The following is a 214,671-nucleotide window of genomic DNA, read 5'->3' as shown; positions in this document are numbered from 1 at the left end:
CCTGAGGGGCGGCTGGGGGAGGGGAGGAGTTCCTACACCCAGTGGGACCCACCCACGGTTAGGGGTCCAGTGGGGACGGGGGAGACCCTGGGGGAGACGGTGGGGGAGGGCACGAAGGAACGGAAGGGAACAGGGCCAGTGCTTTCCCTGTCCACTCAGGCACTGGGGCGCCTCCTGGGCTCCGGGGCCTAATCCTCTGCCCTCGGAGCCTCCGTCCTGCCATGCAGAGCCCAAGCCCTGCCCCTGCAAACCCACCCAGGGCCCTACCTCTACACTCGGAGACCCCCTGAGACCCTCTCCAACACGCTGGGCCTAAGCCCCACCCACACACCCTCACTCAGGGCCCTACCTCCAAACTCCGCAACTCCGCACTCCAGAGGCCCTACTTCCAACATACAGCCTCTCCCCTTCGGAGCAGGTCCTAAGCAGAGGCCCCGCCCATGCTTGAATGTCACCCCGCCTAGGCCCCGCCCCACGCTCAAACGTCTCCCCCCCACCCGCCTAGGTCCCGCCCCACCCTAAACCCCGCCCCTGCCTAAGTTCCACCCCCCACCTAAACTCTTCCCCCATAGCCAAGGCTTTTTTTTTTTTTTTCTTTTCCTTTTTCCTCTTTTAGATCGGGGTTCTGTTTTATATTGTTGAATCATTGTTGTTGATTCTTTTATATTTTTATTTTTCCTAATAAATCTTTTATTTTTCTAATTTTATTTTATTCTTTATACTTTGTTAGTGGTCCCTCCTTTTGGCTTGTTCCCTACCCACTCCCCCCCGCCCTTTTTTTTTTCCTTTTTTCTGTTGTGGTTTTATTCGACCTTGTTGCAGTTGTTTCAATTATAGTTTTATTTTTCCTAATATATTTTTTTATCTAATTTTATTTTATTTTTTATTCTTTGATATTGTACGGCTCCTTTTTTTCTTTCTTTCTTCCTTTTTTTTTTTTTTTAACCACACCACAAAGCTTGCGGGATCTTGATTCCCAGGCCGGAGGTAGGGCCTGAGCTCTTGTGGTGGGAGCTTCGAGTCCAAACCACTGGACTAACACAGAACCTCAGACCCCAGGGAATATCAATCGGAGTGAGGCCTCCCGGAGGTCCTCATCTCAGCACCAAGCCCCGGCTCCATCCAACTGCCTGCAAACTCCAGTGCTGGACGTCTCAGGCCAAACAACCAGTAAGACAGGAATACAACACTACCCATCAAAGAAAAGAAAAATGAAATGACAAAAAAATATGTTACAGATGAAGGAACAAGGTAAAAACCTACAAGACCAAATAAATGAAGATGAAATAGGCAACCTACCTGAAAAGAATTCACAGTAATGATAGTAAAGATGATCCAAAATCTCAGAAACAGAATGGACAAAATACAAGAAACATTTAACAAGGATCCAGAAGAAATAAAGAGCAAACAAACAGTGATGAACAACGCAATTACTGAAATTAAAAATAGTCTAGAAGGAATCAATAACAGAATAACTGAGGCAGAAGAACGGATAAGTGAGCTGGAAGATAAAATGGTGGAAATAACTGCCAGGGAGCAGAATAAAGAAAAAAGAATGAAAAGAATTGAGGACAGTCTCAGAGATCTCTGGGACAACATTAAACGCGCTAACATTCGAATTATAGGGGTCCCAGAAGAAGAGAAAAAGAAAGTGTCTGAGAAAATATTTGAAGAGATTATAGTTGAAAACTTCCCTAACATGGGAAAGCAAATAGTCAATCAAGTCCAGGAAGCACAGAGAGTACCATACAGGATAAACCCAAGGAGAAACACACCGAGACACATATTAATCAAACTATCAAAAATTAAATACAAAGAAAAAATAGTAAAAGCAGCAAGGGAAAAGCAACGAATAACATATAAGGGAATCCCCATAAGGTTAACAGCTGATCTTTCAGCAGAAACTCTGCAAGCCAGAAGGGAGTGTCAGGACATATTTAAAGTGATGAAAGGGAAAAACCTACAACCAAGATTACTCTACCCAGCAACGATCTCATTCAGATTCGATGGAGAAATTAAAACCTTTACAGATAAGCAAAAGTTAAGAAATTCAGCACCACCAAACCAGCTTTACAACAAATGCTAAAGGAACTTCTCTAGGCAGGAAACACAAGAGAAGGGAAAGACCTACAATAACAAACCCAAAACAATTAAGAAAATGGTAATAGGAACATACATATCAATAATTACCTTAAATGTAAATGGATTAAATGCTCCAACCAAAAGACATAGACTGGCTGAATGGAGACAAAAACAAGACACGTATATATGATGTCTACAAGAGACCCACTTCAGACCTAGGGACACATACAGACTGAAAGTGGAGGGATGGAAAAAGATATTCCATGCAAATGGAAATCAAATGAAAGCTGGAGTAGCAATTCTCATATCAGACAAAATAGACTTTAAAATAAAGACTATTACAAGAGACAAAGAAGGACAGTACATAATGATCAAAGGATCAATCCAAGAAGATATAACAATTGTAAATATTTATGCACCCAACGTAGGAGCACCTCAATACATAAGGCAAGTGCTAACAGCCATAAAAGGGGAAATCAACAGTTACGCAGTCATAGTAGGGGACTTTAACACCCCACTTTCACCAATGGACAGATCATCCAAAATGAAAATAAATAAGGAAACACAAGCTTTAAATGACACATTAAACAAGATGGAATTAATTGATATTTATAGGACATTCCATCCAAAAACAACAAAATACACTTTCTTCTCAAGTGCTCATGGAACATTCTCCAGGATAGACCATATCTTGGGTCACAAATCAAGCCTTGGTAAACTTAAGAAAATTGAAATCGTATCAATAATCTTTTCTGACCACAATGCTATGAGACTAGATATCAATTACAGGAAAAAAACTATAAAAAATACAAACACATGGATGCTAAACAATGCACTACTAAATAACCAAGAGATCACTGAAGAAATCAAAGAGGAAATCAAAAAATACCTAGAAACAAATGACAACGAAAACACGACGACCCAAAACCTATGGGATGCAGCAAAAGCAGTTCAAACAGGGAAGTTTATAGCAATACAATCCTACCTCAAGAAACAAGAAACACCTCAAATAAACAACCTAACCTTACACCTAAAGCAATTAGACAAAGAAGAACAAAAAAACCCCAGTGTTAGCAGAAGGAAAGAAATCATAAAGATCAGATCAGAAATAAATGAAAAAGAAATGAAGGAAACAATAGCAAAGATCAATAAAACTAAAAGTTGGTTCTTTGAGAAGATAAACAAAATTGATAAACCATTAGCCAGACTCATCAGGAAAAAAAGGGAGAAGACTCAAATCAACAGAATTAGAAATGAAAAAGAAGTAACAACTGACACTGCAGAAATACAAAGGATCATGAGAGATTAGTACAAGCAACTCTATGTCAATAAAATGGACAACCTGGAAGAAATGGACAAATTCTTAGAAAAGCACAACCTTCCAAGACTGAACCAGGAAGAAATAGAAAATATAAACAGACCAATCACAAGCACTGAAATTGAAACTGCGATTAAAAATCTTCCAACAAACAGAAGCCCAGGACCAGGTGGCATCACAGGTGAATTCTGTCAAACATTTAGAGAAGAGTTAACACCTATCCTTCTCAAGCTCTTCCAAAATATAAAAGAGGGAGGAACACTCCCATACTCATTCTACGAGGCCACCATCACCCTGATACCAAAACCACACAAGGATGTCGCCAAAAAAGAAAAGTACAGGCCAATATCTCTGATGAACATAGATGCAAAAATCCTCAACAAAATACTAGCAAACAGAATCCAACAGCACAGGGGCTTCCCTGGTGGCGCAGTGGTTAAGAATCCACCTGCCAATGCAGGAGACAGAGGTTCGAGCCCTGGTCCGGGAAGATCCCACATGCCGTGGAGCAACTAAGCCCGTGCGCCACAACTACTGAGGCTGCACTCTAGACGCCGTGAGCCACAACTACTGAGTCCATGTGCCACAACTACTGAAGCCCGCGTGCCTAGAGCCTGCAACAAGAGAAGCCACCATAATGAGAAGCCTGCGCGCCACAACGAAGAGTAGACCCCGCTCTCCTCAACTAGAGAAAGCCCGTGTGCAGCAATAAAGACCCAATGCAGCCAAAAATTAATTAATTAATTAATTAATTAATTAATTAAAAGAATCCAACAGCACATTAAAAGGATCATACCCCATGATCAAGTGGGGTTTATCCCAGGAATGCAAGGATTCTTCAGTATATGCAAATCAATCCATGTGATACACCATGTTAACAAATTGAAGGAGAAAAACCATATGATCATCTCAATAGATGCAGAAAAAGCTTTTGACAAAATTCAACACCCATTTATGATAAAAACTCTCCAGAAAGTAGGCATAGAGAGAACTTACCTCAGCGTAATAAAGGCCATATATGACAAACCCACAGCCAATATTGTTCTCAATGGTGAAAAACTGAAACCATTTCCTCTAAGATCAGGAACAAGAAAAGGTTGCCCACTCTCACCATTATTATTCAACATAGTTTTGGAAGTTTTAGCTACAGCAATCAGGGAAGAAAATGAAATAAAAGGAATCCAAATCAGAAAGGAAGAAGTAGAACTGTCACTGTTTGCTGACGACATGATACTATACATAGCGAACCCTAAAGATGTTACCAGAAAAACTACTAGAGCTAATCAATGAATTTGGTAGAGTAGCAGGATACAAAATTAATGCACAGAAATCCCTTTCATTCCTATACACTAATGATGAAAAATCTGAAAGAGAAATTAAGGAAACACTCCCATTTACCATTGCAACAAAAAGAATAAAATACCTAGGAATAAACCTACCTAAGGAGACAAAAGACCTGTTTGCAGAAAACTATAAGACACTGATAAATGAAAGATGATACAAACATATGGAGAGATATACTATGTTCTTGGATAGGAAGAATCAACATTGTGAAAATGACTTTACTACCCAAAGCAATCTACAGATTCAATGCAATCCCTATCAAGCTACCAATGGCATTTTTCACAGAACTAGAACAAAAAATTGCACAATTTGTATGGAAACACAAAAGACCCCCAATAGCCAAAACAGTCTTGAGAAAGAAAAACGGAGCTGGAGGAATCAGGCTTGCTGACTTCAGACTATACTACAAAGCTACAGTAATCAAGACAGTATGGTACTGGCACAAAAACAAATATAGATCAATGGAACAGGATAGAAAGCCCAGAGATAAACCCACGCACCTATGGTCACCTTATCTTTGATAAAGGAGGCAAGAATATACAATGGAGAAAAGACAGCCTCTTCAATAAGTGGTGCTGGGAAAACTGGACAGCTACATGTAAAAGATGAAATTAGAACACTCCCTAACACCATACACAAAAATAAACTCAAAATGGATTAAAGACCTAAATGTAAGGCCAGACACTATAAAACTCTTAGAGGAAAACATAGGCCGAACACTCTGACATAAATCACAGCAAGGGCCTTTTTGACCCACCTCCTAGAGAAATGGAAATAAAAACAAAAATAAACAAATGGGACCTAATGAAACTTAAAAGCTTTTGCACAGCAAAGGAAACCATAAACAAGACAAAAAGACAACCCTCAGAATGGGAGAAAATATTAATATGCAAACGAAGCAACCAACAAAGGATTACTCTTAAAAATATATAAGCAGCTCACGCAGCTCAATATCAATAAAACAAACAACCCAATCCAAAAATGGGCAGGAGACCTAAACAGACATTTCTCCAAAGAAGATATACAGATTGCCAACAAACACATGAAAGAATGCTCAACATCACTAATCATTAGAGAAATGCAAATCAAAACTACAATGAGGTATCACCTCACACCAGTCAGAATGGCCATCATCAAAAAATCTACAAACAATAAGTGCTGGAGATGGTGTGGAGAAAAGGGAACACTCTTGCACTGTTGGTGGGAATGTAAATTGGTACAGCCACTACAGGGAACAGTATGGAGGTTCCTTAAAAACTAAAAATAGAACTACCATACTACCCAGCAATCCCACGCCTGGGCATATACCCTGAGAAAACCATAATTCAAAAGGAGTCATGTACCACAATGTTCATTGTAGCACTATTTACAATAGCCAGGACATGGAAGCAACCTAAGTGTCCATCAACAGATGAATGGATAAAGAAGATGTGGCAGATATATACAATGGAATATTACTCAGCCATAAAAAGAAATGAAACTGAGTTATTTGTAGTGAGGTGGTAAGACCTAGAGACTGTCATACAGAGTGAAGTAATTCAGAAAGAGAAAAACAAATACTGTATGCTAGCACATATATATGGAATCTAAAAAAAAAAAATGGTTCTGATGAATCTAGGGGCAGGACAGGAATAAAGATGCAGACGTAGAGAATGGACTTGAGGACATGGGGAGGGGGAAGGGTAAGCTGGGACGAAGTGAGAGAATAGCATTGATATATATACACTACCAAATGTAAAGTAGATAGCTAGTGGGAAGCAGCTGCATGGCACAGGGAGATCAGCTCAGTGCTTTGCAACCACCTAGAGGGGTGGGATAAGGAGGGTGGGAGGGAGATGCAAGAGGGAGGGGATATGGGGATATACGTATGCACATAGCTGATTCATTTTGTTTTACAGCAGAAACTAACACAACACTGTAAAGCAATTATACTCCAATAAAGATGTTAAAAAAAAAAAAGTCCAAGCCACCATGTCATTTCACCTAGAAATACTTCAGTCTGCTGCTCTGATGAGGACAGTTTATTTTATTTAACCACCATGACCTCATCACAGCGGACAGACTTAACAGCGATTCCTCGCTACTGTCTAATGCCCAGTCCATATGCAGATTTCTCCAGGTGTCAAACCAGCCCCATGTCTCAATGCCTAGCACTGCCTGGGTATACGATACAGCCATATAAAGCCTTGGGCATACAGCTGCCATGGGTGCCCCCTCCCCTGAAAGTGCAGATAGGGGCTCAAGCCTGCATGTGCCCTTAGTTCCGGACCCTTCTCTGACCCTGTGGCTCACTGCCCCATTGTACCCTTCCCCTCCGACTCCCTCCACCCCTGGGCAGTATGCTCAGCTGTCCCCTCCCCCCACCCTGCCTCAGGCCCCCTCGGACACTCCCCTCCTAGGCCACCCAGCTGGATCCTTCCCACCTTGGCTGGCAGGTGGGACCAGACCCAACTGCATGTTGAGAAACCTCCGTTCCCTCTTGAAGGTGGAGCCCTGTTCAAGGTGAGCCTTTCTGGCAGGGGTTCAGTCCCTCCCAGGGGGTCCCAGCTGTTCCAACTTGCCTCCTCCACGCTCTTCCACACGTTTCAACAAAAACAGGACGCAAGCTCAGACCACCCTTGGGCCGAGACGTGGGAAGGGAGTGGAGGCGACCCTGCACTTGGGACGCCTAAGGGAGGGGTGAGCTTGTGGACACAGATTTTGTCTGAGCTCAAAATGTGGATGAGCTAAGAACAAATTTGGTTGTTTCGGCTTAGAACCAAAGTAGGTGCGTAGCACCCATAAGATGAAAACTGAAAAGGTAATCGTCAAAGCTTGGAAAAAGATTTACGTGTAAACCTTCCCTCCTCTACCCTTCTGGCTACAGGTGCGCCACCTGGTGGCAGAAAGCAGAGCTCACCTTCTCTTCCCCAGTTTGCCAATTCCTGTCTGACCTCCTTAGACTAGGAGTGTGGGGAGAGAGAAAGGAAATTCTTTTCTTTTTTTTGAATTATAGTTGATTTACAATGCTGTGTTAGTTTCAGGTATACAGCAAAGTGATTCAGTTATAGATAGATAGATAGATAGATAGATAGATAGATAGATAGATAGATAGATAGATAGATTCAGATTCTTTTCTTTTTGTTTATCTATTTTATATGTAGTACAATAGTTTCTATCTGCTAATCCCAAACTCCTAATTTACCCCTCCCCCCTTCCCCTTTGGTAACCATAGGATTGTTTTCTATGTCCCTGAGTCTGTTTCTGTTTTGTAAATAAGTTCATTTGTATCATTTTTTTAGACTCCACAAATAAGTGACATCATATGATATTTGTCTTTCTCTGTCTGACTTACTGCATTTAGTATGATCATCTCTAGGTCCATCCATGTTGTTGCAAGTGGCATTATTATGTTCTTTTTTATGGCTAATATTCCCTTATATATATACCACATCTTCTTTACCCATTCATCTGTTAATGGACACTTAGGTTGCTTCCATGTCTTGGCTATTGTAAATAGTGCTGCAATGAACATTAGGGTGCATGTATCTTTTCCAATTAGAGTTTTCATCTTTTCCAGATATATGCCCAGGAGTGGGATTGCTGAATCATATAGTAACTCTAATTTTAGTTTTCTAATGAACCTCCATACTGTTCTCCATAGTGGCTGCACCAACTTACATTCCCACCAACAGGGTAGGAGCATTCCCTTTTCTCCACACCCTCTCCAGCATTTATTATTTGTAGACTTTTTGATGATGGCCATTTTGACCAGTGTGAGATGATACCTCGTTGTAGTTTCGATTTGCATTTCTCTAATAATTAGCAATGTTGAGCATCTTTTCATGTGTCTGTTGGCCATCTGTATGTCTTATTTGGAGAAATATCTATTTAGGTCTTCTGCCCATTTTTTTATAGGGTTGTTTGTTTTTTTAATATTGAGTTATATGAGCTGTTTGTGTATCTTGAAAATTAAGCCCTTGTCGGTCTCATCGTTTGCGAATATTTTCTCCCAGTCCGTAGGTTGTCTTTTCATTTTGTTTATGGTTTCCTTTGCTGTTCAAAAGCTCGTAAATTTGATTAGGTCCCATTTGTTTGTTTTTGCTTTAATTTATTTTGCCTTGGGAGATTGACCTAAGAAAACACTGCTATGATTTATGTCAGAGAATGTTATGCCTATGTTCTCTTCTAGGAGTTTTATGGTGTCGTGTCTTATGTTTAAGTCTTTAAGCCATTTTGAGCTTATTTTTGTGTATAGTGTAAGGAGGTATTCTAACTTCTTTGATTTACATGCAGCTGTCCATCTTTCCTAGCACCACTTGCTGAAAAGACTTTTTTCTCCATTGTATATTCTTGCCTCCTTTGTGGAAGATTAATTGACCATAGGTGTGTGTTTATTTCTAGGCTCTCTATTCCATTCCATTGACTTATATGTCTGTTTTTGCACTAATACCACACTATTTTGATTACTGTAGCTTTGTAGTATTGTCTGAAGTCTGGGAGGGTTATGCCTCCAGCTTTGTTCTTTTTCCTCAGGATTGCTTTGGCAATTCTGGGTCTTTTGTGGTTCCGTATAAATTTTAGGATTATTTGTTCTAGTTCTGTGAAAAATGTCATGGGGAATTTGATAAGGAGCACATTAAATCTGTCGATTGGTTTGGGTAGTATGGCGGTTTTAACAATATTGATTCTTCCAATCCAAGAGCATGGGATATCTTTCCACGAGAAAGGAAATTCTTATCAGACAACGATTGTTCTCACTCTCTGGGCAGCTGTTTCAGCCGACCCTTCCCAGGGAGATTCCAGAGGTTCTTGGGGAGCCCCTACATTGCCAATGTTCCCTCACCCATAGTGTAGTCCCCTTGACCTGGGGAAAGGTGTTCTTTCCATTAGGCAGCTGCTTTCTCCCACAGCCCCTGAGCACAGGGCAGTCCACCTCTTGTCCTCTTTCTGTGGAAGTCCGACAGCCCCTGCTGGTGGCCCTGTGGATGGAATCTAAGATGATTCCTCCCCTGGCTCGCATCTGGTCCCACCCCTGACACCAAGGGGTGAGCAGTTATGCCCTCCCACACAGCCTCCTCGGGCATCTGCTGAGAGCCACCCAGTCGCCTGTAGATTTTTCAGCCACTAAGTCCACAAATTCCAGGGGACACGCTCAAGCTCTCAAGAAATAGGGGTGAGAGGGAAGCAACGCCCACCCCTCCTTCTTGGGGAAAGAGGGTTGGAATCAACAGCTCAACCTTCCCCAAAAGAAATTCTCCTTACAAATACTGTTTAAGAATTTGAATTCCTGACCCTTTTATACCCTTAATGTGAATGTGAGTGGCTGAGAGGTCTCTTGGGGACCTCCTTTGTAAACTCTGCCCATGGTCCAGCAGCACCTTTGGAACGCAGGTCTACTGGGTCTCAGCTCCTCCCCCAAGACTTGGCTGGCATGCATGCACGCATGCACACACGCAAGTACTCATGCACACACACACACACGCGCACATGCACGCAGGCTTGCACGGGCTCAGCTTCACTGGATCTCGCCCAGCCTTTCTCCAGGTCCCATCCTTCCACTTCCTCTCTACACGACCGGCCTGAGAGGTAGGATCGCTTGCCCATCTTCTAAGAGGAAGAGACCTGGGGTCAGAAAGATAGAGGTGCTTGCCCATGTCGCTCAATGAGTTGGCGGCAGAGCCAAGGGAGACCCCCCCAGTTCTCCCAAGCTGCGTTCTCGGACCCATGCTCTGCAGAGCGCCATTCAAGGAGCAGCAATAGAGGATTTCCAAATAACTTGAGAAATGCCACGTGCTACGTACAGTGTGTGGTCTATGGGGACTCAAGGGAAGGTGTTGGGAAGCTCTGTCATAAAGAAACCTGTTGGGACTTCCCTGGTGGTCCAGTGGCTAAGATTCCACACTCCCAATACAGGGGGCCGGGGTTCGATCACTGATCAGGAACTAGATCCCACATGCCGCAACTAAGAGTTTGCATGCTGCAACTAAAGATCCTGCGTGCCACACCTAAAAAAGATCCCGCATGCCACAACGAAGATCCCACGTGCCGCAATTAAGACCTGGCGCAACCAAAAAAAATAAATACATAAATACATACATATTAAATAAATAAATAAATAAAGAGACCTGTTTACACCAGCATTTCCCAAACGTGAGCGTTGGGCACCTGTGCTCTCAAGACACTGATTATCGGCCATGAACGTTCCATCTTGGGAAAAGCTGTGAGAGAAAGTTCATCATCCAGGAGCTGAATATAGCAAAGAAGAAAGGGTACTCAGAGGCCACATGATTCTCCCTCCCCTCCTCCATCCCCAGTTTCTACTAAGAAGGGCTTCAAGGCCGTATTCTGAACAGCAGGGACAAGGTGCATGAGGGCTCTTCTGCTTTCCTGTGTTCCCAGCCAACTCCTTTAGACTGTGTCCTGCTTTCCTCTAGAGCAAGCAGCCTCACTGATGCACAGAATCTGTAACTGGAGACCCTAGGGTGCAATGGAACGAGCCCCTAGACAGCAGAGAACACCAGCCCTCGCCTCCCTCGCCCCTTTTATTAGGCCAGTTGCCATGGCAATGGGGGGGGGGGACCAGAATGGCAGGCACTGGTAATGAATTTGCTTAGAACGTTTCAGCTTATAACATTTGGGGGCAATCTCTCCCTCCTTACCAGTCCTGAACTAAGGAATTGCCTGACTCCCTGCTGTGTGACCCGGTCTGTGGCATTTCTGAGATTCCCTTGGCCAAATGCGCTTCTTTTTTATTATTATTATTTATTTATTTATTTATTGTTGGCTGCGTTGGGACTTCGTTGCTGCACGTGGGCTTTCTCTAGTTGCAGCGAGCAGGGGCTACTCTTCGTTGCGGTGCACGGGCTTCTCTTGTTGCAGAGCATGGGCTCTAGGCGCCCGGGCTCAGTAGTTGTGGCTCACGGGCTCTAGAGCGCAGGCTACAGTAGTTGTGGCACACGGGCTTAGCTGCTCCACGGCATGTGGGATCTTCCCGGACCAGGGCTTGAACCCATGTCCCCTGCATTGGCAGGCGGATTCTTAACCACTGCGCCACCAGGGAAGCCCCCCAAATGGGCTTCTGTATCTTTTAGGTTACCCCCAGAACCCTTACAGCCATGACTACCAAAAAAGGAGAGTGGGCTGTGACAGTCGCAATCCAGCACGCTGCCCACCCCTCACGTACACCCATGGCACTGCACAGCGTTCTGTTCTCATGCGGTTTATTTTGGTTTATTTTACTCGGATTCACACAGAAGTGGCAGGTTTAGAAACCACAGCATCGGCTCATCCTCTGGACTTGAAGCCAGCCGTGGGAGAAGCCAAACAGCACCCCTGTGCTTCTTGTTCCGGGAGCACCTGAGGTTGCCCCATCCTCACCTTCAATCATCCTCGGCATCGGGCTGCTGTGAAAGCACTTTCAGATGCTGTGGGAAAGGCCTTTCCCTTGTTCTGGCATGGTCACTCCTGTTTGTCTCCTTCCCAGGCTAAGGCAGCTCTCGGGCTCAGACATCAGCAGGGTTCAGAGGAGGGAGAGGACCCAGCAGGCTCAGCACAGCCAGATGGGGAGACCTGGAGTCCAGGAGGACAGCCACGCGCTACTGCACCCTCACCTCCCCCGAGGTACTCTGGCCGACCCCCACAGTAGGGCTGTTTATTTGTAGAATGGTGGGGCTGCAGGGGAGCTCGGGGGGGTCATCTTGGGGGAGTATTTCCCCAAGTGTGTTCTGTGGAACATCAATTCCACGAGGTGTTAATAGACCCTGGGTTTGTGAGTCAATGAGTTAAACAGGTTTGAGTATGCTTTTAGTGTGGATCTTCTCAGAGTTTTAATACATCGATGTGCATTGTCCAGGGGGCCATTGTGTCCATCCATCCATCCAATAAGTACCATCTCCTTTCTGCACCAGACACCATACTAGGACCAGGGATACCAAAGGATACCACAGTTCTTGCTCTTGTGGAACCAGACAGGCAGCGAGGGGTCAGCAGAGATGGAGACCCCTTAAGCCTGGGGACTCAGGCAGGTGGCCTTTGAGCAGAGAGTGGAGTGGCAGAGTGAGGGACCGAAGCATGCGGCCATCTGGGGGAGGCCTCCTGGGTGCCGAGCACGCAGGGTCCCCGGGGCTGTCTGACCACACTCACCGCCTTTCCTTCCTGGGATGTGTCTGCAAGGCAGAGTCTCTGGGGCACACGGTGGGGAGGATGCGATCTTGTTCAGCCCTGTCTTTCTGTAGATGTAGAAACCAGCATACTGGGAAAACAGGGATTTGCTCACGGTCACTGTGACCTTGGCAGGGATAGCCCCCCAGCCACCTTAGTTTGTTTGTTTTTTTATAAAATAAAGTTTACTGTACTTTTTCATGATCAAACTAATACGTACTCATCATAGCAAATTGAGAAGGAAGCCCTCCCATATCCCTACCACCCAGAAATAGCCCTGGTATTTCTTAGTGCATTTCCTTCCTGCGTTTTATTTCTGGGAGTACATTTTTGGATGTGTTTCTGTAGTTAACATATTGCATAGACAATGCTTTGTATTGCTTTTTTCATGTAACTTTATAAGCATTTTCCCCTGTCACTACAACTTCATTATAAAGAACTCCGATCAGCTGCAGATAAACAGGCTGCTGTGACTAATATCACTCTCTTAGCTCAGTCCTCTCCCCCCTATGGTGATGGTGACGATGATGATAAGAAAAAATAATAAAGGCCACACTTACAGAGGGCATTTGTCCACAGTGCATTCTCTGAAGCCTCCTTCCATCAACATTTAAAGAGGCTCAAATCTTTCCCATTAGAAGAAAACCTCCCTGGTCTGTTCCTCAACTCTCGGTGCTCTGCCCCCTTCTCTTCCTTCTCCGCCCCTCCTGGGGCTGTGTCCTCAGCTCCTGGGGTCTCGGTCACCTCTTCAGCCCTGATTAGCCCCCCAGATCAGTATCTTTGACTCATCTTCCTTAGCACCACACCTGGATGTCCATCTGCTTGCCCACTGGGACCTCAATTTCATGTCCCAAATCAATTCATCCACTTTTCTCCCCAAACCCTGTGCTCCATCCTCCCAACTGCCCAAGCCAGCAGTGAGCATTCCTCTCCACCCCTCTTTTGGACTCGCTGCCCGTGTCAACAAGCCGCCAATAATAGTCACGACTCTCCAGCATCCCTTAGAGAGCCCTTAGCCATGCCCCACACAGGGCGACTCCTTCAACAGTCCCACCACCCGAGGAGGGGGCTTCTCTTTATGATGGTCCTCCTTTTATTGACAATGAGGAAACTAAAACTCAGAGAGGTTAGGTAGCTTTCTAGGGCTGCACAGTGAGTGAGCTGGGATTTGAACCCACGTAGTCAGAGTTCACGCTCAGCAGTCCTGTGTCTCCAGCACTGAAGGGGCCATCACCTGCGTCCATGTCGTCTCCCCATCTGTGCTGCCTCTGCCCTGGCCCAGCTGCAGCCCCACTGGCCTTACGCCACGTGGCAGCCGAGTGAGCTTTCTAAACACCCCCATTCTCTTGCTTAAACCCCTTTAGCGGCTCTTAGGGAAAAGCTCCTTCATGCTGTGCACGGGGCCTGCTCAAGGGGCTCCGGGCTCCTCTCCCACACCACCTCTCGCTGCTACCACTCTGTGTCCCCACACCCCAGCACGCTGCCTGTCACCACCCAGCCTTCACCAGTCTTTGCACGTGCTCTCTGCCTCAACACTCTTCCTCCCATTTTTCCTAGCCAACCACCGTAACTTTCATAACTCAGCTAAAAAGCCACCTCCTGGGGACTTCCCTGGCCGTCCCGTGGTTAGGACTCCACGCTTCCACTGCAGGGAGCATGGGTTTGATCCCTGGTTGGGGAACTAAGACCCTGCAAGCCACAAGGCGTGACAAAAAAGAAAAAAAAAAAAAAGCCGCCTCCTCCAGGAAGCCTTCCCCGAGTGCCTAGTCTGATTTCTGGTCCCTCTTATGTGTTCCCCCTCCCCCTCCATTGTACTTCCCTTATCACAGTGAATTGTAAGCGTGGGTTTCCTTAGTCTACTTGCCTGTAGCCCTTCTGTCCACAAGCTGCCTAAAGCATAAACACTCCGCATCTTGTTCATTCTTCTTTCTCCAGCACTTAGCACAGTGCCTGGTGAGGACAGCCTATCAGTAAGTTAGGGGGATACACGAATGAATGGAGCTACCGGCAAGGTGAGCATTCGGACTTGTATTCAATTCCTAAACCTTTGCCCTTATCCCCAAATATCTTTTCCTGCTTACAGTGTTTTACTATTGCAAACCACACTGCTGAGAACAGCTTTGTCCCCAGAGTCTTTCTTTTAGATTTACTTCAAGACAAACGCCCAGAAGTAGAATTACTGAATTAGAGGGCAAGAACATCTATATGTCCCCTGATAGGTTTTGCAAAAAGTGAATTCCAAAATTATGGTAACAATCTGGGAGGCTTTTTCTTTTGTAGCAAATGAATCCTCTTTCCTTTTCTGTGTGTCTTCCTGGTGGAAGCCGCACAAAGCTATTTTTACCTAAAGGCTGTAAAGCTCGTCATTCTCAGGGGACAAAGTTGGGCGTGTGTGTGGATAGACGGTGTGCCTGCCTCACCAGCCCATCAGCCCCTGCGTGCTAGCTAGTTCTAGGTCATCTGGGGAAAGCAAATTTCAATTATGTTCCAAATTAAGCAGCCCTTCTGTAAAAGAAGGAACGCACACAGACACAGATACACACAAACACACATCCATCTCCATTTGGGGACTTATAAACATCTTTAAAATCCTAAGGGACAAGCAAATTGTCAAAGCATAACCCATGAACTTTGGCAGGTGAATGCTATGAAGAGATCAAAGCTGAAAGCACTTTGGGGGCGGGGGGATCATCTGACTTCCACTGTTCGTTTTAGCAACAGCTTTCTGCAGATAAAATCTTACAGGAAGGGAGGGAGCCGCGGTGGGGGGGGGGGGGGAGAAATGGGGATATATGTATATGTATAGCTTTGTTATACAGCAGAAACTAACACACCATTGTAAAGCAATTATACTCCAATAAAGATGTTAAAAAATAATAAAAATAAATAAATAACAATAAAAGAGGCCAGTAGAGAAACAAGTATATGCTGTTGTATAATAAAGTCTACCTTGTATCGCTCTGAACTGAATAAAATCAGAAATGATTTCATTAAAGTGGACAGAGGAGAATAAATCAAAGAGAAAAAGAAAAAAGTCTTACAGGAAAATCCGCGCCATAATATGGTTGAGAATGCAGCTGCTGCGGCTTCAGGGGGTGGAGGTGACCAGAAACGCTCTCATCCTGTGTTCGCTCCCTCTCCCACCTCCCCACCCTCCATCCCACCTCCCCACCCTCCATCCCACCTCCCCACCCTCCATCCCACCTCCCCACCCTCCATCCCACCTCCACTTGGGGCTCCAAAGTCTCCTGTTCAGGATCCAATGCAGGAGGACACCCAGGCCCAGCAAGGGCAGAGGCCTGCCCAGGGCCCCACATGAGTGGTGGCCTCCCTGTCTGGGGCTGACTCTCCACCTGTTGTCTTGCCAGGAGCCACTCGGCCACTCACAGGCACAGTGCCTGACGTGTCTCCAAGGAGGTCCTGGAGGTGGCTGGCTTCCCCCAGTGCCTACCATCTAGGCACCCCCGCTATCAATTTGGTTTTAGGGTTCAGTCCAATTTAAGTTCTCTTATTACCAGCCTTTCTATCTGTCTTTTAAGAAAATCATCCATTTCATGTAGATCCTCAAATTTATTGAAATCCAACTGCAATAGTATCCTCATGTAATTATTTTGTTCTCATTTACCCCGTGCAATTATAAGTCCTTTTTCATTCCTAGTGTACTTTTCTTTTCTGGTCTTTTATTTCTTGGGCTTTGTGGGCTTTCCATTTTATTTCTTCGGGAAGAAGCATATTTTAATTTCGTTTTTTGGTATTTTTTGTTTTCTAGTTCATTCTTTTCAGCTTTTTATCCTAAATAATTTCCTCCTCATAATTTTTTTATTTATTTTGTTGTGTTTTAAGTTGAATGCTTCATTCCTTTATACATATCCTTTGTTATATGATAAAAACGTGTAAGGTTTGCTTTTGGTGTATCCCATAGGTGTTACCCTGACATCTTCTCATTTTCATTAATTTCTTATTAATTTGTAGTTTTAATATTGATCTCCTCTTTCAGCTCAAAGTTATCTAGAAGAGTATTTTTACATTTCCAAGCTAAATTTTTACCATATTTTTTATGGTTATTTAGGGTTTCTTTGCACTCCAGTGAAATTTCTGAACTCCTAGGATAAGAAGGGTAATTCCAGGAATCTTTCAGCCTCCTGGGAGAAAAAACAGATTTCCTATGTGCAGAATGCACCCTCCACCCCTCCCTAAAATGTCCAGTCCTAATCCCAGGAACCATGAGTATGTAGGTTCCATGGCAAAGGGGAACGAAGGCTGCAGGTAGAATTAAGGTCGCTGATCAGCTGACCTTGAAATAGATTATCATGGATTATTCAAGTGGGCCCAGTGTAATCACAAGGGTCCCTAATTATGGGAGAAGGAGGGAAAAGAGGTGAGGGACATGTGACTACACAGCAAGGTCAGAGTGATGCCCCGTGAGACAGACCTGACCTTAGTTGCTGGCTTTGAAGATGGCCCCTTCCTAAGGTGACATGAGCCGAGGAATGTAGGTGACCTCTAGAAGCTAGAAAAGGCAAGGAACAGACGCTCTCCTGGAGCCTCCAGAAGAAGCACCGTGATTTTAGCCCAGTGAGGTCAGATTTCTGACCTCCAGAACTGTAAGAGAACACATGAGTGTTGCTTTTTTTTTTTTAATTAATTTATTTATTTTTGGCTGCGTTGGGTCTTCGTTTTTGCGCGCAGGCTCTCTCTAGTTGCGGCAAGCGGGGGCTACTCTTTGTTTTGGTGCGCAGGCTTCTCATTGCAGTGGCTTCTCTTGCTATGGAGCATGGGCTCTAGGCGTGCGGGCTTCAGTAGTTGTGGCACGAGGGCTTAGTTGCTCCTTGGCATGTGGGATCTTCCCGGACCAGGGATCGAACCCGTGTCCTCTGCATTGGCAGGCAGATTCTTAACCACTGCGCCACCAGGGAAGTCCCCATATGTGTTGTTTTAAGCCAGCAACTTTGGGGTAATTTGCACGGCAGCAACAGGAAAGTAATACACTGGGTAAAAGGGAGAATCAGATGTTTTATTCGGCTTCTTACCTGCATTTGAAACTCGAAGTTTTCAGATCTCTGAGAAAAGAGAAGTGCAGGCCTAAACTCCTGTCCTGTCCAAGGGTATCATACGCATGGGAGAGTAAACAAGGCCGTTCCTCCCAGATTGTGGCTAGGTGGGTGTCTTTCTCCACCAATCCTCCCAAATGCCTGGTGAGCTCTCTCTTTTCAAATGGCTTTATTGAGATACCACTCACATTCCTTAAAATCCACCCATTTAAGGAATACCACTCAATGGTTTTTAATATATTCACAGTTGTGCAACCATCACTACAGTATAATTTTATAACATTTTCATCACCCCAAAAGAAACCCCATGCCCATTGGCATTGTATTTGTTTACTAGGGCTGCCATAACAAAATATCACAGACTTGGGGGCTTAAACCACAGACATTTATTTCCTCACTGTTCTGGGGGCTGGAAGTCCAAGATCCAGGTGCAGCAGGTTTGGTTCCTTCTGAGCCCTCTTCTTGGGCTTGCAGACGGCCACCTTCTCAAGGCGTCCTTTCCTCTGTTCCAAGAGTCTCTCTGTGTGTCCTAATCTCTGCTTTTAAGGACACCAGTCAGATTGGATTAGGGCTCATACTAATGGCCTCATTTTAACTTAACTCTTTAAAGGTCCTATCTCCAAATACATTCTGGGGTACCAGGAATAGCGCATCAACAAATGAATTTTGAGGGAACACAATTCAGTTCATAACAGATAGTTATTCCCTGTTCCCTTCCTGCTCCCCGCCCCAGCCCTCGACAACCACTAAACTACTTTAGGTCTCTGTGGATTTACCTTTTCTGGACATTTCCTATAAGGGGAATCATACAATATGTGGTCTTTGTGACTGGTTTCTTTCACTTAGCATACTATTTTCAAGGTTCATCAATGTTGTAGCATGTGTCAGTACTTCATTGCTTTTTATTGCCAACTAACATTCCAGTATATGGAGGGACCCCACTGTGTCTATCCACTCATCAGGTGATGGACATTTGGGTTGTTTCCACTTCGGGGCTATTATGAATACTTCTGCTGTGAACATTTGTGTACAAGTTTTTGCGTGGATATGTTTTTATTTCACGTGGGCACATACCTAGGAGTTATATTACTGGGTTGTGTTATAACTTTTTTGAACAGTTTGAAGAACTGCCAATCTGTTTCCCAAAGAGATTGCATCATTTTACAATTCCACCAGAATTATGACGGTTCCAATTTCTCTGCATCTTCAACATCATTTATTTCCCTTTTTAAATTAAAACAATTTTCATTTATAGCCATCTCAGTGGGTGTGAAATCGTATCTCATTGCAGTTTTGATTTGCATTTCCCTGATAGCTAATGAGGTTGAGCATCTTTTCATGTGCCTGTTGGCCATTTCTATTTCTTCTTTGGAGAAATATGTATTCAGATCCTTTGCCCACTTTTTAGTTGCCTGATTTGTATTTTTATTATTGAGTTGTAAGAGTTCATTATATAGTCTGGATACAAGGCTCTTTTCACATATATGTTTGCAAATATTTTCCCCCATTCTGTGGGTTGTTTTTACACTCCAATGGTATTACTTGCAACAAAATTTTTTAATGCTGATGAAGTCCAATTTATCTATTTTTTTCTTTGGTTACTTGTGCCTTTGGAATCATATCTAGGAAGGCTTTGCCTAACCCAAGGTTATGAAGATTTAAACATGTTTCCTTCTAAGGGTTTTATAGTTTTAGCTCTTACATTTAGGACTATGATTTATTTTAAGGTAATTTCTGTGTATGATGTAAAGGGTCCAAACTTCATTCATTTGTGTGTGGATGTCTACTTGTTCCAGCACCATTTATTGAAGACTGTTCTTTCCTCCATTGACTTATCTTGGAGCCCTTGTCAAAAATCAATTGAACATAAGTATAAGGGTTTATTTCTGGACTTTCAATTCAATTCCATTGATCTATATTGTCTACGCCAGTACCACACTGTCTTGATTACTAAAGCTTTTCAATAAATTTTGAAATCAGGAAATATGAGTCCTCCAACTTTGTTCTTTTTCAAGATTGTTTTGGCTGTTCTGGGTGCTTTGCATTTCCAAATGAATTTTAGGATCAGCTTGCTCATTTCCGAAAAAGAGATTTTGATGGGGATTGCATTGAGTTTGCAATCAATCTGCGGACTGTTGCCTTTGTAACAATATTAAGTCTTCCAATCCACGAATGGATGTCTTTCCTTTTATTTAGGTCGTCTTTAATTTCTTCCAATGACATTTTGTAGTTTTCAGTGTATGTCTTAACACTTCTTTTGTTAAATTTATTCCTAAGTATTTTATTCTTTTTGATGTTATTGTAAATAGAACTGTTTTCTTAATTTAATTTTCAGATTGTTCATAGCAAGTATATAGAAATACAATTGATTTTTTGAATATCGCTCTTGCATCCTGCAACCTTAGTGAGCTCATGTATTAGTTTTAATAGTTTTTCAGTCGATTACTTAGGATTTTCTAAACGCAAGATCATGTGATCTGCAGATAGAGATCGTTTCACTCCTTCCTTTCCAATTGAATGCCTTTTTTTTTCCTTGCCTAATTACCTCCAGTACAATCTTGAAAAGCAGTGGTGAGAGTCGATAACCCTGTCTTGTTTGATCTTAGGGGAAAGCTTCCAGTCTTCTGACAGCTCTTTTGATTTAAAAACTCTTATTTTGTCCTCAATTATGGCTTTTCCTCCTTCCACCCCATTTGGAACTCCTCTTATTTAGAAGTTAGATCTCTTGAATCCATCATTTACGTGCTTCATCTTGTCAATGATAATTTCCATTTCTTTCTTTTTTTACTCTGCTTCACAAAGTAATTTTTTCATCTGATCTTTTAGGTCCCTGGATTGCAGGCCCAATCCTGCCTGCCACCTGTTTTTGTCAATAAAGTTTTATTGGAACACACTCACATCCATTGGTTTAGGGATTGTCTGTGGCTGCCTTCACACTGTGATGGCCGAGAGCAGTAGTTGTGACAGAGACACAGAGACCGAATGGTCTGCAAAAAGCCAAAAATATTTACTATCTGGCCCTTTGCAGAAAAGTGTGCCAACCCTAGTTCTAGATCAGTGTCTTTTCTGTTTTTCCCTGCCTCTAATTAATCTTTTAAATTATGAAGTAATGGTTTTTGTTCTCACGAATTATGTTTTGTTCTCAGATTGTTCCTCTGCAAGATCTTCCTTACTCTCCTGATAACTTCTCTGTCATTTCCTCCTCTAGACACGTCACCTTCTGACCGCTCAGCGTGGTAGAGCATTTTGTGGGGGGATGGCAGTCTTTAAACTTCCCAAGCTCACGGTTTTGGAGGCCCAGGCCTCCCAGCTCTGTTGCAGAAATGAGTTCCCCACAGAGTCCTGGCTGTCAGGGTCTCCAGGGCAGGTGTGAGACGGCCGACAGGGAGAGAAGTAACCAGGACGTTTCTTCCGCAGGCTACTGGTGAACAGCCGCCCACACTGGGACCTGATGGCTGGGGCTGGGAATGCCAAGGAGGTTGGGCTTCCTAGGTAGGAGCTGGCCGGGGCATCCTTTCCCAAAGGTCTGGAGGCTCCTGGGTAAACGCTTCCCAGGAATCAGCAGCTCCCTCTAGGATTGCAGGCTAGGCTGGCCTGAGGGATGCACTTGGCTAAGTTTTCTTAATTTAATGTAGCGGGAACATTAAGATCCTGTTAAGTGGGAACACTCAGGCAGCCCAGGATGGCAGGACTTGGCTCCAGGCTCCTCCAGAAAGGCAGGCCTGCTCCAGCCCGGGTCCTCGATGCTCCTCTCCCAGTGCAAACAGGCACTAAGAAGTTGCCCTCTGCTGGATGGGTACCCAAGGTCCTCCCCCTGCCCCCAACATGCACACATCTGGCCAAGCTTCCCCTAGATTGGTCCGGGTCTTTGAGTTACCCCAGCAGAAAGCTGGAGTCATCCCCGGTATGACCACTGCCGGCTCCTCTCCCAAGAGTCGCCCCCTCCTGAGCCTTCAAAGTGGGTGAAACATAATCTTCAGGAGAGTTGCTTTCTGAGCTGAGGAGCGTGAGAGATGGAGTCAAAGCGAAGCTCCAGCTGTGAGCCCCACACCAGCCTCAGTGGGTGGAAGGCAAGGTGGGCCAGGAACAATTTATATTCCCCACCAGATGCAACCAGAACACAAGCGAGAGCTTCGGTTTCCAAAATATAATGCCTGCAGGCTTGTCCCCGCCCCACACAAGCACCATTTGGATGAGGATGACATGTCAGTTCTGTGCTGTAAGAAGCTCGCGGCGGGGGGGGGGGGGGGGGCGGGAAAGAAGCTCGTGGGGGACAAAGAGGAATAAGCACGGAAGACATGCCTGCTGCTCTCATGAAGTTCACGGTCCAGTGCGGGGGCCAGCAAGTAAAAAGACCATCCCAGAATGGGATGGCAAGGGTGTGATGGGGTGGAGCCCAAAGCCCTGAAGCCTTTTGGAGAATGGTGCCTACAGCCCTGTCGGAGGGGGTGCCGAGTGTTTGGGGGGCCGGGGCGGGGGGAGGTGACATGTGGGTGGAGTTGAAGATAATTGGCCAGGTAGAGAGTCAGTGGGCTGGGCGTGAGAGGAGGCAGACATGTGTAGGTGCTCAATAAACAATGAATGAATGAATGAAAACAAATTGTACTGTATTTAAGGAAAACAACTGTTGGTAATAACTGAATTGGACAAGGAGATTAACGGTGTGAGTGGGGATTTTCAAAAAAGGGCTGCAGGGTCACAGATGATCCCAAGTTCCCTGAGACCTCTGTTGACTTCCCTTCGAAGAAGACACTTCGGTGTCTGACACGAATTAGTAATTTACTTCGGCTCCTTAATATAAACCATGCATGGTCTCCTTGGTGAATCATCAAAAGCAGCTGTGTTTCTTTTTATTATTAGTGATGAGTGAGGCAATTACTTTGTTTTGGCAACCCCAAGTAATGGAGAAGATGATCTATGGAATTGGCTCCTCACCAGTGACTCCAGGCTGGAAAAACTTCTAGAAACAGGGAGGGAGCATGGGATAACGTGGGCAGTCCTGGGGCTTGTTGTTTGCAGAAATGTGTTTGTTAGGCTCTTCATCCACTCACCCGTGCGCCCTCTCAGGGCCTCACCTCCACCCTCTGGACAAGGAGGTTGGGTAAGATACCCTTTAAGGACTTTTTAGCTCTATTATGTATCTGGGGCTCTATGACTAGCCTCGGCTTAACACACAGCAGAAACCCCATCTTTCCTGCCTCCCCCATGAATGAGAAATCCAGTCCAGGAGTGCCTCGGAGCTGACCCACAGAGAGTCAGCCTGGCCACTTGTCCTGAACCCCAGTACAAAGTCACTGACTTTGGTGAGCAATCTTTTCAAATCCAAGAACTGGTGACTTCCAGATACACATCGTTCAGGGGCCACATGTCCCCGCAAAATGTTAATTTTCTTTTTAGCAGCAGAATGGAAAACATGAATTCATGTACTTTTAAGAAATAAAGGCTTCATTCAGCAAACGGGAAAGATGCTAAATAGAGGATGGGTTTAAGTGCTGCACAGTCAAGGGAAAGGGGAAGGAGCTGTGAGAGAGGCACTGGAGAAGGGCAGGAAGGATCTTTTGGGAGCTGACTTTGTGCTGATCCTCAGCAGTGCCTGCAAGACAGCGTTAGGAGTCCCATCTGTCAGCAAGAAATGGAGGCTCAGAGAGGTCTGAGCTGCCGAGTAAAACGCAGGGCTCTGTCTCCCCAAGCATCCTCAGGCTGGTTGGACAAAGACCAGTGCCCATTCATGGGGAAGTGGGGCTCAGCTTAGGGCACAAGTGGTCCCTACCTGCCCACCCGGCCCTTTCTGCAGCTCAGGAAGCCCTCTAACGAACAAACATCACATGCAAGAAAGCTCCCAAGGAGGCTGACACAGCTGATTTCGTGAATTCACTGAGTGATGTTGGGCCGCTTAAACCTTTCTCCGTGTTCTATGCACCGAACCCTTTACTAAGAGTAGGATTTGCGGGTCCCCTACAGCATCCATATTCTCTGATGCTCCTTAAAGGAACTTGAATGTCTTTATTGTTCCAGGAGATTAGTAGTTAGCAGGATAGGTTGACGGAGGCAAGTCCCCCTCACCTTCGGTGCTAATGTTCTATAGGAAGTCTGCCATCAACATCTCCCAGCAAATCTTCTTGCAGTTGCAGAGTCCAAGACAGCAGGGAAAGTGCTTGATCTAGAGGTTAGAGTGCGCCACATGCTTCAATAAACCAGGCTGGGAACAAACAGGCCAATATCCTGGGAGGGTCTTCTCACAGAACTTTGATATGCATGAACCAGGGGTGACCCTGCCTCTGCAGAGCACATTGGGACATCTCCAAGTGACCTGGGGCTTGTCCATTTTAGTAATTTTTAGGGTCTAACAAGTCTCTTCTGTAGCAAAGAGACCGATCTTGACCCTGGAAAGAGAGGGACAAATAAGGTTAGGAGGGGCTGAAATCCTCTGGGGCTGCTAACAGGACTGTTAAGAGGACCAAGGTGCCCTTTTGAGTTTGAAGACTCCAGCTCAAAGAAATCGGGGGAGGAAAGTGGAGATGTGACAGCCAATCGCTAAAGAACTCTGAGGACAAGTGGATGGTGAGGAAGGGGGATCCATCTGCGACGCATAAGAATGATAAACAATTGCAGCAAACAAGAATGGATGGGGGACTTCCCTGGTGGCGCGGTGGTTAAGAATTCGCCTGCCAATGCAGGGAACATGGGTTCGAGCTCTGGTCCGGGAAGATCCCACATGCTGCGGAGCAACTCAGCCCAGAAGCCACAACTACTGAAGCCCACGCGCCCTGGAGCCTGTGCTCCGCAACAAGCAATGAGAAGCACGTGCACCGCAACGAAGAGTAGCCCCTGCTTGCCACAACTAGAGAAAGCCTGCGTGCAGCAATGAAGACCCAAGGCAGCTGAAAATAAATAAATAAATAAATTTATTTTTTTAAAAAAAGAATGGATGGGCACTGGGATTTTGAGTCAGAAAATCCTTGGCTTGAGAACTGACTCCACCACTTCCTGTATCTTGGGCAAAACCACTCTTCTCACTCTGGGCCAGGAGTAGAATAGCGACCCTTCGCTGCCCTCCTATATGCCAGAAACCGCTTAACGCTTGATGTGCTCTTGCTCAGAGGCAATTTTTTAAAAGGTAGGTACGATTTCATTGTTGCTGTGATAGAGGGGAATGGGAGCATTAGTGGCGATACTGAGAAAGCATGACGAACTGTGTCTAATTAGAACTGAGAAGTGAGACTCTGCGGGTTTAGGGTTTCCAGCCAGCTATGAGGATGGCTAACCTTTAGGAAGGTTTGGGGATTTAACAACCAGAGAAAACCTGGACGACCTCGTGCAGTCGATGTGATTTTTCACAAGCTGTGGTTTGCAGCCGCCAGGTGGGGCTTTTTTGGACTGGGAGATCCTTCAGCTGTTGATATTGCCTCAAAGATACGACTCCCCGTCCCAGCCTTGGCTCTTTATTTACAAAGAGAGGGGGTTGCTCACTGCCTCGGAGCAGGCTGGGCGCGCCGCAGGCCCGGGGAAGGTGGACTCCTCGGGCCAAGTCGCACGGACGCCGGCGCGCTCAGCTGCCTTTGCAGTTGAGAGAGGCGCCCCGCGCGGGGAGGAGGACACAGCGCTCCACGTGCCGCGCCAGCGCCCCGCCCACTTTGGGCCCTGCCCTCCTCCGCGGCCCCGCCCCTCACGGATTGCGCTTTCTTCTAAGCCCCGCCCCTCTCACATCCGCCAGTCCCACCCCGCTCTCAGCGCTCCTCCCCGCCCCTCACTGAGCACCCTTCCTTCGAAGCCCCGCCCCTTGCGGCCCGGCCGGGCCCTCACGACCCGCCCCCCGAGGTTCCGCCCCGCCCCTCGCAGACCCCGGCTCGGCTCTCCTGGAGGCGCGGGCGGTGGGGCCCCGCGCCTTTTGTGTCGGGCTTGGGCCACCGCGCGCGCTCTCCCCTCAGTTTCGACTCGCGGGCTGACTTCGCCCGCCCGCGCCCTCTCGCCTCTCCGTCGGCGGCCTCGCAGCCGGCCGCGCCCGCCCGGGGACCGCGCCCCGAGTCTCGGGCGGGCGCACGCTCCCCCGGCCGGAGGGACCCGGGCGACGCTCGCCCCCTCCCCTCCACTCCCCTCCCCCCGGCGGCGTGCGCACACGGCGGCCCGGGCACGCGCCCGCCAAGATGGCAGGGGCCGGGGCCCAGCTGTCAGGCGCCGCCGCCGCAGCCCGTCCCCGCAGCTAGCGGCCCGGACGCCAGCCCCGAGAAGATGAGCCCTCGCTGCCCCCCGCAGCCCAGCGAGACGCGGAGCCGCCGCGCCCGGGGCCGGCTGCCCCGCTAACGCCCCGCGCCCCGCGCCGCGCCCCCGGCCCCGCGCGCCCGCCCCGGCAGCGACAATGAGGTGAGTCGGCGGGCGCCTGGGCGTGGGGAGGCCGGGCGGGCGGCGTCCGGAGCGCTGGGCGGGCTTCGGGAGCACCGTGGGGGCGTGGGGGACCGTGAGAGGGTCTGGGGGAGTCGGGGTGGGCGGCCTTCTGGAAGCAGCGGGCGGTGCCGGCCTTTGCAGCTCGCGGGAGGCACACGTGGGGGCTGGGGGGCCGCGTGGGGAGGCCGACCCCGCGGCAGGTGTGGCCGCGCCCGGCCCGGAGCCCCTCCGGCCTCCCTCCCCGGGGCTCTGTACCCTTGATCGAAGCCTCCCTGTGCCAGCGCCCAGAGCTTACACGTTAAGTGGTCGTTTCCTTCCACCTGGAGCTGCCTGCCCGCTTTTGCTCCCTTTTTCTTGTCCCCGTCTCCTTTCTTCTTGCACGCCGGTCAAGTGCAAGACCCGCGATGTACCACTTACTGGTTTATCACCCAGCCAGGGGGACTGGTGGTTACCAGTTCGAGAAAAAACATTGCCAGCACCCAGGAGCTCGGAATTCTCTCTCCAGAGGTAACCCAATCCTGACTTTTTGGGGATAATCACGTCCTTGCCTTTTGTCTGTGTGATTTTACCTTCCAAACATATATCCCATAAAAACTGCAGTGTCCGTCGTTTTATTTTGACTGTTTCGTGATCTTTATATAAATGAAATACTAAAGAAATATATATTCTTTTGTGTCCGGCTTTTTCACTCAACGTGCTTCTGAGATTCATCCAGTATGTCGTAACCGTTGTTCATTTTTATTAATCTGTAGTATTGCACTGTATGAAATACTACAATTTAACTATTCTGGTATTGGTAGACATTTGAATTGTTTCTAGCTTTGGACTATTAATAATAATGCTGTTTTGAGTACTCTTATACATCTCCTGGTACATTCGTTTCTGTTGGGTATGTACCCAGCAGTGGAACTTCTAGGTCAAAAGATACCCATATCTTCAACTTTAGGAGATAACACCAAGTTTCCAAAGTGTTTTTCTACCAATTTACACTCCTACCAGCAAATGTATGAGAGTTCTCGTGCTCCATGTCCTTGTCAACACTTGTCAACACTTACATTTAAGCCATCCTTGTGAGTGTGCAGCCATCCTGGTGAGGTATCCCATTGTGGTTTCCGATTGCAGTTTCTTGCTGACTGATGAGGTTGAACATCTTTTCATGTTTATTTGGTATCCTCTTTTATGAAGTGCCTGTTCGAAAGTGTTTTCTTTTGGGGTTTACATGTCTTTTTCTTCCTAATTTGTAGGAGTTCCATTCCAAAGTCAAGAAGATAGTTTCCTATGACATCTTCTAAAAATCTTACTGTTCTGCCTTTCAAATTAAGATCTACAGTTCACTTGTGACTTTTCTGTAACTTGTGAAAAAGCGGTCAAATTTTATATTTAGCAGAACCATTTATTCAGTACTGTTTATCAGAAAGGTCATCTTTTCCCCAGTGCCACCTTTGTCATCTTCCAGTCTTCCATTTGGGATCATTTCTTTCCATCTGAGGAATAGCCTTTAGAATTCCTCGTGCAGGTCTGCTGGTGACAAATTCTTACAGTGTTTGTTTGCAAATGTCATTATTTATCCTTCATTTGAAAAAAAAAACAGATTTATTGAGATATAATTCACATACCATAAAATTTACCCATTTAGAGTATGCAGTTTGGTGGTTTTTTTAGTATTTTCACAGTTATGAAACCCTTACCACAATCTAATTTTAGAACATTTTCCTCCATTTTAGAAGGGTCTTTTCAGTAGTTACAGAATTCCTGGTTTACCGTTGCTTTCTTTTAGCACTTTAAAGATACCTCATTGTCTCTGACTTGGATTGTTTCTGTTGAGAAGTAACTTGTCTGTCGTTCTTTGAAAGTCGTCTTTTTCTCTGTCTGCTTTTAAAATGTTCTCTGTGTTTGGTTTTCAGCAGTTTTTTCTGTGCTGTCCTTAGTATGGATTTTTTTTTTTTTTTTTTTTTTTATAACTTATAACTTAGGGCTTCTTGAGTCTTCGTCTTTATGCCTCTCATTAGTTTTGGAAGTCATGAGCCATTAGGACTTCAAATACTGCTTCTGTCCCATTCTCCCTCACCTTTCCTTCTGGGGCTACCATTATACATGTTAGGCTATTTCACTGTATCTTCCTTCTGTGTTTTCTTAACCTTCCTTCTGTGTTTTCTGTTTGTCTCTTTGTCCTTCATTCTGGTTATCTCCTCACTTATCTTTCCTATCAATTGACTGTTTAATTTCAGTTATTATATATTTTTTGATACTTTAATTTCCATTTGCTTTTCTTTTTATAGTTTCCAGCTGTCTGCCAAAATTATCAATATTGTCTTTCATCTCCTTGAATGTAGTATGTATAATTATCTCAATGTTTGTCCAATTATGGCAGTATTTGTGAGTCATTTCCAACATCTGTTTCTCTTGGTTTTCATTCATATTGTCTTATCTCCTTTTGTGCCTAGTTGTATTTGTTTTTTAATTCCGTGCTGGACATTATATTTGCAGAACTGTTTGTAGAAATAATTTGAGGCCTAAGAAGATGTTTTTCTCTTCCAGAGATAATTCACATTTGCTTTTGTCAGACAAATGGGGCACTTATAAGCTGGGGTCACTTCAGTGTAGCCTCAAGGAATTGGGCTGTTTCTAAGCTGAGCTTCAGTCCTTGCGAGAGCCAGCCTGTTCTGTTCACCTTTAGTGCTCATGTTCAGCTCTTCACCAGGACCTTTACCCTCCAACCTAAAGCCACACTTTTAGGATTCCCTTCAAAGTTGGCAGACATCTCCAGGGGAAAGTAGCCCCAAATACTGAACTCACCTCCCTGAGCCTCTGATAGCCCTTCTTCCTCCAGGCCTCCAAGCAGATACTTATTCTGTTTTTTTCCTTGCTTTTCTAGTTCTTTTCAGCTGGCGGATTGTTCTGATTTACTAAGTTCATGTTTACTGGAAGTAAAAGTCCCTGGTGTATGCATGTTAGGAGCAGTTTGAGTCAATATTCAATTTCGGAGGAGACTCAAAGCTACCCGGTTACAGAAGCTGTGGAGAATAACAACACCAATTTTTTTGTGTTATAACTATATTAGATCATTTTAGTTTGTGAAATGTGCTTAGAATCAAGATAACTTTAAGAATAAATCTTTATGTCCTCTTAATATGTAATTAATTGAAAAAAATGGCAGATCATTACTGTAAAGCAGAGGATTTTGGAAGCAGGTGCTTTCCTCTCTTCTTTTAATATTCATTTCTTTCTCCTGTCTTGATTTCCTTAATTGTTTATTTGATAAAAATTCCCCCTTTCTTGGCCCACTTGAATAGAACATTTCATTTTTTGATCAATAATGACATAATAGTATTCTCAGATCCCATTTTGGGGGATCAAATGACAAGGCATGGATATAGAAATGAAAGTTTTTAAATACTTTTTCCAAAATGAGTCATTCAGTTACCCTTTTTCTTTACACAGATTTTTTTTTAAAACGCTGCTAACAGTTTAACATGGTTCTCTGTTGCAGACTGTTTGTAGTTAAACATCTATATGTGTATATTTACATGTACCTCTTGAGGTACATGGCTTTTGCAAATGGACCTAAATGAGTTGAGGAGATCTGTTCATCATTACCTCCGTTGTCAGTTCATTTGATTTGGGTATTTATAAGGAATGTGGCTCATCTGTGAAAAATACTTTCTTTTTTGTTCAGTCTGAATTTTCTTTAATGAAAATGACACATTTTTCTTGCTAGATAATCTCATGGGAGTACATAGATACGACGTTTTGAAAATGGTCTGAAATGGAGCCTCTAAACTGACGCTTTTCAGGAGTGTCTCAGAAAGACATAGGGCTAGAGATGCATTCTAACAAATAAACTGAACGTTTGAGGCACATGTCCACATATTTTAGTTTTGCTAAAATATGTGGACATGGTGAATTATCCAAGTCACGGTTTTGCTGACTTGGATAATTAAGGCTGTGTCTGAGTTTTTCTTAATTTTCTAGACTATTGCCTGAATTCTTATTTCCCTTTTCCTAAGAGACGTTATGTATTCTCATATCTCATTCAGAAATCATTTTTCGAGGCCTTACCGTTGCCTGACACTGGATTAGGTGGTAAGGAGGTAGAAGGGGCCAAACCTCCCCTCCCCCAAACAGTTTCTATCCCTAAAAGGTTTACAAAAATTTACTAAATCCCTTTCTGCATCCTTTTTCTACTTAAAAACAAAGATGCCCACATACGCAGTATACAGTATATTTCTGCTTATATACTTGAGTCATTTATCTGTTGGGAAGGTTCTTTTCTGTGAACGTTTTCCCCCTCTGCCTTTTATCTTTTAAAGATTTGGTATATAGAAGTTTAAGATTTTTATGTTATCAAGTCATTTTCTTTGTGATTTTTGCATCATTTCTTATGTTTTAGCGTTTGTCTAGTAGTTCGGTAAGTATTAAGTTGTTTTCTCTTTTATATGTAAAATTTCACAGAAGTTCATCCTTCAAGTTGTCTGGAATATGAGGTAAAGATCAAAATTACATTTTTCTAAAAAATTGCTGATCAGATACTTGATTATATTAGTCGATATATGGCAGAGGTATCAGGAATGTTTTCTAAGTTGGATGGCAGAACAAACGTGCAGATCCCAAAATCCTCTCCAGGGTTGCATGGTAACATCTGAAGCAGGATCGCCTCCAATCTTCAGAAAGCTTGCCTGCCCCCGCCAGGGCCAGCCTTGTGTGTGTAAGGCATGGCCAGCCTACCGTCTCACAGGTCTGGTTATGTGCCAGGGAACTGCCTCATCTGGGCCAAGGGCACTTTATCAATTTGGAGTTCTGCAGAATTGCAGTGCAATTACAGGGTACAGCATGAGATACCCAAGCACAGACACAGTCTTCACATCCCACAGTTAGCCAGCACTAGCTAACACAAGTACATCTCAGAGCTTATTGCTGCAGGATAGGGGCAGGGGAGCATTCCTCCAGGTATCTTTGGAAGGTGTCCGGGAGACCAGCTGTGGGGTTGTGGCGCTTCTGTGTCTGTACCTTTGGCTCTCTTCTGTTGTTCTGTCTGTTTTTAGACCTGTGCCGTTACTATATTTACCTTGCGGGTGATGATTTTTAATATGAGCAACAACATCTTTTTATTAAAGTAATGTCCTTTTGAATTTTGCTGGTTTGGTAGTTTTGTTTGTCTCTAGTTACATAAACATAAGAAATTTAAACTTAGTTTTCTAATTGCACGTAAATAAGCTACATGAAAATAAATTGGCATTGTTTCACATGAAGATTTTTTTCCCTTTAAAGGTAATCTATATACTACCCAGGTTTGAACCTTGCGGTAGACTATAAGCTTGGTGACTCCGAGTTGAGTGAATGTCATAAGTGCGTTAATAGTGTGATGATAACTTAGAGAAGAGCACCTCCAGCTGATGTCAGGGTGGGGTGGGAAGGACAGTGGTGCCCTCAGCAAACAGCTTTTTCTCTTTCTTAGCCTGAAAGGAGAAGACCTCATAGAAGCGACTTCTAGTGGCAGTTTTTATTTTTCTGGTTTAAATGTAGTATAAAGAAGACAATAAGAATCAGCATTGATCCTGCTGTTCAGGGATAACCCATGAAACATGGGGTATAGTCTCCTTATCTTTTTCATTTGTAAGTGTAACATTTTCACAAAATTGATACTAGACTGTGTATTTGTATTGGGCATTTTACATGGAACATATATGCATTTCCCCTTCGTTGAATGTTCTTTGAAAACATTTAAAATAGCTGCATAATAGTCTATCGGATGATATACCATAATTTATTTACCAGTACCCCAAGTTGGGGACAGTTAGCTTTGTTTTTAGGATTTCATCATTGTAAATAATACGATGATAATGTCTGTAGATAAATCTTAGGGTACGTCTCTGATTAAGTTTAAGTTAGCAGAATAGTAGTATTACTGGAACCAAAGGCTGTTGATAAATTTTAAGCAAAGAAGAGAGAAAGATAAAGTTAATGAAAAGAACTTTATTCCTGGTCTTAAATTGGAGGTTCCCCTCCCAAAAAGCAAAGGACTAGGAAAGGAATCAGAAGTAAATGGTGTGGTTGCATCTGCTTGCCAGTGGGGGGAGCCCTGTTCTCAAGTCCTCTGTAGCTCCTGTGTTTGAAGATGGATTGTCTGTCTTTGTCTTTAAGGCTGTGGGAAAGGCATCTTCTGCTTCTGGGTTTGGACTTAACGTAGGAATGTGAATGACCTTTTTCTTTTTATAATATTGAGTTAGGCCACATTTGTCCCTTGTATTCTAAACAGCCTGGGTTTTAGAGTCTAATAGACCTGGATTCTGCCCCAGAGCCACTCCTCACCAGCTGACTGACTTTGAGCAAATTACTTAACCTTTATGAACTGACACTTTTCTCAAATATAAATGAGGATAACCCTACTTCTTTCTCAGGGTTTTGTGAGGATCAAATGAGAATACGTAGAAAGTTCTCGGCTTACGGTGGTCAGTAAAGGTTAGCTGTTTACTTCCCCCACCTCAGTTTGTTATGTCTGTGAAGGAGATGAACCCGGAAAGATCTGGGACAATTCTGATTTCAGATATTCTGCCCTTTTGTCAGATTGCTATATAAGTTCTCTACCATATGTGATAATTTTTTTGGTTTAGAAACCACAGTTGCTATTGACGCTTCAACTTCTAAAAATGATTCAGGGCCATTCTCTGTAAAAGAGGCAAAATAGAACTACTGAAATAAATACAAAACAGGAGGCATGTTATTTTGGGGTAGAGGAGATTATTGTACCGGGAAATTTAGATTAAGAAATAGTTACTGCAGTTGAGCAGTTAGCTGTGAAAGTCATGGAGGTGGTGGCAGAAGGGGCAGTGGGAGCCAATGTGACACGTTTTCTGAGTGTCTTAGGGGAAATGGGCAACATCCCTTAGGGCTTGGTTTTGGAAGCCTCTTACTAACCTTCTCCAGTCCTTCCCCCTTGTCATATATCTGCCCTGGGCCCCTCTGTAAAGCTTCCAGCACCTTAAACACTCTGGGTGCTGCCCTCCGCTCTGGGCTCTCTCTGTGGAGCTGTGTCTATTGCTCTGATCTTGTCTTCTTCATTCTCCTCCAGAGGATCCTTAAGTAAGAAAAGGTCTGATGGACTAATTCATGAGTTGACCAGAGTTCAACGACTTCCTTTTCCTCTTCACCTTGCTAAGTTCTTAGCCTTCAAATCTTAGCTTAAATGTCACTTCCTCAGGGAGGCAGTCCTTGACTCCGACCCTGGCTGATGGCCCTTCCCGATTATTTGCCTCTGGGGCATTCCATATTTCCTCTTCTGTTATTTTATTTTATTTTATTTCTGGCTGGGCTGCGTGGCATGTGGGATCCTAGCTGCCTGACCAGGGATCGAACCCATGCCCCCTGCGTTGGAAGCACGGAGTCTTAACCACTGGACCGCCAGGAAAGTCCCTCTGTTACTTTTTATATTTATGATTACTTATCTTTTTCCTCCTGTACTTCATAAAGGATTATGCTTGTTTCCATCTCTTTTGGGTCCCTAGAGCCTAGCGCTGTGCCTGGCAGTTGGTAGATGCTTAGTGCATATTGGTGCTGCCACTTGTACATAAAATAGGTAGTAAATCATGACATTCATTCTGCCTTGTCATGGGTCCTTCCAAGTACCACATTCAAGGCAGCTCCCAAGTGAGTGAAGCTGGCATCCAAGATGAAAACTCTTTCATTATGTGCTTAATGAGTTAATGAATTACTGGGTGACAGTGCTTTCATCTGCTGTTTCCGTACCACTACCAGGAGACAGGATTTGTTTATTGATGTGTGGATGGATTTTTTTTTCCTGAATTTTCTTTGTAAGGACATTGTGCACTGTAACTCCTGATGTCCCTGAGGTTTCTCAAACTTTAATGTGCATAGGAATCCCTGTGTGTATGTCCTTCCAAAATGCAGATCCCAGGCCCCATTGCCAGGGATGGAGGAATGCTTTTCATAAATCTTTTTTTTTCCTGTTTTTATTAATAGACTTTATATTTTAAAACAATTTTAGAGTTACGGAAAAATTGAGCAGATAGTACAGAGAGTTCCCATACACTCTCCACATATATAGTTTCCCCTGTTATTAATATCTTACGTGGTACATTTGTTATACTTAGTAAACTAATATTGATACAGTGTTATTAGCTGAAGTCCATAGTATATTCAAGTTTTCTTGTTTTTACCTAACGTCCTTCTTCTGTTCCAAGGTCTGATCCAGGATACCACATTACATTTAGTTGTTAAATCTCCTTAGATCCCTCTGCTGTGGATAGTTTTTCAGACTGTCTTTAATTTTTGAAGATCTTGACTATTTTGAGGAGTACTTGTTTAGGTATACTGTAGGATGCCCTTCTGTTGGAATTTATTTCATGTTTTTCTCATGGTTGGCCTGGGGTTGTTAAGTTTCAGGCAGGAAGATCACAGAGATAAAGTGACATTCCATTCCATGTTACAGAGGGTACATACCGCAGCGTGATTTATCACTGTGGATGTCGGCCTTGATCACGTGGCTGAAGCAGTGTTTGTCAGGTTTCATCACTGTAGAGTTACTCTTTTATTCCCCTTTTCATGCTGTCTTCTTTTCAAGACAGTCACTGTTCATAGCTCACACTTAAGGAGTAGGGAGTTACGCTCCTTCTGATGAGCGCTTTCTAAATTTTTATAATTAAGTATTTATTTTTGTGTATTAGAAGAAAATCAGTGCACCAAATTAGTGGTATTTTAACTGGGTTCCCCAGAAAACTGTACCCGAGATGAAGGCTCCTGTGTGTTTGGAGGAGAGCACGGGATTGATATTTGTGGGGGCCGAAGGGGTGATATCCATCAGCTACTGTCTCCATTTGGCAAAGGATTGCTCCGCAGGGCATTAATTGCCCCTGTACATGGTGATGTTCTCAGTGGGTACTGAGAGGGCTCACGTGGCAGCCCCCTGGGGCCGCAGCAGGGACTGGACACAGGTCAGAGCCTGGGCAAAACTGGTTGCCTCAGGGGTGGCTAGAATACGAAACAGGTAAGGCAGGAGGAGCTGAAATGATGCAGACTAGGTGCTTAATGCACGTGATTTTGTGGGGATTACTTCTTTTTAAAAAAAATTTTTTTTTACTCACTGCTTCTTGATTTTCAGTCATAGCTCGAAAGTTTTCTGTGATACCAGGTTGAATTCACCTATGTTTTCTCTAGTAGTTGTACAGTTTCTTCTCTTTTTTCTTTTTCAAACATTTAAATCTTTGATCCATTTGGAATTAAATATATGGTGTGAGAGCTGGATCCGATTTTAGCCTTTTCCATCTGGTTTTTCAGTTATCCCAATACCCCTTATTAAAAATTTCATTTTCTGGGACTTCCCTGGTGGTGCAGTGGGTAAGACTCCACACTCCCAATGCAGGGTGTCCAGGTTCGATCCCTAGTCAGGGAACTAGATCCCACACGCATGGTGCAACTAAGAGTTCGCACATGCCGCAACTAAGGCGCCCATGTGCCACAACTAAGGAGCCCGCCTGCCGCAACTAAGGAGCCCATGTGCCGCAACTAAGGAGCCAGCGAGCCACAACTAAGGAGCCCCCTGCTGCAACTAAGACCCAGCACAACCAAATTAATTAATTAATTATTTTAAAATTCCATTTTCTCCCAGTGTTTTGAGATTCTGTCCTTTGTCATATTTAATTAATTTGACCTATTTCTGGATTTTCTATTATGTTCCATTGGTCTGCATTTATTCATGTGTCAATACCTCGCTTTTGATTAAAGAGGTTCTACAATGTGTTTTAATATTTAGTAGGGCTAATACTCTCTTACTGCTCCAGTGAGTTGATTTTAAAGAAAAAGATTAATAGCACTCATGTTAAACAGATACGACAAAAATCATGAATGACCAAACAGTGCTTTAATCCAAGGGAACAAATCCAGAATGGCATGAGTCAGGCATCTGTCTGCCCCTCGGGGAGAATTCTCACTTATAACATGACATGTGTGGCTTTTGAATATGACTCCAAGGAGGCATCTGTGAGGCTGGAGGACACTTACAGGCAATGTGACCCCTCGGGCTAGGATTGTCGGCACAGTCGAGGCACCCCCTCGGTCACTCTCCCTCCAAAGTATTAATGAAACTGGTTTATTTTGGAGGGTTTTGACCTGTAAAAAATACTCATTTGTCAAACCGTAGAAAGTTAGATTCAGAAACTTAGAAATTCTCTAAGTCCAGTGGTTTTTAACCCTCGCTGGGCATCACAAACAGTTGAAAAGGCCCTCTTCCCCACCCTCCGCCTGATGCCCGGGCCCTACCTTAGGGAGTCCATTAATCTGGGATGAGGGGTTTTGTTGTTGTTTCATTTGAGATCTCTAGGTTATTTAAGTGTGCAGCCACAGTTAAGAACTGCTGACCTAGGCTTGAGTTTCAAGACTGGGGCTGGTTTATTTGGAATGTAGTAAGTGCTCAATAAATGTTTGTTGACTAATGCATGAGCTCCCTATTTCTCAGATGAGAAAATGGACACAGACTCCAGAGGCCACTTGCCTAGGCCTCACAGGCAGTGAGGTATTAGGGGCATGAAGCTCTGATTTCTTGTCTCACAGTTCTGGTCTTATTTTTCACTCTTCTTCCCCCATGGTTTCCTCTTTAGTTATAGGCAGAAGTAGGCAAGAACATTTGCTCTCTTGATTCGTGGGTTCATTTTTATGACCTCAACCCTAGTTCCTCCTATTCAGTGCAGCAAAAACTTGGGAATGAGCCTGAGACTTTGTAGTGAGACAGCTGGACTATACTGAAACTTCAGCCTGCATTCAGTGTCAGCCCACCTCTAGGTAGGGATCAGGGGGAGACAGGAGAGGAGGAGCAGGGACACCAGGGACTGCCATTCCTTGTGTATCCGTGGTGTGTCAGGCTCTGTGCCTAGGAGTTTTCAGCTCTCTCATTTTTTGAAGGGAGCTCCATGCCTCCAGCCATAAGGCGTGTTAGATTTTAGGTTATACAGTGCATGATGACATTACTTTTGATTAATGCTTTGTTTGAATTCGGGCTTTATGGTTTTCTATCAGTCAACAGTAATGCCTAATCTCTATTTTCTCACACTCCACATTGCTTCATCCCCTAATTTGGTTAGTCCCCTGGGAAAAACGCAAATTTCAGAACTGCAGAAGCTGTAGAGACCAACCAGAGAAGACTTGAATTAAATTATGAGTGATTTATGTTAGAAAGTTGCCGTTTGGTTCAGTTTTAAACACGTTAAGTTGTATTGTATTGGGGGGGGTTCTACCTCTGGCAGTGTTTTAGTCCTATTAAGAGCAAGAAAAGGTGAAAAGTTAAAAAATAACATCACAATGAAAAGACATAGACTGGCTGAATGGATACAAAAACAAGACCAGTATATATGCTGTCTACAAGAGACCCACATCAGACCTAGGGACACATACAGACTGAAAGTGAGGAGATGGAAAAAGATATTCCATGCAAATGGAAATCAAAAGAAAGCTGGAGTAGCAATTCTCATATCAGACAAAATAGACTTTAAAATAAAGACTATTACAAGAGACAGAGAAGGACAGTACATAATGATCAAGGGATCCATCCAAGAAGAAGATATAACAATTGCAAATATTTATGCACCCAACATAGGAGCACCCCAATACATAAGGCAGATACTAACAGTCATGAAAGAGGAAATCGACAGTAACACAATCATAGTAGGGGACTTTAACACCCCACTTTCACCAATGGACAGATCATCCAAAATGAAAATAAGGAAACACAAGCTTTAAATGATACATTAAACAACATGGACTTAATTGATATTATAGGACTTCCATCCAAAAACAACAGAATACACATTCTTCTCAAGTGCTCATGGAACATTCTCCAGGATAGACCATATCTTGGGTCACAAGTCAAGCCTTGGTAAACTTAAGAAAATTGAAATCATATCAAGTATCTTTTCCAACCACAACACTATGAGACTAGATATCAGTTACAGGAAAAAACTATAAAAAATACAAACACATGGAGGCTAAACAATACACTACTAAATAACCAAGAGATCACTGAAGAAATGAAAGAGGAAATCAAAAAGTACCTAGAAACAAATGACAATGAAAACACGACGGCCCAAAACCTATGGAATGCAGCAAAAGCAGTTCTAAGAGCGAAGTTTATAGCAATACAATCCTACCTTAAGAAACAAGAAACATCTCAAATAAACAACCTAACCTTACACCTAAAGCAATTAGAGAAAGAAGAACAAAAAAAAACCCCAAAGTTAGCAGAAGGAAAGAAATCATAAAGATCAGATCAGAAATAAATGAAAAAGAAATAAAGGAAACAGTAGCAAAGATCAATAAAACTAAAAGCTGGTTCTTTGAGAAGGTAAACAAAATTGATAAACCATTAGCCAGACTCATCAAGAAAAAAAGGGAGGTTGTCCAATATGGCGGCGCCCAGTGGCGGTGTGAGCTGTGAGGAGTTCGCCGAGTTCCAGGAATTACTCAAGGTGATGAGGACGATTGATGACAGAATAGTACATGAATTAAACACTACGGTTCCAACAGCTTCCTTTGCAGGGAAAATTGATGCCAGCCAAACCTGTAAACAACTTTATGAGTCTTTGATGGCGGCTCATGCCAGTAGGGACCGAGTCATAAAAAACTGTATAGCTCAGACCTCATCAGTAGTAAAACAGCTCCGAGAGGAGAGAGAAAAGAATTTGGACAATTTAACGTTATTAAAGCAACTTAGAAAAGAACAGACAAAGTTGAAATGGATGCAGTCAGAACTGAATGTCGAAGAAGTGGTAAATGACAGGAGCTGGAAGGTGTTTAATGAACGCTGCCGAATTCACTTCAAGCCTCCAAAGAATGAATAAAAAGATACTTTTTTTTAAAAAGGACCGGGTCATCTCATAAGAGTTAAGCATGACAGACATCAACACGGTGGGCTTCCCAGGAAGATTTCTGAGCCAACAGTCCAAGACCTTTTGTTGATTTCAGCCCCACTTACCCAAGACCTCAAGTATAAATAATTCTGATAATTATGGAGAAATCAACTGCTATTTTATACTGATTCTGTAAAAAAAAAAAAAAAAAAAAAGATATTTTGTAACTATTAAAATAATTTTCTGACTCAGTGTAAAAAAAAAAAGAAAAAAAGAAAAAAAGGGAGAAGACTCAAATCAATAGAATTAGAAATGAAAAAGGAGAAGTAACAACTGACACTGCAGAAATACAAAGGATCATGAGAGATTACTACAAGTAACTCTATGCCAATAAAATGGACAACCTGGAAGAAATGGACAAATTCTTAGAAATGCACAACCTTCCGAGACTGAACCAGGAAGAAATAGAAAATATGAACAGACCAGTCACAAGCACTGAAATTGAAACTGTGATTAAAAATCTTCCGGGCTTCCCTGGTGGCGCAGTGGTTAAGAATCCACCTGCTAATGCAGGGGACACGGGTTCGAGCCCTGGTCCGGGAAGATCCCACATTAAAAAAAAAAAAAAAAAAATCTTCCAACAGACGGAAGCCCAGGACCAGATGGCTTCACAGGCGAATTCTATGAAACATTTAGAGAAGAGCTAACACCTATCCTTCTCAAACTCTTCCAAAATATAGCAGAGGGAGGAACACTCCCAGGCTCATTCTACGAGGCCACCATCACCCTGATACCAAAACCAGACAAAGATGTCACAAAGAAAGAAAACTACAGACCAATATCACTGATGAACATAGATGCAAAAATCCTCAACAAAATACTAGCAAACAGAATCCAACAGCACATTAAAAGGATCATCCACCATGATCAAGTGGGGTTTATCCCAGGAATGCAAGGATTCTTCAGTATACGCAAGTCAATCAATGTGATACACCATATTAACAAATTGAAGGAGTAAAACCATATGATCATCTCAATAGATGCAGAGAAAGCTTTCGACAAAATTCAACACCCATTTATGATAAAAACCCTCCAGAAAGTAGGCACAGGGGGAACTTTCCTCAACATAATAAAGGCCATATATGACAAACCCACAGCCAACCTCGTCCTCAGTGGTGAAAAACTGAGACCATTTCCACTAAGATCAGGAACAAGACAAGGTTGCCCACTCTCACCACTATTATTCAACATAGTTTTGGAAGTTTTAGCCACAGCAATCAGAGAAGAAAAAGAAATAAAAGGAATCCAAATTGGAAAAGAAGAAGTAAAGCTGTCAGTGTTTGCAGATGACATGATACTATACACAGAGAATCCTAAAGATGCTACCAGAAAACTACTAGAGCTAATCAATGAATTTGGTAAAGTAGCAGGATACAAAATTAATGCACAGAAATCTCTAGCACTCCTATACACTAATGATGAAATATCTGAAGGTGAAATTAAGAAAACCCTCCCATTTACCATTGCAACAAAAAGAATAAAATACCTAGGAATAAACCTACCTAAGGAGACAAAAGACCTGTATGCAGAAAATTATAAGACACTGATGAAAGAAATTAAAGATAATACAAATAGATGGAGAGATATACCATGTTCTTGGATTGGAAGAATCAACATTGCGAAAATTACTACCCAAAGCAATCTACAGATTCAATGCAATCCCTATCAAACTACCACTGACATTTTTCACAGAACTAGAACAAAAAATTTCACAATTTGTAAGGAAACACAGAAGACCCTGAATAGCCAAAGCAATCTTGAGAAAGAAAAATGGAGCTGGAGGAATCAGGCTCCCTGACTTCAGACTATACTACAAAGCTACAGTAATCAAGACAGTATGGTACTGGGACAAAAACAGAAATATAGATCAATGGAACAGGATAGCAAGCCCAGAGATAAACCCATACACATATGGTCACCTTATCTTTGATAAAGGAGGCAAGAATATACAGTGGAGAAAAGGCAGCCTCTTCAATAAGTGGTGCTGGGAGAACTGGACAGGTACATGTAAAAGTATGAAATTAGAACACTCTCTAACACCATACACAAAAATAAACTCAAAATGGATTAAAGACCTAAATGTAAGGCCAGACAGTATCAAACTCTTAGAGGAAAACATAGGCAGAACACTCTATGACATAAATCACAGCAAGATCCTTTTTGACCCGCCTCCTAGAGAAATGGAACTAAAAACAAAAATAAACAAATGGGACCTAATGAAACTTCAAAGCTTTTGCACAGCAAAGGAAACCATAAACAAGATAAAAAGACAGCCCTCCAAATGGGAGAAAATATTTGCAAATGAAGCAACTGACAAAGGATTAATCTGCAAAATTTACAAGCAGCTCATGCAGCTCAATATCAAAAAAACAACCCAATCCAAAAATGGGCAGAAGACCTAAATAGACATTTTGCCAAAGAAGATATACAGATTGACAACAAACACATGAAAGAATGGTCAACATCATTAATCATTAGAGAAATGCAAATCAGAACAACAATAAGATATCATCTCACACCAGTCAGAATGGCCATCATCAAAAAATCTACAAAAAATAAATGCTGGAGAGGGTGTGGATAAAAGGGGACCCTCTTGCACTGTTGGTGGGAATGTAAATTGATACCGCCACTATCGAGAACAGTATGGAGGTTCCTTAAAAAACTAAAAGTAGAAGTACCGTACGACCCAGCAATCCCACTGCTTGTCATATACCCTGAGAAAACCATAATTCAAAAAGTGTCATGTACCAGAATGTTCATTGCAGCTCTATTTACAATAGCCAGGACATGGAAGCAACCTAAGTGTCCATCAACAGATGAATGGATATAGAAGATGTGGCACATATATACAATGGAATATTACTCAGCCATAAAAAGAAATTAAGTTATTTGTAGTGAGGTGGATGAACCTAGAGTCTGTCATACAGAGTGAAGTAAGTCAGAAAGAGAAAAACAAATACTGTATGCTAACACATATATATGGAAACCAAAAAAAAAAAAGTGGTCATGAAGAACCTAGGGGCAAGACGGGAATAAAGACACAGACCTACCAGAGAATGGACTTGAGAATATGGGGAGGGGGAAGGGTAAGCTGTGACAAAGTGAGAGAGTGGCATGGACATATATACACTACCAAACATAAAGCAGATAGCTAGGGGGAAGCAGCCACATAGCCCAGGGAGATCAGCTCGGTGCTTTGTGACCACCTAGAGGGGTGGGATAGGGAGGGTGGGAGGGAGGGAGATGCAAGAGGGAAGAGATATGGGAACATATGTATATGTATAACTGATTCACTTTCTTATAAAGCAGAAACTAACACACCATTGTAAAGCAATTATACTCCAAAAAAGATGTTAAAAAAAAATACAAATAGACACCAAAGGGGGGAAAAATCAGTTTGAAGGCATAGGAGAGCTACAAGGCAGAAAGGATTTGCAGAGCCAAGATTTGGTAGAGGGTTGTCAGGTAAGCCCGACATTGGGCACCGTTTCTTCCCTTGATGCAATTGTCATTGCTGAAATTGTCAACTGAGAAGATGGTTAGAGCTTTAGGGAGATTCATGGGACAGGGGAGATTAAAAAAAAAAAAATTGGTATTTGCACCCTTGCCAAGGAGGAGGAGCCCTAGTAAACGCCGCAGTTTTCATAAGGGCTCTGCTTAGGGGCAGTGGTGAACTAGGCATAGACTGGCCTTCTGAGGAACTGGAGTACTGCTTTGAATCATCTCAATATCTAACTAGATTAAGGTGACCCAGAGTGGTTTTTACCCCTGACCTACCTGCGCATTAGAAACAAAAGCAAATCCTCCTAGAGGAGCCGCGAATTATCTATACAGTTTTTTTTTAAATAATAAATTTATTTGTTTTTATTTTTGGCTGCGTTGTGTCTTCGTTGCTGCGCACGGGCTTTCTCTAGTTGAGGCAAGCGGGGGCTCCTTTTCGTTGTGGTGCTCAGGCTTCTTACTGTCGTTGCTTCTCTTGTTGCAGAGCACGGGCTCTAGAGCGCAGGCTCAGTAGTTGTGGCACACGGGCTTCATTGCTCCGCGGTTGTGGGATCTTCCCAGGCCAGGGATCGGACCCATGTCCCCTGCATTGGCAGGCGGATTCTTAACCACTGTGCCACCGGGGAAGCCCTATACAGTTTTCATATACAGTGACTGGCACTCGATCAAAAATTATCAGATGTATGAGAAGATAAGACTTAACCAAAAACCAAGGGAAAACATAGTAAGGACAGACATGATAAAATGATTGACTTGGATTTTAAAAGAACTATGATTAGCATATTTAAGGAAATAAATTGTGTTTTACCTTTTCTTGTTCACCATGGCCATCTTAGCTTTGAGGATGACTCAGACTCCAGACCAAGAGTGTTTATAGTATTTCAGTGGAGGGCAAGTGTGAACAAGTGTGACTGCCAGTTGTCCTCGGGCATATTTGCATGGTTGTAATCATCCTTGCTTAATCCCCTGCTATGTAGCTTTGAGGTAGGGACAGAAGAGAAATTGGAATGATGATCACAGGCTTTTAGATCTTAGAACTAGAAGAGCCCCTGGAAGTCAATATGTTGACCTTATTATTTTTATCTTTGAGAGACGTGTACATGGTGATTGGTTTAGGCAATGTAAACACATGTGGAAGTTATTTTACACAATAAAGGTGGTGTTAAATACTTAATGTAAACATAATTTCGGTAAATGTGAATACTTTTTTTTTTTTTTTTTTTTTTGGCTGAGCCACATGGCTTGTGGGATCTAAGCTCCCCGACCAGGGATTGAACCCGGGCCCCAGCACTGAAAGCGCCAAGTTCTGACCACTGGACCTCCAGCGAATTCCCTAAATGTGAATACTTTAAAAATACTTGAGAATTTTAAATGTACTATAATAAATGTGAATTTTTTTTTTAAAAAAAGTATAGACTTCTCTGTATTATAAATACATAACTACTGCTTATTTATCTATTTTCACGTGTCATATCTGCTTAAATTTTTACTTGAAAGATAGATATTGAGTACCTACCATATGCAAGACAGTGGTACTAGGGATAGGGCAAGTGGAAGTTGGGCCTTGGGTAGTAGTGTGTAGCCAAGAAGGGGAGCCTGGGGCATCTGAGATGAAAGTGCCAGAAAAGAGGTATGGACAACACAATTTTTTTAATTTATTTTTTTTGCATTTGCAGTGGGCTAGGCTAGGCTCTTTTATCTTCTGTTTTCGTTCTTCTACACTTCTTTTTACTGGTTTATTCTTTCATCCAGTTGGCTTTTCAGTTGCTTGAAAAGAACAGTCTTCAGAAAGTCTCTCATTAATTTAGTTTAATGTCTCCGGTTCTTCAAGTTATTCATGATTTATCTCTAATTAGTGGCCCTTTAGAGAGCTTTCCTTTCACTGAGCTCTGACCCACTGAAGTCATTAGCAATTTAAAAATTTAAATTCTCTAACATTGGCCTGAACACAGGAAACTGTTGGGCCTGGCACACGTTTGAAGCCCTTTATACAAAATAGAAACACCACATCTTGGAGCCTCGGTGCCTATTAAACAGATGAAAATCAAATGTACCCATTGACACTATGTTCTTCTGCCAGCTGAGATTTCTAACTGATCAGCTTTAGGGACTTCCTTTCCTAGGAAGAAGGAAAATGGTCTCCTCGATTTGTGTCACTGTGCAAAATAGAAGTGTAAGCAATACACTGAATTAGAGAAGAGTCCCAAATAGAAGAGCAGTGCTAGAAAGAGAGCCAACTGGTCCCTTCATGAGAGCAAAGAGTGATATGCCTCAGAGTGTCCACATCTGTGGGTGATGAGGCAGCGACTGTGAATCACACAGATGGATAATCATCCACTGAATTTCATCGAGTTCACTGATTCCTGGGCTGTGAGTAGAAGACATGGTTATCCACTTATGTAGCTTATTCCCAAGAAGACAGAGCCCAGGTACCTCAAGTTCAGCGTGTCTAAAACTAGACTCACTACCACTATTTTACGAGCAATTGATTTTTGACAAAGATGCCAAGACAATTCAATGGGAAAAATAGCCTTTTCAGCAAATGCTGGGACAACTGAATATCAACATACAAAAGAATGAAGTTGAACCTACCTACCTCCATATACAAAAGAACTCAAAATAGATAATGAACTTAAATGTGGAAGCTAAAACTTTAGTCTCTTATAGGAGAAAATATGAGTAAATCTTCATGGCCTTGGGTTAGGCGTGATTTTTTAGACATAACACCAAAACACAAATGATATCAATAAAAGAAAAAAATAAATAAATTGGATTTCATCTAAAGTAAAAACATGTGTGCTGCAAACCATACTATCAAGAAAGTGAGAAGACAGTTCACAGAATGGGAGACAGTATCTGCACGTTATATATCTGATAAGGGGCTTATATCTAAAATATACAAAGAACTGTTACAACTCAAGAATAAAAAGACAACTGACTTTAAAAATTGGTGAATGATTTAAATGGATGCTTCTCCAAAGAAGATGTACAAATGGCCAGTAAGCACATGAAAAGGTGCTCAGCATCGTTAGACATGAGGAAGTACAAGCCAAACCACAGTGAAATACCACTTCACACTCCCTGGAATAAAAGGACAGATAACAACAAGTGTTGGTGAGGATGTGGACGCTCTTCACACGTTGGGTAAGTGGCTGTGTGGATAAATCTCACATTGGAACCCTCAGACATTGGCTGGGGAGAATGTAAAAGGGTGCAGTTGCTTTGGAAAACAGTTTGGTAGTTGTTCAAAACATTAAACAGAGTTTCCATATGTCTCAGCATTTCCCCTCTGAGGCATATACCCGAGAGAAATTAAACATACGTCCATGCCAAACTTATACGTGAATGTTCATAGGAGCATTATTTATAGTAGCCAAACAGTGAAAACAACCCAAATGTCTGTGCGCTGATAAATGGATAAATAAAATGTGGGCTCTTCATACAATGGGATATTATTCAGCAATAAAAAGGAATGAGGTACCCATACTGATACACCATGGATGAACCTTGAAAACATTATGCTAAGAGAAAGAAGCCAATCACAAGAGACCACATATTGTTTGATTCCATTTATATGAAATGTCAAGGAAAGGCAAATCCATAGAGACGGGAAGTAGATTAGTAGGTGCTGAGGTTAAGGGGTGAGAATGGGGAGGGGCTGCTGAGGGGTATAAGGTTTCTTTGGGGGATGATGAAAACATTCTAAAATTAGATTGCAGTAATTTTCATGCCACCTTGTGAGTATACTAAAAAATCATTGAATTGTGTGCTTTAAGTGGGTGGTTATTATGGACTAAAAAATCTCTTTCTAAATAAATCTGTTTAAAAAAAAAAAATAACTGAACACACTGCTCTCCTTCCCAGGCGTTTCTTCTTCCAAAATCCTCATTCTCAGTGAGCTGCGCACTGTGGTCCAGACTAGAACCTAGAGGCTTGATGGAGTCAGATCCACGTGGATGCATCATTATCATTATCATGTCTTCTTCCTTAAACTCTCTTTTGTCCCCTTTTCTTCAGAGCTGTGATGCTGACATACATAGGTCTTCATCATTGTTAAAATGCCATAATTATATTCCACTTTTGTTCTCTACCTCTTGAACTGTCTCCTCTGTAATTTGTTAAATTGTCAATACTCGAATCTGAGTTAATGTTCTCTTCCTAAGTTTCTTCAGGATATTTCTGTTTCTTTCTGGATAAAGTTATGACTCCTTAGCTTAGTTTATAAAGTATGGCAGGAACTGGCCTCTCTCTCCCTCTTCCGATGAATTTCCTCTGTTCTCCATGTTACAAGGAGCCTACCCTCACGTGTTCTTTCATACGATAGTCCTCCTGATTATAATGCCAATCTCAAGTGGTCAGCAGCCACACGTGGCTACCATGCTGGACAGCACAGATTACGGAACTTCCATTATTGCATCATAAGCACTCAGTAAATACTTCTTGAATGTAATCATAGCCATTATCTATGATAAGCATTTACCCAGCTTCTGCTTTTATACTTTTGGTGGTAAGGTGTTCCCTGGGTTGTTACGTTACTAACCCAGCCCTGGGTATCTCTTCCTTCTTCTTCTTATATTCAGCTGGTGTTTGCTTCTCTAAAATGTCTACTAGGTGATCCAAGTACTGCATCATCCAAAACACCACCCAGACTATGGCAGTCATTTCCTCGACTTTGCCCCAGATTAAACACATTGCTCACTTGAGCTTTGTATAACAGGCTGTAGTTTGTCAGTGGTTCTTACAAATTGTTGACTCCAGTTAAGATGTGGATATGGTATGACTGGTGCAGAATTCAGGGCTTTTATCAGCTCTCTGTCTGATATGTACATTTCAAGTTGCGCAGCCCTAATTGTTATAAGTTTCAGCATCGGGCACAAAGTTCAGCGAGTAGGCAGTGAAAGAATTATTGATTGAATGTATGTTGAATAAGCTTAAGACTTTTAAAGCTTTTTTGGAGGGAGTGTTTTCTGTCACCGAGTTTGGGATCAAGTAAATTCTGATCAGTCTTGTCTGAAATTATTTATTGCCTCACTGCTATTAAGGCACCTCTTTTTTTTTAATAAATTTATTTAATTTATTTATTGTTTTTTGGGGGGCTGCGTTGGGTCTTTGTTGCTGCGCGTGAGTTTTCTCTAGTTGCGGCGAGCAGGGGCTACTCTTCGTTGCGTTGCGTGTGCTTCTCATTGCAGTGGCTTCTCTTGTTGCGGAGCACGGGCTCTAGGCGTGGTGTGGGCTTCAGTAGTTGTGGTACATGGGCTCAGTAGTTGTGGCTCGCGGGCTCTAGAGCACAGGCTCAGTAGTTGTGGTGCACGGGCTTAGTTGCTCCGTGGCATGTGGGATCTTCCCGGACCAGGGCTCGAACCCATGTCCCCTGCTTTGGCAGGCAGACTCCCAACCCCTGCACCACCAGGGAAGCCTCTCTTCTTTTTTTACATCGTAAGAATATTTGATCATTACAGAAAAATTTGAAGATGACGGATCAGCAAAAATAAGAGGAAAAGTAGTTGTCATCACATCATCCATTGAGAGTCACTGTTAACTTTCTGCTGTGTATCCTTTTCCACCGGGCACACGTTAAAAGAAAATGTATATATTGTGGATTTGTACTGTGCAGACAGCTTTGTAATCTTTTTTTATTTACCAATACATCATGTTTGATGACATATTTGTGTTATGAAGTATTCTAGAGCTTAACCTTTTTCAACATCTTATTATGAAAATTTTCAGACTTAGAAAAATCACATTATCCGGTAAATATCTATACTCCCACCGCCATTTCACTATATACGCTTTGTCACTTCTCAATCCATATACCCATCCTTCTATCCTTCTGTCAATTCATGTTATTTTTTTTTGATGAGTTTAAACTTTTTAACAACACACTAGTATTTCATTGACTGGAAGTAGCTAGATTATCTAACCAATCCTCATTGTTGGATATTTAGGTTATTTTCAGTTTATATTATGGTTCTCTGACTGTTGAGTTTTGAGATTTTGTTACTCAGTGTGGATATAAGCATTTATCAGATATGTGATTTCTCCCAGTCTGTAGCTTGCCCTTTCATTTTCTTAGCAGTGTCTTAAAGCACATATATCTTTAACTTTGATGAAGTCCAGCTTACCAATACTTTCTTCTATGGATTGTTCTTTGCCCAACTCAAGATCAGAGAGATTTTCTCTTATGTTTTCTTCTAGAGGTTTCTAGTTTTATACTTAGTCTATGGTCCATGTTATATGGTGTGAAGTAAGGGTCTCAGTTCATTGTTTTCACATGGATCTTCAATTGTTTTGGCACCATTTGTTGGAAGGACTATCCTTTCCCCATCGAGTTGTCACAGCACCTTTGTTAAAAGTCACTTGACTGTCTTATCTACTCATTCATTTTTAACTTGCTACAGCATATAATAAATCTCTCATTTCTGTTTTATTCTTTTTTTTTAAATTTGTTTTTTTATTTATTATTTATTTATTATGTTTATTTTTGGCTGTGTTGGGTCTTCGTTTCTGTGCGAGGGCTCTCTCCAGTTGCGGCGAGCGGGGGCCACTCTTCATCGCGGTGCGCGGGCCTCTCACTATCGCGGCCTCTCTTGCTGCGGAGCACAGGCTCCAGACGCGCAGGCTCAGTAATTGTGGCTCACGGGCCCAGTTGCTCCGCGGCGTGTGGGATCTTCCCAGACCAGGGCTCGAACCCGTGTCCCCTGCATTGGCAGGCGGATTCTCAACCACTGCGCCACCAGGGAAGCCCTGTTTTATTCTTTTTTACCTGTATTCCTGATGGCTTCACTCACCAAGCGTTTTGGAAACAGTGTACTTCCCATGGTGCCTCTCATCTTGATTGTTGATGCTGGGTGGCAGAGATCTGAGGGCATTGTGAAGAATTGGGAAAATACGGTGGGGGGGCCCTGCGTCTTACCCCTTCTCCCTTCCACCAAGGTTGCTTATTTGCCTGGGAAATTAAGTGATAACTACTGAGTGCCTAATTGGTGAAAATTTCATAAGAACGATTGAATAAATGCTTTAACTGTAAAAAAAAAAAAAAATACCATCTAGCATGTACTAGGATATCAGCAAAGCTCAGAAAACTGTCTTAAGACTAAAAGTTAGTTTCTTCCAGTACACTCTCTTTTGAAGTCAGCTTTCTCTGGGCAGTAATTTAATTGTTTTGTAGTTTGTGAAAATGTGATTTAAATGTAAAAGCGCAGCTTGGTAAGAAGATCTGAACTCTGTTTCCCAATTAATGTACTCAATAATAAGGATTGCAATAGCTTGTATTAATGAGTGCTCTTCACGTGCCATCACTGTCCTAACCACTTAACATACATTGTCTTCGTTTTATCTTCGCAGTACTCCCGGAAGGTAGGTGCTGTTCCTGCTCTCTTTGCATGGCGAGGAGCCTGAGGCACAAAGAGACAAGTGACTTGTCCTTTTGGCTGGAAAGCATGGACGCCAGCGGGTCCCAAGCTCGGGAGTCACAGCACTGTACTGCTCAAAGATTCACAGCACTGGAGTTCCAGATACTCCGTTTATCTGTGATCCTAGCCTTCAGTTAGTACTCGATATTCCCCGTGTTTGCTATTGCATTCATGTTTTAAATCACTTGTAAAAATGTAATTGTTTGCCCGAGCATAGCTCCTTCAGCATTTCTTGTATGGCTAACGTAGCTATCTGGCTTCTCGTTGAGAATTTCAAGCTCTGAGGAAGTTGAGAAGCAGAAGGAAAGGACAATTCAGTTTCTTTTGCCAGTTGCTGTTCGTGCCTAAAGGGCAGGTTGATGGCCATCCTGTATCTGTTAATCAGCATGTAGGCTCACCCCTGATGTAGTAAAGGTCTGGAGATTGGGGTGTTTTACTGCCGCAGTTGAGCATGTGGTATATTCTGAGCGTCCACTTACCAAGATGCATGACTTCGATTCCGAGAGAGGAAAGGATTAGGACAGGGAGGGCATAGGGAGCGAGGACGGAGTAGGGCTGTTGTCACTGGAGATAGGTCTGCCGTCAGTCATTTGAGGAAGGCGGTAAAGAGGGCGTTGGGCCTGGATCCGGGAGAGCTGGGTTCTGGGCCTGCGCCGCCCGAGCTCCCTGGTGGCCTTGGTGAGTCATTTCCCTCCTCTGAGCCTCATCGTCACCATCGATCTGTTTGTGAAAGGAGGAGACTGAGCTAAATGATGTCCAAGGACCCTTCTGGTATGCTAGCCTGTGGTCCTGTGGATCTTTCAGACTCGGGAGGATAGTGTGCTGACATCCAAAATTAGGGCAGAATAAGTCAACAGGAGGCGTAAACATAAATATCTCTTTCTCGGTTGTTCGCATTAGGGAAAAGTGATCCTGACGTAAGTAAACTCCAGACTCTGCTCCCTGGTGTCAACCTCTGGCCCTGCCCTTGATTAAGCAAGGCTAAAGGCACGGCGTTATTTTCCCTCCCCTCTCATCTTTCCCAAAGGGAAGTACAGGGTTGGCCAAAAAGTTCGTTCGGTTTTTTACATACGCTGGCTCTAGTAGCGCTTAGTTGTCTTTAACTTCATTCGAAACAATTTTGTTAGATCGTATTGTGACAGCAGTCATATCAGCATGCATTTTAAAAAAACTTACCAAAATTGGTAAATTTTTGTGTAGCCATTTTAGTATTGAAGATGGAAGAAAAACAACATTTTCGGCATATTATGCTTTATCATTTTAAGAAAGGTAAAAATACAACTGAAATGCAAAAAAGATTTGAGCAGTGTATGGAAAAGGTGCGACGACTGATCAAACGTGTCAAAAGTGGTTTGCGAAGTTTCGTGCTGGAGGTTTCTTGCTGGACAGTGCTTCACGGTCAGTAGACCAGTTGAAGTTGATAGCGATCAAATTGAGACATTAATTGAGAACAATCAACGTTATACCACGTGGGAGATAGCCGACATACTCAGAATATCCAACACTATGTGCAGTTCCCTGTCTGTTATCAAGCATGGTTGGCAGTGTAAGGCTTGACTTTGATCAAGGGCACTTTAACCGCTTAGATCCATAGTTTCCCCCCTCTAAAGTCAGCATAATAATCCCTGCCTTGCCCACCATGGCAGATGATTCTTTGGCCGTAGAAGATGGTGTGGAGAACTGCTTTTAAAGGGTTCTTTAGATGTCAGCCGTCATTGAGGTGCTCCACAGTGAGAGTATGGGTGTGTCCGTTAGGTAAGGGTTTCAGCTGGAGGCATCTCAGATGGGTTAGTACTTCCTCTTAAACAGTGGGAAGAAGCAAGAGTTCCCATCTTTCTCATCAGGAGAACAAAACCACAAGCACCCAGCACTTATGCCAGCTCCCTCGTTCTGTGCTGTGCAGTGTTTAGCAACGGGCTGAAATAGACCAGGGTTTCTTGGGAGGCAGTGATTCCAGCCAGATCAAGGCAGACTTTATTTTCGGGTAGACAGGGATTAGGCTATTCTGGGAACGTTCATGAAGGTCAGTAAATTATTACTAATTAATAAAATCTGCATGTTTCTCAGATTTTAAAGGCTGTCCAAGTTTAGTTTATTGGAGCCAAGAGGCTATAAAATAAATTGAACCAAAAAACTCCCGTAATAATCATAGTAAGTCTTTCCTTTTGTATAGTACCTGGTACTATACAAAAAGCTTTTACATAATTATCACAGCATCCCAAGGGGTAGGTGAATATTATACTCATTTTATAGGTGAAAAACTGAGAAACAACTTGTCCAGTGTCACACAGTTTGTCATTAGCAAACTTGAGACTAGAGGGAAAGAACTCTTTTATTGAACTTTTACTAAATGCAAACTGCTTTCACATTTACTGTCTCATTTAATCCACATAATAGTCTTATAAATTGGTACAATCCCATTTTATAGGTGAGGAAACGGAGGATCAGAGGGGTTAAAAATGAATTGTTCAAGCTTAACAGCTAGAAATTGACAGAACTGATATTTGAATACAGCTGTTTGGCTCCAAAACTCGGCACTGCTGCACTCTATTGCCTCTCAATTCATCTGTTCCTTCATTCATTCAACAGTGTTCCAGGCCCAGGGTCTCAGGCTCCCCAGCTTGCTCTGTTTCTAATTTGAGATATTGCCTATCACGTGAATTCTATTGGAATAGAGAGCACGTTCATATAGAACACTTATCTGTATGTTGGGAGGGTATATACAAAGTAGTGTTGTTGTTTTTATAAAAACCATACCTATTCATTGCAAAAATTCAGCAGTACGGGAAAGTACAAAAAATAAAGCACAGATGGCCGGGGCATATTCAATCCCCTGGAGATAAACAGTTGTTAGCATTTTGACTAACGTGCTTCCGAACATCTCTTTATGCACATATATACACAGATACAGCGTAGTAATAATGAAACAGCTCTGCTTAAGAGCTGTTTCATAGTGGCTCCATGTGCATTGCCTCATTTGAGTCTCACCAAAACCCGATGAGATGACAGTGTTACCCCATTTTACTCAGAAGGAAGCTGATGTTGACAGCAGTGCAGTAATTTGCTCCTTAGTGGTGAGCTCTGTGATCTAAAGACTTAGTCTGTAACTACTACGCTGTCTTGTATGTGATGTTCACACCGACCTGGCTTTACTGCGCTTCGCAGGTACTGCGTTTTTTTATTACAGGTGGAAGGTTCGTGGCAACCCTGCGTCCTGCAAGTCTGTTGGCACCATTTTTCCAACAACATTTGCTCGCTCACTTCATGTCTCTGTGCCACATTTTGGTAATTCTCGCAATATTTCAAATTTTATTATTATTATTATTTTATTTGTTTTGTCATCTGTGATCAGTGATCTTTGATGTTCCTACTACGACTCGCTGAAGGCTCAGATGATGGTTAGCATTTTTTAGTAATAAAGTATTTTTTAACTAAAGTATGTACATCTTTTAGACATAATGCTATTGTACACTTAATAGGCTGTAGTGTAAATAGAACTTTTATATTCACTGGGAAACCAAAAAGTTTGTGTGATTCATCTTATGGTATTATTGTGGTGATCTGGAGCTGAACCCGCAGTATCTCTGTGGTGTGCCTGTATATGATAGGGCATAAGTGAGAATACACTATAGGCCTTTCTATAACTTGTTTTATTGTTTGATTTCTGGAAGTGTTTATCATACGATAATTCACAGTTTGTAATAATCGTCTAATGTTTTTCCTCAACAGTAGTAATGTCTAGGCAGTTAATGTAGATCTTTATTTATAATGACTCTGTATATGTACTTTATTTGACCAATCCCTTGTTGAGGATATTTAGTTTATTTCCAGTTTTTTGCTATTTTAAGTTATGCAAGAATTAACATCTTCGTGCCCTTTGGGTTTTAACTTGTTCTGTAGTGATTAAGAGGACAGAATCCCCCCAAGTTGAGAATCGCTGGTGTTAGAGCAGTCAGTAATTCTCCAACTTGACCATGCATCAGACTCCCCTGGAGAGCTTGTTAAAGAATACAGCTTGCTGGGTTCCATTCTCCCAAAGTCCCTGATTCACTTAGTCTGGGGACAGGGCTGAGAATTTTCCTCTTTGACAAGCTCCCAAGTGATGCTCACACAGCTGGCAAAGGACCCCACTTTGAGAGCCACTGATGTAAAGGAAAAGCACTTAAATTGGAAATCAGAAGACTTCAGTTCTAATTCCAGCTCTGACAGTAGTTCTGTGACCCTAAACAGGGTGCTGTGTTTTTCTCTTTCTTTGGTCAAAGTGGGAGGATCGGACTGACATTTTTCTTAGGCCACTTATCATTATCAATGAAAACTATGAAATCCTTCAAAATCCATGTTCTTCTGATGTCATACAGTGGCTCTCAAGGTTTGGTTCATTCAGTGCCTGTGTCCTTTTTGCCCTCTTTTTCTTTCTTTTATTCGGTATTTACTGTGAGCCCATGGAAGGTAGTATCATAGGAGAGTTGAATGGTTTGATAGTGAGGCTTAGAAAATGATCAAGTGCTCATTTTTTTCACGTTAGCAAGAATACATCTTTTAAAAAAGAACTGCAGTTCCAAATTTAGTCAGCTACCTAACAAATCCCAGCTTAGCACTAGCAATCCACAGGAAGGTCTTTAATCAGTTGTCCTCATACCTATTAATTTAAACACCAGGGTTATATGCTGGGTGTCAGAGCTTTTTGTAAGAAGGAATATAAACACCATTGTAAGATTCATGCAAATGGAACTTTTTTGGAAACTAAGAAGCAGTGCTATTTTGGATGAGGAAAAATACTACCCTGTACATTATTTAGTAGGAAATCAGAAATAGAGAAAGCCTGATTATCAGAAATAAAACATGAGAAAGAAAAACTAGCTTTTAGAGGGAAAAAAATACATTTCTCTAAAGCAGGACTTTTCAGTTTACACCTCTCTTAGACATATATTAATGGCAATTTCTTTGTCGTTATCTCTGCTCTCAGAACATGTGTGAAATGAAGGTTTTCCTTTTTAGTGCTTGCAGGTTAGGAAGAGCTTGCATGGCCTGGATTGGTGCCTAGACTTCAGACCTTAGGGAGGACTGCTGGCTTTGAGGGCAGCATAGGTGCCTTCAGACCTGTGTGGTTTGATTTTACATGTGTGCATTTATACCCCTCCTTTACTTCCCTGCCTTCAAAATCAAATATCTTCATCCCTGCCTTGCCAGTAGGTGCTAGAAATTCCCACAGTGTTCATTCATTTGGTCTTTGCTATGATGTGAATGTTCGTGTCCCCCCAGAATTCACATGTTGTAGTCCCTATGTGATGGTGTTAGGAGGTGGGGCCTTTGGGTAATTATGTTACGAGGGTGGAGCCCTCAGAAGTGGGATTAGTGCTCTTGTGAGAGAGACCCCGCAGGGCTTCCTGGTTCTTTCCACCGTGTGAGGACACAGTGAGAGGTCTGTGACCTGGAAGAGGGTCCTCGCCTGACCACGCTGGCACTCTGATCTCGGACCTCCAGCCCCCAGAACTGTAAGAAATAAATTGTTTATAAGCCACGCGGTCCGTTATGCCACAACCCAAACGGACTAAGCCAGTCTCCATTTCTGAAGGCTCCCACTGGACTAGTCCCCGGAAATTCCCTTCCTTACTTAGCCTCTTAAGAGACACTTAACATGCCAAAGCCTTTGGAATCCATTCATTCTTTCAGTTCCTTAGAGCATTTACTTAATTAATCTGTTCGTTTATTCATTCTAATTTCCTAGCCTCTGTGGAAAATACATATATGAACAAGACATTCTCTGATTCATTAGATTTCTTCTTTGGCTTCATATTATTGTGCAGTTAGTGTGGGTTGGGTTTATATGTGCCTCTCTGTAGTGGGTTTGGTTTGTGACTTCCAAGCACTGTTATATTGGAAAGGAAGGAGTGATAGGGTTGGTTTTGTGAAGTTAGGAAATTAGAGTTAATTATGGTAACTGCATCAGAATAGCCAGAGCCTGGGGGAGGGGGCTCTGTGAATCAGTGCCTATGAATCAGATGTTCCCTTTTTGTCTTTAAGAGACTCACAAGTGTGATAGTTGGAGAGAATTCAGAGAAGCACTGAAGGCTGGAAATTCTGGAAAATAGGGCCCCCCGAATTTCAGATGATTTGACCTAGGAAGACAGAGCAATAATTTAGAATTGACTTCAATTATTTGAAGGATTTCTTTTACAAATTAAGAGGATATAAATGAGGCAGAAGCAAAAAATGGACCAGAGAGGAAAGGACTTCTTATCCTTTCCAACCGGTTCATTGGAACTGATAATAAGCTAGGTTTAGATATTTTAGGAGAATTACCGAAAACTTGGAGAAAAGGCAAATTGATTATTATGTGCCCTTCCAGTGTCACTCAAGAGCATTGTCTAGCAAGCCTGTCTAAGGGGTATCTGATATTCTTGGAGTTGATTTACTTTTGTAAAGTTAGATTTTAACTTGTGAAAAATTGATAAGTGACAGGTGATCTTTTTTTGTCCAGTAGAGATGTAAATGATTTCTGTTTAGTAGAAGAGATAACCTCAAAGGTTACAGTTTAATTGCTCTGTAGGATATTAACCAGTTTTGTATCTAATTTGGCAAGATTATTACAGCATTGTTTTTTTCCACCGAGTTTATATGTTTCTTTCACCACCTTTGAACCAGCTTTGCCATCCTGCTGGTCCCCTCATTAAGGACTTACTTAATACATGCATGCTATATATTTGTGTGAGAGTCATGTTTTTAGCTTTTTGAAAATTATACTTTGAGAGAAATGAGTGCTTGTGGAGGATATAAGCATCTTGGGTAGCTTACCCAGGAGTGGGGTTTGACTAATTTGACTTCCATGTCCTTTCAGCCCTGAATTCCCACAATTTTGGATGTTTACCTGAATTCTCTCGGTCACTTGGTAGTAAATTGCATTTATGAATCATCTAATTATCTGACCTGAATGAATACTTGAAATTCCTGCTTTATCAAGATCTCAGATAGCCTAAAGTAGAAAAGGAGCATTTCTTTTGTTGTTAAGAATAGCACTGCTGGGGCTTCCCTGGTGGCGCAGTGGTTAAGAATCCGCCTGCCAATGCAGGGGACACGGGTTCGAGCCCTGGTCCCGGAAGATCCCACATGCTGTGGAGCAACCAAGCCTGTGCGCCACAACTACTGAGCCTGCGCTCTAGAGCCCGCGAGCCACAACTACTGAGCCCGTGTGCCACAACTACTGAAGCCCACGTGCCTAGAGCCCGTGCTCTGCAACAAGAGAAACCACCGCAATGAGAAGCCCGTGCACCGCAACGAAGAGCAGCCCCCGCTCGCCACAACTAGAGAAAGCCCGCGAACAGCGACAAAGACCCAACGCAGCCAAAAATAAATAAATAAATAAATAAATAAATAAATAAAATTCATAAGAAAATAATAAAAAAAGAATAACACTATTATTTATTTATGTAGCACTCACAGTTACAGAATACTGACACACCTACTGTTGTATCTGACCCTCTTTCTTTGTGAGGGAGCAGGACAGGAATTATTGTCCCCATTTTATAGGTAACTAAGCTGAGCCTCTGGTAAAGTGCCCTTGCCAAAGGGCACTCGGCTGGTGAGGAGTGGAGCTGGGACCACAGCCCAGCCCTTCACACTCCAAGCTCATCAGCAGCTGCACGAGGGAACCAGGGTTCAAGAGGGTCTTGATAAGAACAGTGAGCTGAAGTAGGGAAAAACCGAAGCAACCTAAATGCCCATCGACAGACAAATGGATAAAGAAGATGTGGTGCATAGGTACGATGGAATATTACTCAGCCATAAAAAGGAACGAAATTGGGTCATTTGTAGAGATGTGGATGGACCTAGAGACTGTCATACAGAGTAAAGTAAGTCAAAAAGAGAAAAACAAATGTATATTAACGCATACATGTGGAACCTAGAAAAATGGTACAGATGGACTGGTTTGCAAGGGAGAAATAGAGACACAGATGTAGAGAACAAATGTATGGACACCAAGGGGGGAAAGTGGCAGGGGGGCTTGGAGGGTGATGAATTGGGAGACTGGGATTGACACGTATACGCTAATATGTATTAAATGGATAACTAATAAGAACCTGTATAAAAAAAAATTTTTCAAAAAAAAAAGCAACTATAAAATCCTACACCACGGCTCCAGACTCCTTGCGTACTGATTTACCAGTGCTGAGTCTCATACTGTAGTTTTGTTAGTCTGTGCGCTCTGTTCCTAACTGTTGGAGAGACCTGAAATGTGTCTGAATCTTCCTTCACCCTCCCTCATCTCTCAGGGATAGAGCGTTGCTGGACACACAGCAGGTGCCCAGGAAACAGTTCCTGATTGAATGTAGGAATTTGTTTTACGTGCTTTTATATCTTGATTCTCCCTTTATTCCTGGTAAGACTCTCTTGGCAAATTTCTGTCTATCTGGGTGACATTGGAGCAGCTGCACTTGTTCGTTCAAAAGGATAATCTGCCCTTTTATTTGATGCTTGCACTGGAAAGAGGACTGCTGACTTAACCCAATTTCATCTTTTTATGAAATCTTCCCTAAATCTACAAACTGCTGATTCGTTAATTCAGCAGATATTTATTGACTAGTTCTGTGTTCCAGGCCCTGGGGTAGAACGGTAAAGACGAGGCAGGGCCTCCTCTCATGGGGCTCCCACTTCCTTTGGCTCATGGTGTCTTAGTATTTCTTTTTTTTTTTTTTCTTTGGCATGCAGGATCTTAGTTCCCCGACCAGGGATCGAATCCGCACCCCCTGCAGTGGAAGTCTTAGCCGCTGGACTGCCAGGGAAGTCCAGTGTCTTAGTATTTCTGTTGAAATATTTTCAGTCTTTGCCCAGTTTCATGAAACACAACATGAAACAACTGAGTTGTGAAAAAGACTCTCTAAAACATGCCCCCAACCCATCAACTTGTCTCTCATCTGCTGCTGGCCCCGGAGTCCACAGCCCACCATCTCTCACCTGCACAGCTGCAGCAGCTTCTCCCACTTCCATTTCCTTCTAAAACTGAAAATCAGGTCATGGTACTCCATTGCTTAAAGCTCTCCAGCGGCTTCCCTGCTGATAAAGCCCTGCTTTCCCCTCTGTCTCCATCCCCCTCTACTCACTCCTTCTCTGTTCCAGCCACACTGTGTGAAAGGGCAGAAGCCAAGCTAGTTTCCTCCTACCTCGGGCCTCTGTACCAGCTATGTTGTCTGCCCACACTGATCTTCCCCTGGCATTTGCACAACTGTCCCTACTTGTCATTCGCATCTCAGCTTAAATATCCCTACCTGAGAGGGGCCTTTCCTGTCACCCCTTTTAAGTTCAGTAGCTCCTCCCCCATCACTCTGGTACTTTGCCCTATTTTATCATCTTTTTCTTATTTATTATCTTACTTCCTTCATTAGAATATGAAACTGAGGGCTTTAGCTTTTCACACAGAAATGTGTTGAGGGAATGCAAGGATGGTTTTCAGTAACCTGGTACAGATACTTAGAGAGTGCTTATTGGGTGAGAGGGATTGCTGTAGACAGGAATGAAGACGTAATTACCAATAAACTCCTACTTTTGAACAGTGGTAGACTGAAAAATGGATTGTGATTGTGTTTGAATGATTTTTTTGGATAGCTTTTACCTTAAATAGAATTCTCAAAATGGAGGTAAGGGATGTCTTTAGAACTTTTGTTTTGAAGTTAAATGTCACTGTAGGAGTTCAGGTGACATGTAATTTGGGGGTAGGAGTTATTGGAGGAGGACTCACACATTCCCTGTGCTTTCAATGAGGTGGGGGTTTTGTGTGGTTTAAATTTTTGAAAGGTTAATTCAACTGAAATGAAAGCACGTTCAGTGCATTCAGCACCTCTCTGACCAAAGAAATCTGTGCCTAAGATTGTGCTCTACCTTGTGAAGGCTTAGAAAGGACTGAAAACAAAGGTCACTGCTAGTGGGCTCCCCACCAATCAGAGACGGTGGCTCCACATTGTGATGGATTTCTCTTGAAGCTGTATTTGCATCGCAAGCATGTCGTTTCACCTGGAATGTCTGTACATTTCTCTTTTTTTTTTTAATATTTATTTATTTGGCCGCACCGGGTCTTAGTTGCGGTGTGCGGGGTCTTTAGTTGCGGCGTGCGGGATCTAGTTCCCCAACCAGGGATCGAACCTGGGCCGTCTGCATTGGGAGCGCAGTGTCTTAAGCACTGGACCACCAGGGAAGTCCCTGTCCATACATTTCTGACGGAGGTTGTGAGGAGCTAAACTCCTCAGGTCTCCTGTCACCAGCCCCCTTAGCCCCTGTCCCCGGTGACTCTCACCTGGTCAGAGCCCTAAGACACGTGATGGACAGAGATTACTCCTCAGTACAAGACTTTTGTACAGTATGTGAAATTTTTTTGAAAATAGCTGCTGATTATCATAGGAATTGCTGAGTTTTCGAGCTTATTGTAGGCTGGCTTTGGTCAGGAGGGGGCTCGGTGGGATTTTGCAACATGCAGTAATATTAGCTACCATGGCGTGCGGTTAACGTGTGCCGGCACTTCCTCTCCCCAGCGTCCCGCACACACGCTGTCATCCCCGTTCTCAGATTAGAGACTGAGGCTTAGACGGGAGAGGGTTTTCCCAAGGCTTCTCAGGCAGGTAGTAGTAGAACTGGGCTCAGAACCCCACTGTCCATAGCCTCTGTGGAGAGGAGGCGGGGAGACCCCTGCGTCCGGGTCCCGGGTTGGCAGGGTGGGAGGTGGGTGGAGGAGGGAAGGCCCGGCTGGGGTGCCGAGACTCCATCCTGCAGACGGGGAGGAGGAGTTGTGCGTTTTCACTGGGAGGGGCTGGGGTGGGTGACTGTGCAGGAAGGGGTCAGACGGCAGGGTGGGCCGGAGCTGGGGTGAGACCAGGAAGGCCACTGAGCACACTCTCGAGCGTCTCTCGTTGTGCCCGTCCCCCTGCTCAGTGGAACATCTGCGGCCAGGCCGTAAGGACAGAGCCGGATTTTCAGTCTTGTCTGTAGCTCGTTTCCCTTTCTGTTCCCTCCTGCTTGGTCTGTACGCAGCGCAGCCGCGAGCGTACCGGCCCGTGCGTGTCAGGGCGTTCCTGCTCACGTGATGGGAACGCTAGTCTCTGCTCAGGTGCCCAGTCTGTGTTTCGTTGCACATACATCGTGGCTGTGCAAACCTAAAAGCCTAACAACCTAAAAAAGTGGCAGAGGAAACGTTGGTTGCGATGCCTCAAACCCATGGGACCTCAGGGCCTGAAACTCATAGATTGTCGTCTCTAAAGGAGCTATGATGAGGATTCAGTGCCAAGAATTAAATCCTAACTTCACTCTCTTGGGAAATTGACCATTTCACGTGGAAAGCCATGTTGCTGGCAAGCTGAGCGTGTGCACGTTAAGCTAAGGTCACCAGTTTCAAACATCCTTCTCATGTGGCTTTCCGAGATTGTCCCAGGCCTGGGGACACCTCCTGTCACCCACCGTGCTTCTGCTCCGTTATCCCCACGCCTGTTTCTCTGCGGAAGCCTCGGGCAGCCCGCACGGCCAGTACAGGCAGCAGGTCAGTGCTCTGATGGCACAGCCGGGCCCAGTCAGGAGGCTTCTGTTCATAGGATGAGACCGGGAAGAGGAAGTGAGTCCAGAGTGACAAGGGTGAGCGTGATGACGTGTAGCTCGGAGAGCCCCCAGAAGGTCAGCGCTGATGGGGCTGCCAGGTCATCTAGGCCTGGTGTTTCCAGGCTGACTCTCGGCCTGACCCTGGTGGAGGGAGGGGAAGGCCCGGTGGCAGGTAGTCTGGGGCTCTTCCATTTTTATCAGGTTTGCGTTCATATCAGTTTCATGTTCCAAGTAAGTGGCATCTAAAAAAACAAAAGCCTAAAAAATTACTGTCTGGTTATTCCTTCGTGTTACAAAGGGAACATAACTCCCAGAGTAGGAGCATGCTTTGTCTGAGCCTTGAGTCACTGGTGGATGGCCTGGGATAACTCTTTTTTAAAGCATTGTGTGGTCACAGAAGTGCCGTTTGGAGAGGAGTGGAGTGGTCAGGAGTCCCTGTTCCTGACACTTTGCTGTCATCAGTTATCGAGTGGTCAGGTGCGATTGCCCAGACTTTGAAGCACGCTCCTTCCCAGTCTGGCCCGAAGGCCATGTCAGCTCAGGTTTTCCTACTTCCTGGGGCAGCTGAACCACTTTTTCAGCCCTTAGCAGTCTCTTGTCTGGCTGTGAGATGTGGGGATTAGCCAGGGCCAGCTGGATGAAGGAACTTCAAAGGTTTGCCATGTCCCAGCCCTGTCTCAGGGCCACGGCTGCCTGACAGTCTGTGGAAGAAGCCCTCTTAGGGAGGTAGCCTGAGGCAGTTGGATCTGTGGTGTTGGGACCCCAAGCGGGCACAGGGGTTAAAAACGTTGGCATTAAACCTACCCAGGTGCAGGAGGGACTTCCCTGGTGGTCCCGTGGTTAAGACTCCACGCTCCCAATGCAGGGAACCTGGGTTTGATCCCTGGTCGGGGAACTAGATCCTGCATGCATGCCACAACTAAAAATCCCTCATGCCGCAACTAAGACCCGGCACAGCCAAATAAATAAATAAATAAACCTACCCGGGGGCAAGTCATTGCTCTGCCACTTCATAGCAATATGATCTTGGGCAAGTTACTTAACCACTGTGGCCTCTGTTCTCTTATTAGTAAATTGGGGAATCTCATAAAATTATGTCTCAGGTACACTTGGTGCTAGGATTTGGTGAGTTTTCACCATTTCTGTCAACTCTACTAGGACCTTAAAAGAAATGCCCTGAAAGGTATAACCAGCTCTCCAAGAGGAGATTCTTGAGTCACCAGTGGAAACCAGGCACGAAGTCCAAAGGTTCTCTAACCCACCAGGCCTCACCACGCTGGACCTTCCTGGTGGCCATGGTAGAGCACATCTGGCAGTTCCCACCATGCCAAGTGTCTGGGAGTTAAGGCCCCTGCTGCTCCCCCTATACCTTGCAAAGAGTACCAGGAATGTAGGTTTTGACCTTTAGACCAACCAACAGATCCGTCAAGTCATTGTGGTGTGTCTGCTGTTTCCTACCCCCGCCCTCAAGGGTGGGAAGGATGGGCAGTGGGTGCTCGGTCTGGTGTCTCCTTTCCCTCGAGAAGCTTGTCCCTGCCCCTATCCATCTGTGACTCTAACCAGGTAGTTTAATAAATTAAAACATCATATCATTTTATTTGGTATGGGTAAATTGTTCTTCCTAAGACTTGGGTAAACTCTACTGCTTTTTTTTTTTTTTAAGGACTTAGGACAGTGATTTTATCTACATATCCGTTTATCTTATATTCGTGTCCTGAGAATCACAGGACAGAAATACCTTGCCCCTCTTCCCCCTGGGGAAAAAAAATTAAATGAGCTCCTAGTGAAGAGACAGAACTTCAATGACAGGGTGGCCTCACGTAAAGAAGAACCATCCAGCTGTCAGCCCCGTCAGCGAGAGACCACCTTGTGAAGTAATGAAGACAATGAAGAACATCTCTGTAACTTTACATGCCTGTAAAGAGCTTCCACAAGTCCTGCCGTGTTGGGTCCTTGCCCCCATCCTGTGACAGAGGCCCGGGCAGGATCCGCATTCTTCCGGTTTTACATACAGGGAGTGTCAGGCTGCCAGTGATCACAGAGTTAGTAAAGTGGCAGATCTGGGACTTAAACTTGGGTTATTTAGTGACTCTGCCTCTCCTGCGTTTTCTGATCTATCACAGCGCTGCCAAGAAGCTGCCATCACTGGAGGGTCTGGGCAGAGGCTGTCAGGAATACTGTGGAAGGCATCTGGGTCGGCTTAGTTGACGATTGCTGTGTGGCTTGAGGGGCGGAGAATTCCCCAGAGTATCCTGCTCACCAGTCAGTCGCCTCAGTTGGCCGTCATCACTTCATTTCTTTAACGAGGAGCACCTTTGTGTGAATACACACACGCCCTAGCTTGCTTTTCGCCCTGATAGAAAGCTGAGGAGGTTTGCCCAGCAAACCTCTACTGAGTAACCCCTCCCTGTCAAGCTCTCTGCCGGGCCCTGGGAATACGGAGATTAACCTCACACAGACCCCCCTCAAGGGCCTCGTAGATGTGGGGTGGGCAAGATGCCGTAAGGCAGAGCAGCTGACAGTCCTGGGGGTGGTTCAGGCTCCTGGGGAAGGAGCAGCGCGGGAACAACGTGGGCCACGTGGAAGGGTGCAGGCCATGTGGGGAGCAAGAAATAATCTGGGCTGCTTGGCCTGGGGACCAGAGGACAGAGGGCCTGGCTTATTTTGGGAACGGGGAGTGTCTAGCTGAATTTTGGGGTTTGTGAGAAGTTTTAATGGAAGAAAGTTGGAGAAATAAGACTGTGTGTTTTGCGCTGAGATGTTTTTACTTAATCCCGTGACCACCGAGGAACTAAGGGTTAAAATAGGCGGACATCAAAATCAGACTAAGAAAAATTGTTGTGGCAGATTGTTAGAGAAGGGACGGAACAAGGAAGACCAGTTACTAATACGAGAGACTAAGAGGGAAGTGCTGGAGGCGAGAGCTGAGGCAGTGGGTCTGGGAGTGGGGACGGGTCGGATTCAAAGAAACCTTCCTGAGGTAGAATCAGAGGTGGTGACCGGCGTGAGGGAGAGAGGAAAAGTCAAGAGTGACTCACAGGTTTTTATTTGAGATCCGCCTCCCTTATTTTATAAAGATTTGCGATCCAGATGCTGACAGCTCTCCTTAATGGCAACTTTCAGAGCACAGCCTCAGCGCCCTTGCCAAATCTCGCCAGCTCGGGCTTTACAAATGGGCAAACATTCCTCTTTTTTTGGCTGACGTCTCGTTTCCTTTTTCTTAACTTCTGTTCTGAAATTGTTACAGCAGTTTTTGTACTTCAAGGAATTGGAGCCCGGTACATATTAGATACTCAATAAATGAATAATCAGATAAATGAGGTCACGCATCCTGGTTGACCTACAAGGTGATGTTGTTCGTGGTAAAGTGCTGGGCATGAAACGTGAATTCTGTCATTCCAGAGCAGCTTGTGCATTTGTGCTAAAATAATGTTTGATAGTGGAAGGGTAAAATACAGAATTCTGAAGAATTTCCGGTAACACGCAGCCCGGTGTCGGGCTCCTCTGCATTCGCTGCCCACGGCGGTCATCGTACCTGACCCTGAGCACAGCGGTGGCCGCGGGGGGGTGAGGTGACCCGGCAGAGCGCGGGGGAACAGATTGCCCTCTCGTGCCTTTACGCTCTTGCCCCCCACCCCATCCGCCGTACGGTTCGGTGGGGGCGTGTGTTGTGTGATTTCCCCAGGATCCCAGGCATGCCTGGGGTTCCACTTCTTGCCCGGGACTGACCCAGCTCCCAGCGTGCAGCCTCGGCATTCGCTGCGTTAATCAGACTCGCTGGAATGATCACGTGGTCCTCTAGCTGCTGCTCGTCAGCAGCTGGCTGAGCTGGAGGCTGCAGGCCCGTCTGCAGAAAGCCTTCTACTTCAGAATATGGGGGGTTGGGGGGTGCAGACCCCGCCTCTTTCTTCTGCACTTTGCACCATCTGACTGACTAAATGGTTGTCCTCCGAACCAGGAAGGCTACCAGGCAATATAAGGAGATTGTCTCTGACTAGGTCATGTTTGCATTTGAAGAATTCAGGTATGTTCTGGGTTTTCTACATCAGTCTGCCGCTGGGTTTTTGTTCTCGCTAGGTTTTTGCTGTGTAATGACAGCTTAGGCTCTGGCTGGTTCTCACAAAAGAAGGGTTCTTTTCTGTGGCGGGGTTTCTCCCGGTCACGGGGGTGGGAGGCGCGGAGGTGGTACCGGTCCAGGCTGTTTACTGCAGGACAGATGCAGCGTGGGTAATTGGTTTGATGGTGTGTGAATGTGCCGAGGACCCCACCTTGTGCCTCATCTGAGCTGTGCTGTTGCTGGTGTAGAGGTATGAATACAGAATAGGGACTGCTTATCCAGAAGGAGTCTCTTGCTGCCTTTTGTTTTTCTTCCTTTGTCAAACTCATGGAGCCTGACTGCTCTTTTAAAAAACGCTAATTGTAGCGGTGAAGGCGAAAATCCTGCAAGTCTGTCTGCTTAGTCAAGATTTGATCTTGGCTCTGATTTTGCTCGTTGTGAATAGTGATCTCGCGGCTGGGCAGTTTTCTGGGAAGTACCCTCATGATGTTTTGTTAACAGGGTCCTTCTTTGCTTTCGTCAGCTTTTCAGCTGCTGTAATTATTAATGCTCCAGATTAGAGTCTTTTGTGAATCTTACGCCTTCTCTTTCCTCCATCTCTCCTCCCTGGGTATGAATGTGGGGAGGGGTGCTCCAGAAGAGATAGTCTCTAAGAAATGAAAATAAAGGAGGTGGGATGGGAGGGTTACCGGCTCATTCTTGTGCAGGTCTCCCCCTCTTCGGGGCATACGGAAGACAGTGTGTCTGTTTCAAACCTCTGACAGCTTCTCATTTCTCAGATGGAATTTCTGTGTATTTTAGAACTGAACGTAAATACCATATTGATGGGCGAAGAAGTGATTGTGTGGGAACCTCCACAGGGCTTTTTCATTCCCTCCAAATGTTGCTGCAGTAGACGTTAAAATGGTAATAGAATTAACCACCTTTCATTACTTGTAAGAGGAAACTAGAGACCTTTTGATCAAAATCAAGGGAGAGGATGAGAGCATTATCAGCTTTCCACAAAGAAAAGCAGGGCTACGGAGGTTGTTCCCTCCCTTTCTATAAACTTGGGGCTTTGGATCCAGGAAGTTATCCTTTGTTTAAGAGCATGCCTCTGCATTATTTCTAATGGACTGGGTTTGTGAAAAGAACATTCTTTCCACGTGGCAACATGCTCTGATGACATGGGGTGACACCGTGACCAGAACTTACAGTTTTATGATAGCTCCATTAGATAACTAACAAGAATTTATTTACTGCCTGGCATGTAACAGTAGATAGGTCCTTAGGGAATGAATCGTAAGTCCTGGGTTCTAATCCGACTTTCAAAATTGGCTTTCCTGATCCTTGTGAGAGTTACGGAAGAGCTTTGTAAATCGTAGACAGTAGTACAGTGGTGAGGCTCATATTTTATTGCTAGCATTCGTTTGAGATGGAGTAAGTCTTGGCTTCTGCCTTGAACAAGCTTGGAGCCTTTCGTTGCATTTTGTAGTCAGTGGGGAGGGATGCGTATCAACGAACCCACTCCCACCGTGGCGGCTCCTAGTTCAGGAGCCAAGAGCTGGGTCTGATGAGGCGGAAGGGGGTTGAGTTAAAGGCCACTGCTCTGCTGAGCTGAGAAAGTGGGAAAGTAGAGCAGAAAGGGGAAGTCTGTTACCCTTCAAGTTTCTGCCTAAGCTGGCCCTGAAGAATTTTGCTGAGTATGATTGCATTTTATGACGGCTGCACGGGGCCAGACAGGTGGCTTTCTTCTTTAGTCATGGGGCTTATGCGCATGGGGGCCAGGGGATTGTGGTGGGGCAACACGGCGCTCGAGAGGAGCTTAGCTTTTTAGTTTAGGTCAGGTTGGTCCTCAAGCTATAGCACGCAGCAGAATCACCTGGAGGGCTCATGAAAACCCACCCCTAGAGTTTCAGATCTAGCAGGTCTGGGATGGGGCTTCAGGATCTGTGTGTCCGATAAGTTCCCAGGTTTTCTGATGCTGCAGTTCTGGGGACCAGACTTTGAGAACCATTGGCTTGGGGAAAGCAGACGTTGTCGTTGTTGTCGTTGAGGTGGGAAGTCTGAGGCAGAGGCAAGGAGGGAGGTACAGGGAGGAGCCAGAAGCAGCAGTTCAGGTATGGGCAGGTGGGCCAAGGCGGGGGTGGAGGTGTGAGGGGGGCACGCTCCTGGGGCGGCGGTGGAAGGGACACTGGGACGAGAACCAGGGAACTTGCTTTATAAGCCTCGTTCTGCCGTGTGCTCCTTTGTGGGCTTGGCCAGCCTATTCATCATCGTTCTTAAGTCTCAGTTTTCTCAGCTGAAAATGGGGATAGTTGTTCTTGCCAAGAAAGTCTATAATACTGTTAGAATTAAATGAGATAACATAAACTTACTTTATAAATTATAACACTCTTTCCACATGAGAATAAAGGGAGGAGAGGACCCTGGGGGTCTCCATCAGGTTATCTGTGGACACAGCCCTCCGTACACACACCCAACTCCAAGAGCGCAAGGGCCACGTTCATTTTAAAAAGAAGTCTGATTGACAGACACGTTTACCTGCCGTTACTCCCTATTGGACTCTGAGTTCCAATGTGGTCTGTCAATCCTGTCTGTTTTTAACTTTTGTTTCCTTAGTGCCTAAAACCGCTTGACACACAGTAAGGCCTTAGTAAGTGACGGACGCAGTTCATTTTCACGAGGACTTAATAAGGAAGAAAAAGCAAGCAAGCTCTCTGGCTTAGCTCGGCGCAGGCCTGGGATGGTGCCATGGTGCCCTCTGAGTGTGCTGGTCCAGAAGAGCATGTCGAAGAGCTGACATCTGACCTCCTGAGAAAAATGTGAAGTGTCCTCAGCACACCCCCGTTGTAGGAGTGCCAGAGAACTCCGACCACATTTCATAAGGAATCTCCGCGATGCTGTCACTCTAGAATGGGCTGCTGATGGTCATGACTCGCGGGGGCCCAGGGCCCGAGCCTAGAGAGCTGCAGGGTCCCGAGAGCTTGAGAGGCCGGGCCAGCATTTTCCAGCTGGTTAGGGGGTTTCTGCCTTCCACTGATTGCAAGACTGTGTTGTCCTAACACCAGGCCAGCTGTTCTAGCTGGCTGTGCTAGGAGACACACTGCATTTGTGGTTTTGCTTTAAAAAAAAAAAAAAAAACTTCTTAGGCGAGATGTGTGCTGAACTGATAGTTTAAGTCAACATTTACCTGTTACTGCACACCACAGAGGCTGTCCTCTGAGCCCTGCTGGAGACAGCTTTGTGGAATACTGTCTAGTTTTTCTTCCACCTCTAGACCCAGAATAATGACTGCATCCCCTTACCGACCCTGGAATAAAGAGTTTGAAATGTGATTTTCGGCTTCATAATCCCTCAAGTGAGAATGGAACCCAAATCAGAAACCGCTGTTTCTCAGAATTCCTGCCACTTATTCTGATTTATTTCCAGAAGGAATGTGGCATACCAATTCCAGGATTTAAAATCCACAATTGGAATGTGTCCATCACATAAAAATGGGAAGTTACTACTTTGGGTCTGTTTTGTTTTATTTTACTTTTAAGTAAAACATTATTATGGAAGGATTGGATTCGAATTCAAACTGGCTCTTTATTAATTTAAATTTATGTCTAGTCTTGGGAAGTGTTAGCACTTTTCTTGCCCTTTCCCTGGAGTATTGAAACGAGTTAAAATGAGTGGCATCAGGGAAGACCTGAAGTTCGCAAACGAGGAGAGCGCCACCACCCCGTTCGAGGGTCCAGAGCCCAAGCCAGCTTAGTCCCTCTCGTTTCCCAGGGTCCTGTAATCCCTTGAAGAAACAGATATTTAGGTACAGTGACTTTCACACTGTGGTGATGAAATAAATCTCAGATCAACAGGAGATGGAAACTGGGCTGGGCAGGGAAAGGGAAGGTACAGAAACTTGATCACTGAGTACCTACTATGTACCAGACACTGCTAGCTGCTTTGCCCCTGGTCACTTTAACCCACATAAAAATGAAAACAGAGGCTCAGAGACATGGGACTGTCCCAAAACCTCCACTCCATAAATAATGTTAAGTGAGTGAAGGAAATGAGAACAGAGGCTCAAAGGGGTGAGGTAATTTCCCTGAAGTCACCCAGCAGTTATGGGGATCTGGTCAATTTCAGTTCAGTCCTTCTTTCTCTGATACTCTGGGCCCAGAATGCCATCCTATGAATTGACCTTGTGTCTTCCAGCCAGCACAGCCTTTCTGAGTCTCTCCTCTGGGCCCGGAGCCTGTTGTAGCTCCAGGCACTTGGCTCACCTCCCTGACTGTGGGAAAAGCCTGGGAATAGAAGAGGAATATTCTGCCCCCAAGGGTAGAATAGACTGACCCCTCCTCCTAGCTCCCACGGCTCCTAGTGATGTAGCTATGCATCAATAGTGCTTACTGTAGTGCAATTGTATAACAATCAGTTTCTTTCACATCCTTCTACCCTACTAAAGTGTGAGCTCTTGGAGGCCAGGAGGCATATCTTAGTCATCTTACCTCACTACCAGCTATTAGCCTAGTGTCAGCTCTAGGAGGGATTAGTAAATGTCTGACTAGTAAATGTCTACACTGCTGATACTGTGGGCATTAGGATAACTTTAACTGAGTAAGCCACAGTCCCTAACTGTGGGGAGCTTACAGTCACGCTGTCCGGTCCCCCAGGGCTATTAGTATGCACAGCCACGCGGGTCTTTAGTAGGGGGTGGTAGGGGCACCTGGTTGGAGTACATGGGCGGAGGGTGGAGGGTTGAGGGAGAGAAAAGTAGAGCAGCAGAGAGGGAAGGACAGACAAGTTTCGTTGACTTGACAATTTCGCCGAGTGTTTGTCTAGCCACAAGCAAAAGTTATTTTGCGAAACAGATAATTTAGCTGTAGGATGGCAACACAGATATATTTTAAAATACCAGTCTGTTCTCCATTATTAAGTAAGTGTTAACAGTTGTTGAGTTTCACTCAAAGCGAAGCAGTGTTGTGGAACCAGACTCCCCTGCAGTTCATACAATGTAAATTTAAAAGCTGGGACCTTGCAGAAGTCACTTTCTCTCTCTTTACCTCACTTAGAGGAAAAGGGCTACTTTGAGGTAACATATAGGAAAGAAGTGTATAAATTATAAAACTTCGCTATAAGTGTTTGCATTTTATATTTTGGAATCAGTTAATAGTTAACCGGTTCAGGTGCTGCTTTATAAAACAATTTTTGTTTCCATCCCCCATTTCTCTTTGCTCAGCATTCTGGTCTCTTATATAGAAAACAACAAAGCAAAACTGAACTAAAAGGAAAGAATTTTAACTGAACTCATTACCTAGAGGAATAAGCCCCGGAATAGGACACCAGCTTGGGTCTGTGTAACTCTTGCTAGTTACTTAGGGTGGTTGCAGAAGAGTCTCCCAACTGTGTAGGTGTGTCCTTTTGGAGGGGGGAGGGCCTTTTTGCTATTAGGAGAGCCGTTCATCCAACAAACCACTTCCTGAACATCAGTAGAAAATGCAAATATGTGCCATCCTTGGTCCTGCCCTCGGGGAATTACTGTCCCGAGAAGGTGCTGAACCAACACCAAAAGCATGGCGTGGGGGTGGCCAAAGACAAAAGGAACACAGGGAAAACCAGGAGAAGTTCCATAGGGCTCCAGATAAGGTGCCTGGGCAGGGAGGAGGGTCTGGTTTTGCTGTTGTGGAAGTTAGGGAGACTTGTGGGGCGGGCCGGGCCGTCTCTTGGAGCGAGTCTTAGAGAAGCATAGGGTTTGGGTGGGTGAGAATAAAGGGAAGGGCTGTTGGCAGCAGTGCAGGAGCTGAGGCCCGGGAGCCGGGAGCCAGGGGCTGTGTGCTCTTAGCCATATTTTGGCTGGTAAAACCTGAGGAGAAGGGACTTTTTCTCACTCTTTTCAGGGTAACCCAACCTGGTTGTCTTTTCCTCATGAGGGTCACTTCTCTCTGCCCTGAAGGTCACTGTTTTGCAGAGGTAGACATTTTTCACCTTTAGGGAATGTGTAGTATTCGTGGGAAACGCATGTTTTGCAGTGCTGGCTTGTTACTTCGCACAAGTTACCTAAGTTCTTCGTGGTTTAGTCTGCCTGTCTGTAAGATGGGGGTATTACCTACCTCCCAGAGCTACTGTGTTGATTAAATGAGATTACTTATATAAAGCATCTGGCAGGGTTCCTGGCACTTAGTAGATACTCAATAAATTAATTCCTTTAATTTACCTTAAGCAGCAGAGCATTTAATTCAGACCCTCATCCTGGATTAGAAATTACATAGGAGCCAGGAAGGAGACCTGACACACTCTTAAGGATGGGGAGCACCTCTGATCTCCCCGTTTCCTTGGCATTCAGACTCAGAATGCCAGCAATCAGTCCGTGGAAGATAATCCTGTTTGCTGCTGAAATGTTTATGACACAGTGAACTGACTGTGGTGTGACTAATCAGCTGAGAGCCTGGATCTCGGCTTGGTTGGCACACAGATTCACTGGGCTGAGAGATTAAGTTCCCTGAAGTTGACATAACTGGGACTCTGCCACTTTCTGGCTAATCGTGATAACATAGCCAGAGCCCACCGTCACGCGTCAGCATTGTCCCAGCGCCTCCCTGGTTAGTCCGCAGCCCGTTACTCATTGTTCTGTGTTCCTCCGGGTCATATCTCTTTATCTCCAGAGACTGACATGAGCAGTAGATGGCTGTTGAACTGACATGGGCCGCAGTGGACCGGTTCGGTGTGTGAGCTCTCCCTTGGGGGAAGCAGAGTGAATTACGGGTGGGAACTCTGTGGAGAGCACCATTCCAACCAGCAGGAGCTGCTGTGGGTGTGGTGTAGCACATCCTGGGGTAGCTCTGCCGGGCCTCAGGAGAAGCCACGGAAGACCTCGACTTGGGGGTCCTCCGTAATGGCTCCCTACTGGGAGGGTGCACTGAAACCTGGCACAGGTGCCCAGGTCGCACCTCAAACCTACCGACTCCAGGTATTCGGAGGTGGAGTCCAGGCGTGTCCATTTTTTTTCAAGGCTCCACTGATGACACACCTCCCTGGTTGGAGTTTGTGGGGAGAACCTGAGCTTGGGAACCTGAAAACCCTAGGTTCTAATGATACTGTGTTACTTTAGATACGCCACTTAACTTCACTGGGATGTGGTTGGCCCACCTGGAAAATACAAATAATAATTTATGTGGTTCAGAGAGAACAAGATGACGGCCATGCGGGAGCGTGGGAAAGTCAGGAGCCCTGGATAATGAAAGGCGCTGTCACACGTGCTTTCAAGTTCAGCTGGCGCCTCCTGCGGCAGATTGAACCCAGGTGTGTTGAGTGTGTGGGGCTCGTACAGACACAACACTGGGTCTAGAACTGACGGCCCGCTGGTGTGTGGTCTGTTGGGTTTGGTAACTGGTCATGTGGCTCTCAGGAGTTCATCCTGAACCCGGTTACAAGTGAGTGGGATTGTTTTCACTCCAGTCAGCCACTTCAGGGCCTGCCCGACGCCAGGACGGATCTCGCTGTGCGTCTTTGAGACTAGCTTGGCCTCCATCTTCCTCAGCACGAGGGCTGGAGGAGAGAAAAGGCAGCCTGCGTTTGTTTGTGGAGGCACTGGAGAAAACTGAAAACTGGGAGCCCTTCCGTCCCTGAGATCACCCCTATGCCCCTGGAGCACAGGGTCATAGGAAAGAGAACCCGGAGCAGGAAGGTGGGTGTCCCTCCGGGGCTCCCTCCAGGGTATTCAGAAGCTCTGTCCTTCCTGTTTCACTGTGTGCCGTGGGTCAGAAGCTGTGTATTGAGTCAAGATAGAGCCTTCTGAGGAGAGATGGGGAGATGGGTAAAACTATGTGGTTGGATATGCTTTTATGAACAGGACTCATCAAACAAACTGTATGATTTAAAGAAGTGTTTGTACTCAGTGATGAAATTCCTTTTCCTGGAGAGAGGATGCTTTCACAGTCAAATGAACCTTGGAGCACTTCCAAAGCCAGAGAGTGAAGACTGTGTATTTTCCTTATTCACCAACTTACTGAAGAGTTGAGGGCATTAGAGATTCCTAAGGTGGAGGAAGGCAGATATGTTTTGCTACAGTTGATGAAACTGTTTGTTTTCCTGGTCTTGGTTGGGGCATTATGATAATCAGGTTCCTGTCTTGATTCGAAGTGTGAATCAGCTCACCCCGCCCTGACTGAAAACTTAAATGCAGCCTGCCTCAAAGAAAGGTGGGCAATGCGGGGAACACGTCCTAGTGTTTGGGGGACGGCCCTTTACCAAGTTGCAATATAACTGTCCACCGCCAGTCCAGCTCCTCTTTGTCTTCTGCAAATGAAGCCCGCTGTGGCCTGACTGCATGCGCTCTCTTAAAGCTTAACTCCCAGGAATCTTCCCTCCGCTCTAAAAAACGGATTTAGTCACAGATCTGCACGTGCCACTTTGCTTCCCCGTCTCTAAACTGAAACCACAGAACACGTTTCAAGAATTCAGCGAGAGGCAGAGTGACAGGTAAGGAAAGAGTTTATTAGTAAGTATAGGATGCTTGTGAGAGATACAAGCAGGCAGGCAAGGGAGTGCCGCCCCCAGAACTTAGTGGGCTACAGTTTATAATCAAAGGAAAAGTGGGGCGGGGGAGAAGACCACCTTCTTCCTCACTCCTAAGCAGATGTCAGGCTTCCATCATCAGCTCCTCCTCCTTCTCCACGTCAGGCGGGGGAGTTCTCTTGTCCCTACATGGTCAAACTGGGACTGTCATGGCGCAATGGAAATGAGCAAAAAGGCGGCAGCATACACTGAAATACAGTAAATCATCTCAGGTTTCAGTATAATGTCACCTTTTCCTTATATTTTCGTTTTTCGTGTGTGTAGAGGAGCATGTCCTAGGAATCATTAACTTACTGACCTCCCTGGGCAGGATGTGGGCCTCATTCCACCATGGTTTTATTGTCTTGGGGGGCATGTCTCATGCTTCTGTTGCACGGTTTTGTTGCTAAGCAAGCCTGTTCGGTTTCCTGGTTAAGCAAACCTGCTTTCTTGACTGATCATTAACTTACAGGATTCGCCCATACCTTTTTCTTTGCTTACGATTCCCTAGTCCAATTAACTATTTAATCACCTACTTTGTCCCTTTACCCTTTTCCTGTCAAAACCATTGTTTTCTTCGCATGAAACCCTTCAAAACCCAGGACTGCACACACTACTTTCCGGAGCCTTTTCTGACCTCTGTCGCCCAAATAAACTTCTCTTTTTTTACTGAACTCCCATAGAGCACTCAAGCTGTGTAACACTTAATCTAGTATTTAATGTTTCTCCGTCTTATTTTCCTGACTAGATTGAGGCACGCTTGAAGGCAGAAGCAGTGTTCGATGCATCTTCATCCCGTCTGTCACACTTGAGCAGAGCTGGGTGAGGCCTGGCTTCTCAGCACTTTTTATTTACTCATTTTTATTACTTATTTAAAACCTTCTGCCATATGCCGGTCGTTGTTACAGGCCCTAGAAGGGGAAACGGCAGGAAAAAGGACAATTTGCTGCCTCTCTGACGTCTGTTCATTACTGAGCATGAAGGCGTGATTGGGGTTTTGAGAGAGGTACCGAGTGGGGAGCAGGACCTGCTGTGCACGGGCCGGGTGTGTCCGGGCAGTAGATCAGCAGGAAGGCCTGAGAGGGCCAGGTGGTAGGTTTTCAAAGCTGTAGGGACTTACAGAAGGTTTGAGCTAGTAAAAATGCATGTGAAGTTTAAAGAGTCGTTACGTATTTAAATGAAAAGTTTTTCTGGTTCTTCTAGATTCAGATGCAAACAAGATAACACGTGTGCATGTGTACCCGCCATATTCCAGGCACTTTTGCTGTCATCTCTAATCTTCCCAACAATCCTATGAGCTAGGCATTATTATTACCATTTTATCGAAGAGGCATCTAAGGTTCAGAGAGGTTAGGTCACTTCCTCAGAGTCACACATCTGCTTAATTGGTAAAGCTGGAAATTGGATCTAGGTCTTCTAACTAAAAAGTCAATGCTTGTTTTTATCATTCTGACCCTAATTTTGTAAAACAGAGTCTGTGAGGCATTCTGGCACTATTTGTTTTATATAATGTTTCATTGGATAAGTGAATATATCACATTTATTGAGCCCTGACTGTGATAATTGTAACCTGCTAAGCACTTTATAGGCATGAACACATGTACTACCGTCCTCATAGGAATCCTGTGAGACAGCTGCTGTTATTGTCATGTCTGTTTCACAACTTGTCCAGCATCACGCAGAGCTGGCACTTGAACCCAGGGCCGTCTGACTCTGAGACCTGTGCTTTTGACTGCTGTCTTAGTCATACAAGGGGCTTCATGGGGAACAAAGTTCTGTGGTCAGCTGTTTGAGAAAAATTGCACACCCCATGCCCAGGACAGTAGCATGAAGGCTCTGAGAAGTCCTGTAGCGGCGGGTGTGTGTATATGTGTGAATTTTGCCCCGAGTTTCCCATGTGTGTTTGATGAAGGAACTTTTATTGCCTAACACTTAATTTTTAGTTTTAACTCTGGAAAATGCTGCTGTAGCAGAAGGAGAATCTGAGCCTGGGAATTAGAAGAGGGGGGAGAAGAGAATATTCAGAGCAAAATACATAAATGGAAGAAGATAATAAATAGAGCCTGTGATTTGAAGTCTCATTTAGGTGTGAGTTCAGGCTTCTGCTCTTACTGGCTGTGTAATTTGGGGCAAATCATTTATTCTTTTTGGGTCTCACTTGCCTTATCTGTAAAATATTGTTGTGAGGAAAAGTGTCATTATGTACGCAAAAGTGCTTTGTTAACAGTAAAACGCGTAGTTTTTTTTTCAGTTGTTATTTGCCAAGTTCATTTAGCGCCCTAGTACCTAACACGGCATCTACTAGCTATTTGAAGGACAATTAAAAGTTGTTCCGTGAATGAATGAATTTTGTCTTATGTGTCTCTGAGTTCTGTAGCTGACATGTTACAACTGAAAAATTTTTTTAAATGTTCCTTGAATTTTCTTTCTAAATTGTGTTTTTGCTAGGTTTTATGTTTTTGAAGTTTAATGAAGTCACTCAATTGGAAAATCAAGAACCATGTTTCTGTCATTCACTTTGTTGTACCCCAGTTTGGACTGCCAAGACAGTTTATTTTGTGTGTTTCTGACATGTCCCTGGCAGCAAGAAATTTTTGGACAGTTCCAAATGGTAAATTTCATTCAACAGTGTGCACGTGTTAGTTTTTTTTTTCTTTAATAAATTTATTTATTTATCTTTGGCTGCGTTGGGTTTTCGTTGCTGTGCGTGGGCTTTCTCTAGTTGCAGCGAGCGGGGGCTACTCTTCGTTGCGGTGCGCAGACTTCTCATTGCGGTGGCTTCTCTTGTTGCGGAGCACGGGCTCTAGGCGCGCGGGCTTCAGTAGTTGTGGCGCGCAGGCTCAGTAATTGTGGCTTGTGGGCTCTAGAGCGCAGGCTCAGTAGTTGTGGCGCACGGGCTTAGTTGCTCCGCGGCATGTGCGATTTTCCCAGACCAGGGCTCGAACCTGTGTCCCCTGCATTGGCAGGCGGATTCTTAACCACTGCGCCACCATGGAAGCCCTCTTTTTTTTTTTTTTTCACACTGCTCGTTCTCTCAGATGTGCCCATCTGTGGGTTTTTTTTTTTTTAAAGGAATTTCTAATGTATCACCCTCTTGATGGAATTACTCTTGATGTTTCCATGATAAAGTCTAGCTCTTTTAAAGGACTGTAAGGAGGAGAAACTTGCTGTGGTTTTGCTTACCAGTACAGATCTTACTGATGGGGAGTGCTAAGATGTCAGGGCATTCATTCTTTACCCACTTCAAATAAGTCATTTGTTTTTTAGCACCTGGCCAAAGAGACAGAGATGAGCTTGAGGTTATTTCAATAAGTAAGACGTTGCACAAAGATCAAGAAATTTTTAAAAAGAGAGAGGCAGTCAGAATATTTTTTAGCACACCTGTTTGTTTGCTGGAATAGCATTTATTGCTAGAAAGATACTGTGTTTTGCCCAGCAGCCATTTTGGAAAGGAGGGGTTAAGTAGAGGGGAACTAGCTTTCCGTTCCCTGGTAACTTGACCTGGTCATGCAGTTTGTGTGGGCCTGACACCTCACCGCCACTCTGGGGTGGCACACAACCCAGGCCTGACCCGGCCAAAACTCAATCCCCTGACTGTGGTGATTGGCTTAGGTGCAGGCATGTCATCTAAGAGTCCTCCATGAGACCCCTGATGGGCTAGAGCTATTAGGAAAGATGCCGGTTTTCTCTGTCAGGATCATGAAAGCCTCAAGTCATTGGTAACCTTCTTTCCCACCATGTGGGGAAAGATGGTCTGCTAATGAAGCCAGAGAGAGAAGTAGGGTTTAGCAAAGGCCAAAGAAACTGAATTCTCCCGGCATCGCTGAGCTTGTGTGTCCCGCTTTCTGCCCTGCTTAATCCAGGCTTATTCATGAGTCCACTTTTTTGTACTGTATGAACTAATAAATTCCATTTTTTCCCATTAATATCTGTCACTTACAACCTAAAGAATCCCAAATAATACAAAACCATGCAAGATAAATAAAAACAGACTAAAAACTGTATCATTTGTACCTCCAGAGGAGATGACTGTCCCAGTAATCTTCAAAATTGTCAGACCACATTTACAGTGTTGTATTCCATCTGGGTGTTTAACAGAGGACTGTGGTCTAGGAAACTGATATGGATGGAATTGTGTCCCCCTGAATTCACAGGTTGAAGCTCTGATCCCCAGTGTGACTGTATTTGGAGATGGGGCCTTTAAGGAGGTACTGAAGGTTAAATGGGGTCGTAAGGGTGGAGCCCTAATCCAATACGACTTGTGTCCATATAAGAAGAGGCAGAGGGCTTCCCTGGTGGTGCAGTGGTTGGGAATCTGCCTGCCAGTGCAGGGGACACAGGTTCGTGCCCTGGTCTGGGAAGATCCCACATGCCGCGGAGCAGCTGGGCCCGTGAGCCACAGTTACTGAGCCTGCGCGTCTGGAGCCTGTGCTCCGCAACAAGAGAGGCCGCGATAGTGAGAGGCCCACGCACCGCGATGAAGAGTGGCCCCCACTTGCCACAACTAGAGAAAGCCCTCGCACAGAAACGAAGACCCAACACAGCCATAAATAAATAAATAAAATTTTTACAAAAAGAGGCAGAGTCACCAGGAGAGCTCACACACAGAGGAAGGCTGTGTGAGGACACAAGGAAAGGCGGCATCTATTGTACAAGTCAGGTGAGAGACCTCTAGAGAAACCAACGTTGCTGACACCTTGATTTGGACTTGCAGCCTCCAGAACTGTGAGAAAGTGGATTGCTGCTCCTAAGCTCCCACTCTGAGGTATTTCGTTACAGCCACCCAAGTTGACTAATACAGGCTCATTCATTCATTCATTCATTCATTCATTCATTTCTTTTTTTTTAGGTTTTATTTTATTTTTTTTAACATCTTTTTTGGAGTATAATTGCTTTACAGTGGTGTGTTACCTGATTCATTGCTATACATATACATATATCCTGATATCTCCTCCGCCTTGCGTCTCTCTCCTACCCTCCCTATCCCACCCCTCTAGGAGGTCACAAAGCACTGAGCTGATCTCCCTGGGCTGTGCGGCTGCTTCCCATTAGCTATCTGTTTTACATTTGGTACTGTATATATGTCCATGCCACTCTCTCACTACGTCCCAGCTTACCCTTCCCCCTCCCCGTGTCCTCAAGTCCATTCTCTACGTCTGCATCTTTATTCCTGTCCTGCCCCTAGGTTCTTCAGAACCATTTTTTTTTTTTTAGATTCCATATATATGTGTTAGCATATGGTATTTATTTTTCTCTTTCTGAATTACTTCACTCTGTATGACAGTCTCCAGTTCCATCTACCTCACTACAAATAACTCAATTTTGTTTCTTTTTATGGCTGAGTAATATTCCATTGTGTATATGTGCCACATCTTCTTTATCCATTCATCTGTCAGTGGATATTTAGGTTGCTTCCATGTCCTGGCTATTGTAAATAGAGCTGCAATGAACATTGTGGTACATGACTCGTTTTGAATTACGGTTCTCTCAGGGTATATGCCCCGTAGTGGGATTGCTGGGTCGTATGGTAGCTCTATTTTTACTTTTTTAAGGAACCTCCATACTGTTCTCCATAGTGGCTGTATCAATTTACATTCCCACCAACAGTGCAAGAGGGTTCCCTTTTCTCCACACCCTCTCCAGCATTTATTGTTTGTAGATTTTTTGATGGCCATTCTGACTGGTGTGAGGTGATACCTCATTGTAGTTTTGATTTGCATTTCTCTAATGATTAGTGATGTTGGGCATCCTTTCATGTGTTTGTTGACAATCTGTATATCTTCTTTGGAGAAATGTCTCCTTAGATCTTCTGCCCATTTTTGGATTGGGTTGTTTGTTTTTTTGATATTGAGCTGCTTGTAAATTTTGGAGATGAATCGTTTGTCAGTTGCTTCATTTGCAAATATTTTCTCCCATTCTGAGGGTTGTCTTTTCGTCTTGTTTATGGTTTCCTTTGCTGTGCAAAAGCTTTTAAGTTTCATTAGGTCCCATTTGTTTATTTTTGTTTTTATTTCCATTTCTCTAGGAGGTGGGTCAAAAAGGATCTTGCTGTGATTTTTGGCATAGAGTGTTCTGCCTATGTTTTCCTCTAAGAGTTTTATAGTGTCCGGCCTTACATTTAGGTCTTTAATCCATTTTGAGTTTATTTTTGTGTATGGTATTAGGGAGTGTTCTAATTTCATTCTCTTACATATAGCTGTCCAGGTTTCCCAGCACCACTTATTGAAGGGGCTGTCTTTTCTCCATTGTATATTCTTGCCTCCTTTATCAAAGATAAGGTGACCATATGTGCGTGGGTTTATCTCTGGACTTTCTATCCTGTTCCATTGATCTATATTTCTGTTTTTGTGCCTGTACCATACTGTCTTGATTACTGTAGCTTTGTAGTATAGTCTGAAGTCCAGGAGCCTTATTCCTCCAGCTCCGTTTTTCATTCTCAAGATTGCTTTGGCTGTTCGGGGTCTTTTGTGTTTCCATGCAAATTGTGAAATTTTTTGCTCTAGTTCTGTGAAAAATGCCATTGGTAGTTTGATAGGGATTGCATTGAATCTGTAGATTGCTTTGGGTAGTATAGTCATTTTCACAATGTTGATTCTTCCAATCCAAGAACATGGTATATCTCTCCATCTGTTTGTATCATCTTTAATTTCTCTCATCGGTGTCTCATAGTTTTCTGCATACAGGTCTTTTGTCTCCTTAGGTAGGTTTATTCCTAGGTATTTTATTCTTTTAGTTGCAATGGTAAATGGGAGTGTTTCCTTAATTTCTCTTTCAGATTTTTCATCATTAGTGTATAGGAATGCAAGCGTTTTCTGTGCATTAATCTTGTATCCTGCTACTTTACCAAATTCATTGATTAGCTCTAGTAGTTTTCTGGTAGCATCTTTAGGATTCTCTATGTATAGTATCATGTCATCTGCAAACAGTGACAGCTTTACTTCTTTTCCTATTTGGATTCCTTTTTCTTCTCTGATTGCTGTGGCTAAAACTTCCAAAACTGTGTTGAATAACAGTTGTGAGAGTGGGCAACCTTGTCTTGTTCCTGATCTTAGTGGAAATGGTTTCAGTTTTTCACCATTGAGGGCGAGGTTGGCTGTGGGTTTGTCATATATGGCCTTTATTATGTTGAGGAAAGTTCCCTCTATGCCTACTTTCTGGAGGGTTTTTATCATAAATGCGTGTTGAATTTTGTCGAAAGCTTTCTCTGCATCTATTGAGATGATCATATGGTTTTTCTCCTTCATTTTGTTAATATGGTTTATCACATTGATTGATTTGCATATATTGAAGAATCCTTGCATTCCAGGGGTAAACCCCACTTGATCATGGTGGATGATCCTTTTAATGTGCTGTTGGATTCTGTTTGCTAGTATTTTGTTGAGGATTTTTGCCTCTATGTTCATCAGTGATAATGGCCTGTAGTTTTCTTTCTTTGTGACATCTTTGTCTGGTTTTGGTATCAGGGTGGTGGTGGCCTCGTAGAATGAGTTTGGGAGTGTTCCTCCCTCTGCTATATTTTGGAAGAGTTTGAGAAGGATAGGTGTTAGCTCTTCTCTAAATGATTGATAGAATTCACCTGTGAAGCCATCTGGTCCTGGGCTTCTGTTTGTTGGAAGATTTTTAATCACAGTCTCAATTTCATTGCTTGTGATTGGTCTGTTTATATTTTCTGTTTCTTCCTGGTTCGGTCTCGGAAGGTTGTGCTTTTCTAAGAAATTGTCCCTTTCTTCCAGGTTGTCCATTTTATTGACATAGAGTTGGCTTGTAGTAATCTCATCTCTCATGATCCTTTGTATTTCTGCAGTGTCAGTTGTTACTTCTCCTTTTTCATTTCTAATTCTATTGATTTGAGTCGTCTCCCTTTTTTTCTTGATGAGTCTGGCTAATGGTTTATCAATTTTGTTTATCTTCTCAAAGGACCAGCTTTTAGTTTTATTGATCTTTGCTATTGTTTCCTTCATTTCTTTTTCATTTATTTCTGATCTGATCTTTATGATTTCTTTCCTTCTGCTAACACTGGGGTTTTTTTGTTCTTCTTTCTGTATTTGCTTTAGGTTTAATGTTAGGTTCTTTATTTGAGATATTTCTTGTTTCTTGAGGTAGGATTGTATTGCTATAAACTTCCCTCTTAGAACTGCTTTTGCTGCATCCCATAGGTTTTGGGTCATCGTGTTTTCATTGTCATTTGTTTCTAGGTATTTTTTGATTTCCTCTTTGATTTCTTCAGTGATCTCTTGGTTATTAAGTAGTGTATTGTTTAGCCTCCATGTGTTTGTATTTTTTACAGATTTTTTCCTGTGATATCTAGTCTCATAGCCTGTGGTTCGAAAAGATACTTGATATGATTTCAGTTTTCTTAAATTTACCAAGGCTTGATTTGTGACCCAAGATATGATCTATCCTGGAGAATGTTCCATGAGCACTTGAGAAGAAAGTGTATTCTGTTGTTTTTGGATGGAATGTCCTATAAATATCAATCAAGTCCATCTTGTTTAATGTATCGTTTAAAGCTTGTGTTTCCTTACTTATTTTCATTTTGGATGATCTGTCCATTGGTGAAAGTGGGGTGTTAAAGTCCCCTACTGTGATTGTGTTACTGTCGATTTCCCCTTTTATGGCTGTTAGCATTTGCCTTATGTGTTGAGATGCTCCTGTGTTGGGTGCATAAATATTTACAATTGTTATATCTTCTTCTTGGCTCGATCCCTTGATCATTATGTAGTGTTCTTTGTCTCTTGTAATAGTCTTTATTTCAAAGTGTATTTTGTCTGATACGAGAATTGCTACTCCAGCTTTCTTTTGATTTCCATTTGCATGGAATATCTTTTTCCATCCCCTCACTTTCAGTCTGTATGTGTCCCTAGGTCTGAAGTGGGTCTCTTGTAGACAGCGTATATACGGGTCTTGTTTTTGTATCTATTCAGGCAGTCTGTGTCTTTTGGTTGGAGCATTTAGTCCATTTACATTTAAGGTAATTGTCAATATGTGTGTTCCGCTTACCATTTTCTTAATTGTTTTGGGTTTGTTAGTGTAGGTCTTTTCCTTCTCTTGTGTTTCCTGCCTAGAGAAGTTCCTTTAGCATTTGTTGTAAAGCTGGTTTGGTGGTGCTGAATTCTCTTAGCTTTTGCTTGTCTGTAAAGGTTTTAATTTCTCCATCGAATCTGAATGAGATCCTTGCTGGGTAGAGTAATCTTGGTTGTAGGTTTCTCCCTTTCATCACTTTAAATATGCCCTGCCACTCGCTTCTGGCTTGCAGAGTTTCTACTGAAAGATCAGCTGTTGACCTTATGGGGATTCCCTTGTGTGTTATTTGTTGCTTTTCCCTTGCTGCTTTTAATATTTTTTCTTTGTATTTAATTTTTGATAGTTTGATTAGTATGTGTCTTGGCGTGTTTCTCCTTGGATTTTTTCTGTATAGGACTCTCTGCGCTTCCTGGACTTGATTGAATATTTCCTTTCCCATGTTAGGGAAGTTTTCGACTATAATCTCTTCAAATATTTTCTCAGTCGCTTTCTTTTTCTCTTCTTCTTCTGGGACCCCTATAATTCGAATGTTGGTACGTTTAGTATTGTCCCAGAGGTCTGTGAGACTGTCCTCAATTCTTTTCATTCTTTTTTCTTTATTCTGCTCTGCAGTATTTATTTCTACTATTTTATCTTCTAGGTCCCTTATCCGTTCTTCTGCCTCAGTTATTCTGCTATTGATTCCTTCTAGGGAATTTTTAATTTCATTTATTGTGGTGTTCATCATTGTTTGTTTGCTCTTTAGTTCTTCTAGGTCCTTGTTAAATGTTTGTTGTATTTTCTTCACTCTATTTCCAAGATTTTGTATATCTTTACTGTCATTACTCTGAATTCTTTTTCAGATAGACTGCCTATTTCCTCCTCATTTGTTTGGTCTGGTGGGTTTTTACCTTGCTCCTTCATCTGCTGCGTATTTCTCTGTCTCCTCATTTTGCTTAACTTACTGTGTTTGGGGTCTCCTTTTCGCAGGCTGCAGGTTCGTAGTTCCCGTTGTTTTTGGTGTCTGCCCCCAGTGAGTAAGGTTGGTTCAGTGGGTTGTGCAGGCTTTCTGGTGGAGGGGACTGGTGCCTGTGTTCTGGTGGATCAGCCTGGATCTTTTCTTTCTGGTGGGTAGGACTGCATCCTGAGGTGTGTTTTGGGGTGTCTGTGACCTTATTATGATTTTAGGCAGCCTCTCTGCTAACGGGTGGGGTTGTGTTCCTGTCTTGCTAGTTGTTTGGCATGGGGTGTCCAGCACTGTAGCTTGCTGATCATTGGGTGGAGCTGGGTCTTAGCATTGAGATGGAGATCTCTGGGAGAGCTTTCGCCGTTTGAGATTATGTGGAGCCGGGAGGTGTCTGGTGGACCAATGTCCTGAACTTGGCTCTCCCACCTCAGAGGCACAGGCCTGACACCCGGACAGAGCACGAAGACCCTGTCAGCCACATGGCTTTAGGCCGGAGGGCTCTGGGGTCAAGATTGCCAAATTCAAAACTCAGTTTGGCCTTCTCTGGCTCTGTGGTCTCAGGTGAATTTCATCATCCACTGGGTCCTAAAATACAGCAACCGTTCCCTGTGACTGCGAAACTAAAGGGCAGGAGTGGTGGAGTGAACTCTGAGGGGAAAAAAAATGCAAGAAAACCCAGAAGATGGACAGCCAGTGGTAGAAACCTGAAGAAGGAAGACTAGGCAGGGTAAAGCTGACGCTGCGCAGCAACGGCGGAAGCGGGAGGAGCCCATGTCAGGCTTCTTAAAGTGGAACTTTAAGTAAAGTGAGTAACCTCGGGTGCACAGTATAGATAAAAGAACTAGGTTTAAACCACATGCAAGAAAGTTCTAGATAAATGACAACATGAGTCCATCCCTCCACACTAAGGGGGTCCTAAGTAATTTCCTCTCCTGGACTCGTCAGCATCTTAACCCACTCTTTTCCCTTGGCTCGTGTGTCCCGGTGGTGGCTTCGAGCCGGTCCTGGCTGGCGTCTGTCCCTCTGCGTGCTGGCTTCTGGCACGTGGACAGCTTGGCCAGCGGCTCAGTACATGGTGATGGTGTTGCTAGCACGTTGCTCCCTGCGCAGTTTCTTACAAGCTCCTTCTGTTTCCCCGCTGTCTCTCTCCTCCCTGTTCTCGTCCGCCGTTATCAGCTGCTGTATTTTTCTCTTGCGAACTTCTCCTTGCTCCTTGTTCATAATCTGCTGTGTGGGATTACTCCCGCCCCTGCCTCCTCTCCCGCTGGTCCACACGCAGGCTTCACCTTCTCTGCTGTACTTGGGTTACTTCTGTGTCTCACTGTTTTTCCCATATTTTGACTTCAGGCTTTAGGGCAGAGAGAGGATGGAGTGTGGTTGCACTCTTGCTCCTCAGGAAACTCACCTGAGGACAAAACAAGACAGAACAAAACCAAACCTGACTCCTACACAGCGGATGCACTTCCCTCTCAAGAAGTTAAACCTTTTTATGAATCTTTCTGTGCTTTTGCTTTTACATTTTCCCCCCTGCACCAAAGAGTTTATACATCAATCAGTCAGACCTTCCCTGGGCTGTTAGAGACCAAAAAGAAGGGCTTCTCCCAGGCGCTTCTTCGTTTAACCTTTGCTGCCTGTGTGTTTAATTTGTTTGGCCCATAAGTAGCTCTGAGAGCTTTTGTAAAAGTCACTCAACGGTCCTATGTCTCAGTTTCTTCCTCTTTCAAAGGAGTGTAACACTGTAAGTGTGGAAGAGCTGATGAATACATAAAATATCGCACTAAAAATTCATGGTGCCGTTACTACGTTCATAATATAAGAGTATATAATATGCGGTAATATGTGTTTGTCATCGAATATGAATATGACTATTATTGACAGTAATGGGCCCCCTTCTGTTGTTCCCTTAATTCCAAGACCAGGAACGCAGTCAGTATTAATTAAAGGAGGAAGCTATGTTTGGTAGCACGGAGAGGGTGCATCTGAAAGGATATTGGACTTGTTTTCAGAACTCCTAGAGGTAAGATGGTGCTTCACCAAGCTGTTAGGGCAAGTCCTTCACACAAGCTTTTATTGCCCTGCTTTTAATATGGTGATTGATAACCTCCATGTCTACCTCACAGAATAGCTTGGATAATTAGATGATATAAGGTATCTCAAAGTACTTTATGTTTGCCTCACCCTTTGCAGTTTACCAAGGCAGAATGTCGGCAGAGGGAGGGATGGGGCACTGTGCTGTGGTACCAGGACCGGGGTTCAAGGTGACCTGCCACGTACAAGTTAAGCGGCCTTGAACCACTCTCTGAGCTTCAGTTCTCTCGTATTTAAAATGGAAATAATGATAATAAATGTGAAGAGCCCAGCATGCAGTAGGTGCTCAGTAAATGTCTGTAGAAATAGATTATTCTTAGACGTATATCCTGGATGTGACATTTTCACCTGCATATTGCCAAGTGGATTTCACCATGGATTTGGACCCCATAAATAAATTTGTCTGCCTTAGTGTATTTTCCCAGGTATTTTTGCCAAACTGTTTTTTTACTTGTGTGAAAATACCTAGTATCTGACTTAGAAAATCCTCTCTGAAAGTTTTGCTTTTGATTTGCAAAGAATAGAACGATTCTCAGGTGGGAATCAAGCAGTGATAGAGTGAATAGAAGCACAGAATAGTGGCTAGTGTGCCACATTTTCTAGAGCAGCCCTGACCAATAGAATAGAACACAAGCCGCAAATGGGAGCCATACGCCGCATTTTAAATATTTAATAGCCCTATTAAGTAAGAACAGATACAATTAATTTTAGTAATATATTTATTTAAAATACCGTATCTAAGATATAATTTCAACATGTAATCAACACAAAAATTATTAATGAGCTATATTAGATGACTTTTGGTACTAAGTCTTTGAAGTCTGGTATGTCCTTTACACTAGCATCACTTCTCTACTCGGACTGGCGACATTTCTAGTGCTCCTGGTCACGTGGCTCAAGGCATGGCACTGGGCAGTGCAGCTCCCGTGTCCCCATGAACTGAGAAGGAAGAGTAACTCAGACAGAGATCTCTTTTCCATTGTTGCATTTAGCAAAGGGACTTGAAAGTGCTGAGCTAAATAGAGTTTCCAGATCTGTGCAGTATTCCTTGCTCTGTATTAGGTTGCACTGATATTGGAGGCTTCCAGATACTCCTCATTGCTCCTAATTTCTCTGCTCCTGACACGAGCCCCATGGGCATGGTGCCTCCTCTAACCCCTTCGTCTGTGGGCGCAGGGGTCCCTGAGCAGGCGAATGTACCATGACAGGGCTTCGGCAGCAGCCCCCGGGCTGGGGGCAGTTCATAAGCTTTCGGCAGTGGGAAGGTCTCCTTTTGGAGATTTAGAGCAACTTTGAAACATTCACGGACGTTATTAACACAATCCCTGGGAAAGTCCAACATGCTTAAACCACAGCATTACGTGCAGTTTCGGGGGGGTCATGGACCCCTGAAGCCAGTGTGCGCCCCTCCGGTGTGGAGCGGGGTGTATCTCCTGCAGCCGTTTGTGAGGGAGGGAAGGGGCTGGGGGCTCACCACACACTTGACTGCGTGGGGGTGGGTGGAAAGAACAGACGCAGAACTAGTACCAGCAGTTACCCCCGGACGGAGCTTTTTATTTAAAAAAATTTTTATGACATGCCACATTGCCTAAACACAGAGATTTTGCTTCGGCACACATACATACAAACACAACACCACCCCTCCATCCAGGACCCCATGTTAGAACTGTCCAGAAAGCGTCAGCCAAAGCCACAGGGGGATAAACGTGGGCTGAGCACCCTCAGGCTGCCAGGTGCTGGGGAAGGTGAAGTAGAGCCTGGTGGCTGCCCTCCCGGAGCCCACAGCGGCAGACAGACCCGAAACGGACCTCGCAGTGGGGCCCAAGCGCGCCCTAGGCAGACCTGGGGGAGGGGGTGATTAAACGCATAGGCCCCTCTGGGTGAGTCCTGAATTCCCCCAGAGACAGAGCCGAAAGGGAGCCCTGTCACATCAGCGGGGGGCGACCAGAGTGGCCGCCGGTGGGGGACGGCGTGGGCCGTGCTGGGGACAAGCTCCCCCGCGCTGAAGCTGGGGCCGGCTTTACACCCCTTCCCACAGGAGATGGGTCTTCTTCGGGGGGTTTTGTGTGAGGACCTGACATTGTCAGATTTGCATTTTACCCAGTTACTCTTGGAACTAACTATGTGGAAGGTGGGTTTGAAGGAGCTATAGCTAGAGGCAGGGCAGCCAGTTAGGGAGCTGAGTTAGTCCAGGTGAGAACTGCTGAGGTTTAATCTGGGTTGCCAGTTCTTGGCAAATAATTGGATGAGGAATAGGAAAGAAATTCCAGATTGCCTGCCAAATAAATTGTGGTAGCATTAATTAAAGTAGAAACTATTAGTGGAAAAGCTGGGCATAGAGGCGATGAAAGAGTAGCTAATTCCAGCCAGTGTGTTGATACCGTCCTAGGGTGGTGAGCTTCCTGCCTGGGGTCGATGGAGTTAGAGCCACCTGTGAACTCTGGGTGGGGGAAGGGCTGTGAACAGGAGGAGGCCCCTGAGAGGCAGGAGCCAGCAGGAGGAAGCTTTGAGAGGATCTGAGCATCTCTCTTCTCATAGGGACACTGAGGCCCAGAGAGGGGACTCACTTGGCCCAGGCTGATGGGAGACTGACAGGAGACCTGGCGGGAAACCCAGGACCAGCTGCCCCCGTCACGTGCCTCCTGGGCCAGGGCTCTTTCCTCTGTGCCCCAAAATGAGCATCTCCTAAGTTTAAGATCTTAGGGAACATGCTAGCACGTGGGATTAGCCTGGCATCCATCATGTTTGCAGAGCACGGAGCACCCAGGGAAAGTTCTGGTTGGCAGTCACTCTCCCAAAGGCCAGGCTAGGAGAGGTTTTTTTAAAATAAAAACAACTGATCACTTGTGTACTTGCTTTATAGAATACCCATGGCTTCCAGGTCTGCTGTCTCCTCATCAGTCCTAGGCAGAATAAAGACCAGTCACCTCATCTTACAGGTGATGAAATAGGCCAAGGGTAGAGAGGTAAAGAGATTTGCCTGGAGTCCCGCTGCTACTAAAGGACAGAGCTTGGGCTTGTCTAGGTCTTCTGGTGCCAAGGTCAGGCCATTTCACTGTAATGTACTGTACTTCCCAAGTCAACCTTCCTCCATCCAGTAATCCTCCATTTATACAACAGCCCGAATCCAGTCCTGTGTCAGGGTCTGGGGCTGCAGAGATGACTAAAACACTATCCCTGCCCGAAGGCTCGGTTTGGTGGTGGTTTCCCAGAGGACACAGTGCTGCAGTAGATACAGGTGGATGGAGCAGAGCGTGTCTGCCCTCCATATTCCCTTGCTGGGTTCTCAGGTAGGTCTGTTCTGAATCAGTTTGGGCAGGACCTTAGGCAACCGTTTCCTGGCTGTGAACTCAAGGTTGATAAAGAGACTGGTATTGGTGGAAAATAGAGGTTGACTATTACTAAAATTTTAGACCTCAGATGCTTTGTGAAGGACTGGAGATGATGATCTCCTTTAGGGCCTGACAGACGGAGCAGCTGGACCTATCTAGTCACTGTCGAATAGATGACTTCAAGGCAGCGACTTTGAGGAGTTTCTGCTGAAGTGTTGGGTGAGTGGGCATCCGGAAGAGGCAGAGTTCCGTGGACTTACGTGCCTATTGTTATCCTGCAAAGATTTTAGTGGCATGTGTCACAAACAGATATATTAGTTCATAGACTTCAGGCCGGCCTGATAGGGTCTTTTTAGTTTTTTAAATCACGAGCTCTGTTATTAGCTAGATCTAGACTGATGAAACTGGAGTGGAATTCAGCAGAAGTTGAAGACAGTCCCCCAAACCAGGAAGTGACTGTCAGATGGGTGGTAGTCGCTTAGAGGATGCCCACCCAGGGTTGTATGGAATGTGATTCCACCTCTCTGCTAAAAAGATCATATTGTAATGTAAAGTAGCAAGAATGATGTTACAGGGGTAACTTTGATTCATCTTGGTGATTGGGGAAAAAGGTAATTCTTGCAAACGTTGATACTTCATAGTAATAACTTGCAATGCAATTTTCTGTAGAACCTTTCCTGACACACCGGGTGAGCTGCATTTCCTTAGTTGAGAACTGCTGCTAAAGACCCCTTGCGTGCGTAAACTGGCATCCACGTGCATGGCCTTTCGTGTATTAATTAAGCGGAGTGCTAAGCTCCACACCCCTCTGACAAGCTTCTCTGACAAGTGAAATGTTCTACTTTTCAAGAATCTTCCCCATTCACTGTTGTATTTAATGTTCACAAGCAGCATGGTAATGAAGACGCAGACTCGGGCCAGTTGAGACTTAAAATAGTTGGAGACAGTCAGTGCTGGCTGTGCGCGGGTGGCCTCCCAGTCCCGTCCCTCATTTTAAAGATGAGGAGATTATGGCCCTGAAAGGTAACTCGTTTCCCTGAGACCCAGAGCAGGTGTAGCTTGTCTCCCGACTCCCCACTCCCAGCTCGTCCCATCGCACCTGCCCTGTGTGTCCGCGAGGCCGTGAGGCCCAGTCAGGGCGTCAGTCACAGGAGAGATGTTAGCACGAGGAGGAGCTAAACCGTCGTCAGCAAAGCCGCCTGAAGCAGCAGCCAGGATATTTGGGCAAAGATTTCTTTTAAGGATTCATTTTTTTGAAAATTAATTCACTAACCAAGTAATTATATTTCCTGTCGGCGCAGGCTAAGGCACTAAGCTATACCAGCTGCCTCCCCCATAACAGTTTTTGTTGGCCACACTTAAAAGCAGTATCATCAGCTTCAGGAATAGAGAACTTTAAAACAGCACGGACTTCGTTTTCAGAGCAGGGAGGGCTCTCAAAGGTGACCTCGTGGTTCTCACCGTGCGGACAGGCAGTGACGCCCAGAGAAGCCAGGAGCCTCCCTGAACTTAGACACCTGATCTCGAAACGGGGAGCAGCCGGGCCTGCAGCGCCTGCCTGCTCGGGGCCTCGGTTCGCCAGCAGGCGTGCGTGCTTGCCGTCACAGGGAGCCCTTTCAGGGACACCTGTCCCACCCCCGTGGGCCGCAGGGGGGCCGGGAAGCTCGCGGCTGGTGCAGGGCTGGGGTGCAGCGCCTGTCGACTGCCCGAGAGGGTGCTGACCGTCGAGTCCTGCCTCTCTGCAAAGCTCAGGGAGCCTGGGTACCGCATTTCGCCCTTCTGGGCTTCCGAGAATGTGAGTATATTTTTATCTTCACCTCTCCCACCTGGCTGATGAGGCTGCTGTGAGCGTGTGAGACCCACTGCTTTAAGTGCAGACCACCATAGAGATGCTAAGGGGAAGAGTCGGAAATAGACTGCCAGCTGCCTGCTTCTTCCTCTGCTTTTTCTTTCTCCCCTTCTCTCTCCTTCCTCTCTCACTGCTCCAAGTCTGTGCTGCTCCGATACTAGGACTCAGGTTTGTCCTCCAGCATCAGTCAAGCTCCTGCCCCAGCCCCTTGTCCTTCACGCTCATTTCCTCTGCTGCCCAGGTGTAGACCTGTACAGGCTGTGACCTGGGACACCTGTCTGAGGTGCTCGGTCACGGGAGACCGGCGTTCAGGTTCCGGCCCTTCCACTAGCTTGCTGTGGCCTTTCGGACGAGTTGCTTCTCCTCTGCAGGCCTGTCTCCTTTACAGCAGGCCTGCTCAACATTGGCACAGTCGACATCTGGGGCCAGGTAACTCTTTGTCGGGGAGGCTGCCCTGTGCATTGTATTAATAGGGTGTCTACAGCATCCCTGGTCTTAACCTGCCAGGTGCCAGTAACCTCCCTGGTTGGAAGCCACTGCTTTATGGTACAGTAAGGGTAATAGTAAAATCATGGCCCACTTTGCAGATTATCTCGTGCATCGTATAAAATAAAGAGAGTGAGGTATTTTCTAAAATCTAGTACCGTCTTCTGCTGCCTTAATACCCTGTTCATGTTCATGCCATATCTTCACAGTCGTCGTTTCTAACTGCCCAGCCTGGGAATGGACCCCTCCTGAGCTCTCCCATCACCCTGTACTTTCCCATCATTGTGCTTGCAACAGTATGTTATATCTGACTGTCTGGTCTTCAGGGATATATTTTATTTTACTTTATATCCGTGAAATTTCACATGGTGCATGCCATTTAATAGGTGCCCGGCACATGCTTATTAAATGAATAAATCTCTCCCTTAAGTACAGTGCTTTTCACTTTTCCTATCCGTCATCTCCTTTGATCCTCACCAGAACTCTGTCCGCTAGAAAGGGCTGGGATTATTTCTTCCCTTTTGTAACTGAGCACACATTAGAAAGGAGGAGGTGGGACTGTCAGCCTCGGCCCTGTGCTGACTTCCTCCTGCCTGCACCCTTGCTTGGGGAGCTTGGGGAAGGAAGGGACTAGCAACAAACTGAAGCGTTAGCTATTTTTCTGCTTTGTCCTGTCCTGGGTATATTAGTTAATACTGAATCATTCAGTGATGTTTGTTCTCCTTGTGTGTCTGTGTTTATGGTTAATCGGTGGAATGAATTATGGAATGAATCAGTGAATTCCCGGAATGCTCTGAGGCCACTGTGGGCACTGATGATGTTAAGTAGTCTTGACAACTTTTTCCTCCAGCCATAGCCTGAATCTCATGAAAGCCAGGTCTACTTCCAGCCTAATTAGAGTCGTAGGTCACCCAGAAGCAGCTCATAGCAGAACTAAAATCTTCAGAAGAGCCCTGTCTGATTTGATACGATTTTTTTCCCCCATCTTGTCATTGAAAAAAAAAGTGTTGAAATTTCAAATGTAGGATTCCTAGGCCTCTGAGACAGTGAGCCTGCAAGACTGAAAATGCAAAGGGTCAGAAAAACCCAGGAGACACTATATACAAGAGGAGGCATCGGGTTACTGAGTCTTCAGCAAATACAGTGTTGATTAATAATTTTGACAAACAGTAAAAAGGAGTCCTGGACTAAGTATCAGGAGGCTTGGTTTACAAATTCAGTTCTGCAACCACTGTCTTGAGACCTTGGGCAGATCTCTTTCACATGACCTGAGCCTCTTCCTGAGGCCATTAAACCCAAAGACGGAAACAAGTCATTTGTTCAGAATAGAGTTGTTGGGGCACGTTTTGCAACCATGCAAAATCAGAGGCAAACAAGTCACTCAATCCAGTCTCCTATAAAGCAGATGTCCGTTACACTTAAAATTGATTGGATGGCCCATGTCAAACCAAAACAGTTTTTTCCTGTGGCTTCCCCCTCTGAAAGCAGGAAGCATATCTTGTCCGTCTCTGGGCTCCCAACACATAGCACAGTGCCTGGTTTAGCCACTGGTCCTAATCATCTCCCTAAAGATCCCATAAAAGAAGTACTGCGTCTTTCCGGTGAGCTCCACTTCATAGGTCCAGAGCTAGTGTTCACATTTTCCTTTCATCTCTCCAGGCTAGGCAGCCCCAGTTTTCTCAGCTAGTCCTCATGTGTGTTATGATTTCTGTTTGCCTCACTATCTTAGTCACCCTCTCAGAATGTTTCCAGGTGGGCAGTACCTTTAAAATTGCAATATCAAAAACTGATCTCAACAGTCCATGTGTGGTCCAGCCTGGAGAGGGCATGGGTTACATACTCCACAGCCTGTAGCACAAAGATAAATGAATCAAGTACCTAATCACTGTTCCTGATTCAGGTTCTGAGTTCTGATGTTGAGACATGTGTGAGATACCAACAAGCTTGCCTTGTGATTTTTCAAGATGACTTAGAGACATGTTGGACCCTTGGGTGGAAAATCTGGAAATAGGTCCATACAGATTTGTCAGTTGATGTTTGACAAAGGTGTAAAGGCAATTCAATGAAGAAAGCATTGTCTTTTCAAAAAATGGAGTTGGAACAATTAGATATTAATCTGCCAAAAAATGAACTTTGATCTAATCCCCACACATTATACAAAAGTTACCTCAAGACGGATGCTAAATCTAAATGTAAAGTACAAAACTATAAAAATTCTGGAAGAAATCTTGAGACAACCTTCATGACCTAGGGTTAGGGAAAGGGTTTGAGACATGACAGCAAAAGCAACCATCCGTAAAAGAAAAAAAAGAGAGATGAATTGGACTTAATCAAATTAAAATAATTTTGACAAGGCAAGAGACAGACTTGGAAAAAATAATTGCTCATCCCAAAGGACTTGTCTTCGGAATGTATAGAGAACTCTCAAAGCTTCACAGTAATAAAACAGCCTGATTTTTTTTAAATGGGCAAAAGACTTGAATAGACATTTCACCAAAGACGATATACAGATGGCAAACAAGCACATGAAAAGGTACACAGCATCATTAGTCATTAGAGAAATGCAAATTAAAATTACAATGAGATACTACAACGCACTTACTAGAATGGCTGAAATAAAGAAAATATTGACAATGCCAAATGCTGGTGGGGATGCAGCTCTCCTACATCTCTGGTAGGAACAGAAATGGTACAGCTACTCTGGAAAACAGTTTGGCAGTTTCTTATAAAGTTAAACATATAACCCAGTAATCTCAATCCTGGATGTTTACCTTATAGAAATGAAAACTTACATTCACATAAAAACCTGTGTGTGTGTGTGTGTGAGAGAGAGAGAGAGAGAGAGAGACTGTTTACAGTGGCTGTATTTATAACAGCCAAAAACTGTAAACAACTCAAATGTGCTTCGGCTTACTGGGTAAACAATTCGTGGTATATCCGTATAATGGAGTACTACTCTGCAAAACAAGAAAAAAGAACCAAATTACTTAATAAATACGGTAACTTGGATGAACCTCAGAGGCATTATGCTGAGTGAAGGAAGCGTCTTAAAAGGTTACATACCATAGAATTCCATTAGTATACCATTCTATGAAAGAAAACTATAGAGCTAGAAAACAGATCAGTGAGAGCAAGGCTGGGGGGCCGGGGGAGGGGAACGTGTGACCACTGAGGGACAGTGGAGGAGGTTTAGGGGGTGATGGCACTGTATCCTCTGATTGCGGTGGTGGTTACTCAGATCCATATGGGTGTTAAATTCATTGAAATGAAATAAAATCACAACCAAGCCAAACCAAAAGTTCTGAGGAACAAACAAACAAAAAGCTCCAGTTGTTTGGATGATGAAAAATGGTTTCTCATTATTGTGTTCCTTTGGATTTATTTGATTTATAGTTAACCAAAGCTAGCTAATGTGTCCTATCTTCAGATGATCATTAAAACCATTGGAAATCACTGAAAGGAGGCAGAAGGCTTGGAAACATTAAAATACTCAACATATAGCTTGAGATATGAATTGTTCTTGGGTTAGGTTCGTGGGCTTCCCTTGAAGCCTGAGCATAATTCAAGTTCACAGGCATTGCCTTGAAGCCAAAGAGCACATATTCCGCAACTGCTGGATTCTGGGGAGGCCTTTTTAGTCAGAAGTCCCCTTGATTCATTTTATTTTCTCTATATTCTAGAAGGCTGAAATAACTTGAGAGTTGTCACCCTACGTGAGGTCCTTTCTACTGGGTATTTTTTCTGATGTGAGCCAGAATGGTTTTCTTCAGCAATCTCAAAGTCCCACTAATTCATAACCCATTTGGAAGCATTATATTCGCTGCATTTGGGGTTAGTTTTTAATCATAGCTTTGTTCAGACATAATTTACATACCATAAAATTCATCCACTTCAAGTGTACTGTTCAGGGGTTTTAGTATATTCAGTTTTGCTACTGTTACCACAAATGAATTTTGGAACATTATCGTCACCCCACAAGGAAACTCTGTACCCATTAGCAGTCCTTCCCCATTTCCCCCAGTCTCTTCTCCCGGCAACCACCAGTCTACTTCTGTCTCTGTGGATTTGCCTATTCTGGGCATTTCATATAAACGGAATTGTATGATGTGTGGTTCTTCGTGGTGGGCGTCTCTCCCTTAGAGTGAGATGCCTGAGATCCCTTTTTGAGATGCTAAGTTGCATGACTCCCTCTACAAAGCAGGGCTCATTTTAGTCCATCCCCGCATTACACCTGACGCAAGTGTAATGGAAGCAGCGCTGGACCGTGATAAATGAAAATTGTGACCCCTTATTCCATACAAACATTTTCCCCAGCATGAACAATGGTTCTCTTTGGGGAGAGAGGACCAGAGGAGAGGAGAGGGGCCTTAATTTACTTGCCATATCTTTCTATAGTTTGAGTTTTCTAACTTTAAACAAATATAACTTTAAAACAAGGAATAGCTGAGTGGAGAGCTAATGCCTCCCACTTTGTTTACTTTGTGTCTCTGTTTTAAGAAAGATCTAATAAATCATACGTTTCTAAAATTTCACGGGGATGGTTTATTTAACTATTTCTCCTCATAATTTTTTGGTTACTTTACATAGTTGAAGCTATATTACATACATATGTGCTCATGATTTTTTTTTTTGTATTTAATATTCCTCGGGATCCTTAATCATGTTTTTCTCCTTAAATTGTATTTGTCTGATATTAAAATTGCTAATGATGTTCTCTTTATATTTGCCTTATAACTTTTCCATTTATTTATTTTCAATCTTGAAGTATCCTTTTGTTTTAACTGTCTTGTGTTGACTCCATAACTCTGGTTCTTATTTTTTATGAAATCCAACAAATCCCCGTCTGTTGACCAGTGATTTTAACCCGTTTATGGTAGGTCATGACTATTACATTAGCACAGCCATCTTCAAACTGGGGCACATTCATTCCTGGGGGTGTGTTAAAACTTCCTGGGGCTACACTGGCAAAGATAGCTTGAAGGGAATCAGTTTCCTGAGTTCCCAGTTCTGTGTGCCTGTGGTATGCTGGCTCCCCTTCCTCACATCACCTCTCATGATTCCTCTTTTCTCACCGTGTGGAAGAGAGGCGTATCGCCTGCCCTTTCCAAATCTTATGAAGATTCATTGCCTCAGGATATAATAACCTTCAGTAGACCAAGCAGAGGAATAATTTGAGAATGCATTGGCCCTGAAGGAGAGTCTCCTGAGAGCAGAGCAAAGAAAGCATCTATAGAAAATACCAGGCTTCCCTGGTGGCACAGTGGTTAAGAATCTGCCTGCCAATGCAGGGGACACGGGTTTGAGCCCTGGTCCAGGAAGATTCCACATGCCGCGGAGCAGCTGGGCCCGTGCGCCACAGCTACTGAGCCTGTGCTCTAGAGCCTATGAGCCACAACTACTGAAGCCTGCGAGCCACAACTGCTGGAGCCTATGCGCTTTAGGGCCCGCGTGCCGCAACTACTTGAGCCCACGTGCTGCAACTACTGAAGCCCACGTGCCTAGAGCCCGTGCTCCACAGCAAGAGAAGCCACCGCGATGAGAAGCCCGCGCACCGCAGTGAAGAGTAGCCCCCGCTCACCACAACTAGAGAAACCCGTGTGCAGCAGTGAAGACCCCACGCAGCCAAAAAAAATGTAAGTTTAAAAAAAAAAAGAAAATACCGAAGAGGGCAGCTCTTATTTCATCTAGGCTGCCAACTCATGCAAAGTGCCATGCCTTATATGTGTAGCTCTCTGTTCTAAAATTAAGAATTCTCTCACTGTGATGTGTATAAGCATGTTAGAGTTCAAAAGTTAGTCAAGGACAGGACTTCCCTGGTGGCGCAGTGGTTGAGAATCCGCCTGCCAATGCAGGAGACACAGGTTCGAGCCCTGGTCCGGAAAGATCCCACATGCCGCAGAGCAACTAAGCTTGTGGGCCACAACTACTGAGTCTGCACTCTAGAGCCCACGAGCCACAACTACTGAGCCTGCGTGCCACAACTACTGAAGCCCGCACACCTAGAGCTCATGCTCCGCAACAAGAGAAGCCACTGCAATGAGAAACCCGCGCACCGCAACAAAGAGTAGCCCCCACTCGCTGCAACTAGAGAAAGCCTGCATGCAGCAACAAAGACCTGACGCAGCCAAAAAATAAATAAACAAATTTATTTAGTTAAAAAAAAAAAGTCAAGGGCTTCCCTGGTGGCGCAGTGGTTGAGAATCCGCCTGCCAATGCAGGGGACACGGGTTCGAGCCCCAGTCCGGGAAGATCTCACATGCTGCGGAGCATCTAAGCCCGTGTGCCACAACTACTCAGCATGCGCGCCACAGCTACTGAGACCGTGCGCCACAACTAGTGAAGCCCGCATGCCTAGAGCCTGTGCTCCGCAACAAGAGAAGCCACCGCAATAGAAGCCCACGCACTGCAATGAAGAGTAGCCCCCGCTCGCCGCCACTAGAGGAAGCCCGCACACAGCAACAAAGACCCAACTCAGCCAAAAAATAATAATTAATTAACTAATTTTTTTAAAAAGTTAGTCAAACTTCTTCTGATAGAAAGTAAAACTGATTTGGCCGAATGGTTTGATAGAGCAAACAAGTTCTACCAGTTAAGTTTTATGGCAGACCTTTTTCATAAATTGAAAGAACTTAAGCTTACATCTTAAATTGCATTTATAAATTTAACGTATTTAGTGCACATATACCATATATGATGTTTCTAAATATTAAATCCTTCGCAACCATCTACACTTCCTGTGAAAAATTATACATGTTGCCTTAAAAATATGCAGCAGGATATATAATTTTCTAAATATTTCTAGAAGGTACATAAGCAGAAAAATTGGGTGACCAGAGTAATACACTCATTTCTGCTGTCTTATTCTATATTTCTATTTTTAATGCTTTTTCTCCTTGTTTTTTTCCTCCCGCCCTGCCTTCTAGTGTATTATGTATATTGAATTTTCTTAAATTGAATTGAAAGCTATAAATTCTGTTTTTATTCTCCTGGTTGCTGCTCCTAACTTGCTGTGACCCATGCTTGCTCCTCTTTCATTATCATTATTGTTTTAAGGCTTGTCAGTGTCTGCACTTCCCTCAGTCTTTAATGTTCTCTGACCTCCCTCTGTTCCTCATAGGTGATACTCCCCCACCCCCCCCAACACACACACACACACACACACACAGACACACAAGTTGGTGTATCTGGAATTTTTGTTCAAAATTATAGATACACTTTCTTTAAAGATGGTTACTGATTATCATTGCTTATTCAAACATAATTAAACCTCAGGCTATAAGAAGCTTCACTAGATTTCCCCCCCCCAATTTTTCTAACCATTTTAAAAAAACATTTTAGTCATTCTGCAGTCTGTAATTCAGTAATATTTAGTACATTCACAATGCTGTGCAACCGTCACTACTATTTAGTTTCAAAACCTTTTTATCACTTCAAAAGGAAACTCCATACTCATTAAGTAATCTCTTCCCATACCTCCCTCCCCTCCCCTCCCCTCCATATTAATTATATTTTTAATGTGTTTTTTTTTGATGTCTTGACATCTTTGGGGGGCCTTGCTGGCTGGGGAGAGACTGCCCCTCCCAGGGCTGGCTAATTCCTCTAGACAGTAAATTTGTTGGTGAGTCCCCCTTTCATATACAGACCAACCAGTCTGGAGTCCATACCCTCAGCCACCTCCTTTATCTAACTCACACACCAAGCCAGTATTTCCCCTGCCCTAAATCAACCCTGGGCCAGGTACCAGACAGCCAGGGACAGCCCCTGTGCCCCGCAGCCTGCTGGAATTATTCAGACCAGCCAATCCTAATCTGTTTACCCTGCTCTGCTCTTCCCACGGAAACTCCAAGAGGGCTGTGGCCTCTTCCTTCCCCTTGCTCCTTCCTGCCTCCTGACCAACACTGGTGCTTTCGCAATCCCAAACCTCTTGCTTCAAGGGGAACTGTGAGTAATGTTAAACTTTTCTTTGAACGGCATTGTCGTCACTCAGTCACCTTTATAAATGAAGATCCAGGCACAAATGACCCCCGCCCCACCCCCCATGACGGCACCAATCTGTGTTCTGTCTCTGTGAATTTATCTCTGTGAATTCTGGATATCGCATGTAAATGGAATCATGCAATATGTGGCCTTTCGTGTCTGGCTTCTTTCACTTTGCATAATGATTTCAAGGTTAATCCATGCTGTAGCGTGTGTCAGTACGTACCTCCTTTTTATGGCTGAATAGTATTGAATCATATGCTCCCATTTTTTATATCTTGTTATTTCTTCCTTCGTAAATTTTCTTTTGTGCCGGAATATATCCAGTAAAAGTTCTTCAAAATAAGGTCTGTACCTGGTAAACTTTCTAAGATCTTATATACCTGAAAGTACATTTCCGCCCCCCCCCCACATTTAAATAATGGTTTAGCTAGGTATGAAATGTGAGTATCAAAGTTTTTCATCCAGTATTCTGAAGATAATATCCTGTTGTCTTACTGCAGCTAGGATATAGAAGTCTGGTCTGATTTTTGTTCTTTTATTGGTCATCTCATTTTACTTGGAAAACTTTTTAGAATTTTCTCTCTGATTTTTTAAAATTAATTTTGTTTTATTTATTTCTCTTTGGCTGCATTGGGTCTTCGTTGCTGCGCGCGGGCTTTCTCTAGTTGTGGCGAGAGGGAGCTACTCTTTGTCGCAGTGCGCGGGCTTCTCGTTGCGGTGGCTTGTATTGTTGCAGAGCACGGGCTCTAGGTGCGTGGGCTTCAGTAGTTGTGGCACGCGGGCTCAGTAGTTGCGGCTCGCAAGCTCTAGAGCACAGGCTCAGTAGTTGTGGTGCACGGGCTTAGTTGCTCTGCGGCATGTGGGATCTTCCCAGACCAGGGATTGAACCCGTGTCCCCTGCATTGGCAGGTGGATTCTTAAGCACTGCACCAGCAGGGAAGTCCTCATTGTCTGATGTTTTTGAATATTATTATAATCCGTGTGTGTGCACATGCGCACTTACATTTTTTACTTATCAGTTCTGTTTGTCACCCTGTGAGCCTTTTCAGTCTGAGGTCTTACATCTTTCTTGAATTCTGAAAAATTCTGCCATTATTTCTGCAAATATTTCATCTCTTTGTTTTTCTTTCCTTCTCAGATGGCTTTTTCACAGAAACTGGTACTTTTCTCCTGTCCTCCTCTTTTTCCCTTCCTGATGTGTCTAGGTCAGTTCTTTGACCTGATTTTGTGTTTTTCATCTCTCTCAGTTCTTCTGCTGAGGCTATCCATTGAGTTCTTTATTTCAACAATTATATTTTTATACTAAAATATTGCTTGGTTCTTCTTTCTCACTGCTTATTCCCACATCATTATTATATCTTCCCTTATATCTCCAATGACTTATTATGCTTATTAAATTTTCGAATTCCGTTTCCCATGGTATAGGTTTTCTAAAGGAGAAACTCCTGTGTGTTTCATTTACTGTTACACTGCTCTACTACAACACTGCTTCACTTCCTACTTTATTATTTTTTATGTTTTAGTTTTATTGAAGTATAGTTGATTTACAATGTTGTGTTAGTTTCTGGTGTAAAGCAAAGTGATTCAGTTTTTGGGTTTTTTTTTCTTTTTCAGATTCTTTTCCATTGTAATTTATTACAAGATACTGAATGTAGTTCTCTGTGCTATATAGTAGGACCTTGTTGTTTATCTATTTTATGTACAGTAGTTTATATCTGCTAATCCCAAACTCCTAATTTATCCCTTCCTCCCTTTCCCCTTTGGTAACCATAAGTTTATTTTCTATGTCTGTGAGTCTGTTTCTGTGTCGTAAATAAGTTCATTTGTGTCATATTTTAGATTCCACATATAAGTGGTATCATATGGTATTTGTCTTTGTCTGACTTACTTCACGTAGTATGATAATCTCCAGGTCCATCCTTGTTGCTGCAAATGGCTTTATTTCATTTTTTTCGTGGCTGAGTAATATTCCATTGTGTATATATACCACATCTTCTTTATCCATTCATCTGTCGATGGACACTTAGGTTGCTTCCATGCCTTGGCTATTGTAAATAGTGCCACTATGAACATTGAGGTGCATGTGTCTTTTCGAATTACGGTTTTTCTCCGGATGAATGCCCGGCAGTGGGATTGCTGGATCATGTGGTAACTCTATTTTTAGTCTTTTAAGGACCTCCATTCTGTTCTCCATAGTGGCTGCACCAATTTGCATTCCCATCAACAGTGTAGGAGGGGTCCCTTTTCGCCACACTCTGCAGCATTTATTATTTGTAGACCAACACTGCTTCACTTCTGACACCAGATGTGTGGGGTTTTCACACATCAAACAATTCTGCAGTAGCAGCTGGGTGTTCTAAGTTTAACTCAATCCTGATGCTGTTTACCTGGAGATAGCATCAGATCCCACAGATTAAGGGCTCTGTCCCACAAGGCTGTTCCTCCCCCTCCTTCAAATGCCAATCGCAAATCCAGGTTATTACCTGGGCTTCAGACCAACTGGCTATTAATTGGAGGCTCCCACGCCCCCTTCCTGGGGTTCAGTTAATTTGCTAGAAGAGCTTACGGAACTCAGGAAACCAGATTATTACAAAGGATATTAAAGGATACAAATGAACAGCTAGAGGAAAAGATATAAAAGGCAGGGTCCAGAAGGGTCCTGAGCGCAGGGGCTTCTGTTCTCATGTTTAGGTTGTGCCACCCTCCCAGCTTGTGGATACATTCTCTTCACCAACCTGGAAGCTCTCCAAACCCTGTCCTTTTGGGATTTTATGGAGGCTTCATTAAATAGATGTGATTGAGTAAATCATTAGCCATTGGTGACTGAACTCAATACAGTAAGTCCCCTACATACAAACGAGTTCCATTCCGAGCGCGTTCGTAAGTCCAATTTGTTCTTAAGTCCAACAAAGTTAGTCTAGGCACCCAACTAACATAATCGGCTATATAGTACTGTACTGTAATAGGTTTATAATACTTTTCACATAAATAATACATAAAAAACAAACACAATAAAACATTTTTAATCTTACAGTATAATACCTTGAAAAGTACAGTAGTCCAGTACAACAGCTGGCATACGGGGGCTGGCATCGAGTGAACAGGCAAGAAGAGTTACTGACTGGAGGAGGGAGAGGAGGTGGGAGATGGTAGAGCTGAAGGGTCGTCAGCAATAGGAGACGGAGGGCAAGCTGCAATGTCACTCACGCCTGACGTTGATGGAATGCACGTTTGCATCTTTGAAAGTTCACAACTTGAAGGTTCGTATGTAGGGGACTTACTGTATCAGCCTCTCTGCCCTCCTTGGAAGTTGAGGTGAAGGCTGTGGGTTGAAAGTTACAACCCTCTAATCACATGGTTGGTTCTCCAGGCAACCAGCCCTCATCCTTAGGGGCTTTCCAAAAGTCACCTCATTAATATTAATTCAAGGGTGGTTGAAAGGGGCTTGTTATCAATAACAAAAGACATCAGTTTCACTGTTACCACACAAAACTATTTTAGGAAGTGAAGACAAAAGACCAAGTATTATAACAAAGGATGCTTCCATTCCTCTTATACTTTGGAAATTCCAAGGGTTTTGAGAGCTATGAGCCAGAAACAGGGACAAAGACCAAATATATATTTCTTATTATATATCACAGTTTTCTTCATTAGTTGCCTTTCTTTTAAGTCTTTTTTTTTTATAGTGCTTACACTTCTCAGAGATATTATCATTTTCCCCTGTGAGTTCATCATTGTTTCCTTGGAACGTTCACTTGCCTCGGCTAGTCATGCTGATTTACGCTGCAGGTGAGTTTGGCCAGGAGCTTAGTTGGGGTGGAAGTTCCTTGGGGCCGAGGACCGTGGTATTATGGACAAGGCTCAACCATTCCCTTTCCAAATGCTGAGATCTGAAAAACAAGGCCGTATCTGTACCCTCTCTGTACCACTAATAACTCATGTACTTTTTGAGTCCCAGTCTCTGCAGCAGAATAGCTTAACAAACATTCTGAACACCCAGTATGTACCAAGAATTGTGCTGGGTACAGGTGGTTATTATAAAAGATGAACAAAACATGGTAGCCCTTACCTAAAGGACAATGATCTATGACAACTGAATTGATAATGCTGTAAAATGCTGAAGAAACACAGCAGCAGGAATAATTTTCTCTGGGGGCCTGGAGGGCATTAGACACCTCACTGAAGAGGCGATATGTAAGTTGGGTCTTGAAGGACAAATCCACGTTTGACTACAGTTGGTCATGAACCTTGCTAGTAGGTTTTCATAACATGTCAATGATGTTAACTAATTCTGTGTAGCCATTTCTCTATCCTCTTTTTCTCTACTCCTAGAACACAAGGACCTTCTGCTCAGAACACTCTGCCTCTTTTTAACACAAATTCTCATGAAAAGCCAGTATTACACAAGCATAATTTTTTTCTGTATTTCTTAGTCAGAGACCCTTTTATGCTCAAGTATACCACTGAGGCAGAGTAGAAGAACGGTTAGTCTGTTTAGAGAAAAGGAAACTAAAATCCACAGAAGGTGACTTCCCCAAGCAACTAGATCTTAACTAGATCTCCTAAGGAAGGTGTCTTTTAGTATAGCTTCCTGATTCGTTTTCAACCATTCTGCTTCCTTTTGGGATCTAGCCACATGGAAAACACCTCTTTCAAGTCAATATAGTTGTTGTTTATTGAGCATGATCAAGGGCCAAATGCTTTAGCATTTAATATCCTGTGTGAGATTTGGTGCCCTTCTCTTTCATTTGTTCATTCATACATTCATTCATGCAATTAACATCTACCCTGTACCTACTATATCCTAAACAGTATACTAGGTGCTGAGCTCAATTCATAGGAACACATTATAGGGTGCTACCTTAAACGACATTTCTTAACTCTCTCACTAAATTGCTCTTCAAGTGTCAACAGCCCCTATCCTATTTTTCCAATACTTTCTATTTCCCTGACACAGTTGATTTAGGAATTGGTGCTGTACCTGCAGCCCATAGTTATTAATATAACCCGTCCTTTCATTGAACAGATGAGGAAGCCAGGGTCGAAAGTGAGGAAGTGAATGCCCAAGGACATACAGCATGCCAATAATAAAGCATGGGCTAGAATCCATGTCTCATAACACCCTGTTCGTAAATCTTTCCACATTTCTTGCTCCATCTCATAATCCTACTCAAGTGCTGTATTAAAGCCAGATGGTAGAGTTTTTAAAAATGCCCCCAAAAGATTCACTCTTACCTGTTAGCTACTTATTGAAACCAAGAAAAAACAGTAGTAACATGTTTGGAGGACAGAGGAAATGAAGGATGAAAGTGAAAGGCACATTTCTCACAGTGAGGATATTTACACTCAAACTAATATCTTTAGAAAATGCTCAGGAAATGAAAAAGAATACCCTTTGGTACTTTAATAATCATAATCAACCTCTGCTTCTGGCCATGACAGAGTATTTGTAATAGACTTGTCATGTTGACAAAAACAACTGTGAAACTGAACAAAATATACAAAATTCCTAAATATATGAAGGATAGTGAAACTCAGACAAAATATTAAATTCTTGCTGTTTTCAGGCATTGAACAGGCAGCACAGTACTCTGATCTTTGAGTGGAGAAACGCACATGATAAGCCCCACAATGGCTCTAGCTTTCTACCTGGAGCCTCTTTCTGGTCTTGGCACAAAATGGTGGAACCCAAGCTAAAAGTTGATCTTAGTGAGCGGAAGAGTCAGTTGTTGGAATTCCAAGCTACTGAAATAGCTGGATGTTGCAGGGCAAGGAAATAGGGAAGAGGAAGCCATGTTGAGTTTTGTGTAGGGAATTCACTGTGGGTTGTTGGCTAAGAGCTGGCTCTGAATGAGTAGAATGACACTCTCCATGAGACCTAGCACAGATTGCCTTCTGTAGGGCTAAGAGCTGAATGATGATGCCAGAGGTCATGCAGTGTAAATGCTGGAGATCCCTGTCCGCATGAATGAAGAGACCTCACTGAGCACCTGGGCATTCAGTTGGGACCCCAGAACAGCTACACCTGAGGAGTAAGGACTGTGCCCTTGAGTAAGGGACATACCCTACGGCTAAATTCAAAATGGAAGTAGAACTTAAGAAAGAATTAATCCAAGCTTGTTAACACTGAAAGGAGCTGCCAATAATTTACCTAACTGCCAGGACAAACTCAATACCTTTAAAGGAAGACAGCATAGCCGAGACTCTGCAGTGTATCATAACTGCAGTGTATCATAATGGAAGAAAAATTATATAGAGAGGATTATATGAATGACGGCTGACTTCTCATCAGATACCATGGATGCCAGAAGACAGCAGAACAACATTTTTAAGGTGCTGAAAGGGAAAGAAAAAAAATCTCAGAATTCTCTATTCAGAAAAAAAAGTGCCTTTAAGTATGTAAGCAAAATAAAGATATTTTTCAGATAAAAGAAGAGTAAGAGAATTTATTGCCAGTATACCTGATGTACAAGAAATGCTAATGGCAGTTCCTCAGGCTGAAGAAAAAGGATACCAGGCAACTGAGATGTTTAGGAAGGGCTGAAGAATACTGGAAAGGATAAATATATATGGGTAAATATAAAAGACTTTTTTCCGTAATTAAAAAATACAAACACACATACAGCGTTCTATTGAGAATATATAATGCATAGGACTACTATACCATTAAGGATGGGAGTGGATTTATGCAGTTATGAAGTTCTTACATTTTACATGAAGTGTACAATATTAATTCTAAGTATACTGTACGAAGTTAAGAACGTATATTTTAATCCCTAGAAAGACGTCTAAAACGTAATGTAAAGAGGAATAGCTAAAAAGTCAATAGAAAAATTGAAATGGAATTCTAAAGGGTATTTAGTTTACCCAAAAGAATGCAGGAAAGGAGCAACAGGGGAACCAAAAACAAATGAGATAACCAGAAAAGTAGCAAAATGATTGTAGGTCTCTACCCAATCATATCAATAAATTAAATGTAAATGGACTAAATATTCCAATTAAAAGGTAGAGATAGGGCTTCCCTGGTGGTGCAGTGGTTAAGAATCCACCTGCCAATGCAGGGGGCACAGGTTCGAGCCCTGGTGCAAGAAGATCCCACATGCCACGGAGCAACTAATAAGCCCGTGCACCACAACTGCTGAGCCTGCGCTCTAGAGCCCGCGAGCCACAACTGCTGAGCCCGTGTGCCACAACTACTGAAGCCCGTGCGCCTAGAGCCCGTGCTCTGCAACAAGAGAAGCCACCACAATAAGAAGCCCGCACACCACAATGAAGAGTAGCCCCGCTGGCTGCAACTAGAGGAAGCCCGTGCACAGCAGCAAAGACCCAACACAGCCAAAAATAAATAAATAAAATAAAATAAAATGAATAAAATCTATCTTTAAAAAAAAAAAGGTAGGGATGGATATGTTCATTAGCTTACTTGTGGTGATTATTTCGTAATGTGTATGTATATCATGAGCCAAGGAGTACAGGTAGCCTCTAGAATCTGAAAAAAAGGCCAGGAGATTCTTCTCCTTTAGAGCCTCCAGAAGAGACTGTAGCACTTCCAACACCTTGATTTGAGCCCAGTGAGGCCGTGAGATCTATGTCAGATGGCTGGCCTACTATTATCTTACAAAACTAAGGTAATAAATTTGTGTTGTTATAAGCCACAAGTTTGTGGTAATTTGTTATAGCAGCAGTGGAAAACCAATAAGGATGGAAGAAGATATACTAGGTAAATAGTAAGCATAAGAAAGTTCCAATGGCTACATTAATATCAGATAAAGTAACCTTAAAGACAAAGAGTGTTACCAGCGATAAAGAGGGGCATTTCATACTGATCAAAGGGTCAGTTCATCCGGAAGATAGAATAGTCTTAAAAATATACATACCTAACAAGAGCTTCAAAATACATGAAATAAAAATGGACAGAAATACAAATCCACAATCATGTTTGGAGATTTTAACACCTTTTTCTCAGCAGTTGATACAACAATTAGACAAAAATAAGTCAACAATGACAACAAACCAATAAAGACATAAGAAGATCTGAACCACACTTTTTCTTTTTTTTTTTAATTCATTTATGGCTGCATTGGGTCTTCGTTGCTGCATGCAGGCTTTCTCTAGTTGCAGCGTGCAGGGTCTACTCTTCATTGCTGTGCACAGGCTTCTCATCGTGGTGGCTTCTCGCTGCAGTGCATGGGCTTCGGTAGTTGTGGCACGCGGGCTCTAGAGCGCAGGCTCAGTAGTCGTGGCGCACGGGCTTAGTTGCTCCGCGGCACGTGGGATCTTCCCGGACCAGGGCTCGAACCCGTGTCCCCTGCGTTGGCAGGCGGATTCTTAACCACTGTGCCACCAGGGAAGCCCCCGAACCACACTTTTAACCACCTTGACTTAATGGACGTTTTTAGAAAACTGCACCCAATTTCAGAACACGCCGCCTTTTCTTGTGCATGTAGTACATTCACCAAGACCAACTACCTGATGAATCATCAAACAAGTCTCAATAAATTTAAAAGGACGGCAGTCATACCAGGAAAAACAAAAGAAGAAATTCTACTAAGTATGTTCTTTGACCACAGTAGCATTAAATTGGAAATAAATAATAATAACAGAGGTAAGGTAACACCAAATATTTGGAAATTAAACAAAATATTTCTCAATAATCTATGGATAAAAGAAGTCACAGGGAAAAATAGAAAATATTTTGGACTAAGAGAAAATGAAAGCCACAGTATGTCAAAGTTTATGGTTTGCCACCTGAAGCTGTGCTTAAAGGGAGATGGCGTATCTTTGAAATCCTTTGAAAATGCACTTTCAGCCTTCAGCTCTCACTGCCTGTGCTTTCAGCTCTCTAGTTAGAAGTGATCTTTCTTTTGTACTGTTCTCGGTGTAGCTGTTTTCCACTATATCAATAATAACATCTTAACACATCAATTTGCTAACCTGTCAGTCTCTTCCTTTCTAAACCGCAAAAACCCTTTAAGGACAAGTAACTGCTGTTCCCATCAATGTTTTGTCTCTAGTTTCTGGCACAGTGCATGACACTTTGTGGGTCCTCAGTCAGTTTTGAATGAAAGATGGGGAATGGACCTTATCTTCATGAGGACCCTGTGGAGACAAGCAAACTAAGAATTATTAGCCCCGTTTTACAGCTCAGGAAACAGAAGCCCAGTTTCCCTTAATGAGCCGGTGACAAAGCCAGGTTTCCATCATTCCTCAGAAACTTTCCTTTCGGGTCCTAAGTTGCTGACAGAAACGTCACCATTAGTGAGAAGCGTCTCCCCAACAGAAGTGTAGAATTTATACCGGAGTAAAACTGAAGCCTCCACCAGCTATAACCTCATCATGTCATCTTTTATTCTCTGGAGGATGGGCCAGGGCACCTCTCCCCGAAGGCCTGTAGGAAGCCCTCGGCGCTGGGCCTCGGCGTCCTGACCGGTGGGGGAGTCTGGGCCTTGACCTTTCACACGCCCTGCCGCCTGCGACCTCATGCCGGCCCTGCAGAAAGCGCTGGAGCTTGAGGCTGCAGCCTGGCGCTTTCAGGCAGCCCACGCTGGTGGGTCTGTGCACCACGAGCTCTGTTTCTCTATTTTCTACCTAGGTTTCAGTTCTCAACTGGGGTTTGTTTCTCCTTTGCCTCTGGTTCAGCTTCCTTTTCCTGTTTGGTTTTAAGTAGAGTCTAAAAACCAAGTTGCTGCCTTCCGAGGGTCTGTGCCCTCTGATCAGCTGGCCTGGTGGGAATACAGGACTTAACCTCCTCGGGTTCGCTGTGCTACAGACGTGCAGCCATGGCCACAGTGTGAGTACGGGGACCAGAGGGGACAGAGGGACGTCAGAGGAGACGGAGAATCACGGGGACTGTAGAGATCTCCGCAGATCCCCTGGTTGTGCTGATGGGGAGACCGAGGACCAGAGGGCAGAGGACTCTCTCACGGCCACACAGCAGGTTACGGTGGAGCCTGCCCGCTCCGTCTGCTGGTCTGTGCCTCTGGACGCCTGTCATCTTTAATGGCTCTTTTGTGTGTGTGTCAGAATCACTTCCTCAGAAGTCAGGCGCCTGCCTCGGATGGTAGAGGGGGCTCTGAACTCTCTGAGGGGACTGGGGCTTGGCTGAGAGGTGCTGTGGACAGGTCCTGGCTCTTCTCTCGGAATGGCCTGAAAGCATCAGGGGGTTTTCTCTGAATACTGGGCACAGAAGGAGGAACTGGGGTGCCTTTTGTACAAGTTGAGACCTCATGGGCTGTCACAGCAGAACCCTGACCTTCTGCTTGAGAGACTTGGGACTGACTTTAGACCGCGGATCACTTAGGCTGCTGTGGTTTAGCACATGTGTGGGCACCGGCCGGTCTGTGTCCTGAACTGGTAATTGTGAGAGCCCTTTCCAAAGGTGAGATTACAATTCGGACATGACTTCCCCCTGCCCTGCGACCCCATAAAATATTGTGGATCATAGGACAGAGCTTTATCCTCTGGGATTTGGGGCATTGACTTGATTGACTCGCTGCAGCTTTGTGTCTCAGCATAAATTATAATCCCTCCCCTTAAAAATTACTTCACAATTCCCAAACTGCTGTTTCACCAGTTTTCTTGATTCTTTCAGCCGTGTTGGATGGTTAGCTCAGGAAGGGGTCATCACTGCTGCTCTGTGGGCGAGGAGGCCTGGCCTCTGATCGGCTGTGGCCCTTGCTCAGGGCTGCCTGGCTGGTTGAGGAGGGGCTGGAGGGAGAGCCACCCAGAACAGCTGCGCCCAGCGTTCCTCCCAGGATGCAACACGGGCTCTCTAGAAGCGTTTTGCAGGGAGTTATGACTGTTGACACACAGTAAGTGGGGCCCGTCCGATGCTTCTGGTCGGCAGGGGAGCTTTGGAGAGGGCGGCGCTCTCACGCCATGGCGCGGCCTTGGGCAGGCTGCCGGAGCCCCTTCCTCCAGGCGCTGGCAGCTCTCAAGGCCAGGGCCTCAGTTGGCCTTTCCTGCTCCTTTGCAGCCAGTTTTCTATCATTTTGGTAACTTTCCTTGAGCTCTAGAGGACTTGTGTGTGGAGCTGCGGCAAACAAGACTTTCCGTGTCTAAGGCTTGTTAGCTTCCAAAGTGGGCAGGCACCAAAGTCATTACCGGCCGAAAACTACACTGAAAAGCTGAGTCTGCTCTATCCTGTCAACTACTGATTGCAGAAAACAGTATCAGAAGTAAACCAGGAGGAAGCAAAGCGATGCTTAAAAATCTTTTAAAGTTGTAGAAATCTTAGGAGTTTCCATCGTGAAAGCAGGTTGAGACCATCTGCAGTAGATCACCTGGGTTAGTGGTGCTTCAGGCATCTTACCCTCCACTTCAACCAGATCCACTCTCTTTTATCTTTTTAAAGTATTCCTCAATATTTCTTTGAGGAAAAGAAGTTGTATTGTTGCTGGTGATGATGATTTTGAAATCTGAAAACTACTTATTTAGTCCAGCTCTGAGGTATACACAGTTGGGGAAATTGAGGCGCAGAGCTGGGGCAGAACTCGTTCTTTGGTGAGTGAGTTAGTGGTCCAGCCAAACCAAAACCCAGGTTTTCTGCACCCACCCTCCCCGTTCCAGGCTGCCTGCGCTCACGCTGCCAGTGAGGCCGCACGTACAGCAGCTGTGAGAGCCGTAGATAGTTTGCTTTCCACATGCTGACATAACAGAGATGTGATCGCTGGATTCCTAGGTCACCGTGGTTCCTGTGGTGGGCATGGAAAAGGCCTTCCCATCATGAAAACGTGTCAGTCCCAGCTCCGGCCATCCATCAGTCAAGAAACATTTTCTGAGCACTTAACCCTGGGCCGGGACCGGGGAGTTCTCTTGAGCACGTGCCAGCGTACAGCACACTCTCCCTGGCATGATTTCATTTAATGCCTACAGCGGTCCTGAAGGTGGCAAGTATTGCTTTTATTGTTCCCACTTCATAGCGGAAGAAACCAAGGTAGAGAGGCAGTGAGTAACTTGCCCAGGAAGTGAGAGACCCAGGCTGGAGCGGGTCTCCTGATGCAGACGCTCTGCACTCCTGCTCCTGAGCTGGAGGGGCCGCGGCTTGCAGCCTGGTCGAGTGGGAAGACGACGTTCTCAGGAATGAAGGGATCACAGGTCCTTAGTCCAGTGCAGTGTGGACCATGGTGAGTGTAGACAGGAGGAGCAGGAGTTGAGAAGTTGGGTGCTGTCAGGAAGTACTTCAGGGAGAAAGTGGGGTCTCAGGTAAACTCGAAGGATAGGGAGGAGTTTTATTATTATTATTATTTTTTTTTTTTTTGGCTGCTCTGGGTCTTAATTGCAGCATGAGGGATCTTCGTTGTGCCACGTGGGATCTTTTTAGTTGCAGCATGCAAACTCTTAGTTGTGGCATGCATGCGGGATCCCATGGAGGGATTTTTGTGTTTTGCTGACTAGTGTATGCTCAGTGCCTAAAACAGTGCCCAGCAATACACATTTATTAACTTGCTGGAATTAATTAACTACTTTCGTTATGATGCTGGAGATGGCTGGGCCACCAAAGCTGCCAGTGGAGCTCCACAGTGTGGCCTGTTGGAGAAGCGGCCAGGAGAGCGGATGTTTCGTGGGTTCTCAGCTCGCGATGGAGCCAGGGCTCCCCGTGTGACCGGTCAGTAGTCAGCTGCCTGGGCACAGCAGTCACCGCTTACTGCACAGCCCTTCAGAGCTTGAATATGCGAACGTGGAAGAAGTCCCACGGCCTGGCCACCCCACAGTCCCCCCCAGCCCACACCCTTGCCTCTGCTGCAGGGTTCGGAAGACCGTCTCTAAGGGCGGCTGGTGTTTCCTTTGACGTCTCGTCCTCGCAGGCGAGTCCGAGTCCCGGCAGCTCACGACCAGTCGAGCCCTCGGGGACCACACTGCCCGTTTGCTGCCCCGGGACGTGTAGCCCAGTCATTTGAAGAGCGTCTTGAAACTTCGCTGTCGTCTTCTATTCAAAGAATCCACTGTGTCTCCAGTGGAGAAACACTCCCATAACGCCTCTAAGTTATTCTCATGGGAGTGTGCTGTGTTCCCTGGGTTTCCTGAGGCAGGAGATGGTTGAGAGCTGGTCTAGACTTTGACACCTGAACCCTTAAAAGAGAAAAGTAACAGCAGTACCCTTTTTTGAGTGTTAACACGCCAAGCACCGTGCTAATTATATTGATATGATTCGGCATGTGTTGTACTTAGCCCTCGTCCTCGGAGGCGTTACGTTGCTGTTCCCATCTCACTGGTAGAACAGGGGTCAGCAACGTTAGCTTACTTGCTCCAGGTCACACTGGTATCACTTGGCAGAGTTGGGCTTTGAAGCCAGGGCTCTTGTGTTTTCAGAAGCTAAGCTTAGCTATAGCCTCTCGAAGGAACTTGCCCAGAATTACAGTCAGAGTTAGAATCAAGGCTCCTGATCTCTGTCTTTCTTTGTAGTCGCCGATTTTCCACTGTTAATACCACAGGAGTCGGGAGACCTCCTCAGCCCTCCTGTAGCGCCCATGCTTCTCTCCGTCAGTCATCTGTTCATTCACCACCTCCCCTCCCAGCCTAGAGCTGTTCGTGGGCAGGGTCTGCGTCCGCCCCTGTGGCCAGGGGATGGCACACACTTAATCTGATGCGAATGTGAACCGAACCGCCCTGCCGATAATCAGGGGTGTCAGCCGGGACTCAGCCCGGTCTCATTCCCAGACTATTAATTTACCCTCGGAGATGCGCGTACTGCCCCAGTCCTTGGCCCAGCCAGATCTCTACAGCTGTCCCGAGGCTGTGTTGAAACCTGTTCCACTCCCACAAGTGATCAGAGGCACAGACTCTGGGGACACAGGCATAGAGTGGAATTTAAATATGTTTGAAGTTGGAGCAGTCCTCGTGTCCACATGGCCTGTCAGATGGCTCCCCAAGGGAAGGGCTGCGTCGGTGGCCTCGAGAGAAAGTGTGGGAGGGGTTGAGATAGGTTCAGACTAAGGATGTCAGGCTCTCTCAACAGTTGGTTGGAGTGTTTGTTCCAGATTCCACTAGACTTCACAGAGAAGTGGAGCCAGCTGTCCAGGCATCCGGGACACTGGCGTTAGAGCGGAGAAAAGGCAAACAGTCTTGACCACACATGACGTGGCAGCCTGATTCTCCCAACCAACTTGGGTAGAAGAAAAGATGTTTGGGTTTGATACCAAATTTACTCTTCATTTACCCAAAGCCTTTCTTTAATTCCAACACTCACAAAAATGCGGCTTAGTCACCATTTGAGATTATGCATGTTATTCTGTGCAGATCTAATTTATTGTTTTCATTACTGTAATGCAGCAGTTCTCAAAATGTGATCAGAAGACCTACCCTTTTAGGGGTCTGTGAGTCAAAACTATATTTGTAATAATACTGAGACATTATTTGCCTTTTTCACTCTCATGAGTGCAAAGTGGAATTTTCCAGAGGCTACATGACATGTGTTGACATTGTCACGGTGACAGCCAAGGAAGTGTATGCTTGTGTTTTTAAAAATTCTTAGTTTTAATTTCAAATATGGTGAATACAGATAGACTTAATCTCCATAAACAGAAGCTTTTTGGCACCCTCAATAATTTTTTAAAATTTATTTTATTGAAGTATAGTTGATTTACAATGTTGTGTTAATTTCTGCTATACAGCAAAGTGATTCAGTTATACATGTATATACATTCTTTTTCATATTCTTCTCAATTATGGTTTGTCACAGGATATTGAATATAGTTCCCTGTGCTGTACAGGAGGACCTTGTCGTTTATCCATCCTATACATACTAGTTTGCATCTGCTAATCCCAAACTCCCACTCCATCCCTCCCCCACCCCCACCCCCACCGGCAACCACAAGTCTGTTCTCTGTGTCTGTGAGTCTGTTTCTGTTTTGTAGGTAAGTTCATTTGTGTCCTATTTTAGATTCCACGTATAAGAGATATCATATGGTATTTGTCTTTCTCTTTCTGACTTACTTCACTTAGTAGGGTAATCTTTAGGTCCATCTATGTTGCTGCAAATGGCATTGTTTCATTCTTTTTTATGGCTGAGTAATATTCCATTGTATATAGATAGGTACCACATCTTCTTTATCCATTCATCTGTTCATGGACATGTAGGTTGCTTCCATGTCTTGGCTGTTGTAAATAGTGCTGCTGTGAACATAGGGGTGCGTGTATCTTTTTGAATTATAGTTTTGTCCAGATATATGCCCAGGAGTGGGATTGCAGGATCATATGGTAATCCTATTCTTAGTTTTTTGAGGAACCTCCATAATGTTTTCCATAGCGGCTGCACCAATTTACATTCCTGCCAGCAGTGTAGGAGGGTTCCCTTTTCTCCACACCCTCCCCAGCATTTGTTATTTGTAGACTTTTTAATAATGGCCATTCTGACTGGTATAAGGTGGTACCTCATTGTAGTTTTGATTTGCATTTCTCTAATAATTAGCTGCCATCTTCAATAATTTATACGGGTGTACAGGGGTCCTGAGACCAAAAAAGTTTGAGAACCACTTCTGTAAAATAGTCCATTATGTAACCGTACTATGAAAGGCATGCACAGAATTGGTAAGCACCCAGTTCAGGATGGTGGCTCCCACTGGTCGAGAGGAGGGCACTGGGGTGCAGGGGCCTCTCGGGCTAAACAGCTTTCTGAGATGACATCACATTTCCTGGCCTGAGTGGTGGGATCATGGGAACCTACTTCTCACCGGCGTGAACTGTTTCAGAATACCATTTTAAGTTTAGATGAAAACACCAAACCTGTAGGCATGAACTGTTTCAGAATAAACATTTTAAGTTTAGATGAAAATACCAAACCTGTTTCAGGCCTGTTTCCATTAAGAGAAAAAAATGTCACCCTATAGGGGATTTACTCATTACCAAGAAGAAAGGCACCTTTCCGTTGGAGAGATCTGGCGTCTGCTCCCGTAGACAAGCTTGCCTCTCAAAGAGAAGGCACCTGAATGTGCTGCCCGACGTGATGTGATAGAGTAAATGCCCACTCCCCCCTGTGCTGTGTTCTTCCTATTTATCCTGAATTTAGTCACGAGGAAACAATCCAGGATGGGAACAGCCTCCAACACAACTGGCCTGATCTCTTCACACACACAAAAAATCAATATCAGTGAAAAACAGGGAAAAAATATGGCCTAACATTCTAGCTTAAAAGAGAGTAAGCAGACAACACAACCAAATGTAATGCATGAGTGGCTCCTAGATCTATAAAAAAATCAAAACATTTTGGGGAAACTTGGGTGACTTTTAATATGGGCTCTGTATTGGATCTGTTAGTAAATTACTAATTTTCTTAGATGTAATAATGGTGTTTAAGTTATATAGTAGAATGTCCTTATTTTAAAGAAATGTAAAAACCTTAGGATTGATGTGTCATGATATCTGGAACTGTCAAATGGTTCAGAAAAAGAATAACATAAAAAAGAGAAAACTTGCACGTGGTAAAAATGCTTCTTCACTCAGGAGGCAGAGAAGCCCTATCGTGTAGCAGTAAGGGGTCTGCAGTCTAGTCCTGGCCTCCCCCATATTAGCTGTGGGACATTGGTAAACTTGCCCCCGTCACTTGGCCTGACTCCTCCATCTAAAGGGTTCCTTCCGAATGTTTCTCGGCTCTGACAGGGCTGTGTTTCCATCCCTGTTCCTTGGTCCCTGGATTGGGATGCAGTGCCAGTACGCCTGGTGCGGGCTTCCTGGTTCCCCTGGAATGTGTGCATGTTGAGAAGTAACGGGCAGCCCAGGGTGATGGCCAGGGGCACCGGGCACTCTGCCCGAGACGCACGCACCCCCACCCTGGGCCAGACGCGCCAGGCTCCCCTTCTGCTGCGGGCGCTCTGCACCCCTGGAGTGCCATGGGCTGTGTGTGTGTGCCTTCCCTTGATGGCGCAGACCATGGCTTCTGTTCAACACACAGTCTGCTTTCTAAGTACCAGGCGTGGGGATATACTTGGTACGTAGTCAGTCCTCAGTGAAAGGGGTGTGTTCTTAGTTTATTTGTTAAATTAATGCGGGAAGAGAAAGCAGTGGTGGCCCGATCTCAGGTGGGTCGTGACCCCCTCCCCTCCCCTCCCCACCCCACCCCAAAGAATCTTCGAAGGCTGAGAAGTATGATGCCTGGCAAAAACTAGGCACACTCAAAAGCAAGCATTTATTCAAAGGTAATTACTGAGCAATCCAGCAGGTCCCAGTTACTGGAGCTACAGAGACGAACAACATTTTTAAAGTAACCACAGAAAACCTGCCTCGTGGGGGAGAGAGAAAATCAGCAGACCTTCAGGACAGTGGCAGTGAATGGATAGGTGTTTCCTGAAGGCAGTGGCACTGAGCTGAGAAAGGTGAGATGCAAGCCGTGGATGTGGGAAAGAGAAGTCGTCTTAAACAAGGGACATACTGGCTCAAGTAAACAGCACATCTGCATGAGGTAAGGCCTTGAGGTGAAGCCCGTGTGAGGCGCCTTCTGTATCCACACTGGAGCTGCCCTTACCCCTTATTCTTTTAACCTCTAGGGAGAAAACCAAGGTCAGAGGCTCCTGAGTATGACCTGGAGAGCCGCCTTGGGCGTTCAGGTAGCGTGCAGGCTGTCGGGTCCTGCCTTTGCTGAGAGCCCCAGGGCGGAGGCTTGCCCACTGGGGGCACAGGCTGTGCTGCGGGGGCGTCTCCCACACCGGGTCTCCGAGCCCTGCTTTGCCCACTTCCTCTCCTGAGTGCCTGCTCCTGGGAGGGAGGTGGCCCACCCCACGGAGAAGATGCTGGGTAGCTTTCCTTCGTGCCACTTGCTACTGTACCTGCCACTGTTCTGCAGGTCTGTCTGGCCAGGTGTCATGTTTCTCAGCTTGATGGAAGAGAAAACGAGAGCTAGAGAGGTAGCAGCTGGGATCAGGGAGTGGTGCCAGCTCGTATCAACTTACGTCAGCCAAACTCACCTTCAGTGGGTGTTTATTAGGTACTTAATCCCATGATAGTTACTGTGGAGAGGGAGAGGGAGCTCCCAGTAGGGCAACCACTCCCTCTGCTTTGCCTGGGACCATCCTGGTCTTAGCGCTGAGTGTCCTGCCCCAGCTCCCGGGAAACGCCTCAGCCCCAGGCGAACCTGGGTTCCCGGGTCCGCTGGGGTGAGGTCAGCCTTCAGGACAGAGTGTGGGGAGTTGTTCTGTCTGAAGGGAGCCAGCGAGCTGGGCATTGGGTCGGGCCAGTGCCGGCGGGGAGGGTGAGGTGTGATCCAGGCGACGGGGTGCGCTCCGAGGCCGACCGTCCAGGGGACCCCCAGAGGGCAGCCTGCGCTTTCCCAGAGCAGCGGGTCTGTGTCTCCAGCCGGCCCCCTGGGAGCCTCACTGTCAGGGGGCCCCCCTCAGCACTGCGGTCTCCCGACTCTCGGACCCCAGGCCGCGGCGATCTGACGGTGCTCCGTAACCGAGGCTTTTGTTCGGCAGCTGCTCTCGCTGAGCATCAGCGGAGGCGGATTGTAGATGGACTGTTCCCGTGGGCACGCGGTCGTAGATGCACTCATTCGCAGTTAGAGAGTCATGTATTGAGCAGTTTGTAGTGTCTGCAGCACACAGGGGACCAGACTTACGAAGGGGAAAGCGACAGAGCCCTTGCCTTCAAGGAGCTCACCGTCTAGTGGGGCAGACAGGTAAGAGCTTTGGTGAGAGGCAGAGACGCAGATACTGAGAAGCGGGACAGACAGGTAGGAGCTTTGGTGAGAGGCAGAGACGCAGATACTGAGAAGCGGGACAGACAGGTAGGAGCTTTGGTGAGAGGCAGAGATGCAGATACTGAGAAGCGGGACAGACAGGTAGGAGCTTTGGTGAGAGGCAGAGACGCAGATACTGAGAAGCGGGACAGACAGGTAAGAGCTTTGGTGAGAGGCAGAGACGCAGATACTGAGAAGCGGGACAGACAGGTAAGAGCTTTGGTGAGAGGCAGAGATGAGCACAGTGCTGCGGGGGCCGGTTCTTCCTGCAGGTCCAAGTGCTGTACGGGTTCCAAGCTCAACCCTGCACTGAGTTTTCCAGTGAGCCTCTCTTCGTTGGCCCTGTTGCTCCCTGTTCCCTTTTTGGCTCTGCACCTTTTTGCCCTTACTTGATGAAATGACACTCTGTCCTTCAAATTTTTGTAGTAAATGCCTGGAAGAGCCCCGGAAGGCATTTGTAGAGTGGAAAGGATTCCACATGCACTGTGCACAGGAAAGAGCGTGGCCAGGATGGGGTGTCACCGCAAGCCCGAGGGAGGTTCAGAGACCTCATTCCCGGTCATGCAGGGAGCGGTGGGGCGGGAGTCCAACAGCTGGTGGGACGTAGAAGCTGCGCTTTTCCAGGAGGAATAGACAGAAGCAGAGGTGGAGACTGACTTCAGGCTACCTTCACTGTGTTTTCCCGTGTATTACTTTTATCCACAAGTGCACCGGTGGTTTCTCATGTCAAGTCCAGGAATATCTGTGAGTATGTCTCACAGTTATATGCAGAAAGTTGGGGTGTGTTTGCTGTTTTTCTTTTTTTTTTTCTTTTTAATTTTTTTAAATTTATTTATTTATTTTATTTATGGCTGTGTTGGGTCTTCGTTTCTGTGCGAGGGCTTTTCCTAGTTGCGCCAAGCGGGGGCCACTCTTCATCGCGGTGCGCGGGCCTCTCACTATCGCGGCCTCTCTCGTTGCGGAGCACAGGCTCCAGGCGCGCAGGCTCAGTAATTGTGGCTCACGGGCCCAGTCGCTCCGCGGCATGTGGGATCTTCCCAGACCAGGGCTCGAACCCGCGTCCCCTGCATTGGCAGGCAGATTCTCAACCACTGCGCCACCAGGGAAGCCCCTGTTTTTTCTTTTTAAGTGAGAGATTTCAACAGGGATTCAGTAGTGGTCTCTGACGTATAGCCTAGAAGAGTTAACTGCCGAACCAGTGACAAGACACTGACTGCTGGCCCGGGGCTGGGCTTATGGGCAGAGCTCAGCATGAACACACGGCTGTCTGAGGGGGGCCCTGAGGTCAGACTAGCCTTGTACAGATGAGGAAACTGAGGCCCAGAGGACGCCGTCTTCCTCCTCTAAGGTCCTGACGAAAGAGCTGTCCCAGCTTTGTTAGCGTATGTCTCACCTGCCACTGGGAGGGAAGTTATAGACTTGAATTTTTTGCCAGGCCCACAAACACCCATACAAAAGCCCAAAATGAGACTGGAATTGGACTGCTCGCTCTGAAAGAGCCTTCTCCTGGGAGAGAAACTCTGCTTGTACCTGCAGCTCAGAGCAGACTGTCAGGTCCCAGGGGGCAAAAGTCCATCAGCCTGGCAGTTCAGCACCATGTGGGACAAACCAAACGGCATATTGGACTGATTCCCACTGGTCAGTGGTTGTTTGCTCACGTGAAGGCAGCCTGTCCGAGATGAGCCCTCAGGAGGACCAGCTTTGGCGCAAGTTGTATGGGGCCAGGGCTGGGGCGGGGGCGGGGGGGGTAGCAATAGTCTTTTTCAATTTAGTAAAGGGAATTTTGTATATATGTGTTTAAAAAATAGTTCAGCCGTTCTAATATTTGTCTACCAAATTAACTTTTCTCAAAAAACTGATTTAGCCAAATGAAGTGTCTGGTGCCTGTGAGCTCCGTGTGTAGTATAGAGTTTGCGTATTCATCCCAATGGAGGTGTCGAGAAGACAGTGAATATATGGACCTCAGAGGCAATGTCTAGGCTGGATAGCAATCAAGAGTTTATTAAAACAAAACAACACAAGAAAAAATGTTCATAACTAGGTGTGGTGATGGATATTAACTAGACTTGCTGTGGTCATCATTTTGCAGTATATATAAATATTGAATCATTGTGTTATACACCTGAAACTAATATAATGTTACATGTCAATTGTATCTCAGTAAAACTAAAAAATAATAAAACGCTGACCCCTGCAAAACAAAGGGATAATAAGTAAGACGAATCTTAAGTAAACAAGTATTTTCTTGCATTTAGGGTTTGTTAGTGGTAATAAAATAAGCAGAGATAGACGAGCACTAGTCAAATGGGAACAAAAATAGGGATTTTTGATTAACCACAAGTTCAATTTGAACCTAAACTGCTAAAAAAAAAAAAACCAAAAAAACCAAAAAGGGAGCCTGTGGCTATGATTACAGTTTAAAAGAACACTGGCTGCTGTTGAAGCTCCTAGCAGGGGCAGGCAAGCACAGTGGTCGGTCCGGTGCTGTATCATGTCCGTTGCACAGCCCCGAGAGGTGTATGTGGTGCTCCAGGTAGGCTCTGCACGCAGTGCGCTGTGCTTGCCTCGCTGGCTGCTGGCCGCCCCCGCCCAGGATCCCACATCCCCTTCCTGAACCCGCCCGGGGTTGAGAACTCCTCAGCTTTAAACCCACACCGCAGTTTCTTCACAAAGTCTCCCCTGTTCCCCCAGTCCCTCCAGGCAGAGTAAGGTGTGTCATCATTTGTCTTATTTCCTGAGTCGCTGTGAGCAGAGACTGTCATATGCCCCTCTGCATCACTAAATGTTTTTTGACTCACTGGCATCTGTGCTTGTCAGACGAAGACAAGAGTATCATACCAGATCCCAAGAGAACATGTGACAGGTGGGGACTCACTGGAGCAGAGCGACCGGGGTGGCACGGGGGCCTGTAGCTGCGTTGTGTGAATGGTGGATGGCAGAGCCAAGGCGTTCCCTCAGTTGTCCACTAGGCCGGCAGAGCTGTCCAGAGCACCTTGGTACCTCTGCAGGGCAGGGAGTGGGCTGACCCTCAGAACAAGGGCGACTCAGACCATTCCACAACAAACAGACTGCTTTGGAGAGCGGAGTTCCCCGTTGCCAGCAGTTCCATTCAGGGGCTCGGCGTGCTCTTAGGGCTGCTTTAGGAGGCATGCTGTGCTGAGCTGGAGAGGGACTCGGTCCTCTCCAGAGCTCTCTTCCCAGGGAGCAGCCATCAGGCCCCTGCTCTCTGCCGGGTTCTGGAGACAGTGGAGAATGAGACCCCTGTGTCCCTGCCCCCAGGGAGCCTGCACCGTGCAGGCTGTGTTACTTTGGGTCTTCCAAAAGCAGACACCAAGACCCCCAGGACGGTTAGATACCAGAGATTTATCAGAAGGTCAGTGAAGGATGGAGGGAGCGGAGAGGCCCGGAGAGCCTCAGGCCAAGATGCAGGTCTGACGTCTGCAGGAGGAGAAGGGGCAAGAAGGACTGAGTAGGAAGCGTCTCAGCCCACAGCACAGTTCCGAGAAAATTTGGGCCTGGCTGATGAGGAGGTTTCCCCTGGGGAGGAGCCCTGCGTGGGCCAGCTATCCCTGCCACCACTTAGTCACTGGCGGAGAGTGGCCCAGAGAACGTGGCCTCTGTGCAGACGTGGTGGGCGTCCAGAGGGCAGCAGCTGGGACCACTGGTCAGCTCTGCTGCAGAACAGGCTCGTTGGAAGGTGATCTGAAGGGCGGCACCCCACGGCCTTCACACGGGGGCTCTACCACACGCTTCCTTCCTGGTTGGCTCCCACAGAGGCATCGCAAGGGCTTCTGTGTCTCATGCCAGTAAGCGCTACGCCTGGGATTTTGGCTCAGGTCCCTCTGACTTAATCGAGTCTGTGCTTTGTTACCTCACCCTGTGCTGCATCTCAGGATCTCTCCCAGCTCCTGAGCCAGCATTCAGAGCACACACCTGCTTGCCCACTGTCACCGTGAGCGCCTAAGTGCGTGAGTAGCACTAAGTGACACAACTTAGCCCAGAACTTGATTAGTAATTAGTTTATATTGGTGTGGGACTCTGACTTGATCTGAACCAAGGTCTGTCTAATTCTGTGTACAGTTTACTCTGATTCCCACCTTCGACTTCATGAGGACAGGGCCCCAAAGACTCAGCTAGGGGAGCGGCAACTCCTCCTAATAGTCTCGTAGAAGATACATGGTTTCAGGCTCCAGAGCTCAGAGAAGGCAAAGCACAGTGCCGTGTTTGGTTTTCTTTTTGTTTTTCTTTTTTCTCCCCGCCAGTATGATATGGCTGTCTTCTGGGGAAGCCCATGCCTGCTCGGCTCATCACTGATTTCCCCTTAATTATTTGTTGAATGAATAATGAATGATGAGGAAAAAAGATGTAGCACAATTGCACAACAAAACCCATATAATTCACTCCCAATACATGTGTCCACAGAAGGAGCCTCAGCACAGGGCTTGGACAGCTGACGTCCAGTGTACCGCAGACTCCTGCACCCTAGGGCAGAGCTGAGGGGCCAGCAGAAGGATTGAGACGGCGCAGTGTAGGCCTTTGGAGTGGGTCTGAGAGCGCTGGCACGTGAAGTCTTAGCTGGACAGCCATCAAGTGTACGTAGGGATTCGTGTAACGTGAAGTGAGGGAATATGTACGGGCAGGTTTGTGTGTGCACATACCCAGAATTGTTGTTCAGATAGTAATAATCTGTACATGGCTCCTCCACCGTCTTGGAGTCGTAGGGGAGCCGGGTCCCGGGGAAGCTCAGCCCGCGAGAGCCCTCAGGCAGGCTGCCTAGGCCAAGGTGAGGTTTCCAGGTCCCTGAGGGCCAATCTCCTAAAAACCATCATTTTGTCACCTGGTAGCCACTGGGACTGGGGAGAGGGGACTTCTTCGAATATTTGGTTTCCCTGCCTTCTTAGATATGGTGAAGGGAACAGACTGTGACTTTCTCCTGACTGCCTGGTCTCATCATCATGATTATCACAATTACACACACTTCCACGTCTTTATAAATTGGCGCCGACTTGCTGGGCTTTAACTTTCCGTTTCTAATTCTTCAGCCTCCCTTTCCGCTAACAGCCACTCCTCGCTGCTGTTGGTGTGCCTACCTTTGACAGCCACGTCTTACCTTTTTAATTGGGGGATTCTAATATACTAGAGACTGAGAAAGTAAATGTTTAAGATTATGAGGCTTATATGTAAATGAAGAGGCCGGTGGGCTCTGGGAGACTTGCCCTGAGTGCTGTGGCGGGAGTTGCAGTGTGCTGACTTCAGTGATGACTATCTTCTCTCTCCGGGTGCTTCTTTTGCTTCTTCCCTGGTTTTCTGTCATATGCTGAACAGGGGAATTTGCTTGGAAATCTCTCCATTGAAGCAGGGTGAACCATCTATTTATTTTGATTTTCATCACTCTGTTCTTTAGAGGATCACCTAATCATGTTATTGTCTACATAGCTTGTGTGAAGCCACACTATCGTACTATCATAAATTGAGCATTTTGTTGGATGTTGTGGAGAATATTATCTGTATCATGTATTCTAGAGTCAGACAGAACTGGTTGGAAATCCCAGATAAAATCGCTGAGTACCTATGTGAATTTGTATAAATCTTTCCAAGTCTCTGGGCCACTCTTTTGTCATCTACAAAATGGGGGTAATAAATGGCTGCTTCGTAAGTTGCGAAGCTTATGTGCTTTAGTGCATTGTCTTATTTAACACCATGCCTGGAATATTGTGGACAGTTGGCAAATTATAGCTGTAATTCCTTTCTAGTTCAAGCACCTTTTCCCCTGAAAGTGAAGCTGGGAGTTTCTTCCATGCTATCAAAAACTTTGGCATAGAACCTCCTGTCCACTCCCCCTGGTCTTTGGAGAGTCAAAACGTATCGCCTCACAGAGCGGCCCTTCCACAGACAGTTGGAAGCTCTGGCAACTAGGAAGTTCCTTTGTGTCAAGCGGCAGTTGGCCTCTGTTTCAGAAAAGGACAAAGCCAGCATCCATCCCTTGTAACTGAGGCTGACGCTTAACGTTTTCTCTTGGTCTGCAGTGAACAGAGTATCTGCCAAGCCCGGGCTTCCGTGATGGTCTATGATGACACCAGTAAGAAGTGGGTACCAATCAAACCTGGCCAGCAGGGATTCAGCCGGATCAACATCTACCACAACACTGCCAGCAACACCTTCAGAGTCGTTGGGGTCAAGCTTCAGGATCAGCAGGTGAGTGCTGGGGTGACAGGCCGTCCCCACACACGCCTCACACACATACACACCTCACACACATACACACCTCACGCACATACACACCTCACACACACCTCACACACATACACACCTCACACACATACACACCTCACACACATACACACCTCACACACACACACACCTCACACACATACACACCTCACACACATACACACCTCACACACACACACCTCACACACACACACACCTCATACACGCCTCACACACATACACACCTCACACACATACACACCTCACACACCCCTCACACACACACATACCACACACACACACCCCTCACACACACCTCAGACACTTCACACACCTCTCTCACACACACACACACACACACACACACATACACACACACTGGTGAAAAACGGTCAGAGAACAACAAGGTCACGATGTAGAGTCAAAGGTCCGGGTTCAGAGTCTGGCCCTGTATTCTCATACTCCAAGGTGTTAAGACCTTGAGCAAATTATCTTTTCTGAACTTCATTTTTCACAGCTGTCTTACACAGGCAGTGATCCACACCCTGCCTACCTCACTGTGTTATTGTCAGATTAGAATATAAATAAAATAATAGATGTGAAACAGCTTTGAAAAATATATTGTACGAACGTGTTAGTATTATTCTCTGCCTGCGTACCCATAAGTAATATAGCTGTGAAGATTTTTGGTCCACCAACCCCGTAAGTCTTACTTTGGGGGGAATATCAAGATGACTTAAAGAATCTGGGATCATTCATCTCCCTAATAGTACATCCTGGACAAATCAGATGAGATAGTTTGTGAGTGCACCTGGTAGGTACCTGTGCCAATAAGTACAAGGTAAGTCCACCTATGTCCGGGGTAGTCGTGCACACGTAACTCAGACAGAGTGGTCTGACGTGACGTGGACTGAAATAGAGACGTGGAGAAAGGGCTCGTGTGGCTTCGCCACGGCGACTTCGTTAGGGCTTCAGGCTCTCCCTCCAGCTCTCTTCTGAGAGGTGGACGAGGACACTTTTCAGCAGGGAAATCAGCAGATCTGCAGTTCAGCATTTGTGAGCACCTCTGCCTTAAGTAGGCAGCCTTTGTCAGTCAGCCCGTGGCTGAGCTGAGCAGCAGGTTTGCTGCTGTCTTTGCAAGGACCATCGTGTTCGCAAATAGAAAAGAGAGAACAGAAACTCAGGACTCTGTTTTCAGTGTGTTGCCTGTTGAATGGGTTTCTGCTTTTGCCAAAATAGCCCTATTAAATTTCAGGTTCCTGTGGCTAAAAGGGACCTCCCCACTTCAGAACCCCTGGTCAAAGGTGGTCCTTCTGACCTGGAACTCTGGGTACCTTCAGGGGCATCCCTGTCCCTTGTCGAGGAGCCTTACGGGTAGGCAGGTTATTCTAAGAACCTTCTAGAAGCTGCTTCCCTGTTCTTCTAGCTCACTGATTCCAGCTCTGCCTTTCAGAGGCACACTGCACCACATACTGCAGGATTTATAACACCTTTAGCCCCACCTATAGCGACAGCCGAAAACATCTCACACATTTCCCTAACACCCATGGGTGGGGACAGCCAGGGCAGTTCCACCCTGGTACTCGCCTTTGACATAAGGCCCATTATCTCATGCAGTTCCTGAATCACAGTGAGTGTTCCCTAAGTGGCTGCTTTTATTATGACAAGTTTTCCATTCTCTTCATGCCTCTTGGTTGCCCTGCAGGGCACACTAGGAAGATACCATGGTGTGTGGAAACCAAAGTGAACCTTGTTCTCAGAAGCCTCAGCTTCCTTCAGAGCGAAGCACATGTTGGGGCTCATTCGGGAGGAGACCTTTCCTGCCTTCAGGGAGGGACTGGCGGCAGTCCTCAGTGATCTCCTGGGGAAACTCAGGGAGACTCTGTTGCCTCTAACTTAGAGACCTTCTGGGACCTGATGGAGACGTTACCAACATAGCCTTCCAGTTGGCATTACACGTTCGTCAGACAGGCTCCTGGAACATGGTTGCAACTCTGCCCAGGGGGGTGGGACACATTAGCCAGGAACACAAAAGAGATTTTCAGTAAACCGAGGTATTAGAGAAAGTGGCAGGAAACCTGGTCCATAATAACTTTTATGGACCCAGGAGAAAATATGGATTTTCACAGGTCTGATTTCCAGTCAGTACGGATTACAAGGTCAAACATCTTAAGAGAGACAGAGCATTCTCAGAGAATTCTCTCCCCCGTTTTGCTAAATAGGTGGACATAAAACCAGGTCATCATTTGTGGGGAAAAGGACTGGTAAGTTATAGTATCATTAGCCAAGGTCTAACCTGAATCTCACATTGAAGGTGAAGAAACCAAAAGATGTTTGGTTGAGAATGAGTTATGGCCACTAAAAATGTTAGTGAGTCTCAGGCTGAATTAATAGAAGTAGAGGTCCAGAAGGAGGGATATTACAGTCCTGCTCTGCTCTGCACTGGTTGTACTTTTACCATGAATGTTGGGACCAAATCTGAGTGCCGTAAATGGAATCTGTAAGGAGGAGGGCGTCCAAACTGGTGAGAGGTCTGAAAGCAGCATTAGTATGTGGAACAGTTGAAGAAGTAGCGAGAGATATTTGCTTGGAGGAGAGAAAAACTGAAAGGGGCATGGCCACAGTTTGACTCAAAACCCCCTGCTCAGTCCATGCGCCTAGTACGGTAGTTGCGTTCAGAGCAGTCGTAGACCTTTGTGGGCTATGTCTGGCTAGCAGACACAGCACTCGGTGAGCAGCCTTTATAACTCTATGCTCTAGGTGTAGATGGATCAGAAATGGTAACCCAAGAGCTGCAGTTGGAGGAGAGGCCAGCCATGTGCAGCAAAGAACTCAGAGAACTTCTGGAACAGCTGTATCACACTCTCCCAATCCAATATCCGAAAATCTCTAAAAGTAGAGAATCGATTTCTGAGGCTTTAGAGGTTAGAGCTAGGACCAGAGAAGGAATTACGGGAAGAAAGATCGCAGCTCATTATGCTGGCAGTCAGAAGCAGCACAAAGTCCTAGGCTGCAGGCTTGGATTCTAAATTCAGTTCTACCATTACTTACCTTGTAACCTTGGACAAATCACTTATTCTCCCTGGGCCTCAGTTTTCCCACCTGTAAAAAGGGAGGACTGAGTTAGACATTCTCTCTGGTCTCTGAGTTCCTTACGCCACACTGTTTCTAGATTCTGGCTAGGCATCCACCTCCCCCCGTTCCCGCTCCCTCGAAGTCCCCCTCCAGGAACATAGCCAACCAGAGATTTCAAATCTTAGGATTCTTTTTTTTTTATTTTTTTTTATTTTTTGGCTGTGTTGGGTCTTCGTTTCTGTGCGAGGGCTTCCTCTAGTTGCGGCAAGCGGGGGCCACTCTTCATCGCGGTGCGCGGGCCTCTCACTATCGCGGCCTCTCTTGTTGCGGAGTGCAGGCTCAGTAGTTGTGGCTCACGGGCCTGGTTACTCCGCGGCATGTGGGATCCTCCCGGACCAGGGCTCGAACCCATGTTCCCTGCATTGGCAGGCAGATTCTCAACCACTGCGCCACCAGGGAAGCCCCAAATCTTAGGATTCTAAATCTCACTTCCCCAGATCATCCCCTCAAGTACCTGGAGAGAGTATGTGATACACTGAAGAGTCTTCTTTTATCTTGCTTCGGTATCCCTCAACCGTTCTTGATAGGATGTGGTTTCCAGACCTTCTTCCATTTGAAACACATCCCTCTGGCTTGCTCTAGTTTGTTAATGTCCACTGAAAGTGCAGCACCAAAACCACACAAACACAGACCTTCTGGTATAGACTTAACCACGCAGAAAGGAAGAGGGTCTTATCTCCCTCATTCTGGTCACTGTACCGCTATTGTTGTGCCCTCTCCTCTGAAGAGCTGTGTTAACCACAAGTCACTATGCTTCTTATCATGCATGTAGCCACAAAACCTCCAGCCCTTTTTCTGACGATCTAGAGCTAAACCCAGAGAGAGAACCACCGAGGAACCTGGGTATAGATCTGGCCAAAACTGCAGTGTCAGTATGTAACAGCTAAGTTAAGAAACAGTTGTGTTTCTTTAGCTAATTTAGTACATGTGCTTCTCTCCCTCCGTCTCTCTCACTTGCTCGCTCTTTTTTCACTATCGGACAATCCAAACCTACCGTCCACCTGGCTGAGACTTGGGAAGAAGCTCTTGTGGATATTGCCCATATTTGCTGTCCTCTGGCCTTACTTTATCCAACAGCACAGCAGGATGGAGCAGTAAAGGAGGGTTCTCGTCTTAGCGCCCCAGCCAGCACACAGGGTGTCTTGGCCATGTCTCTTTGCATCTCCGAATCTTTTCCTGATCTCTCCTTCCTGACCGGGGGGGACAATAGACTGAGTTGTCTCCAATTCAGGTCACAAAACCCTAGAGCCTCAAAGCCAGAGGAGACCCAAGAAATCATCTTGTACTTCTCCTAAAGCAGAATCTTTCCATTGTATCACTAACAGCAGGCCATCCAGCCTTATCTAGACTCTGCTTGCATATTTCCATCTCTGAGGACCTTAATATTTCTCAGTTAACCTTTGTTGACAACCTATGTGCTAGCAGCTGTGTTAAGTGGTTTCATATGCATAATTTCTCCCCCACCCTTCCCTACCCCCCCTCCACCACCTCTGACAACCATCAATCTGTTCTCTGTATCCATGAGCTTTTTTTTTTTTTAAGATTCCACATACAACATAGATCATATGGTTTTTGTCTTTCTCTGTCTGACTTCTTTCCCTTAGCATAATGCCCTTGAGATCCATCCATGTTGTCACAAATGGCTAGATTTCATTCTTTTTTATGGCTGAGTAATATTCCATTGTGTATATACCACGGTTTCTTAATCTGTTCATACATCAATGGACACTTAGGTTATTTCCATATCTTGGCTATTGTAAATAATGCTGCCGTGAACATGGGGGTGCATATATGTTTCTGATTTAGTGTTTACATTTTCTTCGGGTAAATACCCAAAAGTGGAATTGCAGGATCATGTGATAGTTCTATTTTTAACTTTAAGGAACCTCTATACTGTTTTCTGTAGCGGCTGCACCAATTTGCATTCCCACTGACAGTGCACAAGGGTTCCTTTTTCTGCATATCCTTGCCAACACTTTATTTCTTGTCTTTTTTTTTTTTTTTTGTCTGTGTTGGGTCTTCGTTTCTGTGCGAGGGCTTTCTCCAGTTGTGGCGAGCGGAGGCCACTCTTCATCGCGGTGCGCAGGCCTCTCACCGTCGCGGCCTCTCCCGTTGCGGAGCACAGGCTCCAGACGCGCAGGCTCAGTAGTGGTGGCTCACGGGCCTAGTCGCTCCGCAGCATGTGGGATCTTCCCAGACCAGGGCTCGAACCCGTGTCCCCTGCATTGGCAGGCAGACTCCCAACCACTGCGCCACCAGGGAAGCCCTTATTTCTTGTCTTTTTGATAGCAGCCGTTCTGACATGTGTGAGATGATATCTCCTTGTGGGTTTGATTTGCATTTCCCTGATCATTAATAATGTTGAGCATCTTTTCTTGTATCTGTTAGCCATCTGTATGTCTTCTTTAGATAAATATCTATTCAGATCTTCTGCCCATTTCTTTATTGGGTTGTTTTTTTGCTATTGAGCAATACAGGTTCTTTATATATTTTAGATATTAGTCCCTTATCAGATATATGTTTTGCAAACACTTTCTCCCATTCAGTAGATTGCCTTTTCATTCTGTTGATGGCTTCCTTTGCTATACAGAAGCTTTTTAGTTTGATTTAGTCCCACTTGTTTATTTTTGCTTTTGTCACTTTTGTTTTTGGTATCAGATTCAAAACATCATCACCAAGGCCTGTGTCAAGGAGCTTACCACTTATATTTTCTTCCAGGGGCTTTATGGTTTCAGGTCACAAGTATGTGGAGATTAAACAACGTGCTATGGAAGTGGGTTGAAGGAGAAATCAAAAGAGAAATTTTAAAAGTACTTGGGGACAAATGAAAATGGAAGTATAACATAACAGAATTTGTGGGATGCAGCAAAAGCAGTTCTGCATTCTACTGCTAAGTTCATGGCAGTCAGTGCCTACCTCAAGAAACAAGAAAAGTCACAAACAACCTAACTTTACACCCCAGGGAACTGGAAAAAGATGAACAAAAGAAACCCAAAGTTAGTAGAAGGAAGGAAATGACAAAGATGAGAGCAGAAATCAACGAAATAGGACTTCCCTGGTGGCGCAGTGGTTAAGAATCCACCTGCCAGTGCAGGGAACACGGGTTTGAGCCCTGATCCGGGAAGATCCCACATGCCGCGGAGCAACAAAGCCTGTGTGCCACAACTACTGAGCCTGAGCTCTAGAGCCCGTGAGCCACAACTGCTGAGCCCACGTGCCCCAACTACTGAAGCCCACGCGCCTAGCGCCCGTGCTCCACCACAAGAGAAGCCACCGCAGTGAGAAGCCTGCGCACCGCAATGAAGAGTAGCCCCCGCTCGCCACAACTAGAGAAAGCCCACGTGCAGCAGCGAAGACCCAACGCAGCCAAGAAAGAAAGAAAGAAAGAAAGGAGGGAGGGAGGGTGGGGAAAGAAAGGAGGGAGGGAGGGGAGGGAGGAAGGAAGGAGGTGATCATTTAAAAAAAGAAGAAGAAATCAATGAAATAGAGACTAAAAAGAGAATAGAAAAGATCAAGGAAACTAAGAGCTGATTCTTTGAAAATGTAAACGAAACTGACAAGCCTTCAGCCAGACTCACCAAGGAGAAGAAAGCGGACTCTGTGCTCATGTTAGAATGTCCACACCACCCAAAGCAATCAACAGATTCAACGCAATCCCTATCAAAATGCCACAGAACTAGAACAATAATCCTAAAATTTGTATGGAACCACAGAAGACCCCAAATGGCGAAAGCAATCTTGAGAAAGAACAAAGCTGGAGGCGTCACACTCCCTCATTTCAAACTGTATTACTGTAATTTTAGTATAGTAATTAAAAACTACAGTAAATAAAAAGCATGATATTGGCATAAAAACAGACACAAAAATCAACGGAACAGAATAGAGAACCCAGTAATAAACCCATGCAGATATGGTTTTATTAATTTATGACAAAGGAGTCAGGAGCATATAGTGGGGAAAGGACAGCCTCTTCAATAAATGGTGTTGAGAAAACTGAATAGGCACATGCAAAAGAATGGATAGTTGTCCTTTTAACTAATAATCCATTTATTAATGCATTCTAAGTATTAGACACTATGCAGAGGGCTATGGGAGGCATAAATATGAAGTAGAAAAGACTCTTGCCCTTAAGGATCTTTATATCTAGAAGTCTCCATAAGATATGTGTCACAATGTGACCTTTGCAGTAACCCCATTAGGTCAGTAGAGCCAGGATCATTATCCCCATTTTATAACTGGCGAAACTGAGCCCCAGAGAAGTGCGGTGCCGCCTAGGGTGACACGGCTGGGAGGCAGGGCCAGGACCAGGACACAGGGAACCTGACTCCCAGCTTAGGGCTCTCATGCGGAGGTCATGACCACACTCTTTGTTAGTTAAATGAAATAACTGTTTTTCAAACCCTCACTGTTGTATATAGATCATGTTGAAAAGCTGCCTGGTCGTGCTTTCTCCTTCTTCTGACCCCATCCCCGTCCCCCTGTCCTCTTGTAGCCCCAGGGGACACAATATCCTTGCCCTACACAGCTCCCTCCAGCTCACTTACCTTTTATTTATTTACACGTATTTCTCTCTCTTTTCCCTTTCAGGTTGTGATCAATTATTCAATCGTGAAAGGGCTGAAGTACAATCAGGCAACGCCAACCTTCCACCAGTGGCGAGATGCCCGCCAGGTCTATGGTTTAAACTTTGCAAGTAAGGAAGAGGCGACCACGTTCTCCAATGCCATGCTGTTTGCCCTGAACATCATGAATTCCCAAGAAGGAGGTAAGCGGGGCTCTGTCTTGGCCTGGTGCCTAGACCTTCTCTCGTTCTACCTCTGCCCTCCTACAGTTCTGGCTTCCTGGGTGTCCTTGCCCTGCAGCTGTGCCGAGCTGATGCTTTGTGGGTTCTCAGAGAAACCCACTGCCTGACTCTAGGTTGAAAGCTATGTTAGCAATTTGAAGGAGGAGAGAGTGGCATTTACATCTTTTTAGCCCTTGGTGAGATACAGATTTGTACTGTGTTCCTAGAGCCGAGTATCCAGATGCGTTTTACATTTGTCATCCTAATTCCATATTCTAGACACATGTTTGGCAGAGATCGGAGGGAGCAAGCAAAAATGTATTCTTGTATTCAATTATGCATATGTTTAGCACACTTTGACTAAACATTTACTGAGTGTTAGAAACTGACTAGACAGAATAGGTAAGAAATGGGTGGATGGAGTCCTTTCCCTCAAGGCACTTGGTATCTTGGAGTAGACGGATTCACGAACTGCTAACTGTAACGTGTTGTGATAAGTGTGCTGATAAGGTATGAGCAGGGCAGGGACTTCGGGAACACAGGAAGGGAAATAAGGGACTGCCCATCTGGGCTGCCAAGGGAGGCTTTGAGCGGGTGGTGACATTTGAGCTGGAGTTTTGAAGGGCAAAGAGGTGGGAGTGGGCATCCCAGGCAGAGGGAACAGCAAATACGAAGGCACATGGGCCTGAAAGTCCAGCACATGCTGGGAAAGAGAACACTGCAGTGTCTCTGCAGACTGCGGTGCCGATAGGAAAGAGACTGGTTGTGGAATTAGAAGGGTGGCACGGATTGCACAGTGAAAGGCTCCAACTTGGAAGACTTGGGGTGTAGACAATGGGCTGGGGGCGGCGAGTGGCGCTAGCAAAAGCTTCTGTGCAGGGCAGGTAAAGCAAAGGAGCAAAAACACACGTGGCTGTTCTCGGGAGTTTGTAGTGTTAGCTTCAGAGGGAGGTCAGAGGCCTTCCAGGACGTTGGCATCTTGGTGGCCACAGAGACAGTCTTGCACTTTGCCGGAGATCTTACCTTGGTAGGGCGTGGTAGTGAGGAACTGGGCCTCGGGGTGCCCTGCTGGCCTTGAGTCCCGGTCATTTTTCTGGGCTTCAATTTCTTTAGCCATAAGATGGGTGATGTGTGGTTGTTTCTACGTTTAAATGAACTCGAATGTATGTTCGCAGGCTGCCTGACACGTATTAATCACCCAGTATTAGTATTTGTGGGCATTATTACTGTCATGGCTGCTGCTGCTACTGCTGCCAGAATTGGGGTGGGAAGTGGAGAGACATAGTACTTGGAACCTGGAGGGAGATGGCTTTTAAATATCTATTGTGCCTGACAGGTTGGAGCTTTGGGACCCAATTTAAACCCTAGGAGAATTTTTTTAAGAAAATAAAGAACACGTTTTGAGTATGCTTCCCGCAGGTCGTACACAGAACCAGTACTTGTAGAGTTCTGTCCCCACTGTGAAAAGGCCCCAAGGTTTGTGGATTTTCTGCTGAGAACTGGGGGTGCGCGGTGAGGAACCACAGCGGTGTGAGTGATGAGTGCAGGGCCTGCCTGCAACATTGTAGCACCAAAGAACCGCTTAGTCAGCTGTCTTTTTTTCCACCCAAGAGCCTTGAGCTTCGTGGTAGAGTGAGCTGCGTTTAAGGTTTCCGATCCGAGCTGCCCTCACTTGCCCCGGGATGTGGGAGTTAAGCTTTATTTTATCTGTACATACAGATACATTAAGGGGCAAAAAAAAAAAAAAAAGAAGGTTTTAATTTATTCAGATGACTGACGCAAAGCAAATACTAGTTATTTTTTTAACTTCACCATAGAATCACAAGGAAATCAGCTAATCCAACCCTCATTTTCAGATGAGAAACGTGTGACATAGTATGAAGAAATAACTTCCCGGTGCCAGGTAGTAACTCAGATTCAGAACCCCGACCTCCTGCGTCTCCTCCCTCTGGGTTGAACGGATGTCTTTGTTGGGGTAGGGGGTGGATGTGTGCTCACGAGGTGACAGTGGCCTGACTTGAAACTTTCATCATGAACAGTAGTCGCCCATCCCGGTTCCACGGCCTTTGGTGGAGGGGAGACCCTGGGCCCACTGAGGAGGAAGCGTTTTCTTCACCTGGGGTGTAGCCCACTGTACCATACAGAAACCTGAAGTGTGAGCTCGATGAGCTTGTACAAATGCATATGCAGAACCCCTGCCAGGCCCTGCCAGGCCCTGCCAGGGACCGCATCCCTCCGCCCCCTCCCAGGAAAACCAGGATGTCAAGTTCTGTGACAACAGAGCACTCTTACCTGTGTTCGAACTTCGTGTAAATGGATCACGTAGTGTGTACTTCGGGGCCTGATTTCTGTCCCTCGACATTACGTCTGAGAGACCCGCCCCTGGACCCATGTGTCTCTGCAGCCGGCTCTGTCACTGTGGAGTGCCGCTCCACGATACGGCTGCCACCCTGACCTGTAGTTCAGGCCTCAGAGCGCGGGCAGGGCACAGGCAGCCTCTCCACCAGCTACCACAGGAGGCCTCTGCTGCAGGACAGTTGTGAGCCTTCTATCAAATCCCGTCTGTATTGGCAAATTGTGTTCTGCCCTCCTTGGCGGGAGGCCATTTGCGGTGCAGTGGACCCTTGAACCAACACGGCTTTGAACCAAGTGGTCCACTGACAGTGGTTTCTTTTCCATGAATGCGTCTCCAGCCCTACATGATCCGCAGTTGGTTGCATCTGCGGGTGCGGAGCCGTGGGCGTGGAGGCCGGCTGTGCAGTTACATGCAGGTTTTCACCCGTGCAGACTCAGAGCCCGACCGCCACGTTGTTCAGGGGTCAAGTGTAGTGAGAAAAGCATGTGTTCGGAGGCAGTGAGATCTTATATTAAGTCTTTGCTCTGCCACCTGTGGTGTGGCCTTGGGGTAATAAACCCTACTTCCTAGGACTGTCATGAAGGTTAAATTTTAAATGTTTATAGAGTACTTAGTGTACAGTGCCTGGTGTGTGATAAGAGCGTGAATAATACTGGTTCTTTCCCCTTTGGTCCTGTTGCATTTGCTTATCTTCTGTAGGCTTCAGCATCCTTATTTGTAAAATGGGGTCATAAGTCCCACTTACAGAGTTGTGGAGAGGATTCAGTTGCCCGGCATGGGGCCTGGCACCTCATAACGCCCGCCTCTGCTCCTTCCTCTCCTCAGTGGCATGTCCTGTCCTGTGCTAGGCATCTGGGGCTTGGACCATCGGATCGTGGACTTTCTGAGACTCAGGGTCTCATCAGCATTTCCCACCTCCCCCTCATGCGTGAGCGACACTAGTGTGGCCTCCTGGGGTCCAACAAACCTGGCAGACACAAGATGCTTAGATACAAACCTGAAAGCAAAGCAGAGCAAATCGTGGCCGCCCGGTCTTCACACCCCTTTCTCTTACCTGATTCTCGCCACAGCCCTGGGAAGCGAGTCCCCAGACAACATCGCTGGGTTAGGAGGCCGGGGCTCAAGAGGGGAAGGGGGCTTCCCTGGATGTACACGCAGGACTTGACCCGCTCTCACAGTTTGCACCCTCTGTGTGCTGAGGACAGGCCACGACTCTGTTCTTTCTTTGTTCCTTCCTGCCTGTCACCCTGGTGAAACCCATTGTTCAGCCAGAGTTCTTGACATTATTCTGGAGAAAGAATGGGTGCAACAGAGTAAGATTTTTGCTGCCCAACTTCTACGTGGAAGAGAGAGTAGAGAGTCAGGCATCTGACCCTGGAGAGATCTGTTTTGCTGACATTGTTCCTTGGTACCCACGAAACCTGTCTTTTTATGCCAGTGAGTTTTGGATACTCATTCTTCGACTTCAGGCCCAACCTAGGGAACCTAAAGCCAATTTAGCAAGTCACATCAGTAAATTAAATAATGGTCCTGTTGCCTGGTGCTTTCAGTTCCCTGGGTAGGGACAGGAGTGCAGAGCTGGCTCAGGGTTCTCTTGGGACCCACAAGGCTCTGGGTTCAGGGGTTATCTCGGTGGGTAGGGACAGTCAGCCACTGGGTTCTTGGGGCTTTTTCTGTAGAAATTGGCGCCTGGAGGTAGTTGGGGGTGGGGGGGAGCTGTCTGTCTCCTGATGCACAGCCGTGAGGGAGGAGGAAGAGTGCCGATGTTGGCGGAAGCGGGGCCTCCCCGTGACGCGGTGTGATGGCCACGGGTGGTGTGTGCGCTTAGGGGGGGACTCAGAGTGGGGCTTCTGTAGTCTAGTTGGATGGCGGAGACCATGACTACTACTACTACTACTACTACTACTACTACTATTACTACTAATGACTGTAGTAATAATAACATCTAGGCTTCCTCTTCAAAGCCCAGGATTTTTGTTTCTTACCAGGATCTTCTCCCACATGCCCCTTCCCTGCCCTTCTTGAGGGAAGGCTCCCACTAACCAGGCAGCCCCACAGGTGGGCCTCAGCTGGCTAAGGAAGGACTTCTTATACTCTAAAGAGCCTATAATTTGGCTTTTATTTCCCACAGGTTGTCAGGCCGGCTACTGTTATACACATTTATTCAGATGGGGGCTTGGGGTTAAAAGAGGTGACATGTCTGCCAGAATCTTCCAGTGGAACTGAGACTCAATTTTAGGGCTTCTGGTTTGAAATCCAGTGTTTTTTCTACAACTCTGCACTGCCTCAGTAGGTCAGAGGGGAGGGTCAACCAGCCTTGGGCCCAGCCTGAGCCCACAGCTCCGGGTGGTCTTCTTGCTTTGGGCGTCACAGGGGCTTGGTCAGGGCAGTGAGCATGGCTCATGGCACGTTACAGCTGCTACAGAAAAAGGACCGAGGGCGCGGGCCTCGGTGTCGGCAGGTCTGCACCGTCTCGACTCCCACACCACTGATGCACGTACCTGGACTTCCTGCGGCTGCTGTCCTCAGTGGGCGCACACCGCTGTCTGGTAAAGCCGCCAGCTGTCAGGCGGCGCAGCAGTGTTTACAGGCTATACTTGGCCACCCGGCCCGGCTCAGCTCCCTCCCCGCTGCAGTTCATTCTCTTAGCAGACTTCAGTTCACAGTTTAGTGGCCTTATAAAGGCAGCTGCTTCTATATGCTTCCATGTGAGCCTGCTTCTGACCTTAAACAGGTCATTTCTCTGGGGGCCCCAGTTTCCCCATCTCTGAAAGGAGGGATACAGACTTGATCCAGCTCTCTACAGGTCCTTCTAGCCCTAATGGTTTAGGTTTTACGTATATTGTCTGGACAGAGTGAATGCTAGCTCACTGCTTACAGATGTGGTCACTGTGGCCGATGCTAGAAGCAGGAAAGACCCTGTGAAGAAACCGGACGGAAGAATGTCCTTCTTTACTTCCCAAAGGACCTAGCACGTCCGGGAGGCAGCGTCCCTCATCCTCCACAGTCCTTGTTTATAACTGCAAAATAGAAAATACAGACAAGCAAACAAAAAGTCACCTCTGATCCTAAAACCCAGAGATGACTGCTCTTAACACTTATGTAGCCTTCCAGAGTTTTCTGTGTTCACATATGACTGAAGAGCTATTCCCCAGAAATAGTCTGTATTTACTGTCTTGTACGCTTTTCTCACTTGGCACTATGGTACGCATGTCCTTCTGTGCCAAGGAAGTCGGATCTCCTCACCATTTAAGTGGCCAGAGTGTTGCACTGAGTACCATATAGAGATGTTACTACAATTTAACCAGCCTTCGGCTTGTAAGTAAGTTGTCCCCATTTTTCACTACTACATTCGTGTAACAGAGGGCTGGCTCTCTTGTATGTTTATATGTTAATTTGTATGTATGCTTTGTGTCTTATGTTCATCTTTACACACTTGTCCAATTATATCTTGGGATATTTCTGAGTCAAACAATACACTTCTAAAGCTTTGACGTATCTTGCTGAATACACCTTCCGGAATGAGAGTACTAGTTTGTACTGTGTCCAGCCCAGTTGATGGTCACCCACTGCTGAGCCTGCACCAGGACCAGGCCTTAGTACTCCTGTAACCTTAGCAAACACAAGAGAAGGGAAAACGTATCATTTTAATTTGCTTTTTTGTTTACTAGTATGATGACCATTTTTCATATGCTAATTTGAGATTTCATTTTTCCCATTATTTTCAGCAGTAGCTTTAATTAAGTGCAGTACAACACGGAGGGCTGCAAACCTCCTGCGCCTTTAGTCACGTCTGCATAATTTCCCACTCCCAAAGCAGGTGTGTCCTCTGATGACCAAGAGAACTTTTATTTCCTTTGGCAAATGAGTGGCGGCAGTCTGGTCTCATGTAGCGTGTTTCAGCCTCATGACAGATAATAAATACACCTCCCTCACCCGGCTGCTGTGAAGTAGTGTTACGTCATCTGTATCTTAGGAGTCGTTGTTATTCATGCTCGTCTGCATAGACGTGGAAGAAAACATTCACTTTCATTCTCTTTCATTCCCTGGAACTTTACTTCTGCTGGAGGAACTTCTTTCTGTTTAGAATCTAGAATCATGTCAGTAGGTCAAAGAGATTCCTTGGCTGTTCCTTCATTTGGCTTCTTAAAGCAGGGAGCGGGTCTAGGAGTTAGAGGACCTAGCTGTTTCGAGCTCTCAGGTGTCTGGGTGCCTGTTTGAGAAAGCGTTTCCCTGAATGATTCACTCGGTAACGTGAAAAAGAAAAACGGCTGTTTTGTTGGAAAAGCAAATGTGTAGGTAAATCATCCCCTCATTGACCTATATTTAGAAATAAATTTAAAGATGGGAAGGATCTTAGAGATACTTAGCCAAGTTTTTTTTTTCCCAAAAAAACTGTTTTTTTTTTTGTTTTGTTTTTTTGTTTTGCTGTTTGGAGCTACTTCTCTGGTTGAAGGGGAAGGACGGAGGGGAGCTGGCCTCCCCAAGGGCTCTGTGGCGGCTCCGGAGAGCACAGACCTCAGCGGGTCGTGCCAGCACCCGGCCCGTGCACCTGCTGCCGCACCGCATGGCCTCCCGTCTTGGGCAGCTACAGCCAGCACCCTCGGCCCTGCATATCCCCTCTGCCGGGATACTTACGTGTTTTACTCACAACACCTCTGTGGGGCCTGCTTCCCCGCCACCTTCCTGGTTCTACTGGTGGTAGGACTGGTGTAGCCTTAGTCACCAGCCATTCTCCAGGACCAGAGCCGGAGAGGCACACAGGGAGCTCAGGAGATGCGTGTGAGAAGCAGCGGCCTTTGTGACCTTCTGAATCTCAGGAGCCAAGTTCTGTTCTTCTGGGCTAGGCCTCAGGAGGCCTGGCTCTGGTGCCAGCTCCGCTCCTCACGTGTGCCCTTGATCGGCGCAGTGACCTCCGTGGGCCTCAGTTTCCTTGTCTGAAACATGCAGTGCTGGTTGTCCTCCAAGGTCCCTCCAGGCCAGAGGCCCCCAGAGCCCTTTGTGTGTGCTGCCCTGTCGGCTCCGGGGAGGAAGAGGCCATGGTGGCCGGGAGGTTAGCAGGCCTGGGTGCTGCTCGCCTACATGCAGCCTGGGCAAATCACCTCCCGTTTCTGCGCCTCGGTTTCTCCATCTGTAAGATGGGCGGATTCTGAGGCATTCAGCGCAGCACGGCGCATGAAAGGCTGTGATGGCGACCAGCCAAGCCCCGTCCGACTAAGGAAGAGGCTCCCCCAGCACAGCGTCTGGGTTCCCCGGGAAACTCCGCCCTCGGTGGGAAGGGCCTGGCCTGGAGGTCAGGCATCTGGTTGTTGGCCAACTCGGCCGCCGCCTCGCCTGTGGCTTCAGGCGTGTCTCCTCTGCTGTGCGGCGGGCGTCGGTGCTTAGGCTGGACTAGTCAGGTGGTTCTAACAGGGACAGTGTGGGAGCGGAGAGGATGCATTTGGCGGCCGGTGGACAGAGGGCCAGGAGCGCTGGACGCATCACAGTGTACTGGGCAGCCCCGCACAATCACGTATCATCCTGCATGTCCCACCAAACACGTGGAGGCGAGGAACTTAATTATCTGAGCCAGAACTTTACTGTGTTGTAAGAAAAAGCACCCCTTTTTTTATTTTAATTAGGTTATTTATTTATGTTTGGCTGTGTCGGGTCTTCGTTGCTGCGCGCGGGCTTTCTCTAGTTGCGGAGAGCGGGGGCTACGCTTCGTTGAGGTGTGCGGGCTTCTCATCACGGTGGCTTCTCTTGTTGCGGAGCACGGGCTCTAGGTGTGCGGACTTCTGTAGTCGTGGCACGTGGGCTCAGTAGTTGTGGCGCGCAGGCTCAGTAGTTGTGGCGCACGGGCTTTAGTTGCTCCGCGGCAGGTGGGATCTTCCCAGACCAGGGCTCGAACCCGTGTCCCCTGCATTGGCAGGTGGGTTCTCAACCACTGCGCCACCAGGGAAGCCCCTCCTTTTTTTTTAATACCAGTTTTAGTATGTGCTGAATTTTCTAGGAATGCAACCACCACGTGCTTCAAAAGGAAATTGTGCTTTAGTTTTTTGTAACTTTACCAAGAATTGTTTTCTCTTTTGGAAAATCTTATCTCCAGCATTATCGCTCATGAGATACACACACAGCACCACATTATTGAAACCGCTTATGTCAGTGGTGGTCACTGTGTGTCTGGGGGTGGTGCCAGCATCTGACTGACGATGTCTCCTACTGTAGTTGTCTGAGCTTTTACGTGGTGCAGTGCTGTCTTATTATTGGTTACTTCTCTCTCTTCTCTCCTTTATTATTTTTTTCTAATTTATGTAGGTAGGTTATATAGTCTTTGAATTTCACTGCAGTGTAATACAGGGAGCGTTGTAAAATGTTTGCAATAAAAAGGGGCCATTGAGTCTGAAAGGAAGGGCTAGAAGTTCTGTAAAAACGAGACGAGTTCTGTCTTCGTCACGTCTGTTATCTCCTTGGATCGTCACCTAACGGTGCCGGCTGGATAAGGGAGGCTGGGTTCCGGACACTGTTCCTCTTCTCCTCCAGAGACAAGCAGGAGAGGCAGCGGGGCCCCCGGGAGGGGGAGGGGGCGGGGGCGGGGAATGTACATTTTGGAGCCAGGGTACCGCGGTGTGAAGGAGAGCCGCGCGTTCCTCCCGCCTCTCCTCCGAGCACGCCTCTGCTCCGGCACCGCGTCCCTCCCTCCGACGGCGCACCAGGCGGTCCAGACACTGCCTGCCTGCAGGCAGCGTCCCACAGGCTACGGGCTCAGCCCGAAAAGACCGCCCCCACCCCCTTCAGGAGCCAGTCACCTGTGCTTCTGACCAACAGGCCATGAGTCCGAGGGGCCTGTGACCTCCTCAGGTTCAATTAATTTGCTAGAGTGGCTCACAGAACTCAGAGAAATGTCTGACTTACTAGATTACCGACCAGCGTATTAGAAAAGGATGGAACTCTGGAACAGCCAGATGGACGAGATGCACGGGGCAAGGCGTGTGGGACGGGCCCAGAGCTTCTGTGCCCTCTCTGGGCAGCACCCTCCCCAGTCTCCACATGTTCACCAACCCAGGATCTCCGAACCCCATCCTTTTGGGTTTTTTATGGGGGTTTCATTACATAGGCCATAGGTGATTGAACCCAATCTCTAGCCAGTCTGCCCTCCGTAGAGGTCGAGGGCGTGGGGACTGAAAGTTCCCGCCCTCTAATCAAAAGTCGCTGCATTAACATCAACTCACGGGTGGTTGAAAGGGCCTGTTAGGAGTAACAGAATACACCCATTTCACCTCCATGCCCTGAAGCTGTTTCAGGAAGTGAGAAGAAGACTAAATGTTATCACGAGAGATGCCCCTTTGGCTCCTATTTAGGAAATTACAAGGGTTTTAGGAGCAATGTGCCGGGAACAGTGTACGAAGACCAAATATACATTTCTTATTATAAATCACAGTATCACCCTTGGGTTCGAATTTCTGCTGCTCACAAGCAGTGTGACCCTGACAAGTCACTTCATCTGTAAAATGGATGTAATGATACCATTGATGGCTGGAGGACCACCCAGCACAATTCCTGTGTGACACCTGTGCCTGTAGGTGTCCAGTAAGTAAAACTTGTCTCCTCCAGGCTTCTGCTCTCCTCCCCCTCACAGGCACTGCTGCTCCTTGTCAGCAGATAAGCGCTCTTTCATTAAACTGGGTTCTCTCAGAGCTTCCTGCAGTCACTGTCTAGTTGTCTTTCCTTGTTCCTGAAGGGTAGGGCCCTGGTGGCACCGGATGCGAGGCCCCAGGCTGATGGCCTCTAGCCATCTGGCGGGAGTGGGCTTTTGAGAATAATCTTCCCCCTCCAAGCCTCCACTGGTGTGGAGGACAGATGCTGGAGGCCCGGCCGGCACTGATGTGGGACCAGAGAAGGGCTTAGACATCAGGAAGCTGGGCTTCCATTTTGCAGCTGGGACCCAGTGAGGGGAGGGACTTGGGCGGGTTGCACAGCACATCGGGGCGGAGCTGGCACCTGTGCCCAAGGCTCCTCCCGATGTCCCACTGTCACGCCCACTCCTTCCTAAAGAAGGATTTTCCCTGGGACCCAGACCCAGGGTGGGGCTAGGAAGAGAGCTGAGGAGCCTGGAAGGCGGGGCTCGGGAGGGCTTGAGAGCTTGGCTTTGTCCATGTTCTCTCCAGTGACATCCCGTCCGACCCTCCCAGTGGGCAGAGCAATGCTGTCCTGTAGCTCACTCTCCCACGGCTTCACCTTCTTACTGTCAACTCAACAACAGAGTGGCAAGACCCCAAACCAAAACTGAGGGTCCCCTCCTCCATTCCCGCTAAGACCCCAAGAAACTCTTCAGATCAGAAGATGCGGCAACCCTCAACTCATCCCAGAGTCATAGACGCTCCCAGTAGGTCACCAGCAGCGCTGAGGGGAGGGGGCCAACGTCATGTGCATGTGACCGAGCCTGAGTGTGCCGGGAAGAGTGGAAGAGATGGCCCAGAGGGCCCCCCCACGGCATGTTGGGCCTTCCGCACAGACCGCCAGGGTCTGGGGCCCAAGAATGCTTCAAGCAGGAGACCGTGACAGCCAGCGCTGGAGGCGGGAGCCCGTTTCCCCAGAACCTTAGGGCTTCTGGAGCCCCCGGAGGGGTGCCGGGAGGACCTGTGTCCCAGTGCCTGGGCTTCTGGAGCCCCCGGAGGGGTGCCGGGAGGACCTGTGTCCCGGTGCCTGGGCTTCTGGAGCCCCCGGAGGGGTGCCGGGAGGACCTGTGTCCCGGTGCCAGGGCTTCTGGAGCCCCCGGAGGGGTGCCGGGAAGACCTGTGTCCCAGTGCCTGGGCTTCTGGGGCCCCCGGAGGGGTGCCAGCAGGACCTGTGTCCCAGTGCCTGGGCTTCTGGGGCAGGACCGTGAAGTTGCATTCACAGGGGAGAGGCTGCTGCTGTAGGCTGTCAGACCTTGGGCAGGACTCCTCCCAGCCTCAGCTTCTTCATCTGTAAAATGGGGTGGTCAGGCCTACCTCAGATGAGATCATGGGTGTACAGCAAAGCATGGTGCTGGTGGCAGGAGTTCTGAAGACTCGCTGGCTTGTCACGAGCAGGAGGTAACACCTCAGAGCATCCAGGCTCTGGGAGTATGGCTTTCCCTTAAAGGCCTTGGGCTCAGGATTAGATGCAGAAATGCCTCAGAATGTTAAAGCCTGCTGTTGGCGCTGGGCAGGGAGGGGAACAGGAGCTTGCCTGGTCAAAGGCAACTTTGCTTACAGTTTGGGGGTTGAATGCAGTGAATTTCACACTGTCTATGTTGTGGAGTTCCAGGGGTTCACCAGGCATGTCCTGCCGTCACCCTGATAACAACCAGAATAGTTCCACTTTATTTTATCTTTTGGGACTCTGCAGAAAAAGGAGAAGGAACACCTGGTAGGTTGGTGCAAATCCACGCAGGGTGAGTTAAAGCATGTCTCTCAGAACATAGCGGTGTGGCCTTTTGTTACCTGGTTTGCTTGTGATAGCATCATTCGTTGGTACATTTCAAGCTGGTGCTGGTGATAGATGTTCCCCCAACTTTTCCAGTGTCCTTAACTGTTGCAACGTCAGCTCCCACGGGAGGGCGCCCAGGCCAGGGGCCTCTCCTGAAGAGTGGGGCCCAGAGCTGTTGCCGCTCACTGCCCCACCTCCCAGCTCGGTAGAGCCGGGGCTGGATTCTGCTTTTCATAAACCTCTTTTCTTCTTAAAATTACCTGCTTTTTTTCTCCTAAGGAAAAAAGCTGTCTTCACCTCCCTCCTGCGGAGGCCATGGGCACTTTCTACCCCCGACAAAGGGTCACTGAGGACACCCGCTCCCTGAGGCTCCGCGTCCTCTCCCGCCTGCCCCCTGGTAGCCGCTTCCTGCGCACCAGACACCAGGGGCGTCCTACCACCCGCACCCATGGTGACTCACCAGGGCGCCTTCCCCAGACCACCCCCCCAGCGTGCCCTGCTGTCCCTATACTTCCAAGCCCCACTCCTGTGGGACCCTGGCTCTGCAGACGAAGCCGTTTCCGGCCACCGTGGCAGGATGCCCCGCTCCTTCCCCGCACTCCCACGGTGCTTCATTTATGCCTCCTTCACGGGGGTTAATGCCACCTAGCATGTCGTATTGTCCTCAGCATGTGACTTCAGTCAGGCTGGGAAGTCAGAAAGTGTCCTGTTTCTCTCTGGACCCTCAAAAACCAGCACACTGTCTAACTGACAAGCTCTGGCTGCATCCATACGGGTGAGGGGGGCAAACCAAGACCCGGGGACTTGCCGGTCTTGAGACCTCCAGCCCCATATTGCGATCGCACTGGATGGCCTATCCTGACGCGGGCGTGCGCCGGGCCCGACCCCAGACCCCAGCCTCACGTGTGGTGTGGTGTCCTCGCGCTTCGTGCCTGGGCTGTGAGCCGCAAGGCACCCTCCCCTCCCCTCCCCTGCCCTCCCCTGCCCTCCCCTCCCCTCCCCTCCAGGGGCCTCCTCCTGCTCTCAACACGTGGTCATCCACTTGGTTTGAGCTCGCTATTTGCTCATCTAGACTGTGAGCCCGTTGAGGGCAGGAGCCCCGAAGAAGGGCCAACACGTCCCCGGTGTTTGGACAGTAGGTGAGCTCGCTGGTGTGGTCACACATCTGTCTGTCTGTCCCTCACGTGGCCTGATGCTTCCCGCCGTCACGCCATCCTCTGCGGACCAAGACGACGTTCCTGGACCAGCACCACTTTTGGAACTGGGCGCGAGGCGAGGGGTGCTATCTGTGACTGAGGGACATGGCACATAGAATTGTCTCACACAGAAATCGCACCCGTCACCTTGGCCCGCCTAGCAGCACCCTGAACCGAGGAACGTGCCTTCCCCAGCCAGCAGCCGTGTTCTCACCGACCTCCAGCTCTTTGTGGCCCTGGGGTACAGGTGTATCGGATGTGGAGTCAGGCAGGTCTGGGTTCGGGCACTGCTCGTGCCAAGGGTGTGCCCTCGGGCAAGTCACTTCACATTTCTGAGACTCGGTTTCTCCATCTGTACAATGGGTTTACCACACCTACCTCACAGGGTTGTTGTGAGGATAACATGAGATGATGTTTGTGCAAGTATTTTGTCACCTGTAAATTACTATAACAATTCGAAGTTACTTTTTTTTTTTTAATATTTGAAAAGTTAACTAACATATCAACTCCTGTGGTGATGCCTTGGGAGACACAGGGAGGCCGGGCTGCTTGGACTGGGATGGTGAGTTCAAGTCAAGGGTCCAAGGAGAGGCTGTGCCTGACCCTTGGGGTCTCCCTCTGCACCTTGGCAGTACTTTGTAGCCTTCTTGGGGCCCCTAATTTCTGAGCATCCCAGCAGCAGCCTGCTGCCATCATTGTCTTCCTTTAAAGCACTGCTGGTTTGTGTGTAGCTCCCATCCCGGAGAAGGAGGACCTCCTTCCACCAGCCCCAGAGTCATCTTCCTAATGCTAACGGGAGGATTTCTTTGGGGCGTTTCGTTTTCCTTAGATCTGGCCTGGGCACCACATGCTCAGTTGGGGCTTGAGCTCGTGAATGGTCCATTATGGATGCCCGCCTCTCCGGTGCCCACCAAGCACATCTCGGGTTGGGTCGTGGTGAGCAGCCTGTGGTCAGCACAGAGACTGACAGAAGACACAGACTCTGGGGGCAGAGGACAGAGTGCCACGCCCGTGCTCCAGGCCCTGTCACACAAGAGCCTGTGAAACCTTGAGCAAGCCGTTTCCTCACCCCGAGCCTCAGTTGCCTCATCTTTAAAGGTGGTTATAATAACCGCCTACAAAGTTGCTGTGAGACTCAGATGATAACATAAGTGGGAATGTGACTTGCAAGCTGTAAAGCACCCTAAGAATGCAAATTGTCACGCTTGCCCCTGGAGCACCCCATCCCAGGACACTGTCTGAGATCTCAGCCCTCAGAAACGGCCAGCGTCCTCAGTGGTGTGGGAAGAAACAGTGACATGCCCGGGGGCTGGCCCACATGCTTCTCAAGGAAAGGAACATGTCTTTTGTTGTGCCTGTCCCACCTGGTCTCAGTGAGTCTGCTGGCATCCTCCTGAGACTGTCAGGGACAGGTTAGGAATTCCTGTCCCCACTTTAAGGCTGAAGAAACGAAGGCTCACAGCAGTGATTCGCCAAAGGCTACACTAGTGAGTGACAGAGCCCAAGTCTCCGATTCAAAGTCCAGGCCTTTGCCCAGTGAGCCAGATGGCCTGTCAAAGAGACCCCAGTCAGCTGGTGGCCTCCACACTTTCTAAATCATAACCCAGCTTGATCACGGGTTGATTATTATGGGCATTTAACCTGGCCCATCTTTATAGCGAAATGCCTACTTCTTCTGAAATAAGTCAAAACTTAATTAGCATCCATTTCTTTTCTCTCAGTTAGCATACTTAATATTTTTCCTAAAGAATGATAATTTCCAGGTCAGCCTTCTGCCAACTTTAGCTCATATTGGATAAGAGCCAGCTCAAATATTTTAGTAAGTGACCATCCCAGGGACGCAGAAACCCAGGTGCTGAACTTGGATGCAACTTGCAGCTTCTAGAGTGGACAGGGTGTGAGCATTTGAGGCCCTGCCCCACACCTGCTTGTCAGCTGCCTGCCTGCATTCATCATTTATTCATTCAACAAACGACTGGGCTTTCACAGTGGACACCTACTTGATTTGCCTGCTTCTGCGCTTAGTCTGTTCTCCACACACAAGCAGATTGATCTTTCCACGTCTAGGTCAAGCCAGGTCAACCCTTGCTCAGGACTCTCCAGAGACTTACAGTCTTACCCAGAATCAAATCCAAACCCTGACCGAGGCCTGCGTGAACCTCCCTGGCCCTGGCTGCCTTGCTCATTCACTTCCGCCGCACTCTCTACCTCACCCACTTACTTCCGATCACAGCGGCCTCCTGGTCGCCCCCCGATTGTGCCACACGTGCCCCTTCACCCCGGTGTCCCTTCTGCCTGGAATGCTCTTCCCTCCGAGTAACCCATGGGTCACATGACACCTCGTCAGGGAGGCAGGACCCACACACCTGCCCCGTCAGCTCTTCCTGCTGTGTTCCTCCTGTTACGTGCTCCCGTGTTGCCTGTCTTTCCTCTCGAGAACCAAGGGCCCAGGGGAGCGGTTTGTGTCCACGGCTGTATCCCCAGTGCCGCGCACAGTGACGTTTGTGTGATGGATGAAGGACCAGGCATATCCCGGGCCTGTTCTGTTCTGGGCCGTACACCAGCACACAGAGAGGCCCAAGACACGGTTCCCGCGTCTGCAGAGCTCAGTCAGGCAGAGAAGAGGGACTTGACAGTACAGTGTGGCCAGTGCGGGGACAGAGGGAAGTACAAGTCCAGGGCCTCAGGAGCCTGAGATGCAGGGACAGGGCTCCAGGAAATCCTCTGCAGTGGGCATGCTGGATCTGGGGCTTCAAGGATGGATAGAAGTTTGCCAGTTAGAGAAGAGAGAGGGCAGTCAGGTGAGGAAGCTGCATGTGCAAAGGCACAGAGGCGTGTTTGAGCCTTTCACAGGGGCACTTCCCACCCTGGACGGGTGTGGGGGAATCGGTGAGGCTTACGGAGCAGTCAGGGCCAGGTCTTGAAGGGCCTAGACCTTCCCCTCGAGCCCCAGGCCTTCATGGCCACCTCTCCCTGCCAGACAGATCTTCAGAGGTGAAAAATTACATCCTGATATCCTGCCCTGGCGCCGTGGCTCTTGCCAGGGCTTATAGAGGGAGGGTCCTTGCCGATTCCCAGCTGCCTGGGACTTCCTGAGACCTGAGAGCCTCGAGCTCTGCCTCTGTGGCTCCTGGGCAGCTCTTGGCCGCAGCCTGTGGCTTCCAAATGGACTCAGCGATGGTTTGCCCCGGCCGGCCAGCCCCAGTCGCCGCTGTCCGTGGCTAGCACCCCGCCTGTCTCCCAGCTTCGGAGGGACACAGCATGCTGTTTGCGGTGGCAGACGGGTGGGACTGAAAGAGTCCGGCTTCACCCATCTTTACCACCGATTGGGGGTAATTCATGCCTCTGAAACTCCATTTCTGATCTGTTGCACGGGGTTGTAATAACAGCCTGTCAGGTGGTTTTGAGAAGTAGACACGGTGATGTGGAGGCATAGATGTAGGGTATTTCTCTTCCCAAGGTGCTCGCAATCCAGCAGGGGTGCACACAGGCACCTACACAGCTCTGATAAAAGGCAGCCTGGGGCCCGGCGGGCGGGGCTTCACCAAGTCCCTGAGCAAGCCTGGGGCCATGGGCTTGTGGGGCAGAGGTGGGAACGTGCCACATCACAGGCAGAGGCAGCGCCAGAGAAAGGCGGGAAAGCAAGAAACATTTCAGGAGGACGCCGGCGACCTACTAAAGAACAGAGAGGTTAGGAGAGCACACCGGGCCGAGGCTCAGAGAGTGAGTCGCAGGGCCCTGGGTGCCGGTCAGGATCCCGCCTGTCCTGGGGCTGGTGTGCGGTGGAGCTGCAAGAGACCCCCAGTCTCCAAAGTCCTTGCAAGTCCTGGGCCGTACTGTAAAAACTCATGCAGACTTTATGTTCTTCTCCATGTGTATCTGTGCCTCCTTCCCTAGTTGGAATTATTTCCCATTCAGTAAAACTGATGCTCAAGAAGGGTGGTCCGTGCCCTCTTGTTTCTGCACATACCGCAGAGCACCCCAAGCTGTGGAAGGGTCTGCCCAAGGCACAGGGGCCTCTCCAGTTGAGGCGTGGAGGGCGGAGAGTGGCCTGGCCTCAGCAGCAGAGTGCAGGAGCAGCCCTACTGTTGTGCCCTCAGTGACTCAGGCACAGCTGGGGATTAGCCAAGCCAGACAAAACTGGCAGGACGTTCTTACATGAGCTCATCTAGAAAACTTAGACTAAATCCTTGCTGAAGAAACAAATACATTTAATTAGCTAGTTCATAGGCTCATAGTGTAAAAAAGGACTTCACAAGCCATATCAGCCAAGACCCTCGTTTCATACACAGAGAAACTAGCTCGGAAGGTCCGGCACCAGTAGCAACAGGGCTCAAATCCAGCTGTTTGCCTGACTGTGTTTCGGTAGCTCCTGATTCCCTTTGCAAACACTGCTGTTGAAATGTCATCACGCGCTTCTGGAGCATCTAGCAGCTGGAGGTGGAGCAGGCAGCCTAGTTGGGGTCCGAGCCCTCCCAGCTGCAGGGTGTGAGTTCTGCGGATCCCATCCACTGCGCCTTCAGCAGTCGGAGGTAATGGAGACACTAAAGCCCAAAGAGAATTAACACTCGGCTCTGCTGACCCGCATCCTAGGTTCGGTTACAACTTCACCTTCAGTTTCTCCAACTGCTTGCACCTAACACGTAGTGCTTTTCTAAGTAGAAGTGGTCCATGGCTGGTGGGGTGGGCCCGGAGTTGGATTTCTGACCACTGGATACCAAGGAGAGAAACTGCTCCTGAAGGCCTCCCCTTTGGGGAGTTTTCTCAACATGGCGCATTGCAGAGCTGACCTCTGGAGAGGCAGGAAGCTGATGGGGACAGAACATGGGCTCGGAAGCTGCAGGAGCTCGTTCTGCTTCTGACTCTGTCACTTACTTGATGTAGACAAGCTTTTAATCTCTCCGGGCGTCCCTGGCCTGCTGAGGTAATGATAATGCCACTCCCGGGATGTGTTATGAGAATGTAATAGATACAGATTTGAAATGTTAGTCACTCAGAATTTCCTAAGAAGAAGAGGCCCTGGCAGGGCTGAGTTGTGCTGTGTCAGACTCTAGGCTGACACTAACGCGTGGAAGAGCCACACCCCGAGATAAGCGATGCTCTCGTTGTGTTTCAGACCAGAAAACAGAGTGAAAGAGCTTCAGCAATATGCCCAAGGTCAAAGAGTGACAGCACCAGGACTCAAATTTAGCTCCAAGTGGCTTCAGGTCCGCGCGCTCTGTGAACGGGGAGTGCTGTTCTCAGCACCTGACGCCTCCGCTGGCTCAGCCCCGCAGGCGGGAAGTGAAGTCCCAAAGAGGGAAAGCGACTTGCTACCCAAGGCCCCGAAGCCCAGCAGAACCGATGTGTTAATCATCCGGGGAAAGATTCGGACAGGCAAGGCCGTGCGAGCCCCACGTCAGGGAGGAAGGGGGGTGGGTAGGAGGTGCCAACCTTGAGATGCCCCTCCTAGGCAGCAAGTCTGGGGGATCCCAGATTCCTTTGAAGTCCTTTGTTGTACCTTACAAATCCATGCATATTTGCATTTTAGCTCAGGGAAGTAAAGAGGGAGCAGTCAGTGTCACAAGGGAAGGTGGTAAGGGAGGGGGTGCCTGAGCCAAGTAGGTCCCTGGTAGGGAAAGAGGAGGCTGGAGGAGGTGGCTGGGGGCTGGGAAGCATTTCCCGAGGGACCTGTGGGAATGATGTTTCCCACGTGGGGACCAGCACAGAAGGGCTGTGCTTTCTGAGGTTTCCTGTGAGAGCAGGGCTCAAGGGGAAGAGTCAGAGACAGAGAGAGAGCAGGAGGCAACCCAGGAGTCGGGCAAGGCTCCATGGGGTCGGAGACCCACTTGACTGGGCTTTATGGGCCCTGGGGCTTTGCCAGCTGGGGAAGTGCAGAGGCGCCTTCACGGCGGAAGGAGCAGCCACTGCACCCACAGCTATGATGGCAGAACGGGGTCCAGGGTGGTGGAAGGGGGTGAAGGATTGACTTCCCGCGGGCCTTGAAGCCGGTTGGGCTGGAAAGCAGGCAGGAGAGGCAGGGATTGGCTGAGAGAAGCAGCGAGGAGAGGAGAGGAAATCCAAGGAACGGCCGGATGGAGCTCGGGAAGAGCGGGCGGCCAAGGTCAACAATGCCTGGGACTCTTCCTTCGGTTGGTCACCTGTTCCCTCTGGCTCCGCACCTGCCTCGTCCCCTCCCACAGCCCACAGGGGACAAGAGGAGAGCGAGCCACGGTGGGAGTCTCCTTCTGGAAGACACCTGGCGTCACCAGGGCCCGTGGGCTGGCCCCACGAGGGGTCTGGACCCTCCTCCAGGGCCCCCAGAGCTTTCTGGAATCGGGTAGGCAAGCGGGTTCTGATAGGTTAGCTGGGAAGCCTCATTAAACATTGAAGCGGCGAAGCCCATTTGACGGCTGCCCGGCGTATCGGTTTCCCAGTGCCCAAGCCAGGCGGCTGAGGAAGGAGAGGTAAGTGGGCAGGATGCGAGCAGCGCGCCTCCGGACTGCGCCCCGGGGCCTGCCCGTAATGGTCAGCAGGGAGTGGACCTTCCACTGCTTCTGCTTCTGCCACTGCGACTGCACCGTGCTTTGCAGAGTGAGCTGTAGGTGACGGGGGCCCCTCCCCCTCCTCCCCGCTCCTCCCGGGCCTCCCCTTTCGCTCCCAGGTGCTGGGGGAGGCGGGGCCGGAGCTCTGGGTCTTGCGACGACCTCCCTGTCACTGGTGGTCGGAGGGGCGAGACGCTGTCCTGACCGAGGCCTTGCAGGAAGGGTGGGCAGACGCAGCAGCACGCGGGCCGGGCCGCGGCCAGTGTGGGCTCCGGTCCCAGCAGCCCCGTCCACTTGGGGTGCCTGTGGCCCTGGGAAATCGCTCACCCTTTCCAAGCCTCAGTCTCCCCGTCTGTGACATAGGTCTGACAGGCTCTGCCCTGGATAATTGGGCAGATTAATCACGAAAATGACGCGAAGGTGCTTTGTCACACAGACAATAAATGTGTGACCGATTTTATTGCACTTTATTCTATTTGAGGTTCTTTTCAAGGTGTGTAATGTGTTCTGAAAGGAGCTTATTAAGAAAGGGAGAAAAAATATTTGACTAGGATGGTAATTGGCCTGAGGACGGCAGCCTGAGTGGGACTAAGCTGGCTGGTTGGCAGCTCCCTGGCCTGGGAGCCAGGAGACCTGGGCTCTAGCCCCGTTTACCCCCGTTTGGATGTGTTCTTGGGCAAGTCCCTCGCTTTCCCCTGGCCTCAGGATCGCTCTACGCCAGGAGAGGAGACCCTGCTTGCTAGCACCCAGGGTGGCACACAGGCCTCCTGCTGTCATTGTCAGAGTGAAAGGGCCTTTCCTCTCTGGCGTACCATGCTGGTGCATAATTGCAAGGCTGGTAGGTGCTTCTTACTGTGTGGCCTTGGGCAGTTCGCCCCTCTCTGAATTGCAGCCTCTGCATCTGCACATGCTGACCTGGGTCTACAGGTCATTTCGACACTGGCGTCTTAGACCCAGCTTTAACCACTGGTCACCCTGGGGTTGAGCCGTAACTGGCGGGCCCGGGGATGAGGGTGTATTACAGGATTGCAGTGGATGATAAATCAGCTGGCCCTGGTGATCTGAGTAAAACAAGACAAGCTGCCTCACGTGTCAGCCACTGTGAGCCTAAATTCGCTCACAAGGCCTGGCAGAAAAGGCACTAGAAAATTTACACGGGGTAACTTCAAGCAAGCAATCAAACTGGCAGGGCGGCGGCAGTCGGGATTTGCCTGCTGCTGAGCCAAGCCCAGGAGGTGGGTTAGGCACCCCGCCTGGGCTTCCTAAGCACAGAGGTGGTGAGGCAGCTGTCTGTCTGACCAGAGCCGAGCATCAGCATGCTGGTGTGGACAGAGCCCTGGGCTGGGAGACACTTGTCCTGGGCGCTGGTCCCAGCTCTGCCGATTCCTGGGTGGCCTTGGCAGGGTGGCGCTGAAGACCGTGGCCAGACCGGAGCTTAGGCCCGGATCACAAGCTCCGTTCCCACGTGTGTGTTTGCTTGCTTGGCAGCAGGAACCTAGACACGAGAAGGGAAGGCTGCACCCCCATCTCAAAGTGTGACTCTGAGCCGGTCCAAAATGGAGGCACGTCTGGAGAAAGGAGAAGGAGTCGGCCAGAGAGATGGCAGAGGGGAAGGGGGCTCGAAAGGGCTTGGGGCTCTGCCCAGCCTGGGCCAGGTGGCTGTCACTTGCTGGCCAGAAATTCCATCAGGCATCACTGAGCAGGTGCTGGATCCTTGGTTTCCGGTGCTGCTGGGATCTCAGGTTCCATCTTTTCAGGAGGCCCAGGGGATGCCTTTCCTGTAGAGACTGCCTGGAAACCTGGCCTGTCCCTTCTGTCCCAGAGGAGCTCGGGGCTGGTGTCCCAGGGCCTCATAAATGTTAATGGGCAGCAGGAGGACGGCCTTTCTCTTGAGAAGGTGTCCGCAGTGCTTATCTGCCTACCTCAGCTGTGTAACTTGAAGTGCAGTACCTGGGGCAGGAGCGGTACGGCCTCTGCCTGCCCTGCACAGCCAGACTCAGAGTGGAGTCGCAGTGGAGCGCTCATCCCCTCCGTGGGGACTCTTAGTCTTTTGTTTCTTTACTATAAGGTGATGCGTCCTGCTTGTGCAGAATTTGGAAGTTCAGAAAGAGGGGGAAAATCCACAATCCAGAGGTAGCCACTGTGAACATTTTGGTATATTTCCTTCTTTGTCCCTTTAAGTTGCAGAGATTCAGAACTAGGAGATCCTTGGTTCCATCCTTCTCACTCTATAGGAAACTGAGGCCAGGAGCGGGGAGGGGCTTAACTACGTCGTGGCCGAACTCCAGCAAGAACCTGGGTCTCCCCGGCTCCAGGTTCACTCCGAAGGGGGTTTGGACAGACTGAAACAGTCCAGGGAGGGTAGCCAGGAACGGGGAGAGGCTGGAAAAGAGGAATGAGGGGCACCGGGAGGACTGGAGGGGGCGCACGAGCGCCTCTCTCCACTGTCCGGGCCCCTGTCTGGGCCTGACCGGCCCCAGTGCGAGCAGTGCCAGCAGGACGGGCTTCAGCCCACTGGGAAGTAGACCCCGGGCAGGCTCTGGGGTCTCTCCTCACTGCGGCCCTTCAGGCCCTGCACAGCTGAGAGCCTGTGACACAGATCTTTCTCCTGGGTCAGGAGCGTTCATTTGCACTCACTTCACCCAAGCACTACGTGGGCAGGGCACCTGCGTGGGCTCAGGCAGGATGGCGGCAGGCAGGCCGACCGACCCACGGTCTCCCTCTGCAGAGGCCAGTGGGTGCTGAGAGTCTGCGGGGGCTGGACTTGGGCCGGGAAAGGGCGCCAGGGCTCCCGCCGCCCTTCCTCCCCTTCACACTCCCGCCCCTGTTGGACCCTCTTGAGGACCCTCTGCCCCTCTCCTCCCATCCGGTCTCCCCCACCCTTCCTTCCCCGGGAGGCAGAGCAGTTCAGGGACATGTGTCTAAGGCAGCTGAAGTCACGGCGGGTGGTGGAGGGCAGTCACTTGCCGCCCTCGGCTCTCGGGCTTTCTTAGGGTAAAATGCGGATGGTGCCAAGGCTCCCGGGACGAGTGTGAGGATTAAGTGAGGGACACTTGGGAGTCTCTGGCGCAGGACCCAGCACGCAGCGTGGTGGCTGCCGGATAAACTTGAGTTCTCTCTTCCCACATCCCGTCCCCTCGAGTCTGCCAAGTGCCACCGCCGCCGGCGACCACGGTGTCTCCCTGCTCACGTGTCTCCCGCTTGTGAGGCGCGTCCCCAGCTCGGCCGCGGCCTGTTTCCAGAGTGAGGGGAAGGCTCTAGAATGTGCCACCTGCACAGCCTTGGCAGTTGTTGGAGATCATCAGACAGTTTGCCTGGGGCCCGATCATTCATTTATTCAGCAGATCTTTGTCGAGTGTTGACCAGATGCCAAGAACTACGTTAAGTGCTGGGCACGTGCAGAGCAGGACAGTTACGTGCCTGGAGGTTAAGTCAGACGGCTGTGCGCCCGGGTCCTGGCACGTACAGGCGCACATAACACGTCCTAGGGGATGAGGAGCCCGGGCTCGCCGAGTCCCCGTGAGGAGGTGCCCCCTCTCAGCAAGGCTGGGGCGGGGCCGGGGGTCCGCCACTTTGGGTCCCTTCTCCCGAAGCCTGACCCTGTGCAGCCAGATTTTCCTCATCTGCTCTCCCCGGCCCCTTGCTGCTGAATGAGGGCAGCGTTCCCGAGGACGATCGCGTCTCACGCTGGAATCTGCGTCACAGGTGGAGACCGTGGAAGTCTTCGGGGTGCAGTACCCGGACCGGGTGCTCTCACCCCACCTGGGAACAGCCCTGTGCCCTGTGGAGGGCGCGGGGTCATTCACGCCCTGCTCGCTGGTGAGGCCCCAGGTCTGACCTCAGTCCTCCCGGCCCCTCTCTCCCCTTCAGTCTGGCCTCCGGTCACTCAGTGGCTCGCCCTAGGGCCCTCGGCTGCCAGCCCCCATCTCTGGCAGCCTCCTCGCCCCCTCGCGGGCGGGCTCGTGGCCTGGGTCTGGCCAGCCTCACCCTCCCCTCTGGTTTTGTCTCTCCTTCCCATTCCCCCACCTCGTGACCCCCAAGGGTGAAAGGGCCTCCTCTGAGTCACCAGCATGTTTGTAGGAGTGGGTGTTTGGTGGGCCTCCGACCTGAAGCTGGAACGTGGGCCTCAGGGGACAAGAAGTCACTCCTTCCCCAAGAAGCGTCGTGTCGGATCGACTCAGAGCGGGCGAGCCTGTCTGTCCCATCCCCAGGCTCCTCGCTGTGGTCAGACAGGGGCTCCATCAGGCATGGGCCGCCCTCTGCCCTGGCCTGCCACCAGGGTGTGAGCTCCAATGCTGTGGGCTGGACCCACAAGACACCAGAAGCTCACAGGCACCCTGCTTTTCCCGATGCTGGGTCCATGTTCCACGTTAAATTTTCCTCTTTGTCATGTGTCTGTAGTGCGAATTAGGCTCTTTATTGTGACTTTGCAAAACTTGTTCGAAGTGAGTGAGAGAAGGGCAGGATCTATCTTAGTTGGAGCTCCCAAACTTGGCAAGCTTGTGACACCGAGCCCCATGGCCTTGGGCAAGCCCCACCACCTCTCAAAGCCACCAGCACCCCTTCTCCGGACAGCAGTGGGCCCCTGGTGCCAGCGGGGAGTACTTAGCCTGGGAACTGTGCCTCAGCCGGCCTCCTCTCTGAACAGGCACGGACTTGGGGAGTCCTGTGTTTCTGTGGCTCACCTCTAGGTAGGTCTTATTTTCATCTGAGCAAGTTCAGTCCCATTCCTTCACCTGTGCTTTCTTCCCTGGGCTCGGTGATCACACGTTCCCTCAGACCTTCCCAACTCCATTTGATAAAATACGCCGAGTACCTGACGTGAGCCGGCCTTGAGCAGGGAGTGATGAGTGACAGGCGTGGTCTCTGCCCTCCAGTCACTGTAATATCAGAAAGTGGTGTGGGAGAGGCCGAGCAGTGGAGGCGGGAGGAGGTAGGGCAGGCTTCCTGGAAGAGGCAGCCATGCAGTTGGGCCTTGAAGACTTGGTAGGTGAGGAAGGTGTCCCGGGTGGACGGGGGCCACACAGAGACGGGGAGGTGGGGAGCACGGCAGGTGATCCAGGCTTAGTGAGCAGGTGCAGAAGGCCTGCTGGGGGGCGAGTCCAGGAGAAGCGGCTGGGGGAATGGGCTGGACTCTTAGCTCCATTGAGCTTGGACTTGACCCCATAAGGGTCAGGCTTGTGTTTTCCAGAGATCACGTGGTCTGCAGTGTCAGTGTGGAAGCTGGATGGGGAGAAAGGGGCGTGGGTAGAGGCAGAGGTCCCTTTGGTTGTCTAAGGCACGGGTCCAGGAGAGATGCTGAGGCAGCCACGCGAGCAGGGAGAGGCAGGTGGATCCTGCTGGGGTCTCAGACGCAGCAACAGAGGAGTTGGTAGCTAAGGAGATTGGGGGGCGGGCTGGCCTGCGGTGGCTCGGGCACGGGACAGTCCGCGTGTTTGGCTTCTGATTGCACCGCTCGGAGAATCATGGGAAGTAACTTGGGACGCGGGATAGACGGGAGTGATGAGCAGCCGCCCGACGCTCCCGCCCTGAGATCTCAACACAAGAAGCTCTACGGATGGGCTCTGCCCAGGCTTCCCAAAGGCCCTAGACCGTTCCGGAGGGCAGAGCCTCCTCCCCGTTCTCCCCCCACCTCTGCCAGTGGGGCACCGTGGCCAGTGGATGTGGAATGGGCCAGGAGGAAGGAGGCACGCCCCGCGCGACCCTGGACAGAACCCTCCCCTCTGAGACAGAGGGCCTGTGCTACCTAATGCTAAGGACCCTCGTAGCTCAAAACATACCCACGTTTTCTGAGGTTAAGAAGAATGGGAGGCCTTACACAACCAGTGTTGTCTCTTCCTGCTCCGTAGTGTCTAAAGTTCTGGCCGTCTCATTTTGAGATGCCTCGTGCGCAGGGACTGGAGCCCCCTGGGAGCAGCGAGGGCTCCGCCCGATCCTCCCACCCTGAGGAGGACCAGGCCGGCCGGCTGAGGGTGTCAGGAGGCAGTCCAGGCCGGCGGGCGGAACAAGGGGCACAAGCGCAGGACCTCCACAGATCACGCCATGGCAGCTGGCTGCCAGCGGGGGTCCTGACAGCTGGCGGGGCCCGGCCAGAGCGAGGGTGGGCTCCTGTCTTCAGATCAGGTGCCAGGCTGGGGCTCCGGGGCAGGGGCTTGGCCCCGGAAGAGGGGCAGATCCGGACGCGGGCACGGGCCCAGCAGCCAAGGCCGGGTCTTGGAACAAGGCAGGAATCCAGCTGTCAGGCCTGAGCCCCAAATGCTGGGCTGAGTGGGTGGCACTGTCCGCCACGTGGACACCCGGCAGAGCCTGGGCACTGTCTGAGGGCTGCAGCCCCTTACCCGGGACTCTTCTGGCCAGTCTGCCACCTGCACTCTTCATCCTACGGGCCGGTCTCAGCCGACACCACGGTGCAATTGAATTTAAGAAAGAAAGTGGCGTTTTACTGGTAGTCTGAGCCTGGTTCTCCTGCTTACAGGTGTGTCACTTACCCTTTCTGGGCTGTTCCCTCACCTGTTACAAGCCTTCCTGGGAGCTGTCCAGTAGGGTTGTGAGAATTAAAGTAACTGTAAATTAAATTAAGAAAAGTGCCTTGACACTGCTGTAAAGCAGTGTTCTCATATTCTTGCTCTGGTTTCCTGAGAACAAGGAGGGGAGGAGCCCTGAGGCCTGGGCCTCACAGAGTAGGAGGGAAAAGAGATCCTCTCCACCATGGATTTTTTTTTTTAATTAGGAATGTTTTTTCTTTATTAAACTTGAAGTTTTTTCTAATGTCTATACCGGACATATTTATAGAAAAACCAATTTTTAGAAAGAGCAAAGTCATTTTATGTTAAATAAATAAAGCAGAAAAAGCATGTTTTAGAGACAGGAAAAGAAAACCAGTATTTATTTCACACCTACTATGTGCCAGGCCACCAGATATTTATGTAGTCACCTCTGTAAAGAGTAGGCAGGCATCTTCTCTCCTGCCCGGCCCCTGAGTTCAGCAGTTGGCATTGAGCAAGGCAGGGTCAGGCAGGGCCACCCAGGGGAGAAATATATCCTCAGGTGCTGGGAGGCCCTCCTCCCATCAAGCAGCTGGCCCACTGCCCACCATCTGGATCCTCCTCTTTCCCCAAATGAAGCATCCACACAGGGGTCCAGAAGCAGCAAAGCAAGGCTCACTGAAAACTTGACTGAAGCCCGTACTGGGGCCTAGGACTGGGCACTGCCGAATATGGAAGCAAACTTCCATCTTCGAAAGGACTGTCAAGCATAGAAAAGTAGCAAAGGATTCAACCCGTGTTGTCACACCTGGGGGTGGAAATCGGGCCTTCCTGGGTGGGTAGATTTGGGACCTCGGTGTAGGAAGGAACCTGGTCCCTTGGGAGGTAAGGCTTGCATTGCGGGATCATGCTAGGAGAGCCGGCCTGGAGGGCACCTGTGCTGGGCAGGAGCTTGCCCCAGAATCAGACGACCTGTTTCAGCTTTGAGATTCTGTTACCCTCTGTGCCGCTGTGCCCCCGACCCAGGGGACACCCTGCTAATCCCTCAGCTGTTTGAAGCACCTGTGGGAGAGGCCTTCTGCCCATCGTGGATTTTGTCGTGCGCTGAGCATTGCTGGCACCTCATCCTAGAGAGGAGACAATGCCCCTTCCCCATCTAGGCAACGAGGCACGGGGCTAGCTTGCCCGGAGTCCCTCCCCCATTGCTGTGACTCTGCAGTTCCCCAGTGACACCTGAGCTGGCAAAGAGAAGGAACAATCGGCTCCTTCTCAGATTGGAGCAAAAGCCTGATTTTCCTGTGAATGTAACACAGCACCAGCCCCGGTCTGTACAGGAGGTACACTCGTCAGACCTCGCCTGCTCTGGGGCCCTGCCTTCAGGGTCAAGGGCCAGAATGTGGCCTGGAAGGCTCCACGGTTGCTCTGTCCTCTTCTGCCCACCCCACACCTCCAGACTCCTAGATGCGGGCAGGAGGGCGTCACATCGCGGTGAGGGGCACGGGCTGCGGCCCAGACCCGGTGCTGAAACCCCGGCTCTGACACATACCTGCTGTAAGGGTCATTCGCCTGCTCAAAAGGCGGAATAAAATGGATCTACTGGGTTTGGTGATTCCAAATTCTAGGTAGAACAGCTTTGTGGGACATGGCGAGGCCGGAGCCAGATGTTGAGGGTTGAGGGCACAGTGGCAGGTGAGGAAGTGGCAACAGCAAGTGCGGTTTGAGAGGGAGGCCAGAGGGGTCAGACGGGGAGGGGTGATTCTGAGCCGTGTGAAATGGCACCCCCTTTACTGGCGCCAAGGCAAGAGCCGCAAGAAAGGGAGAAGGAGGGATGACTGAGAGGATGAGGTGGGACAGGGTGTTGCAGGGCTGAGAACCAACGGTTGAGACCATCTCCGGTGGGATCGGAGGGCAGAGGCAGGGAGAGTCCCGGGGGTCCTTTCTTCTCTGTTAACCGCTGCGCTCTTGTGCTTCTCTGCCCCACAGGCTCCTCCAGCCAGCGTCAGGTGCAGAATGGCCCGTCTCCTGATGAGATGGACATCCAGAGAAGGTAACCCCCCAGCAGCAAGGGCCAGCCTGGAGGACACACCTGTGGCCGCAGCCAGGACTCCCAGAGAGACACGGGGGCGGGGAAACAGGCCTGACCAGAAAGGGAGGGCAGCCAGCTCATTGCTGCTTTGCCAGTGACCTGAGAGGGTGTGGTTTCACAGGGGGAGAGCTCGCCGACGCTGCAGCTCGTGATCAGCCTGGCAGTGTCCTGTGTCGTTCACTTATTGAGCACAGCCCTCCCGGGTGTATTAGGAGGTAGTCATCTGGGGATTCAGTAACGTGGCCAAGGCTGTACTGCTGGAGATGGGCGGACGCGACCCGCCAGGCCTGTGCGACTGAGGCCCGTCCTTGACCCCGTCCTGTGCTCTGTCCGAAGGCCTCGTGAGCCCTGGTCCTGCCACTCTCTCACTGGGTGCCCTGGGTGGGTGCCACGGCCTCTCTAGAGGATCTTAACCCCCTGCCTGCTCACCTCCCGGCGGAGGTTAAAGCAGGCAGAGGCTGTGAGAGCACTTTGTGCGCCGTAGTCCTTGTTAGGCCAGCCGGCCGAGGAGGCAGCGCCGGTGGGATTTGGGCCATAGGGTGATGCCCTGCCCCCCGGCCCCCTCCAAGGAGCTTCGTAAGTGTTAGAACTGGAGGAAGGGCCAGTGCCATTGTCCTGAAGTTACAAAAGAGGTCGTGGTGGCCAAGGAGGGAGCAGCCTCCCCAGGTCCCATTGCCAGGTAAGGCAGCGCCAGGGCTTGAGCCTGGTCTGTGCCGTCTGGGTGGGGACTCAGCGTCTCTGAGGGGCTCGGAGCCCCGGCTCTGTGGGAGCCGTGCTGCGGAGGCAGGCCTGGGGCCTGCGTGCTCACCCAGGTCAGCGGGAGAGGGCGTGCCCCGTGCCTCCGGGGGCCTGCGTGCTCACCCAGGTCAGCGGGAGAGGGCGTGCCTCCGGGGGCCTGCGTGCTCACCCAGGTCAGCGGGAGAGGGCGTGCCCCGTGCCTCCTGGGGCCTGCGTGCTCACCCAGGTCAGCGGGAGAGGGCGTGCCCCGTGCCTCCTGGGGCCTGCGTGCTCACCCAGGTCAGCGGGAGAGGGCGTGCCTCCGGGGGCCTGCGTGCTCACCCAGGTCAGCGGGAGAGGGCGTGCCCCGTGCCTCCTGGGGCCTGCGTGCTCACCCAGGTCAGCGGGAGAGGGTGTGCCTCCGGGGGCCTGCGTGCTCACCCAGGTCAGCGGGAGAGGGCGTGCCTCCGGGGGCCTGCGTGCTCACCCAGGTCAGCGGGAGAGGGCGTGCCTCCGGGGGCCTGTGTGCTCACCCAGGTCAGCGGGAGAGGGCGTGCCTCCGGGGGCCTGCGTGCTCACCCAGGTCAGCGGGAGAGGGCGTGCCCCGTGCCTCCTGGGGCCTGCGTGCTCACCCAGGTCAGCGGGAGAGGGTGTGCCTCCGGGGGCCTGCGTGCTCACCCAGGTCAGCGGGAGAGGGCGTGCCTCCGGGGGCCTGCGTGCTCACCCAGGTCAGCGGGAGAGGGCGTGCCTCCGGGGGCCTGTGTGCTCACCCAGGTCAGCGGGAGAGGGCGTGCCTCCGGGGGCCTGTGGTGAGACTCAGGTAGAGCCCGGGACCGGGAGCTGGGGAGGCCGACATCCCCACCCTCACCTGGCTGTGAGACTCTCTCAGGGGGTTCTCTTCTCGAGCCTCTGCCCTGCTCTGAGCGCCTTCCGGCCGCCATGGTGTACTTTGTGACCTTGGGCCAGTTACTGCTCTAGGCCTCAGTTCCTGTTTGAAGGTAACAGTGTTAACGAAGGAAAGATGGGAATATGCTTCCCAGACTCAGGTTGGAGAGGTTCCTTTTCTTCTTTTTTTTTTTTTTTTTTGCTTTTTAACAATTTATTTAAAATTTTAAAAATCATCAAAGATACCATTTTAGCCATTTTTAAGTGTACAGATCAGTGGTATTAAGGACATCCACGTCGTTGTGCAACCAGCATCATCACCCACCCACAGAATGTTTACATCAAACATGAAACTCTGTCCCCATTAAGCACTAACACCCCATTCTCCCTCCCCTCCACCCCTGGCAAGCACCTCTGTACTCCCGGTCTTCGTGAATTTGACCCCTCTCAGGACCTCATGTGAGTGGAATCATACAGTATTTGTCCTTTTGTGACAAGCTTTTTTTTTTTTAACTGTGGTAAAATACACATAACATAAAATTTACCATCTTAACCATTTTTAAAGCGTACAGTTGAGTGGTACTAAATCCATTCATATGTTGTGCAGCCATCACCACCATCAATCTCCATAACTCTTTCATCCTATAAAATGAAACTCTATACCCAGTAAACATTAACTCCCCCCTCCCCATCCCATAGCCCCTGGCAGCCACCATCCTACTTTCCGTCTTTATGAATTTGACTACTCTGTGTACCTAATATAAACAGAATCATACAGTAAGTCTTTTTGTGACCGGTTAATTTCACTGAGTCTTCAGGGTGCATCCAGGCTATAGCATATGTCAGAATTTTCTAACTTTAAAAAAAAAAATTTTTTTCTTCCTTTTTAAAGTGCGTAATATTCCGTCGTATGTATAGACCACATTTTTCTTATGTTTCTTGCTTTGACATTTTGGCTATTGTAAATAATGCTGTTATGAACACGATTGTCCAGTGGATGCAGGTGGCAGCCTGGCAGCGAGTGGTCGAGACCAGTTCCCCTGACCTCAGAGGTTCCTTTTTATTAATTCCACTGGCCTGTCTTCTAGCCTCTCAGGAGTATAACATATTGCAGTTTACAAGGGGCTTTTACACACTTTGTCTCATTTTAATCCTCACATGAGCCGTCAGGGGTTGTTACTACCTGTACTGTTTCTCACATGAGCCAACTGAAGCCCAGAGAACAGAAATGACTTGCCCAAAGTAAGCAAAACTTAGAAGCAGAGCCAGAACTGGCCGCAGCTCAGCCCTGTGCCAGGTCCCAGGGCTGCCTCCACTCAGAGAAGGGCCTGGGTCCTAAACAGACCCTGCGGTTGCGCTCTCAGAGCTGGTGAAACACCACGCGCTTTATCTAACGCCCCCCCGCCCCCCAAGTCCAGTGTTCCAGGCCGCTGGCTGCAGAGGGCCGTTCAGTTTTGTCTGCAGTCGACTGTGCACAGACCGAGCGACCCCGGGAGGTCAGTCTGTGAACCGCAGGCATCAAACTGCAGAGCAGGGATCCTACTCCCGCTGCATCCCTGGCAGTCACCACGGAGGGGGGCCCAGAAAGAGAGGAACTGCGTGGTGCCCAGCAGCGAGGTAGGGACTCTTCAGTGTCAAAAGGGTCTTTTTCATTATTGTTTAGATCTCGGGCATAATCCTCACAAGAACCCCATGAAACCGGTGTTCTTATGCTTATTTATGGAGAGGAAGCTGAGGCCCAGGAAAGGGAAATGACTTGCCTGTAATCACAAACCAGTGAATCCCAGAATGGGAACCAGAAAGCTCTCTACCTCTAAATGACCTTGCAGTAAACTCCGGGTCCCACTTGACCTTCCTCCAAGGTGAAAGCAGCTGGGCAGCCCCGTGTCGCTATTCCACACAAAGCGCATACTGAGCAGCTGCTACATGCACACCCCGGCCCCAGCCCCAGACGTCAGTGCGCTGTAAGCCAGCGGAGCAGACGCATGGCCCACAGCCTCTCGCCCTGGGGGCGCCCTCCCGCGTCAGAGCGCTGCTCAGCCCCGCGCCCCATTACAGGCCTTCAGAGTTGGCTCTCAGCAGTTGACGCCCTGCTGCCACCCGGGCCCACATGACTCCTTGAGCCCCTCCTGCCCCAGCATCTCAGCCCCAGGTTCTCTGGATGTGTTTGTGGGTCAGTGTCTTCACTCGTCCAACCCAGAAGAGCAACCCAGGGCCGCTCATGCGAGGAGCTAGGAGGTTAGTCCCCGCAGAGGTAGACCCTGCACTACAGCGCAGCCAAATGGCCCTCCAGATGGAGGCCAGGCCGCAGCTGGATCAGTGGGAAAGGAGGAGGACGGGTAGCCTTAGTGTCCGCTTCTCTCCCAGCCAACGATGCCTGGCAGTTGTTCCAGGAAACTGAGCCAGGTGCGGTAAGAGTGGGTGCCCCTGAGGTCGAGTCTGTTGTGGCCATAGGCCCCCAAAAACCAGGCACGCTTGTCCAGCCTAGGGGAGAGCTTGGTCTGCCCAGGCGTCTTAAGACTCAGTGGGCTGCCGGCGCTCCCCTGTGTAGGGCCCTGGAGCCAGGCCCTACAGCTCTGCCTCTGGAAGCGGGGCGGCAAGCGCAGCAGCCGGAGCCCAGGGTGGGACGAGGCGAGCTCATTGCTGAGCCCCCGGGGGCGCCGGTGAAGCGCAGCTCTGCAGCCTGGGCTCCGGCGCGGAGCCGCGCTGCTCTCGCTGCAGGAGGCAGGACCCCCTCTGCCATGTTTGCTTTTCAGACCGGTGATGGAACAGCAACGCCAGGAGCCTCTGGAGAGAAGAGCCTCCGCCACAGGTGAGCGCGCCCCACACCCCTGCCCGCTGGCAGCCCCCCCTGGACGGCGCCCCGGGGCCCGCTGGGAGCGCTGCAGCCGGCCGCTGGCTGCACAGGCCCCGGTGAGCTTGGGGAAGCGAGGGGACGGAGCAGGGGTGCAGGGTTAGCTCATCTTGGTCCAGCCTCTGGGCCTCCCCTGACTCATCCCGAGTAGAGCGTGTCTCAGACCCTGGACTAAGTAAGGGCTGAGGACACAGCGGTGGACGAGGCGGCGCCCCCTGCCCCAGGGAGCCCACTGTCCAGTCAAGGACACAGACTAATGACCCTGGATCACCGCGGGGCGCATGCAGTTACCAAGTCAGTGCAGGGATGGAGGCACATGGAGGGGGCCCCAGCTGCCCTGGGGGTCAGAGAAGACCCCAGGGGGAGGGGTGGCTTCAGTCCTGAACGGTGACTGGAACTCAGCACAGTAAAGCAGAGGGGTTTTCTGGAAAAGGGTAATGTTGATTAGTAAGCGTGGGACTTCATCACTTACAGAGTATTTCCACGTCCTTCGTTTCACTTAATTCTCTCGAGCCCTGTGAAGTAAGCAGGTGAACGTTTTCCTGTCTTACTGATGAGGACACCGGGCCCCAGCTGGTTGCAGAAGCCCTTGCTCGTGGGGCTGCTGGGCAGTGCCGCCCCCTCTCAGCTAGGCTGCTGCACCCCTCGGGCTCCTGCCCCGCTCTGCCCCACCCCTGCATTACTAATGCGGGTCTCACCCTGTCACCGGGTCACCCTTCTCCATCACTCCTGAGCAACCTGGGTCCTTGGCACGGGCTCCAGGTGCACAGGCCCAGCCCCCGCAGACCCGCTGCCCTGCGTGCTCCCTCCCAGCGGCTCCTTCAGTTCCCGCAGGGCCTCCTCCTCCCTCGCACTCACTCACCCTTCACCAAGCGTCACTCCTGCTCTTCTGTCCTGTCCCAGCACAGTCATTACTTCCCCAAGGAAGCCTTCCACAGACTTCTGGTCAGGTTGGAGCGCCTCCTCACAGGCCAAGGTGGCCCTGTGCACCTGCCCTCGGTGGCACTTGTCACCCTGCCGCAGTGACAGTTCTGCATTCATCCGTGTGATTGGTTTGCTGCTACCAGGCCATGAGCACCGTGAGCAGGGAGCCTGTGGCCGTTTGTCCCCAGCGCCCTGCACAGGGCCAGGCCTGCAGCAGAGGCTCGGGCTTTGGATGGTGGGCGGGGGACAGGGGACTGCCCAGCACACAGCAGCGCTCCTGGACAGATGCCCTGGTCTGCCCTGCGACCCACAGCTGCCTGCTGCCATCCCCAGAGGCCAAGGGGCAGTCACAGTTGTATCTTGGGGACTAACAATTGCTGATGCCTAGGGGGGTTGCTAGGAGCTGAGGAGAAACAGAGAAGGAAAAAAGGATACAATTCGTGCCACCAAAGAGCTTCTTGTCCCACTGGAAGACCACGGTTGAGCAAGAGAAAGTTAGCGGAGCTCAAGGGCTGTTAAGCAAGTATGTGACGCTGGGTCCGGCCCGGCCCCCGAATGTAGGGAGAGACTGGAACATCGCCAGGTGCATCCTGCGGGGGCTTCCTGGAAGAGGCCACCTTGAGCTGTTCCTCGTCCCTCAGGAGAGTAGGCTGCCCTCTGTCCCTGCTCCCGGGGAGGCGCCGGCTGGGGGCTGGGCACTCACCGAGCCCACTGTTGTTTCAGGACCCACCCTCCCAGCGGGGCACCCCTCCGCTGCAGCCGGCGCCCCCCTCTCGTGTAGCGGGCCTCCACCCCCACCTCCACCCCCTGTCCCGCCTCCACCCACAGGGGCCGCCCCCCCTCCCCCACCCCCCCTGCCAGCCGGAGGAGCCCAGGGCGCCAGCCACGACGAGGGCTCCGTGTCCGGCCTGGCCGCCGCCCTGGCTGGGGCCAAGCTGAGAAGAGTCCCGCGGGTAAGTGTCCTGGGCCCCGGCGGGCGGGCAGGCGGGCAGGGAGGACCAGGCTGGGGGACGGGTTTCTAACTGGCGGAGGGGCGGACCCTTTCCCGCCGTGGGGGGGGGAGCGCAGCGCCGCCCTCCCCAGCCAGACGGCACCTCCCGCCTCCTCGGTCACAGTTACCCGGTTACTGAGACCACTGGGACAGGGCTACGCGTGAGCCGTAAGGTGCCTCCCGTTACGTAACCTGCTGCTGGTCCTTTACAAGCGAGGCAGGAGATCTCTGCCCTCGTAGATGAGGAAACCGAGGTGCAGGCATGAACAGCTTGTTCAAAGCACGCAGGTCATCAGTTGCAGTTTGGACTCAGGCCCTGGGTCTCCTGCATTTAAGTCCACCAGCTCCCTCAGGCTCAGCTGGCCCTCCCAGCCTTCCGCAGTGTCCTGGGAGGTGGGGCTTCTAGAAGGCCGTTCGTGTGGCTGTGGGATTAGGAGCACCTGGGATACGGAACTGTGCCTCCTCCCCCCTCAAGCCACGCTGGCCTTGGCAAGGGTGCTGACCGTGAGCCAGCGAACCCGGGGCATGCCTGCCAACTGTGACCCTCCAGCCCCGGTCGCTCTGTGGACTCCAGCTCTGCCACCAGCAGGTGGGGTTGGGGGATTAGATCGCCTCGGCCTCTTCCAGCACTGCCATCACACGTGGCCCCGTCTCCCCTCGAGTGACGTCCTGCCACGGACACCAGACCGAAGCGCTTCGTCCTCTCCCCTTAGCCGGAAGATGCGTCCGGAGGCTCCAGTCCCAGCGGGACCTCGAAGTCTGACGCCAACCGGGCGAGCAGTGGGGGTGGAGGAGGAGGCCTCATGGAAGAAATGAACAAGCTGCTGGCCAAGAGGTGAGTGTTTAGGCTTCCCCCAAACCCAGCCACTTGTCAGGAGCTCCTGTTCCGCAGTGGAAAGGAGAAGCCTCGCCTGGCCCCAGGACCCATTGTCCCCTGGGTTCAGCCAAGCAGGGGGGACTATTCGTCGAGTTTTCCCTTCTCCAGGGGTCAGTCTGAGACATCAAGCCAAAAGGAGTCCTCTAAACTCTAAATCCTTCCTCATTTCAGTTTAACAAGTATTCGTTGAAACATCTGCCATGTATCAGCCTTGTCCTGAGCAGAGAGAAATTTGGAGATAATTTCAGAGAGAAATTCCGAGGGAAAAGGAGTATTCCCAGCGGTGAACGTATGACGAAGGGGCCCGTCCTGTGGGGGCCGTTACGGAGGACTCAGGAGAAGGGGTGCTGAGGTGGCAGGAGCCCAGAGGACGTTACCCCTCAGGGACAGAGCAGCAGTTCCCTCCCCATCACGCTCGGCTCTGCGGCCTCCGCCTCCATCCTCACCGGCACATGTGCCTCCAGCTTGCCCAAGGCCGTCAGCCTGTCACTACGGCTCTTGGTTGTTCCCCAACTGAATCCCAAGCAGATGGAGAGATCAGACAGCTCCCTCTCGGAAGGGTCGCAAAAGCTTGGGTCTTACTTGTAAATGTGGTGAGGCAGCGGGAATGCCCTGATGGGGTTCCCAGGGCCATGGCTCACCCGGGACCAGAGGACCCAGGAGTGGGCCTCACCTGTCAGCACGCTCCTTGTCCAAGAAAAGCAACGGCGGGGGCCTTGCTCCCCCGTGACCCCTCCTGCCTTCTCTCAGTCTGCAGGCTCTTCCCGCTGCGCCCGTGGCGGCTGACCCCGGGCGAGCGCTTTCCGTGCCGGGTCTTCAGTAAACCCACACGGCCCTGCGAGGACACGGGGGAGGCAGAGGCCCCCAGGGTGCAGGTAGCTGGTCTGGCACATCTCGGCGGGGCCGGCCCAGGGCCCTGTGTGCCCAGCAAGGGAGGGCACAGGGGGACGGGAGCAGCCAGGTGGGTCCACGTGCCGTGACTAGAGGTGAGCCGTCGACTGCGGCTGCGCAGTGCAGAGCAGCTCCAGGGAGCCGGGGCGCTCTACGGAGGAGGTCCCGCGCGTCCTCTGGGCCGAGGCAGCAGCGGAGAGCAATCCGTGCAGAGGAGGAGCGGAGGTGGGTGTGGTGGGCGGAGTTACACCACCTGGAGAGGCTGGGACACCCCCCCCAGAGCCCAGGACCTGGAGGAGGTGGACCAGAACGCAGGCTAGAGGGGAGAGCCCTGTGTGCACGTGCGTTAGATTCCGTTCCAGAGGGGCCTCGCATAAAAATAGAAGATTCTTTAAAAAAGAAAGTGTTCACACTCTCCCCAAGTCCAACACCAGTGCGTTCCCAATAACAGCTTGGCCTAGATGGTTTAGACCGAAAGGAGAGGAAGTTTCTGAGAACAGGAAAAGGCCGGCGTGCCAGGAGCCAGTGAGACGCCAGAAGCTGGTGGCAGAGCCGGGCCCACCGAGAGCACTCACCCTGCACGACCGGCAAGGGGCAGTCACGCTGCTCTTTGGAGCCCACCTCGGCGCAGGATGCTGGGTGGGGCCTACAAGGAGATGCGCTCGAGGGCTGCTTTTTTTTTTTTTTTTTTTTTTTAAGAGGATCTCTACTTCCACTTTGTACAGACAGCTAATTCTCTCTCTTAATCAGTTTGCGATGCTATAAAAAAAAAAACCATAATGCATGGCTTATAAACAGAGAATTTTATTTCTCACAGCTCTAGAGAAGTCCAGGACTAAGGCACTGACAAATGCAGTGTCTGGTGCGAGCCCACTGCCTGGTCCATAAATGGCCATCTCTCTGCTGTGTCCTCACATGGTGAAAGGAGCAGGGAGCTCTCTGGGATCTCTTTTATTTTTTAATTTTTTTTGGCTTGGCTCTTGTTAAAGCCTTTTTTTTTTTTTTTTTTAAATTGGGGTATAGTTGTTTTACAACGTTGTGTTAGTTTCTACTGTACAGCAAAGTGCAGTTCCCGGTGCCATACAGCAGGTTTTATTAGTTATCTATTTTATACGTATTAGTGTATACATGTCAATCCCAGTGTCCCAATTCATTCTACGCCCCCTCCTTCTCCCCTTGGTGTCCATACGTTTGTTCTCTACGTCTGTGTCTCTATTTCTGCCTTGCAAACAGGTTCGTCTGTACCATTTTTCTAGATTCCACATATATGCGTTAATATACGATGTTTGTTTTTCTGACTTACCTCACTCCATATGACAGTCTCTAGGTCCGTCCATGTCTCTACAAATGACCCCATTTCGTTCCTTTTTATTAGGGCTTCTTTTTCTTATCTGTCAAACAAGCATAGTAACAGAGCTTAGCTGACCAAAGGTCCTTGCGGAGTTGCTGCCTCCTCGGGTGCTGAGGCCTGTCCCGGCAGCGGACCAGGCGGGGGAATCGTGTCGCTGGGAGCTGCTCGATGCCGAGCGTGTCCACAGACGCTCAGCCCAGGGAATCTTCACAGGCCTGGAGGGGCCTGGTCTGCTGGGTATCCTTAAAAGATTAAACCGCAGGCGCTGGGTAGGAGCAGAGTGTCACGGGCGCGGTGGCAGTAGCAGGCCAGGCAGGAGCTGGTGGTGCTTGCACGCAGCGTTGGGAGTGAAGACGGGCCAGACAGCCCAGAAACAAAGTGCAGAGCCAGAACTGAGCGGGAGCACTGCCATGAGGAAGAAGTCGGGGATGAGTCCCGGGTTTCTGGGAAGTGCCATGGGTGGGTGGACCTGTCCTTCCCGGGATGAGAAGATGAGGAAGGAGCCCCCCGGGGCCGGTCCCTAGACGGGGACAGCCAGCCGGTGGCCCTCACCCCCTTGACGGACAGCTCACCTCGTGAGCTCTGAGAGCTTTGTGTTCTGGCGGCTTCACTGAGTCGAGAACCCCCAGGGCGGGATCTTTGGAGAGTAGGAAGGGGTATGTGTGTGGATTTGGGAATTAGCCAGAGGTAGGCCACCACTGAGGCCGGAAAAGAGCAGCGAGTTTTCAGAGTGTCTGAGAAGGGGGCTCATCCCTGCGGGGAGGTGCGCGCCGTGACTAGAGGGCGTCTGTTGGGTTCTTTCCTTCCTGCGCACGTGCCGCTCTTTGTGGTGTCCAGGTCGGGGAGGATGTGGCTGCTGAGCTCTGAGGGAGGAGGAGCTTTGGGGTGACAGGGAAAGGCGTCCTCCCCCGTCCCGCAGGCGGCCTGCAGACGGGATGCCCCCAGCCTGACCTGTGGCGGGGGTAGCTCTCCTTCCTCTCGTGGCCAGGCCTTGAGCGTTCTGGGAGAACAGCGGCCACGCGGCCGAGCCCAGGTCCCCGGGGACCTGGACCGGGTGCGACCAACCTCCTCGGCCTTCAGGTGCTGTAGACAGAGATGGGGTTCCCCCCACCCCACCCCGCCCAGACCAGTTTTGTGTCCAGGGTCCTGGGACCAGCACAGAAGGCCTGGACACTCACCCGGGCATCGCCACGGGCCAGATGGGTGCCTGGACAAGTCACCTCCTGCACACGAAACAGGGGTCGGGCCCCGGCAAGGAGTCTCTGAGCACCAAGCTGTGTCCGCACAGAGGCGGCGTCTGCTCTGTGTGGAAACCTTCAGGGCTGATTGTATCTTCTCCCTCCTTGTGTTAGGAGAAAAGCAGCCTCCCAGACAGACAAGCCGGCTGATAAAAAGGAAGACGAAAGCCAAACGGTAAGCACACCCCACGGCCAGCCCACCCAGGCTTCCCCAGAGGTGTGAACAGACCAGGCCTGCGGGACACCGTGTTTGGACGTACACGTGGTAGATGCTTCGCCGGGTGATTTGTAGGAGGGCAGGGGGACGGGAGGCACAGGATGGGGTGGTGCAGGGGGACAGGGCCTGTGGGCGCTCACGTCTGTCCCCGGTGCACCGGGTGGCAGGCCTGTGCTCACTGAGCATCTAGCAGACGCTGCTCTGCTTTGGAGCTCGCAGCCTCGCAGGGAAGGCAGGTAAGAGAGAAGCAGGACCCGCCTGGGAGCGCCTTGAGGGAAAGGCCTGGAGGCTGGGGAGCTCAGAGGGGCCAGCAGACAGATCTCCTCAAGGGACTCGGGGGTTGGAGAGTACAATCGCAGTAGGCAATGTCTGCTTGAAGACCAAGGCAGTTACTATTTTCAAATTATTTCTATTCTTGAAAGGCTTCGCTTGACTCCGTCAATTCCAGCAGGAGCCGCAGGTGAGCTGGGCAGAGGAACCCGGCGCTCTGGCTCTTGTCCCGAGGGGGTCCTGGAGCCTAGTCTATCCACACAGATTCCGAGCGCCCGCCGTCACTTAGGGTGGCTAACACCCTCTCCCTCGGTGTTAAGCTTTCCCTGTAAAAATAGACTCCTACTGAAACGGCTAAGTTTAGACCTTAACTACAGATGGCATACAGGTTGCATCTCGGCGGCAGGAGACAGAAGAAATATTACAACCACCAGGCGCCAGGGTACCGTGCCACCCCCGTCAGCAGGGCGAGGCTTACCGGGTGTGACCCCAGGGCTCCAGCCCTGCCAGCGGTCCTCCCTTCCCCTGATCCCCCCGCCTGGCACATGCAGTCCCCTCGGCCCCAGCAGCTAACTCCTCCTCGGCCTGCACTTCTCTGCGTAAACAGTACTCCCTGAGAAACAGGCTCCCGACCTCCAGGCTAGTAAGGCTCTCTACTCCTTGGACCCCGGGCCCCTCTCCCCACCAAGCTTCCCCTCTGCCCTTATTAGCACACACAGTTTTGCTTGTTCAGACTCGCTCTTTCCTGCTGGATCGTGAGCCCTGTGAGGGCCAGGCGTGCATCTTCCACAGTCCCCACGCCGTGCACAGAGTATGGAGTTCATCCAGCTAACTCCCCACTAATTTCTCAAACTGCAGAGGCCTGTCTGGCCAGGAGCCCAGGAATAATTACAGGTCTCCAAAGGCGGCGGCCAGTTCCCGCCATCACAGCTCCAGCCCCCATACCCAACCTCCCTTACTCCCTGGTCTCCAGGAAGAGTGGGTTTCAAATCCCAGGGACCCAGGAGAAATCTTTGACCCCAAGGGTAGAGTTTTCTTCCTCTGACTCCCCTTTTTCTTTTCTTTCCTTTTTTAAGAAACCTGGTCACTGGGAGTTCTGTTTGCCTTGGCGCCCCACAGTCAGGAGGCCCTGCCCACCCGGGAGCAGCCTCTTCCAGGGCAGGGCTAGGGCAGTTCCACACACCAGAGCAGGTGCCGCGTGGACGGAGACACTGGAGACTGGCTTTTCTTCTTTCTTTTTTCTCTTTTTTTTTTTGTTTTTTGGCCACGGTGTGCGGTTGGCGGGATCTGAGTTCCCCGCCCAGGGATTGAACCCGGGCCCTCAGCAGTGAGAGCACCGAGTCCTAACCACTAGGCCGCCAGGAATTCCCTGACTTTTTTTTTTAATACTTTTCAGTGTTTTCCAGATCCTCTTCATTGAATGTGTACTAGGTTTATAATTAATGAGAAACAAATAAGCATTAGTTAAAGAAGGAAGGCGCCCCAAATGTGGAGTCAGATGGCTCAGGCGGGTGCTCTGCCACTTGCTGGCCGCAGGCCAATCATGTCACTGCTCTAAGGACGTGTTCCATGGCATGAAAACACAGCCCCCAGGCGCTGGGCTGGCAGCCTCGGGGCTCTACAGCTGGGGCAGGGGTGTGGGCGCAGAGCCCCGTGCGCTGGGAGGGAGGATTCTTATTAACTGTTTTTGAAATAATAATAGGATAACATTAAAAACAACTTTCTGATTTTTTTCAGTTACTCTAACTTCACCCATAATGACTTTCATTCTTGCTTGTTTCCTCTGGGCCCTGGTCCCCACGCATATGTGTTGATTTATATAATTTCATTTATTCCACTCTTTAAACGAGAGCCCTCAGGAGACTTGTCCTGAGACCCACGCCTAGCACATTCTTTTGCCCCTGGACCAGCAACTCCCGGGTTCATTCAGTCACCGCGCAGATACAGGGTGGGGGGTTCCTGATGGGTCTGACAGGTGCCAGGTCTGCTCTCGGTGCGGGACCAGGCGTGAGCAGTCGTGGTCCTGGCGCTCACAGGCTCGCGCTAGGTGGAGTGGGCGTGGTGGGTCCTGATTGGAGCGCTGAGCCTGGAGTCCTGGCCCTGGAGGTGGCCGTGAGCATCCAAGAGCCCTCACCCCAAGCCTCGGGTGGACCAGATGGGAAGCAGGGTTGATGTGGGCAGTGGCAGAAGGCGATTCTTGGCTTTGGTCAGCATTATGCTAGCTCCGTCTCGTCAGGTCGGCTGGCTGTCTCTGGTCAAAAGCCCCGGGTAGCAACTGTATGTGTTTTGCTTGAGAAAAATGGAGGAATTCTGATTACTTAATAAATGCCATTTTCCTACAAGTGTAGAATCTTTCCAAAATATGTGTGATAATAAACATCAGCTTGTATTACTGCTGCCTCACTCACCTCCATTACAAGTGTCGCCACAGACTTACTCCATGGGCAGAGCAGACACGCGCGGGCCGCCTTCGTGGGGCCCCGCTGGGGGCCAGGCGCCGGGGGTCCTGGGTGGATAGGACACGGCCTCTGTGCTCAAGGGAGGACACAAGAAGCCGACTGTTGATAAAGAAAGTGCTGAGGTCAGGGATGGAGCACCAGGGCCCAGAGCCCTGCGAGAGCTCCCAGGACAGGCGGCATCTGCCCCGAGCTCTGAGAGGGGCGGGCGTGCAGGACAGAGACGCGCAGCGGCCGTGTCTGGGGGATGGTGGGGCGCACGGGCAGGCGGCCGGAGGCTCGGGGCTCCGCCTGGACCACTGGTCAGCGACATTGATGAACTCGTAGGCTGGTTGGGCTAGAAATAACCTTTAGAGCATTCTGAATTTTTTTTTTAATTTTTGGCTGCGTTGGGCCTTCTTTGCTGCACGCGGGCTTTCTCTAGTCGCAGCGAGCAGGGGCTACTCTTCGTTGCAGTGCACGAGCTTCTCGTTACGGTGGCTTCTCTTGTTGCAGAGCGCAGGCTCTAGGCACGCGGGCTTCAGTAGTTGTGGCGCACGGGCTCAGTAGTTGTGGCTCGCGGGCTCTAGAGCACAGGCTCAGTAGTTGTGGCGCACGGGCTTAGTTGCTCCGCGGCATGTGAGATCTTCCCGGACCAGGGCTCGAACCCGTGTCCCCTGCATTGGCAGGCGGATTCTTAACCACTGCGCCACCAGGGAAGCCCCTACATTCTAAATTCTTAACGCTTCCTCCTCTCCTGTGAAAGAGCAGTGAAGTGCCGGAGTCTCTAGGGCTCAGGCTGTGTCCGTGCCCAGCCTTGACCAGCAGGGCTGACCGGAAGCGGGCTCCTCCCAGGGCTGCAGAAGGTCCCGGTGGACAAGGGGTGGCAGCGCCTCGTGAGGGACAGTGAGTCTGTGGGCAGCGCCAGGCCCGGGGCTCAGGCCACGTCCACTGTGTCTCCCTGCAGCCTTCTCCCTCCCTGACTCCCGTGGGGTGGACCACCTCCCCACCACGACCTGGGGTTTTCATTGGTGAATCGTATTTGTTGTTTCACTGATTATAAAAATAATATATGTTCGTTGGCTAATTTGGAAAACTGAGGTCTTCTAGATGACCTGGCCCAGAGGTCCCCCACCCAGCCGGCCTTCCTAAGCAGGCCGACGGCAGAGCCTTTCCCTTCCATTTCAGGAAGAGCCGAGCACCTCTCCATCTCCAGGGACCCGAGCAGCCAGCCAGCCCCCCAACTCCTCAGGTAAGGCGCACCGCCCTGCCGGCACCAGCACGGGGTCTTAGCACAGGAGGGGCTCTTACAGGAAGGCCATCTGATCCCACTGCCTCACTTGACGGTGAGCAGAGAGGCTGCGCTGGTGGGGGCTCCCCGCCATCTTTGCGGCCTCCACGCTGAGCCTCAGCAGGGCAGGGGCACCCTGGAGGAAAGACCGCCCAGTCTAAGCCTCGCGTTTCCCAGCCGGCCTGCTGGCACCTACCGAGTGGCGTGGGAGATTGTGCCCTGGGGCTCAGGTTCCCGGCCTTGGGCCCGCGCTCCGAAGAGGAGCGTGGAAACGTCACGTTCCTGCTCCCTGCAAAACACCAGCTGTGGCCCGCGTTACAGTGATTACCAGTGCGTCTTGCTCACTGAGAAGTCAGCCAGACAAGGCGGTCCTGAACCCTGCTCAGAAATCCCCCAGTCTGAGCTCTGCAACGGGGGGATGCGATTAGAAGAGTGCCTTGAGGCTCCACGGTGGGGAGAAGCCACTGCAGTCAGTCACTCGTCCAACATTTCGGTGTCTGCTCTGAGCCAGGCCTGTGCTCCTGAGCACGTGGTGCGGTGCAGGGTAGGGAGAGGCGGAGGGGAAATAGGCCCCCCCCGCCGCCAGCCGGTGGAGGGAAGCTCCAGGTGTTGGCTGCTCGCTGGGGCACGGCTCTGCCCCGCACGGGCCTAGCGTCCTGACTCTGTTGGCGCGTCTGCCTCCCTTGCGAGGCCGTGGTCCGCGTCCTCTCCCTCTCAGGCAGTGCCCCCACAGTTCTTGGTGAGTGACTGCATGAACACCTCACATCCCGGTGGGTGGGTTACGTGTTTCCCAGTCTAGGAGGTTGAGGCTCAGTGTGTCTTAAGTGGTTTCCTCCAGGCCGCATGCCTGGACCCTGGACGTGGTCCCAGCTCTCATACCTGCCCTGCAGGCCCAGCGTGGGTCCGTCGGCCTGCACGGTCTCCAGGCTCAGCTCAGAGTGGTTGGCCCCCTGCTGCCCCAGGGGTTTTTCCTTCTGCCTCTCTGCTCATCCTGCAAAGTCAGTGAATTCTGTCCAGCTCAACAAATCTCTTGAAGTAAAGTGAAATGTAGTTTAACACCACTTAAAAAAGAAAAAGGAAAGACATCAACTTTGAAGCCCAGGTTGGGAAAGAACCAGCTGCAGTGTCGGGGGGAAACCAAGGAGTCAGGGGACAGGGGGGTGCACGTGGGTCATGGGCCTGGCCCCTGAAAGCGAACGTGGATCCCGGGCTGCCCTGAGAGTGTCCTGGTGGGGGGCCTCCTGTGCCCTGCTCGGCCCACTGCTGGAGTCACAGGTCGCCTCTAGAAGTCGTGGTTAAGAGGTTCCCTGACCAGTTGGCTCACATTCCAAGGAGAGACCCAGTCATGGTGAGAGGACTCGAAGCCAGGCCACAAGTCAAGGTCAACCGAGTCAAGGGAACAGAGGCTCATGTCCTGAGGGGGGGAGACGCCGGGTGACAGCAGGGCCGTCTACACCCTGCCAGGGCCGCCTGGGCCAAAGGGGACTGGAATAAGGAGCCGGGTCTCAGCCGTGACGGGGGAGCACGGGTGGGGCCTCCTGCCCGGGACGCTGCGGGATGGGGGCCACTGAGCGCCCGCCCAGCTCTGAGGCGCTTCATCTGTGACGTGAACCGACAGAGGCCGGCCGGAAGCCCTGGGAGCGGAGCAGCTCGGCGGAGAAGCCCGTGTCCTCCTTGCTGTCCAGGTGAGCTGCCCCGGGAAGGCCGGCCCTGCACCCGGGTCGGTGGGCCCAGGCGGGCGACGGCACCAACTCACCTCTCTGTTGCATTCCGTTCCACCGCGCAGAACCCCGTCTGTGGCCAAGAGCCCCGAAGCTAAGAGCCCCCTTCAGTCGCAGCCTCACTCTAGGTACCGAACAGCCCCGCCTCCGGGGCCTCCTTTGTCCCCTGCCCATGACTAACACCCCGGATCCCACCCGTGTCCTGTCATCTAACAGTCGGCTCTGGGAAAGGGTGGCCTGTGCTTCGTCAGGGACAGGGCAGGCCGGCTGCTTCCTGTCTTCTCCCAGACAGAGGGCCGGAGGCCAGGGGAGGGGAGCGACTGTCCAGAGAGGCAGCGAGGTGGAGCCGGGATCGAGTCCCAGCTCTGGCCTCGCTAACTGTGACACCGGGCCAGCCTCCGCTCCTCCCCCACGCCGCAGGGGGGTCTGTTCATCCCTCCCGCACAGGGCGGCCACGTGTGGACAGCAGGTGGACACGGGAAACCTTCAGCAGCCCTGGCCGCATCCCGCATCCCGCAGCTCAGAACCCCGGGGGCCGGCCCAGCGCCCCGCCTCCTCTCCTTCCTCTGCCTTTTCCCCGGAGATACGCTGACCGTATTTCCCAAACCAAAAGCTGATGTGATAACAGGATGGGTTGTTTGAAACTGAGGTTGCCCAAAAATCAGAGGGACAGTCACACAGTAACTGTGGGCCAAGCGTGTGGCCTGAATTTGCAGGCTTCTAGAATCCGTACTAAGAAATGTCTTCAGTGCCCATCACAGATCGAAGGGGAACAGCCCAAATCCCAGAGCAGGTGGAGTTTGAGCCTGGTCTTGCCAAATCAAACAAGATGACCAGAGAGAGCTCCAGCCGGCCCAGCAGGAATGGCGATGACAGACGCGGGGGAACAGGGATGAGGGGTCTCGGCGGCAGCCAGGATTTGTGGAGGGCCTTTGTCAGCCAGGCTCTGAGCTGGGCCCTGCAGGTCCCTGCCTGCGAGGAGCTCATTTTCCTGTTGGAAAGGCCCGTAAATAAGACAACTGAGTTCTGAGAGGTGCTCTGGGGAAGACATAGAGGGCCGCGTGGTGGAAGGTGCCGGGGACAGGGGTGCTTTAGCGAGTGGGCCTCTCAGAGGTGGCATTTGAGTTGACCCGGGTGAGAGGGAGCCTGTCCCGTGGAGATTGTGGGGACGGCCCTCCAGGCTGAAGGAGTGGTAAGTGCTAAGGCCCTGAGCCTGCCACCAGCCTGGCAAGTTCAAAGAACAGAAAGTAGGCCATTGTGACTGGCAAGTGGTAGGACGTGGGGAGGGCAGAGGGAGGCACATTTAGAGGAGCAGGAAGGAGCCGCACGGTGAGAAGTGTGGATTTCATCCTGTGTGTGGGCCCCAGTCTCTGAGCAAAGGGCGCCGCGATGGAGTCGCTCTCTGGGCAGCTCGCTCTGGCTGTGAAGCGGGAGGTGGACCGGAGCCGGGCGGGAGCCAGAGCAGCCGGGGAGGCGAGGCGGCCGGGGCTGACCTGCAGCTCCCAGCAGAGCTAGCTGCTTCCTGGTCGTGGAGTAAGGACGGGCGGCCAAGTTGTGAGTGGCCAGGCGTCCCTCACAGGGCAAGAGCGTTGTCCAGGGCATTCGCACACGTCAGAGGGCTCCCCGGCTCCGAGCCAGAGCGCTTCTCTAGACTCACAGACGGGGCGGGTGCCGCAGGGCTCACGGAGCTGTCGGGGTCACCATCGGGGGGACTGTCCAGGCCTGCAGGTGGGGGACCGAGGCCCAGAGAGGTGAAGCGGTTTGTCCGGGTGACCGGAAAACTGCTCTTGGAACAGGGACTTGAACGTACAGGATGGGTGTGACGACGGATCCAGGGATCTCGGGCTGGACCTCTTTCCGCATCCAAAGTTACTTACAGACTCAGTCAGAACCACATTTATTGAGTTCATCCAGGAGGGGTGCAGGAGCACTTTCTTTTTCGTTTCTTTTTTAACCCAGGTTTGTGCACTGGACCACTAAAATTTTATTTACATAGCATTCAGTGGGGGTTTTTTTATCCAGCTTTACTGAGACATAATTGACATCTAGTGTTGTGTGAGTTCAAGGTGTACAACACTGTGATTTGATATATGTATGCATTGTAAAATGATTACCACAGTCAGGTAAGTTAACGCGTCCATAACCTCACACAGTCACCTTTTTTTGTAGGTGTGTGGTGAGAACTTTCAGATCTACTTTCTTCGCTCCTTTCAAGCATACGATACAGTATCGTTAACTATAGTTACCGTGCTGTATGTTACACCCCCAAGAGGGGACCCCTCTTATTAGTGGAAGTGTGTGCCCTTGGACTACCTCCACCAGTTGCGCCCCTCCCTGCAACGCCTGGCAGCCACGGGTCTACTCTCTGTTTCTGAATTTGGCTTTTCTAGATTTTACATATAAGTGAGATCATGCAGCATTTGTTTTTCTCTGTCTGGCTTATTTCACTTAGCATAATGTCCATGTTGTCACAAATGGCAGGGTTTCCTTCTTTCTTGTGGCAGAATACTCCATTATATAACTCTGTGATGCACATATGTACACGTGTGTGTATATACACTCACACACGCACATAGATACAGACATGACATCTTCTGTCTCCATTCATCTGTCAGCGGACACTTGGGTTGTTCCCATGTCATGGCAGTTGTGAATAACACTGCAGTGAACGTGGGGGTGCAGCTGTCTCCTGGGACAGTGGTTTCATTCCCTTCGGCTGTGTACCCAGAGGTGGGATGGCTGGCTCATGTGGTCGTTACGTTAATTCTTTGAGACCCCCTCCACACTGTTCTCCATCGCGGCTGCACCAGCACTTTAGTTTTCATGCTAGTTCTCCTTCATTGTGGAGAACACCAGCCCTCGACTTCTCCAGATGGACCTAATCTGTACAGTGGCCCCTGGTAGCCATGCCAGTCCGCCAGGTCGATGTCCACCAGCTGTCACGTCCACGATCCCTGCAGCTGGCTCTGGCCACATCTCATTTCCCTGAACCTGACTTTCTCTCCACGTGGGGACAGAAAGTGGATCCAGAAAGTGTACCCTCAGCACCACGGTCCTGCTTTGAAAGGCCAGGTGGTTATAGACGAGCGTTTGCCAAGATTTCCTTCCTTCCTTCCTTCCTTCCTTCCTTCCTTCCTTCCTTCCTTCCTTCGTTCCTCCCTTCCTCCCCTCCTCCCCTCCTCCCCTCCTCCCTCCTTCTGTCCTTCCCTCCCCTCCTTTCTTCCACTGGTGGGATATTAGTTCCCCGACCAGGGATTGAACCCGGGCCCCGGCTCTGAAAGCAGCAAGTCCTAACCACTGGACCGCCAGGGGATTCCCTGCCAGTATTTTCCAGGGAGGATTCGTGTGCAAGAGACATTAAATTTCAAACCAGCTAACCTTAGTGCAGAAGCATCAGAGAAGGACAGTCCCCAAAACTGAAACCTTTGCCTGAGAAGAGCAAAACCACATCCAAGGACATTTCCTGAAGTAATTACACACCAGGGCCTGTTACCAACACCAGAGACACATGTTTGTGTCAGAAGTGGGTGCATTTAGGATGAGTGTTGAAGACTTTTGCAATTTTGTCTCGTATTTAATGCCATCATTACTGGTTTTCCCCAAGCCTCCGTCAAGCCAGGAACGTAGACCCTCACGCTGAGGACCAGCTTACCGGGGTCCCTTTCCAGGGGAGGCAGCATGTGACGCTGTCCGCTTACGTGGCCGCTTCTGTGTGAGAGCTGTCAAGTCAGCAGACCCCGAGTCCTGACTCTTGGGTTGGGAAAGATGGTCGCGGTATCCACGAGCCCCTCTCGAGGTGGGGACAGGGCACTAGAGTCCTTTTCAGGTAGCTAAGGCGCGGCCAGAGGTAAAAGCAGAAAGCGTTTGAAGGACGATGGGAGAGGGCGGCTGGGCCCGCAGCAGGGAGGCGCCGGGGCGCCGCTCAGTCTCCCGGCACGGGGTGGGGGGGGGGGGGGCGGCGCCTGCCGGGCCCCAGCGCCCACCTGACCGCACCCTGCCGCCCTCTCCCCAGGATGAAGCCGGCGGGAAGTGTAAACGACGTGGCCCTGGATGCCTTAGATTTAGACCGGATGAAACAGGTGAGTGTGTCCTTTCCGGAGAGGCTGTGAAGGAGCCAGAGGCTGGGGACTTCTCAGGGCGCGTGGGCAGGCAGGCCCGCCCAAGAGGGCCACATGCGGCTGCCAGCAATCCGGGAGCCGGCGGTGGGGGAGGGGACACGCGCAGCGTCGGTCCCCCCGTCCTGTCCTCACCAGGAAAAGGCTCTGGGCGCTCCCGGCCCGCATCGGGGGCTTCCCCTTCCGGGCACCCCCGGCTCCTCCAGAGTATTTCTGAGGCGTGGGCGGGTGTCCCATCGCCCACTCACACACCCTTCCCCGGCTTGGGGAGGGAGCCGAGAACACGGGGGGACGTGGGCAGGGGTGAGGGCTGTGGCGCTGCCCCTGCCCCTCGATCAAGGCCACTTCTCCTCTGCTGTCTGTCCCTTCACTCTGAGGCTCTGCTCCCACCAGGAAATCCTCGAGGAGGTGGTCCGCGAGCTCCACAAAGTGAAGGAGGAGATCATCGACGGTGAGTAGAGGGCCCGCACCCCCGGGCATCGCCCTGAGCCGGGGCCGCACCCAGCGTCGTTAAAGAGGGAGGTCTGGGGCTTCCCTGGTGGCGCAGTGGTTGGGAGTCTGCCTGCCGGTGCGGGGGACATGGGTTCGGGCCCCGGTCTGGGGGGGGGGGTCCCGCGTGCCGCGGAGCGGCTGGGCCCGTGGGCCACGGCTACTGAGCCTGCGCGTTTGCAGCCTGTGCCCTGCAACGGGAGAGGCTGCGGTGGTGGGAGGCCCGCGCACCGCGATGGGGAGTGGCCCCCGCTCGCCGCAGCTGGAGAGGGCCGTCGTGCAGAGACGAAGACCCAACACAGCCAAAAATAGATAAATAAATAAATAAATTTATATTAAAAAAAAAAAAAAAAAAAAGAGGGAGGTCTGCTTGTGCCCAGGGCGGCCAAGCAGGGGGCCAGGATGCTGCAGCCAGGGAGGCCATCCGGGGCCAGGAGGCCTGGGGCTTGTACCGGCATGGGGGCGGGGGTCAGTCTTCCTCCCAGCGGCCACCACCACCCCCCCCCCCCCCAGCCTCTGAGCAAGCTGAGAGGCTCAGGAAGATGAAGCGCCTTGTCTAAGGACTGGCACGCCCCGCTGGTCTGCCGCCTCAGTCTGAGTCTTCAGCTCCCCCAGGCTCCTTCCCAGGATTAGCCGGCGGCCGGGAGAAAGAGCCGAGAGCGCATTCCCCAGCCGAGAGCAGCCCTGAATTACCTGTTGCTTAGCTCAGCATCTGTGGACTTAGATTACTTTTTTTTATTCTGCCACTTCTGATCACTGGGTTTGGGGTTATAAGGGTAACCGCTGCCTTCCCAGAGGTTTAGGGGTCCAAGAAGCCACAGAATTACCTGTGGGCCTGACCTAGTTCACAGCCTGCTTGGCCTGGCCTAGGGGAGCAGGCATGTGGCTCCAGAGGCAGGGCCTCGTCACAGTGAATCACGTCCCTCCTTCCGGTCCCCACCGGAGCCTTTGATAACGGCTGGCTCAGATCTGGAGCCAGAGGAAAAGGAAAGGTTCGGGCAGGGCTGGCTCCGCCGACAGAGCAGTGAGGTGCAGCCTGGCGCCCACACCCCTCCCCGTCCCACCTGGTGGGTGCTGGTGACCGAGGGCCGCCAGACGCTGGAGGAGAGGAGAGGCGGCTGGGGACCTGCGTGGGGTGCCAGCAGAGCCGGACCCCTGCCCAGGGCTGGGTGACGGCCACACCCTGTCCTTGACCCAGCGGAGGGAGGGCACTCAGTTCCTGTTTGCCGAGTCCCCCCACAGGCCTGGGATGGGCAGATAAGGAGTTAATGAATGAAGAGCGAGAGCAGAGCCGGAGAGGAGACACAGAGGCCAACTATTAACCCTGCTCTAGTGCTGGGCGCTCCCACCTCTGCAAGGCTGCTTGTGGGGCCCCAGGGCCAGGGCTGGTGTGGGGCCCGAAGCAGGGCTGCCAGCCAGCCAGCCAGCCCGCTAGCGAGCAGGGGGCACAGGCCTCGAGGGAGGGAGCCAGTGGGTGTGGGGGGGCCCCCGTCTCTGCACCTGCCACGGCGCGGCCGCGGTGGACGCAGCCTCTGGGGCGGGCGGCTGAGAGGCCGGGGGAGATGTGGGCCCTGGGGGGCTCCTGGAACCCTCCCCTCGTTCCCCTGCTGCTGGAGACGGGCCCGGCCCTCCGCTCCCTCTCCTGGCCTTCGGCTCCAGGCCCCCTGGGGTCTGTCTGGGCAAAGGCTCAAATCTGGGGGAGGACCCTAAGAAGGGGGAGAGGAGCAGGAGAAGCCCCTGCCCCCTCCAGATGGGGCGAGCCCAGGCCCGGGAGGCAGGGCGTGGGAGCCCTCCGCCCTGCTCAAGGTCACCGGCTTGATGCTGGCCCTGTGGGCGGGGTGGGGGGTTGCCGGTCCTCCGACCAGAGCTGGGCTGCCTGCCGGCCCCTTACCAGCTCGTCCTCTGACGGGGAAGGGGCAGTGCCACCCTCGAGGGACTGCCAGCTCACGAGAAACGGTAGATGAGACCCACAGAGGGCTTTGCTGTCACCCCAGAGTCTGCCGGAGCCTGCTGCGCTGCTTGACCTCTGGCCTGTGGCTCGTGACCTCCGGAGGCCTGGGGGGCAGCGGGGTGGCTCTTGGGAGATGACAGAGCGGGGCAGACACCTGGCGGGACCTGACCAGGGCGGGGGGACGGCACCTGAGCCTCCTCTCCCGCCCTGTCCCTCAGCCATCAGGCAGGAGCTGAGCGGGATCAGCACCTCGTAGGTCGCTCGGCCCCCGACGCCGCCCGGGACCCGGTCCAGCCGAAGGCAGGGACAGCAAGGAACCCAGCGCCCCAGGCCTCCAGCACACACGAGCACGCACTGAAGCTAGGATGTGCTTCGTTTAAAAGTCTTAACCTGTGATAAAATATTAAAATGAGGAAAAAAGTTCAGCTCCTGGATTTTTTTAGATTGAACCTGACACAGAACACCAGGCCTATCGCCTTTTTTTGTATTTTATATTTGCCTATTTAAGTGTACGTTCCTTTCGGTTTATAGAGAAGATACCCCGAGTCAGTCACGCACCTCGTTAGATGGTTTCGAGTTTTCTCCTAGGTGCCACCGGGAGCCGCGGCCGCTTCCACGCGGCTCCTTCCCGGCGTCCTGGTGGTTAGGGTCTGCCCGCGCACCAAGCAGTCTGTGTCCACGTGGTAATAAACGCTTACCGTCCACACCCCGGCTCCGACTCGCTCGCTCTTGGCGGCTCCCGGCCGGGGAGGCCTCTTTTGGGGGAAGGGCCCACGGCAGTGGCGGCTGTGGGTGCGAGGCTGGGCTGACTCAGACGCGAGGGGGGGACGGGCCGCTGAGCCGGGCAGCTCAGGCACTGCCGGCGGGGGGCCCAGGAACCGCCCCCCAGGGCCTCCTCCAGGGAGACGGGCCCTGAGTGGCGCCTGGAACATCAGAGGGGCCAGGAGGAGGCACCTGCCTAACCTGCCCCGCCGCGCAGAGGGGCGCCCCGTGACTCGGGCCCAGCAAGGCGGGCAGGGAAGGCCTCCGCCCTGCCCCGCAAGTCTCCTGCAGCCCCCCCAGGGAGGAGCACAGGTCCCCGCCTCCGTGGCAGGAGGGGCAGCCCGTGTGCCCACCTGAGGCACTCCCCAGCACTTCTCAGACCGCGCAAGGTCCCCGTTGGAGCCAGAGAGGGTCTGGCTCTCCGCCTTGGCGACTGCCGCCCCCGAGCCAGGAGTGAGGCCCCAGCCAGTGGAAAAGCTTTGGCATCCTGTGACCATCCCACAGGCACCACGACACAGTATGCCCAGGCGCTGGCCCAGCTGTCCTCTGGGGGCCACGGGAGGAGGGCCCCCAGCCTGGCTCGTGACAGTGGGACTGTTTTCTGGCCAGGCTCTGGACACACTGTCTGAGTGCTCCCAGTGACCCTGGGACACAGGAATAGGGCTGTTCTGCCGGTTGGGAGGTGAGCGGCTTTAACCCACAGCTCCATGAGCCGCTCTCCGGGCTCCTTCCGCCTCCTCCCGCCATCCAGGAATCCTGTCGCCTCGGGGCCTCGGGGAGGGAGTGCTGGCAGGTGGTGATGGGGTGCTGTCCTCTTCCCGGGCAGCTGCCTCTCAAGAGAGTTGTGCCAGACCCCTGCCCTGGGCCCACCTTCGGCTCTGGGTGAGGCCCAGCCGTGACTGTCCCGTCGGCAGATAAGCTCGCTGGCGGACACAGAGAGCTCGCGAGTCTCAGCTGGGCTCTCTGGGGCTCCCCTGGGCCCAGGCCAGCCTGTGTGCACAAGGAGGGGCCGCCTGCCCAGGCTCAGAGCCGCACTGCCCTCCCACAGCCAGCCCAAGGGCCTCTTCCCCGGGCCATCTCAGTGGTCAGACCACCCGGGGACAGGGGTGCCTGGCACACGCGCGGCCACTCCCAGCCCTGAGCAGGAAGTCCTTGCTCAGCAGCTGCCTGGTCTCAGGCACCTGAGACCTTCCTCCCCTCCCAGCTGTGCCTTCCTCCCAGCCCTCCCTCTCCCGGGGCAGCTAAGGCAGCCCCGCCATGCCCGCCCCTGGGCCGTGGTCCTCAGCCTCCCCAGCCTCAGGGCTCCAAGGGGAGGCCATCTTTGCCCGGCCGCTTCCTCTGGCAGGGAGGGCCTCGCCCAGGCATCCCTCGTGCTGCCCGCCTGCCTCTGGGAGACCAGAACCCACACCCCGACACGGCCCCTGGGCCAAGGGGCTGACACCAAAGATGCCTCCCCACCTCTCAGTTGGGCCATTAGTCCTCAGCACAGTCCGGACGAGCCGCGTCCCGCTTCGCAGAGACACCGAGGACACCAGCCTGCTTCCGTCAGAGCCCTAGCTCACGGGCAGGCACCCGTCGGTCCAGCCGCCTGTGCACCCGCCATCTGCCTGGCCTGTGGTACCTGTTCTCCTCAAGCCCCACGTCTGAGCTGGTGGGGGTGAGGGCCCGAGGTGCAGCAGGAGCTCGGCGGGTGCGGGGTGGGGGTTGGGCAGGGTTGTGGCGGGAGTGGGGACGTGGCCCAAGGACCGCGTGGATCTCTGCCCACACACCCAGAACCGGCCACTCAATGACAGGGCCCCCGGGGAGGGCTGCCCCAGAGCGAGGAGCGCAGCCTCAGGTCCTGCCGGCCAGGAGCCGAGCCCACTCCTGGGAAGCACCATCTATGGACTTGAAAACAAATGCTGATTTAATTTAGGGCATGGGCACGCCAGAGAAATCAGCTCCCTGGGCACAGAGCACCCAGCGCCGGGCCAGGCCTCGCCCGTGACGTCCTGAAAGGGAGGGCCCGGCCTGCGGTCACCAGTCCACATGCAGACCAAGCTTCTCCAGGCTGCCACCCGTGCCCGCTGTCTCCAGGCGTGGCCTCGGGGCTCCAGGGGGACAAGAGCAGCAGCCTAGGGTGCGGGAACCAAATGCAGCCAAACCAGTTCTGGGCACTACACGCCCTGGGGACAGGTGACGGCCAGCCCTGCAGCAGGTGGGCAGGGCGAGGCCGGGCAGCAACCAGAGAGCACAGGCCCTGCTCCCACCGGGCACTGAGGCGCAGGCAGCAGGGTCCGTGCACTCGGGGCGCCGGCCATCGGGCTCACAGGCCGTCCTCCGCCAGCTTGCACACCCGCTTCACCCTGGCGTAGGGCCCCAGGGAGTCCTTAGACACAAAGTCCCAGAGCACCTTCACCCACGAGTGGTGCTGGGGCAGGTGGTCGTAGTACTCGGGCGCGATCTTCCGCACCTGCGGAGAGGGCACAGATGGGTCAGAGAGGCCGGATGGGTCAGAGGCCGCGCACAGGCACGTGCACAGCCACAGGCGCGCGTGCGCACGGACACACGTGAGCACACAGACCACGTGAGCACACGCGCAACCCTGTCATCTCCCGTGGTACCCGTGTCCGGGCCAGCCCGCTGCCCGAAGGCGGAGGGGCCATTGGCCGGGGGCACCAAGAGGTGCTGAGGCCCCTGCCCCAAATGGGGGTGAGGAGTTAAAATGCACCCCCCGCCCCGGAGCGCACACCCCGAGTTTCTGATCCAGGAGCCTTGGGGTGGCCGAGTTCTGCGGCACAGCCTGGCTCGAGTCCTGCTGAACCGAGGTCACATCCACGCGCCTCGGCCCGGCGTTCGGTGCCCTCTTGGACCTGCAAACCCCTCTGACCTTGGCTCCCACCATCCTCCCACTCCGTTGCCCTCCTGCCAGCCTCAGGACGTGTCATTTCCCTCTCCAGCTCCCTGCCCCGCTCTGCACCTGACGCCCTCAGCCCGCCTCCTCCAAGAAGTGCTCCAGCCTCAGCACCTACACCCACACCAACTGCAGGGGAGGCCTCCCCCTCCCCCAACAGAGGACGCACCAGGTGCACAGGGCCTGAAAAGGGGGGCCTACGGGGGATGAGGTGACACGCATGGCAGGAACAGGGAGCCTGTGACTTTGCTTGGGAGAAGGAAAGGCTCACAGCTGACAGCAGCTGCTTCTGTGAATGTCCTGGGTCAAGAGTCTGGCACTGCTGCTTCCTGAGGCAGGGACCCCGGCTCCCCGAGCCTCTCCCTTCGCGTCCATGAAATGTGCATGATGGGCTTGAAATGCCACGTAGGCTTGTGGTGAGGCTTTGGTTAGATGGTGCCCAGCACAGAGCAGGACCTCAGTACCATTGGGGGCCGGGGGCCGGGGGCGGGGGGGGCGCCCTGCACAGCCAGGGTGGACACACAGGCTGTCAGACTCCAGAGTCACGTGGGCCACGGCACAAACACCTGAACACCCAGACCAGTGCTCACTTGCACTCCACACGAGTGGGTGAGCATGCACTCACAGACATGCACATATGGACAGGCACACCTAATCACGTGCAGGAATGTGGGCACACACAGGCACGCACACACAGTCTCACACACTCAGACACCTTTCCCACCACCACAATCTCCAGCCCCGCTGTGCGCAGTCACTTCTGCTCTAACCGACCAGTGCCAGACCAGAACAACAGCAACAACTACTCCTCCCCCTCCTCCTCCCCCCTCCCCCTCCTCCTCCCCCTCCCCCACCTCTCCCTCCCTCTTCCCCTCCCCCTCCTCTCCCTCCCTCTTCCCCCTCCCCCTCCTCTCCCTCCCTCTTCCCCCTCCCCCTCCTCTCCCTCCCCCTCCTCTCCCTCCCTCTTCCCCTCCCCCTCCTCTCCCTCCCTCTTCCCCTCCCCCTCCTCTCCCTCCCTCTTCCCCCTCCCCCTCCTCTCCCTCCCTCTTCCCCTCCCCCTCCTCTCCCTCCCTCTTCCCCTCCCCCTCCTCTCCCTCCCTCTTCCCCTCCCCCTCCTCTCCCTCCCTCTTCCCCTCCCCCTCCCCCTCCCTCTTCCTCCTCCCCATCCTCTCCCTCCCTCTTTCTTCTTTAGAAATTCTCCAACCCAGGCCTCCCAAGACAGAGGCACCAGCCCAGAGGCTTCCACTCTGAGGCAGCTCGGGCCAAGCCCCTTGGGTCACAAAGGGCAAGGCCCACCCTGTCCTCTCTGTGCCATGAGGGGGCCCCTGGAGGGTCACAGGGCAGTGACAAGAAATGCGGAGGGACAGGGTCAGGAAGGGGAGGTGCTTCACTCGCAGTATCGTTACTGCTGCACCATTTACAGAAGAGAAAGCTGAGGCACAGAGAGGGCAAGCGGCTTGCCCCAGGACACACAGCCAGCCAGTGAATATCATAGCTGTGCTCAAACGGGTTTTCATTAAACCAAGAGGCCTGAACTGTAAAATGCCCCTTGAGCCCCTGCCCCGCCCACCCCCCCGGAATTCACCTTCTTATTCTCCAGCCAGGCACTCCGTGTGCCAGGTGGCCTTTCCTTCTGCCCTGGGGACCCCAAGTGAGCACGTAGCCATCCCACGATCAGCACGAGAGAAAGGCCAGAGTGTGGCCCAAAGCCCTCCCCACGTTCCCCCACCTCCCGCTAAGGTGCCCATCGCAGCCTCTGCGACCGTGGCCACATACCAGGGGCAGGTTGCAGCTCGGGATGCTGGGAAAGTCATGATGCTCCACGTGGTAGCCCACGTTGAAGGTGATGCAGTTGAGGGGCCCGTAGTAGGAGTAGGTCTCGTGGCCCTGGAGGAACATGTAGTGCTCGGCCACAAAGTGGCCCGAGATGGGGTGCAGGCCCAGGCCCAGAAGGGAGCTGGCCAGCAGGTAGACCATAGGCTTGAGCCCCCAGAGGGTGAAGATGGTGGCGTTGGCCGCCAGCTGCGCCAGGGCGTTGCACACCTCCATGCGGGTCATGGCCTTGGGGTTCACGCAGAGCGGCCGCAGCGAGTAGAAGAAGGGCTGCAGCGCCAGCCAGAGCAGCTTGCGGGCCGGCGTGCAGAAGAGCCAGCCCTCAAGGCGCGTGGGCACGTCCACGTCCAGCCCGTCGCCGCCCAGGTAGCGGTGGTGATCCACGTGGTACTTCTTGAAGGAGGACGCGTAGGGCACACCCAAGGGCAGGTTGGCGAAGATGGCGAACCAGCGGTTGTGGGCGGGGTGGCCAGTGCCGAAGGCGGTGTTGTGCGAGATGTCGTGGATGGCGAGCGTCAGTGAGTGGTTCACGCAGCCCCCGAAGGCATAGGCCCAGAAGAGCAGCCAGCGCCACGCCAGCCCCCGCACCAGCCAGCAGGCCAGCAGCTGCGCCAGCACCATCCCCAGCACCATCCACTTGAGACGAGGGTCCGGCCGCATCAGGGCCTTGATGGCCGGGTACTTGGCTGCAGGGAGGACCGGGAGAGAAGGTGAGGGGGGCACTGGCCGCGTGGGTCCCAAGTGCATGCTTCCCCTCCTCCCTCCTCTCCTCCTTAAATTTTTCCTGCCATCTTCCCTCCCTCTCTTTCCCTCCACCATCCATTAAGCCCCCAGGCAGTGACTCGGAGAGTCGCTCTAAGATCTGGCCCTGTGGCTTTGGGCCTAGAAGCAGCCTCGCCTGTGCTCGTGCCGAGGGAGGCAGGCAGGCAGACCCGTCTCCCCCCACCACCCAGGGGGCTCCGGGGAGACTTCCCAGGGTGGGGGGGGGGTCTTTGTCACCAGCCTAAGTAAAGAGCAGGCGTCAGCATGGGCCACAGAAACATAATTCCCGAAATCAAAACAGCTACCGAGAGCCGCAGGTTCAGTGCACGCGGTGCGGGCTTCCAGGGAGCCCGAGAGCCACAGACAGACTCTTGGGGCCCCTGGGAGGGGGCAGGGCGGCTGGGGGAGGGGAATGTGGAGGGCTCTGGCTTTGTCTCGGTGTTTCAGTTCGTAAAACAAACAAGATCTGAAGGAAATATGATAAAATGTTGAATACACTTATTTTGGGTGGTGGGTGTTTGTTATAGCATCTTTTGTACTTTTCTGTATTTTGTTTTACAGAAAAGGAAAAAACAATGGCAGTGGGAGTTGCCCAAGCAGGGAGGGCCTTCCCAGCCGAGGAGGAGCAGCCGGAAGAGAACAGGATGGGGTGGGTGCCTTCGGGGCAAGAGAGCAGTGCCTTCTAGAAACCTCTGCTTGGTGGGAGGGGGCTGGCAGGCATAAGGCTGGTGAGGCAGCTGGTGCTGTATCCAGGGGCACGGAGGGACAGGGCCGGGGGGCATCACGTGCTCAAGGGGACAGTCACCCTCCCGCTCCAGGTCTGCTGTGTCCCTTGGCTCCCCAGCAGAGGAGACAGGCCCTCAGGTGGAGCCAGCGTCCTGACACACAGATGGGGATCGAGGCCGGCGAGGGCGGGGCTCGTCCCAGGCACCCTTAGGACAGTCAGTACCCGTCTCCAGTGCCTTCAGTGTCCGCCCCTCCTACACCCATCCAGCAGCTGGGTGGCCTCAGGCTGGCCTGTGAAGAGGGTGTCCAGGGCTGCAGCAGAGGCTGGGCCCCAAATGGAATCGGCCAGGCCAAGGTCGAATCCTGGCCTACGCTTCCCTCCTAGTGACCCAGGAAGTCGCTGCCCTTTTGTGCTCAGAATGGGAAGCGTGTGACAGCTCCTTCTTTCTCCCAGCCCAGAGAACTTTCTGTCAGAGCCACCCAGCAACGGAACAGGCTGCTTCATAGGTGGTGAGCTGCCTGTCCCTGGGGGTATGCAAGGAGAAACACAACAAGGGCAAGAACTTCTGCCCCAGAGGGCGACTCAGGCTCAGAGTCTTCCTGCCCAAGCTATGGTGGTGCCACAAGCCCATCTCGAGGTCAGTCTTGATCTTGCTGTGTGGCCATGGTGCATTCCCACCCTCTCTGGGCCTCTGTGTCCCAGTGTGACACAGTGTGGGCAGGATGTGCCTCACGGGGTATGTGTTCCACATACCGGTCCTGGAGCCTGATGGTGGGACAGCCCGCGTCTGCTGGAGATGCCGGGGGCGGCGGGGGGTCGGGGTTCCCACATCCTAGAACCTCTGCCCAGGAAGCCCACAGAATCCCCCAGGCAGCATTGACACCCCTGCTGTCTACACACCAGCACTCCCACCAAGCCTTCACCTCATCTGGTGGCTACGGTGGTTTTGGCTCCGACCAAGTGAGCAGTGGTGCTATACAGCCCTCAAGACAGCCTGCTGGGGCGGGGGGACGGGGGGGGGGTGGCCGAACCTCACACCCCTACCCCCCGCTCCCATTCCAGCCTCCTTTCCCCCTACTGCTGGCCCTTACTGCTGGGGCCACCCCCAGGCTTCCAAGCTCAGCAAAACTGCCTGGGCCTTTTGATCCCGGGAGCTCTCCCCAAAGCTGCCAAGGACACCACCTAATCAGGTCCTGGAGGATGGTGGTCACAGCACAAGTATCAAAGCAGAACTTGGGAAAGAGCAGGCAAGCCCAGGCCTGGCAATAAACCTCAGCCCTGCTTAACAGGGGCCCAGGGGGCCACAGCATCTCCAGGGGGGTTGGAAGGGAGCAGCGTTCAGAAAGGGTTCAAATTCCAGCTCTGGATAAGGGTTTAGTAACAAGAATACATAAAGATCTCCTACAACCCAAAAACAAAAAGACAAACAACCCAATAAAAAATGAGCAAAGGACTTGAATAGGTATTTCTCCAAAGATGTGCACCTGTTTCTCTAAGCACATGAAAAGATGCTCTGCACCATCAGTCACCAGGGGTGCAGTCAGCCCCACAGTGAGATCCCACCTCAGAGCCACTAGGACGGCTAAACTCAAAAAACAGAAACTAGCAAGTGCTGACGAGGCTGCAGAGAAATGGGAGCCCTTGTTTGTATGTTGCTAGTAGGAATGGAAAATGGTGCAGCCACTGTGGAAAACAACTGGGTGGTTCCTCAAAAAGTTAAACATGGAATTACCATAAGACCCAGCAATTCCACTGCTAAATATATACCCCAGAGAATTTAAATCAGGGACACAAACAGAAACTTGCATACCCATGTTCACAGAACTATTCACAATAGCCAGAAGGTGGAAACAACCCAAGTGTCTGTTAACTGATGAGCAGTTAGACAAAATATGGTCTCTCTACACAATGGAATATTATTCAGCCTTAGGAAGGAATGAAACTTCCAGTTACAAAATAAGTAGGACATGGGGATGTAATGTCTAGAATGGTGACTGTAGTTATTAATACTGTGTTGCATATTTTAAAGTTGTTAAGAAAGTAGATCTTGAAAGTTCTCATCAAGAACTTCTCATCCAAATAAAGAGGGAGACATAGAGAATGGACTTGAGGACTTGGGGTGGGAGGGGGAAGCTGGGGCGAAGTGAGAGTAGCATCGACATATATACACTACGGAATGTAAAATAGTTAGCTAGTGGGAAGCAGCAGCATAGCACAGGGAGATCGGCTCGGTGCTTCGCGATGACCTAGAGGGGTGGGATAGGGAGGATGGGAGGGAGGCTCAAGAGGGAGGGGACATGAGGACATGTGTATGCATATGGCTGATTCAGTTTGTTGTGCAAGAGAAACTAACACAGCATTGCGAAGCAATTATACTCCAATAAAGGTCTATTAAAAAAAAAAAGAACTTCTCATCCAAGAACTCATCAAGAAAAAAAAAATTGTAACTATGTATGGTGACTTGTTGGGATCATTTCGCAGTATACCATATCACATCACTATGTTGGTGGGGGAGGGATAAATTAGGAGTTTGGGATTAAAATATACACACTACTGGGACTTCCCTGGTGGTCCAGTGGTTAAGACTCCATGCTCCCTTGGGCTTCCCTGGTGGCGCAGTGGTTGAGAGTCTGCCTGCTAATGCAAGGGACACGGGTTCGAGCCCTGGTCTGGGAAGATCCCACATGCCGCAGAGCAGCTAGGCCCGTGAGCCACAATTACTGAGCCTGCGCGTCTGGAGCCTGTGCCCCGCAACAAGAGAGGCCGCGATAGTGAGAGGCCCGCGCACCGCGATGAAGAGTGGCCCCCGCTTGCCACAACTAGAGAAAGCCCTCGCACAGAAACGAAGACCCAACACAGCCATAAATAAATAAAATAAATTAAAAAAAAAAAAAACAGTTTAAAAAAAAAAGGACTCCATGCTCCCAGTGCAGAGGGCCCGGGTTCGATCCCTGGTCAGGGAACTAGATCCCGCACGCTGCAACTGAGAGCCCGCGTCTCGCGACTAAAGGTCCCGCACGCTGCAATTAAGACCTGGCACAGCCAAATAAGTAAATAAATATTTTTAAAAATACACACTACTATACATAAAATAGATAACCAACAAGGACCTACGGAACTCCACTCAATATCTTGTAAGAACCTATAATGGAAGAGAATGCAGAAAAATTATATAAATATATATTTATATATATGTATGTATGTATAACTGAATCACTTTGCTGTACACCTGAAACTAACACAACATTGTAAATCAACTATATTTCAATAAAAATTTTTTTTAAAAATCGTTGTACACCTGAAGCTAATATAACGTTATAGGTCAATTATACCTCAATTTAAAAAGTCCTTATATTGAATTTCCTGCTTCTCTGTTTCACAACGCCAGCTCCCTTAATCCTGCTCCCGGGAACTGACTCCCAAATAAACTAGCAGCACCTCCCCCGTCCCAAAAAAACGCATGGAGGACTACCACGGGCTGCATACAACATGGATGAACCTTGAAGACATGATGCCGAGTGAAAGAAGCCAGTCAGGAAAGGCCACATACCGTACGATTCCACTTACGTGAGATATCCAGAACAGGCAAGTTCACAGAACCAGAAAGTAGAGGTTTCCAGGGCTGGGGGGGCAGGGCGGGGGGATGGGCAGTGACTGGTAATGGGTGTAGAATTTCTGTTTGGAGTCATGAAAAAGTTTTGGAAATAGGAGTGATGGCTACACCACACTGTGAAAGTAATGAATGCCCCCAAATCACATGCTTCACACACAGTTAAAATGGCAAATTCTATGTTATCCTTTACCACAGTTTTTTTTTTAAAGTTTAAAAAAAAAAAAAAACCCAGCTCCGAGCAGGTTACGTCAGCTCCAAGGCTCGTTTCTGAACCATAAACAGGTCACTGGGAGGATGAATAGATAAGGCACGGAAAGCTCAGGCTGACTGGCCGGGAGCAGGCACCCAGGTGAATCTGCGCTTTACGACCACCACCCAACAGAGCGCCCAGTGAAGGCCGGCGGCCAGGATGCTGCCTGAGGACGGGTACGCTGGGGACGGCGGTGGTGGGATTAGGCCGCGAAGACGGATACGCTGGGGACGGCGGTGGTGGGATTAGGCCGCGAAGACGGGTACGCTGGGGACGGCGGTGGTGGGATTAGGCTGCGAAGCGCTCTCCTCCCGGGCCTGCCCACATGGCCCAACGGCGGCCGAGGGGGTTGTCCCTGCGTTGCGTGTGGGAGGCGCCTTGGCTGTCCCAGAAAGGCCAGCGGCCCCAAAGGGTACTCGCTGCCCCAGGCAGGTGGAAGAAGATGCAGGAAAGGGGTGCCAAGGCCCTGCCGCCTGGAACCAGCTCCCAAGGTGGAGGGAGAGACCGGCACCTGGGGTGGGCGGAACAGGGGCCCCCCAAACATGTGCAGGTCCTACTCCCCTCACTGTGACTCGGTCAGCTTCTGAGGGACCCTGGAAGTTCAGGCCGCACCCAGGGTGCTGGTCTGCTGACCTCACAACAGCAAGGAGAGCCTGGAGTACCCCGGCGGCACAGTGTCATCCCAGGCTCAGGACAGTGGGAAAGCGAGCAGGAGAGGCGGTCCGGGGATGTGCAAGGTCTCCACCGGCCTCGCTCGCTGTGAAGATCGAAGGGCCACGAGCCGAGGGGCACAGGCGACTCCAGAAGCTGGAAAGGCCAGGAAACCGATCCCCCCCTGGAGCCTCCAGAAGAAACTTCACCCAGTGGGACCCAGGTCAGACTTCTGACCTCCAGAACCGTAAGATAACAAGCGCGTTGTTTGTGGTAACGTGTCTCTGCAGCTCTAGGAAACGCACGGCAACTGGATGGGGGATGAGGAAACCCCGGGGCTCCGACAGCCCGGCTGACCTCACTGCCCCGTCCCTGCACTGGCTGGGCGCTGGGCGCTGGGCACTAGGCGCTGGGCGCAGCGGCGACTCACACTCGACCCTGCCCCTCAAGGGCCCCACTCGCCGCCAGCCTCGGCCGAGGTGGACCAGCCAGCATGGCGCTCGCCCAGCATCACCCCGCCAGGCGGGGCAAAGGAGACAAAAGGACCCCGACCTGCGGGGTGGGCCCCACTCGGGAGGGGAGCAGGGGGCAGGCCTCATCCCAGCTTGTTCCTGCCGCCAAAGGGGGTCAGAGTGAGCGGGCACACTTCAGAAGGTGGGCCTCAGTGGTGCCCAGGAAGATGCGTGCTTCCACTGGGGGGCTGAGAGGCCCGAGGGGGCGGGAATCCAGCAGCCACAGTGAGGTGGAGCAGGGGAGGAAAGAAGTGTCTTCATGACGGCCAGGGCAAGAAGGATCTGCCTGCAACCCAGCCTTCAGGAATGTTCTCGCCCAGTGCCCAGGAAATCACGTGCAAAGTTCCCGAACGTTTGCATACCTGAATGTCAGGTTGGGACCACAGGCCGCAGGGCTCCACCAGCCTCCTGCCCACCAGAGGTGGCCTCTGGACACCAGCCTCGCCCCTTGGGCAACCAGGGCCCGGGCCCTCACCTGCCCAGGCACACCTGGGAGCTCAGCCAGGCCACCAGCCTCCACAGAGCGGGTCTCTCCAGCTTCCCCTTGGAAGGAGGCCAGGCCTGGGGCAGGCCACACCTGCACCAGGTGAGCACAGACTGGCAAGCCAGCAGGGACAAGCACCCCAGCTCAGGGATCCAGGCCAGCAAACAGGCCACTCCCGTACCCCTCAGAGGCGAGGGCAGCGACAGAGCCCAGCAGCTGTGACCTTGGATGGTGGGCCTCTGGTGCCCCATCTGTCATACAAGGCCAGTAAGTCGTGCATGAAAGCATGGAAGCAAAGGAGAACATCCTTGGGTGTCCCCTCCCCTGCCTGGCCTGGCGCCCCTTCCTCCTTTCCTGACAGTTTCCCAGGGACTCAGCTGCCCTCAGCTCGGGTGCGGCCTCAACACAGCCTGGGGTGCCTGGTCCCCAGCCCCTCACCCTGGCCGACTGGGCAGGCCACAGCACTGCCCCAGCCTAGGTCTCCACATCTGGGAAATGGGGGTGACACCCCGACCTGCCCATCCAGGCTGTGGTGAGGCTGGGATGACAGCTCTGGGCCCTGGGAGCTGTTACTACCGTTGTTATTAAATACAGTTTTCTGATCTGAGAGTAAAAAACATCCCACTTCTGACCTTTGGGGCTGTGGGCTGATCTTGGAGGTGATCTGGCCCCAGGCTTGCTTTAACGTATGAGAAAAGGCCCCATGCTCCCCGGCCACGATAGTCACTGGGCCCAGCCATCCTGCTGGAAGCAACGGAAAAAGGCGGCCAAGGCACAAGCTGGATGCTGGGCAGCTCAGGGGCGACCCCGAGAAGGGGCCAAGCGCATAAGCTCCAGATCACGTCCACCCTGCCCGGAGGCCCTGTCCAGACCACAATGCGGGGAGGAGGAGCCCCAGCAAGCCAAGCAAGTCAAAAATGGGGGCTCAGAGACAGTGGCCAGGGGGCTAGGAGCCCAGCGGATTCCAGGGGTGGCACGGCTCAGAGACCTCGCTGAACACCCCCGGCCTTCAGCGGAGACCCCAGGAAGGCGCCATCTAAGGAGTGGGGCCCCTCCGGACCCACCCGAGCCGCGCTGGGGAGCAGGGTCAGGCTGGTTCACTAGCTCATCTACCGCCTGCTGGACGAAGACTCCATCCTCGCTCAAGCGAAACAGCAAACATCGAACCTTTTCAATTCCAGGGCTTCTGGGTCCCTGGGGAGGTGCGAGGCCTAGGGGCCTCCCTGAGAAGATGCCCTGGGGCCCTCCAGCCAGGCAGGCCTAATGAGGTCACTGGGTGCAGTCGGGTTTGGGATAAATGGAGCCGTGGGATTGGGGGTGCCCAGCTGCCGGGGGTCAAGGAGGGTCACGGGAAGGAAGGCAGGACAGACAGCTGCTGGACTCGGCAGGGCCCTGGGGGCCCCAGCAAGAACCGTGTCAGCAGGAGGCGAGGTGAGAAGGTGAGGCCAAGTGCAGGCCTGGGGAGGGAGGGCTGGCTCGGGGGGTGAGATGGGAGAGATTGGGGCCAGCGGATGGCAGAAGGAGAGGACAGAGATGCGGGGCGGGGGTCACGGAGAAGGCCAGGGGGTGCTGGCCTGACAGAGGGGCGCCTCTTCTGGGGCTCAGGGATGAGGCTGGGGAGGGGAAAGCTGCTGGCTCCATCTTCTCTGGGCCCCAGGAGGAGGGCGAGAGCGCCCTGGCAGCCCCATGAGGAGTCCTCCGGGCCTGGCTGGACACCCAAGCCTGGCCCAGCCTGACCAGGCTCTGCCCCCCTGGGGGATCTCAGCTGATGTCGGGGGGAGCCCTGCTCGCTCAGGCCTCCAGCACAGAGCACCAGAGAAGCTGGGTTAGGACGCTCACACCTCAAGGGCCCTCTGCTCCAGTGGGGCGGCCTGGAGCCCGCACGGACAGCCACATGGAACCAGAGACAAACAGACCCGTGCAAGTGGCCTTCCAGCAGCAGCCTGGGCGGGGCCCAAGGCAGCTGCCCACGAAAACAACCATTGCTAGAAGTCACACTGTCCAGGCATGACACAGAAAGGAGGGGCAGAGGCCCAGGGAAGGGTCTGACAAGTCAGGGCAAGGCCGACAGAGCCAAGACTTGACCTCAGGACCCCCCGACTTCAGGCCCGCTGGATGCGGCCGGAGCCCGGGTGTGGACGTGGTGCTCAGCACATGAAACGTGCCCGGCGCCTGGCACACACTTACTCACGCAGCCCTCACCAGCCTGCCGGGAGGGGACCGTCCCCCCGTCTTAGAGATGAGCACGCAGAGCTTCCACCACGTGGTGAAACGACCTAATTTTCCACCGCCTCCCCCAGAGTCCGCAGGAATTCCTCAGCCTCGAGAGAAGCTGCTTCCTGGAGCTGGGCTACGTCGTCAGGGCAGAGTGCCCAGAGAAAATCCTGGGTCCCAGTTCGAGAGAACCTCACTGCAGCCTGGCTCAGTCCAACTGCTGTGCGCCCCTGGGCCAGCCCCTGTCCCTCTCTGGGCCAGCTTCCTCACGCTCCGTCCCTAAGGCACCCACTCTGACCACCCTGGGCTGTGAGGACCTGGAGATGGGGTCTTCCCCAGGGCACACGGGCCTCGGGTGGACAGCAGAGAGGCGGCCGCAGGCCCTGAGGTGTTGGGGAGCTTGGCTCCAGCAGATGTGAACACTTCCATGCATTACACATATTTACATACGTGGCGGACCTGTTCATAAGGACCCAGAGGGCTCAGCAGAGGAGGAGCCTGCCGGAGGGAAGGCAGCCTGACGCCTGCGCCCTACACGATCCCACAGAGCCGTCTCCCCGTGGGCACCTGGCTATTCCCAGAAGCTTTCCCGACAAATCCTGCCGTGCCCGGCGTGGTGGGGAGGAAACGGCAGAAACAGGCAGCCAGGCAGGGGGGGCTGCCGGGCCCTCGCCCTCCGCAGGGAGCAAGGGCGGTCCCAAGGCCCCCCACGCAGCCCCAGCCGACCGGCCGCGATGAAGTCCCTTCTCTCCAGCCTCCTCCAGGGCTCCCAGGAGCACACGGGGCTTCTCCCCACTCTGCATCTTCCACGCCCCCGGGCCGGGCACCATCTAGGGCTAGATACCCTGACCGCCTCCCCAGGGAGGTCAAGTGCCTTCGCAGGACAGTCCCACTGGCTCCAGGGGGGCCTTGTCACCACCTTTCACCACCAAGTGCGCCCCAGCCTGCACATCGCATCGCGTCGTCAGCTCACTGCTGCCCACCTGCCTCCAGCGCCTGTCTGACCCTGTCCCGCCACAGGCCACCCCGTGCGGGGCACCTTCCCTCTGCCCCCAGCGGCTGAGCACCTGTCCTCTGACAGCTTCTACGGCAAAGGCACCCAAGCCCTCTTCATCCCCTCCTTCCTGAGCGGCTCCCCTGCAGCTCTGGCCCCCGTGCTTCCTAAGCCGCCTTGCCCTGCCCCATCTCGCCCACCTCCCTTCCGGTTTCGGAGCCCAAAGGCAAGCCTAAGCCTGGCTGGTCAGCGTGGGAGGTGCTCTGGGGGACCAGGGAGTGGCCCAAAGTGCCTTCAGGAGTCACTCACCCACCTCCCGCCGAACCTCCTCTTGATTCCCGGACAAATATTTGCCGAAGGTCTGGGCCGAGCCAGGCCCAGACCCCAGAGGCGGGAGGGGCCCGCAGGCTGAGCGGGGGTGGGAGGCACACGTGCGGGGCACAGTGGCGTGTCCCGACTAGGACGTGCTTACAGAGGACACACACACCGAGCCCCGTGACACTCGAGCCGAAACTCGAGGGATGAGGAGTGGCTCTAAGGATACAGGGTGGGCTGCCGAGTGACCGCAGGTGGTCCGAGGGACCTCTGGGGTGAGGGGAAGGCTCTAAAACTAGATGGTGTAACTTTACTAAAAAATCACTGGACTGTGCCTTTAAAATGAGTGCATTTTATGGCATGTAAATCACACCTCATAAAAGCTGGTCTGAATTAAAGAATGTGGATTAGAAGCAGGCCAGGTGGAAGGCACAGCACACTCATCAGCACGGAGGCCGGAAAGAATGAGAGGAAGGGGCCTCGTGAGCTGGCGACTGCCCGTGGGTCACGTGCCAGGGAGGACACGAGGGGGGACAGGCTCTCTTCAGGTCCCGGGTGGAGAAGAAGGTGGGACAGAGGAGCAGGCCGGAGTCACCAAGTTAGAGCCCTGTCCTAACCCTAACCAGGCTGGGTGACCTTGGGCAAGGGGCCTAACTTCCCAGGGTCCTGCCCTGCACACAAAAAAATGCAAATGTCTGGAAGGCCAAAAAAAAAAAAAAAAAGCAGGGGCGGGTTAGGGGGGGTGGTGGGGAGAAACGAAACGAATTAAAAAAATGTTCCAAGACTTCCCTGGCGGTCCAGTGGTTAAGACTCCACGCTTCCAATGCAGGGGTGCAGGTTCAATCCCTGGTCAGGGAACTAAGTTTCCACGTGATGTGCAATGCGCACCCCGCCTCAAAAAAAAACAGCAAAAAAAAAAATGTTCCAAGTGAAAAGACAAAGGACAGACACGGGAAGATTCTTGTTACATGTGGCAAAAGCAGGGCCACTACAGGTCATGTATAAAAGACTCCTACGGATCCAGGAAAAGGACTCCTCCGATAGAAAAAGGACATGAGTCGAAAATTCATATAAGGAGAAAGACAGTGAAATCATGGAAGAAAACACTCAGCCTCACTAATCAGCTCAGAAATGCCAATTAAAACGGGATGTCTCAGGACTTTCCTGGTGGTCCAGTGCCTGGGACTCTGCGCTCCCAATGCAGGGGGCCGACGTTCAATCCCCGGTCAGGGAACTAGATCCCACATGCTGTAACTAAGAGTTCGCATGCCACAACTAAAGATCCCACGTGCTGCAACTAAAGATCCAATGCGTCCACAACTAAAAAGATCCAGTGTGCGGCAACTAAAGATCCCGCATGCCATCTAAGACCCAGCACAGCCAAATATAGATAGATAGATAGATAGATAGATAGATAGATAGATAGATAGATAGATAGATAGATAGATATTAGGGGGAAAAAAAAAACAGTGGGATGTCTCCCTGCTCTCCAGCTGGCAAGGATTAAACCGCGTGCTCTGAGCTGTGGCTGACAGGTCCCTGGCACCTCTGGAGGGAGGGAAAATCTGCAACGGTCGTGGCAGGTCGGACTAGAGATGCTCAAGCTTTGGTAGGTGCCTACTGCCTCACTCAGCCTCGCTGGGAAGGGCACTGGTGGAGGTGGGCCCGGCCCTGCCCTTGGGAAGCTCAGAGTTGAGTGGGAGAGTCAGACAAAGCTATCATCCCACAAATCAATGTAGAATTACAGATGGGAGCAAAGGTCACAAGGTAACAGTGCACAGCACCCCACGGAAGGATAGGGGAGGAATAGCTGGGCGGCAGAGACGGTGGTAGACTGTGGTGTGGGCAACCAGCCTATGCCTGCCGCTGGCAAGCGCCCAAATATACCGCTCTCTCCCCAACTCCGTGGGCAGCAATGCATGTTGGTAGTTTGAAATTGGCCATGATGGAAAGCTATAAAAATTGGCAAACGCCAATTTGCGAATCAGGGTCCTTTGTTCCCTCCAGAGATTCAGTTGATTGTTTAATATTTCCCAGCACACCGTGTGTGAGGGCACGCACTGTTAGACAGTGTTTCTGAGAAAGGGACATTTAGGCTGAGACCTGAAGGATGCATAGGAGTTCCATAGACAAAGAGTAGGGAAAAAGAGTTCAAGCAGAGGAAACAGCATCTGCAAAAGCCATGAAGTAGGAAATGGGCAGGTGGGGGGTATATTCCACCAAGTGGCTAGAGAGCAGAAAGTAAGGAGAAAGGGCAGGGGCCAGAGCGTGGGGGTGCCAATACGCAGAGCAGAGGTGAGATTTTAGGAAGGGAAGCCCTTGGAGGATTCAAGCCAGGGAGGACACAATCAGCTCAAATAGGGTCCTAGAGGGACTCCCTGGTGGTCCAGTGGGTAAGACGCCATGCTCCCAATTCAGGGGCCTGGGTTCAATCCCTGGTCAGGGCGCTAGATCCCATATGCCACAACTAAGACCCAGATAAATAAATAAATATTAAAAAAAAAAAAAATAGGGTCCCAGGGATCACCTATTGTCCGTGCAGCTGTGCGCCCATGCACCCAGCATCCCCCCCTCCTCCTCCCCCCTCCCCACCCAACTTAGGACCACGGCACCCCTTTCTCGGAGAGCTGCAACTCTCTGCTGTCAGGATGTGATACTGTGCGCTTTGCCCATCACAGCCCCCCGCCCGCTGGCCAATCAGAGGACTCGCAGCTCTGGCCAGAGATCAGCCGGCTCAAGGGGACGACGGGCTACTCAGGGCAGAAGGGGAGAGAGGCACCTCTCTCTCTTCTGTGGGACTCTCAGAGCCGGGTGGACACAGGCTGCAGCCCGCCTGGAGGACGAGGGGAAGGCCGACTGCAGCAAGGGCGGGGCGGGAGAGAATGGCCGTGTGGCCGGCCCGCCCTCCGCCCCCGGCTCCAGCATCTCTGTGGGTGGGTGACGAGCCCACGAATGCGCCTGAGCGTGCCGGCCAGTTCCGTTCTGGATCTTACCACTCGCCACTCAGAGACCCCTACGCCCACCCCAGGGCCTTTCGTGAGCAAATAGTCCAACAGTTGCCGGAGTCTCACTTCCTTGCTTTCCTTTGATTATTTTTTGATTATTTGATTTTTTTTTTTTTAACTTATGAAAGGGCACATACATGGTAAAACACAAAAAACAAAAAATCACAAAGCTATTTGTTTTTGAAAAGACAAATTCAAACCCTGCTTCTTATTCCGCTGGGCACACCTGGCTTGGACTCTGATCTCCAGTGTGACCAGAGTCTCGCCGGCTCTGTTCCTGCCCTCGCAGCACAGAGAGCCTCAGCGCTGGCCTGCAAGGCATGGCCCCATCCAGGCAGGATCTGAAGATGGACTTTGGTCCTGCCCGAAGAGCACGGCAACCAGCTCTACGTGAGGATTTCCTCGGTTCTGACTTCAAGATTAGGATCTTTGAGCATCCAGTGGCCCCCAAGGAGCTTGGTGTGGGCCACAGCAGCCAGCTGGCTGGGACTGGAGCACATCCCTGCCTGAACACCAACTTGGCCTCTGTGGCCACTGAGCTGTGTGGCCCTAGGCAAGTCACTTCCGCTCTCTGAGCCCCACTCTGGGGCCTCCTCTGTAAAGAGAGGCTGACAGTTACACATAGGATTTCCCTCAGGCTGCGAACAGCACAAAGCTTCAGGAAAACAGAGATGGAAAGGCATTCCCTGTCCTTGGGGAAAACATGGGCCTTTCTGCAAGAGGTAATAATTATCATCGCAGTTAACATTTCGTTGAGTGCTGGGCTAAGCATGAACACCACCTCATTTAATCTGCACAGCAGGGACTTCCTTGGTGGCACAGTGTTTAAGACTCTGCGCTCCCAGTGCAGGGGGCCCAGGTTCCATCCCTGGTTGGGGAACTAGATCCCACATGCATGCCGCAACTAAGAGTTTGCATGCCACAGCTAAGGAGCCAACCAGCCACAACTAAGACCTGTCGCATCCAAATAAATAAATATTTTTAAAAAATAAATAAATAAAAGTGATATTTTTTTAAAAATCTGCACAACAACTCCATAAAGAAAGTGCTACAATTCACCCCTTTTAACTCAATCAAACCTCAGTTTCCTCATCTGCTTATTGACTTGCCCAGGGTCACATGGCTAATGTGTGGTGTTGTCCTTGCCAGGAGATCAGCTCACAGCCACGGTCTAGACCCATGTAATGTGCCCCAGAGAGATAAGGACCCGATGGGCTGGAGCAGTGGAGGGGAATCCCCCTGAAGCACCCTCCCCTGGCCCAGGCTGGCGGGGGGAGGGAGGGTAACTCCCACAGGAGGGAGAACTGAGCAAGAGCGAGTGGGGCAGAGTAGCGAGGAAGGTCCCCCAGGCGGAGGAACAGCGTGCGTGCGCACATGCCTGAGAGGGAGGGGGAATGGCACATTCCAAGTTCGTTAGCTCAAAGCTGGACGCGTGGGGAGGAACCCACAGCGCCCAGTGCGCAAAGGGAATTTGCAAAGCTCCCTGGAGAGTCAGCCCTTGAGAACTTGTGCTGTCCCCACCCTGGCCCAAGTCACCTCCCTCTCCTCCAAGTCTTCCAGGCTTCCCAGCCACTGTGCCGGATGCTTCCTGGATTGGTTCCAGGGCCCGTGGCTTCTCTCTTCAGAGACAGATCATTCTCCATGTCCTGGCGTGCCGGGTACCACACTGAGCACCTTCTCACCCAAGCTCTCCTTTTATCCTCATACCCACTCCGCCAGAAAGGATGATGGTGCCCATTATGCAGATTGGGAAAGTAAGTCTGCAACCCAGAGTGTCTGGATCCCTCCAGGCAGCTCTGTGGGCCAGGATACACCCCACAGCCTTCTCCACCTGGGGCCAGGTGCCCAGTGAGTCCTGTAGGGGGGAGGTGGGGGACAGCCAGGGGAGGGGAAGGAAACACAGCCCTGCCTTGAAACTGCTGAGAGACAGCAGCCAAGATGCCCGTGCTCCGTGGGGGAGGGAGGACCAGATGATCACCAAGTGCCCTCTGAGCCACCTGCAGGAAGTTCGCAGGAGTAAACAGTGCTGGGTTATTGCGCACCTCACAGGAGAAAACCACAGACGTTACAGACCCACCCAGGGGTCTCTAGGCCCTGAACCCCCAGCAACAGCAGGGCACAGTCATACACTAACCACTCAATGCATCCGGTGTCTGAAAGGTAATAGGACAGACATTTCCCTAGTCTTGGGGTGGAGCAGGAAGACACCAAAGGGAAAATTCTAAAGAAAAAAAAAGCCAACCTATTCAAATGCATTTAAAAAAACAAAAACAAAAAAGCTTTTGTGACTATAAAGGGAAAAAGATTTGCAATGTGTAAGACAAAGGGTTAAAAGCCTCTATACAAAGAGCTCTAACACCAACAAGCAAAAGACCAAGCCAAGAGGAAAAAAAAAATTTAAACGGCCAATTAAACACTGAAACCAATCGTCAAATTAAAAATTAAACCCACCATGAAATAGTATTGTTTTGTCAATCTGCTTGGTAAAGATTAAAAACGTTTGCCAACCCCAGGTGTAGGCGAGGGTGTGGCGAAATGGCGACGGATTCTGGGGCAGGGGAACGTGTCCACCCTGCTGGAAGCTGGCCCGGCACTGCAAAGGCGAGTTGGTGGCACCTAGTAAAAGCTGTTCTGGAGGTGCGAGCCCTTTAACCCCTAACTGCAGGTAAAGGACTGTACATCCTGGGTCTTCCTGAGAGACGGATGGAGCCCATCAGGATGGGTGAATCCAAAGGATGGGTGAATCCAAAGGATGGGTGACCACGTAGGTAAAAATGACCTCCCGGGACACTAAACGACAGAGAGGGGGGCCACCGTGTATTAGGCTATAAAACAAAAGGACAGACTCTTTGGTACAATCTTTGTTTTTAAAAAACTTGTCTCTCTGGTTCAGCGTTTGCTTCCTTCGAGGCGCGCATTCTGCCCTAAACTCCGGGATTGGGGGTGGGCTTGGCGGCTTCTCCGGCTGGGCCGCCGGGACCCCGGCGCTCAGCGCACGCATGAGCCCGGGGTGAGGCGGAGGACAGGTGGCTGCCTTCGAAGGCGGGGGCGGCGCATCCCGTACAAAGACAGTCCCTGGGGCCGACCTCTGCGCTGCGACCTCACCCCAGAGTTCGAGCCCTGGTCCCGGCCCTGGGAGGGGCTCGCGTCCCACAGCCAGGATGGAGCAGCTGAGACGCGCTCCCCTGACGCGCGGATCTGGGCTCGGGTCCTCGGGTCTTAGATCCCAGGACAGAGGCAGAGACGCGAGCGCAGTTCCAGGCCGGAGCTGGGGACCCTCAGGAACCCCGAGCCGGGGACGCTGAGGGAAGGGGAGTGGCGCTCCTGCCCTCTCTGGAGCAGAGGTCGGGGAGGGCCTGCTGGGCATCCGGGCCCGCAGGAGCGACCCCCTGGGCTCGGGCTGGCCCGGGACACCAGACGGCCCCAGGGCCGTCCCCACCTGGGGCCCGAGCTCACCGAGCATCTCCTTGCGCCGCTGCGTGTGCGGCTGGTCCGTGTAGACCCACTCGAAGTCGCTGCGGCCCGCGCTGTTGCCCATGGTGGGGCCGGGAGCGCGGCTCAGGGCTCGGCTGCTCTCCACCTGCCTCCCTGCTCTGCGCGAGGACCAGTTCGGGCTCGGGGCGGGGCCGCCGGGGGCGGGGCCGCCGGGGGCGGGGCCGGGAGCGCCTCTGCCACCAGACCTGGGCGCGGCCTTGTGTCGGGGCAGAGGCGGGTCCCCGGGGCTCTCGGAGCCTCAGTGTCCTCGGTTGGAAAATGAGATTGTTAGGACGCAACCCCGTGCAGAGTCCCCGGACTCCACGTTGTGTGGCGACGCCCCGTTCCCTCGGTTTCACTGAGGCCCCCCCGCGGCCCAGGGCCACTCGCGCTCCTGCCACCCCTGCCCCTACAGACCCAACGGTGAGAGCGCCCACCTGGCACGGGGCAGGGGTTGGAGGGTAGAGATTAAATGGATGCGACAGTGCTGGTAAACAGAAGGGGCTCGGGAAAGGTTCTCCACAGCGATTCTCCCTTCCCCTACCCACTCCTTTCATGCAATAAGGCAGAGGGCAATGAGGTGTCTGCAGCTTCGTGGGAGTGTGTCAGCCCCACCCCCGCCTTCAGGGAAATCGAGCGACAGGGACACAGACATGGAAGAGGCTTATTAATGACTTAGGATGATACGTGCTATGACACAGGTAGGTCCTGGGACAGCTAATGTTCAGTAGAGGGGTCTTTTGTATTAGGCTTCAAAGGATGAGTAGGAGTTCAACAGCTAAAGAAGGGCAAGGGCATTGGTGGTAGAGGGAACAGAAGCTGCAAAGGCTGGGACTTGGAAGAATCCAAAAATTGTCAGAATGGAGAGTCTGGTTTGTGAGGAGTGGGGGCACAGGGCCCCTCATTTCACCTTCTCAGGGATTCCTCCCAGCCTCCTCTTGCTCCTTTGGAGCTTTGTATGGTGTACCTCGTGTACCTGGAGCCCAGCCTATAGGAGCTGCCTAGGTAGCAGACTGGCCTGGCAGCCAGAGGTACCACAAGGTGGGCAGGTAATAATGGTGAGCCTCCCTCCAGCCTCCCGCAAGTCTGTGGGCCAGGGCCAAAGGCAGTCCTGGCGTGAGATGGGAAGGAAGGCAACTGGGTGTGGGCATCTGGTGGCAGCCAGCCACCTGCCCCTGAGTCAAGGGTAGGAAAATGGGCCAACAGAGAGGCTGGATTCCCTGTCCAACAGGGAGACGCTTAGAGCCTAGGGTTGCCACCACCCCTTGCACCACCCAACAGTGTCGCCTACCTGGCTTGCACACCTCTGGGAATGGAGAACTTAGCACTCCCCAGGGCAACCTGCTCTATTCACAGCCAGAGGGACCCTCAGAAGTCATCCCAGCAGCTGCCACTTTACAGATGGGTAAGCCGAGGCTCAGAGATGAAGGGGGCCTCAGAATAAGCAGAAGAGCTGGGACAGGCCCCTGATCTTTGACTTTAAAAGCCCAAAGTCAGAGTGTCGGCCCCGTGTTACAACCAGTGAGATCTGGGTCCCAGCTCTGCCCTCTGGGGCACCACCATGCCTGCCAGCTCCCTCTGCCCAGGATGGAGATCAGCAAACCACTCAGAGATCGACCCCAGGACTCAGTCTGTCCAGGTGAAACTAGCCCAATGGCTTCATTTTACAGATGAGAAAATTGAGGCCAAAGAGGGGACAAGTCAAAGGACAGACTGGAGAGAGACCTGAGAGTGGAATAAAAGTTCATGACTTCCAATCAGCTGCCATGGCCAAGTAATCCCCAATTCCCTGAGGTCGGCTTGGACCACAGAATCTCGGCTTCAAGATGATGAACCCACTCAGAGCACATAGACTAGCCTACCCACCAGGTCCCTGGTCCTAGAAATGAAAGAAACTGCATATTCATTTGTAATGTGGTGTCCTGGGTGGGATCCTGGACCAGAAAATGGGCATTAGATAAAAACTAAGGGAATCTGAATAAAGTACGGGCTTTAGTTAATTATAATGTATTAATATTTGGTTAATTCCTTGTATATTAGATTATAATATATCCCTATATATTAAGATAGTAAAATAAAGAGAATTGGGTGTGGAAGCTATGGAACCATCAATACTATCTTCACAGTTTTTCTGTAAATCTAAATCAGATGTTAAAGTTCATTTTAAAAATGAAGCGGGGCTTCCCTGGTGGCGCAGTGGTTAGGAATCGCCTGCCAATGCAGGGGACGCGGGTTCGAGCCCTGGTCCGGGAAGATCCCACATGCCGTGGAGCAACTAAGCTGGTGCACCACAACTACTGAGCCTTCACTCTAGAGCCCGCAAGCCACAGCTACTGAGCCCACATGCCGCAACTACTGAAGCCCGTGCGCCTAGAGCCCGTGTTCCACAACAAGAGAAGCCACCGTAATGAGAAGCCCGCACACTGCAACGAAGAGTAGCCCCCGCTCGCCGCAACTAGAGAAAGCCCATGCTCAGCAACAAAGACCCAACACAGCCATAAATAAATATTTCTTAAAAATTAAAATAAATAAATAAATAAAAGTGAAGTGTATGGACTTCCCTGGCGGTCCAATGGTTAAGACTCCGCGCTTCCACTGCAGGGGGCACAGGTTTAATCCCTGGTCGGGGAACTAAGATCCCGCATGTCACAGGGTGTAGCCAAAAAATAAAATTAAAAATAAAATTAAAATGAAGTGTATAAAATGTACATATATACAGATACATACATAGAAACATATATATATGTGTGTGTGTGTGTGTGAGTGTGTGTGTGTGTATATATATATATATATATATATATATATGTATATATGTATATATGTAGTAGTTGTTATTAAATCCCTAACAATATTGGAAAACAGGGACTTTTGTGGATGGAAACCGAGGAACCCAACAAGGCCAGCCACTCTTCCATGACTCCTGCACACCGTCCACTCCCCCACTTCCCCTAAGCTGGGTACCAGCCCCAGTAGGCAGCGTTCACTGACCCCCAGGAGGGACCCTCATCGGAGGCTCTTGGTCAGGGTGCTCTGGTGTCTTCAACTGCCTGTGAGGAGCAGGAAGCACCTACTCCCAGAAGTCTTAACTATAGTGTTTGCTGCCCCAGCAGAAAGTCCTCTCCTGCCCCGTGTTTGCAGAAAACAGGCCAGAATGCATTCCACACAGCACCTCCCAGCCCTCCCCAAAGCCAGCTGAGTCTAACAGCCCGTGACCCAGAGCCAGCCAACATCGGAGAGAAATCACTCAACGAAAAAGGGCAACCACCCCAAGAATGGGAGGAACTTCACACCTGGGAAAACAGAGCCACTGGAGAAAACAGAACTGGATTGAGGAATGAGAGTAACGTCTCCCAGGAGACATAAAGGGCCATTCCAACCTATTAAAATAAATAAACACACCAGAGAGGGGCAGGTATGTATTGCTTCTTTAAAAAAAAAAAAAAAATCCCTCAGGACTTCCCTGGCAGTCCAGTGGTTAAGAATCCTCACTTCCACCACAGGGTGCACAGGTTCAATCCCTGGTTGGGGAACTAAGATCCCAGTTGCCACATGGGGCAGCCACAGGAGAAAAAAAAACCTCTATTGAAATGAGAGGGACTTCCCTGGTGGCGCAGTGGTTAAGAATCCGCCAGCCAATGCAGGGGACACGGGTTCGAGCCCTGGTCCGGGAAGATCCCACATGCCACGGAGCAACTAAGCCCGTGCACCACAACTACTGAGCCTGCGCTCTAGAGCCCGCAAGCCACAACTACTGAGCCCGCATGCCACAACTCCTGAAGCCCACACACCTAGAGCCCGTGCTCCACAACAAGAGAAGCCACTGCAATGAGAAGCCCGTGCACTGCAACAAAGAGTAGCCCCCGCTCACCGCAACTAGAGAAAGCCTGCGCATAGCAACGAAGACCCAACGCAGCCAAAATTAATTAATTAATTAATTAATTTTTTTAAAAAAAGAAATGAGAACTGGAGGACAGGAACAGAACCCCAACATCCTTTTAATGAGATTTCTAGGAGAGAGAATGAAGGAGAGGCAACATTTACCCCTCCCCTGCCTTGTTTTCTTCAAAGAAGCCATCTCCCACTGAAATTATAATTTAATTATATGCACGTATGATTCTGCCAACCTTAAATAAATTGTTACATCATGTACTTATTTATTTGCTTATTGTCTGCTCCCTGCTCCCCAGTGTCTTGTTCCCTTGGGTTCACTCCTTGCGTCCCTAATGCCTAGAAGAGCTCCTGGCACAGGAGATGACCTTAATAACAATTTGCTAAATGAAAGAATGAATGGGGGACTTCCCTGGTGGTGCAGTGGTTGAGAATCCGCCTGCCAAAGCAGGAGACACGGGTTCGAGCCCTGGTCCGGGAAGATCCCACATGCCGCGGAGCAGCTGAGCCCGTGTGCCACAACTACTGAGCCCACGTGCCACAACTACTGAGCCCACATGCCACAACTACTGAAGCCTGCACGCCTGGAGCCCGTGCTCCGCAATGGGAGAGGCCATGGCAATGACAAGCCCACTCAAGGGAGAGTAGCCCCCACTCGCCACAACTAGAGAAAGCCTGCGCACAGCAACAAAGACCCAATGCAGCCAAAAATAAATAAATAAAATGAATAAATTTATTTAAAAAAAAAGAATGAGGGCTTCCCTGGTGGCGCAGTGGTTGAGAATCTGCCTGCCAATGCAGGGGACACGGGTTTGAGCCCTGGTCTGGGAATATCCCACATGCCACGGAGCAGCTGGGCCCATGAGCCACAACTACTGAGCCTGCGCGTCTGGAGCCTGTGCTCCGCAACAAGAGAGGCCGCGATGGTGAGAGGCCCGCGCACCGCGATGAAGAGTGGTCCCCACTTGCCGCAACTGGAGAAAGCCCTCGCACAGAAACGAAGACTCAACACAGTCATAAATAAATAAATAAATAAAAGAACGTGAATTTCAAAAAAAAAAAAAAAAAAAAAGAATGAATGGGGACTTCCCTGGTGGCACAGTGGTTAAGACTACAAACTCCCAATGCAGGGGGCCCGGGTTCGATCCCTGGTCAGGGAACTAGATCCCACATGCATGCCACAACTAAGAGTTCACATGCCGCAACTAAGGAGCCCATGTGCTGCAACTAAGGAGCCTGCCTGCTGTAACTAAGACCCGGTGCAACCAAATTAATTAATTAATTAAAACTTTTTTAAAGCCTACAAAAAAAAAAAAAAAAAGGAGGGACTTCCCTGGTGGTGCAGTGGTTAAGAATCCACCTGCCAATGCAGGGGACATGGGTTCGAGCCCTGGTCTAGGAAGATCCCACATGCCGTGGAGCAACTAAGCCCATGCACCACAACTACTGGGCCTGCACTCTAGAGCCCGCGAGCCACAACTACTGAAGCCTGCGCACCCAGAGCCCATGCTCCACAACAAGAGAAGCCACCACAATGAGAAGCCCACGCGCTGCAACAAAGAGTAGCCCCTGCTCAATGCAACTAGAGAAAGCCCACGCGCAGCAACGAAGACCCAGCGCAGCCTAAAATAAATAAATAAATATTTTTTTTAAAAAAAGAATGAATGAGTCACATCAAACAAGTAATAACTGAGGATCTCCCCGGAACAAAGGAAAGACATGAGTCTTCAGACTGAAAAGTGTGTTGTCAAGATGAAAACTTAGTTCAGCCAGTTTGGAAAACTCTGCAACAAAATCTGCTGAAGCTCCACATCCGTCCACCTCATGATGCAGGACTTTCACATCAGGGTGCGTCTTGCAAAGAAATGAAAATAGACATTCGCCAAAGACATGTGCAGGGATGTTCATAGCAGCTTTACTGGTAGGAGCCCAGTCCTAGAGACAACACCAACCTCCCACCATGGGAGAATGGACAGACGGCTCATGGCAAATCCACCTGCTGGAAGGTGTGCCACAATCAAACCGTGGCACCAAAACCTACACCAACATGGTGTATTATCTGAGCTTTTTAAATTTACTGTATTTCTAATGCTTTGACATCTTGGGGCATTGCTGACCCTGAAGAGACTGCCCTCCAGGGCTGGCCAGTTCCTAGAGATGTAAATGCTTGGCCGGGGAGTGTGCCTTCCATAAGCAAACTCACCTATCTCCAGCCCACCACCTGACCTACCTGCTCTGTACTCAGGGCCAGTATTCCCCTGCCCAAATCACCCCAGGCCAGGTACCAGACAACTCGACAGACAACTTGAATAAAATTATTCAAACTAACCAATGCTAAGCCTGCTGACCCTGCCTCATCCTTCGTGGAAACCACAATAAAGGCTCCTGCCCTGCTTCCCTCTCACGCCCTCTGCTCCTGACCCTGCTGCTTCCCCGTGTGGCCCTGGTGGCACTGCCTCTGCTCTTGGGAACCACGCAGGACAAACTGTCTTCTCAAGGGCAGTGGCCTCCTGATCTCTTGGCCTCACCATACCTGAATAATAATAAAACCTACATTTTAAAACAATTGGTGCAGCAAGCAGGGTGGTTTGGCCTCAGACTAAAAGGATATGCTCTTGGGATACTAACTGGTCCCACCAGGTGGCAGTGGCAGCCTGGGAGGGTGGCGCCACCTGCTGGCAACACTTGGGCTTGGTGCCACTGCCGTTGGGGACCGGCCGGACGAGGCCACAATTCCTTGAGTTCTGGTCTGAGCCATTACTTGCCTAGATTCCGGGAGGACGTTCCCAGGGTACCCCTTTCTCTTGGTTGACCAGCTAAGTTTACAAAGGCCCCTCCAAAGGGAAGGAGATGTGACTTCCCTCTAAGTGCTGTGGCCGGGCCTGACCGGGCAGCCCTGATACGTGTGGACAAACTGAGCTGCCATGAAGGGTGCCCTGCCTTTCAGCCCGGCCCATGGGGCAGAGTCGTGCTCTTCAGAAGCACACTGCCAGGGCACCCACCCCAGGGACCGTGGCACCCTGCAGGTCCTGGGGGAAGGGCCATCGTTGTTGTGTTGTTTGACTTGCTGCAGCCCCATTTTCCCTCTGACCCAGAGGAATAGGAGGGACCACACTGGTGGAGAGCTGGGGCGGGGGCGGGGGGGGGGGGGGGAGGCAAAAGAAGCATCCCAGATCCCAGGTAGTGGCTGCTACCTAGAGGCTGACAACTGGGCCCCTTGTCCCTGCCCCTTTTTTGCTTATCAGCCCAAGACAGAAACTAAAAACCACAGAATCAAGCAGCTAAAAGCCTCAAACAGAAAAGAAAAGAAAAAGAGAAGAAGCAGGGGTGGGGGAAAAGAGAAAAAAAGGAATAAAAAAGAAAACCCTAGATACAGGGGGAGAAAGCAAAAGGTGAATAAATAAATTATGTATTTTATAAATATATAAATATATTTATAAAATATATAACAAATAAATTTTACATATAGTATGTATTTTTTAAATATATTTATAAAATATATAATAAATAAATTTTACATATATACATAAATTAAAGGTCCACAGTTTGACCCAACTGGAGATCCAAAATTTAGACACTAACAACTTATACAATAAATTATATATATATATATCAATACATAACTATACATAACAAAAATACCACAGAATTTATGTAATAAAAAGATTAAAAAGCACCAGTTGGCTTTTGGGCTTCTATAACATAGGTTCTAAATTAGCTTTAGTATTTGCTGACATCACCCACTGACAAAACTTCATGGGGCTTAATCAATACTGGGGCTCAAATGATTGTCATACCTGGGGATCCCACCAAATTTGAACACTGTGGCCCCTATAATCTTAGGGAAGAAACTGAATATAAAATAGAGGGGAAACAGATATACTTCACTTTAATGGTAGCCTTACCTAAATTTCCCATAGTCATAGTACTTTTTTTGCCCTAAAATATCTCATATTGAGCAAAGATGCTCTAACACTATGAATAATAAAAGTAAAGTCTTTGCCATCTACAAACTGGCTTGATAAAATGGGACCCCACAGACCCCCAGTTAAAATAGTCAATATGACCCAACGTAAGTTAAAACAGGGCCTTCAGGGAGTAAAACTTTTATATAAAACCTAATTAACAAAGGGCGATTATCCCCACTGCTTCCATTTAACCACCCAACTTTGCCTATTCTGAAACCTGGGAAAAAGAAAGGGTTCCT

The 214,671-nt window shown here is 49.5% G+C and overlaps 3 protein-coding genes across 7 annotated transcripts; 2 read left to right on the top strand and 1 right to left on the bottom strand.

The window, feature by feature from the left end:
* Nucleotides 1–26,229: 26,229 nt before the first annotated feature.
* EVL (Enah/Vasp-like) lies at nt 26,230–184,512 on the top strand. 5 transcript variants are annotated; one of them, XM_068540670.1, is made up of 14 exons: nt 26,230–26,298; nt 124,690–124,858; nt 132,596–132,773; nt 160,768–160,831; nt 165,229–165,284; nt 166,974–167,203; nt 167,955–168,076; nt 171,713–171,773; nt 175,709–175,772; nt 177,430–177,496; nt 177,598–177,660; nt 181,545–181,611; nt 182,041–182,098; nt 184,306–184,512. In XM_068540670.1, the coding sequence occupies exons 1-14, from the start codon at nt 26,294–26,296 to the stop codon at nt 184,341–184,343; spliced, it is 1,242 nt and encodes a 413-aa protein (XP_068396771.1). In that variant the 5' UTR covers nt 26,230–26,293; the 3' UTR covers nt 184,344–184,512. The 5 variants fall into 5 exon arrangements, with proteins under 5 accessions (XP_068396771.1, XP_068396783.1, XP_068396759.1 ...); XM_068540658.1 differs by lacking the exon at nt 26,230–26,298 and adding an exon at nt 65,563–65,741; XM_068540674.1 differs by lacking the exon at nt 26,230–26,298 and adding an exon at nt 99,939–99,957.
* On the top strand, nt 38,727–39,370 carry LOC137768210 (protein MIX23). Its single transcript, XM_068549627.1, has one exon. It carries the CDS (start codon nt 38,727–38,729, stop codon nt 39,159–39,161), a length of 435 nt encoding a protein of 144 aa, XP_068405728.1. The 3' UTR covers nt 39,162–39,370.
* A 2,635-nt stretch (nt 184,513–187,147) lies between the features above and the next one.
* DEGS2 (delta 4-desaturase, sphingolipid 2) lies at nt 187,148–206,674 on the bottom strand. The gene is made up of 3 exons (XM_068549507.1): nt 206,559–206,674; nt 189,519–190,261; nt 187,148–187,301 (listed from the first exon to the last, which is right to left on the bottom strand). Exons 1-3 carry the CDS (start codon nt 206,638–206,640, stop codon nt 187,155–187,157), a joined length of 972 nt encoding a protein of 323 aa, XP_068405608.1. The 5' UTR covers nt 206,641–206,674; the 3' UTR covers nt 187,148–187,154.
* Between the last annotated feature and the right edge of the window lie 7,997 nt (nt 206,675–214,671).

This window comes from Eschrichtius robustus, chromosome 1 (genome assembly GCF_028021215.1).
Source record: "Eschrichtius robustus isolate mEscRob2 chromosome 1, mEscRob2.pri, whole genome shotgun sequence".
In the NCBI taxonomy this organism is placed as follows: domain Eukaryota; kingdom Metazoa; phylum Chordata; class Mammalia; order Artiodactyla; family Eschrichtiidae; genus Eschrichtius; species Eschrichtius robustus.
Note: the sequence above shows the minus strand (reverse complement) of the source record. Positions and strands in the feature narration are given on the sequence as shown.

Excerpts from the sequence above, each read along its gene's own strand:
- LOC137768210 (XM_068549627.1), top strand. The coding sequence starts at position 38,727 with ATGGCGGCGCCCAGTGGCGGTGTGAGCTGTGAGGAGTTCGCCGAGTTC.
- EVL (XM_068540658.1), top strand. The coding sequence starts at position 65,719 with ATGTTTGCATTTGAAGAATTCAG. Across the intron at positions 65,742-124,689 it reads TTTGCATTTGAAGAATTCAG|TGAACAGAGTATCTGCCAAG; the intron begins GTATGTTCTGGG and ends CTTGGTCTGCAG. Across the intron at positions 171,774-175,708 it reads AGGAAGACGAAAGCCAAACG|GAAGAGCCGAGCACCTCTCC; the intron begins GTAAGCACACCC and ends CTTCCATTTCAG.
- DEGS2 (XM_068549507.1), bottom strand. The coding sequence starts at position 206,640 with ATGGGCAACAGCGCGGGCCGCAGCGACTTCGAGTGGGTCTACACGGAC. Across the intron at positions 190,262-206,558 it reads GCGGCGCAAGGAGATGCTCG|CCAAGTACCCGGCCATCAAG; the intron begins GTGAGCTCGGGC and ends TCCTCCCTGCAG. Across the intron at positions 187,302-189,518 it reads CGAGCTGCAACCTGCCCCTG|GTGCGGAAGATCGCGCCCGA; the intron begins GTATGTGGCCAC and ends CCCTCTCCGCAG.